Genomic DNA, 259,303 nt, shown 5'->3' with positions numbered 1-259,303 from the left:
GGCTGTGGTCAGACCTGCTCACAGGTAGGAGGCAGAGCACACAGCAGCTATCCACCCCAAACAGGAGACAATTCTGTGCAGAACCCCAGCAACATTGTTTATCACACAAGTCCCTTTCTTCGAACTTGAATGTTTGAACCTGAGCGTCCAACCCAGCTTAGAAACTGTAATCCTGTCCCTGAAACCGTCTCAGGTCTTCCTCCTCTGTACATTCAAGCTGATGGGTGCCTGCTGCAGCCATAAAGATGGTGATGAATATCCTATTTGGTTTGCAAAGGCCACCTGGCTGCATTTCTTTGTTGTTTGGGAAAGCAGTGACACTGGCAGGCCTGTGTTTGCCCAAAATGCCCTGTGCTGGGAGAGCAAATGACTAGATGAGCATTCAGTAGTTAGGGCTGTGTATCAGGGATGTGCATCCCTTTGTGACACCTTTCAGCCTTTCACTGGGATGAGGAAACTCCCCGTGCAGGCTGTCAGGAGGCAGAGAGCAGATCCTCTCACATGTCCTCTGCTCCCGCAGGTCACTGGCTGGTGGGTGCCCACATGCTTCTGCAGCTCAGGGTTTCAGCTCTGGGTTTCCCCCAGCTGCATGCAAACCCTGGTGGCCTCTGCAGGGTCAGCTCTCTGCCAGGATCCACACACCTGCTCCCCATGTGCAGGGAGAGTCCTCAGCACCAGGCAGGATCAGGCCAAGGTGATGCAAAGCCAAAGGCAAGTTGTCAGCCCCTGCCCTGGCTCCAATGCATGGCCAGAGCTGAGGAAAGCCCAGCCCTTGCACTGGTTGGGACTTGTCAGAGGATGATGCTTCCCAGGTTGCCTTGCTTTTGAGTTGTGCTGGACCCCTGGGGGCCTGCACACCCTGCAGCCTGGGGGATGCCAGAGCCACACTGTGCTTCCATGTCATTCAGGGACCTGCAGCCACAAAACTGCTCCAACTTTTACATCTGCAATCTCAAACCACCCCCTTTTCTTCCTTTAGAGCAGCACTTGCCTAAGCCTGTGCCTAGCCACACAGGCTGCCTGCCATCTGGCACAAGCAGGACCAAGTAGAGTTAAATAAATGTTAAATACACACTAATACCATGTGACAACTAGCAAAAGGCAATGACTTCAAGCTCCAAGAGTCTGGTTATGTAAACAGCATCCTGAAATTAATATTTACCTTTTAAAACAAACAGATATTTGGGGTGTTTCATAGTCTTTCTGCCTAGCAGATGCCAAGAACAACAGCTTGGTACTGCAGGGAATTGGCTTGACAGCTCAGGGGACAGTAAACTCCCCACCAGTCTCCAGACTGTGAGGTCAGAGCCAGTCCCTCTCTTTTGAAGCAGATAAATTGGCACAAGTGCCAGATTAATCTTTGCTCAGGGGCTGTGACCTCTAATGAGGAGTGGGAGCCACCCTGACGTCGCAGGCGGGGAGCGGGGATCCGGGCGGCAGATGGGCTGGAGGATGAAGGGTTTGGGGATGCTCAGAGCAGCCTCTTGCTCACAGGGGCTCTGGGGAGGCAGAAGGGCTGTCCTGTGGTGGGAAATGCTGCCTGGGTGGCAGCATTGCCACCAGCCCAACCCCTGTGCTTCATTTCCAGCCAGACCTGTAAATCCTGTAGTTTCTCTAAGGGGGAATTGTTTTGCAGATCACAGCCAAAGCCCCTGTCAGAGCATGGCCCACGCGTGGGGCTGGGGGCTCGCTGCACACCCCAGAGTGCCCCTGATTTGCTGCTCCTCCACAAAGAGATCTCATGGCCATCTCCATCCTCTTGTGAGCAGCCAGCATTTTTTCCTGGGGTTTGCTGCAGTGTTTTTATCGCTTTTCCAGCAACAGGACCTGTGCACCCAGCACAGACACAAAGCAAGAGTCAGCTGCCACCCCAGAGGTCTTCAGGACCTCAGTCAACAGGGGATGAGTGGAAGCAGGGGTAGGAGCCTGATTTCAGTCTTCATAGGGTGTTTTTTGTAGATGTCTGAAGCAGAAGGATCTTTAGATGCATCTTGCAGCTCACCACTTCTGTCATCACTCACTGGTTGACTTTATTTCACCCCTCTGCACCTAACCCACCTCCTCCTCTTCATCCCTGGCACAGTGCTTTCACCTTCTACCTCCTGCTCTTCCCAGTTGACTGTGATACTCTTGGAATCATTTGGTTGGAAAGGACCTTTAAGATCATTGAGTCCATCCCCTCCCACATCCCACCCCTGGCTGTGGGAGCACTCATCCCACCCAGCAGCTCTCCAAGGGGTTTGGGCTGGCGTGGCCACGCAGAGGTCACATTCACAACCACCACATGCCCATCCTGCTGCTCAGCTGGCTCCTACCTTGGCTTTTCAACACCTCCCAGCAGATCTTTGGTGCATTTTTCAACCTCTCTTTGAAGAGCAGAGAAGGAGGGGGTGCACCAGGGCTGAGAGATCAGAGATCCCAGGTCCATCCCTCCAGGATGCAGTGATGCCAGCCCTGAGCACCGCAGCCCGCACGAGGGGCCCTGGGGCTGCCAGCTGCCGCTCGCCCGCCGTGCAGCTGCCGCCTTGGGATGACAAACTGACACCCGTGCTGGGAGGCTGCTCCTGTCGGCCACGGCAAAGCAAACCCATTAATGTGGGCAGTGTGGGTGGGTGCAGGGCCGGGCTGGGCCGGGAGGATGTGGGTTGGCTCTATTACGCCTGTAAAAGAAGAACCAGCAAGGCCGCTGGCACAGCTGCGAGCGTGCTGTGGGCAGTGGGGGCTGGTTAAACAGATGACACCCCAAAAGTGACGTCAAGCCAAGCTGAGTGCACCAAAGCACATGAGCTGCAGGATGCTTGGGTGCCAGTGAAGGGCTGCAGCCAGCCTCTGGTGCTCAGTGTTTTCAGAGTGCCCATGCTGCAAGAAATAGTGTATTTGAGTGAGGATTGGTGTTGAATACTTGAAATCTAAACCTCTTTGCATTTGAACTGCTGACAGTGTGTCAGGGCTTGCAGTTATGGTGATTTAAGGAAGAGGTAAGCAATGCATCTGAGATGCCAAAGTGGGATGGGAAACCTGCAGCTCCTGGCAGGGGAGTGGGGCTGGGAAATGTGACAGCTTTGACAGCAATCGCGTCCTCAGGAAGGGCCATCGGGCTGTTTTCTGACTTGGCTTCCTTCAATTAGCTCAGTTGGCTGATGAGGTCAGCCAAAGTGGAGCTGGAGAAAGCAGGGGAGTTTTCCTATTGAGTGATAACTTCAGGCTAAAGGCAGGAGGATATGGTCACCTGGAGGTCTGAGGGGACGGGGACGTGGTGGGCAGGCCTGGGGAATGCTGACAGCTCGCTGCTGTCCTGGGTCAGGTCCGGCTCTGGAGGGGGTGTCCAAAACACACTCATATCTCGTGTCTGCTCCTCATCTCAGCATCTCTCACTAATTCAAACCAATTGGTTGTGATGTTTGGGGAGTGGTAATCGAGTGCCAATTTCCCCCTACATACTGGTTGATATAAACAAGACAAACCCAGAATCTCTGCTATTAAATTGAGATGGGCTACTTGCAGTTGCTGTGAAAGCTCAGAAGCTGAGGCTCTGCATAATCAGACTCAGATAATCTTCTCCCAGCTGCAAAAAAAGAAATACAGGAGCTTTGAGAAGAGGCATGTCCCAGTATAAATGAGCACATCTTCAGGGCTGGGAGCAGGGGTCAGTCTCTCTGCAGGGAAACAACCCCAGAGCTTGCTTAGGGATGATAGTTTAGAGCAAGATTTCCTGCCAGCTGGTTTTGAGCATGGGCTTTAATCATTCTGCTCTCCCCATTTCCAGCCTGACAATAGACTTTGTCTGAGGCCTTGTATGCCCTGGCATTTCTAAGAATATTTCTGTAGTATGTAGGATTCATAGAAAACAAATATTTATGTTGGAAAATAGCACACAAATATAAATAAATCTGTAAGATAGAAATGTGTGCCATACTGATAGGAGAAATGTGCAATTCTGCTATGTACAGTAAGGTAGGAGCATGTCATGGCCATGGAGATGCCCTGCAGCGTGGCTCAGAGGGACCTGTTCAGGGACAGATGCTCTGCCCGGTGCTTGGCATGAGCCATGGCCCCAGTTCCAGGCCTGGCCACCTTCCCACAGAGCTTCTTTCCCAGAGAGCTGTTCCCCTACTGCTGGCCAGCCCTGAGACGCCTGCCGCTCCCCAGCCCTGGTGCCAGCCTTGCCATCAGCCTGAAGCTGAGCGGGGGTGAAACCCAACAGTGCCAGGACTCCTTCCATTCCTGAGGCCAAGAGGAGACCAACAGGTCGAGGGAGGTTCTCCTCCTCCTCTGCTCTGCCCTGGTGAGGCTCATCTGGAGTCCTGTGTCCAGTTCTGGGGTCCCCACCTGCAGAGAGACAGGGAACTGCTGGAGAGAGGCCAGTGCAGGGCCACCAAGATGCTGAGGGGATGGAACATGTGTGTGAGGAGGAAAGGCTGCGGGACCTGGGGCTGCTCAGCCTGGGGAAGAGAAGCCTGAGGGGGGATCTCATTAACACAAGTATTTAAAAGGTCTTTGTCAAGAGGATGGGGCAGCACTTTTATCTGTTGTCTCCACTGACAGGACAAGGGGTGATGGACAAAAGCTAGAACACAGAAAGTTCCACCTAAACACGAGGAAAAGCTTCTTCACTGTAAGACTGAGGGAACTCTGGCCCATGCTGCCCAGGGAGGGTGTGGAGGCTCCTTCTCAGGAGGTTTCCAAACCCACCTGGACATGTTCCTGTGCCCCCTGATTGAGGGGAACCTGCTTTAGCAGGGGGTTGGGCTGGATGAGCTCTGCAGGGCCCTTTTAATCCCCACCATTCTGGGATTCTGGGACTCTGAGTGCCCAGCTGTGTTTGGGTTCATGATTGTGCTCCTCCTGCCCAGGCACATCACCTGGCCCTGCTCAGCCCCACTGACCCCCCAGTGAAGAGGCTCTGAGTGTTGGGGAAGAGCTGAATCCCTTTTAGTTATAGCTTTGGACATTTTTTGGGGGGGAAATCAAATCTGGGAGGCCAAGGAGTTAAAACCAGGTGTAACATCTAAGCCTTGGAAGCAGCCTTCTCTCACAGCCCTGGTTGCCTCGGGCCGGGGCTGCCAGGTGACGTAGCACAGGTTGGCTTCTGCTGGAGCGTGGGGAATGCTTCATCTGGGCAATGCCCACTGCTGATTTGGATTTCATTTCATTCTGGAAAAGATGAGGGAACAAGCATGTGCCATTTTCGTTCCAAACCCAGGCTGTGTTGTGTGTGATAAGCTGTAGAGCTGGAGATCAGCGGAAACGGAAAGAATGAATTTCACTGTTACTGGCCTTAAAAAAACACCCAACCAAAATCCCTTAAATGGCAAATTCTGAAATGTCACGATCTCTCTGGCTGTTCAGCACAAAACCCAATGTGGAAGTGCTCACATCTGACCCCTGTCAGCCTGGATGGCTCCCCAGGCTTTGGTGGATCCCCATTCGCTTCATCTTCCTCTGAGAGGCCGCTGGTTGCATGTCCTGGTTTTTGCAGGACATCACCCCCACCGGGTGCTCAGCGGTGTCTGTGGCTCTGTTCAAAGCTCCAGGAGGGTGAGGGGGTGTGTTGGCAGTTTTGCTCAGGGCTGAAGCCCCGGCCCTGGCCGTGGATGGGGTGATGCTGCAGGATCCACGTGTCGTGGCCGGAGCAGCGGGTGCCCTGGGAGCACTCGGCTCCAGCGGGGAGCGCTGGGGAGCGCAGAGCCCCTATCAGCAATGATTTCCTGACAAACAGTGCGGCTCATTGTCTGTCCTCATTTATAAACTGCTCCACACCAGCCATCTGATATCCATTATTACAATTACAAACAACCCACAGTAACTCTCCAGCTGGTCAGCTCCATCCTAACAGCACCGCAGCCATTCAAGGATGCCATATGGTACCAGAGTTTCCAAAGCAGCATTGTCAATCAGCCTTATTAATTTCTGAGTTCATTTCTTTTCCTTTTAGGGATATATTTCCCCCCTACACACACCCCTTTCTATATAAGACACAGACACTTCTCTGGCCTTAATTTGGAATATGCAGCTTGACAGAATAATTGAAACATCTACTTCTACAAGGCAGCTGGCAGGGAAAGGAAGAGCCTGAACTCCACAAGCAGCCCCTCGAGTGATGGTGCTTGTGCAAGACCTCCAAGTGTCTCTTCCCAAGTACACCACCGTGTGTGCCACAGGCATATTAAAAGCCCATTAGATGTGGAGTGCTGGACATGGCTGGCTGTTTTACTGCAGATGGAGGGCTGCTAATGGCCATTCCTCTTCGATCTCTTACTCTCCTTTGAGCTGTATTTATTTTATCCCCAACATTTTGGAGCCTCTGGGTGGTTTTATGAGGGGTGGGTGCAGATGCTGAGGTGCTACTGGCTCTGCACATGCCTGTCCTGCAGGGAGTGGGTGCCCTGGGGTTCATCCCCAGGTGCTGCCCATTGAGTGGACTTTCCCTTTAGGGTGATTTATGGGGAAAGAGCCACTCTTGTGCCAGGCTGCTTCCACGTGGCCTCATTGCAGTCAGCAGCATCACGTGTCTGTCGCTGCGTGGTTGTGGCTAACAGGGAGGCAAAGGGCTGTGCTTGCCTAGGTGCTGGATGCAGCTGCTCCCAGCCCTGCAAACACATCAGCTCATAGTGACCAGGCCTTGCATCTTCTGCTCTCGCAGCAGACGGCTGCAGGGACTGGTGGCCTTTATTTTTTGCTTTGCTTTAGCATTTTAAAGCAAAACCAGCAATCACCAAGGGACAGTTCCTTTTGTTGGACTGAGAGGGCTGGATTATGTGGTTCTGAAACGCTCAGCCCTGGTTAAAGCTCAGCACTCAAGCTCCAGTGGAACAGTCCAGGGTGGGATAGAGGTGATGGGGGGAGCAGAAAAGGGACCTTTCAGGACGAGCCAGCAGCAACGTGACACCCTCAAATCATCCCCAGGAAAATGTCTCAACTCACATTTGGTCTCTCCCCAGTCGACTGTATGGTGTTCAAGTGTCGGTGCAAAAGCTGCCTGTCAGGCTACAGATGCCTCTAGCAGCCTCTTCAAAAGCATTGGGCTGCAGGTACCTGTGCCCAGAGGACTCGAGAGCTGCTGGGTACGTGGTTTCGCTCCCACCTGCAATATGTGGCCAGGGAAATAGGCAGCAGGCTGCAGAGCCTGCTGGAGCTCTGCACCACCGCAGGAGCTCTGTGCACATGGCAGGCCAGGGCAGCACATTTCGAGGGCCCTGCATTATGCAGATCACATGGGATTATGTAAAACCTCTTTGTTCACCCTCCCCAGTGAGGGCAGAGAGCTCTGAGGCCGGGGCAGTTCAGAATCTGCAGCCGCACAGATGGTGACATCAGGGCTGCAGCCACCAGAGGAGGACAACCCCTGCCTGCCTGTCCCTCTTTGAGGCAGGTCCAGCCTTGGGCTGCCCAGCGAGGGGCTGTGCCCACCCCAGAGCCACAGTTGTGCCCACCTTGGAGGGAAGGGCTGGGAACACTCAGCTGCCTGGAGCAGCATCTCTTCAGCGACAGGCTGTTGGTGTGCAATGTTCACCTCTGCAGGTGCCTGCACCCATGCAAAGTGTAGCCTGTGGCACTTCTGCTTACTCTGTCTCCTCAGTGTGGGCTGGGAGCCCCTGGCACAGTTATTCCTTACTGCCAACAATTTTGGCCCAATGCTTTGAAGGGTACATTGAACTGGGTGGATTATTTGCTTTATTTCTGGGTGCAATATCAAAAGACCGTCTTCTGTTGCTGTTTCACTCTTGTTTAGCTCTCAGCACCAAGCCCTGATCCTTCCCTGAGACCCTGCAACCGTAGTTTGGTGCCCAGCTCGTTCTCTCAGTAGGGAGGGATGGCTGGTGTCCCCACGAGTGGGTTCCTGTCCTGAGCTGGGTGCTGTGTGTGACTGGATCCTGCCTGCTATAGCTCATGGCAGTGCTGCAGCCTGAAGCCCTCCCTGCTCCCTGTAGGCTACATGGCCTGGGCTTATGTCCCTGTTGAATTTTCATCCAGCTTTCCCTGCCCCTCAGTCCCTCTCTGGTGTGCAGCTGAAGGAGGTTTCAGAGCTCTGCTCAGCACAGACACCCAGCCAGATCTCACTTGCCTGACATTTTGCTGCTGCTCTGAGTTTAGCACCAATGTTTTCCCTCCTTTGCACTGTATTGGCACCAGGTCGGTGCAATGCCCTGTCCTTGGAGCCCTCACTCTCCTCCTCATCTGCGTGCCCAGGGCTCTCCTGGAGAGAGTTGGGTGCAATCCCCAGCAGTGACAGGCAACAGCCCTCTCCTCTCCCCATCCTAGCACTGTCTGTGCTGCCCCCAGCACCCAGCAAAGCTCTGCCCCTCACAGCCTCTCCCTGCAGGGAGCACAGACCTCCCTTTGCCCCCTAGTTACACCTTTTCCTACAAGTTTCTGAGTTCATGACATTTTCCTTGATTTTCCCATGTCATTTCCCCTCTGGCTCTTGGTGAAGCACCCCACACCTTCTGCAGGAGGCTGCTCACTTGCTCTGCATCTCTTGCTGTGGCCATGGGGATGTCTGAGGCTCCACGGAGCAGCCCGTTCACCTCCCTCTCCCTCTTGCTAATCCTGCCCAAAGGAGTTCAGTGTTCAGGATGTGATGGTGCCATGAGTCAGGCATTTTGCAGAGCCTGCCATTGTGCAGCTCTATTGCTTCCCCAGGCTCTCAATGACACTTGTTCAAGGTAGCCCTCACAGCCACATTTCTGGTGGGCTGGGAATGCACTGGGAGAGTCTCTGGGATCTCACGTGGGTCCTTCCAGCCCAGCAGCCAGACGCTGCAGGGCCATGTGGTGCCCTTTGACTGTCCTGCAGCAGAAAGCCACTGCTCTTGGGTTTGGTTCCTTTTTCCCTGGCCCTGATGCAATTTTGCAGTTGTCCCATTGTGCCCTGAAGAGTGTCTGGTTGCTAAACCCATCCTCTTCCATGCAGAGGCTCCAGGATTTTCACCGTTGCTGTTGCTGTAGTTTGAGGGTTGTTGGGGTTCCCCCCCCCCCTCTTTTTTTTTGGTGGGATTTTGCTATTTTCTCAGCATTCTTCAATTATGTTTTCACATTCCTCTCAGAGCTGACTCACTGCTGACACCATCTTCTCTGCCTGTTGGAGGGGAAGCCAAGCCAACGTGACAGGGCTGATTACTTCCTCTGCCTACACGGTTCCTCCTTCTCCTCAAGCCCTTCCTGACAGGGGCAGTTCCCTGTGTGCCATCACTTCCTCAGGGACACCTCACCATGAGCATGGTGCACACCTTGCTTCGTGCAACATGTGGCCTGGGTGACACCTGGGAGCTTGGAGCACAGGCTGGGCAGGGGAAGTCCCCACAGCAGCATCCCTCCTGACACTGCAGCTGCAATTTGTCCTGAGATCAATGGAGGAGACAATATTTCCCTTTTTGCCCCTGAGTCCTTGAGGGTGTTGGAGTGCAACATCCCCAGCATCATGGCATGGTGCCAGGGCCAGCTTTTGCCCCAGAGCCTGGTCTGCATCAGCTTTCCAAGAAACTCTGGAGCAGGGGAAAAACCCACCAAACTCAATCTTATTTTTTCACTTGCAGTTGGACCAAGGCCAGATTTTGCAGCAGGACAGTTCTGGTGAAAAGGGAGCTGTTGTCTTCTGGCCAGCACCCATGGAAGGGCTCCTGCCCAGCCACCAGCGTGGGAGGGCAGAGCTGGGGCTGGGAGGGGAGGAGCAAGGGGCACCAGCCCAGGGCCCAGCAGATGCAGAGGGACTGGCTGCCTCTCCTGCAGACTGCCATCGCAGCTCTGCTTTGAAAACTCTCCAGTGCTTTGTTCTCACTGTGATACAATCCATTTGGAGCAAATGCAGTCTGGGAGCATCTTGCCAAGCCCACAAGCTTTGGGGAGGCTGCTGTGAAGCATTGGCGGCAGATAAGGCCTCCTCAGGGATGGGTGTCTGCTGAGGGAGGCGGCCACAGCGGGGATTCACCTCTTCTTGTCCCTTTGCTCTGCCCTGCTGAGGCCTCATCTGCAGTCCTGTGTCCAGTTCTGGGCTCCCCAGCTCAAGAGGGACAGGGAACTGCTGGAGAGAGGCCAGTGCAGGGCCACCAAGATGCTGAGGGGATGGAACATGTGTGTGAGGAGGAAAGGCTGCAGCCCTGGGGCTGTTCAGCCTGGGGAAGAGAAGCCTGAGGGGGAATCTCATCAACATGTTCAAGTATTTTAAAGGTGTTTGTCAAGAGAAAGCCTGATGGGCTCCAGAGCCTGACCCTGCACACTGCTGCTCCTTGCAGCCCATTGCTGATGGTTCCCTTGCTGCCAGGCACTGTGGAGTGCCCCAGCATTCCCCCAGTTCCCTGGGGAGCTTGGTGCCAGACGGAGCAAGGAGACATGGCTTGAGGACAGTGGGGTTGGGAGGGAGGCCTCATGCTGGGGGGAGACTTTGTCTTTAGAATCATAGGATAGAATCACAGAATCCTTTTGGTTGGCAAAGCCCTTGAAGCTGCTGGGGTCTCAGCCCTGCCCTCACCCTGCCCAGCCCACCACTAACCCACAGCCCTCAGCACCTCAGCCCCACGGCTTTGGGATCCCTCCAGGGCTGGGCACTGCCCCAGCTCCCTGGGCAGCCTGGCACAGGGGCTGACACCCCTCTCAGGGACACAGTTCTGCCTCAGCTCCAGTCTGAATCCTAGGTGTGTGTGGCACCAAGGAGCAGCGTTGCTGTGCTGTGTTTGTGTCATGCAGCATTCACACAGCGCTTACACCGTGCAGAGGGACGTGCAGCACCCACACACAGCCTGTCCCTGCACTGACCTGCCCATGGTGTCAGGAGGGGACAGGAGCAGACCCTTGCAGCCCCGCTCTGGGACGGGTTAGCCCCTGGGCAGCCGTGTGGGAGGTGCAGGAGGGACACCCGTCCCTGCCAGGACTCAGGCTGTCCCCAGCCCCACGCCGGGGGTCCCTGGGGCCGCTGGTGACAGTTGCCGGGGGGCAGGGGGGAGGTTAATGCCGTTATAAGCCAGGGCAGGGGGTCTCCAACAGACGAGGCCTCGCTGGCCAGATGGGGAGGCTCGTCTGCCGCTCGCCGTGGCCACAAAGGAAGGGCTCCCGGTAGCAGCTGCTCCCACGGCAGAGGTTAAGGAGACACGTGTCGGGGCAAAGCCCAGGGGTGGGCGGCACGGCCCCGGCCTTTGTCGGGGTCACCCCCCATCTGACGGGGAGCAGGTGGGCGGGATGGCCCGTGCCCGGGGCCCAGCCCGGCGGGACGGCCCCTGGGCGGCACGGCGGCTCCTGCCGCGGCTATTCAGCACCACGCTGCCTTTGTTGCTTTTACACACAATGAATCTCTCCCGTTTTCCCCGGGAAGAATGAGGATGGCGCTGGTGGGGGCCGCTGGATGCCTTGGCCCAGGGCAGGGCACAGGGCAGGGGACAATGAGGGAGTGAGCAGCTTGAGAGCCAGGGCAGGGCCTGGCCACGCTTCATCCCGGGCTGACTCTCAGCGGCCTGACAGGGACAGGGATGGTTGTGCCCTCTACTCACTTCTGCTACCATCAGGCAAGAATTCAACCCTGGGGCCAGGACTGGTCAAGCTGCAGCCCCGTGGCCACCGCTGGCCCCAGGACCCACTGTGGGTGTCAGGGTCTGGGCAGGTCACAGCCCTGCACCCCTCATCCGGCTCGGGTCCCTGCTGCCCCCTCGGCTCCCCCTCGCTGGCAGCACAGGGCTAATTGCAATTATCCTCTCCAGGCCACATGAATTCTATTAATATCAAAGTAATGAGGTAATTACTGTGATTCAGAGGGACGACTGGGGAATTGCTTGGGATAGGATTGTGCCAGTTGAGAGGGTAAATGAAAACCTCTCTTTGGAAAGGAGCAAAGGGCTGTGTCAGAGGTGAGCAGGGACCAGCCCAGGCAGAGGATGACATTCAGGGTATCTGTCCCTGGAGCAGAGACATTGCTGCTGTCTGTGGGTCCACTGGAGATGCCATGGGCTCTGTGGGGAGCCCGCAGCAGGGGTGATGCCTCCATCCCCTCCACAGCCCCTTTCTGGGCTCATCCTGGAGCATCTGCCCTAGGATGTGGATGGATCCCACTGCTCAGATGTCTCTGAGCCCTGTGGCCCAATCCTTGTTTTAGGGAGTCCTTAAAAGCAGCACTGAGATGAGCAGCACACTGCTACAGGTACCCTTGAGGCATGTGGGGTCTGTCAGCCTGGAGGACAAGGAGTGCTCACAGATTCTGTCTGGCCCTTGAACCTGAGGAGCTGGGGCTTTTCCAGGTCCAACACCCTTCCCTGGCCATCAAAAAGACCTGACAAAGTTCCCAGTACCAATCCCCTAGGCAGCCCTGAGCTTGCATGAGGGACCTGGGCCAGGGGCCTGAAAAAAACATTGGGAAGAGAGAAGCAGCAAGGCTGTGTGTGTGTGTGTACATCCTGTAAAACAAGCTCCAGCTGCTTACCAGGCTGAAAAAGGAGCTTTGCACAGGGCAGTGGATGAGGTCTATAGAAATGATGCCCACAAACAAAGGGCAGGGGTGCAGGATGCTTGGGAAGGGGAGGAGAGCCTGGCCCCAGCTGAAGCGGGGTCCTGCCCGGGAATGAGGATGCTGCTGGGTACAGGGAGGGTAGGAGGCTGAGCCAGGGGAATGTGTGCACAACTCAGGGGTAAAAATAGCTCTTGTTGTGGAGCAGGAGTGTCAGGGATGCCTGTCAAGCACGGAGGGAGCGTGAGGTGACTCCCAGGTCCTTATGAAAGGAGTGTGGTGAGGAAGAGCAGGATGGGCCATGGTGCTGAGCAGAAAACTGGGGTATGGAGGGGGGCACTGCTGAACACCATTGCCAAAAATCCAGGCTGGGGCTAGCCCAGAGCCCAGACTAACTGGGCAGTGGGAAGAGGTGAGAATCCCTCTCCAGTGCCTCCTCACGCTGGAGAAGGAGTTTGTTCATGATGAGGGTGGTGAGGCAGCAGACCAGGTTGCCCAGAGAAGCTGTGGCTGCCCTGTTATTGGGACATCAGGGTCAGCTTGGATGGGGCTTTGAGCATCCTGACCTGGTGGAAGGTGCCCCTGCCCAAAGCTGGGAGCTGGGATGGATGGATGGTCTTTGAAGGTCCTTTCCAACCCAAACCCCTCTGTGACTGATGATCAACGGTGGCTGGCCCAGGGAAAGCATCTCCCCTGTCCCCCACAGACAGGGCACAAAGCCGTGCCTGGTGAGATGAGCCAGAGGAAGAAACAGCTCCCATTTGTCTTATCAGTGCCAGCAGTTTGGAGCAGCCGTTGCCCCACTCGCTCCCTTGGGCTGGAAAGGGGGGGTCGGGGTGGATGCTATGATGTGTGAGCTGAGCTGGGGGGTTCTGAGCTCCTCCAGGTCCCGGGACGGGTTTGCTGGCCAGCAGCAGCATCCAGCCGGGCGGGTGGGTTTGGGCAGAAGGTATCCCAGCTCCCGGGAGGTGTTCCCGGGGGTTCGGCCCCGTCTGGCTGCAGAGCGGCTCTTTGCTGGCATCTGCTGACAGCTTGAAATTCTGCAGCCGCCTTTTTCCACGGAGCGGTACGAAAACTGTGCTCAGAGCGTGTCCTCGCCCCACTCGTGGGATGGAGAAAGGGCCCCTGGGAGGATGGGTTGGCACCCAGCCAGGCCAGCGGTGCCCTGCAGGGACGTGGCCCTTGGAGGGAAGGTGAAGCCCCAGCAGAAGGATGCACCGACCCCAAACCCGTGGTGCTGCAGCTGTAAGTGGGAAAACATCCCTCGGGGCTCCCTTTTCCGAGGACAGCTCTTCCCATCCCTCCTGCTTCTCTGCACTTGGGACTGGAAGCTCTTCCTGCAGCATCTCCCCAGCCAGGGCATGACATGACACCCACCAAGGTCTCCTGCTCCGAGACAGCCTCGGTGTGGTCACGTTCAAGGGCCACAGCAGTGGAAAGAAGTGACATTTACCCGACCTGTATTGGTTGAGTTAAAAAAAGCCCCGAGGAGCCGGGAGTGGCGGGACTCTGCCAGGTCCCGGCGCCGGGCAGCCGCGTTTCCCCGCATCCCGCTGCGGTGGGGAGCACGAGGGGCCGGGGCTCTCAGTCCCAGGCGTTCCCGGGGCACAGCCGCCCTTGCGTGGGCATCCCGAGGGGGAAGCGGGGTCCCTGCCGCGGGAACGCTCACGGGGGTGCTCTCTGTGCGGGGCATTGCCTTGGCCGAGGAGGAGGGGTTTGCTTGCAAGAGTGTTTGTCCGTCTGTCTGTCACCTGCCTGAACTTGCAGCCCATCGAAGGGTTTTAGTAACACCACCAGCAAACACATGGGATGCAACTAAAGCCGGGCTGGAGCAGCTGGGAAGTAGGGAAGGGTTTGATATGGCTAAATAAAGTACCTGGAGGTCAAATGCTCCACCAGGCAACATTTAGGAAGAACTTTTTCCCTGAGAGGGGTGTCAGCCCCTGTGCCAGGCTGCCCAGGGAGCTGGGGGAGTGCCCAGCCCTGGAGGGATCCCAAAGCCCTGGAGCTGAGGTGCTGAGAGCAAGTGCAGAGTCCTGCAGCTGGGAAAGAACAACCCCCTGCACCAGCACAGGCTGGGGGCGACCTGCTGGAGAGCAGCTCCAGGAGAGAGACCTGGGAGTGCTGGTTGATAACAAACTAAACATGAGCAGCAACGTGCCCCCGTGGGCAAGAAGCCAATGGCATCCTGGAGGGCACTGAGTGTGGGCAGCAGGTCAAGGGAGGTTCTCCCCCTCTACTCTGCCCTGCTGAGGCCTCATCTGGAGTCCTGTGTCCAGTTCTGGGCTCCTCAGCTCAAGAGAGACAGGGAACTGCTGGAGAGAGGCCAGTGCAGGGCTACCAAGATGCTGAGGGGACTGGAGCATTCATGGGCTTTCATGGTGACAACTTTCTCCTTTCCCAAAGCTATTTCAGCTCCTGAGTGCTGCTTTTTCCCATCCAGTCTCTTGTTCTTTGATAGAAATGATCCTGCCCTGATAACATAAAGTCTGCCAGGCTCCAGCAAAAGTGTTCTCACACCTTGAGAACCCAGGTGACTGTGGCTATCTTACAGAGATCTGGTAAGAGAAGAGCCTGGACTGAGATGGAAGAAACATTGTAGGGACTAATCACATCCCAAAGCAAACAGAAAGTGCTCTCAAGTGAAAGGACTTGAAGATTCTGGTGATTTTAAGCTCAGAGAATGCCATTTTGCTGCATGCTCTGCCTAACAAAGGATGAATCCTTCTGATTTACATATTGCATATCTAAATCTATAGGAAAATATATATTATAAAAATAGATATACTGTATATATTTTACATCTATATGATAACCTATCTGAATATCAATCTAATAAAAGCTCTTCCATCTCTTTCAGGGTTTTCCTGGGGCTCAGTCCTGCAGAGCAGGGTCAGTGCCAGGCCCCTCATGAATCCCCAGGAGACCCTGAGCAGAGCAGCGCTTCCCTTGGTGCTGAGGGCTGTTGGGATATCACCTGCTACCTGGACCCCTGCACTTTGGGAGTGTTGTTCCAGGGACTGAAAGGGAGCTCCTGAGGTCTTCGATTGTGCTTCAGAAGGGATTAATTTAATTAACACTGAGTAACAAAACATCTCAGGACACTCTATAAATAGAGCAGTGGGCTCTGACACAGCTCCTGCCTGCTCCAAGGAGTAAGTCTAATAATAGCTGCTTGACGATGAAGTTTAGGGGGCTGGAGAGATTATGAAGAGAAAATGCCAGGAAAGCCTCAGCCCCTTGGTGGCCATCAGCTGGGGAAGCACCATCTGCAGGGGAGGGAAGGGCTGGGGGTGGGGGGCACCGGGCCCATCGCTGCTGGCACTGCCAGGTCTCCCCCCAGGGACCCTTTGGAGGAGGGCTGGAGGACAAGCCATGCTCCTTCCAGCTAAAACACGGCTGGCAGCACCCCAGCCCTGCACTGCAGCCCCCCACGCTCCCCAGCCTCTTCCCCTCCCACTGCTCCTGCTGCCAGGGAGAAATTCCCAGCTGGGCTTTTGTCACCACACACGAGTGTTTCTGCGGGAAGTCGCTATTTCTGAGTAGCAATTGCCTTCCAAGCGACTCCCCCACCGCCTGCTTCAGCCGCTGGCACCTGAACCTACGCCCCTCTCCCACCTTCTTGTCTCCCTCCCTCCCTCCTATCCCACCATCCTCCTCCCTCCCACTCCTCCATCCTCCTGCAGCACCCCAGTGTGGGAGTCACACTCAGAGCATCTGGCAGAGGGGTGAATCCAGACCATTGGCAGCAGCCCCTGTGCTGGGCGCTCAGTGCTCACCCTGTGCCCTGGGACACCAACGGGCTGCAGAGCAAAATCAGGCTGGAGAGACAAGCTGTCAAAGTCAGTCCCCAAAGCAGCAGCAGTGCTGCTTGGGGGGGACCAGGACCCCCAAGAAGCATAGAATCACAGAATCATTTGGGTTGGAAAAGCCCTTGAAGCTGCTGCAGTCCCAGCCCTTCCCTCACCCTGCCCAGCCCACCACTAACCCCTGGCCCTCAGCACCTCAGCTCCATGGCTTTGGGATCCCTCCAGGGCTGGGCACTCCCCCAGCTCCCTGGGCAGCCTGGCACAGGGGCTGACACCCCTCTCAGGGAAACAGTTCTGCCTCAGCTCCACTCTCAACCTCCCCTGGGGCAACTTGAGGCCATTTCCTCTTGTCCTATCATTCATTACTGGGGAGCAGAGACCAAGCCCCACCTCACTACAAACCCCTTTCTGGTAGTTGTAGAATGACCATGTCTCCTCTCAACCTCCTCTAATCCAGACTAAAGAACATCCTAAGATGTTCTCCAGACTAAGAATGTCCTGGAGTGCCCAGTCTCCCTGGGCCACAGCTCTTACTTGACCCAGCTGGCCAGAGGAGCCAGCAAATGACTTGTCTTTGATTAAAGACTGAGGCCAAGCCCCACAGTGCTGCATCAGTCTGCTGAGCCCCAGTGCTCCCCTCCTGATGTACCCCCCAACGTGGGACCAGGCTTTTAAGGGCCCTTTTTACTCCTGATCTGCATTAGAAGATACCAGCCCCTGCAACACTTCCCTTGGGTCCCCATCCCACACACATAATGGATGCAATTACCAAAGGAATACTAATTGCTGAAGAAGGAGGAGCAGGCTGTCCTGCAGCAGTGACTGTGGGATGAGCTTCCCCCCGTGCTGTGCCCGTGGGGTGAGGCTGTTCCTCTGGGGGAGGTGAAGTCCCTGTGCCATGCTATGTCTCCAGGGTCTGTGGTGTTTCCTCCATCCCAGCAGCACGTTGGGGAAGGGCAGGGCTTCTTTCTCTCTCTACCTGGCATTGACACTGCTGTCAATTGACATTGCTGTCAGGCATAGGGCTGAGGAAGGAAAGGAAATAACCCAAACCATGCCCTTCTGCTGCACCAAAAGCAGTAGCTAGAGTTCCCACTGCCTTTCAGATGGGAACGTGGCCTTAAAGGCTGGAAAGCAGCACTGGGAAGGTAAAAACACCCAAACTGGTGACTGCAGCTGCCTGGCTGGCAAATAGTGAGTGCTCCCAGAGCAGCTGGCACAGGGAGAAGGAGCCCTGTCTCCAGCTGAAGGCTGAAGGACAAAATTCCCCTCTGCTGTCCTCAAATGGTGTGTCACAGCAGCTGCAGCAGGCCTGGGCAGCCCTGTGGGGCATGCAGGGATGGGATGGGATGGGATGGGATGGGATGGGATGGGGGATCCCCTCAGCTTTGCTGTCTGACAGGTGGTGTGGAAGTGCTGGCTACAGTGAGCAGCACCGTGCTACAAAGGCGAGGAGCCACCCCAGCCAGAACCTGGGCTTTCTTAGCAAGAGAGAAAATCAAGGCTCTGTGAACCGTCTGTTTTGTAAAGAAATAACCTTCAGGGTTTCCTCTGCTGCAACCTCAAGAAATTCCACAGCTGCTGCTGCGTGGGAGGGAGCCTGGGGAGCATTTTTCCCCCTGTGCATGTCTGATGGTCATGTTGGGGCTGTCTGTGGCCCTGGCTGGGAAGGGCTGTGCTGAGCAGGGCAGGCTGCAGCCTTCAGCCCCCATGGCACAGCCCCTGGGGCACAGCCCCTCGCTCCGACCCCTCTCCAGCCTGTGGGAAATGTTTTGCAGAGGGTCTAGGACCTCAGTAGACCCATCCCACGGGCCTCTGGAGCTGCCTGAAGCTGGGGAGTGTGAGAGGCACAGGGGATGTGCCAAAGGGTAGCTGCTGCTCCTAATTACCACCCCGTGGCTGCAGGAAATAATATGGGTGTGCCAAAGGGAACAAAATATTGTTCCTGTTCTTAAGATCCAGGACAAGCAGGGGAAAAGTAACACAGGCTCTTCTGAGAGTCTCCAACACCATCTGCCCCTGCCCCGCTGAGGAGGTGCCTGTCCCCGGGGCCACTGTAAAGAAATGGGCTGCTGGGAAAGTCCTGGGCCCAGGGCTGGATGTGGGCAGCCCTTGCCCTTCCCTGCCCTGGGAGCCTGCTCAGCCACCACCTGCCCTGGGGCTGCTGCCGCCCCTGTGAAGGAGCTGAAAGTGTTCTGGGAAGCTGGTGCATTGCAGAGGAACCCCTGTAACACAGCAGCCAGCCCGAGGTGCCTGCAGAGCCTGGCTGGGCAGGGGTGCAGGAGCGGGGTGCTCCCTGGGCTCCCCCAGCTTCCTGCCCAGCCCTGCAGACCCGTGCCCCAGGCTGTCAGCCCCGTGCTCTCGCTGCTGGGCCCCCTGCCCCATGGCCAAGGGGGCTGAGGCTGCCAGGGAGCTGGGGCTCTTGGGCTGATCACACTGCTCCTCCGGAGACACAGCCTGGCATGGGGACCCTGAGCAAGCCACGGAGCACCGGGGACCTAAGTCATCCCCATGCCCCATCCCAGGCTGGAGTGGGGAGTGCTGGGGACCACCAGGGACCTGGATTCCTCCTGATGCCCCGTCTCAGGCTGGAGCAGAGTGAGGAGCATTGGGGGGCACCTGAGAGCAGTGGGGTCCCAGGTTCCCCCCCATTCTGCCTTGTCCCAGGATGAAGTGGGGAGGGCTGGGGAGCACTGGGGAAATGGGTCCTGGCCCCCTGCCCTGCCCTGAGATGGAGTGAGGAGCACTGGGGAGCACCGAGGGCCCGTGTTCCCCCCTGCCGTGCCTTGTCCTAGGACAAAGTGGGGAGCACAGGGGAGCACCAGAGGCACCGGGGAGTGCTGGGGAGGCAAGTCCGGGCCCCGTGCCCCATCCCGGGCTGGAAGAAGTGGGGAGCATCAGAGAGCACCGAGGGCCCGGGTTCCCCTCCCGGTGTCTTGTCCCAGGACGAAGTGGGGAGCAACGGGTGGCACCGGGGAGCGGCAGGGAGGCGCGTCCCGGGCCGGAGCGGAGCGGGTCGGGCCGCGTTGTCCCGGCGGGGCGGTGCGGAGCGGGGCGGTGCGGGACAGGCCGCGTTGTCCCGGCGGGGCGGTGCGGAGCGGGGCGGTGCGCGGGGCGGTGCGGAGCGGGGCGGTGCGGAGCGGGGCGGTGCGGGACAGGCCGCGTTGTCCCGGCGGGGCGGTGCGGAGCGGGGCGGTGCGGAGCGGGGCGGTGCGGGACAGGCCGCGTTGTCCCGGCGGGGCGGTGCGGAGCGGGGCGGTGCGGAGCGGGGCGGTGCGGAGCGGAGCGGGCGGCGGGAGCGGCGGGGGCGGCGCGGCAGGCGCGGAAGATGGCGGCGGGCAGGCGCGCCCCGCGCACCGGGCTGCTGGAGCTGCGCGGCCCCGGCGGGCAGTGGCTCCGCGTCCTCCTCACCCTGGCCGAGGACGTGCTGGGGGTGAGCCCGACCGACGGCCCCGGCCCCGCCGCCGGCCCCGGCGAGGCCCCGGCGGCGCAGCTGAACGGCGGCGATCCGAGCTCCGCCGTGCCCGAGGCACTCGCCAACATCAGGCGCACGGTGCGCGTCGTCAAGCAGGACGTGGGGGGGCTCGGCATCAGCATCAAAGGTGAGGGCCGGCGCGGGGAGCGGGTTCCCGGGGCGGCGGGGGGAGGCAGCGGGCGCCGGGACCTGTTGCTGCCGCCCTGGCAGCGGCTCGCTGCCGCGCCGGGGAGGGAGCGGCGCGGGGGGAGCGGAGCCGGGCTCGGGGTCTTCTCCCGCCGCGGCACTGCCCTCACCCAGCCCTCGTGCGGGACGACGAAGGGGATGCGTGGCAGTGTCGGGACCCGCCCCAGCCCCAGCCCAGCGCTCTGGGGAGCTGCGATGAGCGGCCGGCCCCCTGCCCGCCATGCCCCGGCCGGCGCGGGGGTCCCCGGGCTCGGGGAGCTGGACGGGGCACGCAGAGTAGGCTGCTGGCCATTGGGTGTGGTGGGACACGCAGGGAAGCCGGTTACACGAAAGCTGTCCTTTTGCAGCCCAGGGAAGGCTCTGCGGCGTGCCCTTGTCCCCTCCATTCTGAGAAATGTCACCTTTAGACTGTCAGAAAAGCCAGGGAAGCGACTGTAAGGCCCTTGGAGGTCTCCAAGCGCAGAGAGCTGGGGTGTTAAACCAGCGGCTCAGGCTTGGGGATGCCTTCCCCGGAGAGCCGGGCAGCGGGAAGCTGCTAAGATCCCCGCTCTCCCTCTCGAGCCGCCCCTCTCCTCCGTGACTCGCCTTAACTTCAGGCAGGAAACTTCTTAGGGCAAGGGAGACGTTTGTGCCTGCTTTGGCTCTTCACGTGGCTCCGAGCGTGTTGGAAAGTCCATGAAAGGAGGATGAAACAGGCGGGGCCGGGCCGTGGGGTGCGCGGGGCCGGTGGCCCGTGTGCGGGGCAGGCAGCGGCGCGGCTCTCGCCTCCTGACGTGGCTTCTCCCGGCTCGGACGGGACGCGCCCACAGGCTCCGTTTCTCTCTGGAAACTGCGAGGTTTTGCCGTGAGGATGTCCGAGGGCTGGGGCTGGATCGAAACGGTGCCACCGGCTGTGTTTGCGGGGTGCCGGAGCTTGCCGGCTTTTCCTTTTAGGAACCGTAACAACCCTTTGGCTGCCACGTTACCGTCAGCTCTGTGGCTCTCCCGGGAAAGAAACGTCCCTCGCTTCAGCTAAAACTGCACTTGTGCAGTGACGTCTGTGGAACCCGAGCAGTCGCCATCCGAGCGGCGGCTCGAGGCTGCTGCGTGCGGGGGGCAGCGACGCTGTCCTGCCCGGGACCCCGGCTGCTCCTGCCCGGGACCCCGGCTGCTCCTGCCCGGGATCCCGGCTGCTCGGCTGGCCCGTGCCCGGCCGTGCGACGGCTGAGCTGGCCGCGGCTGCCGGCCCTGGCCCTGGCAGGGGCTCTCGGAGCGGGCAGCCGGGGCCAGGAGCCGCTGCCGTGAGGACGGGCTCGGAGCAGCCCCTGCGGGGGCCTCTGACAGCTGATAACCGGGAGCCCTCTTGGCTTGGCAGGCGGCTAGAGCGAGGAAATGCCTGTGGCACTGCGAGCAGCCCCGGACAACAGCCTGGGCTCGACATCTCCCTCCAGGATGAGGGATCATCTCGCGGAGGCTCCTCGGGACAGGCTGTCCTGGGGCTGCTCCTGCCCGGGCTGGGGCTTGGCAGTGGCTGTTGCAGCCCAGCTCCCTGGCACGCAGTGCACGGATCTCCCTGTGGGTTCAAAAGTTAACGTGCAAATTGATCTCCTGGAGCCACAGAGAGGTTTCAATAGCATCCTTTTAAAGTGGAGAACGGGGAGCAGCAGGTAAATAGGGCCACTGTGCAGAGAGGAGCAAACAGCCAGCTTGGTTCACTTGTCCCTGTCTCTTTTGCCTCTCCAAAAACGTTCAGCTGTCTTATCTGTTTAGATCGTGAAGTCCTTGGAGCAGTCACTCAGCACACACGAATAATAATGCAAAATAAAGACATGCTCTCCTGCCAAAGCTGCTGGGGAGATGGCCAGGTTACGTGTTCACTCAGCGAGGAAATGCGCGCCCATTCAAAGCGGTTTTGGAACAATCATCTTCATCTGCTGTAGAGCCTTGTGGCATATTGGCCACTGTGGTTGTTACAGGCATGTGGTGGGCATCCAAGGAAATGGGGCAGCAATCTGTCCCAGCACAGCGTGGTTGGATGCTGGGAGAAGGGCTCAGCCTCGCCGGGGCTGCCAGGTACCTGGGCATCCCTTTCCCTTCCCACTCCACCTTGTGCTCCAACAGCCACAACCACTTTCATTTCTCTTCTGTTTCAAGGTGGCCGAGAGAATAAAATGCCCATCTTGATCTCCAAGATCTTCAAGGGGCTGGCAGCGGATCAGACCGAGGCGCTGTACGTGGGGGATGCCATCCTGGCCGTCAACGGCACCGACCTCTCCGAGGCAACGCACGACGAGGCCGTGCAAGCCCTGAAGAAGACGGGCAAGGAGGTGGTCTTGGAAGGTAGGAGATGGAGGTGTGAGGCTGAACGAGACTCCTCCTGCTTCTAGGGGGCCGATCCCAGTTTTTCCTGGTGATGTACTGGGAGTGTGGGGGCGGCACATCATCCTCCTAGGCGTTTGCATACTCTTTGGAATGGAAAACGGCTTGTGCAGGCTGGTTTCTCTGCTCCTCAGATAACTGCTGGGATCTCCCTGTCTGCTCCCAGAGAAGGGTCATGCTGTGTGTGCCACTGCTGATGCCCAGCACCTTGCTGGTTTCGTGGGCAGGCGGTGAAGGGAGGTGTGGGACAGGTTCATGGGGTTTTGGAGCAGGTTAGTGGGGTTGGTGTCTCTTCTGTTGTACAGCATCACCTCCAGCTCTGCAGTTCGTGGGGCAATAGAAAACTGCTTGTCCCATGATTTTCATTTAAACCCACATCCTTGGCTGGTGAGGCTCTGCAGGCTTATGCCAGTGGGGAGGGGGTATGCTGGCAGCACCCCCCCTTGCTGAGCATCTTTTGGCTTGCTGGGGTGGGTTTTGGGCAGGCAGGAGGAACAGGCTGCTGGGTGCAGGGGGTGCAGCTGCAGGAGGGATCCCTGACAACTGAACTTCAGCCTCTCCCAGGTCTGCAAACAGCTCCGGGATGTGGCCTTCACCCCAGGGGACACTGGGGCTGGGCCCCTGGGAACAGGCTCCCTTTTGGTACGAGGTGGTTGGTTCCTGGGGTATCCCAGCCCTGCAGGGCCTCACAGGAGCCCCTTGAACCCTACTTGGGCAGGGGATGAGGGGTGGTGGGTTGGCACTGTGGGAGCCCTGAGGAACAGACCCCATTCTTCCCCTGGTACTCTTCACATCTGTCTGTGCTTGCCTGCTCTGCCAGCTCAGCCAGGCAGGAGTGAGCACTCAGACTGTTCCTCAGGACAGGACCCTTCCTCTCTCCTCACTGCCAGCAGCCCCTTGTGTAGCCCTGGCTCTGAGAGGGCCTTGGCACCAAAGCCCCTTCCTGGTGCAGATCCCTAAGAGAGGTTTGGTTTGGGAGTAGTTCTCTGGGCTGTGCCTGGACAAAGAAGAGTTCTGTGTGCTCTCCTGCCAGCAGCCGCTGTGGCTCTCGCTTTCCTGCTCCTTCCCCTGATTGTCTCAGCTCCAGATTTTCATTTTTAGCTTTGCTCAGCCCTTTTTGCTGTGGGTTCCTCCTCTCCTGGGAGCCGCAGGACCACAGTTCAGCCGGAGGAATGTGCTGCTCTGCACAGCTGCTGGGAGCAGATAGGCTTGGTGGTGGGGTGGGTTTTTCTTTTCTGGTTCTTTTTTTTTTTGACCAAATAGAAATACAAGAGCCTCTTTATCTGTGAGTCTGCAAAATTCCTCCCCGTGGCTGCTGCTCTCAGACCACCCTCTCTCTGTTATTTTCTTTTCATCCTTTACTTTGGCGTGGGTTTCCTTTCTGCCAGAGGTCCTTATGGGAGGAGATGAGCTGCCCTTTCTGCAGAGAACAACGTCTCTCCCCGGACCACCTCCTGCTCCTGCTTCAGCCCTTTGGGCAGCCACACTGATGGCTCTGCAGGAGCCAGCCAAGCACACTGCCTGGGAGGGTGGCAGTGCTGGGGGCAGGGGGTGGCCTTACAGTGCCTGAAGGATGTTAAAGAGGGAGGCTGCCCTGCACCTTTCTGCTTGAGATCACTTCACATACCAAGAATCACAGAATCCCAGCATGGTGGGGGTTGGAAGGGCTCTGCAGAGCTCATCCAGCCCAGTCTGCTGCTAAAGCAGGTTCCCCTCAATCAGGGGCACAGGTTCCAGGTGGTGTTGGAAACCTCTGGAGAAGGAGCCTCCACACCCTCCCTGGGCAGCCTGGGCCAGGGCTCCCTCACCTCAGCACCAAAGGACTTTCTCCTTGTGTTTAAGTGGAACTTTTTATGTTCCAGCTTGTGCTTGTTACCCCTTGTCCTGTCACTGGGCACCACAGAAAAAAAATGCTGCCCCATCCTCTTGACAAAGACCTTTTAAATACTTGTGTTAATGAGATCCCCCCTCAGCCTTCTCTTCCCCAGGCTGAACAGCCCCAGGTCCTACAGCCTTTCCTCCTCACACACATGTTCCATCCCCTCAGCATCTTGGTGGCCCTGCACTGGATTCTCTCCAGCAGTTCCCTGCCCCTCTTGAGCTGGGGACCCCAGAACTGGACACAGGGCTCCAGATGAGGCCTCCCCAGGGCAGAGTAGAAGGGGAGGAGAAACCTCCCTTGACCTACTGCTCACTCTTCTTGATGCCCCCAGGATGCCATTGGCTTCTTGCCCACAAGGGCATGTTGCTGGCTCATGGTTAGTGTGTTATCAACCAGCACTCCCAGGTCTCTCTCCTGGAGCTGCTCTCCAGCAGGTCACCCCCAGCCTGCTCAACTCTCAGCCTATCCCACTGACTGGCAGCTCAGCCTGTGGGGAATCAGCCAGTCCTCCCAGTTTGGTGCCATCAGGGAACTTGCTGAAGGTCACTCTGTCCCCTCATCCAGGTCATTGATGAAGGTGTTGAATCAGACTGGCCCCAGAGCTGACCTCTGTGGAACCCCACTAATGCCTTGACATCACTTAGGTGCCTTCTGCTCCCTGAGTGCTGCCAGCTGTGACTCTGACTCCCTGACAGTTGCTTCAGGTACCAGAACTGAGGGGTTTGTCACAGCTGGTGTCTGTGCTGCTCCTCCTGCCTGCGTTCAGTCCTGACAGTAAGAGTTTTTAGGGTAGTTTGCAAGTGGCATTGCAGCAGGTAATAAAGCTGGGAGAGCTTGCACCTCCTCATGGGGCAGTGAGCTGGGCTGAGACTCTCCAGAGCCGAGCTGGGAGGTGATGTGTTTAGATTTGGATGCCAGCAGTGGGTGCCTGTGCCAGGGCTCACTCTGACAGCTTGGCTCTGGCTCCTGGGTGTCAGTGCTGGCCGGGCGTGAGGACACGCAGATACCTCCTGGCATGTCCTGCCAAGATGTTTTATTGGATGAGCCAAACTGCTCTCTTGGTATTTGCAGGAGGAGTTGGGCTGTATTTAGATTACATTGTTATTTTGGGGACAGTTGCTCTCCCTTCCCTTATTTTTCCGTTAGGCTCTGGTTTGGTATTTTTTTTTCATTGCTTGGTGTCCAGAGACCCTCTGTGGTGGGGGAAAGGTTGATAAATATCCTTCCAGCTGCTCTGGGAAGGACTTTGGTGTCAGGAGTGGTTTTCCCTGTGGTCTGTTGGCATGAGCCAACTGGGAGCAGTGGTGAGGGGGAGCTGGGGCAGCCATGGGCATCTTGCCTCCATGGCAGCCAGTTGGGCACAGGGAAGCTCCTGGGGCTGTCACAGCTCTCCAGGACTCACTAGAACAAGGAATAGCTTGGAAGCTTGACATTCAGAGAGCTAAGGGAGAGCTGTCTGTGGCACTGGGGATGCCCAGCTCCAGCAGGCTGGTTGCCCTGACCGTGGGAAGCCCCAGGCAGCCTCAGAGGGTTGAGATGTGTGTGTGGTGTGGACTGGGAAATACCCTCAAAATCCAGGTGACCCCGGGGTAAATAACACCCAGTGCAGGGTGGAAGGGGTTTTGAGTGGAGGTGGGAGGGGGCAGTTGGGGTTTGTGTGGGATCCTCCTCACTGCAGCCCTTTGGGACTGACACAAGGCAGTCCTGAGGTGGCCTCCAGCCCTTTGTGGGACACTAAAGTGAACATCCTCTGGCAGATGTGATGGTCCCTGGGGTCTGGGTAGCTGGATTTTGCCCCCAGCAATGCCCTGTGTACTCTTGTGTTCAGATGTGGTAACAACCCTGAGCAGAAACACGAGGCTTTGGACCTGCCCTGGGGATGATGCAGAGAGGTGATGAGGATCTGCCTCCTCCTACTTGCTCCACACCTCTCTGTCCTGAAGTTTTGTTTTCCCTGAGGAGTTTTCTGGGGATGTTTCTTCTCCTGTGGAAACACAGAAAGTCACCCCACAGTCCCCCTGGGATCACTCAGCCCATGGGTCACCACTGGCCACACAGCACAGGGGAATATTCGGGGCATGGCTTGTGGCACTCAGTGCTGGGACAGGGTCCTGGGGCAGGAGGGGTAGCAGTGCTACCTCCAGCCTGCAGCATCCCATGACATCTTCCTCCCTGGGGTAGAAGGGCTTGGTTTTGAGTTGAGGCAGCTGAGATCAGCAGCTGCTGCCTTGTTGGTGCTCAGAGCCAGGGCCAGTGCCTGGGTGGGATGCTGGGCAGGGCAGCTGTGGTGTTGAGGGTTTTAGAAGCACATCACAGCATCAGCTTGAAGTTAGGGGTGATTTCAGGTGTCTCTTTGGGATGTGTGTTTGCTGATCACTCTGGTTTTACATGTAAATTTTGCATCATTAGTCCTGAGGCAGAGAGAGACCAGCTGGAGATGGGCTTAGTGTGTCCTTAGAGCCAGCACTGGATCTTCAGGTCCTCTCTGTAAGCCTCATGCTGTGATGGCCACCAGTACAGTTGGATCTTTTTTGACTTGCCATGCTGTGTAGATGCTGCTGGATAGCTCTTGGTGGGGGAAATGGTGGGACTCATCCTAACCCTGGCAGGCAATGCAGTCTTAAACCTTTTCTGTGTTGAATCCCTGCTGGGACCTCTGGGCTCAAGCAGAGCAGGTCGGCCCCAGGCTGGTGGCCCAAGAGAGTGTGTGCTCTTGAGCCTGCTGCTGGATGCCTGTGGGACTGGGGCTGTTTTCCTGTCTGGAGGAAGGTCTGTGACTCCTCAGCAAAGCTCACCAGGGTCAGGAGTGTGGCTGAGCCATGGCCATGTGTATAGGACAGGTCATGGTGGCTCAGGATGGAGGGTGGAGGGGTGTTTGGTTGGAGCTTGTTCTCCATCCTTAGGGATGGGCTGGTGAAGGGAAGATCTGATACCCAACAAGGAAAAACAGGTTAAACAGGTCCCTGCTGCAGCTGTCTGCGGGGTTTGGGGATCCTTGGGTGATGCTGTGGGTTTGGGAGCCCCTGTGCTGTAACCCCTCTGTGAGGGGACCCCCAGGCACCATCAGCCATAAGCAGCTGCTCACGTGTGGCCTCTCCAGAGACTCCTGTTCCCTCAAAACCCAAGATAAAATGTTACTCAGTGCAAAGCCCTGAGCAGTTAAAGGTGCTGTTTGTCCCCTCCTCTCTGTCCTGGAGAGGATCAGTGGGTCAGTCTGTCTCCCAGGGGAGCAGAGAGTCTGCATGGCTTCAAGGGCCACGTGGATTAGCCCAGCAGCCACTGAGAGGGCTGCCTGCCTGCTGGAGGGGGGCTGTGTCAGCAGCAGGGAAGCTGCCTGCCTGCTCAGGGATTTTTGGAGGGTGCTGGATAAGAAGGAGTGGGCAGCCAGCCTGGGAGCCTGATGGGATTTAACCCCAGCCAGCAGCTCAGCCCCACACAGCCACTCACTCGCTCGTTCCCCTCAGTGGGACGGAGGAGAATTGGAAGGAAAAGGTGACAGCTTGTGGATGGAGATAAGGAGAGTTTAATGGGACAGCACAAGGAGATGAGAAATAATAACAATAATACTAATAAAAGAATATATGAAGTGAGTGGTTCCCAATGTAATTGCTCAGCACCTGAGTCCCAGCCTGATCCCTTCTCCCTCAGCCAGCTCCCCCAGTTATATACTGGGCATGATGTCGTATGGTATGGAACAGCCTCCTGGCTGGTTGGGTCAGCTGTCCTGGCCATGCCTCCTCCTTGTGGAAAGTAACTCTGTTCCTGTGTGACCTGGTCTAAATGGTCCTGCTTTGGCAGGGGGTTGGGCTGGATGAGCTCTAAAGGTCCTTTCCAGCCCCCACCATTCCATGGTTCTATGACTGTGTCCCAGGCAAAGACAGGACAGAGCCCCAGCCAAAGACAGGACAGAGCCCCAGCCAAAGCCAGGACTGAGCCTCAGCCAAAGGCAGGACAGAGCCCCAGCCAATGCCAGGAGAGAGCCCCAGCCAAAGCCAGGACTGAGCCCCAGCCAATGCCAGGATTGAGCCCCAGCCAAAGCCAGGACTGAGCCCCAGCCAAAGCCAGGACTGAGCCCCAGCCAATGCCAGGAGAGAGCCCCAGCCAATGCCAGGACTGAGCCCCAGCCAAAGCCAGGACTGAGCCCCAGCCAAAGGCAGGACAGAGCCCCAGCCAATGCCAGGACTGAGCCCCAGCCAATGCCAGGACTGAGCCCCAGCCAATGCCAGGAGAGAGCCCCAACCATGCAAGATGGCAATTAGAAAAAAACCAAATCATTCCAGCCTCATAGTTAGTGGCAGCAGAGACGATGCAGAACACAGTCTGAGTTGTCTGCTTTAATGAGGTGGAGGTAATTAATGGATCCACTCAACACCAGGCAATTCTGCTGCTGTGAAGGGACTGGCAGAAGTGTAAGTGAGCCCACTATAAAGCCTGTGTGAGGGTCACTGGAGGAGACAGCAGCTCCCACTGCTGTGTGCACTGCCCTGGGGGGCACCGTGGCCTCTGACCCATCCCTGTGCTCCCTCAGGTACTGCAGGAACCCATCTCTGCCCCATGACCAGCCTTAAACCCTCCTGAAAGCCACGTGCCAGAGACACACACTGGCCACTGCCTCACCCCCTGCCCAGTCCTGGCACTGCTCCCCTCCTCCGTGACTCCATCGGGACGTGACCCCTGTGTGGCACAACCGATGCTCGTGACGTACCCCGCGTGCCCCGGGGAGCACAGGGCTGGCACAGGGCTGCTGCTCAGCTTTCAGCAGCTCAGTGAAATCTTTCTGAACTCCAATTAGTTCCCAGGCACCGGGATAATGGCAGGTCCCTGCTGCCAAGACTCATGCTGGGGGTTAGACGCTCCGTGCCTCGGATGCCTGCGGGACCGCGGCGGCTATTTATAACAGGAGGCACAGGGCAGGAGGCTGCTGGCCCCACGCCGCCTCCCTGGCCCCGGGGCCACCCTGGGGGAACCTGCCCCACCGTGCCACAGAGGCACTGAAGCTGTTCATGGCTGTGTCCTGCCAGGGCCGGGCAGAGTGGGGCACCCACGGGGCTCTGCCTCCCCCTGCCTGGCTGCGGGCAGCGGTTAGAGGCTGCTGGGCTGGGGATGAAGGCTGGGTGAGGGGCAGGGGAAGGATGGATGGGGTAGAGGGGCTCTGCATGCAGACTCTCTCCTGCTGGGAAAAGGGCTTATTTTCTGGCACAAGATCAGGGTGATGTGGCTGTGCTGCAGCAATGGAGCTGGTCTGTCAAGCAGCCTCCTACAAGAGCCATCTGCAAAGCCAAGCTCCTGTCCCCTGTCCTGCCACCCAAACCACTCACTTGGACCTGGAGGGAAACCCGTGGTGATGGCTGGGGACATGACAGCAGCCACATCTCTTTGGGCCACCGAAGGGAAGCCCTTCCCTGGAGCCACCACTGCCTCAAGGACAGGATTGGGACTGGCATCCCCCCTGCTCAGCTGAAGCTTTCTGCCTGGTGCTACTGACTTCATTTGCAGGCTGTAGCTACAAGGCCCTGTGGAGTCAGGGTGGTTTCACCTCCCCCTTCCCCTGCTCCTCGGGGGGCTGGCGGCTGTCCCAGCACGGCTCTGAGGGCTCTGGCTCTGGAGGGACTCGCTGGGGACTCCGAGCTGGTTTCTCAGCCCTGGTTCTCAGCCCAGCAGGGCTCTGCGGGCACACGGCTCGAGGCTTCTCCTGGGACCGTGGTGGTTGACAACTGTGGCTCCCAGTTGGCAGCAGGATGGGCTGTACCAGCACACTTTGGACTCTGTAATTTTGGCCTGGGACTTCTGCCCATTCCCCTCCCTCTGCCTCTACATGCCCCTCGAGCAGACTTGGATCTGTGAACTCATCTGGGTTAATAGAAAAGGAAAAAAGGCCGTTTTTAATGCTGGGCTGTGCTGGGGCAGAGGTACTGGGAGGATTTTTGTGTCATGTCACCCTCTGGACAGAAGGCAGAGCTGCTGAGTGCCTCTTGCTTCAATTTTTACTGCTAAGGCCAGCCCTCAGGAATCCCAGTCCCTGGAGAGTAGAGAGCCCAGGGAAAGGACTTCCCTTGGTTGAGGAGGATTGGGTCAGGGATCTGCTAGGCAAGCTGGACACCCACAAATCCATGGGCCCTGATGGGATGCAGCCACGGGTGCTGAGGGAGCTGCTGCTCTTACTGCAAAGCCACTCTCCGTGATTTCTGAGCAGTTGTGGAGTGCAGATGAGGTGCCTGAGGGCTGGAGAAAGGCCAGTGTCACTCCAGGCATCAAGAAGAGCAGACCTGGGAAACTACAGGCCAGTCAGCTCACCTCCATCCATGGAGAGGTGAGGGAACAGCTCATCCTGGATGTCGTCTGTAAACATAAGAAGGAAAAGAAGGTTATCAGGAGTAGTCAGCACAGATTCAGCCTGGGGAAATCCTGCCTGACTGGCCTGATGGCCTTCTACAGCAGCATGACTGGCTGGGTAGATGGAGAGCAGTGGTTGTCACCTCCCTTGACTTCAGCAAGGCCTTTGACATCCTCATAGGAAAGCTCAGGCAGTGTGTCTGGGATGAGTGGACGGTGAGGAAAGGCTGTGAGACCTGGGGCTGTTCAGCCTGGAGAAGAAAAGGCTGAGAGGGGCCCTTACCAATCCTGATAAGTGCCTAAAGGGTGGGTGTTGGGAGGCTGGGGCCAGTCTTTGTTCTGCGGTGGCCAGTGACAGGACAAGGGGTAACGGGCACAGGCTGGAGCACAGACAGTTCCACTGGCACAGGAGGAGAAACCCCTTTGGTGCTGAGGCGAGGGAGCCCTGGCCCAGGCTGCCCAGGGAGGGTGTGGGGGCTCCTCGGGAGGTTTCCAACCCCACCTGGACACGTTCCTGTGCCCCCTGAGCCAGGGGAACCTGCTTTAGCAGGGGTTGGGCTGGGTGAGCTGTGGGGTCCCTTCCAGTCCCCACCATGCTGGGACTGTGACATGAGCTCTCCCAGCAGTGCCATCCCCCCACACTCCCCAGGGGCTCTGGGCAGGGGGCCCGCAGCACACAGTGGCAGCTCTGGGGAGGTGATGGAGGCAGCAGGGGGGTCGCAGCGGGGCGGATGGGTGCTGGCGGGCAGGATGAGGCCGCCCTGGCCTGTGCCATGCCCTCAGCCTCGCCTTGCCTCTCTTTCAGTGAAGTACATGAAGGAGATCTCGCCCTACTTCAAGAACTCCTCAGCGGGAGCCACGGTCAGCTGGGACCCGTCGCCCTCCGCCCCGCAGAAGCGCTCATCCCCCCTGCTCCCGCCTCGGGAGCTCTGGGAGGGCCGCTCCGTGCCTCTGAAGATGTGCTACGTGTCCCGCAAGTGCCTCCCCACCGACCCAGAGCACAGGTCAGGACTTGGGGCCGGGGCTGGCCGTGCCAGCGCTGCCCGGGGCTGCGGGGGGCCGACGGGGACCCAGCGGGGCCGTGTCCCGGCAGGTACCTGGAGGTGTGCTCGGCGGACGGGCGCGTCGCTCTCTTCCTGCGGGCCAAGGACGAGGCCACGGCGCAGTCGTGGCTCAACGCCATCCAGGCCACGGCGGGCACGCTGCTGCCGCGGGTGAAGGAGGAGCTGCGGGCACAGCTTGTGGGGGCTGGCGCGGCGGCTGGGCGCGATGTCAAGCACGTGGGCTGGCTGACCGAGCAGGTACCCCCTGTACCCACCCCCTACCCACTGACTGAGCAGGTACCCCCTGTACCGATCCCCTACCCACTGACTGAGCAGGTACCCCCTGTACCGATCCCCTACCCACTGACCGAGCAGGTACCCCCTGTACCCATCCCCTTCCCACTGACTGAGCAGGTACCCCCTGTACCCACCCCCTACCCACTGACCGAGCAGGTACCCCCTGTACCCATCCCCTTCCCACTGACTGAGCAGGTACCCTCTGTACCCATCCCCTACCGACTGACTGAGCAGGTACCCCCTGTACCCACCCCCTACCCACTGACCGAGCAGGTACCCCCTGTACCCATCCCCTTCCCACTGACCGAGCAGGTACCCTCTGTACCCATCCCCTACCGACTGACTGAGCAGGTACCCTCTGTACCCATCCCCTTCCCACTGACTGAGCAGGTACCCCCTGTACCCATCCCCTACCCACTGACCGAGCAGGTACCCCCTGTACCCATCCCCTACCCACTGACCGAGCAGGTACCCCCTGTACCCATCCCCTACCCACTGACCTAGCAGGTATCCACTGCCCACCTCTTACCCACTCCCTACCCACTGACCGAGCAGGTACCCCCTGTACCCACCCCCTACCCACTGACCGAGCAGATACCCCCTGTACCCATCCCCTTCCCACTGACCGAGCAGGTACCCCCTGTACCCATCCCCTACCCACTGACCGAGCAGGTACCCCCTGTACCCATCCCCTACCCACTGACCGAGCAGGTACCCCCTGTACCCACCCTCTACCCACTGACCGAGCAGGTACCCCCTGTACCCACCCTCTACCCACTGACTGAGCAGGTACCCCCTGTACCCATCCCCTACCCACTGACTGACCCCCTGTACCCATCCCCTACCGACTGACTGAGCAGGTACCCCCTGTACCCACCCCCTACCCACTGACCGAGCAGGTACCCCCTGTACCCACCCCCTACCCACTGACTGAGCAGGTACCCTCTGTACCCATCCCCTACCCACTGACTGAGCAGGTACCCCCTGTACCCACCCCCTACCCACTGACCGAGCAGGTACCCCCTGTACCCATCCCCTACCCACTGACCGAGCAGGTACCCCCTGTACCCATCCCCTACCCACTGACTGAGCAGGTACCCCCTGTACCCATCCCCTACCCACTGACCGAGCAGGTACCCCCTGTACCCATCCCCTACCCACTGACTGAGCAGGTACCCTCTGTACCCATCCCCTACCCACTGACCTAGCAGGTACCCCCTGTACTCATCCCCTACCCACTGACCTAGCAGGTATCCACTGCCCACCTCTTACCCACTCCCTACCCACTGACCGAGCAGGTAAACCCTACCCACTCCCTGCCCGTTGCCACCACGCTGCCGGTGGCACTGACCCCATCCCTTGCAGCTGTGGCACTGATCCCATCCCTTGCAGCTCCCCAGCGCTGGCACCAGGAACCTCTTGGCCATCCTCACTGAGAAGGAGCTGCTGCTGTATGGCAGCCTGCCGCAGAGCCGGGATGCCATGGGCAAGCCCACCCACAGCTACCCCCTCATTGCTACCAGGTACGGGCCACTCAGCACCATCCTGCCCTGTGTGAGGGATGGGGTGCTGTCAGTGTCTGGGGACAATGGCAGGGGCTGGGGGTCAGGGCAGAGGTGCTGGCTGAGGCTTTTGGGGTGAAGGTAGAGGCAAGGGCATGGTGACAGTGACTGGGGATGGTGGCAGAGATCCAGGTATCCACAGTGTCCAGGGGTGGTGACAGTGTCCGGGATGGTGCAGTGACTGACGGGATGGTGCAGTGACTGGGGTTGCTGACAGTGACTGACGGGATGGTGCAGTGACTGGGGATGGTGCAGTGACTGGGGATGGTGACAGTGACTGACGGGATGGTGCAGTGACTGGGGATGGTGCAGTGACTGGGGATGGTGACAGTGACTGGGGATGGTGACAGTGACTGACGGGATGGTGCAGTGACTGGGGATGGTGCAGTGACTGGGGTTGCTGACAGTGACTGACGGGATGGTGCAGTGTCCGGGGATGGTGACAGTGACTGGGGATGGTGCAGTGACTGGGGATGGTGACAGTGACTGACGGGATGGTGCAGTGACTGGGGATGGTGACAGTGTCCGGGGATGGTGACAGTGACTGACGGGATGGTGCAGTGTCCGGGATGGTGACAGCATCCCGCCACGGGAGGCGCTGTGCGGGAGGCGCGCATCCGCGGGGCTGCAGCGCCCCCTGCCGGCCACACCGCGCACCCACCACCGCGGAGCGAGACCCGGGGCCGCTGCGGTGCCGGTGCGGTGCCGGTGCTGAGGCTGGTGCGGTGCCGGTGCGGTGCCGGTGCTGAGGCTGGTGCGGTGCCGGTGCGGTGCTGGTGCGGTGCCGGTGCGGTGCCGGTGCTGAGGCCGGTGCGGTGTCGGTGCGGTGCCGGTGCTGAGGCTGGTGCGGTGCCGGTGCGGTGCTGGTGCTGAGGCCGGTGCGGTGCCGGTGCGGTGCCGGTGCTGAGGCCAGTGCGGTGCCGGTGCGGTGCCGGTGCGGTGCCGGTGCCGGTGCTGAGGCTGGTGCGGTGCCGGTGCGGTGCTGGTGCGGTGCTGGTGCTGAGGCCGGTGCGGTGCCGGTGCGGTGCCGGTGCGATGTCGGTGCGGTGCCGGTGCTGAGGCCGGTGCGGTGCCGGTGCGGTGCCGGTGCGATGTCGGTGCGGTGCCGGTGCTGAGGCCGGTGCGGTGCCGGTGCGGTGCCGGTGCTGAGGCCGGTGCGGTGCCGGTGCGGTGCCGGTGCGGTGCCGGTGCGGTGCCGGTGCTGAGGCCGGTGCGGTGCCGCAGGCTGGTGCACTCGGGGCCGGGCAAGGGCTCGGCGCTGTACGAGGCGGAGCTGTCGTTCGCGCTGCGCAGCGGGACGCGGCTGGGCGTGCAGACGCATCTCTTCAGCCTGGAGAGCCCCCGCGACCTGGCGCTGTGGACGCGGCTGCTGGTGGACGGCACGCACGGCGCGGCGGAGCTGGCGCAGGAGGCCTCGGCAGGTCAGCGCGGGCCCGGGTTGGGCAGGGCGGTGCGGCCGGCGGCGGTCTCACCCCTGTCGCTGTCCCCAGCCTGCACGTGGAAGGGGCGGGAGTGCACCCTCTCCATCCACATCGACAAGGGCTTCACCATCTCCACCACCGAGCCTGGGCTCAGCAAGACCGTCCTGCTCCAGCAGCCCTTCGAGAAGCTGCAGATGTCCTCTGATGATGGCACCAAGATGCTCTACCTGGACTTTGGTGGCCCGGAGGGAGAGATTGTGAGTTGGCTTTACCTCTACCCACCACACTCCCACCGGCCCTGGGGGAGAGGGGGGAGCAGAGCACCCACCCTGCACCCAGCACCCATCGTGCCTGGCGTGTCGGGGTGAGGCACGGCCCATCCACCCACATACAGCGGTGCACAGCCCTTCCCAGGGCCCCAGTAACGCTGTGGTGGGGTTTTGGGGGTGGTTCTGGGTGGTTCGTGCCCTCCCTGCTTCAGCAACAGCCCACCCCATTGCAAACATCCCTCCGTTCCTTTCTTGCAGCAATTGGACCTTCACTCCTGCCCTAAAACCATCGTCTTCATCATCCACTCCTTCCTCTCGGCCAAGGTGACCCGGCTGGGGCTGCTGGCATGAAGAGGGAGCCGAGCATGGGGCAGAGCGGCCCCAGCCCCGGCCAATCTATGCACCTCCCTCCCTCCAGGCCAACCCCAGCCCCGAGCCATCCCACCTAGCCTGCAGGGCCACACCGCTGTCCTGCTGGGAAGAGCCACCCCGGGGCTTTGTGGGCAGCGGTGGGCTGAAGCCCCCTTGGCTGGCAGCACTGGCACTTCTCCGCTCCCTTCTCGCCCTCCTCTCCCCCTGCGGTGCCTGGCGGCGGCTGGAGGAGGCCGGTGGCAGCCCATGTGAGCAGCCCTGCTCTGCTCCTCACCCCAGTGCCTTCAGAGATGATATTTTCTGGACAAAGAACCCGTTTCTAGCGATGTTTTGTATTTATATGGCCCAGTTACAAACGCTGACGCAGCAGCTTTCACCTGCCTGCCTCGGACCCCCCTGGAGCCCAGGTCCTGCAGCCCCAGGGTGTGTGTGTGTCCCTTGGAGGCTGCAGCCAGCTCCTGAGCGCCTGAGAGATGGGAACTGCACATCAGCTCTAGCTGCTATTTCTGTGTCCATGTTGCACCCAATGACAGGAACCACTTTGCTGGAGTTGGATCGTTTTACTTTGCTAACTCCTGGGTCACTTTATTTCTTGGTTTTGAGGGGGGAGAGTTGGCAGGTGGCTGCTGGGAAATAACTTCTTTTATGAACCAAGATTCTACATGAAAACACTTTTTTTTGAGGGGGGTCAAATAAACGTTGCAGATCACAACCAGCAGAGGCCAAGGTCTGTCACCTGGTTTTGCTTGGAGAAGTGGAAAGATCTGTTTGTGGGTGATACCTGGGCTGTGCTCAGGGTGTTTGCTACCAGGGGAAGGGGGGGTGTTTTTGCTTGGAGGCTGTAGGATGATGCTGTGAGGTGGTGGCATTGGTCTGGGGGTGCTGCAGACCGTTGGGTAGTTTCAAGTGGGGACATATCAAGGCCCCCAGTGCTGCACTGGGCACAGCAGAGGCACCAGCTTTGGTGATACCCAGTGGGTTTGAAACATAGAATAGAATCATTGAATTGTTTTGGTTGGAAAAGCCCTTGAAGCTGCTGCAGTCCCAGCCCTCCCCTCACCCTGCCAAGCCCACCACTAACTCCTGGCCCTCAGCACCTCAGCTCCATGGCTTTGGGATCCCTCCAGGGCTGGGCACTGCCCCACTTAATTGCAGAGAAGCAGGGTAGAGACTGCAGAAAATAGAAGGAAAGCAATAAAAATGCAGCGAGGGGTGTGTAGTTAGAGGAGGGAGAAAGCAGAGGAGCAATTTATGTGGTGTAAAGAAACAGTTCTTATGGGACACAGAAGCACTTGACTGCTCAGCCCTTGGCTGAGAGGTGCTGGAGAGGAGGGGGCTGGAGGAGCCTGAGGGGACAGCCCATTCCTGCCCACACACAGCCCCGTGGCTGGCAGCAGCAGTGCTGTACAGTGAACAAGCCCCTGCTTTTTATTGCACATAACTGTCAGATTTCCAGGAGACCTTGCAAAATGGATTTGCAAAAGAATCCCCCCCTCACATTACTAACTGCTAAATCAATACAACAAGTCATTTAGAAACAGACAGTGTATTTTTCTATGATCAAAAGCATGTCTGCACAAGGAAACACATTATTACTGCAATTTACCTTCCTCCTCCTGCCCTGGAGCCATCACTCTTTGGGGCTTGTTCCAATAGAAGTGGGACTCAGTCCCAGTCCTATTACTGGGGCAGACCATCCCGCTTCCTTCCCGGGCTGGGGGAGAAACGCCTCAGTTTGGGGAGGGAGATGTTGTATTTTCTTGGAATTCTTTGCCTTTGGTATTGCTGATGAGGTGAGGATGTTTTCCCCCTCCTGTATTATATGGTGGTTTCTCACCTTGCTGGCATTATGGCACCCTTATGGCACACTTAATGGCAGCCTTTCCCCAGTGCTGCTCTTGCAAAGGGGGCTGTGAATAAGCTGCCTCATTTCTCTGAGGGATGTGGGACCTTGGAACATAAACCATCCAGAAAGAAAGGGTAGAAACTGCCTCCCCAAGGGGAGCCCGTGGCAGCTGGAGATCTGTCCCGAAGTCCTGCAGCATCTTTGATTCCTGAGAAGATGTTGGAGAGGTGATATGAGCATCCTGGGGATGGGAGTGAAGGATCGAGGCCAGTGCTCCTCAGAGACCCAGAAGTCTTGGGGAAAGAAGCCATGGCAGTTATTTCCTAAGCTAGTTGTTCCTAAAATCCCCAATTCTCGTGGATGTTTATGTCCAGAAACATTCAGACATCTGGAATCACTGAATTTCTCTGCCCAGGGCAGGCTTTGGGGCTGGCAGTGGGGATCATTTCTGGGTGGCATCTGTATGGAGTGATGGGGTCACTCCACGCTGCTCCCCAGGGATGAAGAACAGCTCCTTGGGGCTTTATTCTGTCAGGCACTTTTATGGCAGCAGGACCAATGTTGTTTTTTTAAAGCAGCTTTAAAATCAGTGTAATGAATTCAACTTACAGAGCTGGAACGGTGGTAATGGGCACAGATGAAAAGCAGATTTCCCCAGCTGAGTCGCTTTCAGGCAACTCTAGTCTGATTTGGGCACCGTGGCTGAAGCAGCCCTGGGGGAAAAGGGGATTTGGGGATTTGAAAGGTGCTGCCAGTGTTGGGAAGCAGATGGCACATGGGAAAGAAGGAGGGAAAATGTTCCTCTTTGCTCCCAACGTGGAGCCTTTGGGATGGAAATGGGGGTGCAGAGATGTTGCCACTCAAACCACTCCCATGTGAGCCTGAGCTGTGCGGGTGGTGGCCGTGGGTGCTGTCCCTTGCCCTTTGGGAGCAAATGTGGCCAGGACACGGTGAGGGGGGCTCTCAGCCTCCTCCCTGGGAACCCCAGCACCGGCAGCATCCCCGGCAGCAACGTCAGCTGCAGGAATCTCCCCCCAGGATGGGCTTTTCCCAGGCTGTAAGACCCGGACAACAGCCCCGACCGAAGGAGCCAGGGAGGGAAGAGAGAGCTACTGCAGGAGGAGTGATTAGGTTGTCCCCAGGTGTTTGCTCACCCACGGCAGAACACTGTTTCCTTCCCGATCCCGCTTGTACTTTCTATTAGTCGGCTCTGACCTTTTAGTGCCGTAATCAAACAAGACAACCTAACGCTTAAATCTGAGCGTTTAGCGCTGACATTTACAATCGGGGCTCGGCTTCGAGAGACCAAATGAAAATTTCCTAGCAGACAGCACGCTGCGGGGAAGGGGAATCAAATCACTCATTTGCTGCACAACAGGCGTGCCGGCCCCCTTCAGCCTCGGGTGGGATCGGTGCTGGAGCGACCGTCATCACAAAGGCGATATTGACCCGGCGGCGGCGCCCGGGGAGCGCGGAGCTGGCACTGGATGAGTGTAAACGGGAGCGACGGGAGCGCGGGCGGCAGCCGGGACGCTGCCTCCAACGTGAAGAGCCGCGGCGGGGTGATGGGGATGTTTGCGCTCGTTCAGCCTGAAACGGGAGTCCCCGGCGCGACCCTCGCTGCGGCCCCACGCGTGTCCCGGGGCAGCGCATCCAGGGCAGGGATGGGAGGAACCGAGCCCAAGCCCTTAGTGGTGTTTGCCAGGTGATATAAGGCTGGTGCGATGTCATAGAACGGTTTTGATTGGAAAAGCCCTTGAAGCTGCTGCAGTCCCAGCCCTGCCCTCACCCTGCCCAGCCCAGCACTCACCCCTGGCCCTCAGCACCTCAGCTCCACAGCTTTGGGATCCCTCCAGGGCTGGGCACTGCCCCAGCTCCCTGGGCAGCCTGGCACAGGGGCTGACACCCCTCTCAGGGAAACAGTTCTTCCTAATAACCAATCTAAACCTCCCCTGGGACAAGTTAAGCCCATTTCCTCTTGTTCTATCACTTATTACTTGGTCTCTTTTCCCAACCCTCAGCACACTGCAGCCTCCTGTCACAGAGTTGCAGAGAGTGCTCCTGTCTCCCCTCAGCCTCTTCTCCAGACTGAACACCCCCAGTTTGATCATTTCCTCACCAATGGTAATCTTTGAGCCCAATAAGTATCAGTGTCTGCTCAATCCAAGTCTGTAGAAGCTGTCAAATCACTTCAGCCATTTCCTTTTAAAACATTTTGCCTTATTGTAGGCAACTTGTGGAACCTCCTCTCTAATATTTGCTCTTTTGGGAGTCTCTGTGTGATGTTATTCTGCTTTGACTAATTTCTGCTGTTTTTAGTCAAAAAGCAATGACAAGGAAAGCTGAGAGCAGAAGGAGAGGGAAGCAAATGGGCCTCACGCAGCATCTCTGGCCCTGATGAGATGGAGGGAAACGAGCCCACAGGTGACATCTTGCTTGTCCTCCTCACCACAAAGCAAAGGGGCACCTGGTCACTAAAATCCCTGGGGAAAAAAAACAGCAAAAAGCCAGGGGAAGACAGATGTTTTCACTCAGGTGGATGCTGACCCCATGCCTCAATTTCCCTCTCTGTAAAAGGCACATTCCTGCTTCCTACCAGAGCAGCAGAGCACAATCCTGCATCACTAATCACCCTGTGGGAGGACGTTCCTGTAGCGTTTGGTGAGTGTGAGATACCTTTGTAAATGTAACTGTTAAGGGATTGCTGTAAGGAAATGCTGGGCTAAAAAGATGAGTCTATCTATCCTTCCATCTAATACATTCATTTAATTCCCCTCTGTGTGTGTTCTGCAGCAGATGAGGTTTTGGGAGGCTCAGGACTGGAGGGTGGCTGAATTGACAACCACAAGATATAGCTTTGCTTTACAGCAACAATATGAAAACCACATACAACTGGGCTTGGATTTCTAACACTCATTCAGGAGTCCTGAAGCCAGAAATAGGACTCAATGTATAATGTGGTGAGATACAGATGAGACCTCAGAGTTTCTGTGGTTTTGTTGTACTGTATATTATCCATCCCCCCCCCCCCCCCAAATTCCATCTTAAAGGCAGAAAGTTGTTTCTGAAGGCTTTACTGTACTGGTGACATATCCATATGCAATAGAACTGACCTGTTGTTTCAGGAGATGATAAGGGGAATAAATACCAAATTATAAAAAATAATACTGAAACTCAGAGCCTGTAGATCAGGAAAAGCAGCAGAATTTCTGACACCCAGCAAGCTCCTGCTCCAGCAAAGGGCACGTTGCCATGGCAACAGGAGCCCTCACTGTCACCATCAGAAAGTAATATATTATTCTAGGAGAGCTCTTAAAAGGGAAATATACATTTTGCTGAGGTGGATGATGAAATATTGGGCAGTAGAGAGAAGGATGAGGCAGAGGAGTCTGGGAAGTGATGCTGGCAGCTCTGCAGCCCTCCGTGGGTGGAGGAGAGGGATGCAGCCCTGGTAGGAGAGTGGGAATCAGCCCATGGCCATGCAGGGACTCGGCTGCCTCAGTGCCCTCAGTGCTGCCCTGCACCAGTGGGCTCAGTGCTGGGGCTTCTTCTGTTTAACAGCTTTATCAATGATCTGGATGAGGGGATAAAGTGCATCCTCAGTGAGTTCACTGATGCCATGAAGCTGTGTGGGTGTAGATCTGTGTGAGGGCAGGAAGAGTGTTCAGAGTGGCCTGGCCAGGCTGGAGCCATGGGCTGAGGGCAACCGGGTGAGGTTCAACAAGGTCACAGGCTGGGTCCTGCACTTGGGCCACACCAACCCCAGGCAACACTCCAGGCTGGGGCAGAGGGGCTGGAAAGCTACCCAGAGGGAAAGGAACTGAGGGATTGGTGACAGCAGCTGAACATGAGCCAGCAGCGTGCCCAGGTGGGCAAGAATCAGCACTGAGGTGGCAGCAGCAGCAGGGCAGGGATTATCCCCCTGTGCTGGGCCCTGGGGAGGCTGCAGCTCCAGGGCTGTGCTCAGTGCTGGGCCCCTCACTCACTGCCACAGGGACACTGAGGGGCTGCAGCGTGGCCAGAGCCGGGCAGGGAGCTGGGGAAGGGGCTGGAGCACAAGGGGCTGGGGAGGGGCTGAGGGATGGGGGTGTTGAGCCTGGAGAAGAGGAGGCTGAGGGCAGACAGGAGCACTCTCTGACACTCCCTGACAGGAGGCTGCAGTGAGCTGGGGGTCAGTCTCTGCTCCCAAGTAAGGAGTGATGGGACAAGAGGAAACGGGCTCAAGTTGCCCCTGGGGAGGCTGAGATTGGAGCTGAGGTAGAACTGTTTTACAGAGCAGGTTCTTAAGCATTGGAATGGGCTTCCCAGGGAGGTGGAGGAGTCCCTATCCCTAGAGATAGTCAAAAGACACAGTTGAGGTGCTGAGGGCTGGTTGCAGCAGCCAAAGCCACGGCATCAGCAGGCACTGAGCATCCTCCTGGCATCACGGCCCATCGTGTTCCTGCCTGCAGGGCATGTGTGTCTGATGGGTCTGAATTTGGTAAAGAGGCTAAAAACCAGTGCTGGCAAGTTGACCAATGGTAGGAAAGGGACATGGTGATGTTTGCAGCACACCTGGAAAAATGAGCAGGAAAAAAAAAAATAAAGCTAGAGGATACTCAGGATTTTCTGCCCAGCAAGAAGCAGCTCAAAGGGTGAGGGAGCCCTGGCCCAGGCTGCCCAGGGAGCGTGTGGAGGCTCCTTCTCAGAAGGTTTCAAAACCCACCTGGACACGTTCCTGTGCCCCTTGAGCCAGGGGAACCTGCTTTAGCAGGGAGTTGGGCTGGAGGAGCTCTGCAGGGCCCTGCCCACCCACAGCAAGCTGGGATTCTATGAGAAGGTCCCTCTGTCCACACAGAGGGCTGTGGCCCTGGCAGCCCCAGGCAAGAGGCATCTCCTGGATCAGGTTCTGGTGGCTGCAGGACCATCCATGGAGGAGCAGATCCCACAGCAAAGGGTCATAGAATCTCTATGATTGGAAAAGACCTTTCAGATCTTAAGGATGTAGTCCCAGCCCTCCCCTCACCCTGCCCAGCCCAGCACTCACCCCTGGCCCTCAGCACCTCAGCTCCACGGCTTTGGGATCCCTCCAGGGCTGGGCACTGCCCCAGCTCCCTGGGCAGCCTGGCACAGGGCTGACACCCCTCTCAGGGAAGTTCTTCCTAAAAGGTGAGGCAGGGATGTCGTGGCAGCCACAGCAGCCTGAAGCGATTCTGTGTGTCTGGTGCGGGACAGCGGGACCCGCGCGGGGAGCAACAAAAGGGGCGAGTTTCTTGGCTGAAAGCGGCCGATTTTGGGTTCCCCGCGAGCCCGTCGGGCTCGTGCCGCGCTCCGCGGGGCGCTGCAGGGGGCGCTCGCGCCGTGCGGGATCGGGATCGGCGCCGGCCCCGCACCGAGCGCCCCCCTCACCCCGCACCGAGCGCCCCCCGCCCCCCGCACCGAGCCCTCCCTGCACTCCGCACCGAACCCGACCCCGCACCGAGCCCCCCCCGCACCCCGCACAGAATCCTACCCCTTCCTACCCCTTCCCGCACCGACCCCTTCTCTGTCCCCGCACTGAGCGGACCCCCTCCCGCCCTCTGCACTTACCAGCCCCCTGCACTAACGCCCCACTCCCCGCATCCCGGCACCGTCAGACCCGCCCCCCGGCATCCCCCCACCCGCCCCGGGCACCGGCATCGGCACCCTGGCACCTCAGCGCCGCCCCCTGCCCCGCCACTCCTTCCCGCCCCGCATCCCCCTCCCCGCAGCCCGGGTGGGATCTGCCCTCCGTCCCGTTACAGTTCTCTCTCGAACGAGTCGAAGTTTCATATGTGCAAACCAAGGGAGGAGCAACGGCGGGTGGGACCCGACCCGAACCCGCTTCCCACCCCCCACCCGCGACCCCCGCGCACCCCGCAGCCTGGGGCAGCCGAGCCGGCGAGAAACCAGCAGCTGACGGCCGACAAACGGCATCGAGCTCACAGTCCCCAGCGCAGATAAGCCCCCGCGTACATGACCCGCCGTCCCCCTCCACTCCCCCCTTCAGGAGGCCAGCGCACTCTTGTCCGCACAGCCGGAGCGAGCCCCTTCCCCAGGGATGCTCCCGCATAGCTGGAGCGAGCCCCTTCCCCAGGGATGGTCCCGCACAGCCGGAGCGAGCCCCTTCCCCAGGGATGCTCCCGCTTAGCTGGAGCGAGCCCCTTCCCCAGGGATGGTCCCTCACAGCTGGAGCGAGCCCCTTCCCCAGGGATGCTCCCGCATAGCTGGAGCGAGCCCCTTCCCCAGGGATGGTCCCGCACAGCCGGAGCGAGCCCCTTCCCCAGGGATGCTCCCGCATAGCTGGAGCGAGCCCCTTCCCCAGGGATGCTCCCGCACAGCCGGAGCGAGCCCCTTCCCCAGGGATGGTCCCGCACAGCCGGAGCGAGCCCCTTCCCCAGGGATGCTCCCGCTTAGCTGGAGCGAGCCCCTTCCCCAGGGATGGTCCCTCACAGCTGGAGCGAGCCCCTTCCCCAGGGATGCTCCCGCATAGCTGGAGCGAGCCCCTTCCCCAGGGATGGTCCCGCACAGCCGGAGCGAGCCCCTTCCCCAGGGATGCTCCCGCACGGCCGGAGCGAGCCCCTTCACCAGGGATGGTCCCGCACAGCCGGAGCGAGCCCCTTCCCCAGGGATGCTCCCGCACGGCCGGCGCGGGCAGAGCAGAGCGGGTGCCCCGTGAGCTTCAGCGGGGCCAGAGCGCTGCTTTGTCCCGAGACAAGGCAGCACCAGCAGCAATCTGTGGGCTCGTGCTGCTCGCTCCTCCTCACGCACCAATCCCTCCGTTTTCCCTGGTTCTTGTGCCCTTCCCCACCAGCAGCAGTTGGTCCTTTGAGCTCCGTTCGGCCCTTTGACGTTTGCTGCTTGTTACAAAATCCCTGCCTACAGGAGCCTTTCTGGGTGTACTTTTCCTCCTCATCCCAGCAAATGCTTCCCGGGAGATGGGCAGAGGTGGCAGCAGAGACCATGGGGACTGGAAGGCATCACCCTCTGGGAAGTGGTCTGGACCTTGGGGTACTGCTGGGCAACCTCATGCTTTTTAAGAAGGACAGAGAGTTTTCTCATCTGATTTCTCGGAGCCAGGGAAGGTTTGGAGTTAAGCTGGGGTTAACTGTGTGTGTGGGGAAAAGGAGAAGGTCCTCAGCAAGCTGCAGTTGGGTTTGGGACTGCAGGAGATCCTGTGCAGCCCCAGGCAGCCCCAGCTCTTCTCATACAGTCGAGAGCCATAAGCTTCCCACTTAACCAGGGTTCAAGAAAAGCTCGGTTCAAGGTCTCCCTGGGATGTTTTACTTCCTCTCAGCCTTTACCTTGTTCAGTGCAACTTCATTCATACTCGTCATTCCAAACCTTGCTCTGGATCAGGCCCAAAGCTCCTCTCACTATCAGCTCCAGCATCTGACACAAACCACACTGCAACCAGCCAAACAAGGAGGTTAAATGCACATCTGCAGGTTTATCTATGGATCTCCCACTGCTTCCTCTGGGGAGCCTGCAAAAAAGAAATTAAGGAATTAGGAGTTACTTATCCACCAGAAACACTTTTTAGTCTTTGATCTGTATTCCTCATAGGTGCCATTTCATGTAAATATGAAGACTTGTACATAGTCAGGAGCATAATGTGGGCTGGGGATGCGTGTGGGAGACATAAAGGACGTTGGGTAAATTGGAGATAATTTGGGTTTTATGGCTACACAAACAGACAGAGACATCATTACCATTTTATTTATGCGGGTGTGTTTACACATACAGAGCTGATATTTACATATTTACAGCAATGCTAAATGTATTGAATGCTGTCAGAGACAGCTCCCAGAGAAAAGAAAGCCTGTGAGCTGAAGAATGGGGAAAAAGAGGGAAACAAATGCAAAACAGTGATCAGTCAATAACCTCACCTTTTGCTCCTGTTACTGCAAGGAAATTGCTTTACTGAACAAATCCATGTTTACCCCACAGCCTACTGTAGTGAGAGTGCTCACAGACAGCCCTCCTTCCCCTTCAGCTTGCTGCTTCTCTGTTTTCAAACCAAAACTACCACAACTTTCCTTGGAAACCAAGCCAGAAGGATCACTTTGCCCCAAATCCATCTTTGTCACTGAAACAGGCCCCTTGGTGCTGCTGCTTGATGCCCTGGAGGCAGCGGGACAGCCCAGCACCAGCCTCACCATGGAGGGTTTGGGGTGGCAACCGGAGCAGCTTCCATCAAGTCTTGCTTTAAAGCAAAGCCAGATGGTTTTGGCCAGGAAGGACACCCAGCCAGGACATGGAATCATAGAATGGTAGGGGTTGGAAGGGACCTTTAGAGATCATCTAGTCCAACCTCCCTGCAGAAGCAGGTCCACCTAGATCAGATCTCCAGCTTCACCACTCTGCTGCTCCCCTCAGCACTCTCTCAGCTCAAGGGGAAGAGGCTGGAGAACTGGAAGGAGGCATTTTTAGCACTGCAGTGGAATTTCACACCTTTGCTGGGGTCATTTCCTGGTTTTTGCTTTTTGTTTCCCCTTTTTTGTTTTTCCCCTCCAACAGTTCTTGGTGTTTCTAACCCAATTGAACACGAGCCTCAAACACTGGATGCTCTCCTGAAGGGCAGGTTCCTCTGCCAGGTCTGGACCCTCAGCCCCAGCAAGTGGCAGAACAAATGAGTTTGTGCAGATGAAACCCTCTCAGTGCCGTTCAGGAACAGTTTTTGTTCTGGAGTGGCTTCTCCTCTGCAGGCAAGACAATGGGAGATGGTGTTTGGAAACCAAAACATCATCAGAAGAGCAAAAGCCCATCCTGAGTGGGGCCACTCGTGCCCCGTCTGCAGCGGGCGGCTGCTGCTCTGCTCCCTTTCAATAGCTCTCAGTGCATTACTTGGTTTTCAATTTCATTCCCTTTCCCGGGAGCAACCCCAGCTTTATGTTTCCCTTTTAAGCTGATTGAAATAAAGTATTTGAACAAATGTCATGGGCACTTAGAAATCTCTCCTCTGTTTACTCTCCTTTGCTTTCATTCTGTCCACCTTCTGCAGTACCAGCTCTTAAAGCCTTGAGTGCTGTCTGTCTAAATGAATGCATGCTGTAGGCAGGATACCACACAAATTCATTACTTTTTGTGTATTGGAAATGTGCCTTTATTAAGTCCTCACTGATGTTTTTCCAATAGTTGAATAGTTGAGCTTCTTTATGAACCATCAGCAAAGAGATGGCAGTTCCCTGAGATCCATTAGGTACATACCTCTGGGAGCGTGTTCTTTATCCATCCACCCAACCAACATCATAGTCAGGGTGGGAAACAGGCCCCCAAGAAGTTTTGTGTTCTTCCAGGCTCCCTTCAGAACACTCACCACTACATGCAGTGCTCCTGGAGGTCCAGGTGGGCAAATCCAAGGGGGTTCCACCTCTGGGAGATTGTCCTGCACCCCCGGCTCGTCTGGGTCTTGCACAGTCCCTGTCCCTGCAGCTGATGTGCCTTCAACCAAGCCATGTTACTGGAACCAGACAGATCATCTTCCATCCTCCCTCCTTCCCCTCCACCCCCAGGACGTGGCAGTTCCAGGGCAGGGAGCCACTGCCTCCCAGTTCTGTCTGCTGGGCACAGTGGGCATGAGGCTGGCACCCACCTGGGAGAGTATCATCATGTTTCTCCAAGCACCAAAGGCTTTGGTTGAAACCTTTGTTTCCCTGGGGCAGTTCCATGCATTGTCCTTTTCAAAGATGATTGTCAAGGTTCTGAGGACACTAAGTAAGCCTCAATGGCCCTGACCACCCTCACCTGGAGCCTCCACCCACACCTCTGGGCCCAGGACCTCTATTTAAGCTCAGCAGTTGACATTCAGCTGTAAGTTATGCTGAAGGGGTCTGGGTCTTGACCTGAGGGCTGACTCTTCAGTTTGACCTTGGACCTGCTTCATCACCATGATGTTGCCTTATGAGCTGGACTCTTGGCTGCTCTCTCAGAATCTGCTCTGCCTGCTTTGGTCCTTGAGGAGCAGCCCTGCTCTTGCTGTTCCCTCACAGTGACCTGAGGACTTGAGGCTTTATGTGGAAGGCTCAAGAATGTGTTTCCTCACTGCTGGTTCCTACCCTGATGTTTCAGGTTCCCTGTTGGAGACCTGTTCATGCTGACTGCCTGGGGAGGTTGATGGCTACCAGGGCTGGGTCCCTTGGTGATGATGCATGGATGTGGAGGTAAGGGATGAATCTCTTGTGCAGGTAAGGCAAGGTAAAGGTGCCATCAGAAGCCTCTCCTCTTGGCCCTCACTATCAATATAGGGCCAGATGGTGAGCCAGGAAGAGTGCAAGCAACTAAAAACTCCCACTCCAGGAGTGCCAGAGCCAAGGAGGGAATGAATACTCCTTATATCAGGGCAGGACTTGAAACTATCCATCAATATGCTGAACCAGACATGGGACCAGGGTTCCTGCAGGAGGGAATGAGCCTGAGCTTTGACTTGACTCTGGTTTCAGATCTAGTTCACGCCATAGGGAGAGGACAAGTCAGGGAGGACAGGCCCCTATGGCTGAGGTAGGCTGGGAGGACTTCTCCTGGGGATGGTGGTGTGTTACAGCAGCAGAGTCTGGATGTGCAGGGACCTCTGCTCCAGCAAGAGTTGATGGTACGAGGGAGAGGAAGGTCATGTCTTTGGGAACCTCTTATCCATGTCAGTGAGATGCTGAGGATACACCATGTAGCTGCTACACCCTTCCTACAGCCCGTGTGTGGCTGGGCTTTCAGACTTGCCCAGCAGCACGCTCCCAACAATGCTTTCCATGCAATTTCCTTCATCTGCCACCAAAAGGGTCATTCTAGAGAAATTCCAGCTCTTCCTAAGCCCTCACACCTGCCCAGTAGCACTTTTTCCCCCACTCCTTTGTTTTTTCAGAGATCAATGGAACTATATTGGCACTACCTGGTACTGGTGCTTGGATCTGACACCTAACTCACCCTGTCCATGCCCAGGAGAGCTCAGCAGGACCATGGGGTGATGCTGAGGGTGAGGGCAATGGCAGCTGTGATGTTCCAGGGGCTGAGAGGTGGGGTGGGAAAGGCCATGCAGGACTCTGACCCCTTTAGTTGGTACTGGGTGCTTGTGCTGGCCCTGTGCTGCCTGTGCATCAGGCTCTGGGCACCAAGCACCACCTGAAGCAGAAGACCAGACTCTGCATGTTGCTCCTGTGTCCTCGGTTTCCACCCAGCTCATGCCTCAATTTGAGGCCTTGATCTACCCACCTTTCTTGGATATGATATCCTCAAGCCCCCTCAGTGTGTTTCTGGCCTCTGCAAACCACGGTGGTGTCCCCAGGGAGACCCCCACTCTGCATCACCAGTGCTCTGAGCACAGATGTGGTTATTTAACTGCTTTTCACAGGCTTCTTCCAGTGATGCAGAGACACTGAAAGAGCTGTGTACAGTAAATGAAGGCAGTGTAAAAAAAAAATCAACTGAACTCTCATCTGAGTTGCAAAGAGAAGGGGATCAATTGAAAATGATTGTAAAAATGACAATGTTGATGGCTCCCACTGTCAGCTGGACCTGCTCCTCCTGCTGCAGGACTTGCAGCCCTGGCCAGCAGCACTGCAGATGTGTCTGGGTCAAGCAGCTTCAGGGAACACAAAAACCAGCAGAAACAGTTGAAAAGTGCAGACATCAATCCTGATTTTGGGTAGGAGAGAGGACCACTGGCTGCCTGAGCCTGTGGCTTGCAAGAGGAGATGTAGATATGCATAAAGTACTTAGTTGTGCCTTGATTGTCCTTGAGGATGGGCCCATGGGAAGGAGGTTGATGCTCAGCTGATGCCCCTTTCTGATCCCTGGTGCTGGTGGTCACATGCTGGGTTAAGGGCAAGTCTCACCCTACTTGTCCCTGCAGTGTCACATCAGAGTAAATCTGGACACAGTGCTCCAGGACAGGAATCTGGTGGTTAGAGAAATGTTTGTGGCTCCTTGTGAGCTTTTTGCCTACAAAAGTAACCCCAAAAAAGAACAAGATAACTCTGGACAGTTTGCTTTTTTTTAACATGAATTCTGTCTTGAATGGGCTTTTTTTTCCTCTGATGCAGGAAAGCCAAATGAAAACACCATCCTTTCATCTGAAAGAAGTGATTAGCTATAATGAAGGAGTCTGAGTTGTTCTCCTTGCCATTTCGACCCCAAATGTGAGCTGTGATTATTTGTAAACAAGTTAGTGGCTAAAACAGATGCAGTGACCAGACTCAGAGGAGCAATGCTGGATGTGGCACTCAGCTAGCTTTGTCTTCTTGGGCTACCAGGAGTGGCAAGGAAGCCACTGTCACCGTGGGATCCCATAGAGGACCGATCCTCAGAGACCCAAGGCGATAAAGGAAGGGATGAAGGGTGCTTCTGATGAACTCTGTTGTGGTGGGAGTTGGGGACTGAACAAGAGAACCTAGAGGTTGTCCAGAACTTTTAGGGGGAGGGCCAAAGGAGGTGAAAAGATCAAGGTGGATGAGGGAGGAATGAACATGGGCAAGGGGAAACAAAACCAGCTGGTACTGCAGCAGCTTGTCCCATTGAGTAGGAAAGAGATCCAACAGGAATCCCTGGGAAAGAGGGAACAGATGGAGAGGAGTGTTGGTGCTGGTGTGGAGTTGCCCCTGGGAAGGGAGACTTGCACATCTGGATGCTTCCCTGGGGACTGCTCATCACCCAAGCTCACAGGGGAGAGCTGCATGGCCATGGCTGCAGACACCAGCTGGTGGGATCTCCTCCAAGGAAGGTGGTTGTGAATGTTCTTGTGCCAGTGTCCTTGCAGGGCAGCAACGAGGTGGGTGAACACTGGGCACACACCTGGCCCTGCTGTGTCTGTCAATGGGTTGCAGGGAGAAGCAGGAGGGAGTGCAAACGGGAGAGAAGGTAGGAAATACGGGCTGGAGGGACCCTGGGGACTGAGTGTGGAAGGGGAGCAGAGGTGGGTGCATTTTGGGAGGGGGTGTGAACCAAAGTCTAGCTGTTGCTAGCAGGAGGCACCTGGCAAGTCATCCATGGGAATGGCTGCTTTACCTGGGAAAGAGGCACTTGGCTGCTTGCAGGGATTTGAGCTGCAGACCCAAACCCTGTGGCCCATCCTGGCTGCCCCATGCCCAGCGACCCTGGATGCACCCACCACAGAGCACAGAGCCTGCCCCAGACCTTCCCAGGCTGCTGCTTGCCATGAGAAAAGATAAAGTCCCAGGTGAGCTTTCTGAGAAACACAGCAGCTCCCTGCTTCTGCTGCTGAGCACTTCTCACCCACTGTCCTGGCCACAACCAGCCCGTGTCCAGCCTCGGGTCACAGCACGGCGCTGCAGCCCCAGCGCATCAGGCACCTGCCTGTGCTGGCTTTGCTGCTGGTTTCCCTCCAGAGCTTGGTGGTCTGGTGATGATGCTGAGTGTTAAAAAACTTCATCCATTTGGGTGGGTGACCTAAACAGTATGTCTTAAACCCATCCATCAGGAGTTCTGAGTACCCAGCTTTGCTTTCAGAGCATGTACCGTTTCCACTTTCAAGCTTCGCCTTAAAACCAAAGAGAGAGCTTATTTTTTGCCTTCAGGTAGATAGCTGGACAGTAGCCAGAGGAGGAGCTTTGCAGCTGCAGCACAGGAAAAAAGCTACCACCAAGCCCTGTACCTCAGAGGGACCAGCAGCCCCGAGCTTAGGGGTGGGTTTAGCCTCAGCCTTTGCAGCAGCAGTGTGGCAGGTCCAGCTCAGCCCTTGTCCCTTGCAGGGCTGTGCTTTGCAACCTCCATCCCCTCTGTCCTCGATGGCTGCAGAGCTGGGGGGAGATGTTTTTCTTCCAGGTGTTGTGAGTTGGGGTGAAGACTGATCCCTGGGCTGCTGCCTGGTGAGCCCATCCCCTTGGCAGGGAGGCTGCAGCAGTGATGGGAGAGGCAAGTGGACTTCACTGCAGTGATGCCAGAGTCTGCTCTGGACTTGCCCTCCATATGGGATGCCCTCCATATGTGGGATGCTTTGCTGCCAGAACGATTCAGCCCCAAAGCCAATGCTCAAGCATTAAGACTTGTTCTCATTTAGTCTCTCCCTTCCATGAAAAGGTTCTAAGAAAACATCCTACTTGCAGGATTTGGCTCTGACCTAAATGGTAGGAAGGCAGAATTTGACTACTGGAATGAAATGGGAGCAATGAGGGCACCAGACACTGCTCACAGAATCCTAGAATGGTGGGGGTGGGAAGGGCCCTGCAGAGCTCATCCAGCCCAACCCCTGCTAAAACAGGTTCCCCTGGCTCAGGGGGTACAGGAACGTGTCCAGGTGGGTTTGGAAACCTCCTGAGGAGACTCCACACCCTCCCTGGGCAGCCTGGGCCAGGGCTCCCTCACCTCAACAGTAGAAAAAGTTTTTCCTTGTGTTTAACTGGAACTTATTGTGTTCCAGCTTGTGCCTGTTTCCCTTTTGTCCTGTCACTGGGCACCACAGTCCAAAGACTGGCCCCAGCCTCTGGACACCTGTCCAGGTATTGATCAGCATTGATAAAGTCCTCCCTTAACCTTCTCTTCTCCAGGTTGAACTGTGGCCCAGGGCTGGTGGGGATGAACTGGCAGGAGCAGAGATGGAAAACAGGGAGTAACTGGCAATATTGGCAGTTGCAGAAATAAACAACCCCTTTTCTTGTTTCGAATGGCCTTAAAAAACCACAAGAGGCTTTGTAAATTCTCAGGTGCTAATAGTTAAGAAGTCAATCTCATAGTAAACCCCTTTGGTCTACTATAAATATGTCTGCTTAGAATTTCCCCTTTTAGGGATTATCTGTTTGCTTTTTTTGGTCCAGTTCAACATCTGAGATGTCCTACAAACCCTAACTGCTGTCCTTCATGCAGCTGGACACCACAGGGACCATCAAAAACCTCTCCTGGGCTGGGGTGTGCAGCCAGGCCTGAGCTCCTGCAGGGTGTTTTGGGGAGAGAAAGGATTATAGAATCCTTCCAGTCAAATCATCCCCTTGCTCTGTGGGATAAAGCAGGACTGATAACACCTCATCCTGGCAGCCTGGGCCTGATCCATCTCCCCTTGCTTCTCATTCCCTTTACCCCAAGTCTCAAGTGCCTGTGGGACATGTCTTGGCCATCCCATTGTAACCTTCCCCTTGCAGAAACTCCTTCCCACGTCTGCTCCCAGCCCAGAGCCAGCAAGGCAGCAAGCCCACGTTTGTGGCCATGCTGCCTTCACCTGACCACATCAACCCCATGCCAAATATTTCTGTGAGGCTGCACCATGGTTAACTTCCTGGGCGTTGTGTGAGGGGGAAGGGTTAAGCTTTCAAAACTAGAACACTTTATTCTTGTAGAGAAAAATTCCCCCTCTCCCCCCCAAAGAACACTGATGGCCAGGCTGCATTGGAGGCTGTCAGCTCTGCTTTGCTCTCTGCTGTTAAGAACCCCCCCTGCTCCCTGCCTGAAAAATGTCAGAGGGAAATTGAAAAATAACATTTTCCCCTTTTTCCTGCTGCCACACCTGCATCCTTCAGCAGCAACTGGCATTTCTCCCAGCACCCTGACAGCTCTGTGCTGGCGGGCACTGCTGGAGCTGGGGGTGAGCTGCCGGGGGGTCCAGGGACACCCAGGCACCCCATGGCTGTGAGCAAAAGTAGGGGACCCCATCTCTGGTCAGCTGTTCCTCTATAAAAGGAGGGAGTAAGGAAAAGGAAGGAAAGAGTTTGGTGTGTTATAATAATGGAGAGACTCGGATCATAGAAGTGTTTTAGTTGGGAAGCTGCTGGAGTCCCAGCTCTCCCCTCACCCTGCCCAGCCCACAGCCCTCAGCTCCATGGCTTTGGGATCTTTGGGACTCCCCCAGCTCCCTGTGCAGCACTTTCCAGTGCTTAATAAGCCTCTTGGTGAAAAAGTTCTTCCTAAATAACAGTGTTGGGGCTAGACATCCACCAAAGCATCTTCCCAGTGCCCGTGGACCAGCTGTATAACTCAACTGGGTTGCTTTTCCTGCATGTGAAGGCTCATCCTCCAGCCCAAGTGCTTGCTCATGCCCTCAGAGCTGAGCAGGAGCAGAGCAGGACCTGGGAAGTGCTTTGCAAGCTCAGGGACAGGATCTCACACTGACATCAGGGAAAGTGAAGGCGTCTTGGCAATTACTTCAGAACTGAGCTTGCAAGTCTGCTGGTTTTGTTCGTGTTCATCTGAAAGCCTTTGACACATCCCTGCTGTATGTTTCTTTTATGAATATGCAAATAAAAGCAGTGAAATTACAGATAATGATATGTAGTCAAAACTTTTCAGAAGTTAATGCATATTCCTTATTTTGCAGATTTCTATCACATTTGTATTTGCAAAATAGATGAGATAACGCTGCTCAAGAGAACAGCTTTCCTGTGCCTGCAGCAGCCACACACCTCTCAGGTCCCAGTCTGGGACTTGCCAGCTCCCTGCACAGGCCTGGAACCCCAGAGCATAGCTGAGCTGCTGTGTGCCTTCAGGGGCTGTGGGGTTGGAATGAGGCACTGCTGTGGGTCTGGGACTAACCTCTGCAGGGAAAACTGCATCAGGCCATCATCATGGGCCTCTGCTCTGCCCTGGTGAGGCCTTGTTTGGAGTCCTGTTTTCATTTCTGGGCTCCTCAGCTCAAGAGAGAAAAGGAACTGCTGGAGAGAGGCCAGTGTAGGACTACCAAGATGCTGAGGGAATGGACCATCTGTGTGAGGAAGAAAGGTTGCAGGACCTGGGGCTGTTCAGCCTGGAGAAGACCCAGGGGAGATCTCATTAACACTTATAAATTCTTTAAGGGATGATGTCAGGAGGTTGAGGCAGCACTTTTTTTCCTGTTGTCTCTAGTGATGGGACAAGGGGTGATGGACAAAAACTGAGACACAAAAAGTTCCACTTAAACATGAGGAGAAACTCCTTTGGTGCTGAGGTGAGGGAGCCCTGGCCCAGGCTGCCCAGGGAGGGTGTGGAGGCTCCTCAGGAGGTTTCCAAACCCACCTGGAACGTTCCTGTGCCCCCTGAGCCAGGGGAACCTGCTTTAGCAGGGGCTTGGGCTGGATGAGCTCTGCAGGGCGCTTCCAACCCCATCGGTCTGTGATTCTATGATTCTAAGTCCCAGGCCTCCCAAGCAGGCTGCATGCTGGGGATGGATGGTCCCCTGCATGGCTTTTCCAGTGCTCTGGAGAGCTGCCACGTTGGTCTGTGCAGCCTGAAGGGTTTCTCTTGGAAAAAAAATACAGACTAGGTTGACCATTTGTGTCTCTTGCTTTCAGCTGGACTTCAGATGCCACAATAAAGTACTTTGGAGGTTGAGGATATCTTTTCAACAAGCAATTCAATATTTTCCTGAAGTTTTCAATATAGGGAAATTTACACAAATATTTGGTTTTATCCTACTTTAGGAGAAATGTCAGAATGAACCAGAATGTTACTGCACAGTGGAAAGAGGAGGTTTGACCAGAGTGCTCATGATTCAGACCCATTTGCTGCTGCTCCTGTGACGTTCCAGGGTGTGGGATGCTCCCTCACCTCTGTTCCTCGCCCTGCTTCCACTCCTTCCTGAACGCTCTGTGTGTGGCAGACACGATTCACTGGCACACAGGTAGGCTGCACCAGCAAGTTCCATCCCTTTGGCCATAAAGTGTTTCATGTCAAATCCAAGGGCTGGTCCCCAGCACCCAGACTCCTGGCAGTGCCTTGCCCAAGCTCTGCACACAGCTGGGCCTCCTGCACGCCTTGCCTTGTTGGCTGGGGGCTGCCTACACCTCATCCTGCTCTTGATGGTCTGATTCCTGAACCTCATCCTGTCTGTGCTGCATTCCCTATTCATGCCTTTGACCTGATTTAAGTGGACCAGCTTCAGCAGGGGGGTTGGACTGGGTGATCTCTAAAGGTCCCTTCCAATCCCCACCAGCAGCTTCCTTTGGATTTTGAAGAGGAACCAGCCAGGGCTGCCATGGAGGACACCCTTCACCCATGGTTGAGAGGTACTCAGGAGAGCATCTTTGCCCCTCCCAGGCCAGCTCTGGTGGGAACTTGACCCTTTTCTGCTCTGCTCTTCCCCAGATTAATTTCATCACCTTTAATAACGCGTGTGGGTGAGCAGTTTCCAGCAAGTGACACCCTCTGAGAGCCCTGCAGTGGCTGGCAAGCCCTCCTCCCTTCCCCCTCCTCCTTCTCGTTCTTCTTGCAAACACCTACATCCTTCCTGTATTGTCTCAAACCACAAGATCATAAACTGAGAAGCAAACGCTGTGAAAGGGCGAGTGGAAAGGTCTGTGGGGGGAGGTGGGACCTCTACACCCTGCGGGCTCCACCTCCCTGCACATAGCACCGGAAACCTCTGTGCTGCCGCTTGCATAACCAGGGCTGGGGCACGGGGGTGCTCACCTCAGTCCAGTCCTCACTCCAGCTCCTATTCTTCTCCAGCCTTTTTTGGTCATCATGTCTCTTGCTACTTCTCCTGCAGCCACAGAGAGCCAAGGTTCATTGCATGGGGGTCTTCTGCTTCTGGGAGCTCGTTGCTGGGTTCTCACCAGCAGTTGTTGTAGCAAAGATCTTTTCTTTCAGGTTTTTGAGTGACTCTCCTCCTCCCTCCTGCTGTTGTTGGGCTGTGTCTGTCCCAGCTCTGTGTTTGCTGGGGCAGAGGGGCTGCATGTCCCATGGCAGGGCAGCAGGGCTGCGAGGAGGCTGCTCCATGTAGCACCCAGGTCCTGCTCTGTTTTGGACTAAAGGTGCTAAAGTGAGAGGTGTTGTAGCAGTGATGCTGGAGAAGGATGCTGAGGCTGCTGTCCACCACACAGCAGGCAGGGCAGACACTTCCAGGCAAGGAAAGGCAGAAGGGGTGGCCATGCTTGAGGCCCCAGCACTGCTGGGCTGGGTGCTGAGCAGGGCCCTGGGTGTAGGGTGCATCTTGCCTTCCTGCAGCCAGGGCTCCTGCTGCAGGACAGGGATGTGGGACCACCAGGGGACAAGGGGCACTGAAGAGCAGGGACCATCCCATGGCCAGAACTGTTGCAGGAGGAGGACAAATTTTGGTTTCACCCAGGTGTAAATCAAGCACAAATGTCAGCATAACTATCTGGTGCTCTCTGGGCAACAACAACTTGAGTTTTGGGGGCAGGGAGAGCAGAGCATGAGCAGCACTGCTGAGCCCTTTCTGTGCAAAACACACCCACAGACATGTGGTCAAAGCCTGGGAGATGCATGTAGCTCATTCTTTTGGCCTCATCTCTATGAAAACCCTGAGGAGTCACCTGAAGTGCTCCTTACACACAGGGTGGAGAGGGTCAAGAGGACCACTTTGAGACAAAGAGACAAACTTTGCTTTAAGAAGGACACTTGAGACAGACAGAACAAACTGTGCACTTGTGATACCAGGTGCACCTGTACACATCCAGTAACTGAGCTCTGAAATGCTGCCTCTCTCCTACTATGAGCAATGAAGAAATGTAGGGACAGCACATACAGTGAGCATGGGGGCTGTGTGCCCCAAAGCTGCCTGTGAGGTGGGGTGACAGCCCTGACCCCATGTTCCCCAGCGCTGCCCTGCTAAGCCTTGTGTGTGTGTGTTCAAAGCCATGTTGGCAGCAGATTATACTCACTGCTGCTTGAAACCCCAGAGCATATTTCATGCCTAAAACATTGTAATTAGGATGAGTAGTGAAAAGCTGCGTGAACAGAAGGCTCCTGTGGCTCTCCAGGAACTGCAGCTGAGCACCAGCCGTTCAGGCACTCACCACATCATCTGGCTTCCAGGAAAACCTTTGCTCAGGTTGTTTTGTCACAGCGAAACTGTTCCTTTGCACCTCTGAGATGAAGGCACCTGGAAAGGTCAGGCCAGTTCCCAGACAGCCAGCACGTAATAGGATTTTGTTCTTGGTACACTTGGAAGTTATCCTAGGGCAAATAAGGCAGGACTTCAGGGTTGCTCAGAGTACTGTACTTCTCTGCAACTCATATCCTGTGCTATACAGGATCAGAGGTCTGGAGACTTGGTCTGTGTCTCTAGAAGCAGTGTTGGGTGGTGCTATTTTGGGAGAGGACACAGGTCTGGCTCTATCCTGCAACCCACTCCTCGTGTAGCACTGGGTTGGATTAGGGAACCCCTTCTTTAGTCTCAGTCTCCACTTATGAAGTTGCTGTCCATGAATGCATCTCAGCCCTTTGGAACCCTCTGTGCAAGTGCATTAGTGTAACCCTGCCTGAGGTCTCCTCCACACGTGTGTCTGCCATTAACACAGTGTGTTTGGTTTGATAATGGAGGAGGGGTTGCAGTGGTGGTCTCTGTAAAAAGCTGCTGGAAGCTCCCCTTGCTCCACGTTGGCCTCTGGCCAAGGCTGGGCCAACCAGGGGTCTCTGCAATCAATAGTTTCGAAGGGAAAATCTGCAGAGGAAAAAGAAGGGTGATGAGAAGAAGTGGGATGGGAGAGGAACCATGACGTGGACCCCAAAGTCACCGAGGGAGAAGGGGAGGAGATGTGTTGGAGCAGAGACCTCCCCTGCATCCCATGTGGAGATGGTGGCCATGCAGCCACCACGTTTGGGATGGACCCACAGCTCTTAAAGAGCTGGATATAATATTTGCATGGCTGCCCTACCTGGGGCATCCTGCAGAGATCCTGTTTCAGGGTGCTGATGGCTATGCAAAGCCAGAACAGCTCCCTGGGAGGCTCTGCAGTCCGCTGCCTTCCCGATGGGCTGGCAGGGGAAGTATTTGCCTGTGGAGGGAACTGAAGAGGAGGATGCAGTGGAGGTGCATTATTATCTTTTCATGGGAAGTTTCTAGATGAAAGAAAGAAAAATATTAAAGTTTCTGTCTCATTCTATATTCACATTTTCTTTTCATTTTGGGTTTTGAGAAAGAAGAAATTATTCATGTCTCCAGTTCCTCTCTTCTCTCTCTCGTTTCTCTTGTTCTCTCCCTCTGTGCCAAAAATGAGAACACAAAGGGATGGATGGCAAATGTTTATAGGGAAGAAGAGACTTATTTTCGCCTGTTTCTTTGAGTATTTTCAGCTCTATAGCTTTAAATAATGCCTGCAACTTTGTAAAGATGGCAACTTGAAAAGGAAAAAGTGAAGTGTTGAGACATTTCAGTACAGAGAAAAGAAAAGAAGTAAGTTCTTGGGCATTTCTTGCTTTAATGCATCCAGTGTTATGAAAGGGTCAAAGAAAAAAACCCCAAACCCAACCTAGAAATGGGAAAGTCTTGATTGTGAGCCTTGAATTGGCTGAGGGGGTTTGAGAAATCAAAATTCTCTAATCTTTACAATGGGAACCATGCATGTATTTTGCAAAATGACTTTAGATGGCTTTTCAATTATTTAAAATAAGATATTTAGCTATTTCTTGGTATTTGGAGCCCCAAATCTGACGTTGGCTTTGGTCTGTGAATGTGGCCAGTGGAATCACCAACTACTGAGAAAGGCCCTGAGTGCCCATAATGTTTTGGCAGAAACACCATCAATAATTTGGGAAGTATTTGTGGGTGGGGTTTTGTTCTACCTGATTTGAGCCAAGACTTTGGTGCCAGGAAAGGTGACAGCCCTGGGAGGCTGCCAGATCTCCCATCAGCACTGCTGAAGCTCCAGCTGGCAAGGTGGGACTTGCCCTCAGTGACAGTGGTGAGTGGGGCTGTTTGTGGAATGAAGCTCATTTTGCCCATTGTCAGGATAATTAGTGTGATGTGCTCTGGCCCTTATTAGTTCAGCCTCACTTTACAGGCTGACACTCCCTAGATAGGACAGCAAAGCTTTGGTCCTTCACAACATCCACTCCATGACTGAGATGATATGAGAAACTCCCAGAAGAGGCATTTTGAGGGTGGAAGAGGCCTTCAAGTCCATCCTGTCCCACCTTTTTCCTTTGATAATTTTAGAAGCTGAAGCAGCCTCTCCATGTGCTATTTCCACAGCCTTGGCAGGGAAACTGAGGGAGTGCTTGTGGCCTTTTTTCCCATGTCCCCAAGTCACTCAGGTGAGTGGGAGACAGCACAAGCCCTCTAAAGGGTAGCAGTACTCAAGCCCTCTGCCAAAAGACCAGCCTCAATTAAAGCAATCAAATAAGGCTCTAATTATAAAAACTCCCCACATAACTACAGCAATATTTTGTGTAAATTGCTTAAGAAAAAGATTAGTATAAACTGTGCTGCAAGCCAATAAATCCCCTTGCAGTGTAGTGCTTCCGGAGACGGGATCTAGCGAGCGTCTGTGCGTTCCAGAAAAAGAAAAGCAGGTTCAATATGTTCTGAAATGCCTTTATCCTGTTTCTCTGCTACTTCCCCCAAGCCATTCTGTCTCCTGGAGTAATCCCAAATCCCTGGGACTTCTTCCAGCCCTCCTCTTTATTGGGAGAGTTACACGCTCCTCATCAGGAAGCAGCAACGATTGCATGTTACACGTGTGCCTCGACAGGGTGGAGAGGGACAACTGGAGTTTCGAAGTCCAGTCACCAGATTCCTCCTGTTGGTGCTGCACAGAGCACAAAGGGACATTGTGTGAAACTGACTGCAGTCAAATCATAGAATGGTTTGGGTTGTTAAAGCCCTTGAAGCTGCTGCAGTCCCAGCCCTCCCCTCACCCTCCACCTGCCCACCACTCACCCCTGGCCCTCAGCACCTCAGCCCCACAGCTTTGGGATCCCTCCAGGGCTGGGCACTCCCCCAGCTCCCTGGGCAGCCTGGCACAGGGGCTGACACCCCTCTCAGGGAAACAGTTCTGCCTCAGCTCCAATCTCAACATCCCCTGGGGCAACTTGAGGCTGTTTCCTCTTGTTCTGTCCCTTGTTACTTGGGAGCAGAGACCGACCCCCCCAGCTCCCTGCAGCCTCCTGTCAGGGAGTGTCAGAGGGCTCCTGTCTGCCCTCAGCCTCCTCTTCTCCAGGCTCAACACCCCCATCCCTCAGCCCCTCCCCAGCCCCTTGTGCCCCTTCCCCAGCTCTGTGCCCGGCTCTGGCCACGCTGCAGCCCCTCAGTGTCCCTGTGGCAGTGAGTGAGGGGCCCAGCACTGAGCACAGCCCTGGAGCTGCAGCCTCCCCAGGGCCCAGCACAGGGGACAATCCCTGCCCTGCTCCTGCTGCCACCCCAGTGCTGATACAGGCCAGGATGCCCTTGGCCTTCTTGCCCACCTGAGCACGCTGCTGGCTCATGTTCAGTTGTTGTTGACCACACTCTCAGGCCTTTCCCTCTGGGCAGCTTTCCAGCCCCTCTGCCCCAGCCTGGAGCAGTCCTGCGGTTGTTGTGGCCCAAGTACAGGACCTGTCCCTTGGCCTTGTTGAACCTCAGGGAACTGCCCTCCACCCATGGCTCCAGCTTGTCCTCTGAAGAGCTTTCCTGCCGTTACACAGATCTACACTCCCACACAGCTTGGTGTCATCTGTGAACAATGAGGGTGCACTCGATCCTCTACAGGTAAAGATGTTAAACAGAAGAGGCCCCAGCACTGAGCCCTGTGGAACACCACTGGATTGAACTCCATTCTCCATCACTCTCTGGGCCTGGCAAGCATGTGTGACCTCTCTTGGCTTTGCAGAAGACACTGACCTGTAGTCTTTATCCCATCCAAAGTAACTGTCATTTTATAGTCATAACTATCTCTCATGAGGCCAAAACTTCATCTGGAAAGCAATGAAATGTACATTAATTACATATTGAAGGGCAGTAAAAGCCTTACTCTTTCCCACAGACTTGCAGGGCAATAGGCTTCATTCATCATAAAACTTTAATATGTTTCCTGGCTGAGGAACTGCATTCACTGAGTGCCATCAGGTGCCTGACCTGCTAACCTTAAAACAAGGCCATGGGGAGGGGCAGCCCTTGTGAATCTCCTGGTCCTTGCTGCTGTCTGTGTGTGAGGCTGCTGGGAGATGAGGGCTGGGGAAGTGACTGGGGCTATGTGCAGGATCCCACCAAGGGATGTGTTTGTCATCTCTACAGGTGAGTTTCCAGTTGGTGCATCAGCATAGGGCAAGGTGCCACACAGATGTTCTCACAGCATCAGGCCAAGAGGCAAATAGGCCAGAGCTTGGCCTTTCCTTATGTTACCTTCTCATTTATTCCCATTCTAAAGCTGGTCTAGGTGTCTCTATCCATCATGGTCACAACCACAAACTATTCAGCCTGGAGAAGAGAAGGCTGAAACCTTGTCAAGACCTATAAATCCCTAAAAGGTGAGTGTTGAGGGGATGGGGACAGTCTTTTTTCTCTTGTCAAGGAAAGGCGTTGGGGACTGACACCCAAGACTTCTTTAAGACCTCCTCTTCTGCTCCAAGGAGGTATTGGATAGTGAGCAGCATCTGCCTACCTCCCACAAGGCCCTGGCTGGGAGGAGACAGAGCACACAGACCCCAGTATTTCTTTTTGCTCTAGGAAACCTGATCATCCCACTCAGGCAAATGAGGAGCAATAGGCAATGTGCTACCTAAAGAAATGAAACAAAATCCTGGGCAGAGACTCCCTGGTGAGTTCCTTGCCTTTTGCTGCCTGGGAGCTATGATGGGAGCATAAACACAGGGAGAAATTCAAAGCAGTGTGTTAGGAGCCATGGAGGTGCTGGGACTGAAAGGCTGAGCACTGCTGAGCAACAGGTCATTCAGCTGCACAAATACCTGCAAATGAGCTCACCAGTGTCATCTGCACAAACACCCACCTAGGAAGCTCTGCATTATTGACCTTCTGTCCACACAAAAAGTAATGGCAGAGCAACAGAAAGCTCTCTAATGTGCTTGCAGTGTAATAAAGTAACCCCACTAGGAATAAGATCTACAGTAATTACTGTGCCAGGTATTATGCTGATTTATCAAATTGCAGTTGAAAGTCAAGAAGAGTTGAGGATACATTTGATCTCACATCTGACTCTAAATTACCCTTCTGGCCAGCACAGTATTTCATCCAGAAGAATTGTTATTCCTCTCATCTCTCTTCTTCAAAAATCATTGTTCAAACCCATAATTCTGCTCTCCTTCTGAGCTGAAGCACTTTGCCTGCACTCTGCACTGGGTGATTAGCTGCTGAGGTGATGCTGAGTGTTTTGGACCAAGCCTCACAAACCTGCCAGTGCAGGGTGGAACAGATGAGACAGAAGCAAACCGACTGTGGTTCATCAATGCAAGATGTTGTGTCTCTTTGGGGCCCTTCTGTCCTCAGAAAGATGGCAAAGATGAATCCTGTCATGTTTGCTTGGTGGATAGAGCCTTTCCATCTCCTGGTGACAGAAGTGGGCAGAGGGCAGGGGAAGTGCAGTAAGTCCTGCCAATGAGGCTCTGACCTTAATCAACTCAGCTGCTGGCACCATGCAGTGAAGACCTGGCGCTGTTTAGCCTAGAATAGAGAAGACTAAGGAGGGACCTAAAGGGTGGGTGTCAGGAAGATAGGGTGACCCTTTTTTGCTGTAGTGTTAGGACAAGGGGTCATGGACAAAAACTGAGACACAAAAAGTTGCACTGGAACACAATGAGAAACTCCTTTGGTGCTGAGGTGAGGGAGCCCTGGCCCAGGCTGCCCAGGGAGGGTGTGGAGGCTCCTTCTCAGGAGGTTTCCAAACCCACTGGACATGTTCCTGTGCCCCCTGATTGAGGGGAACCTGCTTTAGCAGGGGCTTGGGCTGGATGAGCTCTGCAGGGCTCTTCCAACCTCCACCATTCCATGATTCTATGACCCCATTAACCCACCACCTGCACCATGGGCTGGGTCACAACACAGATAGAAGTACGTGATGGTGGGCACCACCTTTGTGAAGCACAGGTATGTCTGATAAGCTGAAGGTGCTGAGCAGTCAACATTGAGTCCAACCCACAACCTCTTTGCCTGGTTGCACAGCGCTGCTGAGCCTCAGCTCAGAGGTCCCAGTGCTGTAGGTGAGGGCTGTCCCAGGAGCTGGGTCCCAGTGCTGTTGCACATTGCCCTCACCAGGGGCTTGCTCTAGGTCTGACCACTCTGCTTCCAGCAAGAGCACAGTCTCTACTCTCACCTCTGGCACCATACTGCAGCCCTAACTCTGATGGGACCTTTGGGGAAAGGGGATGCTTGCCGAGGTGCAAAGCTGCCCTCAGTGGGCTCCAGGACCTCACTGGGGCTGGCGCAAAACCTCTGCTCCTAGCATGTGCCACTGTTGTCAGGGTCCTGTGATTTTTCAAATGAAGTCCTTTCCTTTGATCCCTCTAGCATAAAGTTTTCAATATTGCTTGTCAGGACTGTTTTCCTCTCCATTCCATCATCTTAAGAATAATAACACAGACATAACAAAGACAAACTGTCCTCCCAGTGCTGCTGGGGCGTTTGTGGCCATGGCCCTGTGCTGTGGGTGCAGCTAAAGGTGGTGCCTGAAGCAAAACCACACACAAAGAGCAGGCCCTTCCTGCACACCCATGGGACACTGGGCATGCAGGAGGCTGTGTCCCAGTGGGGTGGTGGGAATGTGGGTGGGCACCCCTATTTCCTGAGCATTGCCAGCCAGAGCACCCCTTCCCATCCTGACCTGGGTTGCATGGGCTAACCCCAAGGGCTGAGTCCCTATGCTCAAAGGGTTAACACCACTGAGATCCCACTGATGAGATTTGTTAAACTCCTCATTACATCCTATGACTCTGCTAATTATGTCTTCATAAACCAAAGTCAATTATCCAGGTCTCTGTGCCTCTCAAAGTCCCTCTCCATCATTAGCCCAATGCCTGGGAACACTTGCCTGAGTCCTGCCTCTCCCATGGCACCGCAGAGCTTCTGCCCTCTGAGCCTCCTGCCCCAAAGCTGCTTTGGAGCCTTTCGAGGATCTGTCTGGTGCTTACTGACTAAAAGTGGAAGTGAGGCAGCTCATCCTGCCTGGGAGCATGAGCCCTGCAATTGCAGCTGCTCAGGTGGGAGGAGAGGAGGTGAGGGGAGCCAATATCCTTCTTCAAACATGGAAGAAATGATGGCAGCACGGGAAGCAATGAATTCTTCCCTATACTCAAAAGCAAGGGATTTGCTTTGTAGGGAGAGAGATTTAGATTATCTGCCTGAAATTTAAAGGTTTTTAAAGAGAGGTTAGGCACACAGGGAGGGTTTAGGAAATGCTGACTCTGCCTTCAGGTGTAAAGGGTGATCAGACAGCTTCTTGAGACCCAGGTACTGCATTTTCTACTGAAGTTAATGATAGACCAAGGGTTCAGACCAAGGAGAGGCTCACAGGGCCACCCCATCACTGCCTGGCCCATTGCCCCCAGGTGCTCATCCTCACCTGCCCAGGGGGTTGGGGCTGAACCCATTAGTGGTGTTTGGGTGCATTTTGTCAGCCAGCCACGATGGTGGATGGGAGGCTTGGCTCCCAGTTGCTTCCCTGGAGTAATTCCAGGTCCATAACAATTAGCCAACAGCTGGTATACCATTTAAGCACAGCTGCCATCATGCAAACTCAGAGATTAGTAGGGATTAAAGTGGTCTGGAACTCTCACCCTTTTTCATGAGTGTCCCAGGCTCTCTAGAAGCCAGCTGCTCATCATTTTTGGGGCAGTTCCCAGGTTGCCATGCTGGAGATGGGTCACCGTGCCCTGCATGGTTGCCCCATGGCACCCCCAGCCCTTTGCCACTGCAAATAGGTAGAACCAGCCTACGGGAAGGCTGTCTAGAAAGCATGGGCATTGCTTTGCACAGTCAGTCCTACATTGGCAAGGTCACCTTGCTACCAAGGAGACTTCAGTGGAGGCTTTTGAATGGAACTACCATGATGGTGACATGAAGATGATGCAGCTGGGGGTTTTCTGCTAGGGCACAGGTTCATGGGGCTGCTGGGCATCATGAACAGGCACCTTCCCTCAGAAAAGACAAAGCATGGGGGGCCTGGTGTAATGTGATGCTTCCAGGAAAGAGCTCTTCCATATCTCCTCACAGGGCTGGAAATGGCTTCCCTGTGATTTCAGAGTCCTGAGGCCATGCACCGACTGCATACAATAAGTATTAACATTTCAGAAACTCTCCCTGGAATAAGTCCTCTCTCCTTGCTGTGATAACTCAAGGTAGGTTTTCATCCTAATGTCCTATTTTCCCCTCTCCTATTTTAATAATTGCCTATTTGGAAGAAATCTCTTGACTCTGATACTGCATGGTAATTATCTGCTCACCACCAGCTAGCTGAGCTGTGCTGAGATGCTGCTGCTCGTGCTGCTCCTTGGGAAGTTTTATCGTGCTCCTTGTTTTACTTTCAAATGGCTCAAGATTATAGAGATAAAAGGGGAATGTCATGGTCTTACACTGGTCACCAGTGAGGAAGAGTCCTGCATTTACAGCTTCATCCAGCAGCTCTTATCTCTTGCCCATCTCTACAGCTGTTGTGCTGCAGTGGTGAGATTTTGCTGTGCTTATGTAGTAATAAAACACGGAGTCACCACGGACAATCAGACAAGAAACAGGCCATTTTTCTGTTTACACTTGCAGAAAGCAGGAAGCTTGGGGCTGAGAGTCTAAATGCTTTAATCAAAGCTGATTCAGAGTTACAACTTGATTTCACTCCTCTCTGTCATGCTGAGAAAGCAAATGCTCTCGGCAGAAAGAACGGCCACTCAGTCGCCTCACAACGATGCTGTCAGGGCCTCAGATGTGGAGGACAACAGAGAGATTTCTTTTTATGTCAGGCTGATTGCAGGAGGAGCTTGTGACCTGCCTGGATTTCTGCAAGCCTCTGCAAAGTCCTGCAGCTCCAGGGACTTGCTGTCTCTTGCCATGGTGCGGGTATCTCCCCCACTGCCAGCACTCAGGGTGGTTTGCTGGAGACCAGCTGGTCCAAACCCCACGTGCCCCAACCCACCCATCCATCTCAGAAGGTCTTTCTCACTGCCCCATCCACAGCAGGCAGATTCTGAGTGGGATTTTGAGGTGGGTCTTGTTTGATATGCCAGCAGGGTGTGTGGGATGCTGCTCAAAGGACACAGTAGGACAAGTCCCACCATACGTTCCTTGCCCTGACCTGTGGCCCAGCAAGAGCTGGGGCTTGGTATTCTAATGGAGACTTACTGCAATAGGTACAGGGCATGGCAGCAAGCTTTTGTAGTGTATGTAAAACCATTAGAGATGAAAATAACCATTTAACTCACTAAAAAACCTCTTAACTCTGAAGAGTGAGCTCTTCCCTGGTTTATTAAAATGATCTAAAAGCTTAAAAAAATCATTTCAAACTGCTGCAGAACATTAATGTTCAGGCCACTTTCATCATAGATGGGTAGCAGTGGGGAAAAAGAGGATCTTAGCTGTGGTGTTTGGACCTGAATGAGACCCAGTGTCCCAAACTGTATGAGAAATACAGCCAGTGCTCCAGCTTCACACAGTTCCATTTATATGCCCTCTGGAAGGAACTGGGCCTTGTCTAAAGGATAGTAACTAGTTTGCCAGTGACACAACTTGGTGGTTTCTCCCAGCCACGTGGCCCAGAGTGTGAAATTTCCCCTTGTTATGTTTTATGCCATTTGAATTTTCAACCCTTGCTCTGGAAGGATGGAAATGCCAATTCTATCTTCGTGCCATTTGAGCTTTTCATCCTTTTTGTGTCCTCCTCATCCTAGGAACAGTGGGAAAGGAGGCTTTTATGGGCACCTGCTGGTGACCTGCATGTCTGCAAGGACATTTTCTGTCTGTTCAAGGGCTGGCAGAGGGGAGGAGGAGGCACAGCTCTGTAAGTGAATGCAGTGGGCAACACTGTTTGCCTTCACTTTGTAAGTGAAGGCATTGGCCAACACATCTATTGCCTGAGAAAGGAGATAACTCTGCTGAGAGTAAAGTTGGCATTTTCCAAGACAATGAAAGAGAAATGCTTGTTCATCTTGCTCAGCAAGAGCTTTCACTGCTGGGGTGGGCTGCAGGTGTATTTAATTAAGTGGTTTTGGCCTGGAGCATGGAGGGAGAAAGTGAGACTGATGGGAGAGGAGTGAGGCAGGGGAAAGCTGAGGAGGAGAGGGACCTCACTGGCAAGGCCATATCCAGAGTGTGCCCTCAGAATAAGGAGAATCAATTCAGCTCTACTTTTCAGATGTTTTATTATAAAGAAAGGTAAGATAAGCATTGTGAACCGAGTGTGCCAGGCACTGCCAGAGCAGCACCGTCAAACGAAAGAAACATTAAAATAAACCCCCCAAAATGCACCTTATGAGAAACTGTAAGTATGCTCTCTCATTCTTTTTTTTCTTCTTCATAAATAGACAAAAATCATTGTCAGCAATTTTTAAATAGATGGACATATGGCAGGAAAAAAAATAGAGTAATGCCATACAACATGGATATAAATTGTCCATTTCTTGCTGTACAAATAATAGAAACAAGTTTGGCAGGCTTTTTGTTGTTGTTGTTTTTATACACATCTCCCTTCTATGTATAACTAAAAAAATGTGCTACAATTAATATAAAATGCTTTTACTAGAAAGTAAACTACTAATTGTTTTTTTTTTCACCAAAAAAAAGAAATCTTAAAGATGTCTTTAGCACAGCTCTAAAACACTGAGTAAACTACTTACAACTATCCAACAAATTATATTGTCATGGGGTTGTTTTTCTTCACATTTTTCTCTCACATTTTGCCTTCTGCTCTCGTCCCCACCTACTTTAGCAAGAGTTTTCACTTCATTGTTGCATTTCGTTTGTGGCCAGGCATCCAAGGCCTTTTGCATGTACAATATTCACACAAACTGAACTTCACATTTGTTTTTTTTTTGTTTTGTTTTCTTTTTGTTTCTTGCACAAAGTTTTAGTGCTGTTAGCAAGTCAAAAAAAAGAGTGCATCCTCCTACTGAGCTGGCCTAATGCTGTAGGACACCAGACCTTGAGCCTACGCTGCGTCTAAAAGCAGTTCACTAGGAAAAGAGTCTGTAGCTAAGCTGATGGCAAGCGGGAAAACCGTGTCCTTGGGTTAGGGGTGGGGTGGGGTTTTATTCTGTTGGTTTTGTGGTTATTTTATCTATTTGTTTATTATTTTGTTCATGATTTATGAGGTTTTGGGCTTCCACGGAAAGTCAACTTTAGAGTTCAAATATCATGAAAGAAAACTGCTCTTAGAGCCTGGAGACGAAGCCAGCGACGAGGTGCAGTGGCGGCTCTCCCGTCCCTACGACTTGCTCGGTTGCCTCGCCGGGTACTCTGTCAGACAGACCCTCTCAAGTGTCCTTCGTCTGAGCCTCCTCAAAAAGAGATGGTGAGTTTTAGGTGAGGTAGAGTGCCTTGTCCCTTGGCAGCATGCTGTAAGAGAAATGAGAGGCAGAAGGTGAGTTGGGCAGAAGGGAGACAGCTGGGAAGTCACCTGGAGGAGCTGAAATCAGCATTTGCACACCCATTTTTGGCCTTGCCGTGGTGTTTGTGGCACTCCATGGTGGCAAACAGCAAGGGCTCTGCACTGAGGGATGGGTGTGCAGAGAGGAGCTGAGCAGAAGGCACTCGAGAGAAAGAGGCTGGTGCAGTTTTATTTGTTCTTGAACTTCAACAATAAGGGCTAGAGACATAAATTCCTTCCACTGGCTTAACTTTTGCTCTTGCTGGGGCTGTAGGGGAGGGACATTGCTGGATTTCCCAGCAGAGTACCAGCATCCTGGGCTGTGCCACTGTGCCATCAGCCCCTTGGCCACTGGCCCCCTTCTTTATGACACTGTCCTTAGGCTAAGCCCTGGGGATTTTGAAAATGTACACTTGCTCTTGGATAAAATATATCATTTTGGCACTACACAAGGAGTAAAGGGCTTCAAAAATCTGACTGAGGGGCTTATGCCTGAAGATGCTTCCAGGTTTACATAAGCTTCATGGCTGAAGAGCACGTGAGCAGGAGACACCATCTGCTCGAAGCCTTTTTCCATCCCCCCAGAATAAGTACAGCTAGAAAAAGTAATAACTGGTAAATGAGGTGAAAAAATATCTTTGAGAGACTAGGATTAGCTGGTCTGTCCTGTGGGTCTGATGAAGACAGCAGGAGGTACAAGAAACTCAAGGAAGGCTCGAAGGAACAGGGAGGTTGTGGAAGAGGGCTGGAGAGGCAGCAGCCAGGATGTGTGTTCTGCACATCCCTGGCCCAGCAGATGTTGAATTGATCACATTTTTGAAGCAGAGACTTTGATTTCAAGAGAACCAGGTGTGTCCTGGAGAGGAAGCCATAGTACCCTTGAGTCACCCCAAGTGCGGGACAGCTCTGCAGCAAGTTGTGCAGATGGGTCTCGCTGCTCCCTTCCCTGCCTGGAGTACCTGCTGCTTTGATCCTCCCTGTGGGCTCCTGGCACTTTTGCTCACAGCAGCATCTTATGAGGGAGTCCAGATGCTCTTTTTGTCAGGACATAGTAGAGAGAGGACTTGCTGAAGTCCTCTGTGGCTTTTGTTCTGAAATTCAGGCATTTTAATGGGTTTTGTCATCTACCTGATGGAAACGTCTTTTGCTCCATGAAGATACTACAGCCTTAAAAGGTGAAGAATGTTACAAAGCTTTGGGATATTATTTTTGTGACTCTTTGTGAGTCTTTTATGGGGCTAGTCTTTTCTCTGTGGTGGCTAGTGACACGTTCCTGTGCCCCCTGAGCGAGGGGAACCTGCTTTAGCAGGGGGTTGGGCTGGATGAGCTCTGCAGGGCCCTTCCAACCCCCACCATGCTGGGATTCTGTGATTCAAGTTTGGATGTGCTTATGAGTGGAATAACAGGTAAACAGCAGACAGCACAGCAATCCTCTTGTTGATAGAGTTGTCTTCTGATAGAGTGCAGAGCAGTCTGTGCTTTGTGAATCTCCATGTTTTATAGTCTGCATTTCAAATGCAGAATCTTCTCTACTGCACTCAGCAAAGACTTAATGCCACTGAGCAGCAGTGAGGTATTGCAGCACTAAAACTTCATTAATTTTACAAAATATGCTACAGAACATTTCCCAGTTCATTACAAAGTATTACCATAAATAATTGAATCCAAACTAAGTGCATTTGGGATGGTTTAGCCTTGCCTTCTTACAGGATTTGCTGATTTAGTTTCTGATTTGGAAAACTCCCTCATTTGGAGAGGATCACCTCATGGTCAGCAAGAGCTACTGAGGTGATCAGTGGACAAATGGAATGGCTGCACATGGCTTTGTGTGTTTGGACAAGGTGTAGCTAAGAGTATCTCATATTTTAGCCCAAAGGAGAGTAGGAAGAGGGGAGAGAAGTTGCTAAATGATGGCATCTGAAAAGATTCTAATTTATGTCTTGCAAATGAGAGGAAGGACATAGAAAGATGAATCCAGTTAAGTCTTACCACCAAATACCTCAATGCAAAGAGACAAAAACTGCAAATGAAATCCTGAAGACAGCTTTGATATAGCAAGTCAGGAGACAGGGTAGAAAAAAACCCAAGTGAAGTGCATTGAGGAATTCAGAGAGATCTACAAGTGATGGCAAACCAAGCTGAACCCTTGGAGAAAGTCACTGCAAAGCATGGGTGTTCAGCAAGTGCCTGGGAAAGAGCAAGAGAATAAGGCTGTCAGGTGAGGGAGACAGGGGACTGCACAAAGTGTGTGTGATTTGATGACAAAAAGCAATAAAATTCTATGCTGCTGTTGCTTGTGGGAAGTGATACTCATACAGCAAGCAGGAACTGAGAAATGCTGCCTGTGTCTTTGCTAGCAATCTAGGACAGCTTGGGCTTAGGGCCAGAGAGAGCTAGGAGAATTGGGTGGAAGTCAGTAAGCACAAAATCATTAGGGATGGGGAGAGGATGAGCTAAGAAACATTTGAAACTCTCTCTCTAACATGGCTGGTCTATGCTTTAAGGACTGTCTGCTCACAGGATGCTACAATCTGAGGGGTGTAAGGGAAGAAGTGTCATTTGATGGCATTGTAACTAGCACTGATAGGCTGGGGGAGAAAACAGTGCCAAAGCTAAAGCAGCCTGTTCCCTTCTTAGATGGAGTAGGTCAAAGACAACCTTGTTAGTTTTTCAGAAGTTGTCTAGATGACAAAGGCAAATGTAGGATTGGGAGGTTTTACCCCAGGTAACACAGTGCCAACACAGGGCTGGAAGCTAAAGAAGTATCAAGGTCAGACATGAAGTAAAAGTCCTAACCCAGAGAGCACGACAGGACTGCCTGTGTGCTGGGGAGGCTGGGACGAGCCTCTCTTTCAGGAATCTGAGACTCTATGGCTGAGCAACATCCTGACAGAAAACACTCCTTTTCCTTTCCAGCCTCTTGCTGATTTTACTCCTCAGAGCACAATCAAGCTGAATGCAGTTCTGAGGCGGAAATGGGCAATTACATCATCCAGAGACTGAACAGATGAATCCAACCCAACAGGACCTGCCTTCCCTTTATCACTACCTCACCTCTGTTCTGCCGACTGCTGGGGCCATTCGGGTGCCCAGCTCACAGCTCATCTGTATCCTCTGCAGAGCTCCTGAGAGGGGCCATGGAGCAACTCTGGGCCCCACTTGAAAAGTAGAAAGGGGAAGATGATAACCAGATGATCTGGGGGTGTTGATTGACACCCACCTGTGCTGGGCCCTGGGGAGGCTGCAGCTCCAGGGCTGTGTTCAGTGCTGGGTCCCTCACTCACTGCCAGAGGGACACTGAGAGGCTGCAGCGTGGCCAGAGCCGGGCAGTGGTGCTGCAGCACAAGGGTGCTGGGGAGGGGCTGAGGGAATGGGGGTGTTGAGCCTGGAGGAGGCAGAGGGGAGACAGGAGCCCTCTCTGCAGCTCCCTGACAGGAGGCTGCAGTGAGCTGGGGGTTGGTCTCCAAAGTAACGAGTGGTGGGACAAGAGGAACCAGGCTCAAGTTGCTCCAGGGGAGGTTGAGATTGGAGCTGAGGCAGAACTGTTTCCCTGAGAGGGGTGTCAGCCCCTGTACCAGGCTGCCCAGGGAGGTGGGGGTGTGCCCAGCCCTGGAGACACCCCTGAAGGGATCCCAAAGCTGTGGAGCTGAGATGCTGAGGGCCATGGGTTAGTGGTGGGCTGGGCAGGGTGAGGGGAGGGCTGGGACCTCAGGAGCTTCAAGGGCTTTTGCAACCAAAACAGTTCTATGATACTATGGTCTCCTTCCTAACATGAGTGCAACCTTAACACACACCAGGGCTTCAGCCCTACAAACATGTGGATGCTACAAGGAATGCAGAAAGGAGAACAGGTTCAGGAGCTGGTGTGTCTCTGTCGTGGGAGATGGGCTCCTCCTGTAACAGAGACTGTGACATTTTTCGGTGCACTGAGCACTCTGCAGGACTGATCTATATCCACCTGACTTCATTGCTATAATCTACTCCAATAATTATCTGGAAGTCTCCACATAGTCTGTCTGATTTTAGAGTGATTTTTTTTTTCCAGGAAGCTACGACAAACCCATGAAATTCGATATTTCTGCTGTGACAAAGGCATGAAACACATGAGCTTTGAGCAGGAGTTGCACGAGCCCTCTGCTTACCACAGGGCACTCCAGCCAGATGGCACAGAACTTGTTTTAGCAACACAAAACTAAGTCCTGACTACTACAGGAGTGTTTCACCCAGTTCTAGAGTGCCCCATGTTTTCTTCAGGGGGCTCAGACCATGGGTTTTGCAGAGAGAACTGAGTGAGTGCTTTCTCAGCTGCTCCCCTAAGCTGCCACACTCATTTCTGGGGGGGAGGCTCATTTCTGTGGGAGCTGCCTCTGCTCAGCATCTCTGGAAACTGGGATTGATGTGCTGTAACCTCCCAACCACCCTCAGCATTTTTCCCCACAGCTTCCAAAGTGACTTTTATCATCCAACCCTGAACAGGTTCTGGCTTTTGGGGTGCGTGCAGAGGCTGGAGGGAGGCCCATGGGAAGGTGGCTGGCAGGGCCCAGCGCAGTGCAGGTGACTGAGCCCTCAGCACACAGACAGGGGCCATCTTCAAATGGCTCAGCAAGTTATTTATTTCCCTGAAAGAAATAAATGTCTGTACAGTCTGTGCCCAGCCCAGCAATTGTAAGTGCACTGCTGGCACAGACAGGAGCTATGCTCTGAAAAGGCTGGGAGCTTGCTATTATCTCCAGTGAAAGCACTATGTTCCAGTCCTTCAAGCAAATCAAACAATACTCAGAATCTACCAAGCTTCCTCCCTACCTGCTCTCCCAGCAAACCACATGCCTGTTTTACAGAACACAATAGCAGTCTCCAAACTATTACTGCTGAGCCAAGAGCAGGTGGATTAGGCAGAGGCTGGAAATGGTTTTCTCATCCTCCCTGTTCCCCAGCTTTAAGACCATCGTGATGTTTTTATTTATTGGGGAATTCAAGCAGCACTGAAGAGACCTTTGTGCTGGCACACTCAGGTCAGAGCTTGTAGGAGGGAGATCTATGTAGATGTCTGCAGCCTTTTCCTGCAAGGTGGAGGGGACTGGAGCATCATCAGGGGACTGGCTCTTGGGAGAGTGAGCCTTTGTACACTATTGTGGTGAAACCCCAGGACTGATAAGGGACCCATTGCTAGAGACAACTGTGAGAGGCTGTGGCCTCAGTAATCTGGGCAATCACTTAAGGAACAGAGGGACATAGCTCACGGACATGGCCACCTACAAACCTCCAGGGAGGCCTTTTTCTCCTTGGGAGGCCAGTAACCCAACCTCTGCTTGGGACACTGAGCTTCCTCTGCCTGCTCTAGAAGAAATGTGTCCAACTCCTCCTTTGCTAATGGAATGGAAATGCAACAAAAGGAAACCTCTCCATGCCCAGTGAAGAAGTGAGCTGCAATTTTTAAGCTACCAGCTTCCATACCATCCCTTCAGTGACCCTATAGGGAAGAGAGAGCCTTGAACCTCATTGCCCATAATTAGCCCACCAGCTTGCTGTACATTTTAGGGCAGATTCTCAGCTGTTGTGCACTGTCACAGGTCAGATAGATAGCAGAAAGTGCCTTAGCAATGTGCTGTGTTGTCTACTGGCCTGCAGTGGTTAATCCCACACTCTCTGCTGGGGTAGTCGCTGTCCCACTCAGTGCTTCCTGGGGGGTTCGATGCACCAGGTGAACGGGGTCCAACACTGTTTTGAAACTCAGACGAAATATGTGAGAAGTCCTGCAGGGTGGAAAGAAAAGGAAGGGTTACAGGAGTGTACACAGCAGCAGGAAGGGCAGATTTAGTAACACTGCACAAACTCTTTGACATGCCTCGTCCCAAAACTGCAGCAGTGCAGAGCACAGCACAGGGGGCCCTGGAGACCTGCAGCATCTCCCAGCCCAGGACCTGTTTTATACCACATCTGTTTTATATGTCTCTTCCCTCCCTCTTGATTTTCAGGACTTCCCTCCTCAGGGTAATGAGAGGCTGCAGCCATGGAAGCCTTTGCTTCAGGTGCATCTCACTTTGCAGCAACACCAGCCCATCACAACGTAGGTACCAAGATGAGGAACATCAGCCAAGCAGCTCTCTCTCCATCAGCTCTCACCACTGGCACAGTAACAAGGATGCTGCCAGACTGGGTTATCTCAAAGCTCATTAGCTTTCCTGTTTTTTTGGGGGGTTGGCTTAATTAGGTAACATTAGGCAGTGTATATAAACAAGAAGCCTGCCCAAGAACACGACAAAACATCCAGATCAGGGCAATGGTTTGGTTTGTGGCTTGGGTTTATTTTTTACACCTTTAATTTTTTATTAGGAAACCTGTGGAATGAAGGTTCACAAAATGCTGCCCTCAGCAGCAGCACCTACCCCAGCTCAAGTGATCATGAAGATCCTCTTTTCTGCTCATTGCTGGACTATCACCAAACTACAGAAGCCAAACCCCAGTCACCTTGCTGAGAAGTTCCTTGAGATACCCTGAGCAGGCTGGAACTTCAAATCTGATTGAAGATCTGATCACATGTGCTGTCAGGGACATCTGTGCTTCCACATCCCCACTCTCCTTTGGTTTCCTTCCCCTGCAATACCTATTCCTAACTCCTCAGCTCCTGGTTTCTCAGTGTTAGCCCCAAACTGAATAGGTCACACCATGACAGCTTTGCTTATGGCTGAAGCACTGGATGAGCTTTGTGATACACAGCTAGCAAACATGTGAAACAGCAATGATTCAGCCAGCTGGGTGACTGCTGCAGTTTAAGGTATCATCAAGTAAATGGCAGCAGCTGTGGATTCAGAGCACATGTCCTCCACTCTGAATAGTCTGTCCAGTTCATATTCCAGATGGAAAACACTCATCTCTTTGCAAGTTCTCTACAAGGTATAGGAAATGCGTTTTGCTAGAGGCATTCTTTTCCTCCTGATACATTTACTTAACAGGAGGTTTAAGGAGGAGAGACTTTGACCCCTGGGCTGTGGGGCTGAGCCTGGCATGGCGAGGGGTGTTGGCCTCAGCAGGTTTCACACCTCCACGGGGTTTGCTTTGCTGCATGCACTCGGCTCTCTGCCACAAAAGTGACTTTCTCCTCTTGCCAAGCAGTTCTTGGAAAAATATTGATTTCATGTTTTTCTTTGTGACATTCCCTCTATCCTTTTTCTTCTCCTCCTGGCACCCCCCCGGACCCCTGCTATGATCCCATGCCCTCCCAGCCCCCCTTTCTCTCAGCAGTATCACAAGAGAGGTTTCTCACTGACTATCCAAACCAATGTTTCAAACCCTCCCTGACAAGGCTGTGGGACCATGTGCACAGGGAGTTTTTACCAGGGACATCCCCAGTTCCTGCAACTTCTCCCACTGAAAGAGCCTTCATTGCTCAAATCTGTGCTCATGCTCCCAGCTCAATGCTCCTGAAAAATGTCACCCCAAATCTATGAGATCTGCAAGCTGATGGAGCCAGGAGGCACCATAGAATCATTTTGATTGGAAAAGACCCCTCCCCTCACACTGCCAAGCCCATCACTAACAAATGGCACCTCAGCTACACATATCTCCAGGGATGGGGACTCCACCACTTCTCCAGGCAGCCTGGGACAGTGTCTCAGTGAAGAAGTTCTGCATCTCCAATCTAAACCTCCCCTGACACAACTTGAGGTTGTTTTCTCTTGTCCTGTCATTCATTATAGGAGAGAAGACACTGAACCCCACCTTGCTTGTCAGGGAGTGTCAGAGAGTGCTCCTGTCTCCCTTCAGCCTCCGCTTTTCCAGGCTCAACACCCCTATTCCCTCAGCTGCTCCCCATCACCCTTGTGCTTCAGCCCCTTCCTCAGCTGCTCTGGTGAAGACTCCCTTGGGTTGGGCCCCCATGGACACCCAGCATCCCTAAACCACCAGACCCAACAGGTAGAGGGGAAATGGTGAGATTCAAGCTGCAAACCCTCCCTCCCTCTGAGCACTTACCTGCTGCCCGGGTGGCGAGGCGTTCATGGGGGGCTGTACCTGTAGTGCCATGGGGGGGGACAGGAGGGGCTGCTGGGGGACCTGCTGCATGCTGAGGGGCTGGCTGAGGAGGGAGCTCTGCGGGTGGTGCAAGGAGAGCTGCTGGTGGAGCGGGGGGCTGATCTGGAAGGAGGGTGGTGGGGAGGCACTGATGCTGGGCAGCATGGGTTTGGAGGTGAGGGTCCGGGACAGGCCGGGGTGGGGGTGGCCGCGGTAGTTCTGCAGGTCCGACGGGGACAGGAATGAGCCCAGGCCGGGGTAGGGTGAGGAAGCCTGCGGTGGCATGGGGTACATGGGCTGCTTGGGGGGGATCATTTTGGAAGGTGGATTGCTCTGGGCATTTTTCGTCTCCCCCTGGTCGGCCGAGCTCTGTGGGAAAAGAAAATGGAGGGTGATGAGGAAGGAGGACACATGGTCATGAGTCCCGAGATGTCTGTCTGTCCAAGCTGGACTCCCCACAGCTCCTGCTCCTCTCCCACCAGCCAGCACATGTGCTTCCAGCACTGCTGGGTGCCGCATCCATGTCTGGGAAGTCAACCCTAAGGTGCCTCAGCAGAGCCTGGGACACCCAAGGGGCAACCACCAGCACGGAGGCAAAGTGCCCACTGGCACCTCCCTCCTTAGGTACATGCAGGTGGGTGACAAAATCACTTTTGCTTCCAATAGAGAACAAACAGGCCTGTAAAAACTCTGCTTTCCTAATCTCTAACGTGTGTTCCTGCAGCTCTGGTGGGTCTGCAGTGCACAGGACAATGGTGGCCTCATCTCTGCAGGAAAAAGAGAACAACGGGACGTTTTCTGGCTTGGACAATGAGGTTTTTATCTTGTGATGGGCTCTGTAATGATACTCCAGATCCTTTCTTTCCCAGCAGCCAGGATCACACTGTGCTGTTTTACTCAAAACAAAGTTGTTCTTCTGCAAAGAACTGGTCATTGGAAAAGCCTGAAACCACGGAGAGTGGGGACTCCCTGCCCCTGTGCCATCTGCCCCACCTGCTGCTGGGCACATTCAAGGCAAGACCATCAGAGGTTTCCAGAGAGACCAAGAAAAGCTTTTAAACCCCTAAACAGTCCTTTCTTTCCCATTTATCTGTCCTTGCTGCTGTAGTGTGTACAAGCTGAGACAGGTAACAGCACACATGTCTGTAGAGGGGCTTTGAGCCCTTCCAGCCCACTACCACAATCACGTGGATCCTGCAGGTGATGGTTGATTTGGGCTGTCACATTATTTCCCACAGCAGCTGAATCTGATGATTCAGTACCGAGAGTGTGGTATAGCACCAATGAGAAGCTTTGAAGGGAAAAACCTGATACACATACTCACACTCCAAGGGCAGCACCTCCCCCCTGAGCCAGCACACCTACGAGCTCTGCTGGAGCCTCCCCTAAATTCACAGGCAGTAAATGCCTGTGTTCCCCCTCTGAAGGCATGGAGGAGGGCAAGGGCTGAGGTCCCTTGGCATGAGTGTCCATGTTTGGAAGGCTGGGATGGGCAGGCACTTGGCCCATCACCGCTGCTCCAGGCCCAGCCTCGCAGCACCAGGAGTTCCCATATGAACGTGAATCCCCTGGGACCTCACCATGAGGGGCTGAAATGGGCTCTCTGGCTTTTGCCTGACCACCTTACTCCCTAAAAGCCCTGCCCTCTTGGCTGAGGGTGCATGAGGAAAAGCAGGACCCAGGGCTCTGAGCAGCCAGAAACAGCCCAAATGCCCAGGCCAGGGTGCAGGCAGGATGCTGGCACTTGGCTGCTGCCCAGGGAGCTCAGGGCTGGCTGTCACCTTCCCCTGGGCCCATCCCTGGGGTCACCCCTGGTGAGCCCCATCCTCCTGCCCTTCTGCTGCCTTGTTTGCTGTGCACACACCCAAAGCTCCGGGGGAGGGACAGCCACTAGGGATGGGCAGTGAGACTCCTTTGTCCCCCATCAGAGACCCTTTGTCCCCAGTTAGGGACACCCCTCCCTTGATGATGAACACAACCCAAAGTGGGGTCTTGCTGCAGGGTGCTGAAGGTTCCTGCCCCTGCCACACTGCAGGGCAGGTCTTTTAGCTCCTCAAGAAGGTGTCTGACCCTGGTATGAGTTCTGACAGCATGATTACACCGTGTTTCTTAAAACCTTGCTCCTCCCTGGAGAGTCCTGTGACCTGCAACCCCTTCAGCATTTGCACAGGCAGCAGTGGTGCGAGCACAGGCTGTACCTTGGAGACGAGGCTGGCCCGGTACGCTGCCAGGGCTTTCAGGTACTCCTTCTTTGCAGCTTCTGTTTTCCTCTTGTATGCCTGGAAGGAGCAAGGAATGGATAATAATTAATAAGTAGAACAGGGTGCTGCTGGGCTCGGCTGCACCCTGCCTGCTCGATGGGCTCCCCTCCTGTGCATGAAAAACACATTTCTGATGGAGATAAATCTACCCCAAAGCAGGCAAACAAAGCCCCTGGATGGGACCACACTGGGATTTTTGGAGGCATCACAGGCCAGAACAGTCTGCATGCCTAGGCAGGTATTTATGAATACCTGTTGTAGGAGATACAGATTTATTTTATAGGGTGAACTTGGTGAAATCAGCTCCCGACAGGAATTGGGGGAGAATGTGATCCAGGCTCTTGGAAGGGCAAGGCAAGAACCAAACTCCCCAAATGACAAGACTAGCTTAAAAAATGGTGAAACATCCAGAAACCCTAAACTGCTGGTTCATTTCTTGGCTTATTAAGTCTTTAGAGCTCACAACTCCAGCTCTTCTCTACAGTCCTGACAGCTGGGAAGTGCTTTCTCTCATTATTCTAAAGCCAAGATTCTCGCCTATTCTTATGACTTGGGGAGCTTGCAGGAAAACAGCGAGTATCAGGAGAGCTTGCAACCCTATGAAAAACAATAATAAAGCTTTGTAAGAGTGAATTGTTGTTTATTCTTCTGTCTGTCTCTCATCATGAGATGATCATTTCCCAGTGCTGGTCCCCATTCCACCCACGGTTTGGTCCTCCATGTGTGTAAAATATTGGTGTGAGACAGCCTGTCTCAAGCAGCATGAGCACCCAAGGGGTTAAACATTAAACTGAGAGAGAAGGATATTTTAAAACAGAATAAAAATTTCAGCAAAAAGGCAGAAACTCCAGAGAAAAATACCCATCAGCCCTCTCCTCTGCTGGAAACTCAAAGCCCTCCTCGAGCAGCTCACCAAAAGTGATTTCAATTAGAACAGCTTTGCATACATTTAATTCTGCTGTAAAAACAACGACAGCTTTCAACAGCCAGGATGCTGAAACCTCGTGGGGATATTTAGCTCCTTTCCCCTGCAAGTTTCCAGGGATGCAGCAGCACCCCAGGCTCCTGATGCTGCCCTCCAAAGTGCAAAAGCCACCTTCCAGCTGCCAAACTATCCAGTTTCTTGAAAATCAGTTTTAAATCAGCACAAATAAACTCTATTAAAAATGGATTGAAAACCTTATTTTCATTGATAAGTCAGAGAGAGCCCCAGAATGAATGTTTTGGACTCAGGGCTCAGATGGTAATTTTCTGAAAGGCGGTGTTCTCCTTGGTTTGGCTTTGGCTTTCTGGTATTCAGGAAGTATTATATTGGCTCAATTCAGAACAAAATTACATTTCAAAATGTCAGCCTGAAGAAGAGTTTGCCTGTGAAAAGCAACTATTGCTTCAAACTGTACTGGTTTCCCTAATAGAAGCTGTCACCTTTCTCTGCCCCCTCAGTGGGCTTGTGTCCATGGCCCAGGCCAGAGTAACCGTGGCCAGAGCTGGGGATGCTGATGTACTGAAGACATTTATTCATTATTTCACTCTGTAACAGCAAAGGACTGAGAGGTTTTTGCTTCTTTTAGAAATCTGGGAGTGTGGGAAATCAAAGAATTCACAGCTATTTGGAGATAAATTCAATTATTAGCAAGATTTGTCTGGAGAAAAACCTCCAATCTGTAGAATCACAGAATCATTACAGTTGGAAGAACTTGAAGCTGCTGGAGTCCAAGCCCTTCCCTCACCCTGCCAAGCCCACCACTAACCCAAAGCCCTCAGCACCTCAGCTCCACGGTTGAAGCTGTACAGTGATAGGGCAGGTAAATGAGACTTCCTTCACCTAAATGAAAACAAATGAATAACCAATACATTCTGTGCCTGCCTTCTTCCCTATCACTTGCATTTTCTGCTACACCTTTTTTTCCCCGCTCTTCATCTGTCCTTGTCTTTCTTAGACAGTGAGCAGGTGCTGTGCCACACTCGTATCTGGAAGGTGCTGCCAAGTGGTGCCCAGTGGAGTGGGACTGGGAAGGGGCAGCCAAGCAGCACGTCCTCCCAAAAGAGAGAGGGGGACTGCCCCGAGCAGGAGCCTCTGTGCTGCTCAGGCCAGCCCCTGCTCCAGCCCTGGCCAGAAGCAGGGCAAGAGGGTGAGCCCAGGCAATGTTTGCTCAGATGCTCCTCTGATGCTCCTCTCCAGTTCTTGGTAGATGATCTGGTTTGTGGCTGTAGATTGACAGAGGAAAGGACCTTCAAAGACCATCCAGTCCAATCCTTTGCTATGGGCGGGGACACCTTCCACCTTCCACTAGACCAGGTTGCTCCAAGTCCCATTCAACCAGGCCTTAAATGCTCCCAGAGATGAGGCAGTCACAACCTCTCTAGGCAACTTGTCCCAGTGCCTCACCACCCTTACTGTAAAGAAACCAGCCCAAGAGTCTCCTGCTGGGACTTCTGCAGTTGTGCCCTGCACACAAAGGCTTTCTGTACCCCAACACCAAGGACAGGGAGCAGCAGAACCATGGCCTGTGCTGATCCTCCTCCTGCAAGGGAGAAGCTGATCCAGACAAAGCTTCTCACGAATCCTCTGTGTACAGGCAGCTCTTGTGCAGCATTTATAACCTTTAAAATCTTAATTTAAACATTGACAAAACCGTGTTATTTTCTAATTAAATCCCATTTTCTCCCAGGGATTTTAATTTCAAAGTAATTTATCAGATTTAAGGATCCTCAAAACATTTTGCATGTTTTTCTTTCTAACCTGTCATGCCTGCTGATTTATTTTTCCTTATTTGTTAGCAGGAGGATTCATTAGTCATTAAGTGAGTGGGTGGGTTGGGGAGGGAGCAAAAATGGTTAGTGATTATGAAAACAAAAAATCAGTGCTGTAAGAAGCATATGTTGGGATCGTAATCCTGACACCTCTGTGTCTCAGCAAAGCAGCTAGTAATTGTACCGTAATGAAATGTTCTTGTTTGATAACCAGTTAATTAGAGAAGACAATTATTCCGAACCCTGCTGACGCCCACGAGCAGCTCCGTGTCGCACAAGCACCGAACGACAGCCGGAGCTGTTATCGGTAACCCCTGCAGCCCAGCCCGCCTGCTTCGGCACAAACGCTGCTTCCCGAGCCAGGGGAATGCTGAAAGGAACCCAAGCTCTCCCTCAAAAAATCAAGGGCTCCACTGATCCCAGTGAAAAGGTCTCTGCTGCAGTCCTAGATGGAGTTTGGGGTGTTTTGCTTCAAAGAAAGAGATAGGCCATGAGGAGAGAGGAGATGAAAAGTGCAGCAAAGGTGTCCAGGAGGAGAGCTGAAGGACTCAGTGGATTTAGTTACAAGACCAAGAGGAGCCAGAGCCTCCCAAAGTCATGCAGTGAAGGAGACACTGAACGATCCTCTGCATCTACCCCAGATAGGAAAAGAGGCAATAGGCTTAAACTGTAACAAGGGAAATGTTGGCTAAGCAGGAGGAAAGCGTTCCTAACAGTAAGGATAATTAAGCATGGGAAGAGATTGCCTGGGGAGATGTGTAATCTCCACCACTGAGGGTTTAAGAACAGATTAGGCACACATCCATCAAGAATGGCTTAAGTAGAGATGATCCTGACTTCAGGCAGCAGTATGGTCTGGCTGACCTCGTAAGTCTCTTCTTGCCCTCCTTTCTATGATTCTATGACTGTGGATTTTTTTTTCTTTTCCCCCAAATGTGTAAATTTGGATTTTATTCTGCTTGTAAATCTGGAGGGTTTTCTTGTAACTATTGTACCCTTTCCTGCAAGATATCTCTTGGGATCATCAGAACTTATGGCTTATTCATAAGATGATTCAAAAGTACTCCCTCCCTGCACAGTGGTGGCTGCCACAACCTCAGAATCACAGAATGGTGGGGGTTGGAAGGGCCCTGCAGAGGTCACCCAGCCCAGTCCTCTGCTAAAGCAGGTTACCCTCGACCAAGGGGCACAGGAACGTGTCCAGGTGGGTTTGGAAACCTCCCGAGAAGGAGCCTCCACACCCTCCCTGGGCAGCCTGGGCCAGGGCTCCCTCACCTCAGCACCAAAGGAGTTTCTTCTTCTGTTCCTGGAGAAATTCCTGTGTTCCAGTTTGTGCCCATTACCCCCTGTCTTGTCACTAGGCACTATAGAAAAAAGACTATCCCCATCCTCTTGACATCTGCCCCTTAGGTATTTGTAAGTGCTGACAAGATCCCCTCCTTATCCTCCACGCTGCTATAGGAAATGCAGATAGCAAACAAGGCCACACCATCCGTGTTCCTTCCCAGCTCTCCCTCAGCTCCTAGCATTCTCCACTGTATCTTTCCTGCTCCTTTCTTGGGGAAGACTTTTTCTGTCCCTCCCCTCATGAAAACCAACTAACTCAAGCTTTTTTTACTGTGTAAACCTCAGCACATCTCCTTTGGACTGACACCTATAGCCTGGATTGCTAAGTCATGAGGTTAACAAGCACCTGGCAAGGATGCCTATCACAAGCTTGCTGGGGAAGTGGTGTTCCCATTCTCCCAAGCCCTCTCAGTTATGGCACAGGAGCTGTTGAGATTCTGACTTCCCTGAGGACACCTACATAAAAAGCTCTGGCAATGGGAACTATGTGCACAGTGTCTGGAGAGCTCCTGGTGGACACACTGTGATGTGAAGCAGTCCTTTGAAGAAGGAATAGATAAACCCATCACCAAGTAGCAACTGACATTGATTAAAGCATCCTGAAAGATTCCAATGTTCCTCTGCCTTGAATTCGTGGTACCACTTGGGTAATCTTTCCCTCCATGTGACGGTCCAAGTGTGTCCCCAGGACACCCCACAGAAGATTCCAAATGAAACACAACAGTTGGGTGACAAATTCAAACCCTACCCTCGAATGAAAAGCACACAACACTCAAATTCCACACTTCTGATCTTGCTTTCCAGGGCAAAAATTCACACTCTTAGAGCTGCTTTGAAGAGCAGTTCTGACTCTTCACATCTTTCCTATCATAATCCTGGGCTCCACTAGACCTTACAAGACCAACTCCCCCCCTCCACCTGCCAAGCCCAGCACTAACCCCTGGCCCTCAGCTCCACGGCTTTGAGATCCCTCCAGGGCTGGGCACTGCCCCAGCTCCCTGGGCAGCCTGGCACAGGGGCTGACACCCCTCTCAGGGAAACAGTTCTGCCTCAGCTCCAACCTCAACCTCCCCTGCGGCAACCTGAGCTCGTTTCCTCTTGTCCTGTCACTTATTCCTTGGGAGCAGAGACCGATCCCCAGCTCCCTGCAGCCTCCTGTCAGGGAGCTGCAGAGAGGGCTCCTGTCTGCCCTCAGGCTCCTCTTCTCCAGGCTCAACACCCCCATTCCCTCAGCCCCTCCCCAGCACCCTTGTGCTCGAGCCCCTTCCCCAGCTCTGTGCCCGGCTCTGGCCACGCTGCAGCCCCTCAGTGTCCCTGTGGCAGTGAGTGAGGGGCCCAGCACTGAACACAGCCCTGGAGCTGCAGCCTCCCCAGGGCCCGGCACAGAGGACAGTCCCTGCCCTGCTGCTGCTGCCACCCCAGTGCTGATCCCAGCCAGGATGCCTTTGGCCTTCTTGCCCACCTGGGCACGCTGCTGGTTTATTTTCAGCTGCTGTTGACCACACTCTCAGGCCTTTTCCCTCTGGGCAGCTCTCCTGCCCCAGCCTGGAGCAGGGCCCGTGGTTGTTGTGGTCCAAGTACTGGACCCAGCCCTTGGCCTTGTTTAACTTCATACAGTTTTCCTTGACCCATCGCTCCAGCTTGACCAGGGCCCTCTGAAGAGCCTTCCTGCCCTGACACGCTCCTGCCCAGCCTGGTGTTATCTGTGAACGGATGGTGTACGCGATCTCCTCATCCAGATCATTGATAAAGAAACAGAAGAGGCCCCAGCACTGGGGAACACCACGGCAGAGCTGATGGCCCACAGAAGGAGGGGAGTGGGCTGAAGCCTTTCCAAGTGGCACAAGCTGGGCCCAGGCTGTAAGCTCTTTGTCCATGCTGGGGAAACATCCTTGCAGGGAATTAGCAGAGTTTGCTCCAATCAATGGCTCAAATTCTTCTAATATCTGTCAAATCAGGCAGCCTTTCTACACCTCACTGGGTAACACTGCAAACACTGGTCTGCAACTGCTAGTGAAGGAAACCAAGGAGGCACAGGATCCTGTGAGCCTGGAGCAGAGACCTGGAGCTGCAGGTGGATTATGATGACAGGTACCCCATTTGATGATAATGGCTGAATTAGCCTTTCACTCTCCACCAAAGCCTACACTATCTCTACAGGAACAGCTGCTAAACTCTCTGCAAAGTTCAAAGAGCGCATATTAATATATTTTTTCTCCTCAAGTCACATTCTTCAGATTCCCAAGTAAGCTGCTTAGAAAGGGCCACGCCAGCTGTTGAAGAATGAAGATTATAACGTCCTGCTAGTGCAGTGCTGGAGATACTGAAAGGCATTGTTATTTCTTGCTGTTACCCAGGCAGGGCCACGCTGGAAGGGGTTAAAGTGGGGAAGAAAACGGCGCTTTGCCGAACAGGTGTCCTTGAGCAGTACCCAAGGACACGGAGATTGCTAATCCTGTATTCCACAGCATGATCAAATCACCAGGCAACAGATATAAATAAAAAAAGGCAGGAAATAAGGAAATTTAGATACAAGTGTGTCAGAGGGAAAATGAAGATTCATTGTGAAGAGGCTGAGAAGAGAAGAAGAAGGAACGAAATGACAAAGGCACAAATGATAAACCAGTAAGAACAAAAGAAAGCGGGGGGGTGTTGGTGGGAAGCCTCTCTGTGAAATACATGTCTGTGACAGCAGCAGCCAAATCAAAGATGCTCCTAGATTATATGGTTTCTTGCATAATATGCATTCTGGTTCCCACTCAGTGTTTGTCTTTCAGCTCGTGCACAGGGAAAAAACGTATCTGAAATGGGACGTGAGCAACCTTTATTTTGCTTGTTTCATCAGGAGGAGAAAGCAAATTTGCTTTGTGGGAGCAGCAGCACCTGCTCAATGGCAAATAAATAGATACAGCTTTGATATTACAGTGCATATAATCATTAGCAGCACAAATGGCAGAGGGTTAACCCTCTACATGCTGGCTTGAGCTACCTGGAAAGGAGGTGGCATCTCGTTTCTGCCTGCAGAAATGTAGCATCTGTGAGTGGAGCTGGAGCAGGGCTGAGGCTCTGCGTGCCTTGGCAGAGGAACAGGACCACCCTGCCTGGCCCCAGGCACTGGCTGCATGGATACAAGCCACTGGCACAGGGCTTTCCTCATCCCTTTGGCACGGTGGCCACCCCACGCTTTGCATAACTCTTCTGTGCATGGTGGAGCTGGAAGGGATGGATGGACACATCTGCAGACACAGTAGGGCACATGCTGGGAGCTGCCAACTGGTGGTGGGGGTTCACAAGTCCAAAATGCCCTGGCTGTGGTTGGGTTTATTGGGAAGCTTGCTTTGAATACTCATTACTTCCTCCCTGCCTGTTCTGCCTGCTGTTCTCTCGCAAGGCAGGAACCAAAACACACCTGGCACTGGGGAAACACTGTTCCCCTTGGAAGGTGAAAAATAAAGTTTGTAAAAACTCATCTGATGCAGAAACTGCAGTGATATAAATGACAGCTTAGTAAGTGCATGGTGGGGCTGGGCTCTGCACATCAACCCTTTGAAGACCTCATGCCTCAGGCCCATTCTTGAAAATCTCAAGGGCTATGAGAGATCTGAGTCTGAAAACACAAAGCCCAGTCCCAAATCAGATCCTACAGCCTCAAAGCCACCCTCTTTTCTTAAGCCAGGAAATGGGGAAGCTTTCTTTAACTAAAACCTTGGCCATAATTGAGCAAGAATGGCCAGATTTGACTCTTGGCTGCCCCGTGGCAGTCTGGACTCCCAGGTCCCAGCAAGACTTTGGCCAGTGATGCATAGCTGTCCTGCTTGGTCACCATCCCTTCCTGAGACATGCCATGAGAGCACTCAGTGTGGGCTGCTTGCCTTCAGCCTGAATGGGTGCACCCTGTCCCACTGTCCCTGGGAGAAAGGATCTTTGGGACAGCCTAGGCACTTGTTTCCACATATTCAAGGCATCAAGACAAGAGGAAACGGTCTCAAGTGGCACCAGGAGAGGTTGAGATTGGAGCTGAGGCAGAACTGTTTCCCTGAGAGGGGTGTCAGCCCCTGTGCCAGGCTGCCCAGGGAGCTGGGGGAGTGCCCAGCCCTGGAGGGATCCCAAAGCTGTGGAGCTGAGGTGCTGATGGCCAGGGGTTAGTGGTGGGCTGGGCAGGGGGAGGGCAGGGCTGGGACTGCAGCAGCTTCAAGGGCTTTTCCAACCAAAATGATTCTCTGATTCCATCATTTCATTAAAGCTTTTTCTTTTTTCCTTTCCATTGCCTTATGAATCTAAACAAACTTGAGTGAGGATGCTGGCAGAGGAAAGCAAACAGGGACTAAATAAACTCTCTTCCAGCCAAACACTTCAAGAGTGAACGTGCCACATTGCACAAACCAGCCATACGGTCCCAGAGCCAAAGATAAATAGTGTCCCTCCAGCCAGTCCTGGGCAGGGAGGTAGCCATGGGAGGAAAGTATACAGCTGGAGACAAAGCCAGGAAGTTAATATTTAAGCATTCAGACAAGGAACAAATGACTTAATTAAATCAATTACAGAGGGAGAAATGGAGCCACTTAGAAAGCGTGTGTAAAGAGACAGCAAGGCTGCTACTATCTCATAAAGGAGAAGCTGGGAGAGTTAGCAGGGAAGATAAACGGGCTGGTTTAATCCCTGCTGTTAATTAAGAGCTGAGCGTTTGCACTGTGCTGAGTCAGGGTCGCACCAGCACTTCCATGATACAAACTACATTGGCAGCTGAGCTCAGTGTCCTGTCTACAGGGATATTCATAACCAGATGGAATAAGGGAGAGGCAAGGCAAGACATTGGCAGGGATCAAAGTAGGAGGAAGAGGTGACGTAAATGCTTCTCCATGCTCCCAAACCCCCCACAGCTTGCACCTATAGCCCTTGCTCTGCAGCTTCCCCAGCAGGGTTGGGGTCAACCTGCTGCACAGGGAGGGGATATTTTCCTCCCTTCTTCATCATGAGACATTCTTTCATAATCACCCAGCTCCAGCCAAAGAGGAGAAAAGGGAGGATCGTGAAAATATCAATGCAAAACTTTGCACAGTATGGAGACTCCAAATGGATCAACCAAAGGGCTTTCACCCCAGAAGATGCTTTGCTCTTATTCCTGAGTTGGTGCAGGGTAGAAAGCAAGGCTATTTCCTAGCATGACTTCCATTTAAATGACTTGTTTTTCCTCCCTGCTACTCTGTCCCCAAACAGAGCTGCTTCAAATGCTGGCCATGGACACCCAACAGGAGACAGAGCCAGCCTGATGTTGGCAACCAGGCTCAGGGAGAAGAAGGGCTCACCAGCCATGGCAGGACTGTCAGCTAAAGCATGTTTGGGTTCACAGACACATCTCACACAGTGCTAGATCTCACTCTGGCTGACAGAGAGACAAACTTGCCTGGGGAAGTGTTCCCTGGGGATTTCTCAATAGGCAACAAGCAATTACAGGCCTTTTTTTTAACTGACTCCCCATCAACAAAACAGTTACAGCAGGACCTGGAAGCCTCTGTGTGAAGCAGACTGAAAGTGGTTGACAGCTTAGGGGTAAGAAAGTTTCCTCTGAGAGGCTACTTCAGATATCTCCTTCCTAAGCTTTCAAAGCCTTAATGTTAGATTTAAGGCCAGTGATACAGACAGTTAATAGTTTTTAGCTGCTTTGCTTTCACTCCCTGTAAGTAAATAAGCAAATACAAACCCATCTCCCATGTAAGGCTGTAAAAACCCCACGTCAGGGAGAGGCCACTGGTGTTTTGCAAAGCCTGATCTTATCAAGAATAATTAGCTGTCATAAAAATTGCTCTTCTCCATCTAACAACAGAGATTTTTCTAAGACAGAGGCAAAGCAAATTTAGTGCATCCTTCTGCAGCCCCATCCCCGACTCCTTCAGCACCGCTCCTGACAACAGCCTCCCTTTCCCTGCATACACTTCAGCCTGGTTAGGCCCCTGGCCACACACCTAATGTGTCTGGGGAGATCCTGATGCTCTGTACAAAGGAAAAACACATTTCAAGAGTTGAAAGGAAAAAAAAAAAACCCAGACCAGTAACTCACTTGTTTTTGTTCTTCTCCCAAACTGTCCCACATCGACGCAACGATTTTCGATACGTCTCCGAAGGTGGCATTGGGGTTCTGCCCCTTGATGGCTGCTTGTGTGTCTCTGAAAAACAGGGCATAGGCTGACACAGGCTTCTGGGGCTCATTGGGATCCTTCTTTTTCTTCTTCTTTTGGCTTTTGGGCTTTTTGCCCAGGTCTGTTGATGGTCTTTTCTCTCCAGTAACCTGCAAAAAGAAGAGAGAAACCTGAGCAGTCAGCTGGGAGTTGTCTGAGTCCCTGCTGCAGCTTGTTAGCAGAGGGCACAAGAGAGAGGACATGGGCAGGAGAGGTGTCCCAGAACAGCAAGGAGGGCAGCAGCCCTGGGAAATCTCTCTGGCCCCCAGGTGCCTCACCCAGACTGCTGGTGGGTGCCCGAGCCCTGCTTGGGTGCCTCTCTGCAACCTAGTCCACAGTTTGGGTTTTCCCCTCTGTTTTAATGGTCCCTACTCCAAGGCTGGAGTTTTCCACATGTTCATCCTCAGCCAGCCCCCTTCCCACTCCTCCTCCCCAGCATCACAAGCTCACTCACTCCTTGATCTTCTTTTAGGACCTCTCCAAACACCCTTCTCCCCAGCCAGATCCCTTCAGCAGCCTGTGAATCTTTCCAAACTCAGCTTCTAAAAGGTTTCTCGTTTCCAGCCCAACAACTCCCCTTTGCAAGCTGCTCTGCCTTTCCTCACCTGTGCATGTGCCAGCAACTCAGCCTCCCCACTCCCTGGGCAGGAGGCTGGTGAGCACCAACCAGCACCAGCACATTAGTCATCACACTGGGGCCATCTGAAACTCGTTTCACCCTATTAAGAGGTATGGCTCCCTATCCAGGAGAAAATACCCAGGAATTAAACTACTTTAACCTTATGTATTAAAGGCTTTGCATATACCACTCTTTACAACTGGTCTGAGTGCAGCCAGATGATTAAGGCTGGCTGTACCCACACTCAGTGCCCTCTGGGTGGTTGAACCAAGAGGAGCAGGACACAGACAGCAGCAATTAGGCTTTGTTGCTCCTGAGCCACCTTGCCACCAGGAAAAGAGTCAGCAAAGCTGGAAACAGGGATGCTTCCAGTGAAGGTGGGATGGAAAGAAGATCCTATGGCTGAGCCTCTGCTGGGATGTCCTGGGCCATGTGTTGAATATGTGGGACTGCTGAAGCCTTTGTGTGCAAAGCAAAAGACCCCTGGAAAGCACTTGGACACACATCAAAGCTCTCAATGTATTAACAGTGGTTAGTGAAAGCTCTCACTACAGGGAAGCACTGTTATCCTTATTTTATAGTGGAGGAAAAACTAAATACACCAGAGGTTAAACACAGCAGAGAATAAACCCATTTGCTGCCAGTTGGCTGCTTCAGTCTGGATCTCTGCAGAGGGCAAACAGGGCACCAGCCCCTCTGCCTGCAGACCCACTGTGCTCAGCTGCTGCCCAACTGCAGCAGTCCTGGCTCTACCAGTTGCAGGGGCTAATTATCTATCTTAGAAAGTTGCCCAGTCTGTCACTTAGAGGTCTAAAAAAAACCCTTTAAAAACATCAATTGACACAGGTCTAAACATCAAGCTGTTGCAAAAACTGTGCCTCCCCATGAGCACTGGGAGCAAAAGGCCTTTTCTCCTGATGGATTTGCTGATTTGATGCTATGCTCAGAAGCACTGAGATTTCAGAGGCTTCACTTGAGCTAGCACTGGCCAGGCCTGGGGAGGAAAGGGCAGCAGCACGCCTGCTCTGTGCTCAGCAGCTCTCGATGCTCTTTAAGTTCAGTACCAGCACACTGACATTTGTCAAACAGACAGTGACCATTAGTGAATGAGCAGAGGAACCAAAAAAAATATTGCATTTAATCTAAAATTGCCCAATTGGGCTTGAATGGGAGTCCTGGAGGTGAAAGGCCAGCTTATTAGGAGAAAAAAATAATGCACGACAGGGCTTCAGCCCATTAGCAAGAGAGATGGTATTTTAACTAACTGTAATCCTCTTTGATTCATTTAAGCACCGTGGGGGTGACCTGCTCCTGCTCTGCTGACAGCTGCTGGCCAAGAGGAGTCAGGAAGAGGTACAACACAACCACAGCCATGAGGATGGTTTGTCTGTCGGCCCTGCTTAGGCAGCAGCAAGCAGCAAATGGCATTTATGGAAAACAGATGCTGCCTGCAAGGCTGCCTGGAGCTATCCATCCCCAGGAGGGAGCAGAGCAGATCAGGACTTTGGTTTTCTTGGGCTTTACCAGGTGTGATGTAGCATGAGATGAGACAACAGCCCAGTCATAGACTGCAGAAGATGCTTCAACAACGTCAACCACGTTCATGGCTTAAGGCAAGACCCGGTGAGCCAGTGCCTCGCTGCCTCAGAGCAACTGCAACCCCAAGGGGTGAGCGAAACCACCACAAAGGCTTGTGCAGGGGGATGAAATGCATAAGCACCAGACCCTGCACAGATCAGCTCTGGAGAGGCAGCAGAAGGTGTGTTTAACACCAGATGCAGACTGGGGCAACTCAGTGCTGACAGATGTGATCCCAGGAACTGGTGGCTTGGTGCTGCCTTAGATGCTGAACCCATGAGGAGCAGGAACCTCATGGACACTATGATTTTAATAAGTATGGAGAGAGATTGCTAATCCAACTAGAAACAGAGCTGTAACTACCTCTCCCTCCCATGCATGTGTTCACCTTCCCCTGCAGCACTGACGCAGGTAAATGCATCAGTGAAGTTGGGGGACCTAGAATCATAAGCTCCCTGGCTCAGAGGACCTGCTGGCATCAGACCCATTTCTTTACTGTGTGATCTTCTTGTTCACAGGATTAATTTCTGCTTGTTAGATGTTGGTTTGATGACTTATTGCAGAAAGGCCTTTAATGGCCATATGAAAAATGACTGACAAGGGAACACAGCAGCTGTGTAGACAGAGAAAGCAAACAGAAACCTGTGGGACACAACGTGGCCCTGCTGCTTCCTTTATGCTTATGGTTTCCTTCCTTCATCAAATACATCACTCCTGTTTCACCTATCTTGCTGGGTACTTTACAGAGCGGAAAAATGAGGTGGCATGCCTTCAGGATTGAGAAAAACTCAGATTTCTGCAAGTTGGCTTAAACTGGACATCTACAAATTCTTCTTAATGCCATAGGCATCACTGGCTCAGTGAGAACACAAGGTACAACCCCAAAGCTGTGTCTGCCCCTGTGACTCCTGCAGCCCTAACTGGCCAGGAGGAAACCTGGGCAAGGCTGAAAGAGGCAGAGAGAGGGAGAGAACCTGGTGTGTAACTAAGATGAAACTCATTTTCTGCTGATGTGAAAGATTTCAGCTCCCAGGTAATTGCCTGGATCTGAGTGACATGGGCTGTGGGAGATGGCAGACTGTGGAGTCCAGTGGCACAACCCTCCAAGTGTTTCCCCAATGTGCAGAGTTTGGGAAACTCCATCTATTTTCAATCATGTGTATCCCTTCTTTTTACAGTTTTATTACACTGAAGCTGTTCTTTCTTTCTGCATCCATGTGTGCACTCTGCTTTGTAACATCCTGATATGAAGTGAAAGCTGCCAACATATGAAGAACTACAGGAGTGATGGGAATACATTTGCCTGGATATCCATGGAAAGGAAAAGGTTTTTTGCTCAGCTCTAGTGTTTTCCTAGATTTCCCATCTCTGCACTGTTTGCTGCTCTGGTTATACAAGCAAATCCTGTCACAACTGTCTATGTCTGCGGGGCAAGGTTACACAACCAGTGCTTCTGGTGTCATCCTTGGATCAGCACCTTGCAGGAGAAGGTTTTCCATGAAGAGTTTTAATCAAAGTCCTCCAGGGAGCCCAGTGATTGCACTAACCTGCTGGCATGGACACCCCTCAGGTGTTGAGGTGTTGCCATTTGCCCTCAGTAAATAACAGACTTAAGACTTGTGGAGCCAAGCATGTGTCAACTGCTTTGCTGGTGCATTTTGAGTAAGATGGACAACAATCATGATGTCCCCCACTCCTAGAAATAGATGGGTTTCTTGATCCCATGCTCAGCAGCAGTTGTGTTAGCTGTAGAGGCAGACTCTGTGCCACTAAGACATTGTTGACTACTTAAAACACTTCCTGGGCAAACAAAAAGGCAGAAGACTCTTTCTCCTTTAATTTCTGGGTTCGTTTCCTTAGCAAGCCATGTGTGGTGAGATCAGTTCAATCCCACCCTGCGTTATTTTCCTTCCCAGTTTTAGCCTCCTCTAGCTGCCACCAGAAACTCAGTTTTACACCCAAGCATTTGTAGAACCTTAGCCCTGAACCTGCTGTTCTCATCAAAACCCTCTTTGGAGGAAACTGCAGCTTGATGGACCTGTGAAACTGTGGAGAGAAAAGCCCAACTCTCGTGGCCAGACCTGCTGCCTGTCGTGCTGTACCTCACCCTAGGTAGGAAACAATCTTCCCATCCTTGGGAAAGTCTCCCATTGCATATGCATATTTCCTTAAGAAAAGATCAAAAGTCTGTGCTCTTATTTAGCACAATCTGTCCCTCACTGGGAAACATCATCTGCCGTCTCTTTGCTGTTGGTTACAAAAGGTGCGACCGCACGTACCTTATAATGTGACTCTGTCTCCTCTTCCTGAGTAGAACTGGAGGGAGATGGTGTTGCAGATTTACTTCCTGGGGGTGATGGGGAGCCGTGGGCAACTCCACTCCGCATGCCCATCTGGGAGATGAGCTGTGACTGGCTGAGTGCACTCATGGGACTGGCCAACATCCCAGGGCGATTGAGCAGGGGCACTTGACGGTTGGACTCATAGGACGTGGCATCTGAGTGGACCATCTCCTGGATCTGAGTTAGGAGAATATCACTTTGTAATTAAAACAAGTATCTGAGTAAATGATTTATAACTATTGTACAGAGCCAGTAAAGACTTTGTAAAGTCACACAGGGCTGCACGGACACGGCACAGGCCCCTGGCACAGGCACTGCCCCTGGGGGATGCTGAGCCCAATGCTCTTGAAAGATTTGAAAGAGAAATGAAGTATCTATGAAAGGTCAAATGCTACCTTAGACAAAATAAAAATCTCTTATGGAGTGTGTGTCCCCCCTGTGTCATGGCATAAACCAAAGTTCAAGTGGTTGGGTCAGGCAGGAGCAGTAACTACCCCTGGCCAAGGAGGGAAGATGAGATGTAATGAAATGATGAGATGGGGACAAATCTGGCCACATTGCAGGTGCATGGAAGGTTTTGGGGCTGCCTTGATGCCTGCTGAACCAAGAATTAATTTCCAGTTTGTTCCAGTTTCCTAGAAAACCCTATTTTTACCCCAGGACTCCTCCCTGCGTGGCCCCGCCGCAGCCCTCACGGGCAGAGCCCAGCTGCCTCTTGCCTCACAGCCTCATCCAGCCACACAAGCCAGTGAGAGGGAGAGCAAGCACTGCCTGAAACATTTTCCAGTCTTTTCCCCTTTTATATTAATCTGATTAATGTTAACATGAGTTTAAAGACCCAGGCTTTATTTATTAACAATCTCTATTTCCGATAAGCCTGCCGAGGTGCAATCTCTCACTACCAGGGGAGGCTTGCCAACTCCATTAGCAAGCACACACAGAAAGAAACCCAGGGAAGACCTGCAAGGGCTCAGTAGGGTTCAGAGGAAATAAATCCAAACACAAAACCAGATTTACTGCTGCAGGTCAGGAATCAAGAGCTTTATGCAACACCCGACAGCTTGTTCTGCTCTCTTTTGGATTCTCCAGCAGTAGAGGGGTGTGAGTGGATCAGATTTTCCTAGATCTGCCCTTTTTCCTGTATTAATTATGAAGTGCAGGGATTTAACTTGCAGGAAGAAAACAATGTCTTGCATTTCAAGAGCACGAGGAGACTGGCTGAAGCTGCCTTCCACGCCATGCTGTGTGGCTGTCCTCAGCACAGGTGCCTGAGAGGGAACAGCAGCTCACTCCATGGACCTGAGGCAACTCACTGCTGCTGGAATTACATCAAGTTTCATGTGCCTTTAGAACCTGCCTCACTGCAGAGGTCTGGCCTCTCCTTGCCACATGCTGCTGCATGGGATATCCTGGGCAAACAGACATCGAGGACATGCAGGCTGCAGCTGAGCAAGATGGGGATGGACAACGGGCCTGGACAGCACAGGAGGCATCAGACAGGCAAGTTTTGCAATTGCAATTGAATTTGCCAGGGGTGAGACAGGCAGCACCAGGGAGCCTAAAGCACCTGTCTGCTCCATGAGCAGCAAGCTCCTTCCCAAATTCCAGTGAGAAAGGTCCGTTTGTCATGGATTTTGTCAGTTAGATGCAGCCCTTTCACGCTGGAGATCTGCCAGCTGCTAAGGAAGAGAATAATTTATTGTCCTTATTTTAAATTTAAATGGAGAAAAAGTTTGGCAGGTGGGTGTTTTAGGACTGGGGAATGCTGTGAAACGTGGCTTCAAAATGTTTCAAATGTAAACTGTCTCGTTGCAAAGTGCAGCCATGGCAGCCTCTTGGGTAAATACTGTATTAAGACAAGTTTTCTATTTGAAACTTTTATTAGGTGGCCAATAGACCACAACAGCTCCGTTTATCCATTAAATATGTAATCATACACTTTTTCTTTACAGTGCATGTTATTTATGCATCAGAGCAGAACAAGTCCAGGAGTGCAATTATGGATATGGGACACGTGCTGCAAATGCTTATGAAAATGTGTACGAAAACCCAGAAACCTGAGCCCTGACTCATGAATCCATGCACGAGCCTCCTGCTGACAGCAACCCAACCCCAGCCCTCTCTTAAAAAGCAGAGACACTGCATTATTCCTGAGTCACCCCCCTGCCCTCTGAGGATAGCTTAGCCTAGAGGACTCCTCCCAGGCAGCTGCCTATTAAAAACTAGTGCTCTTATTAATGCCTTTGCTGAACAGGGCTTGTTCTGGTCCCCTCTCACTCTCCTACGTCTCCGTCCCTCCAGGTTCTGCATCAGGACATCTACAACTATGCTCCTTGCTGCGTGCTGTCTGCAGGGGCAGGACCTGGCCCCACCATTTGTCATGCACTAAATTTATCTTTACTTCCCTTTTTCTTAAATTAAAGGAAAAGCAGTTTTTGGAAGCAACGAGCCAGGCTGCCACTCCCCCACAGCCCCTGCTCACAGCTTCTGGTGTCCTCGGGGCCAGAAAGGGTGAGCAGTGGAAAAGCTGTTTGTGTTCTCCAGATGTAACACGTTTGGGGTGAAAATGAAGGCAAGTGGCTTGTGTGCAGCCCCAGAGCTGCTTCCAGGGGCATTAGGGTGATGATGGCTTTTGCTACAGCTGGGGAAAGGGTTAGTCCTGCTTTCTGCTGCAGGACTCTGCAGACACTGAGTTAATTTTGGGGGCCTTAGTCAGGGACACAAAGTAGATGATACACCCTGCAAGAAAGACCCAAGGAAAGACAGACCCAGGAGCAGGATTTGGAGATGCTTCCCTGTAGCAAATGGCCTAATTAGGCAAATAAATGATGATTGAAATTGCAAAGACAGCAAACCAAAGTGAAAGAAGGTTGCAACGATCCCCCTGCAACGATCTCCCCATGGCACATTGGTCCTGTGGGACATTACCCCAACCACGGGCTTACTGGGGCTGCACCTGCAGCTTTCCTCTCCACAACGCATTCAGCATCCCCACAGAGCCCCATAGAAGCACACAGGTAATTAAATAACTGCCCTGAAACAATGATTGGCTCTGTCACAAGAGGAGTGGCTCTGAGAGCCAGGGCAGACCCTGTCTCTGTGTCAGCCACTCAGCACAAGGAACTCTCTGTGAGGTGCTGCAAGAGGCTCGGGACAAGCATGCAGCCTCCTCTGGAAAGATGTTTTGCATCTCAGAGGAAACCCGAGTGAAATGTGATGTAGTCATAGCTAAAGTAATTAAGTGCATCTTACTTAGCAGATTCCCAAAGGCTGTGCTAACTCAAAGACAGCTTCTTTCTTTTTTTTCTTCACAATATTTCAGGGTTTTTTTTTAATGAATATGCATATCAGGCCTATAAATGCTCCAGCTAATCCTAAGAAGGAGAGAAAGAAAGGCTGACAAATGGCACATGCTCCACGCTCCTTGTTTCTGGGGAGAAGGGTAATCCAGTGCGAGTGACAAAACCCGTCGAGGGAGAGTCTGGCTGGGGACCTGGGAGCTCTGTTAGCAAAGATAATGTTTGGAAATGTGTCAAGTCAAGCTTCAACTGAACTGTCCTCCAAAATCCATATTAAAAGGCTGATCTTTGTTGCAATAAGGGTTACAGCACTGGCCAACAGTCCTGGGGCTCAAGGCCCAGGCTCTGGCAGGGATGATTGCTGTCACTGAATGTCCTCTCCTGCAAAATCCACCTTCCCAACTAAAGCCTTGAGGCAAATCACACCCCTGTAATCACCTTCTGCCTTCGCTTTGCATGGGACTTTTCTCCTCCTCTCATTTTCCTTGGTCTTGACCACACTTGGAGATATCACCATGTTTTGGTGCCTGAAGTCCAAACTCTGAGCTTCTGTGCTGTGCGCCCACAGTGTGTTTTGCCCTTACTGCACACATGGAGCAGCAATGTCCCCAAGCTGCTCCAGCTCTGCTGGCCACCAGCTGGGCTGCAATCCTGGGTGGGGTCTGTCCCAAAGTACTTGCAGATATTATCCAGAAGGAAAAGGAGAAATTTGAGGAAGCTTGCTGTATGGCATTGGCTGACCCTGCTGCACCACGGCCCCCTGAGCTCAAGTGGTGCAGTGTAAAGCAGGACCTGCAAAAGACAATGGCCAAGACCAGTGGGAGCAGGCAGAGGGCATAGTCTCAGCCCAGGGGCATCTCCTCATGTGCCACAGAGACCAAGATATGAGGACCCCCAGGCTTCCTGCCTGGCTTCCCTGTGGAGAAGGACTTGAGGGTACTGGTGGATGAAAAGCTGGACATGAGCTGGCAGTGTGTGCTCACAGCCCAGAAAGCCAATCATACCTTAGGTTGCATCCAAAGCAGTGTGGGCAGCAGGTCGAGGGAGGGGATTCTGCCCCTCTACTCTGTTGTGGTGAGACCCCCCCCTGCAGTCCTGCCCTCAGCTCTAGGGCCTCCAGCATAAGAAGTATATGGACCTGTTGCAGTGGGTCCAGAGGAGACCACAAAAAATGATCTGAGAGCTGGAACTACGGAAACAGGCTGAGAGCTGGGGTTGTTCAGCCTGGAGAAGGCTTTGGGGAGACCTTAGAGCAGCCTTTCATAGGGGGCTTATAAAAAAGATGGGGTCAGGCTTTTTAGCAGAGCCTGTTGCAATAGGACAAGGGGTAATGGTTTATAAGCTAAAAGTAGGGGAGATTCAGGTTAGATACAAGCAAAATGCTTTTTACTGCGAGGCTGGTGAAACACTGGCACAGGTTGCCCAGAGGAGTGGTAGATGCCCAAAGTCTGGAAACATTGCAGGTCAGGTTGGATGGGGCTCAGAGCAACCTGATTACTGGAGATGGCCCTGCTCATTGCTGGAGGATTGGACTAGGCTACCTTTAAAGATCCTCTCCAACCCAATCCATTCTGTGATCCTGTGACTCCCACCCTTCCTCGGGCAAGTTCAGACGGGTGGTTTGAATGGGACTGCCAGAGCCTTCCCTGGATGGGCTCTTCCTCCCCAGGCAAGGGGAGCAGCTATTCTGGGAAGGGGCTACGAGGCTCACTGGCAGCACAGCTTACCTCTTCTTGGATTTGTTCCTGAGAACAAGCCATTACAATCACAATCAACCAGGGAGAGAAATTATCTGCTGAACAGCTTTGAAGCAAAGTTTTCCCAGCAGGCTTTCTCTGTATTGAAGTTTAAATGTAAACGCATCACCATAGCTGGAATGCTTAAAGATGATTTACTTAAAAGAGAGAGAGAGAGAGCAGGAGAGAGAGAAGCTGATAAGAAAATATATCCCAAATTACCACCCCTCCTCTTCCCGATGTGTAACTGCTCCTAATAAACTTTCATGGTCTATGTAAAATGCTTTAGTGCAGTGACAAATTTCTGCTGGAATTTGAGATGTCTTGTTCAGAGTAATAGCTATCTCACACAGGTGCCCAGCTGCTATTGTAAAATCAGTAAGCATTTAATTGAAACAAATGACTATAATAATAGTACATTATCCCTGCAGGCTCATAGCCATAACAGTTTTAATTATTGAGTTAAGAGTCAAACTAATTTATCCTTTAAAGTAACAGCCACATCTTTGGTTCCACTGATCATCCTATTATGAACACGAGGGGAACAGTAGGAAAGGATTAAAAAAGGAAGCAATTTATTTTTGTAAGGGTGGGAGGCATTTATCACACAGCAGGGGCTTTCTATATGCAGTGGGGATCCCAGACATGATTATCCCTCGCCAGGACAAGCCTCCTTCCTGGGTGTTCCTGGTCCCCAGAGGGACCAAGCTCCCTCCTTCCAGCTCCTGGGGATCTGTGACTACCATCAGGCTGCCATGGGGTGGCTTTGCTGGACTGGTAGCAGCAGCAGAGGAGCCCATGGGGACTGGTGGTACCAGCTTTGGGAATTTGGGCACATGAAAATTCTTTGGAACTATACTGAAATCACAGTTCTTCATCAAACACAGTTCAGAAAAGGGTTCTGCAGACTGGAGTTTGCAAACGTGATCTGAAGGAGCATCTCTGAATTCAGAGCCAGGCAGCAAAGAGAAAGAATCCACATTCGTGATTTAAAGAGTGTTGCTGAGGCACAGACATGCCCTGGGGCAGATCTGAAGGCACAGCTTTGCCAGGACCTCTGTTTCACGAGTGTGACACAAGGAATCTAACACATGGCTGTGAGCCCCTGGGCACGACGTGGGAGCCGCAGGCAAAGGGGCAGAGCAGGACAGAGCAGGGGCTGCAGGAGGCAGCGGAGATCAGGCACTGCCCAGGGCCCAAACCCTCTCTGCCACATGTGGCTCAAATCTGCCCAGCAGGATGGACTCAGTTGCCACTGGCCCCTGCAGCTAGTCCTATGTGCCAGCGTGGCCATAGGGCTCTCACCAGACTGTCCTTCACCAAAGCACTGGTAGACCATAATCAAAGCCCTCCTGCTCTGCCCAAAGACTCAGAGAGGTCCTCTGCACTCTCTCCAAGTACCCCACTTTGCTCATTGCTATGGATGCTTTTTGCACTTCTCCATCCCCAAAGCCCAGCTGTTTGCCATACAGAATCACAGAATGGTTTTGGTTGGAAATGCCCTTGAAGCTGCTGCAGTCCCAGCCCTCCCCTCACACTGCCCAGCCCAGCACCGACCCCTGGCCCTCAGCACCTCAGCTCCATGGCTTTGGGATCCCTCCAGGGCTGGGCACTCCCCCAGCTCCCTGGGCAGCCTGGCACAGGGGCTGACACCCCTCTCAGGGAGACAGTTCTGCCTCAGCTCCAATCTCAGCCTCCCCTGGGGCAACTTGAGGCTGTTTACTTTTGTCCTATCACTCCTTACTTTGGAGAAGAGACTGACCCCCACCTCACCACATCTCAAATCACTTTCCCAGAGCCACCAGCTCTAAGAAGAGTCCTCACTTGAAAGGTTTTTCTCCTGTAGATGGTTCTCCAAATGCACATTTGTTATTGGTGATCAGTTTACCAGATGATGCTAAAAACTCTCCATCTCTGTTCTCTGCCACTTGTCTACTCACTGCTCCATCTACAAACTCCACTGGCAGTTATTTAATGCTTTCTTTGGCAAAAATATGACAAACTCTGGGAAGACAGAGTGACAAGCCAATCCACCAAACTTGTGTCACACCGATTTTGTACTGTTCAACTCTCTCAATACACTCTGTGCTTCCAAGTCAAGTGTCTTGCAGATGTCTAAGTATGTTAACACTGTTACCTTTATCACCCAAACCTGTAATCTCATCAAAAAAGATATCAAGTTAGTTTGACAAGATTTGTTTCCCATCAGCCCATGTTGATTGGCATTAATTATATTACCTTCCCTTAATTCTTTATTAATTGAGGCCCGGATCTGCCACTCCATTATTTTGCTGAGGATTGATGACAGACTGACAGGTCTGTAATTACCTGGGCTGTTCTGTTTCCCTTTTTAAATATTTGCACATTAGCTCTTTTCTAGTCCTCTGGAGCTTCCCCAGTATTCCAAGAACTACGAAATACCAGCATTAGCAGCACCCAGAGCTCCTCAGTCAGCTCTTTCAAGCCATGTGCAGACAAGCTAGCTCAGCCTGATGACTTAAAGAGGATTTGCACAGACATACATGAGAAAAGAAAGTTTTAGGATCTGCTCTAAATGCTACATAATTGGAAATCCCAACCTTTCTAATTAATATTGGCAGTTTCAAACACAATGTTTTTAAACTTGAAGCTTCACCCTGAAGCCACACATCTGCCCCCAGACATGGCTCCTGGTTCACTTGTGGTTCTCTCTCTCCTCATCCATTGGGTTTTTTTTCATCTGCTTTTGTTATCACATAAATTGTTCCGTGTCTTTTCCAGCCTTGACCACCTCTGCATGTTTTTTATCTCCAGAGGGCAGCTCCCTGCAGCTTGCAGCCCCTGGGCAGGGGAAGGCAAGACCAAAGGCTGGTTTTGGAAAGCACCTGCCTGACAAGCTGAATACAGCACTTTGACAGGCTGTGATCTTGTGTTAGGCTATCCTGCTATTATGGGGGAAAGAATCTTCCAAACACAATTAACACTTCATCATGAAGATAAATCCCTACAGCTCCTGAGTGAGAATGGTGGTGTAAAACAGGAGAGAGATTGTGCTTGGGAAACATTTCTCACCAATATTCTTACCACTGCCCATGCTGGAAGACACAGCCAAAAGAAGCAGTGTGGAATGACCCAAATCTTGCTGTTTTCCCATACAATACCCCACCATGCTCATCTGCCAATAAGAGCATTATTGTGGACTTGTACAGCAGAGGTGTCCACGAGGATCCCAAATCCAGTAACTCCCATCCCCAGGGAGTGCCAACCAGGTAGGAGTCCTGCTTCAACATGTGTCTCCTTCTCCCTTGTGCTACTGAAGTTACTATATGGATTGCAAAAGGTTATGGCTTTAAAGCACCTCGAGATGTCAAAAGACAAACTCAAGCTAGCTGGACCTCCAGACCTGTTCTTCATCTTAGCACCACTGCACACCTGTACCCCCAGCTGGGATGTTGTTTCTGAAGGAGAAGACCAAAGTGTTGCAAGGTCTTGACCCATCCTGAGTCCCAAATCCCATGGTGGGGACCTGGAGTGCTGATGGGTAGCCCCTCAGTCTCGCCTCATCTGTGCTCTGGAGACCCCAGGGCTGACCTGGGCTTCCTTCTTGAGCTGCCTCATCACCAGTGGACAGGTGACACCGTCCCTTTGGCTTCAGGGAGGGATAAACTCTGCTGCTTGCACTGAGGATACTTGGGAAGAACTTAACAGGGTGGATACTGCAAGAGAACTGCAGAAGCACCTGAGACTGGCAGCAGCACTGCTCCTGGGCACGAGGAGCTCTGAATTTTCCCTTCCTGTAAGACCTGGCTCCTACCCACCCCACTCACTTTGCTGCAGGGTGCTGTGCTGCTGTGGGGACCTGCCAGGCAGCAGGTCTAAACCATCCATCATCAAATGATCATAGAAACAAAGAATTCTGGGGTTGGAAGGGACCTCTTCAGATCATCCATCCCAACACCCTGCTAAAGCAGGTTCCCCTCGATCAGGGGGCACAGGAATGTGTCCAGGTGGGTTTGGAAACCTCCCGAGAAGGAGCCTCCACACCCTCCCTGGGCAGCCTGGGCCAGGGCTAATTCAGCCCTACAGTAAAGAAGTTTCTCCTTGTATTCAATGGCCATTCTCTGCTTGCCAAAGCTGGGCACCATGATGTGACAATGCCACACAAAACAGCTTACTTCCCCTCCACTGACTGAACTTATTAGGCATTTTGCCTCAGCGTTGAGCCTCAGAAGGTGGCGATGCACGAAGCAAAGCAACCGCTGTGCCAGTTCCCACGGGGAGCAGGGGAAGGTGAGCATTTGTTCCTCTCCAAACTCACTCTCCCAAGGTCAGGGATGAGCAAAATGGTCCAGTAAAATGCAATGAGAGTCCTGGCCCGTGGAGGAGGAGCCACTGCGGCTGGGCTGCGTGTGCTCTGCGCCGGTGTCCCCGCAGCTCCCAGCTGGAGAACACGCTCTAAATAACCTATTCAATACACTTCTGCTTTATTTCTGTTGGAAGTACATTATTTTACGGGTAAAGAACAAGCCTGATAATTCACTGAACATGTTTGCAAATAATCTATCCCATTAATTTCCAGCATGTTTTCCAAAACACATTATTTAGCCCTTTTGTAAGAAAACACTTGTAGATAGATGAAGGCAATTGTAGCTCATCCAGGCGTAACACGGCCCAAAAGCTGGGGCCAGAACTCCCCTCTAATGGACTGTGGGAGGTAATTAAACAGCATCAGTCCAGAGACTCCCCAGAAACCCATGTGGGGTATAAAAACTAATCACATTGTCACATCCTCAGAGGGCTTCAAGACCCACCTGGCCACGTTCCTGTGTGACCTGATCTAGGTGGACCTGCTTCTGCAGGGAGGTTGGACCAGATGATCTCTAAAGGTCCCTTCCAACCCTACCATTCTGTGATTCTATGATTCTGTGATCCTCCTCACATGTGTTGGCAAGAGGAGGAAAGCCAGTGAGAACCATTTGTGTGGGGGAAAAGAAGCGAAAGGGGGTAGATAGGAAATACTTGCAAGGGTGCAGGGGCAGGGACCAAGGGAACTGAGATGAGCCTGGGAGTAGGGAGGGGTCTGCACCGGCCCTGAAGCACACCCAGAACGATTTCCTACTCCAGATTTCTGTCTCTGTGCCTGAGATGGATGCAGGAGCAGACAAACTGTCTCAGGGAGTATTTTTGTTGCATTCTATGGGTGTAATGGTGGAGGTGAAGCTAACCCCATGGGAAGCAAGGGGAAAAAATCTCTTCAGCATCAGACCTGTTTATACAACAGATTTCCTTTCATTTTTGGCTTTCCCTTTTGCATCTCAAAGATACCAGTGGGGAGATGGATTCAGAAGCCAGGGGGACTTGCTGTGTGCTTTCCTGGGCTGGGAGGAGAGAACACATGTCATGAGGGGGCTACAGGTAGTCCCAGGCTACACTTCTGAGGTCCCCTCTGAATGTGAATGAGCTCCTGAGCTGAGCACTCCCAGGGACCATCACCTGCTCAGCAAAGCTGTCCCACAGATCAAAGACAGGATTTGAGACACAAACAGAATCCTGAGAAGCAACATCTGGTTTCATGCAAATAACCTCAGGGGTGGAAAAAAGGACACACGAGAGACAGAGTTTTTCACTTCACAGCTCCAGCTCTACAGACACTCCTTGGGGGAGTTTGCTTTGCCTGGTGGGTTTACCAGATCCTTGATGTTAGTGTGTGTCTAACATCTTGAGTTACAGCTCAGCCTCTTTTTGTTTTTACAAGATTCTAAACCTTGGGGACAGATGGAAGTCCTTCTCATGGATTCCACTCCCACAAACACTTTGGCACTCCCAGCAAGGCAGTTGAGTCAGACAGAAAGCAAGAATTCACTATCTCTGCAAGTGCAGTGGGTTTGACATCCACTTCCATTCCCTACCCAACAGAGGACAATGCCCAAAGCAAAACAAAATGAGCAAAATGGAAAACAAGGAGAAAAATGACTTCCACTGTCAGAAGCCACGGCCCTGGAGGAAGGCACTGGGGAAGGAAGGAAGGATGCACTCAGGTCTGCCTGATTAGTGGGAAGGACAAGAGCTCCTGTGTGGCATCTGGTCCAGCCCAAGCCATACAGAAGCTGCTGCTCCGTGCAAGCTCCGCTGCCTTGCAGCCCCTGATGGGACTATGAGGGCTCTTGGTGGACACAACAAAAAGCTTCTGGTGGACTGAAGGCTGATAAGTTCATTTTTGCTATCCTGACTGCCAAATGGGTCCACAGCATGGACAGAGCTGCAGGATGCTCTGTTTTGTGTCCTTGCCAAGGCGGGATCACACCGACCCTTCCCCATCCTGCTCACAAGGTCCCTGAGGGACCCCCCATGCCACATGGTCCTGCATTGCTTGGTGACAGCCATGCAGCATGTGGAACTGAGCCTGTCCCCAGCCTGGCAAAGGGGCCAGAAGCTTCACTTCTGGTGTGAGGACTATGTGACTCCTCACATTTACTTCTCAGGCTAGCCTGGAGACAAAAATTCATGTTGGCAAGAGGAGCTCCAGCTCCCATGATACTTCCCACAACCAGCTCACCTACTGCTGTACATCACATTTGTCCAGTGACCCACTCATGGGCAGCCACATTGGCCCCATCATCTCCCATGGTATTTATTGGCTCCTCCCTGCAAACTCCTGCAGCTTATTGAAGCCTTTCTGCACAGTCTGGTTTGCTTTGGTTTATGTCTCCCCTGGCTCTTCTCAGACATTTTAGATATTGCATTCACATAAAGCAATAGACTCAAAAGTAATGACAGACCTCCAAGTTTTATTGCATGGAGCATTAAAAAAGAAGAAAAGAAGAAGAAGAAGAAGGAGAAAAAAAGAAGTAATTTTAGAGCAGAACAGGAAAAAGGGAAAGCTACACAGAAAAATCGTCCCTCTGGGACTGAACTCTGTGAATGAATTTCAAAAGCTCTTTTTTTCATTGCAAAGTTTAACAGCCCACTTTTCAAGTCCCACAAGAAAAGCCTGCAGCATTAGAAAGAGTGGAGACTCCCCTATGTTGATGCCACATGTGCACACAAACTGCATCATGTCCCTCATACACCTGTAACGAGCTGCTGCCTTTTGTCCCTCACCTCAGTATCATAGAATCACAGGATCATGGAATAGTGAGGGTTGGAAGGGCCCTGCAGAGCTCATCCAGCCCCAGCCCCTGCTAAAGCAGGTTCCCCTGGCTCAGGGGGCACAGAAACGTGTCCAGGTGGGATTGGAAACCTCCTGAGAAGGAGCCTCCACACCCTCCCTGGGCAGCCTGGGCCAGGGCTCCCTCACCTCAGCACCAAAGGACTTTCTCCTTGTGTTTAAGTGGAACCTTTTTTGTTCCAGCTTTTGTCCATTACACTTAGTCCTGACACTACAGAAAAAAAGTGTCATCCCATCCTCCTGACAGTACCCTTTAGGTACTTTAGGTACTTAAAAGTGTTTACGAAGTTGCCTCTCAACTTTCTCTTCTCCAGGCTGAACAGCCCCAGTTACCTCAGCCTTTGCTCATAAGAAAGATGCTCCAGTCCCCTCAGAATCTTAGTGCCCTGCACTGGCCTCTCTCCAGCAGTTCCCTGTCTTTCCTGAACTGGGGAGCCCAGAACTAGACATAGAACTCCAGATGTGGCTTTACCAGGGCAGAAGGGGATGAGAATCTCCACGGACCTGCTGCCCACGCTCTCCTTAATACACTCACTGGCCTCGGCATCACTCTGCGGCCAAATATTCCTGGGATCATTGTGTTTGTAGTAGAGTCTCCTATTACCAGAACACAAACATCCAGGGAAGGAGGATGGCTCTGTGGCTGAATACTCTTTGCGCAACTGTTGAAGTTTCACTACCCAGCTCTGCCAGAACAGTTTGAACTGAATCTCCCACACACCATTTCCCTGGCTGCAGATGGATGATGACAGCACTTACCTGAGCTGCAGCAGGGAACCTCTGAGAGCTGCAAGGCAGGCAATGACCTTGCTGCATCACACCAGCTCTTAGCAGCAGGCACAGTCTATTACCTTCTGGTTTTTAATTATAGCAAATGCTGAACACTTTTAAAATAGGTGTGAAAAGCCCAAATGACTCTGTATGCACAAAACTAATTGCAGGAAGGAAGAGAGAAGAGAAAGTCGAGTAGTGACTCCCGTCATAAGAGCCAGATGCTGGAACTTCTGTTCTGACTCCTGACAGTGACAAACCCTTCTCATTTCTTAACTAGCTAATATAACTGCAGATGTTACTCCAACACAAGTTACAGACATGCAAAAAACCTATATAAATGCAGAATGAAAGCCATATGACTTTAGGAAGTGCTTACTTAGCTTCCAGCAGTAACATTAACGTGAGCTGCTGTGCTGCCTGTGTTGTGCAATACAGTCTGTCAGATTAGCTGTAATGCCTTGAGGAGGACTGGTGGAAGAATATTCTGTCCAGCAGCACCTCTGTCCTCTTGGGCTTCCTCATGATGGATAATAGACACCTCAGAGATTCATTTGTTTCCCTCTAACATCAAGACACTCAGTTCCTGGAGGTGAAATATGCCATATTAAATGAGGCTTGGGTCTGCCCAAGACTGGCTTGCCACAGTAACAAGTGTTCCTACTGCCAGGTTTTATTTAATCCAGGTAACGGTGGGGATTTGGGCCATCAAAACCACTTCCTTCGCTCCCAAACACATAACCCCAAGAGGAAAACCAGGAGTAACTCCATTAAAGGTTTGATTTTTTTCCCCTGGGTTTACATACTGGCACTGGAGATCTTGATCAATTGAGTCTTGAGGTTCAATCAGTAAGTGTCAGCGACACCACACTGCATTACAGAGGTGCTATCCATTCATCACCGTGAATAACTCCAGCCACCCAAAAGACAGAGGCACCAAACCGGCAATTAAGATCTTCAGGGCAGTGTGAGCACTGCTTCTGCCGTGCCAGTGGCTCCTGGGACAGCCCTGGCTTTTCGGTGCTCCTGAGGGAGCTGGAGGAGCTTCTACCTCAGTATCTGGCACATTACCCTGGGTGCAAGGTGCTGATTTGATAGCTGTGGCAGGACTCAAAGGCAATGGCAAAACCATCTCAATTAGGCTTCAATTTAAGAAAAGTGATCGCTATTTTGTCTTACACATTGTGCCACCAAAACATTTTGGATGGTGCTCCAAATGCATTTGCATTTCCATCTGAGCACACACTGAGGACACATGCCAAGAGAATGTTTACATTCCAGATCAAATCACATATCCCAGGGATCTCATTAACCTGCTGACCTGGAATTAAACAAAACCACCTGGAAAGAAGCGCCTTCCTCCACCAAAACACCCCTTCTATGTTTCCCAGCCAAGCTTTGAGCATGGGCTGCCTCATGTAGGTGTAAAGATTTGTTTTCTCTGGAATTCATCCCATTTTTTTTCTGCTCAGAGAGTTTCAGAACAGGCATTCAGGTTCCTCAAGAGCTGGGGGCTTTGCAGCCAAACGGCACGGCAAAGGCGACAGGTTAGGGGAATCAATCATAGAATCGCAGAAGGGAAGGGTTGGAAGGGACCTTTAGAGATCATCCAGTGCAATCCCCCTGCAAAAGCAGGGTCACCTAGATCAGGTCACACAGGAATGTGTCCAGATGGTTTTGGAAACCTCCAAGGAAGGAGCCTCCACAGCCTCCCTGGGCAGCCTGGGCCAGGGCTCCCTCACCTCACAGGGAAATAGTCTTTCCTTATGTTTAAATGGAACTTTGTGTTCCAGCTTCATCCCATCACCCCTTGTCCTGTTGATAAAAGTGCTGCCTCAACCTCCTGACACCCACCATTTAGATATTTCTAACTATTAATGAGATCCCCCCTCAGTCTCCTCTCCTCCAGACTAAACAGCCCCAGTTCCTGCAGCCTTTCCTCATAAGGAAGATGCTCCAGTCCCCTGACCATCTTGTTGGCCCTGTGCTGGACTCTCTCCAGCAGTTCCCTGTCCCTCTTGTGCTGGGGAGCACAGAACTGGCCACAGGACTCCAGATGAGGCCTCAGCAGGGCAGAGTGGAGGGGGAGCAGAACCTCTCTCGACCTGCTGCCCACACTCTTCTTGATTCATCCCAGGATGCCATTGCCCTTGCCCACGAGGGCTGGCTCATGTTTAGCTGCTTATCAAGCAGCTGAAAGGTGGAGGGGAAAGCACAAACAACAGGGGCTTAGCATCTCCATGGGTTGTTCACAGCTGATGAGGACCTCAGCTCTCCCTGCTGTTGAGGATGTTGCCATCCCCTTTTTACCACCAGCCAACAGCATGGCCCCAGCGTGGCACAGGGCTGCCGCCCTCCTTGCTCTGGGGAGGGAAGAGCAGCAGCGACTGGGCAGCCTCTGTTGCTCTAAGCACAGGGGCCCATCTCCCACAGAAAAAGCACTTCATAGCCACGCCAAAGAGAGGAAAACCCTATTCCTGTTCTTCTCTAAACAAATGCTACAATCTCAGCTCGGACTTTGGGGTTTAAGCTGTTATTTCTGTGCATCCTCATCTTTACAACAAAAACTTAAAGCTGCTTATAGGAGATGACTGCCAGAAACTTTTATCACTTTTGCAGACTTGTTTTCCAGGAATAGACAATATTTCCCAAGTAGCCATAAGTGTATCAAAGAGGCCGTGCTGTAGCAGATAGACCTGGGAGTAGCTCCAGCAGGATTCTGGGATCCTGACTCGTAGGAAGGGATTTGATCTCACTTGTCTCAGTTGGAAATGTGCAAAAAAAGGCAATTATTGCAGAGCTGAGGCAGGCAGACATGGATGCTGTGTCACGATGGACAAGATTTGCAAAGATCCAGCCATTCCCTGCCTGCAATTTCCCATCCCTGAGATGCAGAAGGCGGAGGAGAGACAAATATATGATGTGGGAAGAAAGGGTTACTTTCCAATCGAAAATTAATGCACTGGATTCTGAATTAACATGTGGGATAATTAAAACCATCTTTCCAATGAATTTATTATAGGATATACAAAGCTAATTATAAATTCTCTGTTGCTTAATCCCTTGCAGTTTGCTAATGCAGCGTTGAAATCTCTTTGGCCACACTTGTTTAAATTATTCATTAGACACAGCAACAGTTGTGAACTGTAATTTAAATTGGCACCTCATGAATATTCAATTAATACAATAAACACTGGAATGTTTTACTGCACACTGCTCCATAGTTTGTGCTCCAGCTTGTGTTGACACGTTTTTATTAACTCTTTATAAAGGTGTTACCTATTTATGTCACTGATTACAATGAGAATAAAGAAAAGCCCCACTCATAAATATTTGTGTCGTTTGTCTTGAGAGAGACGATGTAATTAGGTAAAGCTTCAAAAGGTGGGTATCCTTTCCCTCCCATTTCTCTCTGGCACAGCTCCCAAAGCCTGGCATAGTTAATCACCTTGCAACTTTGGCACTGTAGCTTTCCAAACTGCCCTGGCCATATTCGGAGGTGGGAGACATGGGGTGTCCCTGAGGGATGCTCCACTGGCACCCCGCAGCCCCTGGGGACCAGCACCCAGCCTGCCACCTGCCCCTCTCCCACACACAGGAGAGGGAAAGATTGAGGTAAACAGAGAGAGATGGAAATATTTGCTCTCTACTCTCAAGACACCGACCCACCAAAACTAGGAAACAAAATGCAGCTGGAACTAAAGTCCCCGTGTGTGGCAGCCTGACGGCACTCTGCAGTGACTTACAGCCTTTTAATGGGGCATTTTTAGTTGCAGCACTAAAAGATAATTATCAAGTGGCTGTATAATTCAGTGTGGTTTTCTATTTTCAGACAGAACTTTTTCATTTAAAAACAAGGTCCTGCTCTGACAAGAGACTACAAGAATTACACCGGGTGGCTCTGCATCTGTGCCTTTTCAGCAACACCACATAACATTGGGTTAGTTTAGGCTAAACTATTTCCCCCCTCCAATGGCCATCCTTGCAAACTAAGTTGGTGACATGAGGTACCAGAGACTTGGTAGCACAGATTTAACATCACACAGTGCTGAGAAGTATTCCCAGCAACGTGGTAAGAGTCAAGGAAATCCCCAGTGCTCAAACAACGCTCCGGTGTCCACTGACTTTCACATGCACAGATCGGAGTGGCTGGGTGAGAAATAACAGCAGTTGTTGCTCTATTTCCAGAAAAATAGAGGGTTTGGGGTTTTTTTGAGCAAATACCCAAATAAGACATTCTCAAGTCCAAAGCTCGCCTTAGGATACAAGGGGATACTTAGGTGATAGTAACGCTGTTGCTCTGTTGTGTGGGGTAATCTTATTAGTGAGTGGATGAGCAAAAAGAGTCAAGGCCAAGCAGTTTATCCCAGAAGATTTTGCTGATTGCTGATGTGCCCATAAGCTGCTTTGAGGCTCTCATATCCCTAGGTGAGTATATCACTGCAGGCAGAGCCGGCCTGAGATTCCCTCATCAGCTCACAGCTTGCTCCTGGGATGCCCTCAGCAAGTGCCTTGACCCCTCAGCCCCTCCTGGGTACTAGGAGTGATTTTCCTCAGCAAGGAGGGGTGGCAAAGCTAATGAATATTCACAGAGTGTTTAAATGCTAATTACAAAGGGATCAGCTGAGTGAACATCATCAAAACTGCAGAAGTTTAACTAAACAACGTTATTTCTGTGTCGGCATGTTTGAGTTGGCTTGGGGTCATTTGAAGGATTTTAGGCCCATTTTTAAGGATAAATATATGCTTCTCCTATTGCAATCTACTCAGATTTTCATAAACTCAAAAGGCTCTCACAGTATCTCCAACAGACACAAGCATCTGATATACATTTCTGATTTCTTCTACCAGAGGAGAGAGCGGGCTCTTGCTACCCATCAGTGCTGCACTGGCTCTACTCACCTTGCCAAACTTAACAACACTGAACAGATCCTGGTAAAAGACTTTAGGCATGAAGGTAATTTTGTATCTGCTCTCTTTTTTAAATGATATGCTTCCAGCACAGGACTCAACATTCAATGTAGCTCTTGCTTGTTGGTATCTGAATTTGCTTCCTTCGAGGGAAGATCATTCCCTCCTCCTGTGCACATGGCAGGAACCACTGTCTCCTCTGCGAACTTTGTATTCCCTCTTTTTTTCCTCCCCCTTCTAGGACAAAAAAGCTGGTTTTGGCATCTCTTAATTACAGCTTTGTCACTGGCAGCCCCTCGTTCACCTCAACCTCTAGTTCCAGTGACACAAAGCACACGCCGGTTACGCTCTTCTGTTGCGCTGCCTCTTGTTCCAGATCAACTGCCTGTGAGTCAGCGGAGGGCTGTGCACTTCTTGTACTTCCCCATAAATTAGTAAGTGATACCTTGGCTTGAATTGCAAGGGTCTTTCAAGAATAATCAGTGCATTTTTGTTAGTGTTTCTTGGAGCTATTTCTCATGTACCGCAGCTGGCATCTCCTTTCAACCTTGCGGTAGAACAGAGACAATCATGACACTTTGTACTGCTAATGCCTTTCTCTTTTTTTTTGATCCATGAATAATTTTCCCTGCCACTGTAGCAGCTCTCCCAGAATACTAAAAGCCACGTGGTGTCCTGTAACCGCATCAATTCAGCTCTGACGTGAGTCGGAGAGCTGCAGTGCTCCTGGTGATGTCAATGCGTGATTCACACACTTTTTCCTTTATGCTCTCAGATCCAGAGTCTGTTCTGCTTCTCCAAGAAGGGGGGAGTTGGCAGAGCTCCTACAAACTGCCATAATTCACCCAGCCCTGCAACTTGCACTCATGTAAACTGGACTACCAAGATGATGAGGGGATTGGGATCTTCTCGGGAGGTTTCCAGACCCACCTGGACACGTTCCTGTGCCCCCTGAGCAAGGGGAACCTGCTTTAGCAGGGGTTGGGCTGGATGATCTCGAGGTCCCTTCCAACCCCCACCATTCTGGCACTCTATGATTCAGTGAAGTGTCTTTTCCCCAAATCCCTGAGGAACTGTGGTGGGTAGATTCTGGTATCCAGCACCTGAAATGGGCTGGTCAGTACTGATCAGTACTTTGCAGGACCTCCTGCCTTGTGAGCCCTGTGAGACTGATGGCTCCCAGAGATGCCCCCAACCCAGAGGCAGAATCTGCACAGGCAGGATGAACAGTCCATTGAAAGAGTGAAATTTAGCAGACAGTAGATGTAGGAGAAAGCAGGAAGGAAACTCCTGATCTATGGAAGAATTTGATTCACGTTGTTTTAGCAAACACCAGCTTTTGTGCACAAGTGCCCAGGTTCCTTCAGAAATTCTTCCTCATCTGCATGGGAGTGATACAAAGATCAAGATGCACCCTATTTCCCCCACAGCTGGACACAAATGAACCTACTCACATTGGTGATGCCATTTGCTGGGATGTTCTACCCCTCTTCTAAGTTCCTTGATGGCACTGGCTGTCCTAGAGGACAGGATATATGCTGTGTATACTCATAGCTCCTGCTTGTTCATCAGTATAGGTTACCCTCACTCTGTGAACTCACAGCTCTATCTGGCTTACAGCTCCAGCTCTGTGGTACAGACTAGGCACTTGGCTGCCTCAACCCTTCAGAAACATGAGCTAAAGAAAAGGAACCTTGTCTTCAAGAAACAACTGCAGGGGCTTATCCTGCTGCTGTGCTTCTACAGTCAACTTTTGCAGCAGGATGGCGAATGAAGGAATATCCCTTCCTGTGATATCAGCAGAAATGCTGCCATGTTCCTTCCTCCTGTGTCAGGTGAAGAGGTTGCAAACTGAGGCTCCAGCCCCTTACCTCCTGCATCTCAGCCACTGCTCATCCCATACTCTCAGTGCCTGTCCACTGCAGACCAGAACTGGTTGCCCACAACAGGATCTCACTCCAAACTTGAGCTGCTCCTTGTCACGTTCATGTCCACAACATCTCTTTAGTGTGTTGCAAAGACTGAATTAACTTTCACCTTTAACATGCAACTGTTCCTTTCAGCTGAATAGCTGGAAAAAAAAATAACATCTGTGCAAGCACAGGCACCTAAAACATGGTCTGATGCATGTGAGCTGGGTGTCTAGTCCTCCTCAAACGCCTACAGAGACATTTGCCTCATCCAGGGTAAGTATTTCAGATAGGTGCAATGAATCACACTCTAGAAGAGCCTCTTCACTGTCAAAGAATCCTGGGTGACTAATTCAGCCTTGGTGAGTGACTCCCATCCCAGGTGTCTCTCCACCAAGTTTGCTTATCCATGCAGGCATCTTCCACCTTTGCAATGTTTTGAACAGAATGGTCAGGCTCAATGCTTAGCAGTTTTTATACTCGTGACTGCACACTGACACTGCCCTACACTTGGCAAACTTATTCTCAGCTTTGGATAGAAAACTTGCTTTTTTATAAATTGATTTTTTTCTTTCTAAGGACTCTGTAAGCTACTGTCTCTGGAAGACTTCATAACTCCCTTATCAGACTGTCCAGCATGAAGGGCACTGTCTGCACTCAGTGCCTTTGGCCCAACTTCCATCAGGGCAGAGGATCTCTCCTTTTTCCCCTCTATCTCCATGTTCTTAGTCTTTTTGGCTTTGAAGAAGTCACCAAAATGTGTATTTGTACCACACCCAGATGCCCTCAGCTTTCCCCACGGTGGGCTGTTTCGATGCTGCCATATGCAGGCTCAGAGCAGCCAGCTCAAAGGTGCTGTTCTTTCTCAGAAAAACCACCTCTGCCAACCTCAAAAATACTTGCTGCTCCATGGTGCCTAGTATCACATGTCTTGGACTCCTGACATCACACAGTACTTCTTTGCTGATCAAAGCACCATCCTGCAGGACCAGCTTCCCTTCCCCACCAAAACAGGTAGCTTCACAGCACTGACTCCAAAGTCATGGCTCATGGAGCCAAGCCTTGCAGTCCTGTAAACCAGATGCTTGCTCAAGACTTGGCTACTCAGAAGCACTGTTGGATACACTAACTTCATTGTGAAGTCAGTGGCTGAGACATCCACTCTGCTAGTGTTAAATAGTGCATTTGATTTCAGGGATAAATACATGGAAGAAATGAACTAGGAAAAGGTTTCTTGGAGGAAATACTAAGCACAGCCTTCCTTTAGCTAATGCTGTTGTCTGTAACTTTAGCTCTCAGCTCTTAAAAAGACTGACATGTCTTTGTGTAAGGGAGAATCAAGCTCATAAGATCTGGTTGCAATATGTATTGATTTAACTGATCTATGTTTTAAAAATGACTGTGGATTGTATACTACAAAGGAGCCATCTTGCTACAGCAACATTTGTAGTTATCTGCCTAATTTTCCACCAGTCAACCTTCAGCATAAGCTCTGACTGAAGTCCAGTTGTTATTATTCATGGTGTACATGGCATCAGAGTGAGCCAAGTGATTGGCTGCTTCCTCACACCTATTTATTATAACTTCCCACACAATGCAAGCCCTGCAAAAATCTAAATACAATGGAAGATTATTGCAAGATCCCCACCCACAACTCACCACAGCTTCACTTCCACGCACACATCCTCCCAGGATGGCTGAATAATGGAGTTCAGCATTGCCCAGAGGACATGAGAGCAAAAAACCTGGTTGTAGTAACTAAAACCTTTGACCATTCATGGGCAACAGTAAAAATCAACATGAAATTCACGGGCACTAGCACTTCCAGAGAAGTGCAGTACTTCTCAGTGAATGGCTCAAATAAATCAGCATGGCTCAATTGTTGCTGACTGCACTAAATTCATTGTACTGTGTATGACTTTTCTACTTCAGTGAGAAAGCAAAGCAAAAAGGAATGAAGCAAACTGTCACTCAGGAGAATTCCAGCTCCAATCAACCATTATGGATCAGGAAATCCAAATTGTCAAAGGGGCCTCAATTTTTGAGGCATAAGGACTAAAGCATGAAATCAAAAGGTAGGACTGCCATGGACAAAGGTTCTACTGCACAGACCTGAAGTCAGTGCACAACAGTAGCATGTACACATGCACAACAGACATGCACACACAAACTGTTCCTTGCTTGTGCACGGAGCTTGGAAACACAGCTCTGTGTGCTCCTCGCAGATTCAGGCTTCCCCCTCAATTTCTTTGATCTCACATCAGGGAAGCTCTACCAGGTGACTCTTCATCAATGCCCTGAGATTGTGAGAAAATGGCAAAAAACCAGTTTTACACGTTCGATGACTTGCTGGACCTTGTACACTGCCACAGGAGAGTCCCTTCCACAACCAGCTTCATGCTACAGATCTTTACTGTAAAACAAGTATCCACTGGGTTAGCAGAGGAAATGTTTACAGACCCACGCTGCTCAGCCACACATGCACACACCCCATAAATCAGCCGTGGCACTGCTCTTCCACATGCTATTAATACAATACTCTCAACAGGGCACAGTACTTGGTGCTGAACTTTGGCTTCCATCCCTTCAGGAATTGGATTTCTGCTGTGTAAAACAGGAAGGCAGCACCACAGATGCTGAATTATAAAAGGACATTCAATATCTGCCATACCCCAGGTGGGACATAGATGTCTAATCTGCCTTGCAAATTCCCTGGCACAGTTTTTACAGGTCCCTAGAACAACTGGGGCTCCATCAGTTCATTCTTTGCTTCTGTAGAAGGACTAAAACATCTTTTTCTTCCTTTCTTGCCCTCTACTGTCTCGATTTAGGTTTTGGGGTAAGTCTTGCTTAGACACTCTGTAGATGCTGTAGAGCATCTTCTGGACACGGTGGTGGAGGTGAAGTTCTGCCAGTGATAGGTAGCTGCTGAAGAAGAAATGACCTTCTCCCCAAGAAGCAAAAAGTAGAGCAAGAAGTGCTTGGCTTTCTCACCGAGCTGATGGTATGGAGGCAATAGGAGGGCTCATAAGTACAGATCTTTCTGTCCTTCAGTCTACAGCATGGGTGCATTAAAATGAAACTCCTCCTTCAGCTATGGCTACCTGGTATCTAAGACACCCCACTGAGAAGCCTGCAGTCACTTCTACAATTCTATCTCCAGCAAAAATCTGCTCAATGCCCAGAACATCTCTGAGCTCCACGGTGCAGTTCATTTCTGTACATTTCTCATGGACATCCAGAACTCCTACATTCCTCAGATAGTCCTGGTGGTATCCTCAGCTCTGGTGTAGGAAAAATGAACCCAAATGTACATTCTCATGTGACAGCTGCAAGGGGAGTCAGGCCGTGGCACCCAAATATCCTCTCGTGAAAGGTAAGTTTAACGAGAAATGGATTTCACAAAAGAGAGAACTTAGCCAGTACTACCAACCAACCCGAAAGCAGCTGGCTGTGGAGGCTGAGTGGTGGCCTGCCCTGTGCTGCTGGGTGAGAAGGCAGACACTTTCCACCTCATCATGCCTGCCAAGACATAGCCATCAAAGCAACAACTCGTCTTCTTTTGCTGATGCCAGCTTTGGATTTTGCGGGGGACAGCTGAGAAGGGAATGTGCCCCAGCTATCCCATTTTCACCTCTTTTCCTTTTTTTGCCAGAACTGGATGTTCCTGGTTCAGCTCAACATGAACATGAAAGTTAACAGGACTTGTCTTGAAAAGGAAGTGATTTTCCTGCAGGTAAGCATGCTGCTCCTCCTCCAGATCAACACTAACCAGATGGCCAACTGTCTGCAGACTGCTGCTAAAAAACGCAGGCTGAAATAACCACAGAGTCTCTAGGACAGAGACAGAAAACTGATATAGAACTGGAAACGTGCCATGAAAAAGCCCAACTAGCGAGAAACTTGGAGCTGTGTGCAGGATTGTCTCCAGCACTGGGCAGAAACCTTCTGCAGGTAGATTGGCAACGTCAGAAGGACGTTCTGCAGGAAGAACATAAAGCCTCAGCTGTGTTAACAACTGGAGCTGGGCTCTTACAGAGACCATTTCTGCACATGCAAACCAGGTGCACATGAAAAATGCACCTTCAAAGAAGTGGCTTGCAAAGCCTGCTCTGTCTTAATGGGCTGGCACCTGTATGAACTGGAAAAGAGCAGCAGGACAGACCTCTGTGTGTTAGAGAAAACCATAAAATCATGGAATTGTTTTGGTTGGAAAAGCCCTTGAAGCTGCTGCAGTCCCAGCCCTCCTCTCACCCTGCCCAGCCCACCACTCACCCCTGGCCCTCAGCACCTCAGCTCCATGGCTTTGGGATCCCTCCAGGGCTGGGCACTCCCCCAGCTCCCTGGGCAGCCTGGCACAGGGGCTGACACCCCTCTCAGGGAAACAGTTCTGCCTCAGCTCCAATCTCAACCTCCCCTGGGGCAACTTGATGCTGTTGATGAGGTACATTTAAAATGTTTCAAGTAATAAGAAGATACTAATGCTATGAGGTTTCATTTGGGAATGTGCCCAAATCTCCATCCCTATCTTGTCAAAGCAAAGAGGATTCAGGCTTTGGATGCAGATGGAAAGGACACGGGTCTGGCTCGTGTTGCTGTGTAGCACGGACAGCAGAGTCACTGTCTATTCAGTCATTGCTTTTAAACGTTTCTCTGTGGCAAAATCATACAATCATAGAATTGTTTGGTTGGAAAAAGTGCTTCCTCATCTCCAACCTAAACCTGCCCTGGTGCAACTTCAGGCCTTCTCCTCTTGTCCTGTCATCCGTTACTTGGGAGCAGAAACCAACCCCCAGCCCACTGCAGCCTCCTGTCAGGGAGTGTCAGAAAGTGCTCCTGTCTGCCCTCAGCCTCCTCTTCTCCAGGCTCAACACCCCCATTCCCTCAGCCCCTCCCCAGCACCCTTGTGCTCCAGCCCCTTCCCCAGCTCTGTGCCCGGCTCTGGCCACGCTGCAGCTCCTCAGTGTCCCTGTGGCAGTGAGTGAGGGGCCCAGCACTGAGCACAGCCCTGGAGCTGCAGCCTCCCCAGGGCCCAGCACAGGGGACAATCCCTGCCCTGCTCCTGCTGCCACCCCAGTGCTGATCCCAGCCAGGATGCCCTTGGCCTTCTCATCCACCTGGGCACGCTGCTGGCTCATGTTCAGCTGCTATCACCAACCCTCCAGGTCCTTTCCCTCTGAGCAGCTTTCCTGCCCCTCTGCCCCAGCCTGGAGCAGTGCCTGGGGTTGGTGTGGCTCAAGTATAGGACCTGGCACTAGGCCTTGTTGAACCTCACACAATTGCCCTTAGTCCATGGCTCCAGCCTGTCCAAGACCTTCTGAAGAGCCTTCCTGCCCTCACACAGATCTACACTCCCTCAGAGCTTCATGTCATCTGTGAACTTACTGAGGGTGCACTCGATCCCCTCACCCAGATCACTGATAAAGATGTTGAACAGAACAAGCCCCAGCACTGAGCCCTGGGATACACCACTGGTGACCAGCCAACAACTGGATTTACTCCATTCCTCACCACTCTCTGGGTCCAGCCATTCAGCCAGTTTTGCACCTAGCAAAGAGTACATTTGTCCAAGCCATGTTCTTCCCAGCTTCCAGTCACCTCATGGTCTCCACTTGCTCTACTATCAATTTCCACAGAAACCAGATGTGAGAGGTATGGCTCAGTGGGGGAAAACCATGTCCAACATGTCCCCAAGTGTCAGGGCCATGATGCTCATTATGGAGCTGCTCGTGTTGGCCACTGTGTAGCTGCCTTTGCAGTCCAGCTCCAAAGCAATAACCAACACAAAAGCAGAAGGCTGTGGACAAAATAACACCAGTGCCTCTCTGCTGGGTGCCTGCCCAGCATTGCTGGTGGCTGGAAGGGAAGGGAGCAGATCCTGGTGTCCAACAGCTACCTACTGCAGGTTACAGGACATCTCGATCCAGAATGAGACATGCCCAGTGCAAGGGAGATAAGTGAGAAGTACAATGCCAGCAAATTCTATGGTTGTTGAAGAATTGCAGCAATCCACTTCTCCCTCCCTTGTGTGGCCGTTTGGAGAGACCAACCAATTTCCATGGTGTAAATGGAAGGTTCCTAATGGGATTCTGCAGAGCTGTGAGACAAATATAACAGCCACACAGAGCATTAAGGAATGCTTTCCAGTCAGCAGAACCGCAGTGAAACACTCGGACATATAACATTACCAACTGGCTCGCTGCCATGCATCAGATGCAGAAACATTCTTCTCTTTCTGTGACAAGCTGCATCTGTAGCAATCATTATAATTTCTCTTGACATTGCATCCCACACCTCTTCAGAGAGGCAGGGCTCAAGTAGCATTCTTCATTTTAATGGTAACTTTGATTTTTCTGGGCTGTGGGGATGTGAAGTGTTTCAGCCTTGTACCACTAAGGCAGAAGGGAGGACTGCAGGGAGTTGTGTTTTTCAGCATGTTCAGCAGGTTCAACACATTTGCTCTTCTTGGGGTGGGGGGTTTGGATTTGGCAGCTGGACCTACCCACTGGTAAAATGCAGGTGGAGATTTGGGATGTTTGTGAAAGGAAGGGAAATCTTGACTTAAGATTCATGTTTGTCTTCTCCCTTGCTCCCCACCAGCATTCCCACTAACAGCAAACTGAGTCCACAGGCAGCAGCAAACTCCTCTGACAAAGCTAGGATTACCATTTATATTTACCAGCTGAGGAAATCTTAACTACCAATTAGAAACCATTTCTCCCTTCACTCCCAGCGATCAGCAGAGTGGCTGATGTAGCTCTTTGATCTCCTCATTGCATAACAAAGCCTGTTACAGCCTATTATTTTTATTGTAAGCACTTTCTGTTATTTGCCTCTAAAAACGGCTCCCATTCAAATAATAATAATAAAAAAAGACTTACTCAACGTGCACACACCTACAGCAGTGAACAGTCATTGCAACTTACACAGCTGGAACAAAAGCTGTGGAAATTTCCATCCTTTTTTGTGTCCTTCTGCCCCAGGCTGTGCTGGCAGCAGCAGAGCTGTGGGGACAGCACCCACCCTGCCCTCCAAACTGGCCATTGCAGGGCCCTTTGGGTCAGAAACTTCTGGAAAAGCAACCCAAAGGAAGCTGTGTGTATCGATTATAAGCGAGCCACAAAGTTGCACAGACCCTCCTTGTCAGCAAGGAAGATCCCAGGCAATGAGTAATTGCTGGAGCAGGTTAATGCAACCTGGCAACACGCAAAGAGGAGGCAAATGACAGCTAAGAGATAAATATGATTGATCTAAAGGATAAGGGCAATTAAAGATGGGCTGCAACATTGATCAAAATAGGCAAGATGGATGGCAAAGAGTTGCCAGACATGCTAGTTTGGTGGGATGATTGGCAACACACATTTTGCCTGCATTTGAGGTGCTGATGGTTAAAACTGGTAAATTATTCTATTTACAGCTGCCCAATGCACTTCAAAGAAGACTTTATATTGCATTCCAATGTAGGGTATAAACACATACAGGAGCACCAAGACTTGACAGTGTGGCAGAGGTTATGATGCAAATTCAAAACCTTTACTTGTCTTTTGGAGGTGCTTTGGAACTGATCCCAAGCCACCACACCTCCTTGTTATTTACCAGCACGTCTCCCAAAGAGGGGAGAGCAGCACGGGAGAGAAAGAACAGTAAATGAGGTGAATAAGTGGTGCAGACATCCAGTGGGACAGAGGGAGCTCTGAATCTTTGGCAAAATCACCTTCCTTGCATTAGACTGTCAGTCCAGACAGGTGACAATTAAAGCTCAGCTTTGCTTTGCACCCCGGTGCTGACAGGAGTGACAGGCAATGAGCAGGAGGGGGATGCTGGAGGAGGTGCAGAGACACGTGCCTTGGGGATTATTGCTGCCTGGAAATTGCTCTATTTTCCTGTGTGTGACCCAAACAAAAACAAGTCCTCAGATAACCCACTCCATTAACTCACGTGCACAAAATAAAGCACAAAGGAAGCATTTTGGGGAAGGTGGGAGCAGATTCTGATTGATCAGCTGCAAGAGGGCTGAGCACATTCAGTAAGAGGCAAAGGAAGAAGTGAGGTACTGCAGCTCTCACATGAACCTTTTGCAGTGCTGATACATATATATAGCCCAGGCTGCCAGCGATGCACAGGTTTTGGTTAGCAGAAAGTCCCTGGAAACACACCAAAGCTAACTTTACTTACTGTTCCCAAAGGGGCTGGGGTCCCCAAGGCCCAAGCAGGACCTAAAACCATTGTACCAAAGACGACCAACCTTTAAGCAATGATGGTCTGACATGGTTTGTCTCATACTGTAATTAAAGGCAAAATGTTTTGCAAGACCCAAATAAGTTTGCATGGGCAAGGGTAATTCCAGCACTTTCTGACCCTTATCTGACTGACTGTTCAACCACAGAATGACAGAATGGTTTGGTTGGAAAAGACCTTAAAGATCATCTGGTTCTAACCACCTTGCCAAAGGCAGGGACACCTTCCACTAGACCAGGTTGCTCCAAGCCTCATCCCCTCGTGCTTTGAACACTTCATGGGATGGGGCAGCCACAGCTTCTCTGAGCAACCTGTTCCAGTGCCTCTTCTGACACAGTTTCCTATATTTTTACAAACTGTGATAAGAGGGAAGACGGTGGCAGAGCAGGTCCCACAGGTGCACCAGAGCCCATGCAGCTGGGGAAAGCCCACACAGGGACCATCCCGCAGCGCCAGGGCCCAAGTGACACAATCCTCCTTGGGCCATGCTGGGGCACTCCTTTCCCAAAGCTACCTCCAGTGAAACTCTCTTCCAATCTCTAGTTCATTTTCCAAAGCACGTTCTCGTTTGCACGATTTTTTTGCAGATGTGAGCAAAACGCCTTTTTAACCTCGGCCAGAAAAACATTGTTGACTTCGGATTGTTCACTAAGAAGGGGAAAAAGGTCACCCTGCAGAAGTACACAACCTACATCTAAAGGGTTAAAACCAGGCTGAGTAAGAGGCGTCCATCTGCGTGCCTGTACACCACAGACAAACACATTTTAAAATCAGAATGAGTTCTTTATAAAGATCCATCCCACACCTTGAACGTATTTACTCCAGTTATTTGCTATTGTTCTGAAAGCCTCCTTCACGCCGCGTTCATCCCGTCTGCTGCTGCAACTCACACGTTTCACTTTCTGCTATATTTTTAATTTATATCATGTTTTATTTATGCTGCTGTCTTTTATGAAATCCCAAATTTCAAAACTGACAGAAGCATCACACACATAAAGTAGACTTCTTATTACCAACGTGGCATAGGAGACAAAAAAAATATGACAGGAATAAATCTGAAGGTTTTATGCTGGCGAGACGTTGTGCAGAGTAAGTGACATTTCTCAGCAATACAAATTGTACATTAAAAGATAATTTTCTGAACATGATACCAGCTCTGGAGCACAGCACCATTACGCAAAGCAATATCCAAGCCTTGCTTTAGCAAATGCTGGGTTTATGTTGTACCAGTTTGGCATCGAGATTGCATCGGGTCCTGTGAGAAGACTTTGGAGTGATTAAGTTTACTGAGCACAAAAGTCAGTTTGTTGGCAAACTGTCAACACGGCGTAATTGATATTTTAATTACAGTGCTAATACACACACGCTGTTCACCAGCCTCCTCACCGGTGCTGCACAAGCCACGCATTTATGGTGCTGATTATTGTTCCAAAGCAGGTTGCCTACATGCAAAGCTTCGATGGAATTGGTAAGATTTCAGATTGCTGTAAAAGCAAACTGGGTTGTTTCACAAAGTCCCATGGGCACGGGGCAAACAGGAGCGACTGGCTCGACTGGCTCGCTCAACATATGTTCCACGCTCATTTTATGGCTGATAAGGTGACTCTTTAACTAGTGGGGCTGCCCCAGATGCACCAGCTTATCAGAAAGATAGTGACCAACTCAAGGAAAGAAAGGAAAGATTGGGAGGATGAATTTCTACTTAAAAGGTGCAACACAACCAGATGGCCACATGGTGTAGAGAGGCTGCTGAACTGAAAGCAGCAGCTACACTACCTTGGAGTGCAACTTGCTGTCCTTCTGGACAAGCAATGAGTTGGGAGAGATAAGGACCCAGTTTGCAGCACAAAACCTAGAGACACTGACATGAGAGACACTTTTACAGCCAGACTTACACACACACACATTTGCTGCCGCAGTACAAGGCTCTTCCAATGCAGTATACAGGTAACAGCACACTGCAATGCTTTCCTACATCCCCTTGTTATGGGACAGAAAGGAAAGGGTGGACACGAGAGTGCAGCAGTGGCTCCAGCACAAAGAAGGATGGATGGGGAAGAAGAAATCTAAATCAGGTGGGATGAACAGGGTAGGTGGGTGTGAGACCACAGTGTTGCACAGGCAGCAGATCTCCTGTGCACATCTAGTTATTACTTTGCACCTCCATATTACTTTCTCTCTTGCCTCTGTAGGCTCTAAAATCTCCAAGGTAGGGGTATCTCCTCCCTGTAGGTTTCTCACATGGCAAGCACCTGTGGTTCTGGCCCAGGTATGTATCACATACATGACACTGCAATTGTAATGGCATGTAATTGTGATGATAATAAAAACATTACAACAACAATAATAATGTGATGCAATAATATAGCACAAGAACAATTTATAGGTGTACATCATGGAAAATCTCCTAAGGGTTAGAGCTCCCAGAGGACAGAGTCATCCCACGTGACTCATCCTTTGAGAGGTGCCAGGTGGAATTTGTCACATCGAGGCAGGATCCTCCAAGGCAAGAATCCAGCACTATCTGGGGGAAGCCTGCAAAGCTCAGGAAGACCTGTGCTACCTCTCAGGAAACACCAAGGACTTTGTGTGTATCACAGGTCTTGGAGTCCACCTCCACACAGAATGGCCAAAGGGAAATGGCCTGAGAGGTGCTGACCATCAGCCAGACCCTTTGGCCACTCGTGAGATTTGGAGGCTGCAATCAAGCCTCTTTTCCTGGAGAATTGAGGCTGTCAGGAGGAGATTGTCTGAAGAGGGAAACTCCAATCTGTGAAGCACCAAGAAGGAGATACACAACATACGAAGAGGAGCAGGGTCCTCCTCCCCAGCCTGGGTACCAACCTGCCTTTTGGGAAAGCACTCTAGAAAACCCATCAGCATTTCCCTACGAGCAAAACGTGTTCTCACAGCAGCAGCACCGGCTCCCCAGCTCTTCTCCTCCTCCCTGGCCTTCCTCCATGCACAGTGCTGGTCAGATGCAGGCAGGAGGCATGCTGAAGTTGGGGGACTTCACAGCATGAGACAAAATCAACATTTTAAACTACTTGCTTATTGTGAAGTAAATGAATTTGTTAAGTGCTGTTGCTCTGCTCAGGGCTCAACAAAGCTGTAGGGGATGGATCAGGGAGAAAGAGGGTCTGGGAATGTATCTGCCTTTGGAAAGGCTTCTCTGGATGAAGGTCAGCATGTCACCTTGCTGCGGGTCACTGGATGCCCGGCAGCCTCTCCTCATGCCCAGCTGAGGTGCTGAGGAGCCATTATCCTGCAAGGAGTGGCTCTGAGAGATTTTCAGGCAAAAAAAGGGCAGATTCCCCTGCAAAACCCCTGGCAATCGAAGGTCATCCTCTCCCAGAGGTGGCAGGCTCAGGTGACACCTTGCCTTCTTCCTTTCTCTTGTTTGGGGAGCAAATCTTGCATTACTGAGCAAAATCCACATCTCCTTTTCTTCTCAGCTAGCACAACAGTTCACTTGTGTGAAAAGCGTACCATGACACTGCACTTTCTATCTCTGACATGGGATACCCAGGGGTGCACTCATGGACCTAGCACACAAAGCATACTGGTAGGATCTCTATCCCTCAGCTTCCCTCTTCTCATGCACAGCCCAGTCCTTTGCAGAGTTGGGACCCCAGTTCTTTCCCAGCAGCACTTAGCAGGGACTACTCAGAACCATCTGCATCAGCTATGTGGAAAGCGGGGCTGCTGCTCTGCAGGGAGCTTGCACTGGTGTTAGGCTGACTGGGAAGCTCAGGGAGGGCCTATCCCACCAGAAAGAGGATCTGTATTCCCACAGAGACCTACACTTCTGCCTGCAGGCCCTAGCTCTGCACCTGCATCTCCAGCATCAGCAGTTGCTGCATGAGCACGGGCAGAAGCAGCAGCATTCCAGCTCTCCCTGAACTCAGAGCTCAGCCACGACGGCTACAACTTCAGGAAGTGCCCTTTCCTCTGAGAAAGCGTGTTTTAAAACACATCGAAGAACAACTTACTCTTTGATTGGGAATCTTGTCTCCCAGGTTCTGACCCGGAGTGAAATTTTATGACCAAGCAATAGAGCTCAGGGGGGAGAAGCACAGAGGGAAAGGGGCTTTCAAATGAAAATGCCAACAGATACTTAAAGGCAGAAGCATGTGTGGGTGTTGCTAAATTAAGCTCGCAAGTAGGTGGGGCAAATGCCTTAAACGAGTTTGTGAAGGTAAAATAACGTTCATTAAAAATAGAAAAACAACTGAAAAATATCCTTTGTATTCAACTTCACACTCGTACATCATAATGTTCCAGTAAAAGCCCATTTTCCCTTGAGATAATAAAAGAATTGAATTTTTCCTTATCGGTCATCTATTTTTCTAGCTAAAGCTATTACTCCCTCTCTGTGGTTGCTAGGCAACAAGAAATATTAATAGCAGCTTTTATTAGCTTAGCTTTAGCAGTGGAGTACCAGAATGAGAAAATGGAAAACATAAATGTGTTACATAAATCTTTCAACCTTTCAGGGTTTGTGTTAGTCTCTGTTTTCATAATGATTTATTGAAGTGATGGTTCATTTATGAGAAAAAGGAGTGTGAAATAAGAAAACGGAACATTACCCTGAAGGACTGTTTGAAAATAAATAATTATAGGAGGTGAAGAAAAGCTGTTTAAAACCATTTTTCTGAGTTTTATAAAATTTAAAAAGACATATTTCTTTCATTTATTGCCTCTGAGAAAAACACTAGCAGGGAATTGCAAACAGGGCTCTGCTCAATACAAAGAACCCTTCATGTACGGGTCTGTTATGACTATTTCCCACCAAGGGCTCACGTTCAGGAGTTTAGTTTTTTTAAATACTGAACCACTAATAGGCAGAAAGCCAAATTAGTCAAAACACAACACAAAATTGCCAGGGCAAACACATCCAGGACCCAAACCCCGGCGGGGATGCAGCAGTTTGTGCTGCTGGTGACACGCTGCCGACCTGCACGTTGATGGGAATGCTGAGCAATTGCCTGATTCTTGCTTGTTTATTTATGCAGGCTCTTCTGATGAGCATGAACTTGCTCCAAAGGGCACTGCTGCATGTACCTTGCATTGAGATATAGGTTATTTGAAATGACTTATTTTAACAGGCAGCAATTGAAGAATTTATGTATTGGAAGCGCTCACCAACAACGTACAAGTTGTATTGCCTGCTGGGCTCATGTCTGTCCAACAACTTGGTGAAATTACTGGCTTTTGTGTCGATTACTACTGGGTTTCTTTTTGATATCCTCTACTGGAAAACTGTCACAGAATCCCAGAATGGTGGGGGTTGGCAGGGCCCTGCAGAGCTCATGCAGCCCACCTCCCTGCTAAAGCAGATTCCCCTCACTCAGGGAGCACAGGAACGTGTTCAGGTGTGTTTGGAAACCTCCTGAGAAGGAGCCTCCACACCCTCCCTGGGCAGCCTGGGCCAGGATTTCCTCACCTCAGCACCAAAGCAGTTTCTCCTTGTGTTCAAGTGGAACTTTCTGTGTTCCAGTTTGTGCCCATCACCCCTTGTCCTGTCACTGGGCACTACAGAAAAAAGTGCTTTCCATCCTCTTGACAAACATCTTTTAAATACATGCAAGTGTTAATGAGATCCTCCCTCAGTCCCCTCTTCTCCAGGCTGAACAGTCCCAGGTCCTGCAGCCTCTCCTCATCAGATATTTCAGTCCCCTGATCATCTTGGTGGCCCTGTCAATGCTTGCTGTCTCTGTACAGCCACATCCAACTCTGTTGCCTACAACCAAGCACTTTAATCGCCACCTTCCTAAGGCTGTACCCAGGACCACCCAGAGAAAACTGCTGCAATTCCCGCTGGCTCCAGCTGTAAATGCTGCTGTGTTTGATGAAGAACAGTGGTCTCAGGAAGAATGGGAGCTGGGGAGAGGCCTGCTGTAGCCAAAAGAGATGACCAGCTAAAAGATGCTGGTCTGTCAACCTGCCTGGCCTCGCTCAAGGTCTCCTGGTGGCACCAGAGAGCACGCTTATCCTCAGAGCCCTGCACCAGCCCCGGCACACACGCTCCTGTTCTGGGAACAGGCTACATTTCCTTTCCATTTTTCACATGGGAAACAGGCAGATGAGTTACTGCTGAGTTGTTTTACTCTTTTCCTCAGTTCCTCAGCAAAGCCCCATAGCACTGGGAAACACCTCTTCAAGTTGCAAAGCCAACCAGCCAACTCTTCAGGAAATTCAGGGTTACACTCATCCTTGCTACAACAATTCATCCCTGTTTACCCCTTACTCTCTTCCCCTCTACATGAGCAGGTTGCACAGGTAGCTGGAAATTTGACATTTTTACACCATGAATGTGCTTTTTTTTTTTGCCACTGAAGATTTTAAATATTTTCCATAGAATCTGTTTCCACTCAGCAAACTCAAACGTTCTAGGCTGTGGCTGCAGCCTTTTCTCACTTGCTGCAGCTTGCTGTGAGAACGAAAAAGTTATCCCACTGGGCTCAAGGAAATGTTAGTGCTTTTAAATTAGTCATAAAGATCTCTCACCGTGAGAAGCACTAGAAAGATGCAGGCACAGGGATAGCTGCCAATCTAACTCTGTATTGGCTACAAAGCCAATGTTTGCTCCTAACAGCTGCCACATGTCCAAAATGATGTTTCCTCCATGCAGAAATACATGGCTCTGCCTTAATTTTCCGAGCCATGGCAAAGCAGGGCAGTTTCAGTCCCCCAACACACCCCATAATAAAACAGCATGGAAACATCCTTTGACCAGCCATGGAGGAGCACAAAGTTTTGGGGTTTCCAAGCAGAGCCAGTGCTGTGCTCCTGACCAGTGGCTCCCAGCTCTCCCCATCCTGGTGCAGCCCCTGGTACCAAGCACCGTCCCACCTGATAAGCAGAGACACCCCCAGCCTGCTCTGCTGCTAATATTTATGGAGATATGTTTGTGCTGTGTTGGAGATTCTTGAGCTCTGACCTTGACTGCCCTTTGTTTCTGTCAAATGTGCTCTGCCAAATTCCTTCTGAAATCTCATTTATTCACAGCAGCTCCTCAACCCAGCGAGCACCCCACCCCCTTGGGAATCACTGCTGACTCATGGGGTTTCTGTGCCCCTCCTCTGCTTTGCCCCATGGCCTTCAGGTCCCAGCCCCAGTGTGGGCCCAGCTCAGCAGGTCTCCCTGCAGATCCTGGAGGGCTCAGCAGCTCCTTGTCCACACTGCTGGGATGTTCACGGTGGGCAAAGTCAATCTCTTCCCAAGGAAAACATCTTTTTTCCTCTTTGATTATCTTTCCCTAAATATTCTCATTTCTCAATGACAATAGCAAAAGAGAGAACAGTAGAAAAAACCCTAAATCCATTGTATTAAGGATTTTCTCACCAACAACATAAAAGAATAAGAGCCAGCCCTGCCTCCTCCCCAGCCTCCCTGCACCCTGCTCCATCAGTCCTCCTAATATCACACCTTATGTCCATCCATTCCTGCTTGTCTCCTCTCCAGCTCCCTGCATCCCACCTTCAGAGCTTGAAAACTCCCTTAATAAAACTTATGGAAAGAATGAAATAAGGTGACAGAATCAGCAGCAAAGAACCACATTATGTAAAATGTAGGTCATGGGACAGAGCGGAGTGTGTGGGGTCTGATGGTGTGGACGGTGCTCTGGATGACAAGGCAAAAGGGACAAGGGAACACAGAGGTGATATGGCTTTGTTTTTTCCCTGTCAGGGTACAACTGCTTTGCCTCAACAAAGCTCCAGCTTCTGACACCCCACAGGTGGGCTGGAAGCAGAAGCAGGGTCTGGCACGTGGCAAATCCACCTTCACCCTCCAGCTCTCATCCTGCCATGGGAATTGCTGCGCTGATTTAAACTCATTCTGACTTAGTATTCATCTGCATAATAGGAGCAGTAGCCTCCTTCCTTGCAGAGCATTTTCCTCATTCAGTTCTGAGTTGTAGAGGAAAATACTAATGCCCACTGCTCCGTGGGTCGGTGCTCACATCTCCTCAGCAGCTCGAGATTGTTTCATGAAGATGCCTTAAAAGATTCCCTAGGTTCAAGATACATTCTTAGAGCAAAAGTCTGACCAGTGTCTAAACATTTTACCTTGAGCTGCTTGTCATTTGTCACTGTATTCAAACCAGAAGACACGGCAGCCAGGGCAGGAAATAGCTGTGTGTGCAAAAACTGGTAGGAACGCCAGCAAAGAGCAGCAGCAAGGAGCAGGGTGCCCGGCTCCAGCATTTGCATGAGCAACATTGGTCCTGGAACAAAGACAAAACCTCCCCACACCTCCTCCGCAGCTCAGGCACGGCTCTCTCCCTGACTGCCTCCCCATCCCTAGCCGTGCAGCAAGAAACCCTCGCCTTTTGGAAGTGTTAGCAAACAAGCCCCTTCTTGATCTGGAGGTTTCTTGCTGCAAACACCCACCCGCAGGGGGTTGACTTTGGGGCAGGGTTATAGCACGTTGTGGGCCCTGTGCTGACACCATGATGCCTGAAGCTCATCGGGCTTCATGGGGCCACTGCCGAGTGGGCTGCGGCTCAACAGGCACGTGGGCAGGAGGTATTAGCCTCAGGAGCTGAGAAATCTGTTCTGCCTCGGGGATTTTATTGTGTTGGCATAAGCGTGTGCTGCTCCCATTAGAGCTAACAGGAGTTCTAGGTGTGCTATGGGATGTGTACTGCCATTGTGGGCTGGTGCTGCAGCAATAGAACAAGAGGAAACGGCCTCAAGTTGCAGCAGGGGAGGTTCAGGCTGGATGTGAGGAGGAATTTCTTTGCTGTCAGGCATTGGAAGGGGCTGCCCAGGGAGCTGCTGGAGTCACCGTCCCTGGAGGGGTTTCAGAGATGAGTGGATGTCTCACTTAGGGAAATAGTCTTGTGGTTGATAGGACTAATGCTGGACTTGATGATCTCAAAGGTCTCTTCCAGCTGAAACGATTCTATGAGTCTAAGGGGAGACTCGGTTTGAGCATCCAAAGAAACCCAAAGGGGCTGGAAGGTGTTACCTGTCAGTTGGAGAAGTCAGAGTGGGGAAAAAAGGCTGTGACAGGAGGGTAAGGCAGGATTTAATTTCGACCTAAAATTGCAACACGATTCCCTCCCTGATCGACTTCCTTTGCTGCCGAGACCTCTGAAGATGTATTACAGCTCCAAGGGTTTCTGCTCAAAACTATCCAGTTTCAATTCACTATCGGCCGAAAACTTCAGGGTTCACTGGATTTTTTATTTTCGTGGTAAGGGGCAAACAAATCTTAATCTCTCTATTCTATGTTTACAGCCCACTAAGCCCCCTTCTTATCTTCTCTGGCTCAGCCCTGATTTATTGTCACGACGCTGCATTTGTAAAACAGCACCATAAAGTAAGAAAGAGAACATTTCCCAAGGACTACTCCAAAATAAATTATTTCAGACGTACAGAAGCTGCTTAATAAATCCCACCACCCTTGTTTCTTTAGGTATTTTAGAAAGTGATTTATAAGTACAATATCACCTCTCAAAAATGAGACAATCAACACGGGATAAAATGATCGTGTTATGAAAAGAGGGGTCAGGCAAAGGGGCTGCGCTTGAAATTAAACCGGGGGAAAAAGATTTCATCTGGAGTTGACACTTTTTGTCTTAGAAATGAATGTTTTAATCACCTGAGAACCTATATGCTAACACAGAGGCCTAAGTAATGTTTAATTCCCTAGAAATGTGCCTGTGTTCAATATTGGTGGGCAGAGCATGATATTTTTCTTAAACACACTGACGATGAAACTTGGAGACGCATCAAGACTTTAGAAAGCCTTGGGATTTTCCTAGACTAAGAGATAATATCCCATTTAAATATTTAAATATCACTGCCTTTCAGACTGTTATCTATTCAAGCAATCAACACCAAATGTTCCCCAGCTAGCTCAGTGGCAGGCAATGCTGTTTAAGTGAAATTAACTGTTTGATATTGATGCCGTCCAACGGCACCCGTGAAAATCAATGATCTCAGAGAGAAACAACGTAGGGAACTAACCATGGGGCTAAATCTGCTAAAGAGGGAAATATTATTAAACAGCAACAGTATTAATTCAATACCACTGTCAAAATCAAGTCACAACCTTTCCACAGCGCTGCTGATACAGAAGCATCGTAAGGTCTAATTAGCCCTGAAGTTTCTTCCCTGAGCTGCACTTGACTTCATTATCTCTGCCTTATTTATTCCTGCAGAAGAGTCATTTGAAACTTCACAAGGTATCCCCTTGCCACTGCGTGAGCCAAGTGGCAATTTGAGTTTGCAAGTGTAGGGAGGGATCTCGTTTCCCTTGAAATCAATAGGACAGCTTTCCCTCCATGAAGCATCCATGCTCTTCCTGCTGATGCCACCGGGGCCATGCTGCCAGCAGGACACAGAGCTGATGGGCTGGGGGCTTTTCCCAGCAAGAGAAAAGATGTGGGGTGCAGGAGCTGTGAATGGGGGGCTTTGGCTGGTCACCCTTACATAGGAGATGGAGCACACACACTTTGCTTAGTGAGGATGTTGTGTATGTGGAGGAAAACAACCCTCCCCCCTGCTCTTGGGTGGTTAATAAAGCTCATGAAGATACCAAACTGGAAACTTCAAATTGCCACCACAGGCACAGCCACACAGGCGACTGCAGCCTCTGCCACTGCACCCGACCTCGGGAGAGACTCAGCTCTGCCCAGCTCCCAGTGCAAACAGCTCATCATTCACATCCTTCTGTGTTCAACTGACTCACAACTCAAAACACAGAGCAACTTTATGAAAGATAGCACAAGGAGAAAGGCACTGACCGTGGGTAGCTGGCTGGAGAGAAGATGTCCATCCTGACTCAACATGTTGGAGACCATGATGGCCGGCAGGTCCATGTTCTGGTAGGGGTACGCTGGTATCAGGCTGTTCGGAGGGAGGCTGTGGCACAGGGAGTGATATCCAGTTTCATGGTCCACCAAGTGCAGGAGGGAAGGGTCAGGGAGATTAGGAGGCGTTATGGGAGGGATCTCATAGTCTTCATTATTCTCATTCTGACCGTTATACGTCTAAAACACAAAAAAGACATTTTGCAGTGTGTCACAGCCTAGTCACTTCAGCAAAGACAAGGGATTATTTGTCTAAGAAATACCAATACACATTCCACTTTTAATGCAAAAGACATCTCTAGGCCTGGATGGCAGTAGGTTGTAACAAGGCAGGAGTCTGGTAGCAAGTGTGGCTTGTCTGGTAGCAAGTGCTCTGCCCTGCTGAGGCCTCATCTGGAGTCCTGTGTCCAGTTCTGGGCTCCCCAGCTCAACAGAGACAGGGAACTGTTTGAGAGAGGCCAGTACAGGGCTACCAAGAAGCTGAGGAGGAAAGGCTGCGGGACCTGGGGCTGTTCAGCCTAGAGAAGAGAAGCCTGAGGGGGGATCTCATCAACGCTTATAAAAAAGGCAGATGTCAGGAGGATGAGGTGACAGTGACAGGACAAAGGGTCATGGACAAAAGCTGGAACACAAAAGGTTCCACTTAAGGAGAAACTCCTTTGGTGCTGAGGTGAGGGAGCCCTGGCCCAGGCTGCCCAGGGAGGGTGTGGAGGCTCCTTCTCAGGAGGTTTCCAAACCCACCTGGACACGTTCCTGTGCCCCCTGAGCCAGGGGAACCTGCTTTAGCAAGGGGTTGGGCTGGGTGAGCTCTGCAGGGCCCTTCCCACCCCCACCACTCTGAGATTCTGTGTGATCAGGGACACCACAGCTCCTCACACACCTTGGATCTGCCTGGGGCATCCTCACTGCTCCCCTCTCCCACACTGCAGCACATTTGCAGCTCTCCAAAACAATCAGCAGAAACCTCCTGCCTTGACTGTAGCCAGGTGAGCTATGCTCACAGAGCATACAACCATTTCCCAACCAGCTGCTGCACTTTTACATCCAAGTCCCTCTCTGGGCACACACCTCAGCTCTTACAGTATCTACAGTTTGGAATTTCAAGAGTTTTTAAGAGAACGAGCTCTGTAGAAATAATTAGTACTTGGGAACAAAATTCTTGTTGATTCCTCAGTAACTCCAGCACAGAAGTGACAACCAGAGCTTGTTTACTTCTAACTGTTCCAATTTATATGGAGAAAGAATATGTTATTGCACCTGTGCAATCATTTTCACTTCAGACAAAAACATATTTGCTTCCTAATGTAACTGTGAATCTATCCAAAGTTATTAATTACCAAAGCAGAATACGAGTGTCTGGCAGGGGAGGCTTATTCTAAACATTCACTGTTTCACATATTATTATAGCATATGAAATTCTGATTAGCCATAGTATTATACACATGGATTTTAAGCTAAATTTCCCAGATCACCTAGTTTCATGGTGGGGTTTTGATTCAATACCTGATTGAAGAGCAAAACCTCATATGTGTGCAAAACTAGCTAAGCACTGTTGGCTTTATTAAACCATTGCCCCACAGCTCACACTTGGAATCGTGCCCCTCATTGCCCCAGACTGCAGGGAGAAACCCTTTAACAGAATAAGATGAACTAAACCCCATGGAAGACAGAAGTCAGTGGGAGAGGCAGCAGGAGCAAGGAGGTGCCTGTGGTGAGGTGGAAGGTTTCCCAGTGGGAGCACATCAGTGATTTGTGTCCCTGTGGGGTGTCAGAGCAGGGGGTCACCTCTGCCTCACCCCAAAACAGAAGGTGTAAGCTGGACATCCTCTGCTATGCTGAACCCCCACCTCTTGCTTGCCCTTGTCCCCTTGCAAAAAGAGACAGAGAAAAGAGGTGCTGCACATCCCACCCGGCCCCTCGCCTCGGACATTCCCGCTGGCGGTGGGGAAATATGAGTATGCAAGAAACATGAGACAGCGCCCAGGCTGAGATAGCTCTGTACCAAGTCATTGTTTGAGGGAAATTCAAGCCCAGCTATTTTTCTAACCAGCTTCTGTCTAGCTGTGGTATTACCCAGGGAAGGCAGGGGGCTGAGAGGATGTACACACAGCAGACACATAGATCCCATTTAATACGTCTAGTGGCCAGGTTTCCGTTTGGGCTACACTCCTCAAGGTACATTGACTCCTTCCCAATTATTTAAGGGGATTTCACTCCATGCTTTATGGAAAGGGATTTAAATAAATCATTGCAAAGCAAACTTGTTCCTCCAACTGGTTTATTTTGATAGCAGGTATATAAGCAAGTGGCTTTGCTGTACTTAACTAAATTATGTAAAACCCACTCAAAGTTTCCTAAAGCTCTCTTCAAGGCTACAAGTTCCTTGTGTTGCTGCAGAGCAGCTCACTGAAGGGCTTTGAGGTGGTTTAGTATGGAGTGCAAAAGCCCCGTGGCCCTGCTCATCCCCTGCACATTTCTGCCTCTGTTCTGTTCAGCCCAGGGGAAAATTGAGAAAAAAAAGAGACCTGTTTAAATCACAAAGCTTTCTGAATAGCTGCAGTATTGTGCAGACATATCAAAATTACAATCAAAGCCGTACACAATCAAAATCAGATTAGACAATATCCAATCAACATAATCAGCCTTGGCGCCTGCCAGCTTTTACACCCCATCGCTACCAACCACTTCCCAGAGCAAGCCACGTTTATCCTATGTATGTTTTAAATAGATCACTAGAAGGATAAAGGAGGGAGATGAGGCAGACAGACACTCAGAAAGGTAGGGAAAGGGGGTGATTTAGTGTCACACATGGTGCCTATTGACGTCTCTGTCCCTGTGAAGGGTGGTCTCACGCCGCGTGTGTAACAGCCGTCGTCTCCAACCCTTTGCCAGCGACACCCAACACTCCTTTCTACCACCATGTGGGCTATGCTGCAGATTATATTTGCTATTCTTATGTTAATTTGAATTAAATTAAACAGCCAATTATATGTTATAAGGATACATTACAAATTAGATTAGTGAGCTGGTCTAAAACCATTCATCCCACCAGGACTCTGAACGCAAAGCAGCTCGCTCTGCTGAAAGGCTGCCTGTGACAGTACACAGAAAGCATGGAAGGTCCAGGATTTTCCACTGTCAAACAGATGACAGTTGTTGTGATTACACATTATTCCTCTTCAAATTAAAACACTGAAATCAGCTGAAACAACAAGCCTCTTCTTGCCAGCCCTCTCTCGGCTCATGCTGGAGGGCAGATGGGTGCTGCTTGGAGCAGCAAACCCCTGCTTCTGCCTGCAGGACCGAGCCAAGCTCTCTCAGAGAGGGGAAAGTGCCTGTTCCCTGTCTCCCTCCTTGCCTTCAGACCCCTGTGCATCTCTGTGCCCCAGCTATAGGGGCTGTGCTGCAGGGCCAGGCAGCAGGCAGGGACCAAACTGCCCTGAGCACAGTACTGGGGCATTGCAGCAGGTACAGCCAACCTCCAGCAGCAGCAAAATCACATTTAAAAACAATTTTTCCTTTTTGAAATCCAAGTTGGAACAGCAGACCCTCTCCCTGGGCCTGCAGAGTCAGGGCCAGAGGACAGAGGGATGGAGGGGAGGCGATGTGGGCTCATGATGAGATGCATCCACCTTGCCATGCTCATGTCACACAGCTTCCCCACTATCCTTTCATCATGCCTTGCTGGGCCACAGCTCCCTCAATCTGCACCTTGGGCATGGGGAAATGTGGAGGGGTCTGTAATGGGCAGAAAGGGTCTGGTTCCCAGCCAGGTGACACCCAGGCCACATCCAGGACCAAGAGGAGTCAGAACAGGCAGTCACATTGCCGGCTGCTCCCTTGTAGCTCACAAGCACAGGGTTTGGGACATGCTCTTTGCATTCAAGAGCAGAGTCAGAGCTGCTGAAGGCCTTGCAAGAGCATGGGGTGACTTGCACAGCAAGGTCCTGTTGTCAGAACTGCAGTGACCCCAGCTGCACAACCACTGCTCTAGAGAGGCTTGGAGACCCCAGTACATCCCCTGCCAACGCTGCTCCCTGTCATGGGGACGATGTGCAAAGATCTCCCAGGCTGCCTGTACTCTAAACCCACAGCCATGTTTTAAAAGACACTATGAACTTGCTGTGCAGGTGACTCAGTTGGGAGATACACATATTGAGCACGTCTACAAACTAAGCTTTCAGCTTTCTCCTGCCTTTCCCCTCTTGGAAGGTGAGTTAAACACTGTCCTTCCTTACAAAACAGTCCACAGCTGGCCAGCACCCACTCCTCACTGCACATTGGTATTAATCACAGAGGACTTGACCAAGGCCCTGGGAAACCATTCTCCTCAGCAACATGGAAATGTCCAGTGACCCCAGTTCTCCCCTGAGTCATGTTCTGTGTGATTATCTGCAAGGATACAGGAGTTGCAGCCAGGCATTGATTCCGAGAAATACTATTCACAGTGAGGACAGAGATTTGCAGTATTATTGCAGGTAAATATTTGCCCTGTCAAATGACATTCAACAGTAAATATGAGCCTAGGAGAGAACATTTATTCCAGGTGAGGTACAAGGAAATACGTAGGCTGGCATGATCCATGCTACCTTAATCACCCAGATGACACAAAACACCATGGACTCTCTACCATCCCTCATCTGTTAACTAGGTTTTTCATGCAGCTAACACAAGAGCTTACTGCTCTATGAATGCGAACCTCTAGACACTTGAAAGATTAGATGGGCCTAACTACACCAAAACCAGCCTGGCAAGTCTTCAAAGTGAGGAAAACTTGGCTATTTGTGAGGCTGAGAGGTATGACCAAGGGTACACCTTGAGTTCCCAGTGTGCATTAAAGGGCAGGCAGGACACAGAGGTTGTAGGGTGCCCACACCATCCCACAAGCAGCAATGGCAGTCCCCTGCTCCCAGCTGGGCTCTCCTCTCCTCTCCTCTCCTCTCCTCTCCTCTCCTCTCCTCTCCTCTCCTCTCCTCTCCTCTCCTCTCCTCTCCTCTCCTCTCCTCTCCACTCCTCTCCTCTCCTCTCCTCTCCTCTCCTCTCCTCTCCTCTCCTCTCCTCTCCTCTCCTCTCCTCTCCTCTCCTCTCCCACAAGCTCTACCTGCACAGTTTGGGGCAGGGGCTGCAGAAAAACAACCAGTTGGCTTGTGGGATACCCATTGTACCAAATCTGGATGATGCATTAGATCAGGTCTGAAGCACATGGCTTTGTCATACAGAGACTTTCCCTGTTTCTCTTATGCACACATAAAAGGATTCCCCATGTGCCAGTGTTCCCACCAGCTGCAGGACACGCCAAGTGGAGAGTTCTTGGATTATATAAAGAGGAAAAGAGTCCAAACACAATGCAAAAGTGAATCTCAAAGCTTAATGAAGGCAAGCTGCCCCACATCTCCCTAAAGCCCCTGAACTTGTCCTCCCACTACTGAAATCACTCAGCACAGTCATCATCAGATTTGTGACAGATGGGTTTCTCTATGTTTCTGCACAGAGGAATACCACAAAAGTTCTCTGTTCAGCACAAAGCAGTGAAGCCACTGGGACAGAAATGATGGTTCAGCTGGCAGGAGAAGGTGGAAGTCACTTGGACATAGCAAATCCCAGAGAAATACACCGGGGCCAGCAAGAGAAATGGCCTGGGTCTGCTGTGGGGTGGCCTGGGGGTGGTGGGCAGAGGTGCAGACCGCTTTGGCACCACTTCTCCAAGGGACTATGCTGCAGGGCTGCTTTGGCACCCATGGTTCCCAAAGGCTCTTGCCAGGAAGTGAAGCTGTGCTGATTTTCCACATCAGCAGCTCTGGGGCTTAGGAATGGAAATTGATTTGCCTCATCTTCACACGCAGAGATCCAGCGTGCGAATAGCAGGGCCAATGAATTACTTGGGTAGAGTTGGATAAATACTGTAAAGAAGTATTTATTAGCAGTCAGTCACATACAATCTACAAACTGTCTTTGAAGTGTTCCCAGTCCCTTCTACATTAATTTTCACATGCTCAGGTTTTTGACTATGGGAATGTGGTTGAAAAGAGAGGAATGAGTTCTTGCATGAATGCAAATGTGCATTGGAAGTGTCTGCACAATACTCAGCAACAGGCACCACGCCGGCGAGGCTGGGAGCTTAGCAGAGCAGCAGGCAACCTGTGGGAAAGCTGGGCTACCTCTGTTCTCCTCCCCACACCTGTAGCAGCAGGTTTTCAAATGCTGAGCACATGCTGGTTCCCTCAAAGAGCTGGCACACACCTCCACCTTCCCCACTTCTCCCCATCCCCTCCTGTCATGCAGGCATTGCTCTGATGCAGATCCACAGCAAAAAGCCAACCTCTCATCCACAGCACTGCAACACATTTGCCTTTGAATGGAGTTGCATGTTTCCCTTTGAACTTCATAGAGTTGATTTTGTCCTGTAGACACAAACTCCCTGCAAGGGTCTTCTCAAAGCTGAGCCTGCTGGCTGGTTTCAACCAAATTTGATAGCACAAAGTCCCTTTTCTACAAGTTTTGTCAAACCACACACGCATGGAGGGGAGATACAAGGGGCCTAAACGTTCTTGCTTGCCCTAAAAAACCTTTGATCAGCTTGGCCAGTTGCTACAGTGGGAATGGAATGGCTGTGATGTGGTGCTGTGGTGCTCAGCAGGATGGGGACTGGGAAGGGAACCAGCCAGCAATATTCAGAGGCAACGGGAAATCTCAGTTCACTCACAGATATGAGGTTTTAGAAGGCATGCACCCAATTTTGCTGTTCATCAGAGAAGGATGGGGTGTTTTTTTGTGATTTTAATGCTACTGAAGCCAGAAACAAAACTCCTGGGACTCTGGCCTTAACCTGTCCATTGGAACCTTGATGATATGGGTGTGAAATGAAGAAAAAGGCACCAATTAGTAACAATCATCTGTATAATGGGCAATCCCCAAGATACAGTCTGGGTAAGGACTTGCTTGTGGCTGTGGCTGAACAGAGGCATCACAAATACCATGTTCAGTTTGGACCTCTCACTACAATAAATATTGTATAAATAAATAAATAAATATTGTATATAATAAATAAATACACTGAGGAGCTGAAGTGTGGCCAGAGCTGGACACCAGAGCGGGAGAAAGGGCTAGAGGCTGAGAGACCTGGAGGTGTTCAGCCTGGAGAAGAGGAGGCTGAGGGGAGACAGGAGCATTCTCTGACACTCCCTGACAAAAGGCTGCAGTGAGGTAGGGGTTGGTCTCTTCTCCCAAGTAAGGAGTGATAGGATAAGAAGAAATGGCCTCAAGTTGCCCCAGGGGAGGTTGAGGTTGGAGCTGAGGCAGAACCGTTTCCCTGAGAGGGGTGTCAGCCCCTGTGCCAGGCTGCCCAGGGAGCTGGGGGAGTGCCCAGCCCTGGAGGGATCCCAAAGCCGTGGAGCTGAGGTGCTGAGGGCCAGGGGTTAGTGCTGGGCTGGGCAGGGTGAGGGGAGGGCTGGGACTGCAGCAGCTTCAAGGGCTTTTCCAACCAAAACTATGACTCTGTACCAGTGGTGACAGTCTCTGCCCCATGCCCTCAGGTACAGCCCAACAAGAGTCCTTGGGATTCATGATGTCAAACACATTGCATGTGATTCTGCTGCATTCCCTTCAATGTACATAAAAGCTTACAGTCAGTTTTTGTATGGGCCAAGCTGCGTTTAACCTGCATCACCACTTCATCCAGAGGAGCTAAAAATAACAGACTTCTACGAACAATTTATAGCAAGATAAATCAGCCCCATCACGGGCTTTTGAAAAGGCTTCCAACTTCCTCTATTCCTCCAATTCTTTGGGTGGATTTTTTTTAAATCAGTATCTTATCCAGAACTGGAATCCTGTCAAGAATAGTGGATAGCAGAGAACTATAACTTCTTATTATGTGTACAGTGATTTTATGAATTCAGTGGGGAATGAAATGCAATTTCGTCAGACTTGTCTGTGTTCATAATGACCAAGTCAAATTAATCATCGTGGATAATACTCCTGTGTCAGCCATTCAAGAGATTTTTTAATAGAATTTTTCTGATTCATGCCTTGCAGTACATCAGATCTGTGGTAATGCAGGCACTTCTAAAAATCAGTGCAATTATGGCTTCTTGTTGGCCTGTCATTTGCCTGGAATAAAAATGTCTCTGCAAAAGTCATCTACTGTACATAAACCAAAATGGAAAACAAAAATATAGTTACAATTAGGTTTGATTTTTTTTTCCCTAAAGATTTAATATCTTTTCAAGGCCATTATTTACAGACAATAGATACAGCTACAGTGCATGATGCTGAAGATGGACTGGTTTACCACAACACATCCCCAATTCTGTCCTGGTTGTCATTCTTCCTTTGGTTTCCCTATGAGTTAGTGGAGGGGGTTTTTTTTTGCAGGCATGGAAATGACTATCTCATGGAACAAACAGGGGATAGGTAATGGACTCGCAGTCAGATCATTGTGTTTATTAAAAATGTATCCAGGAAAGCTCACACATATCCCAAAGGCCTCTTCTTGTTCAGGAAAATCTCTGGTTCAAGAAAAGGTTATAGTTACCATAAAGGCAGATATACATGGATGGAAACAGCGGTGCAGCATGCAATGGTATATAAAGGATTAGTAATGGTGTGTTTATCCTTCTGAGGGAAGAGAGAGAGAGACAGTCCTCTAATTCCTCAGTGACACAGACAAAAATTGGGTTTTGGAAGTAGTTACCTCTAGGAATAAAGAGGAAAAAAAATGTAATCCACCTCAGATACCTCAGCCTTTCCTCCTTTCATTGCAAGGCAGGAACTGGCTGGTAGGAGAGTGCAGGGAAGGGCTCTGTCAGAGCCACAGCACGTCCCAAAACAAAGCTCCGCTTTAAACTGCTGGAACAACTGTTCCTCCAGATCCACCTTCTCATGCCACCAAGTACATCCTGGAGGAAAAAGCTCTCAAAATCACATGCAAAGAGAAGTGGAAATCCACGACCACAAGTTGTCCTTCCAAGAACTCAAAATACACTTAAGCAATCAGACCAGCAGTTTGTCAGTGTCCTGACCTAACAAATGGCCAACACCAGCCAGCATTTGGGGGGAGGTATAAAAATCCTCAACAAAGAATTATGGAAGCTCCTCAGAGAACAGAACAACTGATCCCTCCCTTTCACCTGCCTCATCTGGTTTTATCATCCTCCCCCCTCCTTCTGTCTCTGTTAAGCTTTTGCCATCAATCTCTACTGATGTTCCCCAAGTTCCTTAGAAAATGTGTCCAAAACGACTGCTTCACAGACTTGCTGTTGCTGCTTCCTGAAATGCCATTTTCATGAGACAGAGCATCTCCAGGCATCACCCTTCTCTGCCCAATGCTGTCCTAATCCATACTGGGGTGTTCACATCATGGCACACACAGAAATGTTACATCTGGACACCCCCCCAGCCCTTCTCCAGGTCTGCATGCTGAACTCTACAGCAACACCATGTCCCTATAACAAAGACTTTCAACTTCCAAATAAGCAGATGGGATTTTAAGGCTCAAAGTCTGCTGACAGTGTTTTCAGAAGTGTTCAGTGCAAACTTCAGCAATAACCAGAGCTCCCGGAACCCTTTGTTGTACCTTCATAAGCAGGGCCAGGACTGTAAGGCATGTTTGATGTGTAGTTGTTCCTGGAGCACCTGCAGTGATATTTAGTTTCACCTATAGTTTCATTGCCCATGCACATCAGCAAGAGAACTGTTTCATTTCATGGCCTGTTTGTGTGGCCATTCTTCCCCAGTCTTTCAAAGCAAATGTGGTAGTGCTGCAGGGAAAGCTACGAGATGTGCTCCATGTTGAGCAAGTGTGGCCTCTGTCACAGAATCACAGAATGGTAGGGGCTGGAAGGAATCTTTAGAGATCATCCAGTCCAACCCCCTACTAAAGCAGGTCTCACCTAGATCAAGTCACACAGGAATGTGTCCAGGCGCGTTTGGAAACCTCCTGAGAAGGAGCCTCCACACCCTCCCTGAGCAGCCTGGGCCAGGGCTCTGTCATCTGTCTCACAATCAGCCTCCTTCAAACTGTTCATAATGATTTTTGCCTGTTTTCAAAATGTATTGAAAACGTACATCCAGTGAGATGGGAGCCAATGGGGATCTCAAACTAGACTGACTGGGCCAGACAAACCCTTTCCTTTCCTAGTACCTCGCCTGGAAGCAAATACAAGGAATCTGATGATCTTCTACTCAAGAATATCATGCATTTCTGGGAATTATTTGAGGAGTTCAGATTGCACATAATTGCCTGTTTGTCTCATGGCATACTGAACTGGCGCAGTGAGAGCACTTCACACAAACTCATTGTTGGGCTGTACAGATCTGGTACTTCGTGGCGAGCCAAGGGTACATTATACAATGATGCATAATGCACTGTAAGCAGGTCAAGAGATAAGGTGGCCTGAAAACAGTAATGGAGTGCAGGCAAAGAAGAATTAGTAAAAGGCACTCTAAGAAATTAATTCAGGGGGGCCAGAAGGACCCAGAGCAGGAAGGAAACTGCCTCCTGTACCGTACTTGTCCCCGTTCAGTTTTCATCTCAGAGAGTATTTCCTTTATGCTCAAAACTGAAGGTGTGAGAGTAAGGGATAAAAAAAAGCCTCTGTGCCACACTGTCTGGATGCTTTGTAGCAAGTTTTTCAGAGGTTTATCTCAGAGTTTATGTCCTAGCCCATCACACTTGGCTGGCAGAGTCGTACTCAGTGGTACCTGGAGGTATTGTGGCAAACACTGTTGTACCTGGAGGTCTGCAGCAAGGTCATCCAGCAAAGCCACAACGGCAACAAAACCCACTTTGACTGAAGTCTTTGTTTTCTCCCACCTGTACCCCAATTTTTATTTAGGGTTTTTTTTTTCTCTCATCAGCAAAGAGGAATTTTCAAATTCATAAATTCTGCATGGTCACAGAATCATGGAATTGTGTTGGTTGGAGAAGCCCTTGAAGCTGCTGCAGTCCCAGCCCTCCCCTCACCCTGCCCAGCCCAGCACTAACCCCTGGCCCTCAGCACCTCAGCTCCACGGCTTTGGGATCCCTCCAGGGCTGGGCACTCCCCCAGCTCCCTGGGCAGCCTGGCACAGGGGCTGACACCCCTCTCAGGGAAAAACCTCTGCCTCAGCTCCAACCTCAGCCTCCCCTGGGGCAACTTGAGGCTGTTTCCTCTTGTCCCATCACTCCTTACTTGGGAGAAGAGATCAACTCCAGCTCCCTGCAGCCTCCTGTCAGGGAGTGTCAGCTCCTGTCTGCCCTCAGCCTCCTCTTCTCCAGGCTCAACACCCCCATTCCCTCAGCCTCTCCCCAGCATCCTTGTGCTCCAGCCCCTTCCCCTTCTTTTTATCACACAGCTGAAACTTCTCAGCACTTGGACTGTCAGTACTGGATAAGGTTTAGTGATGGGCTTGGCAGTGTGAGGTGAGTGGTTGGACTTGATGATTTTAAGGTCTTTTCCAACCAAAATGATTCTATGATTCTATTCTGCTCCTGGTCCCAGTCCAAACCTACGAAGGCAGAGCAAAGCAAAGCTGCTTTTCAGCAGTAACAGCTCTACAAAGTGAAGGTATCAGCCAAGTGAAATCACAAACTGGGTCAGCCCATTTACATTTACTAAATTTCTAGTTAAAGCTGTGAGCCAGGCCAGCAGCAGGGATCTGGGCAGGACCTCTGAAGCATTGCTCACCACAAGCACACTCAGGTTTGAGTCCACACACTTCCAAAGTCACACTTGGGACCCCAAAGCAAATTGACAAGAAAACTACAGATATTAAAAAAAGAAAGAAAAAGAAAAGGTAGCCAAACCCAACAGAGTCAGAGGCACCCCCCACCCCCATCACCCAGATCTGACGTGCCTGATTAGCACAAGGAAGGCAGAGATGTGGGGAGAGCTTGCATAATGTGGTGCAATCTAGCACCTCCCCCAGGGCGCCCAGCTGCTGCAGAAGCAATTTCACAGCTCATCATCCATTATGAGATTAAAATAATTCTTTCTTTTTTTTTCCCCTTCCCATGAAGTATTAATAAATTGTGCAGGCAGACCAGAGTTAGTGCCATTTACACAAATGGTAGTGAATCACCCACCTAGTTATTTCTTAATGGATTGAGTATCTGTGTTCCCCCTTATCCTGTAATTTAAAAAACTAAATACACAAACCTGTTTATTTGTCTCATCAGGCTCTGAGCCAGCTTTTTCTAAGCCTGGGGATACCAGGCAATGGCAGAGCTCCTGCCTCTCATGGACCTGCCCCAGCATTTCACAAGGGAACGATACCACAACATCCCCGTCCATCAATACTAGAGGGGAAACACACCACAAAAGAAGCCCCAGCCCGTGCTGAAATCCTTCCCAGAATTCGTTTGCTTTCCCTTCTGGGGGCAAAACCCACTGAGGCATTGCTGATATAATGCAGCTTCCTTCATACATCCAGTGAAGATGTAAAGCTGTAGTCAGAGCACCACTAATGGCTCTTTGAACATCCCTGCTTTATTATGGTATCAGAGGAAGCAGGCATGTTTAATGTTTAAACTTCCAACGACAAATGCCTTCAGCAAATATGTTTTATGTATTTATTCAGCGCTTCCTAGGCGCCTGTCACCTCAACAGCTGAGGTGCTGCTTACCTTTTGCTTTAAATTCTATTTCACTAAAATTAGGAACATATCAATGCTTTGTAAGATGCCACCTTGTTCCCTCCCCTCTCTCCTCTTTATCCCCAGGAGGAGCTTGAAATCCTTTACCCATCTGCCCACTACAAAACATTTCAGATTGCCAGGAAGTTGCCGAAATGGGAAAAGGAAATTAACTGAAATCACCAGGGCAATAAATCAGCCTCCTACGTTCTCCCAAAGACCCTCAGCCCCAGAATCTGGCTCTGGCACTCAGGAGAAGTGCCAAAGCCAGATACCTCCAAGGCAGCTTTGCCAAAGGAAATCCTGAGATCACATAATGGTAAGGGTTGGAAGTGACCTCTAAAGATCATCTAGTCCAATCCCTCTGGCTAAAGCAGGTTCACCTGGCAAGAGCATCTACCCGATTTCCACCTCAGTGACTGGGTTTGGGTGAGTGCTGCCTCCAAAGCCAGTGCAGGCAATGTCTGTCTGCAGCTAAGCATGACCTGCTTTTGGCTGGTCAAGGGAGATGTTACAGATTCCGTATGGGATGGTGGTGCCTGACGCCTCGCAGACCCTAAATACACAAAACTCATCAACGTGCCAGTCCCCCCAGTCCGTGAGATGCCAAGACAGTCACGAGGGATCTCTCTCTGCCTCCTGGGCTGTTACTGAGCTTCTGAGTGCCACAATCACAAACCTTCCTCTGCAGCAACCACTGCAGGAATGTTCTTCTTTTACTCACTCACCCAAAGAAGAAACTGTCATGTCACAAGAGCACAAAGGTGCCAGGCTGTTGGGGGAGGCAGCAAGCACCGAGAGACTCAAGACAAAATGGTAAGAACTGTAATGTGGTGCATGGCCAAGTATCCAAACCCCCAGTGTAGGTGGGAGAATCTCAGCCTGAAGCTTCCAATATGTGAATTTTGTGAAACAAACTGATTTTATCTTTAAAAATTGAAAAGACTTTTCTTTCTTTAATAAAAACAGGGTAATGTATGGCAGAGAAGAAGGCAGGAACGTACACATTGCTGTGAGGGGCTCATCTATGTCCTAGATCACATGTACTCATCAAATACCTTTTTAAGCATTAAGGAACCCAGACAAAACTAATAGCTAGAGTAGGTGCCATCCTTTCAGGAGGAAGGCCAAAAGGAAAACCATCAAATTAACAATCAAAATAGCAATGTTTGCCTACAGTAATGACAACTCTCCATCTTGAAGGACAGTCAGGATGCCAGGACACTGGTCAGAGACAGGAGCCTCTAGCAGTGATCACCTCCAACACTGGCAGTGAGAAAGGACAGTTGTAGTGACTGGCAGCTCTAGAGGTAATGGGCAGCTTTTGTTGACACAGAGAAGAACTTTGCAGAGGATATGAAGGTGCAAGAGGACTCACATCAACACCAGTATGACCTTCATCTCATGACCACAAAGGACCCAGCCCAGCATGCAAGGCCTGAGGCATTCCATTAGCAGATGCACTCAAAGAAAACCAGCTCCAGCTATCTGGAGGCCAAACCAGCTAAAACATGTCATTCATTAAACAGCTGGAGAGGTTTCCCAGGTTTTTTACCAGTTTACAACATGCCAGGTAGCACCTAAGTTGTTCCAAGGGAAAGGAGCAGAAGTGGAGATGCCAAAATGAGAAACTAATGGAGAGGTGGGGGGGGCTCTGAGCACAGCAGGGGTGCAGGTAACAAAACCAAAACATTGGCCCTGTGGTAAAAAAATTCACATTTGCTCAGTGTACTCAAGGGCTTCAGCTATCATATTTCAAATCCAAGCCCAAGGAAAGCCTAGACGTTTCCAGAAACCTGTGGAAATAGGAGTCGAGTGCTTCTGTTGCTAATCCTGGTACCAAACTGGGTGCCTCGAGTCCTTCTTGGTGTTGCCAAAAAAGCATCACCCCGGTCTAGGCCCAAATATGATCAAAATGTGACAGATCCTTTCAAGGAATATTACTAGAGAGGCTTGGCTGCAAACTAAGCTGCATCAGCTTTCAGCATTTCTCTTCCTGCCTGTATTCTTGACATCAAATAACAGGAATCTCTTTCCAGGCTGGAACAGAGTGAGGCAGGAGTGGGCAGCCAAGATTGCACAAGAGGCACAAGTAAAAGAGAGAAAGTATTTCTGCCACGGATGTTGCAGTAATCCTTGATGCACAAGCCTGGAAACCAGGGCAAGCAGAACTGAACACTGCATGTTCAAATCACAGTGTTTCAAAAATTAAACACCATAGCTTCAGAGTTTTCCACATTTTACAGACTGGCTTTCCTTGTTTAATCCCCAGCATCTCTATGTGAGCATCATCAATTCATTTCTGAGGTCGCATTCAAGTGCCCAATAATTTCCATCTCTTCCCTGCAGCTCCTCTCTTGACATTTCACGAGCAATCTTCTTTGGAAAACCTTACACTGAGTGCTCAGTGTTTTGGTGACTGCTTCTTTGTGCATGCACACCCACATGTGAGTGCACACAGAGCTCTGTGCTTGGGCAGGGGGGTGAATCAAACACCATGTGTGCACGAGCAGCAATGTTAACTGCACCCGCACGAAGGCACGTGAATGGTCACACAGAAACACGATGCTTTCCACTCTCCAACACTCAGGTGGGCGAAACATCCTGCTGGTTTTATGAAACGGGGCTTCTAACAGCTTTGGTACTCTTTATGGAAATAATGATGGTGCCCTGTCTTGTGTTCAGGGTAGGGAAACATGCCCTGGGATGAGAGGTGGGCAGGTGAGGACCATTCACCCTCCTCTTGATGCCAGCGCAGACTCCCAGGCTTGCAGTAGCCTGACCTGCACACAGAACAGCACCATCTGCTACCACCTTGTGCCCTCTCTGCTTGCAAAAGTGACAGGCATCCTCCTCCAGCCAGACCCACGGTGTGAACAGGCATCTTAGGGGGATTTGCTTCCAAAATGCACTAGGAAGTGCTGAAGCCTGGGAAAAATCCAGCTCCTCGAGGGAAAAGCAGCCTCCGGCTTCGAGCCCGGTGTGGGGAGCAGCCGCCTCAGGGCCATGTAGGTGTCTGGTTTTGTTTAGAAGTCATCTGGAATTCTTAAAATAAATTGGCTAAATTGTCTTCCAGAGACTGATGTCTTCTTTCTTTTTTTTTTCCCCCCTCCTTAATAAACTTTCAGGGGTATCTTTATTGTTATGTCTAAAATTAGAGAAAACGAACATTTCCTGAGATTCAATTTCTCTCATAATTGTTGGAAGGAAACTAAATTGTCTGCTGTAAACATTCACTGTATTGTGTGAAAAGTATCTTTATTACAGCCCACTGGGAATACCAATAAAATTCCCAATCCTAACCCTTCCTCACTCCTTTCCTTTTTCTTTTGCAGCTCGCTCTTTTCTCTTACATCCCCATTACCGTCAGTTCAAACATTCTGCAGCCGAGATACAAGAACTTAAAATATATTATTTAACAATCCAGGGTAGAATAAAGACTTGTGAGCAGCCAGATCCTTTCCTTGCCTTCTCTTTCGGTGTTTTCTATTACAGAAAATGAGAATGGCTATTCCATTTGTCTGGGTGCGTGCTCAGAGTTGATGAAAAAAAATCTCATTAGTTGAGTCTGACATATACTCAATACAGTCTATGTATATATATTTTTTCATTTTATTCTCCAGCTGCAAAATGATACTAAATTTCATCAGATTGGAACGAAAACTGTGGTCTTGGAACATTTCCCTTTAAGGGTCTTATATTTATTCAGAATTCATGAATCATTTTCCAGTAATACAACTATAATTATTCTTAAAGTGTTATGTTTGAAGGTTTAATATGAAATACTTGCAAAAAGCTCTTTTTCACTTTGATAGTTGGTAATCTTCATGGCAATCAGATCAGTTAGCTCCTTCACACAGCAGCCAGGAAAATACAATTTAATATGAATCTCATACTCTTCACTCATGTTTTAATTAAAGTAATAAAAGCCCAGTCATATTTTGCCCTTTACAGCGTACATGGATGTATAGACCTGAGCTATACAGCATCAGCTCAGGCACTTTTGATGGCTGCTGATGGATTTCCTACTTTGAGATAAATGTAATTCAGGCTTGCTCAGAGGCTAATGATCACAAGAGCATTGTCATTGATGAGTGAAACCCAGCATGGTCCTTGGCAGAACCACAATAGGAGGGACTGGCACGTGGGCCAAATGCTGAGCTCAGGGTCAGCTTTGGCACCTTTCACCTGCTGGCAGGAGATAAGACTGCTCCGATAGTGGTACTTCAGCTGGGTCTAGTGCCAGAGCATATCTCTGGTTAGAGCATCCTCAACTGCCTCTGATTTTTGGTTCTCATCATAGCTCTGATCAGCCTGGCCTGGTGCATCACCTGATAGAGAAAGGCTACACCAAAGGAGCAGAACCACACATGGCCCTCCTCAGCCGTGGAGCTGAGGTGCTGAGGGCCATGGGTTAATGGTGGGCTTGGCAGGGTGAGGGGAGGGCTTGGACTCCAGGAGCTTCAGGAGTTTTTCCAACCAAAACGATCCTATAATGCTCCCTGTACTTGCAGCACATGTTCCTCTCCTGGGTACATACAACACACACTCCGCTGCCCAGGTTATCCATGGCACCCCTACTCCCCTGCCTGGCTACCTGCCAGCTGCACACTCATACTTTGAGAAGGGGGATGCCAAGGGGTCTACTGAACAAATTCTGGAGCAGAAGAGCTAATGAAACTGACCTGTTGCATGCAGGCACCAAGCCCATTCTCATGTGCTGGCTCCCCATGAGGTCCCATCCCTTTGTTAGAGCAGCAAGGGGCCAGGCACCATTTCACACTCACAGTTAAGCTGCAGAGCACTGCTGGACACCAGTTTGGGCCCACTGCTCTACCCAGCTGCAAGAGTGAGTAGGAATTGGAGTGAATGTCTGACTCTGAGCATAGGGAGCTGGATGGTTGCATGGAATACAAACCCCTCATTATCCTCCAGCACCTGTAGAGCCCTGAGATGCTCTGCTGAGCAGGTCAGGCCATGGTGGGGCTGGAGTGGGGCCCAACCTTGCAACGCACTCAAGGACATCTGCAGAGCCCACATGGAGAGAAGGGCTCATTCTGCAGCTGGAGGAGGCTACAGAGGGGTCTTCCTTTCTGCACAGGCCTTCATCTAAACTCTGAAGTGGGAAACAGCACTTTCCTGCTGGAAGTTAATGGCTCCTCACTTAATCACTCTGTTGTGACAGCAGACCCAAACACCAGCTCAGGCTAAGACTCCAATTAGAAGAGAAGAAGCAATCAATCAGTTGGGAAAGGAAATCCCACAAGCAACAGGCTATTGGTTTGGGGTTTTTTTTCCATATTCCTGCAGCTCACAGTGTTAAACTTCCACAAATAAACACAGTTTTCCAAAGCCACTCCCCAGAGGTCTCAGTCTCTGCAGGAGCCAAAACCAACTCCCTAGGAGCAGGCAGCAAAAAAAACCCCTCTCCCTCGTCAGAGCAAAGTGATAGTGATGTTATCACATTATCAGAGCTCAACATCAATTGTTAGCATGTAAAGACCTGGCTCCCAATCACACTGTGTCACAGTGGGTAATTCAGGAGACAAGCAGTGAGGAATTAGCACAGTGCAAGGAGCTGAAGGATCTGAAGGCAGAAACAGCTTGTGCATAAAAGCTCTGGGATTGCATTTGTCTGAAGTGACAGCTTCCACTCCAGGACAGCCCAGCACCCTCCTGGTAGCAGCAGTAGCTGACCACAGAGGTAGTGTCTGGGAGTTTAAGCACACATCAGCACCACATTAACTTATGCCTCAAAGGTGATCTGCTCCCACCAGAGCTGCTCCAGGTTGCCCCATATGTAGGGGTCTTGCCCTGGGCCACAACATGCAGTCATCTTACAGCAGTGTTGAGCACAGTGAGAAATCTTTGACAAAGTGACACTTTGTTGGCTAAAGGATAGTGCATACCACCTTCTTCTATGTTTTATTGCTCATTTACAAGCTCATCAACATTGCTGGACAGCCAGCCCATGTGTCCTTTTATGCCACAGGAGTCACCATGCACACCAGCAGGTTCTCTGTGTTACTGAGTCTGACTGGACCTCAGCTGTGCCCCACAGTGCTTTGAAGCAGTCACAGTTACCCCATTTCCTTCATCCTCCAGCACTCAGGGAACATTTCTAGCATTTCTCAGGTCCACATTTCCTTCAGCCCCACTTGTGGGCATCATAGCATTTCAGTGCCATGAAACACCCATGTCCAGCCCTCTATCAGAACTCACCTTGGTATCAATATTTTCTATGTGTAAAACTTTGGATCAAGACACAGCAGCAGCAAATGCCATTTCTTAGTGGGATACACATAATCCAGCTGCCACCCTCTCTCTCTTCCAGCCCCCAGGTACCCCAACCTGGGGGCTGTTGTATATTGGTATTCCCAGCCCCTGGAAAGTTGGACCATGGGCTGCAGCTGTGCTGCTTCTGGTCCAGTACCACTCTCCCTCATTGAATCACAGAATCATAGATGGTTTGGAAGGGACTTGCACCTCTATGTATCAGTTACAGGCTGGGGGTGACTTTCTGGAGAGCAGTTCTGGGAGAGGGACCTGGGAGGTCTGGTGAGCAGCAAAATGAACATGAGCAGCAATGTGCTTTCATGGGCAAGAGGCCAATGGCATCCTAGGGGGCATCAGTAGGTCAAGGGAGGTTTCTCCTCCCCATCTCCTCTGCCCTGGTGAGGCTCATCTGGAGTCCTGTGTCCAGTACTGAGCTCCCCAGCTCAAGAGAGACATGGAACTGCTGCAGAGAGGCAGGGCTACCCAGATGCTGAGGGGATGGAACATGTGTGTGAGGAGGAAAGGCTGCAGGCCCTGGGGCTGTTCAGCCTGGGGAAGAGAAGGCTGAAGGAGTCCCTCATCAATGCTTATCAATACCCAAAGGGCAAGTGTTGAGAAGATGAGGACAGTCTGCATTCTGTGGTGACCAGTGACAGGACAAGGGGTAACAGGCACAAGCTGGAACACAATAAGTTCCACTTAAACATAAGGAAAAACTCTTTCTACTGTTGAGGTGAGGGAGTCCTGGCCCAGGCTGCCCAGGGAGGGTGTGGAGGCTCCTTCTCAGGAGGTTTCCAACCCCACCTGGACACGTTCCTGTGCCCCCTGAGCCATGGGAACCTGCTTTAGCAGGGGCTTGGGCTGGAGGAGCTCTGCAGGGCCCTTCCAGCCTCCACCATTCTGTGATTCTGTGATCAACTAGTTTAATCCCCCTGCCATGGGCAGGGACATCTTCCACTAGATTGCTCAAAGTCCCATCCAACCTGGCCTTAATTGATTGGTTTCTTCTTCTTAAACGTGTTCACTGCTTACAGACTTCCTCACTGCAAAAGAAACCAGAGCTCTCTCTGAAGGTCCTTGTGCACACTTTGATCACACACCTCACAGACCGAGGGCTACCATCAGGCATGCTGCTTAATACAGGTGCTCTTTACCATTGGGCGAAACCCAATCTCTAGGCTGATTCAGATCCCAGAAAACCTAGGAAAGGCTTGGGAAAGAGAAGGAAAGAGTCCTGCTCAGTCTGACCCAAGGACAATGCTGTCTGTGGTCACCCAGGGGAGCGGTGGTCCTCAGGCTGTCAACCAGTGTGTGCAATTCCTCTGCTTTCTGATCACTGCTACCACACATCCATCATCTCCTTCTCTCTCCTGCCTTTGCCCTTAAACCTGAATCTATTCAGGAATCTCAGTTCCTTGATGGTATGTTTACACATTCAATTCAACCACCACGACAGTTTTGGTGTTTCCTGTCCCTGTGATGCACTCTGTGTTACCTGACAGATATCTTCAATTGTATAAGATGTTATTTCTTTTTTTCCCCCCAGCCTAAATGCAATAGGAACACAGACTGTGCATTTTGGCCTAAGAACTGCTCGGTTGCATTAACCTTTCACTCTGTGAAGCTTGGTGGCTGTTTTTCAGACATCCTATCGTTAACAACTCAGGATTTCTTTGAGATCAAGGGTTGAAGATGATGTTCCTTCTGCTTGCAAGACCAAGACTTTTTATCATGATTATTTTAAGCATTACAGCTGACCTTCCATCAGCCACAGAAGCTTCTCTTGCTATGACCAAGTTACAGGAATCTCTTCCTGACTGCAGCTTTCAAAAATTTCACTGTCATGTAAGGGTTCATGCAAAATTCACGAGGCTGGATCATCAGCTGTAGTTGTGCTCACCTCCAAAACCCCACCTGGGAGGGCTTCCATTAGCTGCTGATTATAATAAAGGACATGTAACACCCTATTGTTCATTCTAAAATAGTACATGAGGTTCTTCCTGAGTCGTCTTCAAAGAAAGGCTTTTAATATCTATCAATGTCTTCCCTTTATTTCTTATTCTCTAGCACAACATATGAAATGATACAGTATTACTCAAAGAACAGCAGGGAATGAGCAAAATCTGTATCTTAGCATGGGTGCCTGCTGCAGCACACACTCCCAGCTTCCACTGCACTGCCAAACTCTGCTTAATCCTCTCTTTCAGCTCTGAGTCTGTATAAAGCTCTCACTTCACTTGTCTAGGGGCCTTCTCTATCTATTTATCTATATCTTCTAGCGCTATTTGCATTTGTCATTGTAGGGAGATGGGGGAGCAATCAGATTTTTACTTGAAGGAGTACTCTGTCCCTGTTATGATTGACTCTAGACTTCAACAACACAGACTATAAGAGATTATACAGACTATATAGATCATAAGAGACAAGGGTGCTGTACAGGGGCAAAAGATTGAAACCCAAGGAGCACAAGGCTGCTGGAAATTCCAGAGCATCAGAGCTCTCCATGCCTGGGGCACAGGTTCCCCCTTTTTAATACCCTTCTACTTATATCAGTGATTTTCTCTAACAGTGACCATTACCTGACTATCATCCTGTCCCGTGAGCAATACATCAAGCCAGTCAATAGCCACAATCAATAGATTATGAAAGTCTCAAGACATATCTCCTCAAAGTTAAAACAAATACAAGTTTATTCATATATACAGATCAAAAAGACTCCTTAGAAGAAGTTCATTAGTGGACTCAAGCAGAAATTGCATGAAGAACAGTTTCATGGTGGGCTGTGAGTTTTCCTCCACCACTCTGTTGCACAGTCTTTGCTATGACAGGACTCAAGAAGGATCCTCCTAAGGATTTTTTCCCCCTAAGGTATTGCACAACCATGTGTATGGTCTCCTGGTTTCTTCCAGCAAACCCAGATCTGAGGCAGTGGTCACCACGAGCAACCTGCTGCACTTTCAGGAGCAACCAAACTGTTAGAAACTCCTCCAAGTTCACCTGCCCTGGTAGGTCAGGGAACAACCAACATGAGAACATGTTACGTCCAAGTAATTGCACACTGTCGCTTCTCTGCCAGTGAAACAGAGCATCTCTACCAAAGCCATGGATGGAGTGAAAACCAAAGTCCATAGTGGTCCTATTTTACAGCTTCCTTAGGGAGGACGGAGCAAGAAGGAGGTGAAGATGAGCTGTGTTCTTCATCAGTGGCACTGAACCGCCCTCACATCGCCCGGGGCTCCACAGCCACCTCAGAACTGCAACAGGAGCTCCAGCTGCACATCCCCACTGGGGAAGGGACCCCCACACTCTCCTGGTTGTGTTCCAGCTGCACATCCCTGCTGGGGAAGGGACCCCTACACATACCTGGTTGTGTTCCAGCTGCACACCCCTGCTGGGGAAGGGACCCCTACACATGCCTGGTTGTGTTCCAGCTGCACACCCCTGCTGGGGAAGGGACCCCTACACATGCCTGGTTGTGTTCCAGCTGCACATCCCTACTGGGGAAGGGACCCCTACACACACCTGGTTGTGTTCCAGCTGCACATCCCTACTGGGGAAGGGACCCCTACACATGCCTGGTTGTGTTCCAGCTGCACATCCCTACTGGGGAAGGGATCCCTACACACACACCTGGTTGTGTTTGAGCTGCACATCCCTACTGGGGAAGGGACCCCTACACACGCCTGGTTGTGCTCCAGCTGCACATCCCCACTAGGGAAGGGACCCCTACACACGCCTGGTTGTGTTCCAGCTGCACATCCCTACTGGGGAAGGGATCCCTACACACACCTGGTTGTGTTCGAGCTGCACATCCCCACTGGGGAAGGGACCCCTACACATGCCTGGTTGTGCTCCAGCTGCACATCCCTGCTGGGGAAGGGACCCCCACACTCCCCTGGTGTGGATCTGCCACAGAACCAGCTTTATTTTATCAATTGTTGACATTCAGTGGAGATTGGTGGGAGGCCCAGGAGGTGGGAGGATAGTGCATCTGCCAGTATTATGACAAGGTTTGATGGCATATTTTCTAGCAGAGGCTGCCAAGAAGAGCTCTGTCTAGTCTGGAGCATTAGCAGAATGTGAGGAAGGTGCCCATAGCTTCCTGAAGCATCATTAATTCCTAATTATGCTATCACTGGCTTTCTACCTTATTGCTTATTTACCAAACACAGCTTTATTGTACCATCCAGTTCCTTATAACTACCAAACCCATTGTTATGCTAAAATGAATGTTCTAAATGTTATTTATTATTTGATAAACCTTGTGTAACCCTGAATGAGGACATTAAATGGCAAGAACACTACTTCAAAATCCCATTTTAAATAAGTCACCAAGACAGCTGTGCCTTTATAAAACACATTAGAGTGGCACTCAGAGCACATATGGCTCAGGGATATATACAAATTATACAATTTCTGTCATTCGATCAAATAAGAGGGACGTTTTGACCCCAGAAATGAGTCAAATGTAAGTTGTAATTCAAGCCCCACCGGAGGCCCTGCTGGTAATGTATCCTGACGGCTGATCAAAGAGCCCTGACCATTTGACCCACCAGATCAGCGACTTACTGTATCTATTATGGCTAATACAGACCCGAGCTTGAAGATGTATGGAGATAAACAGATAAAAGGCAATAGATACAGTAGATAAAGGTTGATTTATAGATGGCCAGGCACGCGGATACACACACAGATGGATTCCACGCGTGTGAAACGGGGCAAGCACGTCCAGCCCCACGCTAACATTTACACAGGAGCACATCTGAGACAGGTGCTGTATGTGTGTGTGTGTACACATGACAAATATAACCCCACTTAACTCCAATTCCACTGGTGCATCAGCATAACCCCTGCACCCAGCTGAGCTCCTGCCGATTCGCACCCAGCCAGGGAAAGCCCTGCCTTCTGTTTCATTCACCTGCTGCCACGTGCAAGCACATCTATGCCCATGGATCTACTTTCTCAGCAGTATAAACATGAGCAGTTCAATCCATCAGTTATCCAGTCTCACCCTAACACACACAGCCCAAACCAAAACCTCTTTGCTACTCTGCAGAGCCATTGACATCAGGTGTGTCACCAGGGCTGGCTGAAATCCCGTTTCCAATGCTGCTGTGCAAACCCACGGCCCATACACGTGTCCACAGGACAGATGTGCTCCCTGGCAGCCAAGACTCGATGTGCTTGACACACAGATGGGCAGCACTAGTGTGCCAGCAAGAGCAACACGTAAGAATGGCATTAGAAGGAGGAAAAGGTGTGCAAATAACTTTCTGTCAACTGAGTTATCACATTTTCAACACTCACAGTTAAAGCAGTGAGGCCCTACCTGTGCACTCTGCTACAAAAGCACAGAGCTGCTTATGCCAATGCATCTCCCTGGCCTGAATAAACTACACAGATGTGTAACAGCATTGGCACGAGGAGTCAGACAAACCAACTTGTTGGCACATTGCTCAGCTGGAATAAGCCATGCAGTGAAAGCTCCTGGGATTAAGCAGAGCCCAGGGTTGGGAGCACCCAGTGTAAGTAATCAGCTCCTTCCTTCTTCAGAGCTGCCTGTTGACCTACCAGCAGCCAGAGACACACCACAGAGAGAGAAGAAACGTTCCAAACGCTCCCCTGAGGCTTTCCATAATGCCCTTCCATGGATCAGGCACAGTCACATCCTGGCTCCCAAGAGGCCGAGTGATAATTGTCCCCAAGCTCATGCCAGGGCCTGGCTGTGCCCCCAGCCTGCAGCACATCAGCCTCAGCTTCCCAGCACAGCGTTTCCTGTGCTTACTCACCCATTAACACAGGCTGATGACACCTGTATGCCTAGGTGTACTTAATTCATGGTTACAAAGCACCTGTGGGCTTTGCTACCTGCAAAAGTCTCGATGCCAAACAAAACCAATCTCACTCCTATCCAACTGCATGAGGAATTTTCCAGCCTTTGTGTTTCCAGGGGTTACTCTCCCTGTCACAAAAACCTTAATAAATGACTTTTCTTACTGACTTTTCAGGTGTTTTTACTTCTAACAGCACCATTGCATTTTTACTCAGCTTTTGGGGTACATCATACAGCTGCTAATTTGTCCATTTTGAGGGATTTCTGCATTATTTAATTCCTTGTCTTTGTTTGGGGAGAGGGGGGAAAGAAAAGTAAGAAAGGGGTGAGGAATGATGCTCTGCTGACTTCCTGAGACACAACAGACACCTCACTCATCTCGGGGGTCAAATGTCCATGATGGTTTGATCAGATGTCAAGTTGCATTTATACTCTGGGCTCTGTTGGGAGTTGAATTACATTTCACATTTGACTCACTTCTGGGGTCAAATGTCCCTCGTACTTGATGGAACAAGAAGAATTATTTTCCCCAAGCAGGCTGTGCTGGCGTGAGCCCGGAGCTGTCGGCGCTCTCATTATGGTTTAGGCTCCTGTATTTCTGCATTTTGTTCTCAGCTGAGTCCAGCCCCTTTTGGGATGACAAGAAATGCAGCCAGTAATGGCATTGCTTATTGACTAAGATGAGGGGAAGGAGCAGGTCAGCTGGCTTTCAGATGTTTTGGACAGTGTTTTGTTTGGGTTTTCTGGGGGGTTTGTTTTTTTCTCCTTCTCCCCAAGCCTGCAGCTTTGCAGGGTAGAGAATGAGGGAGAGGCAAGCAGATCCTGGTCCTCACTTCAACATACTCTTGCCATGAGCTAATGCAGAAGCTCCTTGGGATCAAAATCCATCCATGGGGCTGAAATGAGGCTGATGTCTGGGTGCTGCAGGATGGAGATGCTGCCCAAGGACATCTCAGCACAGGAGCTGCCCCAACAGCATAATCTCTGTAGCCCCAGATATAAAATGAGAACAATCATCTGTGGGATGGGAAAGGGTCACCCAAGAGCTTAAGCAATTGCTAGATTTCTGGGCAGAAGATATAAAGCATTGCACTGACAGACAGGAGCCATTTAAACCCTCCTGGGTTTAAACAAGGTGAGGAGAGAGTTGACAAACTGGATTCTGCTTTCCACCGGATTCCTTCTGGGGATTTTACAAGAAGAAAAGCAAGGCAACACAGAATTTCCTATGACAAAGACTAACAAACTTCTTCCATCTGTGAACCCCTACAAATTCCCCATCAGAGATAAGGCCACATAGAGATGAATTTCTTCCTCTTTCAGCCCTTCACACCCACCTCAAAGCAAGGAGGGGTTGGAAGCCCTCACACAGGTCCAGGGGATTCCATCCTAACAGTCTTACCTCAAGCCATCACAAGAGTGCTGGTACCAGGGGAGATCACTGTGTAGGGCAGAACTGGGGTAAATAAGCAACTGTGCCCTAAAACAGGCAATGTGAAGCACAGATTTCCACTATTAATGCCGGACACCCCAGCTCCTGAACCTGAGCTGAGCTCAACGTGCAGCTGCATCTGCTGCCGAGAGCTGCAGGTGCCTGATGGTGCCCAGTGCAACCAGTTTAGAACAAAAATGGGAGGAAAGCCCCAGCCACCAGGCCCATCTACTCCAGTGTGATGGCATCAGTAATTAGTGTGTAGGATTTGTCTTTGTCCCCGAGGATCCCAAGGGCTGAGCACCGTCCTGCTTCTGCTGCACAGGCATCTCGGGGCTGGGGATTTAGCAGCCTCTCAAGCAAGATTGTAAAACCATGCTCCTGCTGTTTAATGTACTCCTTCAGGTTACAACAGGTTTAGCAAACAATAAAAGCACATCTGGAACCCCCATTTAAATAGAAGAGTTGTGTTATTAGTAATAAAATCATGACTGGTGCTATAAAGTGCTCTCTATCCAACAAGTGTTGATGTGCAGGCAAGTAAAAGGAGAGGGTGAACTAATGAAGGTGAGGGAGGAAGGCTGTTCCCTGCTGTCCTCAGCCAAAGCTCATCATGCTGGGTGTGAGCCACTAACATTGCAGAATCCCAGAATGATGGGGGTTGGAAGGGCCCTGCAGAGCTCATCCAGCCCAACCCCTGCTAAAGCAGGTTCCCCTGGCTCAGGGGGCACAGGAATGTGTCCAGGTGGGTTTGGAAACCTCCTGAGAAGGAGCCTCCACACCTTCCATGGGCAGCCTGGGCCAGGGCTCCCTCACCTCAGCACCAACCAAGTTCAAGAGAACTTCTTCTCAAAGTATTCAGTGTCCTCACAAGGAGTGCACTGAGATCCCTTGCCCTCCCTCCTTGCTCCCCTCGTCACCCCAGGTGAGGTTATAGGGCATCATTACAGCATCCCATGGAGGCACCCATCCCAGCAGAGCCCCAGGTGCCACACCATGGCCTTGCAACCCTTGGCCCCACCCACAGCTCCACTCTGGCTGCCCTAAAGAGAGTTGCTTCAAGAGGCAAAACAAGACAAACTTCCCTATCCATTTTCTATGTCAGTCCCCAGAGAGCTTTTGCTCCAGGAGATGAAGCAGCAGCCCAGCCCCCATGCACAAACCCATCCCTGTAACCAGGGGTCCCTATCCCTGCTCTGCCAAAAGACAGACACTTACTCCTTTTTCATCCTTAACTGCTATTTCAAAATAGGAAATAAAGGTTACCAAGTAAATCACAGAATGGTAGGGGTTGGAAGGGACTTTTAGAGATTATCTAGTCCAACCCCCCTGCAGAAGCAGGTTCCCCTAGATCAGGTCACATAGGAACATGTCCTAAATAGAGAATAAATGATGAGTATGTGTCTATTTCCCAGGTTACATGGATCTAAGCTGCCTTGGTTTATCCTTCTCCCAGGTTCAAACAGTACAGGAATCCTCCACCACATGACAGCCCCTATTTCAACTAAGCAGTCAATCCTCCTCCTTGAGGATGGTGCAGCAACCCATTCACAGAATGTTAAGGGTTGGAAGGGACCTCAAAAGATCATCCAGTCGAACCCCCCAGCCAGAGCACTCTCCACCCTGCAGCATCCCTTCTGATTTCCCTCCAGCTGCTCACCATGGGGGAAGCAGGATGCAACAGGGGCTGTGAGGTGATTTCATTAGAAGTAGAGGAGGAAACAAAAGACCCACGTTGGCCATGGTTCAGTCCCTGTGCAGTCTGATCCCACAGGAGCAGCATCACCAGGGAATGAGGCTGTGAAATAGTTGTCCCTTGGCAGTTTTTACAGGTGGAGTATCTAAGACAACTGCCCTCATTGGCATCCACCACTTGCTCGTAGGCTCTGCACCAGCCTGAGGGTGGGGGGGCAAACAGGGCTGACCCTCAGCTGGAGCAGCTTGGGGTCACTCCGTTCCTTTCTGCAATTCTTGGCTCTAACAATCAACCACACACCATTGTTGATTGACTGCATATTTGTTTCTGCTGAATCACTCGACAGCACAGTTTGTGGTTCCTTCTCCACCCCCTGGAAATCCTTCTCAAGTGAGAACAGCCCTCGCCCTGTGCCTTGGCTTCGCGTGGTGTCTTCGAAAGCCAAAGCAAGCAATAACTCTCCCAAGCAACAAGCCAACACACTGCTGCACTCTCAGAAGGCAAACAACACTTTTTCATCCTGTTTTCAGTTTGATATGCATATACTTTCATTGCCACTGGTACCTGAGTTAGATACACCATGCATGACTCACTAGCCCTGTAATTCATAGTGATGCTGTGGTAGGAGAGGAGCAACCTCACTCCAGGCTACACACACCAACTCCAGGGCAGTAGGAAGTTGGCAACATCTTGGGCTGGATGGAAATCACCACACATCTGCCTTTTAATGTTTGCAACACATCAGGATGAAACGGCCCCACATAGCCCCAAAGTGGGACGCTGAAAAACATCAGCAATGAACTGGCACTTTCCCCTCACAGGAGGTGATGAGATGCTTGGCCCTGAGGGTGCAGCATCAAGCACCTCAAAGATACACCATGTCCCCATCATGCTCTGCTCGTGCCAGGCCAACATGGTGAGACATAGATGCAACCACTTCTCACCTCTTGGTCATGAGGACAGGTAAGCACCTGCTGAAGTCCTCATGTCCCAGCAGGACTCAAGCATGGGCTTGACTTTGTCTATTTTTGGAGCTCCACTGAATGGACACGTCTGTCTCTGGTGTATTCAAGCCCAAAGAGAGCTCTGAAGGCTCAGGCACCTGCAAGACTTGAGCAATTCTATTCTGGTCCTTCACGTGTGCGTTCACAGCTCCAAAACAGGAAACCTTCGATTCCTTTTTCTCTCTGAGCCAGCCAACTGTTAATCTCTTTAGCTACAGGAAACACCCTACGTGAGGGAAGGAGACACCTGAACTACATACAATACTTGGAAACCTCACCACATCCAGAAACACCAACTGCATCTTCATTTTGAATGAAGGATGCTGAGGCAAAACTTTTCAGTGTTGCTGGAGAGCTGTGGCTAAGCTGTGACATACAGCAGCACCCACATGCAAGAGCATCCCTCTCCCTGAGCCAAGTACATCTGCTGCTGCTCCTGGGCAGCAGCCACGTTGACAGCTTTGACCTTCTCTGTGGACCCTCCTGATGTCCCAAGTTAACAGAAAGTTCCTAAGATTTGTGCTTGGGTATAGCTTCAGTCCCCTAGAAAATCTCTGCACACCAGAGGACGTCGATGCTTACCTGATTTGCTGATAGAAACTCCTGGGCATTATCGTTCATTCCCATGTACATGTTCTCTCCATCAAACTAGAAAGAAAAAAGAAAGTCAGAGTTAGTGAAATGCCAGCTGCATGCCAGGGTCACACACATCCCAAATACTTTCCTGGCTCCTCATATAAAGACCCAAAATTCCCAGAAGAAAAAGCTGAGCTGGTCCTTTAGAACTCTGGAGCGTGTATGAGCACACATACATCATGTTACCATGTCCCCTGGGAATAGCCACAGCATGTTTATGTTTTTCAGCAAAATAAGGAATGAATTACTCCAATTCAAACAAATAAGCCAAACATGTGCAAAACCACAGATATAGCCAGCAGCAAAGATCACCCAAAGCTCTTGCTAAATTTCCTACTAGATTATCATTCAGCATTAAAAAGCCAGCTTCCATCAAAGGCAATTTCCAAGGCAGGAAGGTCTCATTCCTTCCCAGACACCCACATACTCCTCACTGCCTAAGCAAACCTACAGCAGCCATGCAGAAAGCCTCTCTGGACCATACATGAAGGGATCTCTAGTCAATGTGTGATCACAGAATAATTGCAGTTGGAAAAGACCTTTAATGATCGAGTCCCAGCCCTCCCCTCACCCTGCCCAGCCCACCACTCACCCCTGGCCCTCAGCACCTCAGCTCCACGGCTTTGGGATCCCTCCAGGGCTGGGCACTCCCCCAGCTCCCTGGGCAGCCTGGCACAGGGGCTGACACCCCTCTCAGGGAAACAGTTCTGCCTCAGCTCCAATCTCAGCCTCCCCTGAGGCAACTTGAGTTCATTTCCTCTTATCCTACCAGTCATTACTTGGGAGCAGAGACCAACCCCCAGCTCACTGCAGCCTCCTGTCAGGGAGTTGCAGAGAGTGCTCCTGTCTCCCTTCAGCCTCCTCTTCTCCAGGATGAGCATCCTCAGTTTCCTCAGCTGCTCCTAATAAGACTTGGGATTCTCCCTCCTGACAGTTTGCTGTTGTTTGCAAACTTTGGCTGCAATAAAGCACATTTCACTCATCCCCTTGCCCTTGCACGCTCTCCCAGGGCTCTACCTCCATGGCTAGGCCAGGGACAGGGCAGCCTAAGCAGAGTGCATTCACCTGAGCCTCCACAGCTCCTGCAAACACACTGCCTCCTTCACCTGGTTCTGCTAATCCACTTATTAGGCCACAAAACCCCCATGGAGAACTGCAAAACTTCCCATTAATTAGCTGCAGCCTGAGTTTTTCACTTACTCTGATGCCAAATGAAGGAGAAAAAGCCCTCCAGGACTGTCTCCTGCTCCAAGTATGGCTGGGGCAGTTCTCAAGGCTAAGTTCACAAATTAATTATGGCAATAAAATGGGCCATGCCATAAAACACTCCTGAGACAAGGATGAAGGTACCAGCTGTGAATGACACCATAGGCTTAACAAGGGGAAGAGCCAGCCCTCTTGCTCTTACAAGCCAGATGATGAATTGAAGCCTGTTCACTCCTTGCATGCCCTCTTGCTCTCTGACACGATGCTGATACCAGTTACCCCTTAGCAGAAACGGGACAGATTAAGAACAATAAAAGAGAAATCTAAATAAAACCAGGTGAAGATTTTCAGTGCAGACTATTAATTACTCTTCCATTTCTCAGAGTGCTACAGGATTAGCTATTAAAGTCATCAGACTTAGTAAAGCCAAGTGGGGATAACACAGCTCTGCTCAGCGTCAGACACTCTCTAATTGCCAAACTATCCTCTGGGATCACAGAGCAAACCAATTAAAAGCAGCAAAATGAGAGTGGGTATGGTGACATTCATTAACTAATAGGGATAGTGGTCGCAGCACGGCGAAGGGAATCCCTGCACCGGTGCAGGATTGTCAGAGCCATCAGCAAGGCAGGAGCCATGGGCTGCAGTGAGCATTGGCAGCCCTGGGGGCTTGCTGGGACACCAGCTCTCCCAGAAGACAGCTGGGTGCTATCTGAATTTCTCCCAACCTGTAAAACAATTGCTGGCAGCCAGGTCCTGCTAACGTGGTTCCAGCTGGAGCTGCCATGCCTCCAGGCACAGAGACTCATAGAACTGTTTGTTGGAGAACGCTCCTGTCTCCCCTCAGCCTCCTCTTCTCCAGGCTCAACACCCCCATCCCTCAGCCCCTCCCCAGCCCCTTGTGCTCCAGCCCCTTCCCCAGCTCTGTGCCTGGCTCTGGCCACGCTGCAGCCCCTCAGTGTCCCTGTGGCAGTGAGTGAGGGGCCCAGCACTGACACAGCCCTGGAGCTGCAGCCTCCCCAGGGGGTGAGTGGGACAATCCCTGCCCTGGTTCTCCTGGTCACACTATTTCTGATTCAAGCCAGGATGCCACTGTCCTTCTTGGCCACCTGGAACACTGCTGGCTTATGTTCAGCCCTTGTAGATTAGCTTCTCCTGGTCTTTTCCCTCCAGGCAACCTTCCAGCCCCTCTGCCCCAGCCTGGAGCGTTATCTGGGGTTGGTGTGGCCCAAGTGCAGGACCTGGCACTTGGCCTTGTTGAACCTCATACAACTCTCACTCAGCATTACAGCCTAAATCAACTCTACAGCCTAAACTCTGCCAACCTCAGTGACCTCAGTAGAAATGACAGAAGAGCTGACACAGTTTAGTGGAGATGCTCAGGCCTGTGGCAGCAGGATCTGGGCTCTGCAATAAGTCACTGGCTTGGCATGGGCAGCAGCAGCACTGCTTTGGGAATCAGTCTTTTTGGAACAGGCAAACTTATGGTTCCACTTTCAAACCTCTTTTTGGGACCACTCCATCAAAAAATCCCACCACGTGGATCCTGGAGCCTAAGCAGACACAAGGCTGTGCCCTGCATGGATGTGTGGTCTGTGCTGGTGGTCTCTGTGGTGCCAGAGCTTTGTGTCAGGGCAGCTGCACAGACACTCTGAGAGACACTATGAGACACTTAAAAGATGCTGCATCTTGAGCTGCACAACAGCCTTCCAGCAAGCAGCCCTGAAGAGAGATAACATATCCCAGTGGGAAGATAGTTCTGTCCATCCCTGGAGCCCATGAGGAATTTGCCCTGCAGAATATTTGTTTCCACAACAGGAGAAGAAGAGCTCTTTCCTAAGTAAAAGCTTTGCCCCTCTGAGACATTTGAATATGCAGATGATGCACATTCATCCCCCTCCTTCCTTGCAAACACACACCTTGCTTTTGTCACAGTGTTCTGCAGGTCTAGAGACCTGTTTGAAATAGCTCTTCTCCAGAAGAAAAACGTCACCTCGAAATCCACATTCAGACAACAAAAAGTGTCTTTCTCTGGAGGGTCCAGGGCAAGACAAGAGCTCTGCTTTTTCTATATAATTCTGTTTATCAGAATGTGGGGTTTTTTTATGGCCTTCTACTATTCCCCTACCTCTGCTCCACACTTCCTTCTGCCTGTGATGCATTCATAATAACTGTAATGAATCCTGCCTTGGAAATTACCGTGCCTCTGATTGCCAGCCTGAGCAGTGAGCCTGAAAATCAAGACTCGAAATGCAATAGAAACTTTGGAACTTCCCCATTGCTGATTGGATTTTTCCCCCTTTCCTCCAGGCTATGAAGGTACAAACAAATTTATTAGAAATTCTCCCATCAGGATATTTTTTCAATTAGATGTTTGCCACTTATACAGCAGCCAGGTAGAGCAGATAAGTAATGTGCTCTCCCTCTTCTCATTATTGTTTCGCTACAGAATGCACTTCAAAACAATCAGCCCCATCATTCCAGGGAGATTTACGACAGAAACAGGCATTTTAATATTTCCCTTTGGTTACAAACGCTTCCTCCCTCTTTGCTTTGGTCTTGCTCCTGGTGCGTGTCAAGCCTCCCAGGCAGTTCCAGAGCTGGGTGCATCCATTCATCACCCTCTGTGGCCCTCAAAATTGATCAAACCTGTATTGAACGATGAGCACATGCAGCAAGGCAGGTATCAAGTCCTAATTTAAAAGGAACACACTCTCCTGCAGTTGTCTTAATCATCCTTTTGCTCTTTGGTAATTATTTAAACTTTGTTATTCTTTGGCTAATGAAAGCAGCTCATTAAACAAATCAGTGGCTGTGCCTAATTCCCACTCTTTCCCGTGTATGAAGTTGAAGTGAGCTGAGATCTCTCACAGCTTGTAGTGCTTTGAATCCATGACATGGTGTTCATTTGAAAACCAGGGAAATGCAAACCCTGTGTAGCAAAGTTGGGAAATTGGGAGAGGTGGGAAGGTGTGATTAATTGCTTTCCCTTCATCAGAGAATTGGATTAATTTTTATCCAACTTGTGCTGACTTACATCAGCGATGGCTGCCTACAGGCACAACTAGAATCAACCTCTACTTCAAAAAGGACTCACGAAGCCCCACTTTGCCAAATTCCAACTCAAACGTGTCTCACGTGTGACATGTTCAGCAGTCCACTCATCATAGTACAAAAAAGCCCCTCGGAGGAAACTGCCCAAGTTCCCACCAGCTCTGGCAACAAGGCACACTGTGAAATGAATGCCAGCGAGCTGCCTTCGTCTGCAGGTGGCATGAACAGCAGCCCAAAGAAGGGGGAGAACAGACATGCCCCGATCTCATGCCAGAGCAGCTGGCTTTGCCTGGCACTGATGGATAAGCTGTCATGGAATCACAGAATCATTTGTGTTGGAAAAGCCCTTGAAGCTGCTGCAGTCCCAGCCCTCCCCTCACCCTGCCCAGCCCACCACTAACCCACAGCCCTCAGCACCTCAGCTCCACGGCTTTGGGATCCCTCCAGGGCTGGGCACTGCCCCAGCTCCCTGGACAGCCTGGCACAGGGGCTGACACCCCTCTCAGGGAAACAGTTCTGCCTCAGCTCCAATCTCAACCTCCCCTGGGGCAACTTGAGGCTGTTTCCCCTTGTCCTGTCACTTATTCCTTGGGAGCAGAGACCAACTCCCAACTCACTGCATCCTCCAGAGAGTGCTCCTGTCTGCCCTCAGCCTCCTCTTCTCCAGGCTCAACACCCCCATTCCCTCAGCCCCTCCCCAGCACCCTTGTGCTCCAGCCCCTTCCCCAGCTCTGCTGACTGGCTCTGGCCACGCTGCAGCCCCTCAGTGTCTTTCTTGTAGTGAGGGCCTAAAATTGAGCACAGTATTTGAGGTGCAGCCTCACCACTGCTGAGTACAGAGGGAGCCTGTACTATCAACCCCATTCTGCTTGGGAGCCCCAAGCAAACCAGGGTGACAGACGCAGAGCCCTGCACTGCCTCTCCATGGGACGTGCTACCGTGTATTTTGAGTCCAATCATGAGTCACAGTGACTGTTCTGTTATGTAAGAAAACATTCTCATTTTCATGGAGAATTTACTTCAAAATACAATTGTTTTCTTCTGGCTCTTGCAGGGGAGCTGCAGCTGACACTGCACCTCCAGCAGCAGAGCTCTGCTCTGCATCCACCAGCCCGGACGGGCAGCTCAGCACAGGCTTCATTCAGATGATGTTCTACGAAGCACTTGCTTTATTTTTATTGCTTTTCTAGACTCAGTTTGGTTTGTTATTTTTGCCATTTGACATTATTTTCAAACCTGTAAATACACCCAGAGGTCACCTGGGTCGCATGTTAGTAAGATGAAAATGAATAAGAAAAATAAATGCAGGCTGTAAGCTGGGACAGACCCCAGAGCAAAGCAGCTGGGTGATCTCTGGCTCTGTGCAAACATGGAGAATAAATGTTTGTTAACTGGGAAGGAACCAGTGGAAAGGAACACAGCCTGCTGCCAAGATTCAGAGAAAGTGTTACTTTCTCATGGATGGCACTGCCAGCCTGTACAATGTTATTATGAATCTCATTGCATCCTTTTATTTCCTGAGAGTCATGAGCTGAGGTGGAAACAGGAATGGCTTCAATGACACCTGCAAGATCTCACAAACATGTTTTATTTTCTTTAAGTGTGGTGGGGGTTTGAGTTCTTTTTTTTGGAGAGTGGGGTTTTTTTGAAGAGGTCTTACCTTAATTTGAACACTTATTGTTGGCAATGCTAGACCAGAGCACCTTAACTGCAAGTCTATTGAGAATCTGGAGCTTTTAAAAAGTATCCAAAAGTTAATGCAAACCCAGTGGTCACCAAAAGCCATCATCATCATCAAGGAGCTATTAAATGCCCAGTGAAGAATGAAGGTCAGACACAACTCAGACACTACTAGCATCAAGACATCGAGTGACCCAGAACAATACCGTGCAACAAATGCCTTTAAATATTTAGGGTGAGCAAGAACAGTGTGGCCAGAAGGTCGAGAGAGGTTCTGCTCCCCCTCTACTTTGCCCTGGTGAGGCCTCATCTGGAGCCCTGTGTCCAGTTCTGGGCTCCTCAGCTCAAGAAGGACAGAGAACTGCTGGAGAGAGTCCAGTGCAGGGACACCAAGATGATCAGGGGACTGGAGCATCTTCCTTATGAGGAAAGGCTGTGGGACCTGGGGCTGCTTAGTCTGGAGAAGATTGAGGGGGGATCTCATTAGTATTTACAAATATCAAAAGGATGGGTGTCAGGAGGTTGGGACATCCCTTTTTTCAATGGTATCTGGCAACAGGACAAGGAGTGATGGGATGAAGCTGGAACACAAAAAGTTCTATTTAAACATAAGAAAAACCTATTTCACTGTGAGATGAGGGAGCCCTGGCACAGGCTGCCCAGGGAGGGTGTGGAGGCTCCTTCCTTGGAGGGCTTCAAGACCCACCTGGACACGTTCCTGTGTGACCTGATGTAGGTGGACCTACTTCTGCAGGGGGTTGGACTGGATGATCTCTAAAGGTCCAACCCCTACCATTCTGTGATTATAGGATCCTATGAACAGTTAGGATAGGAGTTACACACATAACATGGCCAATGTTGTATTTCACACTGAAAAAAACAAGAATCAAAAATATTGCAGCCCACGTGTTGCTGGGGCCTGTTGAACTGCCTCTGATGGCATCCCACCCACCATGTGGAAATAGCACTCTTCTTTAGAAAGTTTTACAGATGTAGTTTTCCACAATTAATTTTTATCAAGCAAGCATTATTTCAGTAGAGTAACCATGTGCTGCTGCAACTGCATTTTGGCCACAGTACTTCCATCCCTGCACCATCCCTGCTGCTCCTGCGTGGCGTGGGGCAGCCCTGCACACCAGGCTCAGCCCTACAGGCACCTTGGGCACCAACACCAAACACAATGACTCTGATGCTGGCAAGGATTGTCTTTGCCAGCACAGAGCTCCACTGCATCCCTGGGATGTGAAATATTCCTTCAGCCCTGTCCTGGCTGCTGCTGCTGCCTGTAGAGCTGCCGCTGTGATTTCCTACAGGGGTAATTTAGCATCATGCTTCTTGGGGGAATACACCGCTGAGGTTAGCTTCATCTCTTTAACTGCAGCTTCCCCATTAAGGTCTTTACACAACCTCTGGCCCAAAGTGATCTACTTAGCATTATTTATTTGTCTGCTGAAATGCTTGGATAGCCCCTCAGTTGATCCTGTCAAAGAGGGTCAGAAGTTCAGCAGTAGATTTACGACCCCCCCAGGAGCCTCCTGCGAGGAGAGTTCTGCATCTCCCCCCCGGCCACGTGTGGCCATTTGTTTCAGGACAAGTGTTATGAAAAGAGAGCAGGACCCCACAGCAGGTGTCAGTGGCTGTACATCCTTCAGCTGGTGGCACAGATGAGCTGCCAGGGTCACCTGGGCTTTGTGGGGGCTGGCAGTCTGCAGGAAGGCAGTGTTCTCGTGCAACATCCTAGGGTAAATCAGATTGATGCAGATGAAGTCTCGAGGCTTAAAACCATGTGATAAAAAGTGGTTTGGCTGGCTTATTTGTTTTAAGAGCAATTCATAAATAGGATAAAAGCCTAAAAATTGTTATTTCTCAAACACACCAGAAGCAGGAAACCCACTGCAGAGCTGACAGTGCCAAGAACCTAAAAACCAAGTGGCTTAGAATTTAAAGACCAGAATGATCTGCTCTGGCTTGCACTCTGAAGGACTTTTTGGTGGCTCCCTAGCCAGAGCATCTTCCTTTGGAAGATCCATCTGAGCAGCTCTCCCTCTGGGATGGTCAGAAAGAAAAACATGAGAAAAAACACCCAAATCCTGAGGAATTCCCATGGCCAAGCAGCATTCACCTATCTGCTCTGAAGCAATGCAAGGTCACACACGTGGAGCATAGGCTACTGCCTCTGCTGCAGAAGGATGTGGGGTGGTGGCAAAGGGAAGGTGCCAGGCCATCTGACCATCAGCATGAAACCACCTGGAGCTGCAGCACACCACAGAGACCTAAGAGGAGTGTTGTTGTGCCTCAGAGCCCTCTTCAGTGTTTGCTGAAGGGTCAACAAGTACCTGGAGAGGGGGAAATATCTCTCTGGCTGGACTTTTCACAAGGTTCCTCAATAAACAGCTTGTAAAAACCAAACCAAACTTGTTGTGGGACTAAAGGGAGGTCCTCACAGTCAGTGCAAAGATACTCATTTGTTTACAGCAAGAGGAGCATCATGGCCCATGATCCATCTGCACTAAAATCTCTCCAGTTCATGATGTAAGTGATCCAGGAGGACTCAAGTTTATTAATGAGGTAGAAATTATTCAGGCTAGGCAAAACTAAAAGCGACTTTGAATGGCTTTGCATTAAGGCTCTCTCAGCACTAAGTGGCAGTGAGGAAATGGAAGATGAAATTTAATATCAATAAATGCAAAGTAATACACTGGAGAAAAGCCTTCCTAACAATACAGGCACGACAATGGGCCCTAAAATAGCTGTTACTGTCCAAGAGAGAAACTGTGCATTTGTTCTGGAGACTTCACTTCCAGCTTTTTCTCAGTCCTTGGCAGCTGCCAAAAATGCCATTCAAGTTTTAGCAGCAATTAGGGAAAAGAACAGAGAATCAAACATTATTTTACCATTCATACAGTTAGGAGAAGGAGGAAGAGCAATCACAGGAAGATCCAAGGTGTGGAATGGTGTAGGTGGATGAGGAAAAGAGGTGATAGATATAGAGGGACTCAACAGAAACGTACATGAAGCTGTGAAGATGAGAACAGGGAATGGCTCTTTGGTTCCCAGAGTCCAAACCCAAGGACACTGAAATCATTAGCTAGTGGAGTGAAACACCTTACAGAGAAGTTTTTCATACAGGGCCCAACAGAAAAACTTTCTGCTGCAGGATGCTGTGGCCTAGAAGAATACAGAATAGCACTGGACAAAGAAGAGCAGAAGAGTAAATCCAAACCACTGAGCTCAAGGTGACCCTGACCTGTGGGCTACTGGAAGCTTTATGAGTGGATACAATCTCACTAGATATAGAAAAAGCATCTTCCAGCAGTGGGTGGTCAAATGTTAGACCACGAGGCTGTGGGATTTCTGGAGATATTCAGACCTCAGCTGGACCAGGTGCTGAGCAACCTCATTTGCTTGGCTCAGCTTTGCTGAGGGGCTTGGGACATGCAGGAGTTGGTGCTGGGGTGCTTCTGTGGTATGTCATCATGCCATGCTTGCCCACATACACAGACCCCAGGAGCACCTCCAGCACCCCTTTTTATTCTCCTGTACTCAAAGCTGGAGAGACCTTGAATGCCACCACTATTCAAGTGGCAGCATTCATTTATCTAAGAGACAGGCTGGTTTTCTGTGAATGCTGCACACTAAATTATTGGCATTATATTATTTGGGGGGGAATGAGGACTTAAAACTCATTTACCTGCACCTTTCAGAGCCTGCAAAGGAGTTCAGACTCTTCACACACACACACACACACACACACACACACAAATCCATCCATTGAAAGCTACAGGGAGCAGCAGAATTTAGTCTTAAGACTGACATGGAAATAGATTAATTTTTTTTCCCATTTCATATTCTAATTACAATTCTTCTCCCCCTACTATTTTCTGTTCTCATTACAGTCTTAAAATTGCTCTGCAAATTCTGTACCTTATTCTGCTCTTCCTACCATCTTTGTCATGGAAATGAGAAACAGAATGTATAAGCATGAAAATACTGCCAAGATCGAAATTCTGCTTAACCCTTTCATGCCCAGCTCCAAAAAGAAGCGAAAGCATCACAGACCAGCTAACCCTCCATCAGCCTCCTCTCCTTCTCCCTGACGCAGCAAGGGAGAAGAGTGATGCTCAGAGAAATGGACTATTAATTTAGAGGCCAAAGCTGCTCATGCTTCCACCTCTGCTGTGCATGGAGGAGTGGTTAGGTTTTGTCAACTGAGCAGGTTTTGCCCCTGAGGGCAGGTCTTGATCTAATACACTTTGATCACATTCAGATGGTTAGTGTTTGGCTTTCAGTCTGCCAAGCATCCTGGTGTAACACTGGCTGGGTTTGGGCTGTGTGGGGCTGTGAGCAGCATTGGTGCACTGGGTGCACAGGAGATCTCCATCCTCTTCCTCTCCCACGGTGCAGAGAGCTCACTGGAGCTGCAGTTTTGTCTTTGTCCAGACCGAGCTTTCCCAATTTCCCTCAAAGTTTGGGCATAGATAAGGAAAAGAGTCTGCCTGGGAGGTGAGCAGCATCTCCTAACACCCTTCCTTCTTGCACACCCCTACTGTCACCCAGGACCTCTCCAGCCCATCGCTGACCAAGCTCAATGCTGTTTATTTTGCGAGATATGATCACAGCGATGGAGGTCGGGCATGTACATCACTTCCTTTCTGAAACCAAACAACAAGCACATCCTGGATTGTTTATCATGCTTACGCAGGTGCTCGAGGAGTTTATCTGCAAAGAAAACCCCAAGCACCCAGACCCTTGCTATGCTGGTCCTTCCCCTGTTAGCAGCTGAACAACCAGGAGAGCTGAGGGCACTGTAGATGGCTGGTGCCCTGTGTGTTGTTGAGGAGGAAGGTAAATGAATGCAGCACATTTCCTGGCACTAGGCTGGCGTGTAGACAGCCTGAAACAAATACAGTAAGTGATAATGAGAGTTAACTGCACTGCTTGCTTCACCAGTAACACTTGTAATTCACAGGAAACTAAGAGAGGCAGAAAACGTACAAAGATCTAAAAGAAAGGGTGAAGGCTCTGTGCAGGAACTGTGCCAGCCTCAGAGGCACAGAGAAACATTGTGTTTTGCAACATACAACTTCAGGGTTGAGATAAAAATAGAGCTTATACCTGTCTGCCTTGGAAGCAGCTACCAGTGTGGCTCTGCTCTGGAAAGTTTGTATGGAGATGCTGATTTTGACAGCAGAACAACAGCTCTCTCTGCAGCCAGAGGTATCACTGGGGAGGGGCTACACACAGCCATCAGCACCAAAACAGCTGCAGAACCAAGGGAGAAGATGGGAGGAAAGAAACTTTACCCTGGAAACTTCCCCTGTCCTATAACTTGGTGAATGGAGTTAAATCCAGTTGTTGGCTGGTCACAAGTGGTGTCTCCTGTTCTGTTTGATAATGGTCTGGATGAGGGGATCGAGTGCACCCTCAGTGAGTTCACAGATAATCCAGTCCAAGTCATGAGTGATGGGACAAGAGGAAACAGCCTCAAGTTGCCCCAGGGGAGGTTGAGATTGGAGCTGAGGCAGAACTGTTTCCCTGAGAGGGGTGTGAGCCCCTGTGCCAGGCTGCCCAGGGAGCTGGGGCAGTGCCCAGCCCTGGAGGGATCCCAAAGCCGTGGAGCTGAGGTGCTGAGGGCCAGGGGTCAGTGCTGGGCTGGGCAGGGTGAGGGGAGGGCTGGGACTGCAGCAGCTTCAAGGGCTTTTCCAACCAAAATGATTCTCTGATTCTATGATTTGTTGCCCTTGGCCCAGGGAGTGAGGAGAGACCCTTTGTGGGCAGCAGTATTGGGATGCACACCCAGGGCTGGGGCTGAAAGGGAACCTGGACTGAACGAGAGCAATCCTCTGGCAAGGAGAGGCGCAGCGTGAGCCAGGCAGAGCCACAGCCGTTGCCACAGCAGCCCGTGCTGCAGTCGCTGTGGTTACCCCGGCGGTGACGTACACACAGTGCAGGAACCATTCTGGAACCTCTAGTTGTCTTTTCTCAACTGAGAAGTAAATAAATAAGCGAGCCCAGGAGTGCACATTGCAGAGATGAGGAGAGCTGTCAGAGGAGCAAGGCAGAGATTGCTTCAAGCTATTAACTTTCTGAGACCGTGTATTATACTTCTGATCCCAATGCTTTGTTGACAGCTGTACAGGTTAACAACTTGGCTCCCAAACACCTAACTCACTCCAAAAATCCACAACAATCTCAGGTGCTACTCAGTTGCCATTCAAGAAGAGAACCAGAAACTTTCTCTCTCCAGCCATTACTCCTTTAGTGAAGAGAGTCTGAGGCACAGGCCAGAGCACTTGCTATCTATTCACCTTCAAGCACAGGTGGGCACTTCACTGAAGACTTCCATCATTTGAAGCTTTGCCCCACTAGTGAGAGTAAAAGCAGATCTCTGCCCACGAAAATTCAAGATCGTGGTTCTTCTTCTGTTGCGAAACATAAGGGAGAAGAAGAATTGATTTTCCAGACAACTTTGGTGAGAATGGGAGCATTATGCAAAGCCAGCCAGTCAGGAGGGGCAAAACAATCAGAGAGCTTCCACTAGAGTCATTTAGAGAATAGTTTTCAACACAGAAATATTTGGCACTGGTGACAAGCTGCCTTCTGTCCTTCTGCACACAACAGTGAATGCAAATAACCCTTGCAGTGGTACATAGCATGACTTGCAAAAAAACAAAGGGCTGACAAAGTACAACCCATTTCTGTACTGTACTGTAGGTGTTTGGACTGTTCATAATTAAATAACCTCTCCAAACTAATGAAAAGTGAGATCTCCTTAAAGACAACCCTCCCCCCAACCACAAAGATGATAGGAAGGTCATTTCTGAAATTACCTCCTGGAAGTCTGGAAGTATCTTTCCTGCCCACTTTCCATATGGGTGTATAGCTCTCTGCATTGGTCCCTCTCTTCTTGGCACTGCCATAGTTAAATAGATAAATCATAGCCTCCATGTGCATCTTCTGTAAGAGTTTTTACATCACCTAACTAGATCCTAATCTTTGCAAGAGTCACACAATTACAGAACCTTAAGGGTTGGAAGGGACTTTGGAAGCTCATCCAGTGCAACCCCCCTGCCAGAGCAGCACCACCTAGAGCAGGGCACACAGGAACTCATCCAGCTGGGTTTGAATGTCTCCAGAGAAGGAGCCTCCACACCCATCTGGGCAGCCCCTGCCAGTGCTCCCTCACCTCAACAGGGAACAAATTCCTCCTTGTGTTTCTTTGGAACCTCTTCTATTGCAGCCTGTTCCCATTGCCCCTTGTCCTATCCTTGGCCATCACTGGGCACAGCCTGGCTCCAGCCTCCTCACACCCACCCTTGATGGATTTGTAACCATGAATGAGGTCACCCCTCAGGCTCCTCCAAGCTGCAGAGCCCCAGCTCCCTCAGCCTTAACTAATACAGATTAATGCAGCACAGTTTCCTGTATCACAGAACCACCTTTTCACCCCCCAGCATCTCATTCTTTCTAAACCCACACAATCAAGCTGACAGGGCTGCTCACAACCTCAACATCTATTTTGAGGTACACAGCACAACGGTGAGCTCATCCCAGCACACTTGGTTGCTCTGTTGTGGGAAGGATGTGCAGAGGAGCCTGAACCTCTATGCCAAGGCCGTTGGGGAACAGGGGCAAATTACCCAAACCTCCTTACTCTTCAGATGAAAGTCTCTCATAGGCTTGAAGGTGGCCAGATTTCAGATCCCTCATCTGCGAGAAAGAGCATATGGGCCTCCTTTTATATAGGCTGATGGTGTTGCCTTGTAACAGAAGTTGCAATTATCCTCTTAAACAAAGAGCAACAGCCCCCCCCCCCCCAGCCATTCCAGTAGCCTGCACTGCATCCAGTGGACCCCACTGCCACCCATAGCCCCCATCTCTCACCCCATCCCCCATCTCTCTCTCATCCCATCCCCTCCAGTGATGGAAGCAAAAGAGATACAGAGGATCAACATAAAATTTGCTGTTGAGGCACCCCTGTGGGGCCAAGCAGATGTGGAGACCACCAGCCACTGCCTCAGAGGCTGCAAGCTGAGCAGGCCATGAGGGGAAAACACCCACAAAGCCTCATAATCTGGAATTCTGTGGGAAAAGCAATTTCACTGGAAGCTTGGTGCAAGAAGCCATTGAAAAGGTCCCCCAGCAGCAAGGGGTGTCTGGAAGGGGGGGCTGTGCCCTCAGTGTGCTGTAAATACAACCTGAGCCCTGGGACTGCTTGGACTGTGCAGTCCCATGTCCATGAGAAAGGACTCATAAGGAAGAACTTAGGAAGAACTTTTTCACTGAGAGCGTTGTTAAGCATTGGAATGGGCTGCCCAGGGAGGTGGTGGAGTCCCCACCCCTGGAGATATTCAAAAGACACACAGCTGAGGTGCTGAGGGTTTACTGATGGGCTTGGCAATGTGAGGTGAGTGGTTGGACTTGATCTTACAGGTGTTTTCCAACCAAATGATTCTGTGAACAGCAAAACCCCCCCAAGGTGTGTGTTGTGGTGGGCTGGGAGGGGGTCATGCCCATGCAATCACGCCTGGGGCACAGGCACTTGTCACCACTGCGAAGTCAGCACCTGGAGCCAAAATCCACTGGCTGCAAGGTCATGAGGAGACAACCCAAAGCGTTGCAGATGTTGCACACACAAAGCTGTGAAGGCCATGCTGACGTGACTTCATGTGCTGGAGACTCAATGTGGTGTTTACAGAAGCTGAAGCTCAGTGACATCTCACATGGGCAGTAAAATCACACTGGAAAGGTACCTCCACAGGCAGCATTACCACATCCTTGTACCTCCTGTTTCATGAAGTGCTGAGTGAGGTTTGTCAAGCAAACACATAACTTTAATGCCATTAGGGGAGAAGGTAGCTGGTGGTTACTGCAGCCCAGCTGGCCTCAGGTTTACTTGGTAAAATACACTCCTCAGCGGTGGAAATTCTCAACATCTTAAAAAGACAGTTGAAAACTCATTCAAATTAATGAAACTAATCAGAAATAAGCACTTATTATTACCATGCCCTTGCCTCACTGTAAATAATTGAATAGATATATTATTATTGCTATAATTGTTATTGCTATTATTAACCCTAACGAGAAGTTTAAAGCATGTTGATGAGAAAGAGAAAAAGCAGCTTTGCCCAACTAATTAATGGCTTCAAAAAAATAAACAAAGGGAGTCTTCCTGATTTTCACAAAGTCCTGCCTTTTTCCAAGCAGCTAAAAACAAGACTGACAGATTTATAGATAGGGAAATGGGCAGATAAGATAAACACACACAATACAAACTTGTCCAAAGCTTTTACAGTCTTTCTCTGCACCACTTCCAGCTCATTAAATTACAGTATTACTATAGATTTGGAGCAAAATTATCTTTTATCTAGGCTTCTTTTAAAGCTATTTGGCATTTGCTAGTATTTTCTATTATAAATCTAATTGCAGATTCCAAACAGACAAGGGCTCATTAAGCCTTAATTATGCACATGTTGTTTTCAACAAACATTTTCATTTGGACTGCTGTGAGCTGTAATTGTTCAGAAGGCACCGCAGCCTCCGATTACCCACTTTCCTGGGATGGCAAAAGCTACTTTCAAGTAGGTCATGGCTTGGCTGAGCAAAGCATGTGCAACCTGTGGAGTTTGGGTCGTGCTGCTCTGGAGGGAATGGACACTGGGGAGCCAATGGAAGCAGCCAGGATGCTCCCCATGCTGGTACCTGCCCGTGCTGAGCTCTGCTTGGGGGGTTAACCACGCGTGGCTTGGGCATGTGGAGTGGAATAGGATGGGGAATGGGGCATGGCTAACTCTTCCTGGGGAGTAAAGCCAGGAGGGTGTTGTACAAACAGCATGTGGAGGGGCTGCTCACCTTCAGCTACAGCTGGGAAGTGGGAACCCTGCTCAAGGGTCTCTGAGGATGCCACTGTCTCAGCCCTGCATCTCTGCATGTTCTGCCCAACAGCTGGTCTCCAGGCCAACACCAGCCTTCAGTCCTCATCCAGCCACATCACTCAGCACTGCCACAAGCACCACAGGACAAAAACATTCCAAGACTATCCAAAACTACATGAGGGTGGAGGGGAGCCCTTTTCATTCCTTGTTAGAACCACATTTATCTTTGCACTCTGAAATAAGAAGGAACCCACAAGAGCAGCTGAGCTTTTATTAGAAGTTCAGTCTTCATTCTAGAAGGCTGTCTCTGCTCAGGCTGCAGTAGAGTTAACAAAGCAACCATAAGCTGCAAAACAACAAGGGCCTGAGCACTTCCAGTCTTGGTCCTTCCAACTTCATCCTCTGCCATAGGTAAGCAGAGCATGGGTCTGCTCCAGCCCACCTCTCTGGTGAAGAAAGTCATGTGTGCAAACCTCATCAGCCTTCCCCAAGTCTCTTTAGGTGAGAAAAAGCTCCTTCTAATAAATTATTTCCCATCTATTAAGTGTTAGAGTTTCAAAAGTAGGCTGGAGGTGCCGCTTGCTGCTGGACTCAGGAGTCTAGCAGTTTTTAGCCCTGCTGGAAACAAGTTGCATTGCAACTTCTAGCCTAAAACCCTGATGGCCTGGTATCCAAAACACCATCTTAGGACAAGAGAAGTGGCAAGAAAAGGCCTTGCTACATTAAGAAATCAGCATCCCCCTTCTTCACATTTCGTTCTCCCTTCTCAGTGTAGACGACAAGTTCTCTGCCACATCCTGAAGACTCACGTCGCACTGTTAGAAGGAAAATGTGTCAGAGTAAGCATGAAATCTCAGGCCATAGCCTTGACTTTGAAAAAGACAACTTTTCAAGCAATACTTTGACCTAGAAAGGTTTTCTAGGTCATTTTGACTTGGCATGTACATCTCTGACCTACTAAATGTAACACAATGAAATTACAGAGTTAGTTTCAACCTGTCGGTGGCAGATCATTCATAAATTCAGATGCACTGTTTACAAAACTGCTATTCATATAGTCACAAAGTCTCACTAGGCTCCTTCTGGTGAAGAGGTATTTGCCCTGTTCAACTTTAACTAACACTGACAAAGGGAAAACCAAGAAAAGCTCCCTGGATGAGCTGAGTTCCCACCTTCCTCACACACAAAAATCATGCAGGATTCATGGCTGTGCTACTCCTTCCACTGCTCTTGAAATTTCCCACGTTGGCTTTGCCATAGGGTGAGAACCCCAAAGTTCTTGTTTGGATGGGTGCAGTTCACTAATCAGCACAGCTGCACCAACAAAGCAAAGGGAAACGTTGGCCACTATCAAGATCCTCATGTGCCAGCATCCTGCACAGAATCATAGAACTAATTTGGTTGGAAAAGACCTTTAAGCCCATTGAGTCCAACCACTCACCTCACACTGCCAAGCCCACCACTAAACCTCCCTCAGCACCTCGTTTACATGTCTTTTGAATATCTCCAGGGATGGGGACTCTGCCATCTTCCTGTGCTGGTGTCTGAGTGCATCCCTCCTGTGAAGCCACAGGCACGGCGGTAGCACCAGAGTTGCCACCAGAATGGCCCTCAAGACCCTAGCACAGGCTTTGAAAGGGAAGTTTGTGCTCAGCCCACTGGGCTTTATCCTCACTCTCTCAGGGAGGAACAAACATCATCTGAGGACCCAAAGGGACTCCAGGGGCAGGTCTTTGCAAGCAGCCTTCCTTGTCATGATGCACTTTGTGCCAGTAGACTTAAAGAGTTCTGTGCACTCATCCACAGGCAGTTTCCCTCTGAATAAGCATATTTGCAGTCCTGGGATGGATCCTGGCCCTGAGTACACTTGCAGCCACCATCTTCAAACAGAGGCTGTAAGGCCAAGTACCATGAAATGCTTGAGTTGGGTGCATAGTTCCACTGCACACCTTGCAGGCCGTCCATCCCCTTTACACCAGCTGGACTAAACAGCAGTTACTGTCCCATCACTGGTGTATTGATGGCACTGCTCCACCCCAGCCAGGCACCAGAAAGACTTTTCCAGGCACTGCACAAAGAGACAAACGTTTCTGCAAAGAGATCATGCTCTCATTTTTCAGACTCATTCTTAACTGCTGGTCAAACCCAGGCCAGCCAAGGTGACCAGGCATACTAGCATAGGCCATAAACAAGAGCATTGCCTCTTCCTTGGTTGCAATTTCCCCCTGAGCCACAGGATCTCCAAAGGCACATTCACCTCAGGAGTCACCAACCAAAGAGCTCACAAAGCAGCAGCTATCTGCATAGTGTGATGCATGACCTTGGGCAAGAACTTGCCCATGAGGCCAAGGCATGGGTAGGAGAAGACATTTTTCCTTCCTCAACAGAGCAGTGTTGGAGGAGAGCAACCTCCTTACACTCACAAGTGAATGTAGAGGAAGGACCATGCCAACAGGGACAACCAGCAGAGCTGCACCAAGTCCTGCTGCTTCCTGAACCTTTGTGATGCCCTTGATGGGTGCATGAGGGATGGGTACCACCTCACAGGCTCCCCAGCCTGCTTGAAGCCTTGTGAAGGGTTTCATGGTCCTTTTGCAGGAGGGGAGGATGCACTATTAAACCAGATCAAGATGTTACAACTCCAGATCTAGGGTTTTATTGAGACAATACCCGAGTTTTGCTTTGACCTCTCCTGAGGCATTTTGAACATGTTTCCAGTGGCTGAGAGCCTCTGCTCAGGTCCTCGTGGTGCCTAAGTCAGATACCTATAAAAAATCATCACATTTGCTAGCTAAGGAGATTATTCTCTCAAGCTTTCTCCAGAAGCAGTTAGTGGGGAAAGCGATTTTGGCCTAACACTCTGCACCCCAATTCTGGAAGTCACGCCAAGATTTCAGGCCCTCCAGTGCATATGTTTCATTTATATCTCAGCCACACCTCTATAAAAGCCACAATCATTTTCCCACTTTCAAGTTTTTCATAACTGTTAAGAGAAAGAGTCCTCCTTGTTCTGAACCCACAGGGAGCAGCAGGAACTGCACCAGTGCCACACACTACGTGGCACAGCAGCTGCAGACTCTGCTTCAGTGAGATTCCATCCCACGGATGAAGGTTTTCTTTATTTCAGATTGTATTATAAAGATGTAAGCATCCTGGAGAGATGAAAACACTTAATTTCTTACTGCCTGGCCATAATCTCTTGTTTCCCTCAGTTGCCCTGCAACCTGTCCCTCTGCAATCGTCTAACGCTACATGTGCAGCATCTTCTCCACCTGCTAATTATAGGCTCCATTGTGCCAGATAATTCAGCCCCAGCGAGGCTGCAGGGAGGTTATGTATCACCAGAGCACAATTCGCTGTTGGCTGCAGAAAGAGAAGAATTAATCACCTTCTTCAGTTGGTAAGTGGGACCTGACACTTGTGTGCTCATTGGAAGGGAAAACAAGTTTGGGTCATTTAAACAAAACATAATGAATCTCCCAAAGAGCAGAAAGCTCATAGTTTGTATTTCTTGGAAAACAGTGTATTAATATATAATGTGTAAAAAAAAGGATACATATATATATATAAATCTTTGCAAGTCATAGCAGAAGCAACATGCAATATGGTTGGATCTGAGGGATGCTGCAAGTGCTGGCAGAGACAACCCCCAAGCAGCCACTTATGTGCAAATTGCATCTGCCTTTGCTGCCTCAGAACTGGCTGCTCAGGCATGCTGATGCTTTCTAAGGTTTCTTCTCAGAGCTCTCTGTAAAGAGAGATGTAAAGCTTGGAACTTGCCTTGATGTGAGGTGCAACCCATGTCAATAAAGGTGCAGTATTTTGCATCAACTTCTACTGGATGGGGATGCTCTCAACTGAAATTTCACTTAAACACAGCTATTCTGTGGGGAACTGACTTAAGCTTGTATTAATATAGGACTGATCTCAGCTGCATGAAGAGTTCCCACACTGAGCTGTGTTTGGTTTAACCAAACTGGGGTTTAGGTGTGGGTGATGCTGTATGCAGACCCAACGATGCTCAGGCTCACGACTCAATTTTTGAGGCAGAAACAATTAACAACACAGCAACAGAAGTATTTAACCAGGGCTCCTCTTGCTTAATATCTTTATTAATGACCTGGAAACTAGGCTGCATAGTGAAACAAAGTTTGCAGATGAAAAGAACGTTATTTAGGTTAATTACAAACGAGGAAGCCTTGGGAATTTCAAGAGCCACCTAGCTAAGCAGAAGGCAACACCAGAGCAAGAGAAACCCTGTGCTGACAAATGCAGAACAGTCCATGCAGGAAGGAGTGGTTTCAAATCCTTCTAGACTTTAGCAGGGTTTATTAACTGAACATTAAGTGATAAGACCAAATATCACATCAATCTCCACATGCAAACCTCTACTAAAAGCACAGCAATATCAAAATGATGGAGTGCAAAAATAACAGGTCAGAAAATAATAGAGAAAATACTGTAATGTTGTTATCCAAACTGTCAGCACACACACTTGCTTCAGGTGCTCCATTCAGCTCCACTCACTGCCTTCTCAGAGGAGAGAGATGGGAAAACAAGGGTAGAAGGATGGGAAATCAAGGGTAGAAAGATGGGAAATCAAGGCCCTGGGGCAAGAGAGGACATCTGAAACACCAAAGAAGATGGAAGAAAAATAGAAAGCACCCTGTTTTGTCAAACAAGGAGGTGGAAGAGACCTGGTGACAACATATAAAATCATGAATTTCAGCAAATTGCTCGATGCAGGCACGTGAGTCCCCAGCACAGGGAGCACAGTGTGGCACAGCAGGTGCTGGCCAGAACCCACACCATGTAGGTAAAAATCACTTGAATCTCATCCAAAATAGGCTCATTCCGAGGCCATTGGTTTCCCCACATGTAAAACATGGATAACAAGCTCATCTGGCACAGCAATGAGATGTTTTGTGATGCTCCTGCGAGGAGCGAGGCACGTGTGCCTGCTGGAAGGAGAAACCCTCTGCAAACAAAACCGTGTCCTGCCATTTCAGTTTCATATCTCCAAATAACAAGTTTTGTAATGCAGATGCAGCTTCCACTCGGGGCTGGGTCAGAGGCACGATTCATAGTGAAACAAACCAAGGCTTTGATCACTGAAAACAGAATTTCACAGCATGCCAAGCTAAGAAAAAAATACTTACATATCACAAAGCAGAAGATAATACTTAAAGAAAAACAAAAAGAGACAAATTCACCTCTGGCTTTAAGATTTATACCTATGAGAAGTTTCAGTCCCTCCACCTAAACAAGTAATAAAAAACCCCACAGTGTTTTCAACAAGGTTCATTTCAGGGCACTAAAAATCGTGTTCTGAGTCAAGAAGCAAGAGGAACTCTTAAGTGCTGTAAACCTGTCAAACCTTGGGTTGTTTTGGGGGCTTTGTTTCCACAGCCATTTCCTGAGCTTCAAGGAGACAAAGCTCTTCCTCTCCACCAAGCAATGTTGCACCTTAGTTGCCTGAACCAGGGGGCCAAAGCCTGGCTGGGAGGGAAGGGAGTAAGCCCAGGTTCTCAGCAAGGAGCCATGAAATCCCACCACAAGGTCCAGCCTCTCGGGGCTCAGCACCGGCTGCTTCTCTCAGCCAAGGTGCGGTGACAGGCAATGGAGCAGCACATGGTCCTCAGGGACCAGGGAGCTGCTGTGCAGTGCTGTGGGTTTTGTAGCCAGGCCAAGGCAACTGTGGTTCCACCAACAACACACAGCTGAGCAGAGAAGCTGAGTCTATCGTGTCCTTGTTTTAGTGTCATCCATCACTGATGAAGTAACCGGCAGCAGAAATGTTTTCCTTGGAAGGGGATGACACAGGTGACAGCACTGCCAAAGCTGTCACTGTCAAAACACCAGTTCTACTGCTGCCCCAGTGTGTGGAACAGGACAGAGCTCTGCACATTGCTAATGCCAAGGTCAAGGGGCCAGGGGAGAGAGAGAGGGGCTAAACTGCTGCTCCTTCCTTGGACACATCACCACTGGCACTGATGGCTGCAGGGCAGGACAATGCATGGCCAGGGTCATGTAGCCCACAGAAGTGAGGAGCAAGGGGTGAGGCACAGCAAAGAGAGGCAGAACCCTAGGTTTTGGCCATTTTGGCCAGGTTTCCTTCCCCTCCTCCTGTTTCCCCAAATGGGACAGCTCTTCCAGTATCACCCCAATGCAACAGCAAAAACAAGGGGCAGGAGGAAATGAGCTGAACAACACAGCTCCACAGACCAAAGCTGCTCACTGGCAGTTATTGATGGCTGGAAGCATCCAAGGCTAGGGTGAATGAGGCTTGGAGGACAAACCTGGCCTAGTGGAAGGTATCCCTGATCATATCAGGGGGATTGGAATCGGATGGAAGGTCCCTTCCAACCCAACCCATCCCATGGTTGCATGCAGGCAAACCCTTCCTTTGTACACACTGCTGCAGTCACAGCAGACTCCTGCCAACTTTGGGTCCAACTCTCCATTGAACAGTGGCTTAAGTATTCCTAACAGACTCTTCTGTTTGAAGGTAGAATTTGCTAAGACAACAAAAACAAAGCCCCATCACCCCAACAAAGCAGCCCCAAAGCTCAGAGATGGTTCAGCTCCACAGCAGGTGAAAGCAAAGCCCATGATTCCACAAGAACCCCACCTCCTGTCATTCAAATGGTGTTTGAAAGTGAATGAGAACACCAACCAATCAACTCCACGGCAGGATTCAAAGAACAATATATCCAAACCTCAGTGCTGAGGCCAAGAATGTATTTGCAATGCAGGAACACTCCAGCAGCAGCAACAGAAGCCGTTTGCAAGAGTAAATGAGGTTATTTTGGCAGCCAAGCGGATGTAGCAAACAAGCCACTTTAACTGAATATGGTAAACAGAGATGGAGTGATTATAGCAAGAATGAATGCAATAGGGTTCCGAGTTGCTTTGAATTGCCTTGACTGACCACAATATCTGATAAAACCAATGGAAAAAGTTCTGGTTTCCTCTTGCATATAATTGATTATCTTGCTGAGATCTACTGTTTCATATACACACACACATTTCAGTTACTTGGTTGTGCTGCCAGAAATAACCCAGAGCAGGAACAGTTAGATGGTATTTATTTTTGTCTGGGGTCACAGACTCCAGAAGTGCAAAAGGATGCAAAGCCCTCTCCCAAAATAAGCACCTGGGAGGTTTGCTTTGAGTGGCTGAGATGCAACTGCTCTGATCAGTACACAACCAACACAGCTCCTCACTTGCTTTTAAGGCAGGGAGAGAATAATCCCTGCTCAAGGCAGGAAGGGAACACGCTGCATGTCATGAATCAGATCTACCTCAGGGCTCTCTTCCTGGACAAAGAAAGGCTGGCTTTGATTTACAAAAAAAGATACAAACATGTCATTGGAACTTCCACAGCGCTAAGAGTGGACAAGTGAAGATGATGGTGCACAGAAGGGAACGGCCCAGGTGCAGCCCTGTCTGGGGAGGGCTGTGGGCTCCAGCTGGGTGACTGGAGAGCAGAGATTTGGGATTGGTAGGATGGATAGGAGGGACACCTTTCTTCTGTTATCTCCAGTGATAGGACAAGGAGTAATGGGCATAAGCTGGAACACAAGAACTTCCACTTAAACACAAGGAGAAAGTCCTTTGGTGCTGAGGCGAGGGAGCCCTGGCCCAGGCTGCCCAGGGAGGGTGTGGAGGCTCCTTCTCAGGAGGTTTCCAAACCCACCTGGACACATTGCTGTGCCCCCTGAGTGAGGGGAACCTGCTTTAGCAGGGGCTTGGGCAGGATGAGCTCTGCAGGGCCCTGCCAACCCCCATCATTCTATAGTTCTACAAGAGGAGCACTGGGTCTGTGCTCTTTCCTATCTGCCATTAGACTCCTCTCACAGCTTTGGCATGGGCCAGAAGAGCTTTGCACAGGCCAGTGTGGATCTTTGCAGCATCCTGTGGCTGTTACCACCTTCCTGCCCCAGCCACAAAAGGCATCTCTTTGCCTCAGCTTCTGCCAGAAATTATTAAAAAACAAAAAGAAAGCATAAAAACAAGGAAGAGAAAGCCCAACAAGAGCAGCTTACTGCAGTGAAGGCAAATGCTGCAACCAAGAATTGCCAAAAGGCCTGTGGCCTGGGGGCTGGGCAGCACGAGCTCTCGCCTGCCCGCGGCAGGAAGGAGCCAAATATCCACACAAACAAGGTTCCCATCTGAAACTGATTTACTTACTGAAACAGCACTCAGCCAAACCTGTGATTAATATTTTCCTCCCCAGGCTCCTAATATGACAAAACAATAATTAATGAAATACAAAACTGAAGCTGAGTTACAGTAAGTGTAAAAGTATTATCGTTTCTCGCCTCTTTATCCTCCCAGCGGTGGGAGACACTGAGCCCCACACAGGCAGCACAGGCTGCAGGCAGCATGGGCTGTGTTTGCTGCCTGCCCTGCTTCCCAGGGCAATGCTCTGCACGGGGAGCAGTGTGGGGATGGTATTTTGGCACCTGCACCTGGTTACCTGGAACCATGATCAACAGAGGAAATGCAGGTGGGAGTTCAGGAGGAGGGTGATGGTGCAGGGAGTGGTGGGGGGTGGGTCTGTGCTTTTTGGTACTATATCCATCCCTATGGCACGGCAATTAAATGTGATAAAACAACTGAAAGGCAGATGAAAGATTCAATCCTAAATACCATGTGCTGTGTTATAGAATCAGAACATTGTTTTGGTTGGAAAAGCCCCTCAGGCTTCTGGAGTCTCAGCCCTCCCCTCCCCCTGCCCAGCCCAGCACTGACCCCTGGCCCTCAGCACCTCGGCTTTGGGATCCCTCCAGGGCTGGGCACTCCCCCAGCTCCCTGGGCAGCCTGGCACAGGGGCTGACACCCCTCTCAGGGAAAAAACTCTTCCTAATATCCAATCTGTTACCCTGCCCAGTGTTTGCAATACCCATCTTCCTTGTATCTGCTCCCCTCTAAGGTGCATCATGCCTGGCCATCCTCAGGTCTCACGTTGCCTTCCTCTCAAAAGTACTCACGGGCAAATAACAGACTGTGCTTTATAAAGGACCGTTCACAGCTGGAAGAAACCAGCAGAAGAGGGTTGTAAGCAACAGCTTCAGCAACACAAAAGCTCATCCCTGGAAGGCTGAGGGCAGACATGCTGGCAGAGGGTGCCAATCCCAGGAGGAGGTACTGGTACTGTGCCCATGGCCACTCCTGTCACAACACACAGCATGGCTGGGATACCTTCTCCAAAAATCATGTCCTTCTCAACTGATGGCATATCATCCAGCATTATGTATCACTTTTCCACAGCTTATGCTTTCTCTGCAGCAACGGAGGTACCTGCACAGAGAGATCAGGCATGGGCTGTGTGCAGGGCTGCCCAGCGGGTGTTTTGGTAGCACTGTCCCTGCAGGTGTATGCAACAAGGCAGCAATCCTGCCCCTGCACTGGGCACTGCAGAGGCTGCACCTTGAATACTGTGTTCAGTGTTGGGCCCCTCACTCACTGCCACAGGGACACTGAGGGGCTGCAGCGTGGCCAGAGCCAGGCACAGAGCTGGGGAAGGGGCTGGAGCACAAGGGTGCTGGGGAGGGGCTGAGGGAATGGGGGTGTTGAGCCTGGAGAAGAGGAGGCTGAGGGCAGACAGGAGGCCTCTCTGACACTCCCTGACAGGAGGCTGCAGGGAGCTGGGGGTTGGTCACTTCTTAAAAGTAATGAGTGACAGAATAATAGGAAAGGGGTCTAGTTGCCCCAGGGGAGGTTGAGATTGGAGCTGAGGCAGAACTGTGTCCCTGAGAGGGGTGTCAGCCCCTGTGCCAGGCTGCCCAGGGAGCTGGGGGAGTGCCCAGCCCTGGAGGGATCCCAAAGCCGTGGAGCTGAGGTGCTGAGGGCCAGAGGTCAGTGGTGGGCTGGGCAGGGGGAGGGGAGGGCTGGGACTGCAGCAGCTTCAAGGGCTTTTCCAACCAAAACGTATGTCTGACTGTGTGATGCCCAGGTGTGCTCAGAAGGGCTGCCAGGAAGCACAGAGGCAGCTGGTGGATGGGGGGAAAACATAAAAGCATTATGTCGTCCATAAAAGGTTGCCTTGAACTCTGTGTACAGAGCAAATGTTTAAATAAATCACTGCTTAAGTTTTCCTGTGGACTTTATAAAGTCCACTCTCTGCATTGCTAAAGCACAAATGGATTGTGTTCCTACAGTTAGAAAACACAGAAAGGGAGGTTGACCAGAACTAAAATACTGTGGGAGCTGCACATGAACACACACAGAGATTCAGATAAACACTTATTATTTATACACTGACATATTCATGTCCTTGTATATATGTAACCACATCTCCACATATATAACTCCATATGTGTGTGCACACATACCCTGAACCCCCAGTTTCTCTCTGCTCCCCTCCTGCTGTACAGGGTTAGCGAATCAGAGCACAATGGGGCCAGGCATGGACAACCTCCTGCCTCCCACTACAGCCCCACTTCCACCATCTCTTCACAGAAACAGGTACCCAACCACCTGGAGCCACGAACCTGGCTCGTGGTCAGCAGAGTAGACTCCACTGCACTTGAGTCATCTTCAGAAAAACAAGGGAAAAGCTATCTGCTAGGGGAAATAAATGGAATTTGTAAGAGTTTTCCAGCTTCTCTCTTTTTTTCCCCCCGTAGTTAACAGTCTGAGGACAAGCACAACCCACATTTGACTCAGGCAGATAAAGGCATCTGCTGATGCATGTTCTCCTCCGTGAGGGCTGTGTGAGGCAGGGGCACACGTCACCGTGATAGCTTGTACTTCCACTGATGACTCCAAGATCAATGGCACAGAAGAAGAAAGTGATTTAATTTTCAGATGAAGGGATTACACAAGTACACAAAGTATTCCCTGTCAAATAAACATGTTACCTTGATTCCTTCCATCCTTCAGATGAGGCAGTAGCAAAATGCTATTGTGTTGCCCATTTTTCACTCATTCACCCCCTCAGAGTCCCTGGCTACATGAAAGGCCCCACCAGACTTCTATTTTAGGCAGAAAAGATATGAAGCTGAAGGAGTATTTCCCTTGCTGGCAAGGCACTTTGGTTGCCCTGGTAATTGCCCAGATTTGCAAAACACTTGGGAGAGAAGCACAAAGAAATGGGAAAACCAGAAAGTCTTTTAAAACCTCCACAGTAATAAATCTGGACATATGGGTCCTGGAGCATGAGTACCAATAATCAGAGGCAGATCTTAAAGAAGTTGAACTAGCAGGGTAAGACTGAGTGGAGAGCTCAGGAGAAGAGCAGGGCAATGGGCAGGATGCAGGGGGGCAGGACTTCACTCCCTGCCCTTGTGAGACCTTTCAGGGCTGCTCTGATTCACCTGTGGCTGTGGGATGGGGAGCAGGGAGACAAAGAACATGGCTGTCCTCCACCCTGAGCATCTTCTCATCTTCTAAGGACTTTCTGCAGGCCTCATGTAGGAACTGATTCAGCTGAAAGACTCAGCTGCAGCACCCAACCCTTCCAGTCAGCACCAATTTCTACTCAGCATTGGGTTAGGAGATTTTTCAGGCTTGGTAATTAAAGCCCACTTAAAAGAGTTTCCTCCATCCACAAGAGCCTCCTGATTTACTGTATCTCTTACTTGAACTCATATATGCCTTGTATTTCCAGACATTATGTAATGAGGTTTTTGTGGTCCACAGAGCTTTCTTACTTGATCCCCTTGTTGATGCAGCCAACAGCAATGACTATGTGCACATTTACAGACAAGTTTCACACTAGATACTTCAAAACCTGTCACATCTCACACACACAAACCACCCCAACCTATCTGAAAATTGAACAACAAGCCAAGGTTAAATGATCCAGATACAAGAGGTTCATGTTCTGGTGCAACCAAACTGTACACAACGCGTTGGCATCGCTTCTCACACCCCTCAAACAGCACTTGTACAGCACTAACCACTAAACCCGACAGACACCGTGGCAGTTCACACCAGACCCAGGAAGGTGATGGGTTACCCAAAAAGGTCCTGTGACCGTTTAAGGTGCCAAGATGCTCGGAAGAAGCGTTTCAGAGCTCACCCAGCAGCACAGTTCCCGTGCCTGGCAGGAGCACTGCTTCAGTGCGGGCTCGCAAAGAAGAGCAGAAACTCATCCACTCCACTTCTACCAACAGCTGCTTTTCTCAGAGAGCACCTAAGACTCATGAAAAGCATGTAGAACTCAAAACTTCCCTTGAGTCTACCAGGTCACAAGAAAGGAGAACACGGACAGTAAAATATGGGGTGACAATTGCAAATATCTATTGATACCAAAGGGTTGAATTCAGTTTGGCCAATCTTCCCATGTACAACAAACACTCAGCTTCCACAGATTTCTGTATGGCCAACATGGAGGTAACTGGGCTTACAGAATCCCACAATGGTGGGGGTTGGAAGGGCCCTGCAGAGCTCCTCCAGCCCAATCCCCTACTAAAGCAGGTTCCCCTTGGTCAGGGGGCACAGGGACGTGTCCAGGTGGGTTTGGAAACCTGCTGAGAAGGTCCCTCACCTCAACACCAAAGGAGTTTCTCCTCATGTTCCAATGGAACTTCCCGTGTTCCATGTTGTGCCTGTTACCCCTTGTCCTGTCACTGGCCACCACAGAACAAAGACTGATCCCATCTTCTTGATACCTACCCTTTGAGTATCTATAAGCTTAAGTTGCACTGAACTTTCTGCACCAAAACCACTGACTTTGGTACCCAATAGGGAACAGGCAAGTTTTACCTACACTTACAATGTACAGCTTGTGCAGGGCTGCTCATCCTTTTGTTAGCAGTAAGAAGGATCTACTTTTCATTAAGTATGAAAAGCCTAAGATCCACTGAGAAGAACAAGCACAACCAAAGTTCTTAATATCTAGGAAAAGGCCTGGAATTAAAGAGGTTTTTATGAAGTCTGGTCTCAGAGTACCCACTTAAACCTTCAGGCAGAAACAGGAGCTACCTCAGTTGTGCATCCATGACCATTTGCAGATCTGATTAACCAGCACAGAGTCCTACAAGGGCTTGCAAAATAAATGCTCAGGCAAAGGCTGATTGTAAACATGAGAAGGGAGGTCAGTGTGGCACTTTTGGCCAATGTCAGACATGAAACCGTGTAACACAAAGAGAAGGGCTCTCACGCACTCGGAGGAACCATCAGCTTCATCGTGCCTCACCTTGTGCTGGGTAAATGAGCTGCTCCCCCATGCTCCAGACCTTCCTTTCAAATGTGGAAAAACAGTTCTTGCTAGAACTTTATTAACTTACTGAAGCCCTTCACACATCTCTCTGCTGGAGGAATAACCAAGCAAATCACCATTTGGTGAAAACAGGAGCGTGGTGTCTTCTGCCCTCCCAGCTGTGATGGCTCTAACCAGTATGGCTGGTGTCAGGTGATAAATCAGATGCCCTTTAACTCCACAGCTGAGCTACACACACACGCTATAGAACTGAAAGCACAAGCTATAACCAGTATTTTTACTGACAAGTGATAAATCACATGCCCTTTAACTCGTGTGTACCAGTTGCAAATTTAGTTAATTAGAAATTCATGCTCACTTCTTCTCATGTATTATTTCCTGCTTGATTTAGATGGGCTGTTGCTGTTTGAATCCTTGCTAGGAATGAGGCTCTCAGGTGCTGAGTGAGCACACAAGCACGAAGCACAGAGCTCCACTGCAGAGCATCACGACCTCTAGTGCTTTGCAGTCTGAGAAATGATTGCCAGCGTAAAGAGCAGCAGCCACCAAGAGCAACCCAAATGTTTTTACAGACATACAATAGGAAAGTGGTTGCCTGCCAGCAAGCGTTGCAGGTATGGCTTGCACATGTAAACCCAGTGTTGCCACTGGGAGCCTTCCCTGAAAATACAATACAGAACAGAAAACTTTCTCAAGCCCATAGAAGCACGTGGTGTTGCAAAAAGCTGTAAAAAGCTCCATTCTAATTGCTTCTGGAGGGTTTTCACTAACCACATGGCAGAATCAGCATCTTAGAGGACCAGCACCAGGACACTCTGTGAGCCCAAAGAGCTCTCCATGAGTCAGTGAAGGAGAGCTCAGCATCTTTCACTGACTTCACAGACCCTTCTGCATCCCTCAGCACCCACACCATGAGAAACAGCCACCCACTCCAGTGGCACCCTGCTTCACACAGTCCACACCAGAATTTGTTATCCTCCTAGTTTTGGCAAATCACACCAACTCTCATCTCCAACTATTTTGTCTGTGTTTTTCCCATGGACACTTTTTTGTGCTCCCAACAGTATTTTCAGCTCTGCTACAAAAGGGCATTTGTTAACATATTCCACGACTGCAGAAGACTCGTAACAGATTCAGAAACCCAGTAATAATCATCACAACTCCTTAGCACTTGTCTGCCAGACAGAATTATCAGCAAGAGTGGGGCCCTGTTATCTGCAGGAGCAGTATATGATACGCTCAGGTTTTTTTTGTTCTCTCTACAAACTTCAATTATTAATGATGGAAATTTTTCCCTGTCTGTTCTTCCCTTGGTGGGAAAAACAGCCGCCGCTGACATTCGCCAATTCAAATCTAATCCTCCTCATCTGCATGTAGAAGAGGCTCTGTTCGACTCTACCCATTGATCCAGCCAGGAAAGGGTATTCTATAACTTAATTTGATGTCAAACCCTGATGTGTCCTGTAGGAAATCGGTGCTGTAGATCTCCGTGCTATAAATATGTCACCAGAATTAACTGAAAGCACTAATAGGTCACCCAATGAGCTTTGCAGTGCACACAGGGCACGGCAGGGCTGCTGTCTAGGTGTTTGTGATTGATGACACCAAAAATTAGCCAGAACAGAGAGTTGTCAGCCAGCCTGGAGACAAGGGACTCGCTGACTCGCTTTGTTCTCTGCGTGTGCTGAGTCTCAGCTCAGCCCTGGCACTTCTGAAATGTTTTACACACTTTACATTAAACAAACACACAAACAAATCCCTATTACCAGTATAAAACAAAAGAGGGAGGAAGTCTTCCAGCTGTCCCTTCCTGCTGGTTTGTCCTCCTGCAGCCCTTGCTTTTGGTGAGCAACTAGAGACAACACAGAAATCTTGGGAGCTTTGCTACAGGCAAAAACCCCTGTGGAGGGTGCTAGGTGAGCTCTGTCTGCACAGGGATGGGGTCAGGTCCTGAAAATGCAGCCCCTGCTGCTCCAGGGATCAAAGTGATCACAGCTTGCTCACCCTGAGCTGGTTTCTGCACACCATGCTCCAGTCAAAGCCACTCAACCCCTGCTAAAGCCTTCACTGTTTCACTGTGCTCACTCACAGTTTTAGACCCTCTTCTCTCTTTCTGAACACATGCATGTGCATGCTGTGGGCCTTTGGGTAGGAGGTGACAAGCCCTCATGCTAAACAGTTATTAGAAATAACCATTTCTAATGCCGTTCCTCATCCCAGTTGGTTAAGCCTGATGACTTGCTGTTGGGTCGCTCATCATGGCCAAGATGACCAAGCCAGGCTGTGCCAGAGCTCTCTGAGGGATCCCATGCTGTGCCACCACAACAGAGGCTCTGGGGCTACCATGGATGGCCACCACAGCCTGCAGGACCCTGGTTCTCAGGAGTCTCAGCAGATACAGAGATGAGCTACAAGACGTGTGACATCTCTGGAAGGGGAGTTCCTGCTTAATTTTCTCTTAGTCTTGGTGTCAAGAAGCTCAAATCCAGCATGAGTCAAGATTCATCATGGAGCTGCTGTCAGCCTCATTCATTAGGGTGACAAGGCTCCACCGTTCATCTCTTGCTGTTAAAAGATTACTAGACTAACCCCTGAACTAGCCTCAAATCCCCAGGAAATCTCTGGGAATGCTCATGGATTCCCAGAGCAGACCAGAGCTGCTTGAATCTCTTTCCAATGTGGTCATTTTCAAACAGATGACTATGCTTCAGGGACTTGGTTGAAACCCATCTCCTGGTCCTGGTTCAGCTCACTCTGGCCATGCTCAGCCCATGCCAACTGCTAGAAAGAGTGTCCACCACAGCTTGGAGCCTTCCATGAAGGCTGAAGGGTACCCCCTGCCCTGTGGGAATCACAGATATTTAGAGGACTGAGGCTGCTGCTTCTCAGGGTGCAGGTGAGAGCAGCCCCATGGCTCTGAACACAGCTCCAGTGAGTAGAGGCAATAGGATGGCTGCATCAGGGCTTTCAACTCACACACGGTGCTTCCAGTGCAATGTCGTTGTCCTTTCCACATGAATGGGCCTCACACATGAATAAAGCCCTGGAAAAGCATCCAACTCAGCCCAGAATGTCTTCCACTCTCTGTGCACACACATCAGCCTGCCATCCTCCCCCTGTCCAGCTACAGCCAGATGATGCCTTTGGACTCATGGCACAGCTTTGTTCCCTGGCTGAGAGGCAACTCAGACCAAATAGTTATGATTTTCCTGTACCAAAGCAGTTGTGACTGTGCCAAACTTTAGCCTGTATAGCTTGCACTATGGGATATCACCAGGGATGCAAGAGGTGAGCTTCTTGTCCAAATACATCCAAGCTCCCATGTATCCCACCTGGAGGAGTCAGATCTCTGATCTACCTCCAGTTATCTTCACAAAAAGTCAAAGCCAATCAGAATATGGCTGGACCTCCAAAACCAGTGCCAGCCTGATCCTCCCAGGTCTCTTGGAAGAGCAGAGCTCCTTCCCAGCACTGGGTTTTGACTGTTTTGCTCCAGATAGCTACAGAATGGAGACACTGAATCAGTCCCTCCACTCAAAGCTGTCTTTAGACAGGGGCTTTGAGGTCTTTCTCAGCTCAAAAGATGGGCCTCCTCACTAAAATCAAACAAAACCAAAACAATTTCAAGACATGAAAATGCATTCTGATTTAAAACTTGACCAGAAATACCTGGATGGTGCAGCAAGTAAAATAGAACAGAATCCAGCTTTGAATTTACTGGAATCTTCCCCATTTTAGAGGGCTCATAAACACAACAGCTCTTTGGTAATCTATCATCCTTAAAGCCAAGAACGTGGGTTATCCTCAGAACTGCTGCTGTGGGAGTGGCTGTGGTGCCACACAGCAGTTAATGCTGGGAGCCAGGTGTTCAATGATGCCCAACCACAGAGAATATTATAATTGTTAGCACTGTAATGACAGTGAGCAATTTTCACAGGCAGCCTGCACTAACAGACTCACCTTAAACAGAGGAGCAAGCAGCATTTTCAAACAGCAACTGGATTCACCCTTGTTATTTACCTTAACAGATGCTCACTGTGATACTTCCCAAAACCTGGAGCTGGATATTTGTCAGTGCTAATGGGATTTTCAGGAGCTACTTTGCTTTAGGAGCTCGTTTCCTCATTCAAATTGTAAACATCACCAATTTCTGTTTCGTGTTGCCTCTTTCACTCGCGATTGTCTTCCTGGGTTTTCACTTTTCTCTGGGTCACTGACTTCAGATCCATTCTAATTACTGTCATTTTAGCTTTTGTACTGCACTCTGTCACACCAGGATCCTGCCTGCATGAATAAGTAATACAGCTGCTCTTTGTAGCCTTTGCTAACCAAGACAGAGCCCTGCTCATCTCACCCAGTGCTGACCGTGTCCCTGCTGCACCTGAAACGCAGCCTAAAGGAGCAGCCCACAGCGCTCACCCGAGTTCAGCTTCCCCTCACAGGGGGTTTTGCATCGTTTCATTCCTCCCTGTTTAGGCACAGATGCCCTACTTCCACTAAAACTCCCCAGTGTGGATGCTGAGCTGCTCGCCCCAGGGTATGAAGCTGTACTAATACGGATCACAGGGCAGCACTCACTCTATAAAGGTTTGCTAAATTAACGGTATCACTGCAGACACCTCATGCCTTATGGAAAGGCTTAAATCAACACCAAAGTGCTGCCCAGCTGGGGAGGCCGCTGCCCTCTGAGCCTCATGCTGGTCCAAAGCCACGTGCCGTACACAGAGGCAAGTGAAGAGTCTCAAATCCTCTCTGATTGGGAATCCGCAGCCCTTTACTATCAGACTGTGCATTTTACTCACGATGCGATCACTGTCGGCAGAGGAAGGTGGTGGTTAGAACTGCAGGATAACAATCTGCAAGAGAGGACTTCAAGTGTTTTGTGTGGCCAAAACAATGAGGGTGCTGCCACCCCTGCCCCTCTCACAGGGTGCATCCTGTGATAGCACATAAGAAAGTAACTGCCAGGCAAAGTTGTGCTTTTGCATCATGAGCTGAAAGGGCACAGAGCTCCTATAAGAGCTAATACCTGAACACCCCAGCAGGCTATGGAGAATTAAGATGTGTCCCAATCCTGGGAACAGGGAAGGTCCAGCACCTGTGGCTTTGAACTGGACCCATCTCCTGAAGCCAAGAGGACAAGTTGTTTGTGAGCAAAGGGATCAGAGCTGTGCCAGCCAGATGCCAATCCCGTGAGGAAGATGGGACCTACCAGAGGTAGGGTGGTCAAATATTTGGTAACCAAGACCAGGATGGGCAAGTGCACAACATGATGCTCTCATTATCACCAAATTACTTTAACAATTCTGGGTGGGTTTTTTGCTGTAATAAACATTATTTCCACTCAGAGCAGCTTTGTGGGGCCTGCACACACAGTCGCTGCTCTCAGAAGTTGCAAGTAACTGCTGCTGTGCCCCAAGTCTCTTCCCTGACAGGAGGTTGTAGTGAGGTGGGGTTTGGTCTTTTCTCCCCGGTAATAAATGATTGGGCAAGAGCAAACAGCCTGAAGTTGCCCCAGGGGAGGTTGAGGTTGGAGCTGAGGCAGAACTGCTTCCCTGAGAGGGGTGTCAGCCCCTGTGCCAGGCTGCCCAGGGAGCTGGGGCAGTGCCCAGCCCTGGAGGGATTCCAAAGCCATGGAGCTGAGGTGCTGAGGGCCAGGGGTGAGTGGTGGGCTGGGCAGGGTGAGGGCAGAGCTGGGACTCAATGGTCTTAAAGGTCTTTTCCAAGAATTCTATGATTCTATGACTATGATTCTATGGCTTTTCCAACCCAAATGATTCCGTGATTCTGAGTCAGACCTGCTATGGTTGTCACTGCTGACCCTGACATCCTGGGCTGGCAGTTGGGACACCCATGATCCAGCCCACAGCAGCACATCTCTGACCACCACAGGCATGCAGCAGAGCCCCAGGAGGGCTACAGAGGGGTAACCTGTGACCAGAGCCTCGAGTTTAAAAAACAGTAATTAAAAAAATCATTAGCAAGATTTCTATTAATAACACAAGTATTTTTTCTCTCTCCTTTCCAGGAATTGACTTTGCTTTCACCTCTCCTGATGCAGTTCAGGATGGCTGTCAGGATGCAGAGCAACGCTCGCTGAAGTTGGCGCTGAGCTGCTTCTTGCAAACACTGGAAGGGACCCGCATTCGTTTATTCAGCTGCACACCAGTTACACCAAAGCCAATAAACAACCACCCCAGCCTTCCTGCAAACATCCAACAGGTTGGAGTGCAGTCACACAAAACTGCTCCTTAAACAACACCTCCAGGCGAGCACATGCAGTAAAACATAACGGCGTCAACACCCAATCTGTGAACAGACCCAAGAACCAGAGAGGCACAGCAACCCCATTCACCATCATCACAGGCTTGGCCCCTTCTGCTGGCACACGATCTGACTGGAATTCAGCACGTCCTTCAGCTGACATCTGCTACTGCTCTGACACACAAAGACTTTCTGTCTCCTATCGGAGAGAAAACCTTTAAGAATAAGCTATTTTCAGAGAGGCCTTATAATTCAAGAGAAACTTATCTAAGGACTTTGTCTTTCTATCTTTATCTGAAACTGTTTATCTCCTGTTTATCTGATAACATGTGGATAGGTTTCTTTGTAAGGAGGTGGCAATGCCATCTCAGAAGGTGAGGGCAAACTCAGTCAGTAGAAGGTGGTGTCCCCAGGGGTGTCCCTGGCCTTGAGCTGGAGGGCAGGTTGGAGATGGTGGGTTCCCAGGCTGCCCTGGCAAGGCACACTGATGAAAACAGGGATGGAGCAGCAGCACAGCATGACCAACACACCAATGAGACTCTCTCCCAGAGCCTGCTTCAATTCCAGCCATGAGTAATGAATAACACTAATCATAGCTTCCCCAGAATAAAGCTCATGCAAAACCCACAACCAAGCGCTACAAGTATTAAACAAAAAGTGAATGCTCCATCAGTTGCTGGCAGCACCAGAGTCAAAGGTTTAGACAAGACTAAGGCATCTTTAAGTCCATGTTTTGTTGTACTGCTAATTTGGTACTGCCACTTAAAGACTCTGCAAGAGTTGCAGAGAACAAAATCATCTTGTAAGGACAACCCCTGCTAGAATATCACTTCCCTGCACCAGCAAAAGCTGCTAAACCACTTTCTCAACAAGATCTGTGCTTGCAACAAGGCAAATGCATGTTGCATTTCCTTTCCTTCCAGTAAAGAGAATCACCTCGTTACCATGATTTAACAGCACAATATTGAACATACCATGTACCTCCCATTTTCCAGCTACAGAAGATCTTGAATTCTATCTTCTTGTCTGCTCTGGCTTTACTCTCAATGCCTACGTGCCAACTGAGTCAAGCAGTCTCATCATTCCGGCTTCAAGTAATGGTGTGCTGTAGGATTTGAGCAGCTGGTCAGAACAACTAGTTCAACACTTTTCCTTTGGAAGGAACCATTGTGTTGTGAAGCTTCAAAAAAGGCCCAAAACAGCCCCCAGCAGAAGCCAAGATGTCTGGATAATGACACAAATTAAAAACACATACTGCCTGGGACTGCAAACAGCTGAAACAACACAAGGGGATCAGCTCTGACATCCTCTCTTGCTGGGTGTTAGCAGTCCCTGGGCACTGCTAATAGCACAGAACATGAGCAATGGTGAACAGCAAGTCCAAAGGTACAGAGAAATGATGCAAAAAAAGAAAGTATAAAGCAGAGGTATTCACTGTAATGAGCAAAAATAAACCCCAAACTCTTGTATCTGTTACTGGTCTGTCCCTTAGGCTTGAACACAGCTACATCCCTCTTCAGTATGGAGTAACTGAATGTTTATTTACCTCTTAGCAGGTGTTTAACTCTTAGCAGAAGACTTTACAGTACCTTATGCCCACACTTGACTCCCACAGGTGCTTGGAAATCCCAGCCCAGCTGACTGGGCAACGACAACCTGCAATCCTTGCCCCACAGCTCATGTTAGAGCCATCAATCAATACTAATGCCAAAGCTGTGGCATGTTACACATGCACTGCTGCAGAAAGGCTTTTAGAGTCATTTAATATCCTTGCTGGAGGTCACATTCAGACCTGGCACGTGCATGTGGATTCAGAGCACACTCGCTTGCCCCGTGAACACAGCTGCTAATGGCATGGGCTGGGAACAGCAGGGTTACAGACTGGCCAGAAAAGTGTCTGTCTTGCTTCATGCAAGGAAAACAGAAAAAGAGAAAAAAAACAGAAAAGAAAAACCCAACAGAAACAGCTCATCAGATAGTTACAGCTAACTAGAAACAAAAACCACAGCCACCCTAAGCTTGTGCACGGTGAAGTTTCTGGGGCACTCACCTCCTGGTTTTGTTTCAGTTAAGACAAAAGCAGGATCTTCTTCAGTTTCTGTATTTAAAAATAAAGTCACCAAAGGCCAATCTAGGGCCCTGAGCCCTGCACTGGATGGGCAGCCAGCAGCACATGGCTCACCTGAGCAGGCAGAGCCACCCAGGAAGCTTTACTGGTCTCACTGGAGGCCACTTTGATGTCTGCAGACCCAGTGATTCCCTTCCATTGCTCTCCTCAAAACCTGTTCTACCCTGCATTTGTCACAGCAAGGTTCCTCTTCCTCTGCCAGGGGAGAGCACCCACACCCATACTTGTCTTGTCTGGTTTCCTCCTCTTCATTCCTGATTTCACCATGGTCACATGGATGTTCCTCACTATCCCACAAAGCAGCTGCTGTAGAGCCATCAGGTTTTATTCTTTTCTTGGAAGTGGGAAGCATCATCCAACACATCTCTTTGCAGGAAGAAAAAGAGAAATGTGATGGAGGCAGATCCTCACTTCCCAACCTACCTCCTGTATTTGGGGAGAAGCTCTCTTGCTTGCATGTTATAGGCTGGTATAAAGTACTCAGAACGTGTCAAATACAGAAATCACCTGGTTTCCATCTCCAGTTACACCTGGAAAGGCCTCAGTCTGCCAGGGCAGAACTGGCAGAAAGACCAGGCAGGAAAATGTTGGCCACAGGCAGGGAGTGACTTGGGGCCTTATCCTGTATTGGAAGGATCCAGGCAGTCCAGAAATCAGTGGGTACACCTTTGGTCATCAAGGTTTCTGTGGTGCTTTCTCAGTTTCATTTAGAGTTTGATGACATGGAGACAGACATCCAGTGCAGTAGCACAGCCCATGGGCAAAAAATGCACCCCAGGATACCTCACTGCTCACTACATCCTCTGCCCTTCTCCTCTATCTGTGTCCAAACACACTTGCCAAACATCCAGCTCCAACTTTCAGCAAAGGCAACAATTTAACAGAGTTATCTCAAGATGCACCAAAACACAGCTGTATTCAAATTCCCCAAATTCTCCAGATTCTTTATCTCAACCTTGGTTGACTTTAAAAATCAACATGTGGCCCTTTTTGTACCTTCCACCTGAGAAACAACAAGCGATAGGGACAGATAGAGAACGAAGCCTTCCTTCCTCCTCCCCATCAATATTTTATCACAGCAAACACCTGCCATGCAAACAGCCCTGGGAGAAACAGGAGGTTGGTGGAACTGCCTCAGCAGCAGCACAGACACCACAGGAAACAAAGCGACCTGTATGAAGAGAAGAGACACGCTGCAGCACAGCCCACAGAGCAAATGTTTGTGCTCCAGAGACAGGACAAAGTCTGCTTTTGCTTACGAGGGGGTGAGACAGCTCTGTTCCCACCGATTTCAGTTACAGCTTCTGCAAGGGGCCTCGCCAGCGGTGCAAAGGCTTCAGCTATGCTCAGCTTTGGGGGTTGAAGTCGTCGTCAAAGGCAGAAGAATCACTCCCTGCACTGAGTCACTGAGCTCGCAGGTTTGGCACTGTGAAAGCACTGGGGTTCACAGCGAGATGGTGCACGGAGGAAAGGGACATCAAAGAAGAAGAAACACAGGGAATCCTTCATGGATTCCTCTGAAGGATTCTGAGACAGCTTGCAAGAGCTAATCAGTGCCCCCTGCCCAGCTACAAACAATTCACCACCTCTACCTTTCCTTTCTTTTTCTTTCTCAACCTTCAGAGAACAGAGCCAAGACAAAAAAAATCCCTAAAACTACTACCAACTCTTACAGAGTCATGAGCTGTGTGAGAAACATCCCAATTCCTGCATCTCATCCATAAGACAGGAGCTGCTGGAGGCCAGAGCTCCTGGGAAGGAGCTTCCACCTCTGGGGAGGTCACCGTTGGGTTATTACAGAGCATGCAGGGATGGGAGGCATTGGAGGTTATTATTTCTATTTGAGATGTGATTTCAGGCTGTGAGACAATTTTAGACTGCCCAAGCCTGAAATAACTCCCCAGGACAAATTTATAACTTGTAACAGTCAAAACTACCAGGCTCACTTGTCATTTTATTAAAGACCCACATGACCCCCTGACTCACACACACACTGGAGCTGTTAGCACAGGAACCAAAAGCATCAGTGTCAGAGAGATCAGGCCCTTTCCTCACAGTATTGGTTTTGTCTCAGCATGGTTTTTGAGTTATGAAACATCATGGTGGGATGACTCTTCTCTGTGGCCACATCTCCCCTGGCTGGCTGGAGGAGCAGTGCTGGGTCACCCCATCATCCCCACAAACAGGGGCCCACCACAATATCCAAAGCCACTTCCAGATGGTGGTGGGCAGAAGGGGAGTCAGTATTCCCTCTCCATCTCCCTGGGATGATGCTCAATCAATTGTATCTCCAACCAAGGAGGACATAACATAATGCCCATCCCCACGTCTCATTGTGAGTGGGATGCTGCACAGCACCTTGGTTCGTGGTAATGATCTGTGCCACCTCTCTGGTTTTCTCATTGCAACCATCCACCTCGATGGTTTCTGCCTATCATTGCATCTGGTGTACACTGTAAAAGAAACACTCACTTGAAAAGCAGTTAAATAGAAGGGCTTGACAAATACCAGATCATGCTCTGCTGGTATGCTACACGCTCAGCAGTGCTGATAGGAAGCGGAAAGACCATGTTTTGGGCAGAAACCTGCCCTTTTCTGGCAGATTATGCTTCCCAGGACACAGCCTCATGTCACCACTGGAGCCGTTTCACTCGCAGTTCTGTGTGTGCAAGGACTGACACACATGGGCACACACAACACTGGCTCACATGGAAGCACCTTCTGGAGTCCACCATGGAGATCCAAACAAGTCCCTCTCAACTGATGCTATTTATTTTACCTTCTTTACAAAAATAAACCCAATGTGAAATTGTGGTCACCAATTGCATTAAACCCATCTGGAGCAGGAACTGCTGCTGCATCTGCAACACCCACCCTCCCCTCTCCTGCTTTAAGGACAGACCCATCGCCCTGAGCCTGTCTCTCCCCAGGCCACATAGTGTGGGGACGAGACTAAATTATACTCTACAGGAAATATTGAGAAATCTAGTCTCTTTGGTAAAGTGATCCTTCCTAAGCATGAAAACCACACACCCATGATTGATGGAGCAGCTACACTTTCAAACAGCTCATGCAGACAATCCCAAATGCCAGAAACAGAGCCCATAAATGAGCACGTACAACTGTCTGCAGAGACAAGGGTTAACAATCTTATCTAGGGTCACCAGAAGAAATTCCAAGTAAAACCCACAGCACGCAGATTTCCTGCTTTCTAACCCAATGCCCTATTTATACCTCTCTTTCTTCACAATGCCAGTGACAGCTTTTTCCTCGCTTACAGGCACGTTTCCTGCTTTTTGAGTTGTGACTTTCATTTGTAGCTCATTTCCATAAGCTCAGAAATATAGTTTCAATGGAAGTGTTAAATGTAGTGATAAATTCTTCGTGAATCTTGAAGTTATTGGCAGAGAGAACAGGGGCAATTTACCCTGTATCAGCCAATTGAAAACTGTATATTTCAAAATCCTTTAACAGAAGGCAGCAAGGTTTATCTCTGAGTGATAAGGTAACGCCTTGCTGCTGGTGAGACAAATAACAGAGCCTATTTCCAAAATACAAAGTCCTCAATATGATGGAAAATAGGCTCATCTGTGCACAGTGACCTTCACAGTCTTCAATCTCTATCGCAGAGAGCAGGGACCAACTCTGTGATCACGCGCGGGCGCTGCCCCGGAGCAGCACCCAAACAGGCCTCGCTGCTCACTTCTCCATCCTGGCATCTAATCAGGCTGCTCTCAGATTAACAAAGCATTCCTCCTGTGTGCCACCTGCACGTTAACCAGGAGCACAGCATGGTCCTGCTGCATGCCACTCCTCCCATGTCCCTGGTTAAAAAGAGAGAGAAAGCAAAACAATGTGAGAGAGAAAAGAGAGTCTCGAATCCGATCCTTCTCCCTGCCAGAGCATCTTCAAACACACTGGCTGAATGAGTTGCACTAAATAATTAGGACACATGGGGGGACTCAAAGTAAAGAAAGACTAAAGTGCAGATTTGCTGCAACGTTTCCACTGCGCTGGAGTTGGAAACAAGACACAAGTTGCCTTTTCTGGAACCAGGTGTGGCTGTAACTGGCCAGGAGACATATGGGGGGAAAGAAAACCCACAGAAGTCATCATGACTGAGGTTAGAATCTGAAAGTCAGACATGGAAAGAGCAAGATGGGAACTTCTGTCTGGGATGCTGGAGTGGGGCAGGACTGCAGGGCACAGGGGTCCAACCTGAAATACAGATGAAGTTTAAGGAAAGGAGGGTTTAGAGTCAGTAGATGAAAAAACATCCCCCTGGGGAATTCCATCCGAGCACAGCCCATGTTCCCAGCAGGGAGGGAGAAAACAGGGACCGAGGTACTTGAAATGTGCTGAAGTGACAGAAACATCCTTCAGGAGCGGCTTGCAGCAGCCCAGGCCAGGCTGATGTGAGAGGACTGTGCCAATTACTCATGGACAAGAAAACCCTGAAAACAAATGCCACAAATGCAAAGCCACTTGCAAGGACAGGAAGGCTGGGGCAGAGGGGCTGGAGAGCTGTCTGGTGGAATAGGACCTGGAGATGTTGACAGCAGCTGAACATGAGCCAGCAGCGTGCCCAGGTGGGCAAGAAGGCCAAGGGCATCCTGGCTGGGATCAGCACTGGGGTGGCAGCAGCAGCAGGGCAGGGATTGTCCCCTGTGCTGGGCCCTGGGGAGGCTGCAGCTCCAGGGCTGTGTTCAGTGCTGGGCCCCTCACTCACTGCCACAGGGACACTGAGGGGCTGCAGCGTGGCCAGAGCCGGGCACAGAGCTGGGGAAGGGGCTGGAGCACAAGGGGCTGGGGAGGGGCTGAGGGATGGGGGTGTTGAGCCTGGAGAAGAGGAGGCTGAGGGGAGACAGGAGCACTCTCTGACACTCCCTGACAGGAGGCTGCAGTGAGCTGGGGGTCAGTCTCTGCTCCCAAGGAACAAGTGCCAAGACAAGAAGAAACGGCCTCAGGTTGCCCCAGGGGAGGTTGAGGCTGGAGCTGAGGCAGAACTGTGTCCCTGAGAGGGGTGTCAGCCCTGTGCCAGGCTGCCCAGGGAGCTGGGGGAGTGCCCAGCCCTGGAGGGATCCCAAAGCCGTGGAGCTGAGGTGCTGAGGGCCAGGGGTGAGTGGTGGGCTGGGCAGGGTGAGGGGAGGGCTGGAACTGCAGCAGCTTCAAGAGCTTTTCCAACCCAAACAATTCAGTGGTTCTGCTGTGTGTGATGCATCCTCCCAACACAGCAGGTCTGGTGCAATGGGCACGGACCCTGCAGCAAGTCACTGGCCTATCCTCACTCTTCTTCGAAAGCTTTGGGGGGTTATGATCCCACACACATTCATCACAGTGATGTGTCACCACGACTGAAACTGTGCTATTTCAAAAATGAATTTGGAAACGTTAATGTGAACCAGAGGAGCAAGGAAACAGAGCTGGACAATAAAGCAACCATCTGACCCCAGGAGAGCTGCTTCCTGCTCTCCTACTGAAACACACACATTTCTCTGCCCCATATAAAATATTTGTGCATCCTACATAATTTAGAATCCCATTAAATAACTTGATGCTTGTTTTTTTTTTCCATAGCAGCAAATTCCATGAATTTTACATTGAATAAAAATTTAGCAATCATAGCAGTTGCTAATTTCTGTGCTGTGCTCAGAGCAGCCTTTCACTTCCCCATAATGATTTTAAAACATTATCCTGCTGTTTCCTTTTTTCTCTGCCTGGCATTGAAGAGCTCTACAAACTATTTGAATAGAGCTGCTCTGAAAAAAAATATTCTGTAAGGGAGGAAAAAAATTAAATTCAATCATCACTCTACCCTCTGTGAACTGTGAAAGTCTTGGGAACATGAAAAGGTGCTTTCTAAAGGATGTTAAGCATTCAAAAGATTAGACTGCAACGTGCAATTAAATGTGTTCCACAAACCTTTGTCAGAGTACCCAAACCCTTACTTCTGCTTGAACTTAAAATCCTCCCACTGGGAGCTTGTTCAAGTGGTTTACTTTAAACCTGTACTTCAGATATTCCATACCTTTCACTTTTATAATTCTTCAGCATATGCTAACACTGGCAGAGTTAATAGTAACTGCCTAATTTTAAACCCTGTGATTACTGGAGCTGATTTATATAGTAGCTTCACTTCACAATACTGCGAATCATGCACGCGGTAATTGCCAAGTTCAATTTTAGCTCTGTCATACTGAAGCATTAGTTTTTATGCCTCAGCTGTTGCCTCCTCCATGCTACAGAGGTAAGCTGATAATGCAGGAGGTTGTGCTTTTAAATATCATAATATTATGATACCCTGTGTCAGATCCTTGCAAGCTTTGTGAGCTATGCATCATCTATTAACCAAATACTTTATTAAAGGCATGGTTTGGAAAGGCTTCTGTTTTAATTTAGCTCAGAATGGTGAATACTGGAGGGGGAAAAAAAATAATGGAATTCTTTAATTCACCACCAGAAGTGACTTGGTGGAGGAAGCATTCACATCATCGAGGCTCTGTGGTAGGAGCTGCAAAGGGATCAGATTGAAGCCTGTAAATAAACACCCTTCAGGTGAAGCCTCTCACTGTGGCCTCAGGCTGCAGCCTCATTACACCCATGTGAGCAGTGCCAGGAGCTGTTTTATCCCCAGTGCTGGGAGCTTTGGGTCTGCCCATGTCCAGCAGCTTGACCAAAGCACAGACAACTTCCCTCCTGTCCCATGGATGGGGCTGGCAGGGCTCACAGTGCAAAAGAGGCACAAGTGAAGAGGAAAGGGTGGAGGAGATGGAGGAAACCATCTTCTCACTACCAGAAGAAAGTGCCAGGGCTCTGCAGCTCAGGAATGAGCTGCCCTTGCAAGAGAAATGAGACAATGCTGCTGAACTGCTGCCTCTCAGCTGAGTCGACAGCCACAGCTGGGTGCTACCAATAATCTCTTAACAGCACGTAAATTCACTCACCTCTTGGGCTTCATGTTTTAAGTTTTTCTTTACTTTCTTTTGTTTTTTTTAAATGAAGTCTGCTCATACCAAATGTAGCAAACTGGAACTGCCTGCTTCCCCCATTCACACGTGCCACTGATGCCCAAGATCAATGATGGTAATACGAAGTCCTCAAGTATCAGAGAAGGCTTTGTGCTGTTGTGGGATGCCCAAGACACAGCCCCAAGGATGGAGACTGGGTACCCTCTCTGTGCTGAGGGGAGCTCCCCATCAGGTGTGGACAGGGCAGAGGAGTTGGGTCTTTGCAGTAGCTCCAAGTTGATCTTTGGAATCTTTTGTATGAAAACAGCACAAAGCCAGAGAAAAGTCTGTCTTTACAACCAGAGGCTTACACCTGTGGGGCAGTCTGCATTCATTTTATCCCTTTCCCCTCCTCCACAGCTACCCCATCCCCAGATAGATGCAGAGTACCCAACCCAAGCCAATGCTTTTGTGCTGGTCCCTGTAGGGGACCAGGAGACCTTCCCCTGATGCCACCACTCAGCAGGGACTTTGGCCACTCACCACACTGGAGAAATTGCCTCGAGGAGCATTATCCTTCCAACAGCAGCTTTTACTTACATGGGACAGACAGGCAATTCATCATATTCACCAGCAACATGGATTTTACTCCAGCTCTGAAGGTCGTTGCCTAGGGCCTTGGCAAAAGCCATGGGGACAATGGTTACCAATCCAATGATCACCTTGCCTATCAGCCCCCTCATCACTGTAGCAAAATGTCGACCAGGAAAATGGATGAGCTCCTCTTTTACCATTTTTTCCTTCAGTTTTCTAAAAGCAAAAGGCACAGGATGACCTGCAAAACATGGAGCATCTTGCACACCTGGAGAGCTGCAGCTGCATGCTGGCATGGCTCAGGGCAGGGCTCAGGGCAGGGCTCAGGGCTCCCATCCTGCAGGCAGCCATGTGCTCTCTGCAGGGTTTCAAATGAGAAGGTGGGACATTTCACATAGAGAGAAAGAGGAAGGAAGAATGTGACAATTTCACCAAGTGTGTGGTCACTGGGAGGAAGGAATAGGATTGATGAATTTTTGCAGCTTTGATGATTTTGGTAAAACCATAAACCACGTGCCTCACACTTGAGCAGACTACATCACAAATTAATCAACCATAGAGCTCAGGGAATTCAGAGGTGGACTTGATTCTTTGATGTCTGGAGTCTCATTTTTGCAGCCCACCAGGGATGTCTGACCAATGCTGTTTGTTTCAGAACCTCCTCTGAAGCCAGTGCTGCTGAAACACACCAGCCTGATGTAAACTGCTGGTGGCTGCATCGGTCTCTGCATAACACAGCTGTGGGATGCTGTGGGCAGGTACATCTCCAGAGATCTTCTCATTGCATCACACTCACACTTTCTCACCTGCATCACACCTGTATTTTCTTAATGATCGTTTAATGATTTCCCAGAGTGCAAACTCCCCATTAAATGTATCACAGAATCATAAAATGGTTGGGTTGGAAGGGAACACTAGAGTTCATCCAGCTCAACTCCCTGCTAAAGCAGGTTCCCCTGGATCAGGGAGCACAGGAATGTGTCCAGGTGGGTTTGGAAACCTCCCGAGAAGGAGCCTCCACACCCTCCCTGGGCAGCCTGGGCCAGGGCTCCCTCAGCTCAGCACCAAAGGAGTTTTGCCTCATGTTCAAGTGGAACTTTCTATTTTCCCATTTGTGCCTGTTACTCCTTGTCCTGTCATTTGAGACAACAGAAAGAAAGTGTTGCCCCATCCTGACATCCACCTATTAGGTACTTAAAAGTGTTAAAGAGATCCCTCCTCAACCTTCTCTTCTCCAGGCTGAGCAGCCCCAGGTCCTGCAGCCTTTCCTCCTCTCACACCTGTTCCATCCCCTCAGCATCTTGGTGTCCCTGCACTGGCCTCTCTCCAGCTGTTCCCTGTCTCTCGTGAGCTGGGGAGGCCAGAACTGGACACAGGACTCCAGATGAGGCCTCAGCAGGGCAGAGCAGAACCTCCCTTGACCTGCTGCCCATACTCTTCTTAATACATCCCAGAATGCCATTGGCCTTCTTGCCCATGAGAGCACATTGCTGCTCCTGTTTAGTTTATGGTTAATCAGCACTCCCAGGTCTCTCTCCTGGAGCTGCTCTCCAGCAGGTCACCCCCAGCCTGTGCTGGTGCAGGGGGTTGCTCCCAAGAGCAAGAGTTTCCATAGGGAGCACCAGGCTGGTGCTGCCACTGATGCCATGTACCAGACAGGCTCCCAAGGCAGCACCTGCAGCACAGAGATGCTTCTAAAAAATAATCCTGCAAAGAAATTTCCTGGTAACAATATAATTTCTCTCTCCATTATACAGGCACTTTTACACACTCTTCATCCACCTTTGCTGTTTCAGTTAGGGCCCATCCTTTAAGGTGTTTGCTCAGTGCCCAGTAGAACCCATTGTTTCAGCTGAAGCCTCAGAACTCTGCTGCACCACATGCAGTTACAATAATACCAAACCCCAATTTTTGCAGTTTCCTAAGTTTAAACAAAGCTTTGTACCCACCTTAGCCACAAAGGAAGCCAGCAGAGCTCACCTCTACTCACAGAGAGCTGGGACTCTCCACTGCCACCACTATGTGCTTGCCTGCAAAGCAGCTGAGAAGGTTTGCATCTTTGCCACAGACTCAAGGGATGGAGCTTGCACAACACGTGTACCACCCATAGTTTCATGGCTTCACACCAATGATGAGCTCCATTTCACTCTTGGACAAAGAAAAGGCATTGCCACATCCAATAGTAGAAACCTGCATCCTGGGGAGACTGCAGAACAACAGCTCCAGAGCCCACATCTGCACCAGCAGCACATCACAGACAACCCTTCAGAGAAAATACCTCCCATCCAGAGGCAGGAGCTAATCCCTTCAGCAGGAGATCACCAACTAACAGGAACATTAAGCTTAAGGTAAAAATGTTGCCACCTTGGCACAAACTGACCCTGACTTCCCCTTCTAATGCCTTCAGCTGCTTTTAAAGTGTCTCTCATTGCATCAGAAACAAAATCAACCAACAAACCAACAACTCATTGTGTTATGTGCAAGGAAAAGAGGCAAGGGGGTGGCCTTGACTGCATGAGTCTCTTACCACACTGCTCTGTGACTAAACTGAACATTCACACAGGTCTGAAAAGTTGTTTGTGATGGGTATGTAGACACCAGAGCCACCAGATGTTGTTCTCCTAATATTTGCTATGTTACATCATTGGATACTGCTGGAAAACCAACCTCTGCCAAGTTTTCAGAGGCTTCAGCCCACTTTCTGTGTGTGCATGTGCAGTTCTGGTGAGCTGGTGCCTGGCTATAGCTTGGACTCAGGTGCATGGAAGACTTTTGCAGCTGGGCTGCTGTTTGTGCCACCACTTCGCAGGCCCAAAGGCTGTTTATGCAATTACTGACACACAAGCAGCATGAGCAGCAAGTGCCTTCCTCCTGCATCCCAACACATGCTCTCAGACATAGTTAGGAAAAAGGGAAAACAAGAAAATCTGCAAACTGGAAGTATAAGTTGGTGTTCAGATGGGAAAATAAAAAATGTTTCACTCAAGTCTATTTACAGATGCACAGTCAAACTGGGAAGCTACATTTAAAACACTGAAAGCTTCCCTGGCTCCCTCCAGCTCTGGCCAGCACTACTGGCCCCCACCACGCTGACCAGTGCCTTCCAGTTTCAGATGAAAATGCTTTAACCAATTCACTGGGGGTGAGATGCCACTTCACTGAGGTGAGTGAAGGGAGGAGGGAAGGAGCATGAAGAATTACATCAAGAACCAGTCCTCAGAGACCTGTCTGTGATGCACATCCCCACATCAAGCTGTCAGCTCCCAGCACTCAGCCCCACTGGGGTTTATTTGCTCCAGAGGAGGAATTCATTTTGCAGTCAACTGATGTAACCCCAACGTGCTTTAAAACAATATTCCTCTAATAGAGACATTACAACAGCCATTATTTTCCTGTTAAGAGTTAAAGTAAGCAAACACAAAGGTAACTTCACTTTAAACAAAGCACCATCATCACAAAAACATGGACCCCAAATATTCTCCTCCACCACATGGTGAATTAGCTTTATTTGTTATTCTTTCTGAAGGAGGCACACTTGTCAAACACCAGCTTGTGAAGCAACACAGTGAAGAAACTGGAAAACTCTTCCCTCAAAATCCTCTGGCTTAAGGAAAGTCAAGCAAGTTCTGTTCAATAATAGATGTAATTTCTAGCTCTCTTTTCCTCTGCTTTCTATTAAAGTGTATGCTCCAGTGACTCATTGAAACAAAAATCAAAGGTATTTCTCAATTATTCCCAAGTATTAACATTCCTGACAGTATTCCTAGTTATGACTTACCATTGGGCTTCATTTTTCCTACCCACCCCACCAGCATTTATAATGCTCAGGAAGGGTCTGTGTTTGCTGCTATAGCTGTGTAAATCCAAATCAACTCCCAGGAAGCAGAGTTGTTCCACAGGGCACAGACTGATCCCTGTATCCTCCATGCCATGGTACTCCTTGTCCAGGCAAACTCTGGCTTCAGTTCTACTTTACAGAGGCTGGAAGTTGGGATCATGCTCAGGATACAGGCACCTGGCCTGTGTGAGCATCAACTGTGCTCTCCTTCATGAGATACACAAGTCATGGAATTACAGAGAGCAAAGAGCTCCATAGCAGCAGCCAACTTTCCCTGGATTCTCTGAGCAGCTGCAGCCTAATGGGCTTTGAAGTGAGCAGGCAGAGCAGACACACACCAGCTGTCTCCTGCACCTCCAGAGCTACTACACATTTACTGAGCAATTACCATGAATTTGTATGTCGGGTCCACTATCCACTGAGGCTCCTCAGGCTTCCAAGATAGGCTTCCACATGAGCAGGTTTGATTTCTTTGGTCCAAAAGGTCTGTATGTAACTTTATATGCATCCAGGTGATGTTTAAATATCAGCTTTGGTAAGTAGCATGAAGATACCTGCTGCTTATGGGCTCACCTTCTCAGAAGCATCCCAAAGCTGCCACTGTTCCTGTTCCTGGTGGTTATTTCTTTGCAGGGAAACTTGGAGGAGATGTGGGCACAGGTTTGCAGGTGGTATGAAATCCTGAGATGGCTGAGCCACTCTGCAGCTCTCTTGCATGAGCAGTCTCAGGTAAGTGCTCCAAACAGGGCTGCAGGTGTGAGCTCTTCTCCGAAAGCCAAAAATGCCAAGTTGCTTTGCACAACACTTTTTCCTCTCTCTGCCTCATCACCTCCCATGGACACCATGGGCAGTGCAGATCTCCAGCAGCAAATACCCTGCTGTGCACTGCCCTAGTTTATAAAGCTCTTCTTGGGCTGAGGCTCCACTGCTGCACTCCTTGTGCTCCCCACAGGTCTTTTTGGTGTTCAAGAACTGAATTTGACACAGAGAAGAAGTGAAGACTATTATCATGGGATACCTGCGATTGTGTGATTCAATACCCTTCTGTGGTTCTGTGGTCATCTCTCCCACCAGCAGGACAGTTGCTTGGTGCTGCTGCTGAGCCTTGTGCTGAAGAGATATCCTTGGAATTGCTGCAGGGCCATGTTCTCTCGTGCTGCCCCAGCAGGATGCCCAGTCACAACACTGGTCCTCAGCCCAAATGGCAACACTGCAGGCTTCAAAGCTCCTCTGAAGAACACTTTTTTGATGCTGGAGCACCTTATAGGAGCGCTCTGTGAAGTCCTGCCATCCCTATATGTGCCATAGGATGTATGCAGATACACCAGAAGGTCCAACAGCTGCTGGAGGCTGTCAAGAACATCCTTTTTAACCTCCAGTCTCACTGCAATGCCTCCAAAGAAGAAAAACAGTGGCTAGGACACCAATACATCTTTGCCTAGCTCTGCCCTTGTACCCCACTACATAGCTGTATCCACTCCACTGCATCGCTAGTTTGAGAGATGGCATTTTTTAACCAAAACTCAAGTGATATGTCCTGCACGCCCAGGCTGGTTGTTGCAGAGCACCTCACAGCAGGAGATCAGGGCAGTTTCCCCACGCAGAGGAGCCAACACTTTAATTCTGTGGCAGCGGGGATGAACTAAGCACTGTGACAACAGATGTACAACTATCATAAACATTCATCAACCTTACGCTGGTTAATTCATTAGCCTTTCTGCCCCAGAAACAAGTCCTGCCTTCATTTATACCTCTGCAGGTTCCCTGGCTCAGAGGAGGTGTCAGAGATGTAACCTGGACAAATTTCATCAATGAACTCAAATCTTGATCTAAATCAGAAGAAGGAATGGATTTAACCTAATCTCCTCCAAGCATTTATCAGCATCACCTGCCAGCTCAGCAGGAGGATTAAACCTCATTTTAATCTCTCAGAAACAGGGGAGTGTATGAGGAAGAGGATGGGCACAGAGCAATGGTGGGTTTCTCTCTTTAAAAAACCCCAGTAAATAAATGCTGGCTGCCAAATCACATTAAGTAGCACTTCATTAAGATCTTTGCTAATATAACTTTCCAGGTAAACAACTAGTTGCCACCAAGACAGTGTGCACTCTTCAGAGGGAAGCCCATGCTATTTGGCACAGGAGAAGAGGTGCCCATCCAGCAGCCTCTGCAGGAACACACTATCTCCATAAAGATGCTTCAGGAGCTCAAATCCCATTGCCTGGCTGGTGGAGAGCAGGGGGACCAGCACAGTTGCCCTGAAGATGCTGCAAGCCACGTCTCAGTGCCAGCACCAACCACACACATCACACCCACCATCACCACTGCAAAGCCAACAGCAGCAGTACAGATCCCAGTGCCAAAACACGAGCTTTGCTCTGTGGGTACTGTGCTCTACACACAGTTTAAATCCCAGCCCTGAGTGACTTACAGGGTATTTTCATGCCTCACACTAAAACAACCAGCAACAATGGTGATATTGGCCCAGATGGCTGTGGATGTCATGGCCAGCGGCATCCCACCCCCGGCACAACACGCCTGATGGTGATGGAGTCAGCACAGAGGCAAATCCCATCCAGCACATGGAGGAGCCCTCAGATTAGAGCGTTAGTGTGTGATTCTAGGTTTACATAACACCACCAAACGATTTTGGCAGAAACAATTGGTATTAGCAAGGAGAAATGAAGCATCAGGAACAGCCGGCAGAGCAGAGAGACACCTCTCGCAGCAGCCCCCAGGCTAAAGAGAAAATAAATAACAAATGCAACAGAAGCAACACTTGGACAGCAGGGAGGGAAAGGGGAAACCTCCACAAGGGGAAATAAAGCCTGAATAGCAGCTGAGATGAGCAAGGAATCAAGCTTTCCTTTTTCACCTTCCCACCCCCGTCAGACTGAGCTTTCTGGTTTATTAAGGCACTCCAGTCAAGCCTGTGACACTTAAACACAGTGAAGGGAAAGCCGTCTTGCAAAGGGCTCCAAGCTGGGAAGTCTGAGCAGCTCCTGCTGAGCTGCCTCTGGCCCTGTGGCCACTCAGCTGCAGAGCTCAGCGAGGGCCAGGCAGGGCCCAAGGCCCCAGTGGCCACCAGCCCCTGTGCCAGCGACTGGCACCTGCGGAGACGTTCCATCACACAAACTGCACCTTGGAATTGTTAAGTCAGTTCTGCCTGGATGTTGATGGGTTAGCAACGTGTCATAGAATCACAGGATGATGGGGGTTGGCAGGGCCCTGCAGAGCTCATCCAGCCCAACCCCTGCTAAAGCAGGTTCCCCTGGTTCAGGGGGCACAGGAACGTGTCCAGGTGGGGTTGGAAACCTCCTGAGAAGGAGCCTCCTCAGCCTCCCTGGGCAGCCTGGGCCAGGGCTCCCTCACCTCAGCACCAAAGGAGTTTCTCCTTGTGTTTAAGTGGAACTTTTTGTGTTCCAGCTTCTTTCCGTCACCCCTTGTCCTGTCACTGGACACCACAGAAAAAAGTGCCACCTCATCCTCCTGACATCCACCCTTTAGGTACTTATAAGTGTTGATGATGTCCACTCTCAGTCTTCTCTTTTCCAGCCTAAACATCCCAAACAAATACAGCAGAAACCCCAAAGAAGTCTGCCCCTTAGTCTCTCTAGTGCCTCCATCTCTGCCTGAAGGGATGAGGCCACCCATTGCAATTGGCCCTCAAACTCCCATCCTGCTGTACCGGCCCCACTGCTGCAGGGAGCAGCTGTGATGCACAGACTCACAGAGCAGGATGACAACGCTGTTTTATAGCATCTAAGGATATCTGGTCCTCTGGCATTCTGACCTGCTGATCTAGGGATGGGAAGAGCCACAGCAGCTCTTCAGAAACCTCTGGGTCCCACAGCTTTCCTCCTGTAACTGCATTGAGTGAGGAGCCAGCCTGCTCTCGAGACCTTTCTTTGCCAAGCAGAGGATCCCTTCCAAGCTGGCACCATCCCCATGCTCATGGCATGGTGACAGTGACACAAGCCCCAGATCCAGCAGCATGCTCTTCCTGCCTCTCAGCTACCCAAGATTTCCAGCTCCGGCGGCAAAGGAGAAACCCCACTTGAGCTCCAGAACATCATAAGACAATTCCAGAAGACAAGAGGATGTTGAAATCACATTTCTCAGACAATTAGCTTAAAGCAGGGCTCTCCTGCAAATGGGAACTGGATTTATGGCTTCGTGTCCTCATGAAAGACAGCTCTGGAGACCAGGACTTTAGATAAATCAAACTTGGTCCAAACCAGAAACGGTTCCATTACAATCTTGGATTTTCCAGTTAGATGAGCATCTTGTTTTGGTAGTGATCTACCACATATCTTTGCATTTAGATCCTGCCAAGATCCCCTGAAATTCAGTACTCAGTCTCTGCTCTGGGAGCTTTTAGAGAACTTGTACTCGAAATGGGGCATGTCCTTCTCTATCACATGGGTTTAATGTGCAGCTGCTCACATCTGGGAAGTCAGCCTTTAGAAACTATCAACACCAAAAGGAAAACAGGTTTTCAGTCCAGCTGGATGCAGGAGGAATATTACAAAGGGACTTCACATGGCTCCAGCACAGCCTGTGGCCTTAAGGCAGGGAAGTTGCATGTGTGGGGTGGCAAAAGGCACAGGAAGGTGCAAGAGGAGGAGAAGCAGCTGATCATTTTGTATGAGGCTGCCCTTGTCTCCAGCTCTTCTCTAATTTCCTCTCAAACCTGCACACTGTGACCTTTCCAAGTGAAAGAATAAAAGGAGTGAAACCCTGCACTGCAACTGGAATAGTAACACGTGCAAGGAAAGGATGCTTGAGCCAGCTCTGGAGCCTGCAATCTGGATCCTTGCATCTACAGGATATGTTTCTAAATCTCAGTCAATAGCACATGTTTTCCAAGGAACAAGGCATTTCACATTTTATTAATTCTAACTAAAGCCCTTTTTATTACAAACTTCCTACTTAGCATTTGATTGCAGCCTTCACCACTGAGACTCTCACTGTAACAGAGCAGAAAATCCATGACTCGTAGATGGCACAGGCTGTATATTGATATTTTTCTCTCCTGCCATCTCAATCCCAGAAGGTGCCATTGGAATTATTTTAAATACACTTCCAGAGGCCTCTTCCAGCCTAAGCCATTTTATGATTTTAAACATGTATTTGTTTTGTTTGCACTGTCACACAAATTTGGTACCTCACTTCCACAGATGACTTAGGTGAGTTATTGTTATTCCCACCAGGGCCTGGCCTCCTCCAAAAAGAAGGTCACTACATAGCAACCACTTTACTTCAAGGGCTGTGGTTATGAAGCTAAAAAGACCATTTCAGCAACATTTTCCCCCTTTTTCAAAGCCTAACTTCATAAAACCTATAGTCTGGACTGATCTAAAGCAAAGAGTTAAAGGCTCCACGTGTACCGTTTGGCACAGCCACGACAGAGCTCTCTGGTTTGCTAACAGGCAGCCACCCACAATTAATTTGCCACCTTGACATGAAAATGCAGGTTATCAATTAATTAAAAACCACATACCACTAGTCATCAGTTCCCTTTATGACCCTCAGCCTTTCCTCCAATGAGACTCTTTATCTTAAGCGGAAGAAACAAAGAAACCCAAACCAAAACTACCACCTAATAATGAAAATACCACTCGGGTTTTCTTGGCATCTAATAAACATTGTTCTCAGCTTCATCAGATTTATCAGGTTTAAAACCACCACACTGCCAACATCCATCTGGGGCAGAGGAGACCAGACCATCATTCCAGTGCAAGTTCCTAAATAGACACAGATGGAAGCCTGTGTGACCTCACTGTCTGGCTGCAGGGTTAGATCCACAGCACTCCTTGGAAGGTTCTTCTTCTGCTTTCAAGGGCTGTTTGATCTTCAATCAACAATGCTTATCAGTGGCAAAGGCTGTCAGCCATCCCCAAAAGTTGGATATTTTTAACAGCACATTCTTCTTCTCCTTTGAATGCTACTCAGAGACAAGATAACGCATCAGGGGAAAAGCTGCTTTGCTGAGTTTAACACAGACAAGCAGAGCAGGATCCCATCAGGGGAACACATATTTCCCACTGCTACAAGCCCTGGGCTTCCCTCCACGTATTTCTGCTTTTTCTTCTTCAGATAACATCCAAACGTTTTTTTTTTGTGCCCATTGCATAAGCTGGGACAGACCAAGATAATTCCATCAAGTGTTTCCATATAACACTTCCCCTAAAGTTTTCACATTTTAACTTCCACCCTGTCCAAGTTTCTTTCCCTTTTGTTAAGGACTCCAGGGCACACTGTCCCTCTTCTGATGAGAGGGACTAGAAATCTAATTCCCTACAAATGCCTCGTTTCCCCCCCACACAGCAGGGAGATGGCTCACCACATACAAACCCACTGCTCACAGAAGCACCCACCAAACATGAGAATCACAGGATGGGTCTAAACTGTCATTTTTTGACAAAGAAAAAGGAAATTACATTTATTTCAGTGTGCAGTAACTGTAGTGATGAATCAAAAAGTCTTTTATTTCAGAGCTAACAAGCAGGAAGGGACACCCAAAGCTCACAAACACCTCTGTGGGTGCAGCACGTGCCAGACTCAAGCCTTGGCTGCCCACAGTGTGGCTGCAGGGCCCTGAAGGCCTCAGGAGCTCTGGCAGCATCTCTCCCATGGGGTTGCCCTGATTTCAGCTGGGACAGGGTTAATTTCCTCCCTCATAGCTGGTGCTGGGCTGTGGTTTGGATTTAGGGTGAGAATAATGTTGATATCACACTGATGTTTGAGTTGATGCTCAGTAGTGCTCATCCTAAGGGAAGGACTTGTCACTTTCCTGTGCTCTGCCAGTGAAGAGGGGCACAAGGAGCTGGGAGGGAGCCTGGCCAGGAGATCTGACCCCAGCTAGTCACAGGGATAGTCCACACCACTACAGAAACCGGGAGTTGTTGGAGAGGTTTGGATTGCTGCTGGGACATCAGTCAGTGGATGGGGAGGAACTGCCTTGATGTCACTTGTCTTTCTTGGAGTTTATTTCTCTCTCTCTTTTCATTGTTTGTCTTTTCATTACAATTATTCTATTTTATTTCAATTCAATTCTTAAATTGTTCTTATTTCAACCCAGGAGTTTACTTTATTCCCCTGGTCCTCCCCTGTCCTGCTGTGGGGGTTGTAGGGGTGTGAGTGAGCAGCTGCTGGGTGCTTAGTGTCCAGCTGGGGTTAAACCCAGTGTAAAGGAAAGGTGATGGCAGAGGCAGAATGAAGCCTCTCACCACTGAGGTGGCCAGTAAGCAGATCAGCTTTTGTGGAAGAAAGGAGCTCAACCTGCATGCTGCTGGAAGCAGGACTAAAGTCCACCAGTTCCTCCCAGAGACAGCAAGCTGCTGGGAGACCCATACCACATGAGGCCAAGCTCTCTGTTACCACCACCTGCCCATCTCCTCCCCTACACAGGGTCACTCTTCATGTTAAAACTGATGCATCTGAGGGTTTTCAGGTGGCTTAACAACTCCTAATGAGCAGTATAGCTCTATATCTTTGCAAGGAGAGGCAGGAGATGCTCAGGGAATAAAGCACTGGGTAAATCAGGCTGGAGAGGTGAAACTTTTTTATAGATATAAACGTGGAGATCCACATCTTTGAAGAGAGGAGCTTTTTGGGGTGCCATGAGCTCTGCTTGCCTGTCTCCAGGAACCCAGGTCTCAGTGCTTGGGATGGCTCAACTCATACAAATACCCTCAAATGCCAGGGGTACCCCAAAATGACCTGCTGCTTCTGGAGATGGAGGCCTAGGCCAGTGCACGCAGAGGAGGAACGTTAGAGCCACAGCACAGCCCTTATCTCCCAACTCTGACCACAGGCAAGCGCAGGCTCCACCCTGCAAGCAGAAGGAGATAAAAGAGGAAGATGAAGAGGAAGATCAGGGTTTTCTGTGCAGCAGAGAGGAGCAGTGCTCAGGCAAACAGACTGGGAGAAAGGGGACGGAGCCTCCCTGATGAGTCCCGTGGGATTGGAAACTCTGAGTCATCGGTAGGTTTTGTGGGAAGAGAAACCTGCTAATGTGAGCCAGCTAATCTGATTATAAAAAGTGCTCCTTGCTGCTGCCAAGGTGGAACAGGATCCACAAGGCACAGGCAGCCTGGTTTGGGAGAAAATACAACCTGGGTGACAAAAAGGACGGTGGCATGTCACCACAGGTGAGGGTGACAGGTGCCAACACAGCCAGTGCTCACTCCTCCACCTCCACCCAGCACCGTGGTACCAGGGCTGATCATTTTGGAGCTGAGGCTGTCCCAACCCTTCACCTCAGGTCTGGTAGCTTCAGTGGGAGTGAAGGAGTGAAGAGGGGAGGCTCAGGGCAGAGCCAAAGCAAGCGTTACCAGCCATCTCGCTTGGGAATACGTCCCCACGCTGCCATCCCCCTTTTCTAGCTCCTGCTAAATGATGAGATCCTCAAAACCACAGAGAATAAAAACAAAGCAGCATGAGAGCAAGTAGCTGGGTTCTTAAACCAACAGAAAAAAAACCCCAACCCCCCCAAAATCTACATTTTAAAGACTCACACAACCCAGCCTCCTGTGTCCAGGCTATAATTAGAGGTCAAGAAACTGCCTCAGACCCCGAGTCACCTGATTTCTGGAGATAAGGTTCCTCAGAAGCCACGCATGGCAACCAGAACAAACCGATGCTCAAACACTCTTTCCATGATAACAATTACTGGTGCAGGGCCCTAATTTAACACTTTAACAGTCTCATTCGCCAGAGAGCTGAACAGAAATTGCACAGTCTTCAAGGAAGAGATTTAATTATATCTGCCGAGGTCAAGCAATCTATGCAAAAGATGACGGCGGGGAGAGAGATTCTGTGGCAGAATGGAAAGATTTCTGCCTGCAGGCACACGGCAGCCAAAGCTATTTTTCAAAGAAGAAATGGCATCCATCAGAACAAAACCACCCGAGGGAAACAATAGAAAGAGGGGAGGGGGGTGTGGGGGGACACACAGATGATTAAAATATTCAAATCTGGGCACAGAAGTGCAAACCCAGGCAATTTAACCACTTTTACAATCACTTTTTGGGTTTTTGAAGAGTGGTTTGATGAGTGCTTGTTTCAGTTAAGTTTTGTTGTTGTTGCAGGGTTTCTCACTCCCCTGCAGCTGAACTGTGCATCCTCAAGTCAAAGCTTTAATTATACAAAGATGTGTGTGTAAAATTGCAAAGGGGGAACGTTGGAGTTCAAGCCTCCAGTTAGGAGTCAATGGTATTAATGGTGGAATCTCACTAATGTCCCTCCCCCCCAACTTGAGAAACACAGAGTAAAACCTAAAAAGGCAGATAAGGTGGTACACAACAGCTTCAGACAGAAGCCTGGCACTTGCTGCATGGGAAATTGTCAAGGAAAACACATTAGTGGCACAATAACTTATTTTTAATGTAGAGCTGTTAGGGAAACACAATTATATGCTTCATTTATACTGAAAGATATAACTCAACTTATGGTAAAGGCATTTAGAGCTCAGTTTGTAAAAAAAAAAACCAGATGAACACAAAGGTAATAAGGAAAAACTGTGCACCTAGAGGGGATAAACACCCCCCATCCCCAGCACAGCACAGTTCTGCTTGGCCAGCCCTCGTATCTGCTCCTTGCATCCAGCAAAGCAAAGGCAGAATGAAAACAGAGGTTTTCCTTCAGCTGCCACAGAGTTACCATGATGGTGACAATCACCACCAGGAAAGGAGCCAGCAGTGCCCATTCTCACACCAAGCAAAAGCTGGGCACTGAGAGAGCTCTGACAGGGTTACTGGGGCTCTCCCCACCACCCTGGGGTGCAGTGGACTGATACCATGTGCTATGCAAGCTGTGGGACGCTCCAGATTGTTACAAGCAAAATACAATTTACAGCAGAATCTTTTCTCCAGTCTGGATGCACAAACTGATCCCAATGCCCATTGCAAGCTCTGATGTAGAGTAAGTCCAGAGCTCTTTGTGGATTTGGAGCAACCTGCTCCAGTGGAAGGTGTCTCTGCCCATGGCAGGGGGTTGGAGTGACATGAGCTTTAAGGTCCCTTCCAACCCAACCCATTCTGTGATTCTATGCAACAGGCTTGGGATCATTGATTTAGGGGACAAATTTTATAACTGATTTGAATCATCATAAATGAAACCGAGAAATGTGCAGAATTTTGATGCTGAACGTTGGTGTCTCGATATCTGCTGCAGCGGCTTTCAGACATCAGCCCCTTCACAAGGTCATTCACGAGGGACCTGCACAAACATGTTGTGATACACAAGTCACATCGGTCTTCAAAATATCTCCATTGTTCCAAAACAACCAGATTAAAGCCTTCCCTCGGTGCACACAGAGAGAACAACAATTTCTATGAATGGATGGACATTCATTATTTAGCTCCCGTTCCCTGACTTAAAGCCCAAGGCAAAATGGAGCTTCAAATGCTTTCTGCTGTGCAACCCATCAAAGATGGCTCTGGAGAGCTCAGAGTTGTCCCACTGAGTAGCTCAAACACTTTTCAGAGGAAGCCTTTGCCCATATTGAGGACCTAAGTAAAGTAATTCCCATTTGCAAATCGACAGCAACCATCTGCCAAATGAGAATAAAACCAGCCTCAAATTAAAAACCTGCTGGACCTTTGTTCACCTTCCAAAATCCTCCATCTCCAAGGACTTATGCTACATCAAAACTGAGTTGGCTTGGAAAGCAAAAAGGAAAAGAATCCACTTTATCTTCCAGAATGGCAAAGCAGCTCTGGAACGACGAGAAGGGGCCCGTGTTTATCACTGCAATGGACAATTTATGGGGAAAGTCAAAACAAAACAGAATGTTCCACAGAAATGTACTCGCTGCATCCACCTGGGCTCATCCCAGCAGCTCACAGCCTGGTTCTGAAGAGTTCTTAAAAGAAGATGAGAGCATTGGTTGCAGATTAATCCTCATCTCATGACTAGTAGGTTTTAATTATCCATAATTCATGATGGTGTGTTGGTGAAATGGTTTTTGTTGATTTATCAGCCTAAAAGGCAAGATGTGGCGTGTGTTTGGGGATGCAAAGCCACAGAGCTCTGTTAGAAAGATTGGGAAGGAGTTTTGATGGTGCTGTTGAACCCAATAGAAATGCTACAGGATTAACAGGACTCCCCAGCACACAGGTCCCAGAGGTGCTGGAGTTTTCCTCAGGACCAGGGGCACTCCCAGTGCCACAGCACTGGGGTTGCTCTCCATGGATTAGGCATTCCCAGCCCGAGTCCTCCTCCCCATCTATCACTGCCCTAAGTGGAAATCAGGCATCATACTGACCAAGTCTGATCATCAGAATGTCAGAAGCAACTAAGAATACATTATTTATTTCAGGTGGAAAAATAGAGAGATGTTAATTCACTCCCCAAAGTTGCCCCGAGGGAGTCAGGAGCAGGATCACTCCTCGTGCAGCACAGCATCCCTGCCCAGGTGTCACGAAAGAGCATGCAGTGCCGTGCTAAGGCAGGATTCCTGCTCTGTCCCTTGCTTGAAAAAGCAATTTTTTCCTGTTTTAAGAAGGAAAAACTCCTTCCTGTACTCTCTGGATCCACAGAATTTAAGATCTGGGAAAATCCTTCCATGCTGGTGCATCAGCCAACACACAGATCCTGTTGCTAAAGCTCTGCTGAGAGCAGAACAAGCCCTCATGTGTCTAAACTATGTCTTTATTTTTTTGCCACAGACAGTTTACTGTGAAATACAGACTCTCTCTAGACCTTAAGTGGGAAAAATCCCCTACTTTTCATGAGTAACTGGAAGGACATGAAAACACCCCACTACAGATCAACAATCCCCTTACATGGGGCAGGAACACGCTGCCTCTTCCCTGACACGACCACAACACCCTGGCAGCACAGAGACACTGTGAAAGCTCCATCTGCCTGGCAAGGGAGCAGGAGGGGGGGCTGCAGCAGGTATCAGTGCCCCAGGAAAAAGGCCAGAGGAGACAGAAAAAGGGGCTTTAGACCCAGAGTTAGAAAGAAGAACCTGAAAGGGAGGTAGGTGCTCCCTTCAGCAGTGCTCAGGTGGCTGATGACAGAGACTGGGGTGGGGGGATCACAGTTTGGATAGAGGGCTCTTTGCAGATATGAACCTCCCTGATCCAAAGATGGTACCACTCCAGTTGAACCTCCTTGATCTCCTGTGGCTGCTGCACAGACACAACTTAACACACAAGAGCTGTTTCTTCTGTGCAGTCCCAACAATGGAGCAGGTCCTGCATCCAGCCCACAGGAAGGAGGCGAGGGGCCAGCACCCTGAGGTGGGAAATGCAGGGTGCCCCAGGGAGGCTTTTGGGTGGCTGTGGGAAGCCCTTGTACCTTGGGCTGAGCCCAGCACAACCCCCAAAATCCTGCCAAGAAGCGTTAGTGCTCTAGGCTGTGAGCAGCAGCTCCCTGAGCAGCGGGAGGTTTGGGGTTGGCTCCTCTTCCAGGTGCCACAGCAAGCCGCTCCACGCAGGATCACCCGTGACAGGAGCTGCTTTACATGCAGGGCTCTTTCCCCTCACTTCAACACCACCAGCACATCCAACAAATAAAGGTTCCTCTCCAAACATAGTCAGGAGAGGGGAAGGCTCCTTCTCACCCTGCCTGCCAGGGCACAAGGGACCCAACTCTCCACCCTTGAGTGTCCAGCCCCTCACTCCCCCCCACTAGTCCTTCCCGGTGACCAGCCCTTTGACTGAATACAAGGATGCTCTGGAAGTGGTTAAAGAAAGGATGCAAATATCCCTCTTCTGGGGAAGCCTCAGCTGAGCACACATACACATTCCCATTTCATTATCCCTCTAAAACATCCCTTGTCCTTTTAAAAATGGCAATGCTGAGAGGCATTAGGCACCTCTGTAGCTGTGAAGAGGAGCTGTGGCTTGCTGCAGCGTGCAGGCAAGCTCGAGGAGCTCACAGTAACCATATCATGTTCAGTAAGTGCACAAAACAATTACATTAACATTTCAGGATGCTTTGGGCTAAAGCACATCTCCCCAGCAAGCTCACTGGCGAGTTATTTATACACAGTGACACTGCACACTGCTCCTCTGCCTCCCCCCCAAATAAATAAATAAATAAATGTAGCAGCCCTTTGAGGGGAAAAAGCTGAACCTGAACAAAAACAAGCCCTTTAAATGGAAGGGCTCTAAGCCCCTCCATGAACTCAGCAGAGCAGGAGGAGAGCAAAAAGCTTGTAAGTGCTCCTTGCCCAAGTCCAATCCTAGAGATGGATTTCATCCAAGATACCTGCATGAGATAGTGAGAGAAGTTCAGGTTTTTCTAGTCCACTCTACCTTCCTCTCAGGCTTTTTTAAGTAGAAATGTTTTGAGGCTGGTGCTGGGCTCAGCCACCAGCACCAGAGTGGAGTGGCAGGGTTGGGGCCAGTGTGAGTTTTTGGAGTGGGTCCTGGGTGGCTCCGAGACACGGGTGTGCTCCTGCAGCTCCGGCACTGCTCTCTGGAGCGGGCATGAGGCAGCAGCGAGCCGGTGGCCACCCTCAGCTGCATGCTACCCCATGCTGAGCATGTCCACCCTCAGCTGCATGCCACCCCATGCTGAGCATGTCCACCCTCAGCTGCATGCCACCCTGCAGAGAAGCTCTGGGAAGCCAGGAGCAGGGGATGCCTCTGCCCACTCCACGCTGGGCCACATTTGCTGCTTAAGTTCCGACGGTTACACCTGTGTTCAGCCAGGAAAGCAGAGTCACCCCGATTCATCTCTGGCTTCCTTCCAGCAGCCTCATCCCACCGCCAAACGTGCCCTGCTGTGCAGAGCCAGTGACATTTGATAACTCAGAAAAGAAAAGGAGGAGGTAAAAAAAAATAGAGCCCTGAATATCAGAAAAGGGTAAGTCACTTCCTTTCTTCTTCCCGCTGCCTTAAGATCCTCGGTAGCAGTGACAACAGCAGCATCTGGTGGCAGTGACCTGGGGTGCTCCTCACTGTCCCACCGCCCCGGCCAGCACCGAAAGGCACCCACTTGGTTCTCCCCGTCCACACCGGCCGGAGACCCGGGAGCAGCGGCTTCCTCCAGCCTCCCTGTCGCAGCGAGGACCCGCCGGGGAGCGATTGCGACCGAGCGCCTAATCCAGGACTAATCTCAGGGATTCAGGCCAGGGATGAGCGGACGATGTGGGGCCCCGTGTGCCCCACGGCTCGGGTGGGCACTGCTGGGGGGACGCCGGGTCCACGTCGCCCCACGGGAAGCCCCAACACCCGCACCAGCACCACAAGTACATCGTGTTCACATCTAACAACTTCGGGGTGAAATGGAGCTCCTAAAGGCAGCGGGATCGGGAGGTTGCTGCAGTTCCCTGTGGCACACACACGCTCACACCATCCCAGACTTGCAGCTTTTGCACACTTTGTGACTTGCTCCCAGGGGACCTGGCTCTCGTTAGCACGTTAAGACCACATTTAGCATTTTAAGAACAACAGCAATGATAATAAAACAGTTTGAAACTGGCAGTATGTGGATAGGGGAGAGAAATCAGCCTAAGTTGTTTCCTTTCAGCATCATCAGGCATCTGAAAATAAATGAGAACGATTCGCTTTGCTACAGCTTAATAAAGAGGAGATAAATAACCCAAAGGACAGAGAGCAGTTAAATACACGTATCGATACATAAAGATTAATCTGCTGCATCTGGGCAGCCACACAGGTTTCCCTCCGCTTGCCTCTGAAGAGTTTGATCCTGAAGTATCGCAACAGCGAGATGAGCCGAGGGCATCCTGAGCCGCAGTCCCAACGCAGAACATTTCCCCCCTTTATTAACTTTTTCCAATGCAATTACCCGAATTTGACCCAGGAGGATGCGGCCGGGGTTAAGCCTCAGAGCTTATCGTGGTGACCGGTCTGCGACGCACGGCTTTGTTGCCGAGACATCAGCGCTGTTTACCTACACGCCAGGAAGGCAACACCGGCGGAGAACTCTTTATCCCTGACGTCTAGCATCCATCCCCTCCGCTCAGTCTTCTCTCTGACGAAGGAAATTTCCTACAGCACCTCCGGTACTCCCAAGTGTCCCCTGCGAGTCCCTGTCTCCTTACAAGAAGAGGGTGCTTTGCCGCGCAGCTGCAGCGAGCGAGGATAATGTAGGTTCGAGAGCTTTTTTCTCCGTGCTGTGGGGCTTGGGGAGAGGACAGACGGGGGGAGTGCCCCGGGGGCTAGTGCCTCACTCCGGCACCGGAGCATCCGCGGCCGCCGCCCGGGAGGTGCCCGCGACCCCAATCCCAGCGAAGAAGGTGCAAAACCAACACAGCAAACAACAACCTAAAAAGTGCCCGACAACAACCACAACAACAACCCCCGGCTCCGTCTATCGCTTCGGGCCAAACCCTCCCGCGGGGAAAACATGAAATCAACCCACCGCCCGAAACGCAGAGCCACACAGCCCCGAGGAGCCGCGCTCCCCCCGCGACCGCATCTCCCCCAGCCGCGGCCTCCTCCCCCCGCCCCGCCGAGCATCACCCGCGCTCGGGCTGCCCCCGCCCGCAGCCCCGCTCGCCCCGGCCCGCGGCCCCGACGGCTCTCCCCGCGGGAGCCGCTTCCACACCACTTTCAAAATTCCCTCCCGCGGGAGCCGCCGGCACTTTCCTTCCTTCTTCCCCCTCCACCTCCCCGCGGAGAAGTTGCGGGACGTGCCGAGCGGAGCGGCCCCGCCGCCGCCCCCCCCCGCCTCGCCCCTTCCTCGCCCCCGGTACCTTGTTGCAGTGATAATAATCCAGCGGCCCGAGGCAAGTGGGGTCGGCACCGGGCAGGGAGCCCACGGCGGTGGGGGCGGAGGGGTAAAACCGAACGTCCATGCCGGGGCTGCGGGCGGCGGCAGGCGGGGGCTCCAGCGGGCATGGACCCGGCTGCGGCGCGGCGGTGCCTCTGGCGCGGGGGGCGGGGAGAGGGCGGGCGGCGGCGGCGGGGGGGCGGGCGGCGGCCCCCGGCCCGCCCCGCTCCGCGCCGCCCCGCGCACGGGCCGCTATTGTTCGCGGCGGGGCCGGGCGGCTGCTCCCGGCCACCGGCCTCCCCACGTCCCGCTGCCGGCAGCGGCGGGCGCTGGGGGCACCTCGGGGCAGCGGGGCTGGAGCCCCTCCGGAGGCTCCTGCTGCGGGAGCGGAGCGGGACGGACCGCGCTCCGCCGTCCCTGGCCCAGCCGGGGAGGGGAAAGCGGCGGCGGCCGCTGCGGGACCGGCGGTGACACAGGTTCCCCCTCCTTGATGGGACCTCGTCACGTTTCCTCTGCCCCCACCGAAACGCTGCGACTGGTTTTGCCCTCTTTCCGACACAGGACGGTGCCCAGCAGCCTTCTTTTTGCCCCTGCACAGCCCCTGGTGCCCAGCCCCTGAGGAAGGATGCTTTCCATCACACTGATCCACCCTAAATACCACCCAGCACAGAGCTGTCGCGTCTGGAAGGGCCTGTGTCTCCCCACACACCCTCCCACCCGAGGGAGAAAAGCCAATCTCAGCCTCTTGACACTGGTCTCGGTTTCCTGCTCTCCAAGGTGTGGAGACCTTTACCTTCCCATCACCCAGCTTTCTACACTTCTCCCTCTTTATAGACCCCACCCATGGCCAGCCAGCACCCACCCATGGCCAGCCAGCACCCACCCATGGCCAGCCAGCAGCCTCCTGCCTGTCCCCATCAGACCGTCCTGGGGCCGGGGCTTGCAGGGCAGACACAAAGCCAAGTCCAGCAGGCGTGGAGGGGGGATGCTCTGCAGGGCACAGGCTGAGCCCTGCCTGGCAGCCCTGGGCCATGGCCCACTTCTGCCGCACCACTGTGGGCTCGGTGCTCTCCCGCTCCCTTCTGCACATCTCCCAAGAGGCCCCTTTGGAAACCAGCACCGGGGAAGGTAACAGCAGCTAGGGAGCAGTTTCCCAGCGTGTTACTGCACTCTCAGATCCAGCACGTTACCGCAACCGATCCATCCGCCCACAGACAGCTCGGACAGGGCTGACACCGTCAGTTTGCTGGCAAATCTCCAATGGAAATGGCCTTTTTTAAACAAGAGAAAATAATAAAGCCACTATGACGGAGGCACAGTCACAACACACACCCTGCAGGACTCTGTAGTGGTAAAACTGAGCTAAATACACACCGAGTTCTTCCACAAGCCTCTTGCACTGCAAGAGCGTGGCCAGCTCGTGCCAACCTGGGGAGCAGGGAGGTGGGTGGGCATTCGAGGGAATGCCAGCTCTGGCAATCAAGTGAGCGTGTAAAAACTATAGGTCTGGTTGAAATGAAACCCAGGCTTTTAGTCCTGGCGATGGTGGGAAAAGCAAAATTGATCCGAGGATAAAAATTGATTTGGGCACCAGACTTACTTCACGTTTATTATTATTTCCCAACGTGTGTGATTTTTGTGGAGGATCAGCATCGACCCCTCTGCGTGGAGCAGCGAAGCAGTGGGCTGGCAGGAGCTCTCCATGGGGCAGCTGGCTCTGAGGGCTCCAGGGCAAAGGCGCTATAGACACAGATGACATTTTGCCTCAGGACTTTGAGGGTCTGTGTTCAGCTGATCCACGCTCCTCCCCATTTGCACACCTCCAGAAAGGGCTGTTTTCCCTCCCTCCCTGTTTCAGCAAGTACTGAACAGACATGTCAAACGATCAGGGCTTCATTGCTTTGGTCAAACCCTCCCAAGCAGAGTGACTGGTATATCAGGAAGTATAAATAATTTAAACTAAACGAGAGTTGTCAAAATAATGGAACAAAGCGTGGTTTATGATGCATTATTCTAGCTTGTTTATCCACCAAATTCTGTAATTAGTAAGCAGCCTCTGAGTCATTAGTATGAATTAGTAAGGTTTTACTGTATTATTATCTTTATTAATTATCATAATTATTGTATTCCATATATTGTGGAGCCGTTGCTAGCAGCTTTGCAGTTAAGGCTGAAATGGCTTTTTCACTTAAAGCAGGATTTAGTTCTGATGTTCCCTACACAAATTAACACGTTTTGTTACCAAACTTGCAGCATCTCCCTGGTGCACACAACCTTTTCAGCACCTGAGACACCTCTACAGCCCCATTCAAACCACTGTAAAAGCTTGTCTTTCCCAAACCAAGCACGGGTTTCTTCGTGCCTCCTCAGATCCCCCCCAAGCACCAGATTCACAACCATCAGCCCTGTCAAACTTTGCACGTTCATCTGCCTTTGTCAGACCTCGAGCAGAGACTGATCTGAAAAGCCCATCGACACAAAGTGTGATTGCTATTAATATCCATAAATGGTTGGTGGGGTGTTTTTTTTCTTGATATATGCCAAGGGGAGCTGGCAGAGGAAATGCTCCTCATCAAACAAATGTTCTTGCAGCTCACCTTGTGCCTTCGGCGTTTCTGATCGCTAGACTGTCAGAAGCAGATAGAATCATTTGGACTGGAGAAGCCCTTGAAGCTGCTGCAGTCCCAGCCCTGCCCTCACCCTGCCCAGCCCACCACTGACCCCTGGCCCTCAGCACCTCAGCTCCACAGCTTTGGGATCCCTCCAGGGCTGGGCACTCCCCCAGCTCCCTGGGCAGCCTGGCACAGGGGCTGACACCCCTCTCAGGGAAACAGTTCTGCCTCAGCTCCAACCTCAACCTCCCCTGGGGCAACTTGAGGCTGTTTCCTCTTGTCCTGTCACTCCTTACTTTGGAGAAAGACCAGTCCCTACCTCAGTCCAGTCTCTTGTCAGGGAGTGTCAGAGAGTGCTCCTGTCTCCCTTCAGCCTCTTCTCCTCCAGGCTGAACACCCCCATTCCCTCAGCCCCTCCCCAGCACCCTTGTGAGTCCCCATCCTGCCAATTGGCTATTGCTTGCTCCACATATGCCCAGTACAAGCACAGATCTGCTGTGGAGTTGGGACAGTTGCTGTTCCCGTCCATGAGGGGCTGTGGCTGTTTCTTGAGGGTAACTGAGGTCCAGGGAAGCTGGTTGATTTCTTCTAGAGGAGAGCCAAGTGCCACAGGGGCTGGGGAGACGTAGTGCAGACCTTCAGCAGAGGTGCAGCTTCCACTTAGCTCGATGGATTAGCCATTCAACAGCATCCCACCCTGGATCTACAAATAGGGGACCAAGGGAAAAATGAGTCAAGACCTTGTGTTTTGGCCAAGTATCATACAGGGATTGTCCAGGGTGGCTGAATGGGCAGCAAAACCAATGATCCCACCCACAGCACTCCCAGCAGAACCGAGCCAGGCAGCTAAACACAGAAATGAAAAGATGCTGCTCTTTTCACAACTGACTCCTCACAAAACCCAGGGTGTTTGTAGTTGCTTTGGCCGGGTGGTTGAAAGAGTAGCTCCAAACATGACAACTCGCATTTCATGCCTAACGTTAGCCCTGGAACACAAACAGCAGAGTGTGATTATCTCAGCAATCCCATTTAAGCCACTCCTCACAAAGAAGAGAAAACTCTACAGTGAGTATTTCTAAATATTAGACTCAACCTGAACAGTCATCGTTTCCAAGGCACCTTTTAGAAGCAGGAAAAAGTGTCTGAATCTATCAGTTTCATTATTTGTTTCAAAGCAGTGCTCTTCCTCCTCCTCCTCCTCCTCTCAGCAAACCATCTAAAAGGCCTGCTGAAAAGGTTTTTAAAATAATTCAGCACAATGCAGCTTATTACTTTAAAACACTGATGTCATTTTTCCACTGTATTATGCAGCTATATTTTGACATTTCCGTCTTATCCCCAGTTTCTGTCTGAGAACTATTTAATTCAGAGCTACACTCCCCACTCCTGCCACGAAGTATAGAGATTCCCTAAATATTCAGTAGTTTCATTGGTCATAAAGACTCTGAACAAATGGATAAAAGCGATTGCCAATAAACACAATGCAAATGTGTACATTAAAATGCAATGGAATGGGATTAATTAAATCCACGTTGCATCTGGATTTACGTGCAACACAGAGCAAAATGAAACGCAGCCCGAGAGCTTCCTGTTGCTCTCAAAGAGGTCTGATTGAAAGCGTGTTCGCTTACCTGTGTGGGCTCTGGGTCAGGAACTGTGCTAGTAAATAAACACATCCCCAGTCCAGATAAGCTTGACTTGACCCACAAACCAAGGTTAGGAACCTGGCATTTCACGTCATTTAAAACCTAATGTAAAATTACATCTCTCTGCTAACAAAACAGATGGTATTAGGCCTTCTTTTTGGCATTGGGTTTTGGTACCTGTCCAAAAAAATCTTCTTGACATCCTTTAAATGCAGCTATTTAACCACCTGTCACTTTGCTTTAGATGCCCATTGAATTTCTGACAGGAAAAACATTATTTTGTCTACACATTCTTTCCTGACACAAGGAACACAGCACATATACAGCAAAGTTTACACATTGTGTGAAAATCTAGTTAAAAAAAGAGGAGAGCTGTTACATGCTACTAAGGCAATTACTCTGTAATTAATGTCATTGATAGGATAAAACATTCCAGAAACCCAAATATAACAAAACAAAACAAGCTCAAATGCGGTGGAGAGGCGTTAAGGATGCTCACACATCAGCTTACAGTGTCTTCCTGCCCAAGTGGAAATACCTGTTCCTCTTTGGTCAAATACCAAACTGGCTGATGTTTTGAAGCAAATAGTTTTCCTCACAAAATCTCCTTCAACTTGAATATGCTGGAAACAAAAGGTCTCAATATTGTAAGATACATCAGTAAGTTAATACATCACATTCAAGGTGGTACAGGCTTGTTAACTTTAGTGTATTATGCAAATGGAGCTTTCATAGAGTCATAGAATCATTATGGTTGGAAAAGACCTTTAAGATCATTGAGTCCAACTCCTTTCCTCACATTGCCAAGGCCATGGCCCTCAGCTGTGCATTCTTTTTAATATCTCCAGGGATGGGGACTCCCCCATCTCCCTGGGCAGCCGCTTTCAATGCTGAACAACCCTCTCTGTGAGAAAGTTGTTCCTAATGTCCAATCTAAACCTCCCCTGGTGCAAGTTGGAGCTGTTTCCCCTTGTCCTATCACTCATTACTTGGGAGTAGAGACCAGCCCCCTGTCAGGGAGTGTCAGAGAGGGCTCCTGTCTGCCCTCAGCCTCCTCTTCTCCAGGCTCAACACCCCCATTCCCTCAGCCCCTCCCCAGCACCCTTGTGCTCCAGCCCCTTCCCCAGCTCTGTGCCCGGCTCTGGCCACGCTGCAGCCCCTCAGTGTCTCTGTGGCAGTGAGTGAGGGGCCCAGCACTGAGCACAGCCCTGGAGCTGCAGCCTCCCCAGGGCCCAGCACAGGGCACAATCCCTGTCCTGCTGCTGCTGCCACCCCAGTGCTGATCCCAGCCAGGATCCCATTGGATCCTCACCTGACTTACTTCTTATGAAATGAAAACACACCAAAGCTAAAGTTTAGGTCAAGTCATGGGGGGAAGGACAATGATGCTCGGAGGCACAAGCGTCTGCACAAGGTGTCCTCCTACTGAGCTCTCCCAGTAACCCTGTTCTTTGGGGCAACATCAACACATGGGCTTGAGACTGATAGATGGATTGCAGAGGCAGTTCAGGACTGTGTCAACAGCCTCTGCTTCAGAGTGCCACAGAGAGCTGGCCTCAGTTTAGGAAACTGATGATGGAGGAGGATATTTTTTGGTTGGTTGGCAGATCTGTGCTTGCAAACATCACACATTCTGCTGGCCAGAAGTGTCAACACCTGAGGTGAAATTCTCTTCACTAATGAAGGCAGAGAGCGCCTTGTCTTTAACCTCAGATGCTTACACCCATGCCCAAAGACACTCCTGACTTTTCAAAGTGTCAAGTGGCCAGCAGACTCCCTCCTCAAAGATGTTGGGAAGCCTTGTCAAGAATGAATTTACTTGCCAAACACAGCCCCAGGAGGCTTCCTTGAAAAGCCCTGAGCATGGGCTCTGTACTAATGTCTGTCTCAAGTTTGCATTTGACTTTGGACATGATTTGACTGTTTGGCTGCCTGGTATCCATGTCTCACAGGGAAGTGTAACCACTTGTCTTCCTTCCCAGTGTTGCTACATGAGAGGACACAACTAGCTGAATGGTCTGTGCTTGCTTAAACCTGTCCTGGTCAGTGATGTGCATGCCAATTTGGTACAACGAGGTAAGGTTGGCTACATAAGAGAGACAAGTGTGCACTCAGGGGAAAAGTGAGGACCTGGGGTTGTTTGGACATGAGGGCCAGACCCATCAGGGCTGCCCCAGCTCTCATCATGGCACACTGACACAGCAAGCACCAACATATCATGCTGACATTTACAGTTCCTCCAGAAAAATATAAGCTTTCCACAGGCAAACCATAAGCAAAGTGAGTTATGTCCAGGAGTGTAAGTATAGGCATCATCTTGCACAGATTGAGTTTACAGTCTTTACCTCAAAGAAGAAGAGAAGGTCTGCAGAGATAGAGAGCAGAGCTTTCTCTGCTGACATCTGGGGAGGATATCACAGGGTGACCCAAGCGTTTGAGGAGGTGATGCTCAACTTTGCCAGAGACACGTGAGCCTGTGATCCAGCCCAAGATCTGCCACTTCACCAAGGTGGGCATGCCAAAGTCCATATTCCCTCCTTCATCACCAACCACCCAATGGAGGTATTTTTTCTACATGAGAAATCAGTAAATTGTGATGGCTTTTGCCCATGTGAGCAGGGTGGGAATCACCCCTGTGGGCTGCCACTAGCCCAGGTGTCCTGTCCTCAGCGAGGCAAAGCTTGGAGCCACTTCAGTTTGCACGTGTGAGACACTTAGTGAATAAGGTTTCTGTAACTAAGTGTTAGAAAAAACATTCAGAACAATTTGTCAGGGTCTTGTGCCACTTGTATAATAGAGGAAATTAATCCCTGGTGCCTCCCCGGCCACTGGCAGGAGCATTACACCAGAGATGAATTTGGCTTCGTAGCTTTAATTTTACTGTGCAGTCGCTGAGAAGAAGTATTGCTTTTATTTCAAGGATGTCACATACTGTGACGAAATTTAACAGTTTCTTCAGTATTCTTCCTCCTAAAGTAAAGGAGTCATTTCTTATAACAAGGCTTTGAATGAATGTCTTGGGCTCACGCTCTGAGAGTGATGCAATTGAATCATCTCACCGGTTCATTTTGAGAGGTGAAGCCAACGCTCCCTCCTCTACCCAGAAAATTAATCTTTCTGAGAGCATCTCTCGGGCTCTTCAATGCAGCAGAGAGTGATTTTTGTTTTATAAATGATCTCCTGAGCTTGCAATAGTTGGCTTCTTTCTCTCAACTTACTGAGTGTTTCGGTGGGGTGATGGAGCTCCTGTGCTCACCCTCAGCCCAGGGAGAACACTGGTGGCTGATCTTAGAAATTCATTGCTTTATTTTTTTAAACCAGTTTCTTGTGGCTCTGCTTTACCAAAAAAATAAGAAATCTATTGTGAGATTTGTCAATTGATCTGGGATTAAATGTCAACATTCATTTCAGCTCAGCTCCCTGGCTGCAATTTTTTCCCAACGTTTCTGAGCCTCTGCTTTCGCCTTCACCCAACACATCGTCCTGGGCATTTGTGGTGGGCTGGGAATTTCTAGGGGTAGGCTCTGAGCTGAGGTTAAGTGCACATACTACACTTGAAAAATGGTTTTGCATGTATTCCCACGCATGAAGACGCCCTGAACCCCTCCTTGACAACCCAAAATATTATCGCCTGAAGATTCAAGGCTAAAATTATACCCCAGCTTCCTCTTGCTATATATAATGTGCTTTCCTAGTGACAGAAAGTTACCTTTTTAAACCCAAAAATGTTAATGAAGCTGGAGAGTATCAGTGGTTTGTAGCTATTTCGGCCTGACCTGGCATGACCCCCACTTCTTCAGATGGTTTCTCTTCATCCTTGCAGGGCTAATGGAGTGAGGGAGAAGAGAGGTTTGACACGAGCCTAACATTAGACACTTGTAATGGCCTCGTGAAAGCATTTGAGAATCTGAAGCTTTGAACATGAAGAGGAACTCTGACTGCCCTGACTTTTGGCAGCTTTCCTCCAGGGTTTCTGCTGCCCATGGAAATGCTGCTCGGTGTTATTAGCTGAGCAGGACAAATAATGGATTTTCATTTCGCTGGCAAAACTCGAGAGCGCAGCGATGCCGGGGAGGGTGTGGGGCATCATCACGGGTTCACCCCCAAACCCTCCTCTGTCTGAAACAAAACTTTCAGCCAAGTGTCAGGTTACCTCCTGCCCTCTATATCTTAAGATAATTACATTAGTCAGGAAACAGATGCCTTCTTTTCAAGTGAAAACTGGAAATGTCTCATTTCTGAAAATGCTGAAATGTGATATCTTGGCTATTTTCAATCTCTTCCTCCCTCGTTTCTTTCAGAAAGATCTTGCTAAATTAATACAAACCACAAATTGTTTAACCCTGATAAACTCAAGTTTTCACCAAAAAGGTGCTTCCTCCCATCAATGTCCAAGGACAAGCCCTGCCTGCTTCAGGCCCATCTGCAGAAACTGTGGTTCTCAGCTCTGGACATCCTGGTAAAATACCCTAAACCACAACCCATGCTCTTCCTCCTTTTATTCTCTGCCCCTGTTTTTCCTCCCTCATCCACCATCACTGGCCCAATGCCCTTTCTGCCCTGATAGTCCCTCAGTGCCCCATCATGGCTTTTACTCCTGCCTCCTCTCCTTGGTCTTCCATACTTGGCTTTCACCTTGACCAGCTGCTCTCCATGGCTACACAAGATCTCATCCTAAATAAAAGCAGCAAGTGTTACACAACAGACAAGTTTCTTTTTCTTAGTTTCCAGAGTTCTGCAGGCTTATTAGGAAGCTTATACAATGTGGATGTCATACAGCCACAGCTTCTTCCATGATAGGTTTTTGCTTTGACTGTTAATAAACTTCATCCCAGATTCTGACATTGTACCACTATTTTTCTCTACACAGTTAAAGCCAGAAACGCAGGCCCTGAGAGAGGCAAAGAACATGCAATGAGCATGGGCTATGCAGGCTCAGCCACTCAGCACGTGCTCTGGATCAAACAAAACCAGAACTTTCAAAAAGCCAAGTCCCACCGCTCCACAGGTCCTAGTCTGACTGCTTCAGCTTCCAGAGGGGTTTGTCCCAAGACACAGCACAGGAAGTGTCCAGAGATGTGTCTTTTGGGAGGAAGAGTTAGACTGTGAATGATGAAAGTCAGGCTTTTAAGGGGAAGTTAAATGTAAATGAGTGAGGGCTCCTATTCAGCAGCACATGTGTCGGCACACCGGCACGCACTCAAACTCAGTCCACGCTGAGGATCTGAATCATCCAGTCACTCCTTGTCCCATGGCTGCTGGAGGTTTATGTCAAGGCAGCAGGGGAAAGAAGGATTTATCCCAGCCTGATATTTCACTGAGGATTTCAGGGAATCTCACATTACACTGACACAACAGCCATTCACCATCCCACCAGGCCAAGGGAACAAGGCCTTGCCAGAGGAAGAAGGGCTCTGGGAGCACAGGCTGCAACCAGAGTCTTTGGAGGAAACAAGATCTTTGCCACACAGGATCCCCTTCAGAAAACACCAATGAAACACAAGATTTCATTATGGTCATCAGCTGGGGAGAGGGATTCACAGAATCACAGAATGGTGGGGGTTGGAAGGGACCTCTTGAGATCACCCAGTCCAACATCCACCTAGATCTGCTTACACAGGACTCTCCACAAAACAAGTTCTAATGTTCATTTTCTTCTAAAAGCAGATAAAACAGTTTCGGCAAGTTAAATACAAAGAAGAAAATAACCCCAGCAGAGCATTTCTTTTCCTGTGGAAGCACTGCAGCCTGTGCTGATGGGCCCTGTGCTGTCACGGCGTGTCCCAGGCCACGGCAGCCCCAGCTCCGTGATGCAGAGCAGAGCCCCCAGCTCCCGGAAACTCATGTTTTCCCCTGAAAGGGGAGAGTCTCGAGATTTCAAACAAACCTTTGCCAGCTGACTGTGCAACTAAAGAAAACACTGATGTAATTCAATGAACAATGAGGAACCCAAACTTAGCACAATGATCATTCTGGCTTTGTTTTCGATTTCAGCAGCTCTGCACAACATTGATTACATTCACAGGGGCCACGTTTGCAGAAACCAAGGTCTGCAAGGGAGTGCATTCTTCACTGGTGTTAAGAATACACCCCTGCTCCACACAAATGCAGGTACATGGTGAAACCCACTTGCACAGCAGAATTAAATCAAGTTTGAGTGTATGCAGCAGTTCTGCTTATTGCCCTTGCTCCTTTCTTTGAAAATCCAGCCCCAAATGATGACCAAGGGTTCTTGGTTTGGAGGCAGAGCTGGGATACCTGAGGTCTGGGTGATCTGGAAGGCATGGAAAAGCCTGTTCCATCCACTACTGGAGGATGAAATTGTAGTAGTCAAATCATTCATGGCCTGGGTTTCCAGAGCATCCACTTTATCCGCTCTAAGCTTCACTCGGTCTGGTTAATAACATGCACATCAGTGTTTCTGCAAGCAGCACTCTTCAGTGTAAAGGTCCTTATATTCCTTAGACAGGGAATGAGTAGCTCTGTGCAGGAGCAAGTGCATGGCTCTGGCACTCACAGGCAGAAAGTGCTCTGTCTCAATGCTGCTGAGCGTGGCTGCACTCACTAGCCACTAAACCCCTACTGAAAACAGGCACATGAAGAAAAACCAGAAAACTCGGGTCTGAGTCTTTTAGTACACATATGGTTTGGGTTTTTTTTTTTCTTGGTGGAAATGTTTATCCCTCTCAGATTTTAAATGGAAGCTAAAAGGAGCTGATAGCATATCTCTGAGGGACAATGTCATTCCTGCATGAGGGTTTTTTTCCCCTGCCTGGTAAGACAGGGCTCCCAGTCTGGCCAGCTATTAAGTGGGCTATTTCAGGTGTTTGTGTGAGTACTGGCCTTTCAGTATACTTAAGACATGGCAAAAGAATGGGAGAATGATGGAAAAAAGATCTGTAAATTATTGTTAAGTATTTAATTCCAGCAAGATCCCCCCTGCCTGGTAATCTGTCCCTGTCTTTGAGCTGAATGCAAGTTTCTGAGATCACTGGGAGAGGCAAACACACACCCTGCAGGCTCCTAACCACTGCCATGGGCTGGAAGGAGATTGCCTTGTAGAGCTAGATAATGACTTTTGAGATGGGAAGGGGTGGATGGTGTCCCCTGAGCACGGAGGGTGCCAGTGGAGCCCTGGAGATGGGGCCTGTGCGGTTCAGCATGCTCATGAGTGATCTGGGAAGGAGAGCAATTAGCACAATGAAGATGTTTACAGGTAATGCCAAGTATTCACAGATCTTCTTAGGCCAGGTTTGCTGCTGGAGGGAAGGTGTTGTTGAACAGTCACCCAAATAACTGGGCAAGATGTGGTGGCAGGGGGAGTTCAGTGACAAGAAATGCAATCTACTACAGATGAAAGAGCAGCAACACCAGCCATACCTTAGAGCTCTGGCTGGGTACATCACACATGCTGCTCAGGAAAAAGAGCCATGCAGGCAGCTCTTCAAAAAACACCATCAGCTCAGCAATCAGGGATGGCCAAAAACGGAACAAGAACACCAGTGATCGTCAGAGGAGACACTGAACAGAACTTCCTGCTATACCAGCTTCTTAAATATTGCAAGCAGTCCTAATGTCCCCCTTTCAGAAAGGATATTGGAGAACTGGAAAATTTATAGAGACAAGCTTAAAGCATCAGGGTTGTGAGCAGCTTCCACAGCAGCAGCTACGAATAGGATGGGTAAATATGTAAGAATTTTAGCTTGGAGAAGAGACTGTGGAGGGAGTTGTGATACAGGCTCCTAAAATGATAAGCAGAACGGAGAAAGGTGCTCAGGAACAACCACTTATTATCTCTTGTAATAGGAAAAAAAACAGTGGGACCTGTATTAAATTATCTGAAAGCAAGTAGCTGTTCACCCCATAGGAAATTAAAATGGGGAAGTCATTGCCATAGGGTGCTGTGGGACCAAACGTACAGTTGGGTTTAAAGGGATGAGTTTCTGAAAGCAATTAGTTGTGATGACCTGAATATATAACATCAGGAGCTCTCTACATTCATATTTTCCTAAATCTGAGATAATACCTTGGGGATGTGTCATTCCATACAGGCTCTGCCTCTTTTACAGTTTCCCTAAGCAGTCATTGTTGGAGATGGGATATTAAGCTATATGGATATATAGGAAACCTTTATGACTTTAAAAGCATGGAACCAATAGGAAGAATTTTGCTGATATGGGTCCTGTCCTCAGAAAGTGAATCTCAAACTATCATCTTCTGCAAGTCCTGGCTTCAATCTGACAAGAGAACAGGAAGAGCGTGTCGACTGTGGGTGTGTGCTGTGAAACCATGGATTTTATTGGTATTGATGAGTATGGCTCTGGTTTGTCAGTAACATATTTGAGGAATATTTGCATTAGCCGAGTGACAGAGCTGACCCAATAACACAGAAGGATTATTTATGCTCTGATTTATTCACTGAGTAGCTACAAGCCCATGAAGCAACATTCCAGCCCCACGGATCAGGCAAAGTCCACAGAACAGCATTTTCCCTACACAATCCACTTCTGCAAATACTGGGCCAAAGGTCTCTCCTCTGCAGGAGTCTGGATGCAGTGGTTTTGCTAGAAGCAGAGCTTGCATTGGATGCAGCAGTTTTGCTAGAAGCAGAGTTTGCATTGCTTTGCAAAGTCATGTCTTCACACATCTCATTTTGCTGAGCGTCCTCAAAGTGAGAGCCTTGGCCAGGGACAAAGACTGACAGGTTTTAGCAAGGTATGGGTTATGTCCTGATAAGCACTGCTGTGTGGGAAGCCTGTCCCCTCTATAGCAGCTTATTTGGTACATTTGTTTGGTTTAACATACCAATAATAACTAAAACCCTGCAAACTAGATCATTCCCTCTCATTTATTGAGTGACAGCTTAAGCATTTGCATGGAAAGCATTGAAGCTGACCCGGCTCAGGGTGTAAATCCTTTGTTATGGCTGCACAAGCATTTACTCTGTGTTACTCTTGATGTGCTATCCTGAGTGCACACAGTCATGAATGCTTTGTTTCACCCCAGAAACGAACTGGAACAGCCAGAGCATGAACAGAGCAGACCTTCCTCCCTCTGAGTCCCTCCAAGACACACGTGTTTAACTGAACCTGTGCACATAGAATTTCCTCTGATTTTGATTCTTTGTTAGAGCTGCACAGCATTTGCCCTGTGTTACTCCTGATACACCATCCTGAGTGATTAGTGCTTGCCTTATCAGAGGAGTGCTTGGAAAGCTCAGGCAAGGCAAGACCTCAGAAAGTTAAACCATTAATCAATCCACAGGTAATTTCCTGGCTGCAAGAGTTCCCCATCATACAAAACACCCCTGAAAACCAAAACCACAACGACATCCAAATTATACCTCTGATATTAAGGGCAGTTCCGTGTTGCTTACAGTCTTTGAGTCACAGAACAAACAGGGAGCACAGCAGCAGCCTGGTAAACCTCGCTGGTTTTGCATTTACAGAGCTGCAGATCCGAGAGGAGCCTTAAGCTGGGCATGTGGGGAGGTGCAGAAATCTTTAGATTTGCATACACAATATTGAGATCATGAGAATGTCACATTTAAATGCAAACCTCACGTGTCTCATGAATAAATCATGAGTGGTTTCAAGACTGATTTATTCTTTTTTTTCCCCCCCCTCCTCTCCCTCCAATTGTCATCTCCCCCCTCCCCTCTCGCTGAAGAGACACTGATCTGCAAAGCAGACAATTCCTCCTTCCCTTCCCGAGGAAATGCATTGATAGATGAGACTTGATAAGAAGCTGAAAGCTCCTCCAAAACAAAAACATGTGCGTGTGCTCCTTGTTTATACTTGGCTAGGAAGTAAAGAAGCATCATTTCCTCTCCCTCTCTCTCTTTTTCTTCTTTCTCAAGAGATACCTTAATACCATGGCAACAGCCTTCAACCCTTTTCTTGTATGACACAACCAGATTTGGAAAAGGTTAGCTGTGTGTTGTAATCAAATCCAGGCAGGTCAATCGTGTAAAGAGATGACTTCCCATGCGCCGTGGAATAATGAATAAGTAGATCACATAGGTCTTCCTTCCTTCCTTCCTTCCCCCCTTCACCATTTGAAGTGCCAGGGTATTAGCATTTTGTCTCTGGTGAATAAAACTGAAGTGAACAATTTCCAAAGGTTACTAGAAAATACAGAACGTGGCAGAAAAGGAGAAGAACTGGTGGTTATAACACCTGAGAACAAAAAGGTATCCCATGTGGCCATGCACCTCATTGTGCCATTAATGAGCAGAGAGGTTTTGTGTGCAAAACAGCAACAAACGAGACGTGTCAATGCTGTGAAACATGCCCTCTCACAAACTAAACAGGCCCTGCTTCCCCTTGCTGTATGTGTATCACTTTCAGGCTTAAGATAGCGCTGCCAACTTCATACTTTGCAAACAGCATTTCAGATCAGTCTGGAATGGGGCTTGGGGACTCTTTTTATGCCAACTTTCTGAAAATCAGACATTTAGGGTTCATCCAAATGTTGGGAATGACAAAGTTTGCTTGAGAAAAGGTGGCTCTGGTCAGCAATGAAGTTTCTGATCAAAGCTGGGAACCTATAGCACCAACTATCCTGAATGAAGCCTTGACTACTGACATTCAGCTCCTATTGATGGACCTCTGCTGAATACTAAGTTTCATGGGAAAATCCGCACCCCAGGGTCCTACACCAGCAGATGCAGCCAGGAGTCAATCACTCAGCTGCTCTGGGCATCACTTAGGTCCAAGTTCCTGGGCAGCTGCTCAGAAACATACTTGACCTGAGGTGCCACACAGCTTGTAAGCGAGTATGTGCTTTTTCTGGGATCTGAGGGTTAGTCTCTACATTCCTCAGCATTCCTAAACCCAAAAATGCCAACAAAGCCCTCTCAAGAACATTTTGTGCAAGTTGGAGAGGGATGTTCCTCACTCGGCTGTACAATATTCTTACCACACAGTATTGACCAGAGCAGCTCTCAGCAACACAGGACTCACAGGACTTTTGCTGCTTGTACCTGCAAGATGGTGTTGCTAACAGGCTGCCATTTGTAGCTAGAGACTGGTTGAAGGAAAGGTTTTCATGGCTGTAGCCTTGAACACTGTAGCAGGAGGGCAGGATCCTACAGCAGTGGTCCCCAGTGGCATTAATGGGCAGGTGGTTGGTTGGTACAGTCCTGATGCAATTTGAATAGGGCCAAGGAGGACTCCAGCCACCCCTGTGGCTGTTCATTCAGCATCCTGAAGGCAGCAGGTTTGTCCACTGGCTGTTTGCAGATACTAATCACAGATTAGGCTCCAGCAGAGAACAGAGAGACAGGGTGAGAGAAAGCAGAGCCCCCAGAATGCTCCCTGAACCAACACTCCCTCCTTGGGTTAACAGTCCCTCAGTGATATCAAAGATCCAGTGAAGCCAGTGTTCTGTGTTAATCAGTGTATACCACTGTGCACAGATCACACTTAGGGGACTGTGATGTGTGTTTGTGTGTGTGCACAGTCATTAATGCTTTGTTTCACCCCAGAAATGAACTAGAACACCCAGAGCATGAACAGAGTAGACCTTTTCCCTCCAAAACACAGATGTTTAACTGAATCTGTGTTATGCACATAGAGTTTCTCATGATTTTGGTTCAGGACCCTCCAGCTGGTGATGCTGACCCAGTTACTGACTCCAGTGAAACGACTTCAGTTCCTTCCACTAAACAACACAGTTTCTTCCAAACTCTTGGAGAGACTTTTTCAGATCAAAACTGAACACACATCCATTATTCCATTGCAATTTGCACTAAAAGACTGTGGAATTTGCAAAGACAAGAGTTCAAGGCTGCTTGTGCAGCCTGTTTCATCCTGCCTGGGAGTATGACAAAACCTGAAAGTTAAGCATCTTAAAGCATTCTTACAATAAAAACAGCTAGCAATCTTAAACCCGACTTCACCTTCAGCTTTCTCACCTACTGGAAGTTTTGAAGGCCTGACTTTGAATTTTAATGATAAAGATAGTTTGATCTCTGGATGTTGGCTACTAGAGCAAGACAATACTTAAAAGTGGAAACTCAGAATGAGGAAGGAGTCTTAGAAAAGTACGAGCTACTATTTCAGCAGAAGGCCTTTTAGCTAATATGCTTTGCTCAATCTGCAGCAGGAAAAATATCTATTAAAAATGGCAATATTAACCAATGCTTGAAATTCAAATTCATCATTTTCTTTGGAACCAGCTTATCTTTCAGCACTGGATCCGAGTTCTGTGTCAGAAACATTTTTATCATTTCCTCTCAGCAAAGGATAAGAATGGAGAGCATAAGAGGGATTAGGATGAAACCATTGCAGGCTTGATAATGGCAGAGAGGTTTTTCAAGATTGACTTTGAAGTGAAAAAAATTAAGGAAACTTTTAGAGAAAGATTGCTTCTTAATCAGAAATAGTGTGTTTGTCAGAGGCTTCAAATGTAAACAACAGGAAGAGCTCAATGCCAGACTGGATGTCATGTATCTCCAGCAACCTGGAAGCTGAGTTCATTTTTCTTAATTTACATGCTGAAATTAATGGAGGCAAAGTAGAATTGCTTGTTCCTAAGCAAAGCTAGGCATGAAATGATCCAGTACCCATGCTCCTGCTCCATCCCATCGCTGTATCGTCTCTAGCAGCCAGCTGCAGCTTCTCCCAAGCATCCTTTTCAAAGAGGGAATTTGACTATGGGAAAAGCTGATTTTAGTCCACTTGCCCCAGGGTTCCCTGATTATCAGCCAAAGCCAGCCCAGAGCACGAAGATTTTTCCACCACTGAGCAATGTTTCAAACCTGGTTGGTATCAAGTGGGCAATGCAACCACATGGGGCTAAGAATCACATCTGTTAACATGGTGTGGACCAAGGCCAGAGGCCATTTGGACAGCCAGGCTGGCAGGTCCATGGGCCAGGCTGCAGGGCTTGGCTACACAGGCAGCCTCACCAGGTACTGCTTTTCTGAAGGTGTTTTTTTAAAAGAGCCTTCTGACTGGACAGTTCAATCCCATGGAGTTTGTTTTAGTCTCCAATTAGATGTCCCAAATTCCTTAATCAGGAGAACCAGAGTCCTGGTTGTGTGGTGTTAGTCTGTTGTGTGATTAATAGCAGCAGCAGCGAGAACTTTGCATATTGGCTGGGGGAATTCTTCCAATGAAGACACTTCAGGGAATAACTATTCCCAGTACTCTTCAGAGACATCTTCCCTTCCATGAGGTTTGGGGTTTTCATACTAAATAAAGGATTCCCTCAGCTCCCCACTCCCAAACGTGCTGTTCCATCCCCCTACACATGCTAGCCTGATTATTCCCCTCTCTGTAAGGCATTACCATCTGACCTTGAACCCAAGAGACAAAATAGTTCGAGAACAACAGAGAGTCAATAACTTGCACATACCTGATATCCAAGAGAAAGAATCACACACATCTGACAAAGCTGGAGATTTAGTCCCTCTAACATACAGCATTTTTTTCTCCTCTTTCCTTTAGAGGATGGAACCCTCTCAAAACACTCTTCAATAAAACACCTTCTCCCATCACATGAGCTCTATACTGCAACCCTCCTTTGCAGCACCTCGTCGGTGTTTATGGCTTTACCCAGTGCTGGCTGCCCATGGCTGCTCAACAGCTGCCTGGTGCTCCCCAGCAGCAGGTGAGACAGGGCTCACAGGTGAATGTTTTGAGTAACACAGTGATAAAACCTACTCACCTCCCACCCCCCTCGTGCTTCCTTTTCTTTCCTTTGCTAAATCATCCATTAATTTTTCACTCCAGTTCAGTGCTTTTTAGGAACTGCTGTATGTGATGAACAGTTTAGTCCCTTGTACCTAATTAAACAGATTTTGACATTTCAGCTGTATTGCTTTCTCCTTTTTATCCTCACTTAGCACCAACAGTTGCTCTCTTTGGCTGGAGTCAGTAGGCATAGGAAAGCACTTAAACACACTTAATTTTAAGGTTCTGCTTAAATCATGCTAATCCATATAGGATTGTTATTCTAAATATGAGATACAGGAGATGATCCTTTGTTTCTAGCAATGCTCTGAGCATAAACATCACCCACCTTCAAATACCAGAGACCTCTTGAATTGATGTGGCCATGATCTCAGGCACAGTGTGGGAGCCCCTCTCGTTGCAGTTTGACCTTTCCCATAGCTGAAGCTAGTTTTAATTCATTTTCCTGAATTTTAACATACCAAATCCCTATTCAGCTTTAGAAGTAATTATTATGTCAAAGCATAAGGTATTTTGAGACCTACTAACAGATGCTCTGCTGTTATTTCGTATCCACCTACGGCACCGAAGCCTCTTAGGCATTAATGAGCACTGGCTCTGAAGGGGACTTACAGGCAGCCATGTGGGAAGGAAGCAATTTCTTAGGCTTGATCTCTCAATAAATGAAAAAGTCATCCCTGATACTGACTCCTCCCTTAGAGTTGGCTTCATTCCCCCTCTCATTTCCAAAGGACCACTGCACCAAACATGTGGGAGAAGATCCGACGTGGAATAACATGTTTCAAATTCAAGTGTAGGCCAAATGAGTAGGATTTCCACCAAAGTAAATGACAGCAGTAACCACAGACACTGAAGATGATGCTGAGCCTCATGCTCCAGTGAGCTCAGTCTTTTTCTATCCACTACAGCAGGGTAGATGGAGAGATTTATGTGACTGTGTTTGTGCTCTTCTCTGGTTCTTTGATTTGTTTACTAAACTCTGGTTTTCCCATGGTTCCTCCAACCAAAGATATCTGCTGATTGCAAGGTGCCTTTGTGGGACTAGCACTGATGTCTTGACTTGTGGGTGCTGGAGACTTGTGGTCATCTTTACTCAGATGGTTTAATTCCCTCCTGTGGTTGCTTCAGAGCAAGTCTGTGTGCAGTCACTGGCAGGGAATCTGGGTCTCTTCCTGGGATCCAACCACATTTTGATTGAACAAAGCTATGTGAAAGTAGTCCAGCCATCGTATAATCACACTCCAGCCCTGCCCTGAAATAGCTCACTGAGTGATTTACAACTCATGCTCCCAGGTAGCAAAAGGAATTAATTTCTCCCTCACTTACAGGCTGAGAAGTTTTGATACTTGAATTTTTCAGAAGTGATTTTTCCACATTCAAGATTTGCTGACAGTGAAGAGTCAGGTGAAGAGGGGGCCATGGAAATTCACGCTGATCGCAGACCCTTTTAACCTCCTTCAACACTTTGTGCTTCCTAATACTCTGAGAAGGTCAGAGCTCGAGATTATTTGTTCCTTACATTCTCACCTCTTACACTGATCTCCTGAATTTTCCTTGTGTCTGAGATCACAGAGGGATGCTTTGCTGAGCTCCTGCACATGCAGATCATTTTGCCCAAAGGCCACGTGATTGATGCTAATTTATTTGGGAGCAGAGGGGAAGAAGGAGGCAGACAAAAGTGTCCTTGTTTGCTTGTGGCTGTTTTGATTGCTTTCAAAGCATCTGCTGGATCCTCTGTGATGTGGCACATTTCCCTTCTCTGCTGAAGGATGCAGATTTGTGCCCTTTACAACTGGTTTCCCTGACCCCAACTTCCCACAGCAACCTCTGAAACTGGCTCTTTCAGCACTTATGTGTTTCACCTGCCTGGTCTGTAATCTAGAAGCCAGATCCTCATGGTAAACTGGGTCATGGAGTAGGAGAGGAGCCAGGATGCTTCTGACCTGCCGACTCAGTGTATCCTCTTTCCCTGATGCTACCTGAACCCTGGGCATGATGTTCCCTGCAATCACTTGGCAAGAGGTTGAAACATGTGAGAAGAAGCTGCAGTAAATCCTAAGGGAACATGGGGCCAGCTCACCCAATGTCTAAGCAACTGCATTGCAGGAACCAGGTAGGACTGGGAGCTGTTAAATTTATGTGCAAATCCCATTTCCTATCAATTTAAAGCTTCACCTCAGGGTTTCGTTTCCATGTGTGCATTTACAAGAGAAGCTCATTCCATAAGTAACCAAATCCCTGTGCATCACATACTGCTCAGTGGATGTGAGTGACCTGAAATCACACGCTCAGCAAGCCAGGGTCACTTTGTTCATCTCCCATGAGTATCTCCTTGCTGGTGAGGGATTGTCACCCTGAGGGGTTCACACACACAGTGGTGTGAGAGAGCAGCAGAAGGCTTTTTGGATGACCTCACCATGGGGGACATCTGACCCATCTCTTCTAGGAGGTGTTATGGCACCCTGAGACCATTGTTCTGTCTGCTGTGGCTGAGCAGAGGACTCATTGTTGAGTCACCCTCCTCAGCCTCCACAGCCAAAGCAGCTCTGGCAGACGTTTAGGTTTGATGGGGTTGATAAGAAAAATGACATCAGGCTTCGTTTTCCTTCCAGTTGGAAAAAGCACCCGGATTTGATTCCCTCCTGTGTGCCTGTTTCCTCACAGAAATCAGGCAATTGTGGTTTATCTCATTTTTAATGTACTTTCTGCTGAGGATTTCAATCTGATTATCCCAGAGCTTCAGCCAACCACTTCTAGGCTGGACTCTTGGCCGCCTTCTTTCATGAAAGGCTGCTTTTAGCTCTTTGGCCTAGTTTTAACCCTCAAAGATAATCTCCCCACAGCACTTGGCAAATTGCCAGCAGGATTAAAATCTGCTGGGGTTATTTACTCTCCTAATGAAATGCAATATACCCAAGTATATCAGCTCTAATTAACACCCCATCCACAACATCTCTCCTTAGCTCTGATAATTATTAGAGCTCTCTCCCAGCCACCCTGGCCCTTAGAGAGGAAACAAACTTCTGTAGCTTCTCAGTCTTACTCCTTCAAATAGAGCTCTTCCCAAACTTCATGCTGCCTCACTCCTCCTTCTCCAAGCTGAATCGTTGCCAGGAGTTGCCTGATGTGTTCGCATTTCGTTTAGATTTGGCTGAGGGCCGTGGGCCACAGGCTGCAGGGTGGCACGGGCATGGTGAGGCAGCAGCACTCAGTCTTGCTCGTGAGCACTCCCAGGGAAGAGCTCCTGGAGGGCAGCTGCTGTAATTTGGGAAGAGGGAAGCTGTGTTGCACCTGGGTGTCAAGTGTCTACTATAGCATCTCTGTGGTGAAGCTTTCTGGGTAGTTTTGTTTTCATAGCCTCACTTCTAGAGCTTCATCCTTTATGGGTTTTTTGGAAGCATTGCCAAGAGCTGAGCTTGTGCCCCTGTAACCTCCTGTGTGAGGCTGCACTGTGCCTGGAGGAGCTCTGATGGGAGCACAGCAGGCATTTCTCAGTCTCTCCGGGGACAGAAGCTGGGCCACTCCTCTCCAACATGTGTGTACCCATGCACTAGCCTGCTCTTTGAATATGACTGAGGCCATTTTACTCACCTGCAAACTTCTCCTACCAAGGAATGCATCTGGCAAGGAAGCAGTTATCCCAGAACGGGGCACTGAAGTCAGAGGAAAGGAAAGCCCTGATATTTGAGGAAGAAAACAGGTTTGAGGAAGTCTGGCTGATGAGACAGGAGGGTTGACTTTGGTTTCCAGTGCATTTTAGCAGTCCTTGCTGCAAGGTTGTTGTGAGTGAAACAAGCCTGACACAAGGATCCTGGAAAACAACTCCAAGGATGCCCTGACAAAGTCTGGAAAGCCTGTCTGAACTTTTCACTGTCACAGCTGCTGATGGAACACTAATATATTCGTTATTCGGAAGAGAATAACTCGCAATAAGCAGTGCAGCCTCTCAGAAGCCCTCATCTGTGCTAGATTACGTCAAGGGCTCTTGAATTAAACAAATCTGAAGTTTCTAGGCCAAGCCATTTTTGAGACATGACATGAAAAAGCATTAGGAGATGCTTCAAACACTCTGAATTACACTTATTTTCCCCAAGACCCGTGTCTCATGAATTGGATTGTCTGATGTGCCTCAGGTTTTGCCAAAAACAGTCCTCCTCTGGCTATGCACCCCATCTGTGCAGGCCAAAGATGCACCCAGCCTTTTTATATGCCTCCAACAGTGAGCTCAAACCCAGCCAATGGAAAACTTGTCATAAACTCCAACATGACGGATGAGGAGAGTAGGTTTTCATCAAATCCCTGGTCCTTTGCAGTCCTGCCTGTCCCACAGCCCCAAACCCTGGCCCTGCTGAGCCAGGACTGAGCTAACAGCTCCTCACTCAATGGCTTCACTGTCAGCCTTTTTTCCCCCTCAGTGTTTTGATAAATAACAACTGCATTGCACATATACTGAGTTTTTTTCCTTGGTACCTCAACCCTCTACCATCAGATTAAAGAGAGGTTAAAATAATTGTATAGAAATGGAGGGAGGAGTGCATGGACCCAACTCTGCCCACCAGAACAGGTCACATCCTTATGAGGGAGATGCATGTAAGCTGCAGGTTATAGAGAATAATTTCTACCTACACACAGGCAGCTCCTCCTTCACTCTGCAATCCCTGAGGCCAAGGATGGGTATAGATTCAAGCCATGGCTGCACACAGGTGGAGAGAGAGCTCAAGGTGTCTCCAAGGTCTCCCTATTTCTGTCAGACACAGACAGAACTGGGCAAACTACTCATGCAAAATCTGTTGGATGACACTCAGCCTTCTTGTTGGAATAACAAATAGAGGTAAAGTGATGTGCATCTGACCCTGCAGGGCACTACCCTGGGCAGCAGGAGCATCAATCTGTCCTCCCTGTTTGCAACTTGAGGCTTCTCAGCATTTTGCAAGAGCAGATACCTCTGTTGCTATAGAAGAAGAGAATTTTTGCTGTTAAGATGGCTGAAAAAGAAGCTGCACCTCCCATTTCTGATTACCCCTCTCCCAGGAGGGGTCTAAGAAGGTAGGTAAAAGCAGAGACATTAGTAAAGTGCCCGTGTTCTCTTGCACTTATTTCTTCTCCACTACTGAACTGCTGGCAGAGCCCCAAAATCTGCTGGCAGAGCTCCCAAATCTGCTGGCAGAGGAAAAGTCTTATTGGGTCCATCAGTGACCTTTCAGCACGAGGAAAGGCTCACTCCAGATTTATCCTTCATGCTAGGGGTGCTCCATGCCTTAGCACCAACAGTAATAGAGTCTGGTTCCTTGAGAAAATTGGTTGTTGAAGGCTAGTAAAGAGGAGAAACTGTGCTGTGGGCTCCAAAATGACATTGATTGTTTCTCTGCCTGTGAGGTGGTTTTCAACTACTGTGTAATACACAGGGGATGGGAGGGAAGGCAGCTGGTTAAAGAGGACCTGGAAGCATTGACGATTATGGCTGATGGAGAGCAGCTCAGTCCTTTGGGGGCTTTCTGCAAGACCTCTACACCCTTTGGGCTGAGACAAGAGGAGAGGATAAAGATTGCCCTGAGATGGTCCTGGGTCTGTTTCTGAGTGATACCTCCAGAGAACACCTGCAAGTGGCCTCCACACTGGGAGGTGGAGGTGCCTTTGCAAAATGCCCCAGAGCCCTACCAGTTCTGGGGACACAAGAGGTCCCTTGGAAGATCGTGCATCTTCACTAGAGAAGAGGTAATAAGTTGTCTGTAGAGCACAATGGAACGAGCCTGTGCACCAGTCTTCAAGGCAACACCCTTCTGTGTGTGTTGAGCAGCCTCTTCTCCTGGCCTGAAGCATGACAAATCAATCTCAGGAGCCTTTCATGACACTTGCCTACCTTTCATCCTTCTCCTTGGAGAGCTTGGTGCACCATGGCCTCAGTCAGGGGAACTGGTCTGAGGAAACATGGCCTCTGGTTCCAGTGGCCTCTGGTTTCAATGCAATGTTGAAATGCAGTCTCCTCTGGTGACTTGGGATCCACAGCTCCACATTTCTTCTTCTACCAAAAGCATTTCCATCTGCATCTCATCTTCAACCCAAGCACATTTGCACGACAGCAGTGTGGGAGATCTGGGGAGCTCTCTCAGAGCACATCCTAGGGAAAATGCATGCCCAGGGTGAGCTTGTGCAAAGGATTCTGCAAGGAAGAGGAGCTGAGGGGACAAAGTGGCCAGAGAGTAAGTGGAAGCTGCAGGTACCCCAGCACAACCCCTCTGCGCTTGTCCCAGGGTGACCAGCACATGCCAAGCTTCTGGCAGGGGCCACACAATTGGCTGCCATGATTATGAAACTGAACTTCAGCCTGGCTATTTATGGACAGAAATCATACCCAGAATCCAGGCTACAGAAGTGTTCAAGTGCTCCTTGGGAATCTTCCAGGAAATGTCAGAAAATTCCGATTAGACAAAATGAAGATTTTTCAGGGGAGTGGATGGGGCTGTTCAGCAGCAGCACAGAAAGAATTGCTGCTCCAAAGCAGAGACAGGCAGTGGCAGGGCAGGCAGCTGCCCACAGGAGAGGAGCAACTCCAGGCCTGGCAGGACCCAGCCTTGGAGCAGTGGTCTCTGGGAACAGCCTCTGTCCCTTTCCACTGATTGTCAGCTCCAGCCCTGAGAAAAGTTTGCTTTGTAAAATCTCCATCAGAGAATCACAGAATCTTTATGGTTGGAAAGACCTTTAAGATCATTGACTCCAACCCCTCACCTCACACTGCCAAGCACACCACTAAGCTCAAACTTATCCCTCAGTACCTCATCTATGTGTCTTTTGAATATCTCTAGGGATGGGGACTTCCCCACCTCCCTGGGCAGCCTGTGCCAATGCTTAATAACCCTTTTGGTAAAAAAGTTCTTCCTAATGTCCAATCTCAACCTCCCCTGGTGCAACTTGAACCCATTTCCTCATGTCCTGTCATTCATTACTGGAGAGAAGACACTGACCCCCAGCTCACTGCAGCCTCCTGTCAGGGAGATGCAGAGAGGGCTCCTGTCTACCCTCAGCCTCCTCTCCTCCAGGCTGAACACCCTCACTGCATCAGCTGCTCCACATCAGACTTGTGCTCCAGACCCTTCCCCAGCCCCTGTGCTCATCTCTGGACACACTCCAGCCCCTCAATGTCTGGTAGTGAGAGGCCCAAAACTCAGTCGGTGAAGTGGTAAGTGACATCATCCCTGTGGTTCAATGTCTTCCACCATTGGGGAATCCCAAGCACCTAATGTAAATTAGGATTTATTCTTACAGTTAAAGCTTTATGTAGCATGATCAAAGCCTCAGATCTTTGCGTTGACAAAGTGTGTCCTGGAGACACTCTTGTTGGGTCTGTCCTCATTGTGGCTTCAGCTGTGACCAGAGAAAGAAAAGAAGCCAACAAGGAACACGGTCTCCAGCCATCACTATGTGGGTGCCAAAGCTTGCAAACACCCTGAGCATCAGCCTGAAATGCAGCATTCAGGCAGGCAAATATGGAGTTGTGCAATCCATTGGCATGTGCTTACTTTGCCTATATGTTTACTTCATCCTGCTGAAATCCCTGGGAATACCTCTCTGTAAAATTAGGCTTTGAAAGAGAATTGTGCATGGAAGTGGTTTTTTTGCAGGGCATGCCATGCTGAAGAGCAGCTTTACAGGTGTATAAGGAAGAAGGGTACATATAACAGGGGTATATAAATATATAATAAGGGGGGAAGAGGGGGGAGAGGTGAGGGGTGTGTCTTGTGTGTAAGAGGGGGTGTTGTGTATATATAACAGGGATATGCATATACCCCCCAGAGCTGCCCTGACCCTGCACTATACATACCTGAGCTACTCCTCTCCACTCTCCTCAGGTAGGGATAATTACCTTTCCCTTAATTGCTCACTCCATCATTAGTTATGTGAACTGTTTACCCAAAACCAGGAAGGCAAGGCTGGAGTACTTCATCCTAGGAGAGGGTTAATCTCTGGCTGGAGGCAGGATGCCCTCATGGGAATGGAATGTGTAGTGTTGGTAAGTGGTTGTGCCCCAGAAGCCTTTGAGAGCCCACTGACTACTGCATGCTAACGATTGGTATTATTAAAGAACAATTGATGGCCTGTAACCAAACAACAGAAACTAATTACTGGAAAACTTTTATTGTCCTTTAATTACTGGGCCTCTTTGTCAATTAGCAGGAGGGGAGGGGGGGGAAGAGAGAGAGAGATAGAGACTCATTTTATAGCAACAATAATTTTTCCAAAACTAGTCATCAGTAGCTGAAAAAGTGAGTCTATTAACACACAACATTAAGGCTTGATATTTACACTGGCTGCTAAATGTAGGTGCTTTCCTTCTGAAAACGTGCAGAGCAGTAGGAATACTAATGGGGGTTTTCTTACCAGGGCTCTGCCACTGCCTGGCATGATGGCTTTCCTTTTCCAAGTGATTTTCATTCTTGACCGAGGATTTCTATCTACAAGGCTCCTCCAGCAAATTGACCCTGTGCCCACATCAAAGCTCAGGAGGGCTGAGTGGGAGGCAGAGGGCACAGAACCATGATGGGCAGATGCCACTGGGCCAGGGAGCTGATATGGGCCAGGATGCTGAGGAGTGCCAGCTCTATGCTGGTCCCTGCAGATTGCTTTGGGGGTGCAGGTGCAGTGGGCCCCACTGTCTGACCAGGGCTCAGTTGCACAGACCCCCATGTGAGTATGTTCTGTCCTTGCTCCTGGCTCACTAGCACTACCCAAAAAGAATTTATTCAACTCTTTTTTTCTCTTCCCATCCACTGGCACATAAATTATTTCTGGGCTTATTGTCACGACTGGTTAATCTTCTCTGAGGATGTTTGAGCTACAGTTCCCCTCCTCCCCCCAAATAAATCACTTTTTTTCCTGTCACTTGGCACATAGACTTCAACAATATCATTTTCTCCTGTTGGGCTTTCTCAGTTAGAGAACAGTTAGAGCCTTTGAAGGAAGGCAATGCTGTGGGCACCACTGCTCCTCAGGCACAACGTGAGTCATCACCATCACTGGGTGATGCAGCCACTGCCATCCCAGGTGCTCCCTCCAGGTCCTCTCTCCTACCAGATGGTTCTTCCACGTCCCCTCTACCACCAGGGACCTGAAAGAGCAGAGAGGATCATCAGGCCTGAAGGCACATCTGTGAGGGATGAGATGGGATGAGGTGGGATGAGGTGGGGGTCAGTCTTTTCTCCCAAGTAACAAGCGATAAGACAAGAGGAAAGGCGCTCAAGTTGCTCCAGGGGAGGTTGAGATTGGAGCTGGGGCAGAACTGTTTCCCTGAGAGGGGTGTCAGCCCCTGTGCCAGGCTGCCCAGGGAGCTGGGGGAGTGCCCAGCCCTGGAGGGATCCCAAAGCCCTGGAGCTGAGGTGCTGAGGGCCAGGGGTTAGTGCTGGGCTTGGCAGTGGTTGGACTAAATGATCTTAAAGGTCTTTTCCAACCAAAAGGATTCTATGATTCTATCTTTGAGTATTCAGGAGCTTCATGAAACTTTACATCAGCTCCCACAAACATATTGGGAGAGGCAGGGACAAGGCAGGTTGTTGGAAGGAGTTAAATTACTCCCCAGAGTAACTGCTTTTAAAAGTAGCTTATGAAAGAGCAAAGTACTCGCCTTTTATCAGAAAACAAATATCATTTCAGTTCATGATGGCAAATACTGGAGAGGCCTGATTTGCCTGCCCAGCCCGTGCCGGTGCTGCCAGCCTCTGGTCCGTGTGCTCCCCACACTGATGATGGGAATTCACGGCTGTGGCAGCATACAAGGTGAGGAAGTAGGTTAGAAATTTGTCGTGGCCTGTCTTTTTTTACTTGAATAGACTCAGGTTTTGTGCTCTCAGAGAGACCCTGGAGTGGTTCCTGAAGGTGACCTTAGTAGTGTCAGTAATCTGTGGTTGTTTGATACGTCTGTCCCTGTGTGATGATGCAGAGAAATAGCTACTCCTATAAAAATCAAGCCAAGCTACATGGGATTTATGGAATTTACCCATGGAGGGGGTTTATTACAGCTTTGAGGGTGGATGGTGAAGATACCATCCCAAATTCCCCTTCTTCCTCCAAGGGTGACAGAGCAGTGAAAGCAGCCCTTACCAGAGGGGTACAACGTCTCTCATCACAGGTGGTTTGCAAGCAACATATACCTGGGACTGCACACTCAGAGATCCTCCAGAGACAGGAAAAAACAATAAACCCAAGGAGCCAAGGCTGGTTTTCTTGGCAGAAGGCCCGGGGTGGTTATGGGCAGAGCCGGCAGGATGCGGGGATCAGCAGCACCTGGCTGCACAGCCCATGTGTAAGGGAGCACAGATCACCTCCCCTGCCAGCTGCCTTTGGCTTTCCCACATACACCTTTAGCCCTTCATTTTTCCTTCTCCTTGCACATATGTCATCTCTCTCCTTCCACGTTTTCTTTTTCTCTTTCCAGCTGTTCATTTCCCTTTTCTCTTCCCTCCGCTGCTCACACAACACACTTTCTCTTCCTGTTTGGCAGGTTTTTTTCTTGCTCTGAGAAAAGGGAAGGTGTAGTATCTCCCTCTGTCCTAATTTCCTGGTAGGACCCATTTCAGAGCTTCTGTTTCTGAGAATTTCTCTCTGTGTTCCAAATGCAGCTGGTACTGACAGAGATACACGACCTCTGCAGGGTGAGTGACCTTATACAAGTAGGAAAGTCCTTACAGTTGTGTGTTTTCTTAAGAAACTGTACAAATAATGATATAAAAAGTAAGGTTTCTGCTAGGAGAAGGATTTCAGTAGAAAATTATTGTGACAGATTCTTGAAAGCTGGGAGGAATAGTAAGAAAAACCACATACAGAGACAGCCAGGGTTACACAGAAGCTGAAATCATGCTTTGCCTTCACTCATCTCGTGGCCTTTTGCTCACAGTCTCTTCCCTTGAGGCCAGTCTCTTGCTCAGGGCTAAGAGGTGTCTCCGCTGGGGAAAAGGGCCTCAGTGCTCCAAGCAGATGCTGAAGTAGCATGAAAGAAGGCACTATAATGGTAAAGCAGGCCCTAGGGCCAAGGCATCCCATCCCCAGGGCCATCCTTGTTGACATCTGAGAGGTGCCTGCACATCCTGGCACTGCCAGGAGGGTTAATAAGCAACTTTGAGCTTGTGCTGTCTGGTTTATTACTTCCACCTTTCATCCAGGAGCTCATGTCAAAGAATTCTGCACATAGAAAGAGCACTCATGTGCCCATTTTTCAGATGATGAAACCAAGGAAAGGAGGTGCAGCTTCTTCCACTGCAGGCTGGGGCATCCCATTCCATCAGCTTCATCGTTGTGAGCATGCACTGCCTATCACCACCCCTGAAAGTTTCTTTTCCAACTCATGCCTCCACCAGGTATTCAGCATCTGAACATGGGGCCATGCTTCATGCAGAAGTTATTTCCAGAGCTGTTCAGCACAAGCCAAGGATTTGGGAGATCTGGGATCTGTTCTCCACATTTCCTGACATAAGAGACATGGATCAGGGCTTGCTTCACTGGAAGGGGACTGTAACACTCGCTCACGTGCCCCAGCTGGTGGGTCTTTGGAAGAACAAACCTCTGACTGGCCTGTGGCGTCTCCAAAAGCTCAGCTGAGAGCATGAGAGCTGTGGGTTGGGTGGTGTAGCTCCACGCAGGAAGAGACACAGGGCTGCTGGTGGGTGAAAAACTGAATATGAACCAGCAATGTATGCTCACAGCCCAGAAAGCCAGTCGTATCCTGGGCTGCATCAAAAGGATCATGGCCAGCAGGCTGAGGGAGGGGATTCCCCCTCTGCTCTCAAGAGATCCAACCCCAGAGCATCTCTTTTTGGGGTACCCAGCATAAGAAGTATGTGCAGCTGTTGGAGCAAATCCAGAGGAGGCCATGAAGGTGATCAGAGGGCTGGAGCACCTCTGCTGTGGAGACAGGCTGAGAGAGTTGGGGTTGTTCATCCTGGAGAAGAGAAGGCTCTGGGGAGACCTTATAGCAGCCTCCAATCCCTAAAAGGGATGAAAAGAAAGCCACAGAGAGACTTTTCACAAGGGTATGTAGTGATAGGACAAGGGGAGATGGCTACAAACCAGGGTAGATTTAAATCAGATGTTAGGAAGAAGTTCTTCCCTGGGAGGATGGTGAGGCACTGGAACAGGTTGCCCAGAGAGGCTGTGGCTGCCCCATCCCTGGAAGTGTTCAAGGGCAGGTTGGATGGGACTTGGAGCAACTTGGTCTGGTGGAAGATGTTGTAACATGATGATCTTTCAAGGTCCCTTCCAACCCAAACCATTCCAGCATTCTATGAAACCTTGATCTTGAATCACAGCGGTTGGATGGCATTTGCTTTTAGTGTCCCCTAAAACATAGAGTGGTTGTTGCCAGGAGTGGTGTGAACACATGAGAGACCATCACTGTTAGACAGTAGACAATTAAAAATATGAGTTACCTTCCACTGGGGCTCTTGGGTTTCTTTTTTTCTGGTAGCTTTGTCAGTAAGCAGCAATAACAATCCTGTCCCCTGTCCCAGCCATGGTTGCTGCTGTCCTAGCCATGGTTGCTGCTACCCCAGCAGGCTCAGCACTGGAGGTGACAGTCCCACCCTCCTTTGTCACACATCCCCTGCTCTCACCACAGGGATGTGTGAACTTCACAGCTTACTTTGACCCGTTTAAATGCAGGTGGTTTTCTCAAAGAGCAGGAGGAGTGATTTCCTCCAGCAGAGCTCACTGCCCCCACTCTCCCTGGGAGGAGGAGGCTGCATTTCGGGGGCTGTGCTCCATGCTGGGAGCGGATGATGGGGGGACAGAGGTGCAAGGAGCAGCATGAGACACACACAGGCACTCACACCCCCATCAGATGAAAGAAAAGAGGTACCTGCCCAACTGTAGCACTGTTGCCACGATGCTCCCCAGCGCTGAAGTTTTGCAGAAGCCCCATCTCTAGAAACATGTAAGAGAGGTTCAGGTTTCACTGCTGAAAAACAGATTGATTGTGCCTCATCTTGACTTTTCTCTGCAAAAGAGAATGTGGCCCAACAGCTCAGAACCAGAAGGAAAATAAGAAGGGACTCCAATTAAACATGAAAATCTTGTGACAGTTGGGCTGGTTCTGTGGTTTGGGAACCTCAGAAGTTTTTAGCATTTGGGGTTGGCAGTACTCTCAAATTACAGGGAGGAACTTGCCTTTTTATAGAGTCTTTCATCTGGAAGATCCCAGCCTACTTCACCAACTAAACCCAGAAATACAGACAGCTCATCACAGCAGCCCATCTGTCCCGTCCGTGTGAGAGTGTAAGGTGGGACGGGGCTGGCAGAGCCCTGCTGCCCGCTGCCAAATCGGCCAGAGGCTCCCAAACAGCCCTCTGCCAAGTGTGATGAGGCCTTCACTGACCACTCCTGACAGAGGTTTGCTTTCAGAATTGGTACAGAAGCGAGAAGATGCAACACAGAGCTCTGAGGCAGGGACACTTCAGTAACACACAGGGACAGGCCACAGGCTGGGGCCAAGCAGGGCTGCAGAGTTGCCTGGAGGAAAAAATACCTGGGGGTGTTGATTGACAGTGGCTAAACATGAGCCAGCAGCGTGCCCAGGTGGGCAAGAAGGCCAAGGGCATCCTGGCTGGGATCAGCACTGGGGTGGCAGCAGCAGCAGGGCAGGGATTGTCCCCTGTGCTGGGCCCTGGGGAGGCTGCAGCTCCAGGGCTGTGTCAGTGCTGGACCCCTCACTCACTGCCACAGGGACACTGAGGGGCTGCAGCGTGGCCAGAGCCGGGCACAGAGCTGGGGAAGGGGCTGGAGCACAAGGGGCTGGGGAGGGGCTGAGGGATGGGGGTGTTGAGCCTGGAGAAGAGGAGGCTGAGGGCAGACAGGAGCCCTCTCTGACAGTCCCTGACAGGAGGCTGCAGGGAGCTGGGGGTCAGTCTCTGCTCACAAGAGACAGAACAAGAGGAAACAGCCTCAAGTTGCCCCAGGGGAGGTTGAGCTTGGAGCTGAGGCAGAACTGTTTCCCTGAGAGGGGTGTCAGCCCCTGTGCCAGGCTGCCCAGGGAGCTGGGGGAGTGCCCAGCCCTGGAGGAATCCCAAAGCCATGGAGATGAGGTGCTGAGGGCTGTGGGTCAGTGCTGGGCTGGGCAGGGGGAGGGCAGGGCTGGGACTCAATGGTCTTAGAGGTCTTTTCCAACAATTCTATGACTCTATGACTTTGCAGCCTGGATTCCTCTTCCTTCCTGCTCCCTGCAGTTCTCACTAAACAGCTGCTTCCAAACCAGCCCATTGTTGGTTTGTCTGGACTAAAAGGGTATTGTGTATTGTCTCTTTCAGCAGCAGCCTTGTTTTTCAGAGAACCCTGCCCCATGGTTTCACAGTCACTGTGTGTGGAAGCTGCGGGTCCATCCGTGCACTGGGGTAGGGTTGGAGCACATTACAGAGCTCATTTGAAACACAGGCTTCATACAAAAACAAACTGGATTTGTTTACATGTAATTAGATGATTAACTAATTAGACCACAACTCAGTCTTAATTTTCACTGGAGTTCATGACTGCAGGAAATTGTCAGGCTCACACAAATGTCATCACTTCACACAGCTCAGTGATTCAGAGCCTGGGTGACTCCCCTAACACCAACCTGAGGTCAGTAGTTTTGTGACATATACTTTCTACCACATCCAAGGCCGTGAGAAATCTCTCCAGAAAGTGGGAAAGCTTAGATGCTAACCACTTCACACAAGAAACTGGTTTCAGGTCAGCCACCAAAGGACTCTTTAAAGACATATGTCAAACTTAGGCAAGGAAGAGCCTACCCAGTGGCAAATCCCAGCAGTCCACACTGAAGAGCCCTGCACCAGGGTTTAGAGCATTTTGGGGTGCCAGTGATGCTAATCCAACAGCATGGATCTTCATTTTAGCCAGGCTGCTTTGCACCTGTCTCTTATAATGGTTAAAGTAGATGCTGGAGCAGGAATCCCATATAGAGTACAATAGTACAACAGATCTGCAGTATATAATTATCATGCTGTATCTGCTTTCATATCATAGGTATTTTTAGATGTGTCAGTTTGAAATCTAGGATTTAGTGCACAGAGCC

General features: G+C 50.2%; 2 protein-coding genes across 3 annotated transcripts; one reads left to right on the top strand and one right to left on the bottom strand.

Moving 5' to 3' along the window:
* Positions 1 to 19,563: 19,563 nt before the first annotated feature.
* On the top strand, positions 19,564 to 36,145 carry SNTA1 (syntrophin alpha 1). The gene is made up of 8 exons (XM_062008993.1): positions 19,564 to 19,837; positions 22,030 to 22,215; positions 31,275 to 31,473; positions 31,563 to 31,770; positions 33,202 to 33,332; positions 34,596 to 34,792; positions 34,862 to 35,049; positions 35,320 to 36,145. The coding sequence occupies exons 1-8, from the start codon at positions 19,564 to 19,566 to the stop codon at positions 35,410 to 35,412; spliced, it is 1,476 nt and encodes a 491-aa protein (XP_061864977.1). The 3' UTR covers positions 35,413 to 36,145.
* Positions 36,146 to 67,184: 31,039 nt separating this feature from the next.
* Positions 67,185 to 226,455, bottom strand: TOX2 (TOX high mobility group box family member 2). Of its 2 annotated transcripts, XM_062009036.1 has the most exons (9): positions 226,280 to 226,455; positions 161,784 to 161,849; positions 132,283 to 132,528; positions 93,449 to 93,688; positions 88,855 to 89,082; positions 78,633 to 78,713; positions 76,396 to 76,803; positions 74,047 to 74,177; positions 67,185 to 68,393 (listed from the first exon to the last, which is right to left on the bottom strand). In XM_062009036.1, the coding sequence occupies exons 1-9, from the start codon at positions 226,379 to 226,381 to the stop codon at positions 68,357 to 68,359; spliced, it is 1,539 nt and encodes a 512-aa protein (XP_061865020.1). In that variant the 5' UTR covers positions 226,382 to 226,455; the 3' UTR covers positions 67,185 to 68,356. The 2 variants fall into 2 exon arrangements, with proteins under 2 accessions (XP_061865020.1, XP_061865021.1); XM_062009037.1 differs by lacking the exon at positions 93,449 to 93,688.
* Between the last annotated feature and the right edge of the window lie 32,848 nt (positions 226,456 to 259,303).

This window comes from Colius striatus, chromosome 16 (genome assembly GCF_028858725.1).
Source record: "Colius striatus isolate bColStr4 chromosome 16, bColStr4.1.hap1, whole genome shotgun sequence".
Classification (NCBI taxonomy): domain Eukaryota; kingdom Metazoa; phylum Chordata; class Aves; order Coliiformes; family Coliidae; genus Colius; species Colius striatus.
The sequence above is the reverse complement of the archived record's forward strand: the minus strand, read 5'-3'. Positions and strand labels throughout refer to the sequence as shown.

Coding starts and splice junctions, on each gene's coding strand:
- SNTA1 (XM_062008993.1), top strand. CDS start 19,564: ATGGCGGCGGGCAGGCGCGCCCCGCGCACCGGGCTGCTGGAGCTGCGC. Junction 22,216..31,274: donor CAAGGAGGTGGTCTTGGAAG/GTAGGAGATGGA, acceptor CCTCTCTTTCAG/TGAAGTACATGAAGGAGATC. Junction 35,050..35,319: donor GTGGCCCGGAGGGAGAGATT/GTGAGTTGGCTT, acceptor CCTTTCTTGCAG/CAATTGGACCTTCACTCCTG.
- TOX2 (XM_062009036.1), bottom strand. CDS start 226,381: ATGGACGTTCGGTTTTACCCCTCCGCCCCCACCGCCGTGGGCTCCCTG. Junction 74,178..76,395: donor CCTCGCCACCCGGGCAGCAG/GTAAGTGCTCAG, acceptor TCCACCCTGCAG/GACTTCTCACATATTTCGTC. Junction 68,394..74,046: donor TGTGGGATTAACCACTGCAG/GCCAGTAGACAA, acceptor TTTCTCTTACAG/CATGCTGCCAAGGGACAAGG.